Raw genomic sequence first — 261,994 nt, forward strand, 5'->3', positions numbered from 1 at the left:
AAACCCTAAACCCTAAAAACCAAAAACCCTAAACCAAAAACCCTAAACCCTAAACCCTAAACCCTAAACCCTAAACCCTAAACCCTAAACCCTAAACCCTAAACCCTAAACCCTAAACCCTAAACCCTAAACCCTAAACCCTAAACCCTAAACCCTAAACCCTAAACCCTAAACCCTAAACCCTAAACCCTAAACCCTAAACCCTAAACCCTAAACCCTAAACCCTAAACCCTAAACCCTAAACCCTAAAACCTAAACCCTAAACCCTAAACCCTAAAACCTAAAACCTAAAACCTAAAACCTAAACCCTAAAACCTAAAACCTAAACCCTAAAACCTAAAACCTAAACCCTAAACCCTAAAACCCTAAACCCTAAAACCCTAAAACCCTAAAACCCTAAACCCTAAACCCTAAACCCTAAACACTAAACACTAAACACTAAACACTAAACACTAAACACTAAACACTAAACACTAAACACTAAACACTAAACACTAAACAACACTCCAATTGAAGTTGTTTGGAGCACTCTAATAGTGTCTCTATGTGGCTGGATATTAGGGCATTTACAACCCTTTTACAACTCTCAAATTGAAGGTGGTTGGAGCACTCTAGTAATGTCTACAGATGGGAAGATAATTGGGAATTTACAACCCTAATACAACACTCCAATGGAAGGTGTTTGGAGAACTCAAATAGTGTCTTTAGTTGACAAGATAATAGGGTATTTACAACCCTGATACCACACTCCAATCGAAGATGTTTGGAGAACTCTAATAGCGTCTCTATATGGCAACATAATGAAGCATTTACTACACTTGAACAACACTCCAATTGAAGGTGTTCGGAGCACTCTAATAGTGTCTCTATGTGGCATGATAATTGGGCATTTACAACCCTTTTACAACTCTCCAACTGAAGGTGGTTGGAGCACTCTAGTAATGTCCACAGATGGTAAGAAAATTGGGAATTTACAACCCTAATACAATACTCCAATTGAAGGAGTTTGGAGAAGTCTAATAGAGTCTTTATAGGGCAAAATCATAGATCATTTACAACCCTTTTACAACACTCCAGTTGAATGTATTCGGAGCACTCTAATAGTGTCTCTATGTGGCGCGATAATAGGGCACTTACAACCCTAATACAACACTCCAATTGAAGGTGCTTGGTGAACATTAGGAGTGTTTCTAGAATGCAAGTTAATAACGTAGTTGCAACCCTAATACAACACTCCAATTGAAGGAGTTTTATTAACTCTAATAGTCTCTATATGGCAACATAATAGAGCATTTAGTACCCTTAAACAACACTCCAATTGATGGTGTTTGAAGCACATAATAGTGTCTCTATGTGGCACGATAATAGGGCATTTACAACCCTTTTACAAGTCTTCAATTGAAGGTGTTTGCAGCACTCTGTCTACAGATGGAAAGATAATTGAGAATTTAAAACCCTAATACAACACTCCAATGGAAGGTGTTTGGAGAACTCTAATAGTGTCTCAAGTTGACAAGATAATAGGGCAGTTACAACCCAGATACAACACTCCAATGGAAGATGTTTGGAGAACTCTAATAGTGTCTCTATGTGGCATGATATTAGGGCATTTACAAACCTTTTACAACTCTCCAATTGTAGGTGGTTGGAGCACTCTAGTAATGTCTACAGATGGGAAGATAATTGGGAATTTACAACTCTAATACAACACTCCAAAGGAAGGTGTTTGGAGAACTCAAATAGTGTCTTTAGTTGACAAGATAATAGGGTATTTACAACCCTGATAGCACACTCCAATTGAAAATGTTTGGATAACTCTAATAGTGTCTCTATATGGCAACATAATGGAGCATTTACTACCCATAAACAACACTCCAATTGAAGGTGTTCGGAGCACTCTAACCACTGCAATACTGCATGAACTGACATTCAGAAATATATTTTTGTGTGAATCACAAGAAAGAAAATAAATCAATTATCCTCATAAAACAACTGTTAGAGGACTGAACATTTCTCTTAAACATGCTATATATATATTTTTTAATAAAAATAAAATTCATATTTTTAAATTTTGAAATGAGTTTCAATAGAAGGTGTTTCAATAGAAGGTGTTTCTAGGTGCCATGATAATAGGGCATTTACAACCCTTTTACAACTCAAATAGTGTCTCTATATGGGAACATAATGGAGCACTTACTACCCATAACCAACACTAATAGTGTTTGGAGAACTCAAATAGTGTCTGTATATGGCATGATATTTCGGAATTTACAACTCTAATACAATACTCTAATGGAAGTTGTTTGGAGAACTCAAATAGTGACTTTAGTTGACAAGATAATAGGGTATTTACAACCCTCATACGACACTCCAATTGAAGATTTTTGGAGAACTCTAACGGCATCTCTATATGTCAACATAATGGAGCATTTACTACCCTTAAACAACCCTCCAATTGAAGGTGTTCGGAGCACTCTAATAGTGTCTCTATGTGGCATGATAATAGGGCATTTACAACCCTTTTACAACTCTTAAATTGAAGGTGTTTGGAGCACTCTACTAATGTCTACAGATGGGATGATAATTGGGAATTTACAACCCTAATACAACACTCCAATGGAAGGTGTTTGGAGAACTCTAATAGTGTCTCCAGTTGACAAGATAATAGGGCATCTACAACCCTGATACAACACTCCAATTGAAGATGTTTGGAGAACTCTAATAGTGTCTCTATATGGCAACATAATGGAGCATTTACTACTCATAAACAACACTCCAATTGAAGTTGTTTGGAGCACTCTAATAGTATCTCTATGTGGCAGGATATTAGGGCATTTACAACCCTTTTACAACTCTCCAATTGAAGGTGGTTGGAGCACTCTAGTAATGTCTACAGATGGGAAGATAATTGGGAATTTACAACCCTAATACAACACTCCAATGGAAGGTGTTTGGAGAACTCAAATAGTGTCTTTAGTTGACAAGATAATAGGGTATTTACAACCCTGATACCACACTCCAATTGAAGATGTTTGGAGAACTCTAATAGTGTCTCTATATGGCAACATAATGGAGCATTTACTACCCATAAACAACACTCCAATTGAAGGTGTTCGGAGCACTCTAATAGTGTCTCTATGTGGCATGATACTAGGGCATTTACAACCCTTTTACAACTCTCCAATTGAAGGTGGTTGGAGCACTCTAGTAATGTCTACAGATGGGAGGATAATTGGGAATTTACAATCCTAATACAACACTCCAATGGAAGGTGTTTGGGGAACTCAAACAGTGTCTTTAGTTGACAAGATAATAGGGTATTTACAACCCTGATACGACACTTCAATTGAAGATGTTTGGAGAACTCTAATAGCGTCTCTATATGGCAACATAATGAAGCATTTACTACACTTAAACAACACTCCAATTGAAGATGTTTGGAGCACTCTAATAGTGTCTCTATGTGGCATGATAATAGGGCATTTACAACCCTTTTACAACTCTCCAATTGAAGGTGGTTGGAGCACTCTAGTAATGTCCACAGATGGTAAGAAAATTGGGAATTTACAACCCTAATACAATACTCCAATTGAAGGAGTTTGGAGAAGTCTAATAGAGTCTTTATAGGGCAAAATAATAGATCATTTACAACCCTTTTACAACACTCCAGTTGAATGTATTCGGAGCACTCTAATAGTGTCTCTATGTGGCGCGATAATAGGGCACTTACAACCCTAATACAACACTCCAATTGAAGGAGTTTTATTAACTCTAATAGTCTCTATATGGCAACATAGTAGAGCATTTAGTACCCTTAAACAACACTCCAATTGATGGTGTTTGAAGCACATAATAGTGTCTCTATGTGGCACGATAATAGGGCATTTATAACCCTTTTACAAGTCTTCAATTGAAGGTGTTTGCAGCACTCTGTCTACAGATGGAAAGATAATTGAGAATTTAAAACCCTAATACAACACTCCAATGGAAGGTGTTTGGAGAACTCTAATAGTGTCTCAAGTTGACAAGATAATAGGGCAGTTACAACCCAGATACAACACTCCAATGGAAGATGTTTGGAGAACTCAAATAGTGTCTCTATGTGGCATGATATTATGGCATTTACAACCTTTTACAACTCTCCAATTGTAGGTGGTTGGAGCACTCTAGTAATGTCTACAGATGGGAAGATAATTGGGAAGTTACAACCCTAATACAACACACCAAAGGAAGGTGTTTGGAGAACTCAAATAGTGACTTTAGTTGACAAGATAATAGGGTATTTACAACCCTGATACGACACTCCAATTGAAGATTTTTGGAGAACTCTAACGGCATCTCTATATGGCAACATAATGGAGCATTTACTACCCTTAAACAACACTCCAATTGAAGGTGTTCGGAGCACTCTAATAGTGTCTCTATGTGGCATGATAATAGGGCATTTACAACCCTTTTACAACTCTTAAATTGAAGGTGTTTGGAGCACTCTACTAATGTCTACAGATGGGATGATAATTGGGAATTTACAACCCTAATACAACACTCCAATGGAAGGTGTTTGGAGAACTCTAATAGTGTCTCCAGTTGACAAGATAATAGGGCATCTACAACCCTGATACAACACTCCAATGGAAGATGTTTGGAGAACTCTAATAGTGTCTCTATATGGCAACATAATGGAGCATTTACTACTCATAAACAACACTCCAATTGAAGTTGTTTGGAGCACTCTAATAGTGTCTCTATGTGGCAGGATATTAGGGCATTTACAACCCTTTTACAACTCTCCAATTGAAGGTGGTTGGAGCACTCTAGTAATGTCTACAGATGGGAAGATAATTGGGAATTTACAACCCTAATACAACACTCCAATGTAAGGTGTTTGGAGAACTCAAATAGTGTCTTTAGTTGACAAGATAATAGGGTATTTACAACCCTGATACCACACTCCAATTGAAGATGTTTGGAGAACTCTAATAGTGTCTCTATATGGCAACATAATGGAGCAGTTACTACTCATAAACAACACTCCAATTGAAGGTGTTCGGAGCACTCTAATAGTGTCTCTATGTGGCATGATATTAGGGCATTTACAACCCTTTTACAACTCTCCAATTGAAGGTGGTTGGAGCACTCTAGTAATGTCTACAGATGGGAAGATAATTGGGAATTTACAATCCTAATACAACACTCCAATGGAAGGTGTTTGGGGAACTCAAACAGTGTCTTTAGTTGACAAGATAATAGGGTATTTACAACCCTGATACGACACTTCAATTGAAGATGTTTGGAGAACTCTAATAGCGTCTCTATATGGCAACATAATGAAGCATTTACTACACTTGAACAACACTCCAATTGAAGATGTTTGGAGCACTCTAATAGTGTCTCTATGTGGCATGATAATAGGGCATTTACAACCCTTTTACAACTCTCCAACTGAAGGTGGTTGGAGCACTCTAGTAATGTCCACAGATGGTAAGAAAATTGGGAATTTACAACCCTAATACAATACTCCAATTGAAGGAGTTTGGAGAAGTCTAATAGAGTCTTTATAGGGCAAAATAATAGATCATTTACAACCCTTTTACAACACTCCAGTTGAATGTATTCGGAGCACTCTAATAGTGTCTCTATGTGGCGCGATAATAGGGCACTTACAACCCTAATACAACACTCCAATTGAAGGTGCTTGGTGAACATTAGGAGTGTTTCTAGAATGCAAGTTAATAACGTAGTTGCAACCCTAATACAACACTCCAATTGAAGGAGTTTTATTAACTCTAATAGTCTCTATATGGCAACATAATAGAGCATTTAGTACCCTTAAACAACACTCCAATTAATGGTGTTTGAAGCACATAATAGTGTCTCTATGTGGCACGATAATAGGGCATTTACAACCCTTTTACAAGTCTTCAATTGAAGGTGTTTGCAGCACTCTGTCTACAGATGGAAAGATAATTGAGAATTTAAAACCCTAATACAACACTCCAATGGAAGGTGTTTGGAGAACTCTAATAGTGTCTCAAGTTGACAAGATAATAGGGCAGTTACAACCCAGATACAACACTCCAATGGAAGATGTTTGGAGAACTCTAATAGTGTCTCTATGTGGCATGATATTAGGGCATTTACAAACCTTTTACAACTCTCCAATTGTAGGTGGTTGGAGCACTCTAGTAATGTCTACAGATGGGAAGATAATTGGGAATTTACAACTCTAATACAACACTCCAAAGGAAGGTGTTTGGAGAACTCAAATAGTGTCTTTAGTTGACAAGATAATAGGGTATTTACAACCCTGATACCACACTCCAATTGAAGCTGTTTGGAGAACTCTAATACTTTCTCTATATGGCAATATAATGGAGCATTTACTACCCATAAACAACACTCCAATTGAAGGTGTTCGGAGCACTCTAATAGTGTCTCTATGTGGCATGATATTAGGGCATTTACAACCCTTTTACAACTCTCCAATCGAAGGTGGTTGGAGCACTCTAGTAATGTCTACAGATGGGAAGATAATTGGGAATTTACAATCCTAATACAACACTCCAATGGAAGGTGTTTGGGGAACTCAAACAGTGTCTTTAGTTGACAAGATAATAGGGTATTTATAACCCTGATACGACACTCGAATTGAAGATGTTTGGAGAACTCTAATAGCGTCTCTATATGGCAACATAATGAAGCATTTACTACACTTAAACAACACTCCAATTGAAGATGTTTGGAGCACTCTAATAGTGTCTCTATGTGGCATGATAATAGGGCATTTACAACCCTTTTACAACTCTCCAATTGAAGGTGGTTGGAGCACTCTAGTAATGTCCACAGATGGGAAGAAAATTGGGAATTTGCAACCCTAATACAATACTCCAATTGAAGGAGTTTGGAGAAGTCTAATAGTGTATTTATAGGGCAAAATAATAGATCATTTACAACCCTTTTACAACACTCCAATTGAAAGTATTCGGAGCACTCTAATATTGTCTCTATGTGGCGCGATAATAGGGCACTTACAACCCTAATACAACACTCCAATTGAAGGTGCTTGGTGAACATTAGGAGTGTTTCTAGAATGCAAGTTAATAACGTAGTTGCAACCCTAATACAACACTCCAATTGAAGGAGTTTTATTAACTCTAATAGTCTCTATATGGCAACATAATAGAGCATTTAGTACCCTTAAACAACACTCCAATTGATGGTGTTTGAAGCACTATAATAGTGTCTCTATGTGGCACGATAATAGGGCATTTACAACCCTTTTACAAGTCTTCAATTGAAGGTGTTTGGAGCACTCTGTCTACAGATGGAAAGATAATTGAGAATTTACAACCCTAATACAACACTCCAATGGAAGGTGTTAGGAGAACTCTAATAGTGTCTCAAGTTGACAAGATAATAGGGCAGTTACAACCCAGATACAACACTCCAATGGAAGATGTTTGGAGAACTCTAATAGTGTCTCTATGTGGCATGATATTAGGGCATTTACAACCCTTTTACAACTGTCCAATTGTAGGTGGTTGGAGCACTCTAGTAATGTCTACAGATGGGAAGATAATTGGGAATTTACGACCCTAATACAACACTCCAAAGGAAGGTGTTTGGAGAACTCAAATAGTGTCTTTAGTTGACAAGATAATAGGGTATTTACAACCCTGATACCACACTCCAATTGAAGATGTTTGGAGAACTCTAATAGTGTCTCTATATGACAACATAATGGAGCATTTACTACCCTTAAACAACACTCCAATTGAAGGTGTTCGGAGCACTCTAATAGTATTTCTATCTGGCATGATAATAGGGCATTTACAACCCTTTTACAACTCTTAAATTGAAGGTGTTTGGAGCACTCTACTAATGTCTACAGATGGGAAGATAATTGGGAATTTACAACCCTAATACAACACTCCAATGGAAGGTGTTTGGAGAACTCTAATAGTGTCTCCAGTTGATAAGAAAATAGGGCATTTACAACCCTGATACAACACTCCAATGGAAGATGTTTGGAGAACTCTAATAGTGTCTCTATTTGGCAACATAATGGAGCATTTACTACACATAAACAACACTCCAATTGAAGTTGTTTGGAGCACTCTAATAGTGTCTCTATGTGGCATGATATTAGGGCATTTACAACCCTTTTACAACTCTCCAATTGAAGATAGTTGGAGCACTCTAGTAATGTCTACAGATGGGAAGATAATTGGGAAGTTACAACCCTAATACAACACACCAAAGGAAGGTGTTTGGAGAACTCAAATAGTGTCTTTAGTTGACAAGATAATAGGGTATTTACAACCCTGATACCACACTCCAATTGAAGATGTGTGGAGAACTCTAATAGTGTCTCTATATGGCAACATAATGGTGCATTTACTACCCATAAACAACACTCCAGTTGAAGGTGTTCGGAGCACTCTAATAGTGTCTCTATGTTACATGATAATAGGGCATTTACAACCCTTTTACAACTCTTCAATTGAAGGTGTTTGGAGCACTCTACTAATGTCTACAGATGAGAAGATAATTGGGAATTTACAACCCTAATACAACACTCCAATGGAAGGTGTTTGGAGAACTCTAATAGTGTCTCCAGTTGATAAGAAAATAGGGCATTTACAACCCTGATACAACACTCCAATGGAAGATGTTTGGAGAACTCTAATAGTGTCTCTATTTGGCAACATAATGGAGCATTTACTACACATAAACAACACTCCAATTGAAGTTGTTTGGAGCACTCTAATAGTGTCTCTATGTGGCATGATATTAGGGCATTTACAACCCTTTTACAACTCTCCAATTGAAGATAGTTGGAGCACTCTAGTAATGTCTACAGATGGGAAGATAATTGGGAAGTTACAACCCTAATACAACACACCAAAGGAAGGTGTTTGGAGAACTCAAATAGTGTCTTTAGTTGACAAGATAATAGGGTATTTACAACCCTGATACCACACTCCAATTGAAGATGTGTGGAGAACTCTAATAGTGTCTCTATATGGCAACATAATGGTGCATTTACTACCCATAAACAACACTCCAGTTGAAGGTGTTCGGAGCACTCTAATAGTGTCTCTATGTTGCATGATAATAGGGCATTTACAACCCTTTTACAACTCTTCAATTGAAGGTGTTTGGAGCACTCTACTAATGTCTACAGATGAGAAGATAATTGGGAATTTACAACCCTAATACAACACTCCAATGGAAGGTGTTTGGAGAACTCTAATAGTGTCTCCTGTTGATAAGATAATAGGGCATTTACAACCCTGATACAACACTCCAATGGAAGATGTTTGGAGAACTCTAATAGTGTCTCTATATGGCAACATAATGGAGCATTTACTACACATAAACAACACTCCAATTGAAGTTGTTTGGAGCACTCTAATAGTGTCTCTATGTGGCATGATATTAGGGCATTTACAACCCTTTTACAACTCTCCAATTGAAGATAGTTGGAGCACTCTAGTAATGTCTACAGATGGGAAGATAATTGGGAATTTACAACCCTAATACAACACTCCAATGGAAGGTGTTTGGAGAACTCAAATAGTGTCTTTAGTTGACAAGATAATAGGGTATTTACCACCCTGATACGACACTCCAATTGAAGATGTTTGGAGAACTCTAATAGTTTCTCTATATGTCAACATAATGGAGCATTTACTACCCTTAAACAACACTCCAATTGAAGGTGTTCGGAGCACTCTAATAGTGTCTCTATGTGGCATGATAATAGGGCATTTACAACCCTTTTACAACTCTTCAATTGAAGGTGTTTGGAGCACTCTACCAATGTCTACAGATGGGAAGATAATTGGGAATTTACAACCCTAATACAATACTCCAATGGAAGGTGTTTGGAGAACTCTAATAGTGTCTCCAGTTGACAAGATAATAGGGCATTTACAACCCTGATACAACATTCCAATGGAAGATGTTTGGAGAACTCTAATAGTGTCTCTATATGGCAACATAATGGAGCATTTACTACTCATAAACAACACTCCAATTGAAGTTGTTTGGAGCACTCTAATAGTGTCTCTATGTGGCATGATATTAGGGCATTTACAACCCTTTTACAACTCTCCAATTGTAACGCCACGCTATTTTAGGTATGATATTTAATAAAAACCTTATTTAATAATTTCATGAACTAATTCTTTTGACAACCTTCCGAAATTAACTTCAATTGAAATTTTCAAATGAACAACCGTTAGTGTTATAATCACAGATCACTCATAATTATTAGGATTTGAATGAAATTTAATACCTAAAAAGATAACTTCATGATCTCCAACTTTCATGTAGAAGTCTACCAAAAATTCCGAACATAGGATTCTCAATAAAATTGTAAAGTCAGTAAACATTTCTGTCCGGAAACTGCAGACCTTCATCGACCATTTTTATCTTTTCTCATCACTGGAAATTCCGATTAAGGTGAAACTAATTGCGTTAGAACCATAACAAAAAAATCTACAACTCTTATGTGGAAACTAATTCCATATTCCGAATCCATAATTCCAGTATTGTCAATATGTGAAGATGCAAATTTAAAGCAGCAGAAACAGATTTATGTTCTTAGTTCAAATTGACAAAATTAAATTGACTATGGCCCATAAAGGCCCTTTTCAGCCCAACCCAAAAGTGGAAGGCAGCCCCAATCTCACATGTATATAAACCACCCCCCCCCCCCCCCCCCCCCCCCTCAAACTCTCAAACCGTAGCCTCCACTGCCCCCTCCCCTCTCCCCCAAATCAGATCCGAACCCCTGGTGGATCCAAACCGTCCAGTCAGCTTCCGTGAAGAACTACCATCCGTACGTTCAGAATATGAGCTAGACTTCAACACGGGAATTGTAGTGATCGAAGATACGGACGATTGAGCGCTAGATTCACCTCGATCCGAGTTTCCACCACCGAGATATGGCCAAAACCGTGGCTGCTGTTCATACTCAAACCAGAAAACGGAGCTGAACCAGTCAGCCGAGTTCCGCAGGGATCTGCACTCCATACGTCCGGAATCTCAAGGATCCTGCAAGACGGAAGTTGTAGTGCTCGCAGATACGGATCCGTTAGCGCTGGTCTCACCCCGATCGGAGTTTCCAACACCGAGAACCATCCAAAACAGTCACTGCTGCGCATATCTTCTCTAAACCGCAAACTCCAAGTAACAAAGTTTCGATTAAAAATCTGAATTTCTTTCTTATGGATAAATACCTAATTATTAAGTTGTTATCTTTCTATAATAGGCTAAAAAGATTATAGATACTCATTATCCTCTTAATAAATATTTAGTAGGTGTCGGATCCATGATACATTAAGAAAATAAAATATTGTATATATTTCTTTGATAAAGGATTTTGGATTTCTAACTAAACAAGTTTTGGATTCTCATTTAGTTTATTTATTTCTAATTATATTTATATATATATAATAAGTGAATCAAATAATATGTGACTTGATAGTACCATGATATCAAGGATTAAATAGTTAAAGTTTAGAAATTAGAATTAATAAACTAGGGTTATAATGATAAATAGAAAACTTAGAAAATAAGAACACGTGAACTCAAACCTTATTAATTAGAGGTATGTTCATTTCTTAGGTTCGATTCTTGAGGAACTAAGAGACGTAGATAACGGTCAAGAAATTACTACGCAAACAGGTGCGGGCTTCCTAGACTTTATAACTATCTTACTTGTCTGTTGTCATTCAATTGTTTATTATTATGGTATTAGTTGGATTTATGCATATTGTTTTCGAACATTCGTATGATATGAGTAGAATATAAATTGCATGAAAGGATAGGATTCATACATTGAACTGCGTAAGTAGGATGTGTTGAGCATAGCATGAATTGTATAAGTAGGATGTGTTGAGCATAGCATGAATTATGTGATTAAATGTTTGCGTGTGAAATGAACGAATAATGAAAGTGAACAGGGGCCAATATGCTTGCATATTGGGATGTATACATTGGGTCTGGTATTCGACTGGACCCCTCGTTAACGTGGCGTTGGATGGATTTCCCGTCACGGGTCAAGACCTAGCGTAGGGTGGATTCCCCGTCTAGTGAGACAACCTCCCACTGTTGGTTGGATTTCCCAGTGGATTGGCGTTCCCGTCACAAGTCAAGACCTAGCGTAGGGTGGATTCCCCGTCTAGTGAGACAACCTCCCACTGTTGGTTGGATTTCCCAGTGGATTGGCGTTCCCGTCACAGGTCAAGACCTAGCGTAGGGTGGATTCCCTGTCTAGTGAGACAACCTCCCACTGTTGGTTGGATTTCCCAGTGGATTGGCAACCTCCCACTGTTGGTTGGATTTCCCAGTGGTTTGGCGGCCTTCCAATGTTGGATGGATTTCCCATTGGATAGGCAAGTTTGAATGTGAAAATATATGAAAGTAAAAGTAATGATAAATGATGCATTGCATTTAGAAAAGACATACGCATTATATTTCTTTTCACGTTTGTGAGAATAAAGTAAAAGTTTTATAAACTCTGGGCTGGAACTAAATCCCGCACTAAGAGAAAGTTCGATCTCTCACCCGTTTCATTTTATATGGGTTCCAGGTAATGAAGAGGAGGCCTACGGACAAGTTCGTGAGTAAAAGAAAGCGGAAGGATCCATGTTTAGGATAAATGCCACTTAAGTTTATCTTGTTTTCGTTTGTTTATTTTCCAGTAAATTGGTACACTTCAACATGCATGGTTGTTATCGTATTTGTAACCATGTATGTCGTGACCACCGTTGAACTATCTTAGCTATTGTTGTAAGACTTTTATTTGTGAGATTGATGTGGCATTTATGAATTTTATTGATAATATATGTGATGTGTGTACGCCTTACGTATAAATACGTGGCGGGTTGTCTCGGGGTGTGACAACTATGTTGGTATCAGAGCCAGCACATACAATATCAATAACCTTCCGCTTAGAGAGCGAAAAACATTAAGGACGTGTATATATAATCTGATTTAGTATCAGTGTAGTACTAATAATTTCGGTACATACACGTAGTTTTCCTATATCTTAATTAATAAATAGTAACCTATTATCTTGTAGAAATGACGAGAGGACGACCCCGTGTCAACCCAAATGCAAATACTAATGAGAACGGCTCAGGTGAATCCCAAAACAGGGCGAACCACTTGGAGGCATTGTTACAAGGTCTGGAAAGAGTTGCTCGGGTCGCCATAGAGACCGAGCAAGGGAGAGCACGTGAGGTGGACCCATTCTTTGAGGTGTATCGTTCATTCACCTCCTTACGCCCTCCAACGTTCGACGGAACAGGGGACTTTTCAACAGCTGAAAACTGGGTAGCCAACATTAAGGACAAGTTCCAGATTTTACGGGCGCCAGAAGAGTATAAAGTTGAATTAGCTACTCAGCTCCTTGAAGGTCATGCTCGTTTCTGGTGGCAAGAGGTGAAGCGTGGTTTGGATGAGACCATAGGGCCCGTTGGGTGGGTTGAGTTTGAGGGTCATTTTGAAAGGAGGTACATGGATGTAATGTCACGAGAGGCACTCCGGCAACGTTTCACTAACCTTAAACAAGGAAGTGGCTCAGCTGTGGAATACAATTCCAAATTTGAAAATTTGATGAGGTACGCTCCGGATATCATCCGGGATGAGTTTCGACTACGACAACAGTACCTCAGTGGCCTAAACCCCCGTTTTGCTCAGATGATCGACATCCCAGGTATCAACAGGCTACCAGAGTTAATGTTGAGGGCTACCACGACTGAATCCTATGATACTCGTATCAATCAGTCCGGTGGGTCGCGGAACGTGCGGCCAAGAGTAGAAGGGAACCTAAGGCCACCATTGCCACGAGAAAATCATAGGGATACAAGAATCGACAATCGATACAATCAAAGGGTTATGTGCAACCATTGTGGCCGATCCCACCCCTCGGATCAATGCAATACCTTTTATGGATTGTGTTATCGGTGTCACAAACCTGGGCACCTGGCGAGGGATTGTCCCTCTCCTCCACCTGAAGGGAATGTGAACCCAAATAGAGTCCCAGTCGGTGGCTACGTAAGGCCCTCAGCTCCAAATACCAACATTGCTGGCCAACCACCGTTAGCGAGAGGACTAGGCAATTTCAACAACAACAGGAATGCGAACCAGAGTGGTATCAGGGTGGGAGTTCATGCGCATCATTGTACCTGTAACTGTGGGATAGAGGGGGAGAACATCGAGGAAGTACCAGAAGGAGGAGAAGTTGCAACAGAACTCATGGCAGGTACGTTAGAATTGTCTGGACACCCAATTTTTGTTCTTATAGACACCGGGTGCAGCCACTCAATGTTATCCAAGAAATGGATAGACAAATATAACATACGAACTCAAGACACTGGAAAAACCTTACACGTAAACACACCCGCACTACAATACACCACACCTGAGTTAAGATGCATAGGGTTAGCTTTAAGAATCGCTGGGAGGGAGTTTCCGATAAACCCTATCGTCTCAGAAACAGGATTTTATGACTTAATGTTGGGCCTCGAATGGCTGACTAAACATGGTGTCACTGTGGATTGCCCCCGGAGGAAGATGATCATCAAGAGAACGGGCCTACCCGAGCTCGCAATCCGTCTCCAGAAACAAGGAGACCGATGCCCGACCATATCGGCCTTACAAGCAAAGAGGTTGATAGAGAATGGGTGCTCGACTTTCATCGTCTCCATAATGCAACATAGCACAGCCACAACAGAGATCTCCACGGTACCAATAGTCACTGAATATGCTGATGTGTTTCCTGAGGAATTACCTGGGATGCCTCCAGATCGGGAAATTAAATTTCGCATCGATCTCGACCCCGACACACGTCCAATTTCAAAGGCCCCTTACCGTATGGCGCCAGCCGAACTCAAGGAGTTGAAATCACAACTAGAAGAACTTCTTAAACTAGGATTTATAAGGCCCAGTACATCGCCTTGGGGAGCACCAGTGTTGTTTGTAAGAAAGAAAGACGGTAGTATGAGGTTGTGCATCGACTACCGAGAGCTAAACAAGGTGACCATCAAGAACAGGTACCCACTTCCTCGCATCGATGATCTATTCGATCAGCTACAAGGTGCTACCACGTACTCCAAGATAGATCTAAGGTCGGGGTACCACCAATTGAAGATCCATCCTGAAGACATAGAAAAATCAGCATTTCGCACTCGGTATGGACATTATGAATTTACTGTGATGCCTTTCGGACTCACGAATGCTCCTGCAGCCTTCATGGATTTGATGAACCGTGTGTTTCGAGATCTACTCGACTCTTGCGTAATTGTGTTTATAGATGACATCTTAATCTACTCCAAGAGTAAGGAAGAACACGCTGAGCACTTGAGGGCAATTTTGCAGCGATTACGCGAGCATCAATTGTATGCAAAATTTTCAAAGTGCCAATTTTGGATGCACCAACTGAAATTTCTTGGGCATGTTGTAAATTCCCAATTATCTTCCCATCTGTAGACATTACTAGAGTGCTCCAACCACCTTCAATTGGAGAGTTGTAAAAGGGTTGTAAATGCCCTAATATCCTGCCACATAGAGACACTATTAGAGTGCTCCAAACAACTTCAATTGGAGTGTTGTTTATGAGTACTAAATGCTCCATTATGTTGCCATATAGAGACACTATTAGAGTTCTCCAAACATCTTCCATTGGAATGTTGTATCAGGGTTGTAAATGTCATATTATCTTGTCAACTGGAGACACTATTTGAGTTCTCCAAACACCTTCCATTGGAGTGTTGTATTAGGGTCGTAAATTCCCAATTATCTTCCCATCTGTAGACATTAGTAGAGTGCTCCAAACACCTTCAATTGAAGAGTTGTAAAAGGGTTGTAAATGCCCTAATATCATGCCACATAGAGACACTATTAGAGTGCTCCGAACACCTTCAATTGGAGTGTTGTTTATGGGTAGTAAATGCTCCATTATGTTGACATATAGAGAAATTATTAGAGTTCTCCAAACAGCTTCAATTGGAGTGTGGTATCAGGGTTGTAAATACCCTATTATCTTGTCAACTAAAGACACTATTTGAGTTCTCCAAACACCTTCCTTTGGAGTGTTGTATTAGAGTTGTAAATTCCCAATTATCTTCCCATCTGTAGACATTACTAGAGTGCTCCAACCACCTACAATTGGAGAGTTGTAAAAGGGTTGTAAATGCCCTAATATCATGCCACATAGAGACACTATTAGAGTTCTCCAAACATCTTCCATTGGAGTGTTGTATCTGGGTTGTAAATGCTCCATTATGTTGCCATATAGAGACACTATTAGAGTTCTCCAAACATCTTCCATTGGAGTGTTGTATCAGGGTTGTAATGCCCTATTATCTTATCAACTGGAGACACTATTAGAGTTCTCCAAACACCTTCCATTGGAGTGTTTTATTAGGGTTGTAAATTCCCAATTATAATCCCATCTGTAGACATTAGTAGAGTGCTCCAAACACCTTCAATTGAAGAGTTGTAAAAGGGTTGTAAATGCCCTATTATCATGCCACATAGAGACACTATTAGAGTGCTCCAAACAACTTCAATTGGAGTGTTGTTTATGTGTAGTAAATGCTCCATTATGTTGCCATATAGAGACACTATTAGTGTTCTCCAAACATCTTCCATTGGTGTGTTGTATCAGGGTTGTAAATGCCCTATTATCTTGTCAACTGGAGACACTATTAGAGTTCTCCAAACATCTTCCATTGGAGTGTTGTATTAGGGTTGTAAATTCTCAATTATCTTCCCATCTGTAGACATTACTAGAGTGCTCCAACCACCTTCAATTGGAGAGTTGTAAAAGGGTTGTAAATGCCCTAATATCATGCCACATAGAGACACTATTAGAGTTCCCCAACCACCTTCTATTGGAGTGTTGTATTAGGGTTGTAAATTTCCAATTATCTTCCCATCTGTAGACATTACTAGAGTGCTCCAACCACCTACAATTGGAGAGTTGTAAAATGGTTGTAAATGCCCTATTATCATGCCACATAGAAACACTATTAGAGTGCTCCAAACACCTTCAATTGTAGTGCTGGTTATGGGTAGTAAGTGCTCCATTATGTTGCCATATAGAGACACTATTAGAGTTCTCCAAATATCTTCCATTGGAGTGTTGTATCTGGGTTGTAACTGCCCTATTATCTTGTCAACTTGAGACACTATTCGAGTTCTCCAAACACCTTTCATTGGAGTGTTGTATTAGGGTTGTAAATTCTCAATTATCTTTCCATCTGTAGACAGAGTGCTCCAAACACCTTCAATTGAAGACTTGTAAAAGGGTTGTAAATGCCCTATTATCGTGCCACATAGAGACACTATTATAGTGCTTCAAACACCATCAATTGGAGTGTTGTTTAAGGGTAGTAAATGCTCTATTATGTTGCCATATAGAGACTATTAGAGTTATTAAAACTCCTTCAATTGGAGTGTTGTATTAGGGTTGCAACTACCTTATTAACTTGCATTCTAGAAACACTCCTAATGTTCACCAAGCACCTTCAATTGGAGTGTTGTATTAGGGTTGTAACTGCCCTATTATCGCGCCACATAGAGACACTATTAGAGTGCTCCGAATACATTCAATTGGAGTGTTGTAAAAAGGTTGTAAATGATCTATTATTTTTCCCTCTAAAGACTCTATTAGACTTCTCCAAACTCCTTCAATTGGAGTATTGTATTAGGGTTGTAAATTCCCAATTGTCTTCCCATCTATGGACATTACTAGAGTGCTCCAACCACCTTCAATTGGAGAGTTGTAAAAGGGTTGTAAATGCCTTTTTATCATGCCACATAGAAACACTATTAGAGTGCTCCAAATATCTTCAATTGGAGTGTTGTTTAAGTGTAGTAAATGCTTCATTATGTTGCCATATAGAGACGATATTAGAGTTCTCCAAACATCTTCAATTGGAGTGTCGTATCAGGATTGTAAATACCCTATTATCTTGTCAACTAAAGACACTATTTGAGTTCCCCAAACACCTTCCATTGGAGTGTTGTATTAGGATTGTAAATTCCCAATTATCTTCCTATCTGTAGACATTACTAGAGTGCCCCAACCACCTTCAATTGGAGAGTTGTAAAAGGGCTGTAAATGCCCTAATATCATGCCACATAGAGACACTATTAGAGTGCTCCAAACATCTTCAATTGGAGTGTTGGTTATGGGTAGTAAGTGCTCCATTATGTTGCCATATAGAGACACTATTAGAGTTCTCGTAACACCTTCAATTGGAGTGCTGTTTATGAGTAGTAAATCCTCCATTATGTTGCCATATAGAGACACTATTAGAGTTCTCCAAACATCTTCCATTGGAGTGTTATATCAGGGTTGTAAATGCCCTATTATCTTGTCAACTGGAGACACTATTAGAGTTCTTCAAACACCTTCCATTGGAGTGTTGTATTAGGGTTGTAAATTCCCAATTATCTTCCCATTCGTAGACATTAGTAGAGTGCTCCAAACAACTTCAATTGAAGAGTTGTAAAAGGTTTGTAAATGCCCTATTATCATGCCACATAGAAACACTATTAGAGTGCTCCAAACACCTTCAATTGGAGTGTTGGTTATGGGTAGTAAGTGCTCCATTATGTTGCCATATAGAGACACTATTAGAGTTCTCCAAACATCTTCAATTGGAGTGTCGTATCAGGGTTGTAAATACCCTATTATCTTGTCGACTAAAGACACTATTTGAGTTCTCCAAACATCTTCTATTGGAGTATTGTATTAGGATTGTAAATTCCCAATTATCTTCCCATTTGTAGACATTACTAGAGTGCTCCAACCACCTTCAATTGGAGAGTTGTAAAAGGGTTGTAAATGCCCTATTATCATGCCACATAGAGACACTATTAGAGTGCTCCGAACACCTTCAATTGGAGTATTGTTTATGGGTAGTAAATGCTCCATTATGTTGCCATATAGAGACACTATTAGAGTTATCCAAACATGTTCCATTGAAGTGTTGTATCAGGGTTGTAAATGCCCTATTATCTTGTCAACTGGAGACATTATTGGAGTTCTCCAAACTCCATCAATTGGAGTATTATATTAGGGTTGCTAATACCCTATTAACTTGCAATCTAGAAACACTTCTAGAGTTCTCCGAGCACCTTCAATTGGAGTGTTATATTGGGGTTGTAAGTGACCTATTATCGCGCAACATAGAGACACTATTAGAGTGCTCTGAATACATCCAATTGGACTGTTGTAAATGGGTTGTAAATGCTCCATTATTTTGTCGTATAAAGACTCTATTAGACTTCTCCAAACTCCTTCAATTGGAGTGTTGTATTAGGGTTGTAAATGTCCGATTGTCTTCCCATCTAATATGTTTAATTCCAATCGTCCTGAATTGTTTAAATTATCTTAGTTAATTACTCATCGTTAGCGCATACAACAAATGCATGCATGGACTTATCAGCTCAAACAACATCAAGCCAGAAGCAAAATATAATTTTTTTTCAATCCACGTGTAAAACACGATTCTGTAAAAGGAGACTTAATTTCATTGCCTGTGATAACGCACAGATCGCTAACAAGTATATCTAATTCATGTTGATTGGCATCTGTTTACGTACATACCTTGAAACTCTTATTCTCCTTTCCTTGATTGTGTTAGAGTACTATCTTCAAAAGTATCCAACTAATGATGAGTAGTATCTTGTATATATTGGGAACTTTTGTAATTTTTTATTTAGTTTATTTAAGATATTAATTAAAAAATTTGGCTCTAAACTTTGCTATAATAGATTTAATTTTCTTACTAACATAAAGTATCGTACCTGACATACGTGTCAAATAATCTTCATAAGCCACTACAAATTTGCATGGAAAATGAGTAGTGTAAATCCTAAATTCTTTTTTCACACGATATATATTATGTTTCAGCCACATAAAATCGTCATAAATGACAATCGCAAGGTAACTTGGAATAACCAAATCGATCGAACTTTTATATATTATGAATTTGATCCAGACTGCCTCGGTTTATTTCTTAATACTTTTATTTATTTCTTAATCAATTGCTTTAAATACTTCAGTTTATTTCTTAATATCTTAATTTATTTCTTAACACTCTGATTTATTTCTTAATATACTTCGGTTTATTTTAAATCAATTGTTTTAAATAAACAAATTAATATATTTTGGTTTAAACCGAACAAATCGAAATAAACTTTGGTTCGGTTCAGTTCGGTTGCAATGCTAATTCTGTTCGGTTCGGTTCTATTTTTAAAACCAAATTATAACTTTGGTTTGCCTAGTTCAGTTCAAACTGAACCGATGAACACCCCTAATAATAACCAAAGTTTGATAAGGTAAGGACATTAACTTATGCGAGAAATATTAATTAAGTGAAAGATAACAAAATCATACCTTATTTTCTACAACAGAGTAGACACTTTTCGCGAGGCAAAAAACACATTTATGATGGTACTCTCTCGCGAAAAGTACCGTCGCAAAAAGAAAAAGCTGAACAATGACGGTACTCCGTCACGAAAAGTCACTTTTTTATTCTCGCGAAAAGTGTCTCATTCTTGTCATAATAAAGCAAAAAGTACCTTAATTATTTGCATATTAGAAAGTGAGAGAAGAAGTACCAAAAAGTACTCCGTCACGAAAAGTACCAAAAAGTGTTTCATTCTTGTCATAATTGCGGTTCACATTCAAATTCAAATCTCGACCTTACCATTTTTTTGGGTATTGAATGATTGAATCAAAAGAGATATGGAAGGATCTGAAATTCTGAATAGGAATCTAAATCCAATAGAAAAAAGCGAGTCTCATAAAATATTTTGTTAAAAAATTTAGGAGGTAAGGATCATATATATGTTTTAAGGTTTTTGAAAAAGGTGAATTTCATTTAATTTCTCAGAGTTAATTATAAAAAATTCCTTAGAAAATTAGTTGAATATTTATATTTAAATTAGTGATCACAAGCTACGCATAAAAACAAATTCAAAGAAAAAATATATTCCTAAAACACAGAATAAGGATTCATTCCTCAAAACTAAAGTGATAAGCACACACTATAAGTATTTGAAATAATAAAAAAAACAAATATTTTAAAAGGGTTAACTGACACGAGTGGAAGGACACAAAACAAATGAACAAAATTAAATGTCAGCAATAGTGAAGTGAATGTGTGAACAAAATTAATTAATTAAATGCTCTAATTCACATATTTTTATGGCAATGTAGATTTATTTTTATGGCAATGTTATATATATATTCATCATCCGGTTAGACATGTAGATTTATTTACTGTGTAACATGTGTAGAGAGTAGAAAGCAATACACAATTAATAATATCTTCTTTAAGATCGAAGGATTCCTTGATATGTGAAAAAGTCAAAAAGACAATTCAAAAATAGTTAATTAAATTTAATAAACAAAATTGACTGCTCCTAGCGTCAGCGTCTGGTTCCACACAATTGTTTGTCCCACAACTATTGTGTTAAATATCGCTATACGCTTTATATATAAGTTAGTACGGAAGTAACACGTATATAGCGAATGTACAAGAGAGAAACTTGGGCTGTCGATTTGTATTTGCAATTGACTTTGGATAGAAAAGTAGTTATGCCAAAATGGGTTCGGGTAGGAAATTATTACGGATAGATTTGGATAATTCGCTCCGTTTAACCATCTTCAACTAAATTTAGTTGAAAAAAATATATATTAGAAGAATTGTTTAGTTGAAAAAAAAATATTAGAAGAATTGTTGCCTCTATTTATGTATATTATATTATGTTTAACAAAAATCAGAATTTCGTGAGGATAGCAACTAACCAGAAATATAACACAAATGAGAGAAGAAAAATAATCCCGCCATTAGTAACAGTGAAGTCTCTAATACCATTGCCCACTGTAAGCGGTACAAACACATTTTCTGAAGCAGATCTCAATACCTTCATAGATACACATATCAGACTTAGTTATCAGGCAACAAACACAAAAGGAAAAAGAACTAAAGAATAAGAAAGAAGAAAGGAAGTAGATCATGCGAAGGGGAAACAAAATTTCTGAATTCAATTTCTCAGTGATGCCATAGGCTACCTGAATAAACACAATAAACTCTGTCAGTACATATCTTGTTTTACATATAAACTGAAACAAAGGTGAGGTAGTAGTAATTGAATTCATATCGGGACTTTGGCAATATCATACATATAATCTGTTGTAGTGCCACACGCCAGATACCTGAAGTTAACACAATTTTAAAAACCAAGAAAAACAAAGTTAACACAAAATATTGGAAGTATGTTAATTACCTATTGATTAAACAGACTTACCGTCCAAGGCCTGATTGTTACTATTACTGCGGAGATTGCACCGACCAGAATAAGGAATCCAATGCCAACAAACACATATACCCCTCGAGATAGCTTCCAATCATCATCCTTCCTGATATTTTTTTATTAAAGCATAAATATTAGTTCCTAGGGAGCAAAAGTAGACAAGACATTTTGTGCACCAGTCTCTAAGTATAGCTATCACCACAGCACAAATGAACACTGTCACCCCTGATTTCAAATTTAATCAATTATTTTCAAATTTTTGTGGACCAGTATATTCTGGTTTAGAATCTGACAAACAAGAATATCATGAAACAAAAATAAAAGTTACGAAAGGTTGAACTGAACCAGCATTATTTAACGCAAAGGTACAAGCTTTCCAATTATTCAATGTCATCAAGCAATTTGAGCCCCAATCAAGCAAAATCAGCAAGCAATTCACAAAGGTGCAGATTTAACTCAACATGAGTTCAGATTTCAAGCCTTACAAGGCACAACAGAGAAGCAAAAAGAAAAATGCAAGGAAGCATAGAGGGATTTACCGAACAAAAGCTTCAATTCACGAAAAGGGGTAGGGTCTGTGCTAAACGACGGGGCGCGTCTGTGCAAGGGTGAAGCTGAGGCTGACGGGAGCGCGTCTGTGCTGTGTTGGTGCCGATTTGATGCGTCTGTGCTGGTGAGAGATCGAGAGAGAGATGGTGCGTCAGGGATGGTGCCGATCTGATGCGAGAGAGAGGGATGGTGCGGAGAGGGTTTAGGGATAGGCGAAAAGGGTGAGGTCTGGCGGCTACAAGGTCTGAAGAGAGCGAGAGAGACGGAGAGGGTTTATCGCAAAGAAGAGGGAAATGAAATTTAGAAGGGTAAATGAAGTTCTTCGCGGCTAAAATCAAAACATATAACCAGGAACGAAAATTTCAGCGGCATCTGTAAAAAAAAATCACCGACGATTTTATAAAAAAGGGTCAGTGTTTAGAGCAACACTGACTGTTTTTAAAAAAAGGGTCAGTGTTGAGAGCAACGCTGACTGTTTTCGAAAACAGTCAGTGTTAGTGTCAACAATGACTGTTTTTTGAAAAACAGTCAGTATTGATTATCAACACTGACGGTTTTTCAAAAACCAGTCAGTGTTGAACATCAACACTGACTGTTTTTTTTAAAACCGTCGGTGATTTTTTTTGGTAGAAAGTTAAAAAATTTGCAAGGAAGAGAAATAAAAAAGTTTGCAAAATAATTTTGTATATATAGAATTATATTATATAGATTGAATTTTATTTAAGAGATATATTCTTTGCAAAAATTTATGAGATAAAAAATATTAAACATAACCAAAATAAATTTTTCGAAGTTCGATCATGTCTAAGCTTCAATCCAACTAGAAGTGTTTATAGTGCTTCGATGTTTCAATATTTCATCCTCTTGATTGTTAGGTAAATGAAAATAAAATTTCATTTCATTGCACATCGACCGTTGATTGATTACGTAAAAATGAACGGTATGAAATTATTGGCTCAATTTCAAGAGACAAATAACGATAAAATTATATAAAATTGACATTTATAAGTATTATTTGACATATAAGATGTAAAAAGAGTAGAAAATATTTATTTTTAATTCTTTTCATACTATTTTCTGTACACTTATTACCTAAATTTAGATTTGTAAATTTATATCCGTTTGATAGGAGATGAATGGTCTTCATTTCAAAGGAGGTGTCCATTTTTGAGGTTGTGGGTGGGAGTCCATATCCTCTCAGGTAACTTAATATTTTTGTTTAAATCCTCCTAGGTGAAAGGCAGTGGATCCTTCAATATTCGTGCCAAAACTGATTCGACGTCTCTTATGTAAAATTGAGAAATTTGGTTACCTCAGGCGAAATAAATTTGTTGGGAGGTGTCTCTATGCAAATGTGATACAGAGAGTTACTTGTTCTCTAGGTGGTTTTTCTAAAATCCATACCCATCCCCTCTCTGGATACTTGGTGATTTGTTCTCTGAAAACGTATTAATTTTTCCATCACATAGTTAGAAAAATATTATACATTAACATATAATTTTCTTAGATACAATTAAATTAAAATAAATTAATTTTGAATGTCTAAATTAATTCTATATAAAGGAAAAAAAATAAGAAAAAAATAATAATTTTTAGTTTTTGAGATTTTTTTATATATCTTATCGGATTCGTAAATATATCATAACTTGCAAACATCCCTCTAAATTTTTGATGAGTTCACTCCAAATATCATGTCTATGTGTGAATATATCATAACTTGCAAACATCCATCTAAATTTTTGATGAGTTCACTCCAAATATCATGTCTATGTGTGAATATATCATAACATGCAAACATCCCTCTAAATTTTTGAAGCCACCGACAAATCTGGGAAAAGGAAAGTTGCTTAGAAGGGAAATGAAAATAACCGACGGTTAAAAAAAAATAGTCAGTAAATGATCCAACACTGACGGCTTAACAAAACAGTCGATGTTGAGCACCAACACTGACTGTTTTTAAAGCGTCAGTGTTGGTACTCAACACCGACGCTTTAAAAACAGTCAGTGTTGGTGCTCAACACTGACTGTTTTCTAAAAAGAGTCAGTGTTGAGTACCAACACTTACTCTTTTTAGAAAACAGTCAGTGTTGAACACCAACACTGACTCTTGTTAGAAAACAGTCAGTGTTGAACACCAACACTAACTGTTTTTAGAGCGTCGGTGTTGAGTACCAACACTGACGCTTTAAAAACAGTCAGTGTTGGTGTTCAACACTGACTGTTTTTTTTAAAACCGTCAGTGTTGATAACCAACACGAACTGTTTTTAAAGCGTCAGTGTTGAACAACAACGCTGACTGTTATTTAATAAAAGAGTCAGTGTAGTATGAGCAACACTGATGCTTTGCTTAAAATAGTCAGTGATTAAGGGTCGGTGAAGGGGTTTTTTGTACTAGTGGGTGGGTGACTATATATATGTTAATTGTGATTGTGGGTGACTATGTATATATTGATTGTGATCGTGGGTGACTAATGTCTAACGTCTGAGGCTCGGGGGCATTATCCTACGTGGTAATGTATTTGGACGGTCAATTGAATATTACGGCATTCCGAATTATTTCAAGTGAATTTTCATTATGACTCTGAACCAGAATTTAGTAAATGGTTAATCGAGGGATCTCAGATGGGTGTCAGATAAAGAGTCCAGCTCGGTGGAACATCTGTAGGTGTCGGTAACTCTACATATGAGGGTCAGATAAAGGGTCCAGCTCAGTTGAACATCTGTAGGTGCTACCAGCCATAATAAAAATGAGTTAGGCCTAATATGTGCTTGTTCGAACTTCATTTTGGAAATTCCGGAAATTTGTGTTCATTTGATTATTTGTTGTCAAGCATACGCATTCATTTATATATTGTGATAGAACTATAAATGTAATATTGTATGGATTTCATTTTTGAGCATGGAATCTGATTGCAAGTCCAATAACCTGATTGTGGCAAATTCGCACTGAGAAATAAATTCTCACCCCCACCCTTTGGGTTTTTTTACAGAATTCGGTGTGGCTGATCTTGGAGAGGCACGCGAGTAGTAGGCCTTTGGTATGGATCACCATATTAACTTAGTGGTTATTTTGTCATTTGACTAGAGATATATATATATTGTTTTGTTGTATAATTCTCTGTCATACCTTATGGTTGGTGATGTGTTGTTTGCAATACAAGCAGTAAATCCTAATTTACGCTCAATTCGGTTGCAAGTGTACAACCTTGTCGAGTAGTACTTAGGGATCGTCTCCATAGGGACAAGTTGGAATATCAAATCTAACCTGACAATTTAATTTCGTAAAAGAAAATAAAAAGGTTTTTGTTTGTTCAAAATGTTGGTTTGATTGCGATTAAACTGAATTAAACTAAAGTCTTTAAAGCAAAATCTGATTTTTAACAAGTATGAGAAATTAGGGTTTCTTAGGGTTCCTATCCACTAATATTACGATTAATTGGTTTGTAAATTTTGTTCTTATTTTTATGAAGGCACAGTTGGATATTGTAGGTACAAAGTGATATCTCTATATTAATATCATCTTTAAATTAGAATAAACGTCACCTCTCGGTACTTGGCTACTCTAATCTAGAGTCATTAAGTTCTTACTGTCCCAATTAATTTAGAAAACCGTCTTTCACCTCTCGGTACCTGGCATAATTTTCTAAACTATTAGGTAAAGCCCGTATAAGACAAGCATCACCTCTCGGTACTTAGCCTATCAAATACCCTATTCCTTATGGTCTAGACCTAATATTCAATTTCTCAATTGCAAATACCAAATCCTAGGGTTTTATGCGATTTCGATTAAGTCTTCACAATCAATTAAAATAAAGAATAGATCATAACAAAGAACAAGAATATATGAAATAAAACCAACTAAATCATAACAAAAGTTTCAAGTACAACCCTAATCAACCCTAGAAAAGCCCTTAGCCAGTCATGGCTAAGACACAAATGAAATCAAAAGAATAAAAGAGTTCCAAACGAAAGAAAATAATAAAACCGGTTGATCAATGGTGTTCTCTCCTCCCTTCTTCTCTCTTCCTTGCTTTTCCTTGTTTTTTCTTGTTCAAAACCAGAAATTTTCTCCCTAAAAACGTCCTCAATCTATTCTACAGGTCCCCTTTTATACCCCCTAGCGAAACCTAGAAATAAATCCCTAAAAATAGCAAATTTGAGCTCTGAACCGCCTTATTGCGGGCCGCAATAACATCTATTACGGGCCGCAATGAGTGGAGGCAATTAAGAATTTGTCGCGCAGAAAACTGTAAACTCATTTCGGGCCACAATGGATTTGGTTGCGGGCCGCAATGAAAGTGCAGGAAACTGTAAAAGTCATTTCGGGCCGCAATGGATTTGGTTGCGGGCTGCAATGAAAGTGTAGAAAATGAAGAGGGCTCTGTCTGTTTTGTTGCGGGCCGCAATGAAATCATTTCGGGTCGCAATGAAAGTGAAAGCTGCTCCAAACTTCATGTTGGCTTGCTACAAATCACCTGTTTTGCTCCTTTAAGCTCCAAACACTTGATTACCTGCAAAATAAACATAACTAGGGCAGTAACTTGAACTTTTGGACATTTCTAACCTAATCAAACCTAATTTCAACGAAACTTGGCTTAATTTACATAACAAACCCTAGGTTTCAATAGATACAATTTCGGCTTATCAAATTCCCCCAAGCCTAGTCCTTGCTTGTCCCAAGCAAGTCTAAACTTGGACTACAATTCGATCTCTAATTTAACCTCATATCAAGTATACATTCTTCAATCGAAAAATTTGTATGATCTTGCCAAAATTTAAAAATCTCAACGTAAATTTTGTACAAATTTAAAGTGCAACCCTTGGCTAATCACGCTTGACCCCACAATTCAATTACTCTAACTTTTATTTCCTTAAAGGTTTAGAATTTGTAAACTTCGGATATCTAAATTTGTTACAAAAAATGCATTCTTATTTGCGAAAATTCTTTTAAAAATCCCCCAAGCTTGAATCAAACTTAGGTTAGAAAGTCGCAGACTTCGTGTGTTGATATATGCAAAATTTTATTTTATTTTTTGTTGGTTTTATTTTATGACACTATAAATCTTTATCCTTAGAACAAAAACCAGCTAGTTATAGGTAGCTAATCCATACCCAACCATTTTAATTCAAAAGTACATTCGCATGCTCTTGGTTCAACCCTTCCATGACACGAACTCACAAGCTTAGTGCAAATTCGGTCACTTTATCGGGCAAACTAGCGGAGCAAAGTGTCTATGACTCATTGCTATAAGTACGTCATGTCGCCGTAACATAAGCAAACATAGTCTTTCTTGAAAATTTTCAACTTGACTATTTTTCAATATTTTTGCAAAAATATCATGAATACACACATCCTTTGGCATTAATTCATACCTATGGATATCCCGATCTTTCTAAATTCGTTTTTCACAAACAAGTTGCATTTTCAAAAAAAAAAAAATTTAATCCCTAAATTTCCAATTTCTTAGACCTTTATTTCCACAAAGTTTTTCGCCAAAGTATGTGGTTATTTCAAATTATTCCAAAGGTATTCCTAAAAACTCGTTAAAATTTGTATCCAAATTTCTAATATTTTTGTCAATCACTCCAATTTATCAAGGGTTTTATTTTTGCCAACTTTTAACACAAAAATTAAACAAACTTTTAACACAAAAAATTAAACATGATTTTATACTTTATGCATTTTCAAACAATTAAGTCCAATTATGCAAGACTCTATTTTTCATAACCTCGTAAAACATCTTGACAAATTCGCAATTTCAAGCAATTAAGTTTAAAATCACAAATCCTATTCATGGTCAAGTAAAAAATAAGGTTATAAATCCTAAAATTTTTGAAAAACTGGAAAAATAATAAACATGCATGCAAAGATACAATTTCTTCCCATCCCCCAAGCTTAAAAATAAACAAAAGTAAATAGGAAGAAACATGGACTACTCTATTGGCAGAAGGTGGTGGTGGTGCACCTTGATGCTTAGGTGGAGGATCGGGAGGGCGGCCTCCCCATTGCTCCGTTTTGTGTCGATTTTCTCGAGATTTGTCGGTTTCAGATGTTTCCACCGACTTCTTTTGCACAAATTCTCTATTAACCTGTGAAATTTCTATCATGCAAACTGAATTTTTGTTAGGAGGTATCAATGGCTTATGAAAATAAAATGTTTCTTTCTTCTTCCCAACGGAGAAAGAAAGCTCCCCCTCTTTGACTTTGATGTTTGCACCTGCCATTGCTAAGAAAGCTCGACCTAAGAGAACGGCCGAATGATCATCTGTTTCAATGACAACAAAATCGACAGGAATTTTAATCTTACCAATTTTGACAACCACATTTTTCAAGATACCAAGTGGAGATCGTGTCGTCCCGTCAGCAAGAGTTAGTGTCATATTGGTTGGTTCTAAATTACCCGACTCAAGTTTGTCATAAACCGATTTAGGCATGAGACTGACACTTGCCCCTAAATCACACATTGCATTTTCAATCCTAGTTGTGTCTATAGAGCAAGGTATCGAGAAACTACCCGGATCTTTCATTTTAGGAGGTAAATCGGTAGAAAAGATTGCACTACATTTTTCATCTAATATCACATGTTTGCTTTCCTCCATTGTGCAGTCAAAATTTCTTGTTGGTCCAGTTTATTCTTCACTAACATTTGAGGAAAGGGTACAAACCTAAGTGGAGGAATATACTTAGGAGTTTCAATAGATTTTACCTTGGTCGGGTTGGAGTTACCCGGTTCTTGAGATAGATCTGATGCCGATGTGTTTGCATTGAGGCGAGCCGAAGGCGGTTGTGTCTCTCGCATCTTTGGTCCTTGATATTCCGTGTCGCTCCTTAGGATTATTGCATTCGCGTACTCCCTAGGGTTGATGTCCGGCTTGCCCGGTAGTGTGCCTTGTTGTCGGAAGGATGAAGATGCTTGTTGTGCAACTTGGTTTTCAAGCATTTTATTTTGGGTTGCTAACATATCTACCTTTTTGGTCAATTCATCAAACTTTTAGTTTTGATTTGTCATGAAAGCTTCCATCATCAATTCAAGATTGGATTTTGGTTGTGCATTAGAACCATACCCTTGATTACCATACCCTTGATTTTGTCTATTAAAGTTTGAACTACCTTGGTTATTTTGGTTACCTTGGGTTGGTTGGTCATTTTGTCTCCACAAAAAGTTTGGGTGATTTCTCCAACCGGGGTTGTAAGTATTGGAATAAGGATTGTTATTCGGTTTAAAATTATCTTGGTTAATTGCATTAACCTCATCAATACTACCCCCCATCACTTATACCACAGTTAATTGCTAGATGATCGCTATTACCACAAATTGAACAAGGGAGAGGAAAGGAATTGTTTACCGCATTTACGCTCAGTTGATCAATTTTGAGATTCAAAGCAGCAATTTCTGCAGCCAAGTTTGGATTCGAATTCACCTCTTTCATTCCCCGCTGCAAGATCATCGGTGTCTCCCTAGGGTTGTGCCATTGGCTTTGGTTGAGAGCCATGTCATCAACCAACTTGTATCCGTCCATAGCCCCTTTATTCATGAGACTACCTCCAGCAGCTACGTCTAACATACCTTTGTCTTGTGGCATAAGGCTGTTGTAGAAGATTTGCAATAAATTCCACCCCTCGATACCATGATGGGGACAGCACCTCTGCAGTTCTTGAAATCTCTTCCACGCCTCACTCATGGTTTCATCTCCTTTCTGTCGGAAATTGTGGATTTTATGGCGCAAGGAGTTTGTTTTGGATGACGGAAAGAACTTGTTAAGAAAAGCATTCGCCACCTTAGGCCAAGTATTCATGTTCTCGGGCCATTGTCCCCTTATCCAACCTTTAGCCTTATCTGCAAGAGAAAAAGTGAAAGCCATAACTTTAAGATCTTCAGGAGAAACAGTTTGTACCTTAATTGTACTGCAGATTTCTTCAAAATTGGCTAAGTGTTGTGTGGCATCTTCGTGAGGCAGACCGTAGAACAGATTACGCTGCACCATGCTAACCCATGCAGACGGAATTTGGTATTCTTCAGCATTGATAGTAGGTGTCGTATAGCCAAGGTGGATTTCCTCAGCCCTAGGTGCTGTAAAGTCTCTCAAAGGGCGGTTGGCATCAGCTGCTTCATTGTTTCCTCTTTCAAGAGCGGCTGCCCACAAACGTTGAAGTTCATTGGCCATCTGATCCCGTTCTCTCTGAAGGTTTTCAAATCGAATATCTTCATTTTCGGTCGACATGTCTAAGCGACATGGATTTAAGTGCAAAAAAGGTCCCCTTGTTGGGTGTTTGTTTCTTCTCTCGTAGAAAAGATGAGTTGATCCTTTCCTAGAAAACCACTCAACCAAATCTGTGGCGTCCAGAGTTGGAGGTTCCTCTGCCATATTTCGACCTAGAAAATGAGAGAGAAAGAAAGCAAAAGAAAATTAAAAATAGTTACTAACTAAATTACTTAGGTCTGAAATAATATTCACCGTTGTCCCCGGCATCGGCGCCAAAAACATGATGTGTTGTTTGCAATACAAGCAATAAATCCTAATTTACGCTCAATTCGGTTGCAAGTGTACAACCTTGTCGAGTAGTACTTAGGGATCGTCTCCACAGGGACAAGTTGGAATATCAAATCTAACCTGACAATTTAATTTCGTAAAAGAAAAATAAAAAGGTTTTTGTTTGCTCAAAATGTTGGTTTGATTGCGATTAAACTGAATTAAACTAAAGTCTTTAAAGCAAAATCTGATTTTTAACAAGTATGAGAAATTAGGGTTTCTTAGGGTTCCTATCCACTAATATTACGATTAATTGGTTTGTAAATTTTGTTCTTATTTTTATGAAGGCACAGTTGGATATTATAGGTACAAAGTGATATCTCTATATTAATACCATCTTTAAATTAGAATAAACGTCACCTCTCGATACTTGGCTACTCTAATCTAGAGTCATTAAGTTCTTATTGTCCCAATTAATTTAGAAAACCGTCTTTCACCTCTCGGTACCTGGCACAATTTTCTAAACTATTAGGTAAAGCCCGTATAAGACAAACATCATCTCTCGGTACTTAGCCTATCAAATACCCTATTCCTTATGGTCTGGACCTAATATTCAATTTCTCAATTGCAAATACCAAATCCTAGGGTTTCATGCGATTTCGATTAAGTCTTTACAATCAATTAAAATAAAGAATAGATCATAACAAAGAACAAGAATATATGAAATAAAATCAACTAAATCATAACAAAAGTTTCAAGTACAACCCTAATCAACCCTAGAAAAGCCCTTAGCCAGTCATGGCTAAGACACAAATGAAATCAAAAGAATAAAAGAGTTCCAAAGGAAAGAAAATAATAAAACCGGTTGATCAATGGTGTTCTCTCCTCCCTTCTTCTCTTTTCCTTGCTTTTCCTTGCTTTTTCTTGTTCAAAACCAGAAATTTTCTCCCTAAAAAACGTCCTCAATCTATTCTACAGGTCCCCTTTTATACCCCCTAGCGAAACCTAGAAATAAATCCCTAAAAATAGCAAATTCGGGCTCTGAACTGCCTTATTGCGGGCCGCAATAACATCTATTACGGGCCGCAATGAGTGGAGGCAGTTAAGAATTTGTCATGCAGAAAACTGTAAACTCATTTCGGGCCGCAATGGATTTGGTTGCGGACCGCAATGAAAGTACAGGAAACTGTAAAAGTCATTTCGGGCCGCAATGGATTTGGTTGCGGGCTGCAATGAAAGTGTAGAAAATGAAGAGGGCTATGTCTGTTTTCTTGCGGGCCGCAATGAAATCAATTCGGGCCGCAATGAAAGTGAAAGCTGCTCCAAACTTCGTGCTGGCTTGCTACAAATCTAGTCAAACGAGCAAGTCGAGGGCCCCAAAAGCCAATAGAGAGTACATATTAGATTAGAGTCCCCTTCGGGTCTCCTTTAGGTGAGCAAGTCCCCATTGGATTCCTGTTCGGTGAGCAAGCCCATTCAGGGTTGAGTGAGTCCTTTTTTTGTTGATTAGCCCCAACAATATATTGTACCATTATGTTTGGAATATTTTCTGCTATCATTTTTGAATACTCATATTCTTTGATTTTGTCAATAGAATATTTGGCAAATAAAATATATGTGTGTGAAGCAAGAGCTGAAGCGTAGATATTGTATAGAACCCATGTACCAAGAAATATAAACTCTTGTTCTATTTCATAAAATATTAGAGATTTTAAGTGATTTTGCGTCATCTTTAATCTAAATAAACAATTTACTAAGCTACTTAGTTTAAAAATAGAACTGAAAAAATTAATCGAAAATTTCAACTCAAGTTTTGAGTCTCTTCCCATTATTTTTTGGCAATTCTGAATATCGCAAAACCGCAAAGCAGTCATCGACACATGCATCTTCTCGCAAGCTTTCCGAAAAGTGGTCGTTTGCTAAAATCGGACATTCGAGCGCCATTATAAGATCGATTGAAGTTCAGTCGTTATTTGCGTTTAAGAAGAGGTTTGAGTCATTCTATAACGGATGCGATCATACCAGCACTAAAGCACCGGATCCCATCGGAACTCCGCAGTTAAGCGTGCTTGGGCAGGAGTAGTACTAGGATGGGTGACCTCCTGGGAAGTCCCTGTGTTGCATTCCTTTTTGTTTTGTTGCCGCGCGTCGCATCCGTAAATGGCGTAATTTTGTACGTGAGCGCAACGAGGCGGTTGTCTCGGAGTCTTATCGAATTATGACATAGCAATTCTTAAGTTAAATAAAAAGTAGATTTTTTTTGATGAAATAAAATCGATTTTTAATTTAAAAGAAAGAGGGAAATAAAAAGTTCAGTCGTTATTTGCGTTTAAGAAGAGGTTTGAGTCATTCTATAACGGATGCGATCATACCAGCACTAAAGCACCGGATCCCATCGGAACTTCGCAGTTAAGCGTGCTTGGGCAGGAGTAGTACTAGGATGGGTGACCTCCTGGGAAGTCCCTGTGTTGCATTCCTTTTTGTTTTGTTGCCGCGCGTCGCATCCGTAAATGGCGTAATTTTGTACGTGAGCGCAACGAGGCGGTTGTCTCGGAGTCTTATCGAATTATGACATAGCAATTCTTAAGTTAAATAAAAAGTAGATTTTTTTTGATGAAATAAAATCGATTTTTAATTTAAAAGAAAGAGGGAAATAAAAAGTTCAGTCGTTATTTGCGTTTAAGAAGAGGTTTGAGTCATTCTATAACGGATGCGATCATACCAGCACTAAAGCACCGGATCCCATCGGAACTCCGCAGTTAAGCGTGCTTGGGCAGGAGTAGTACTAGGATGGGTGACCTCCTGGGAAGTCCCTGTGTTGCATTCCTTTTTGTTTTGTTGCCGCGCGTCGCATCCGTAAATGGCGTAATTTTGTACGTGAGCGCAACGAGGCGGTTGTCTCGGAGTCTTATCGAATTATGACATAGCAATTCTTAAGTTAAATAAAAAGTAGATTTTTTTTGATGAAATAAAATCGATTTTTAATTTAAAAGAAAGAGGGAAATAAAAAGTTCAGTCGTTATTTGCGTTTAAGAAGAGGTTTGAGTCATTCTATAACGGATGCGATCATACCAGCACTAAAGCACCGGATCCCATCGGAACTCCGCAGTTAAGCGTGCTTGGGCAGGAGTAGTACTAGGATGGGTGACCTCCTGGGAAGTCCCTGTGTTGCATTCCTTTTTGTTTTGTTGCCGCGCGTCGCATCCGTAAATGGCGTAATTTTGTACGTGAGCGCAACGAGGCGGTTGTCTCGGAGTTTTATCGAATTGTGACATATCAATTCTTAAGTTAAATAAAAAGTAGATTTTTTTTGATGAAATAAAATCGATTTTTAATTTAAAAGAAAGAGGGAAATAAAAAGTGCAGTCGTTATTTGCGTTTAAGAAGAGGTTTGAGTCATTCTATAACGGATGCGATCATACCAGCACTAAAGCACCGGATCCCATCGGAACTCCGCAGTTAAGCGTGCTTGGGCAGGAGTAGTACTAGGATGGGTGACCTCCTGGGAAGTCCCTGTGTTGCATTCCTTTTTGTTTTGTTGCCGCACGTCGCATCCGTAAATGGCGTAATTTTGTACGTGAGCGCAACGAGGCGGTTGTCTCGGAGTTTTATCGAATTGTGACATATCAATTCTTAAGTTAAATAAAAAGTAGATTTTTTTTGATGAAATAAAATCGATTTTTAATTTAAAAGAAAGAGGGAAATAAAAAGTGCAGTCGTTATTTGCGTTTAAGAAGAGGTTTGAGTCATTCTATAACGGATGCGATCATACCAGCACTAAAGCACCGGATCCCATCGGAACTCCGCAGTTAAGCGTGCTTGGGCAGGAGTAGTACTAGGATGGGTGACCTCCTGGGAAGTCCCTGTGTTGCATTCCTTTTTGTTTTGTTGCCGCGCGTCGCATCCGTAAATGGCGTAATTTTGTACGTGAGCGCAACGAGGCGGTTGTCTCGGAGTTTTATCGAATTGTGACATATCAATTCTTAAGTTAAATAAAAAGTAGATTTTTTTTGATGAAATAAAATCGATTTTTAATTTAAAAGAAAGAGGGAAATAAAAAGTGCAGTCGTTATTTGCGTTTAAGAAGAGGTTTGAGTCATTCTATAACGGATGCGATCATACCAGCACTAAAGCACCGGATCCCATCGGAACTCCGCAGTTAAGCGTGCTTGGGCAGGAGTAGTACTAGGATGGGTGACCTCCTGGGAAGTCCCTGTGTTGCATTCCTTTTTGTTTTGTTGCCGCGCGTCGCATCCGTAAATGGCGTAATTTTGTACGTGAGCGCAACGAGGCGGTTGTCTCGGAGTTTTATCGAATTGTGACATATCAATTCTTAAGTTAAATAAAAAGTAGATTTTTTTTGATGAAATAAAATCGATTTTTAATTTAAAAGAAAGAGGGAAATAAAAAGTGCAGTCGTTATTTGCGTTTAAGAAGAGGTTTGAGTCATTCTATAACGGATGCGATCATACCAGCACTAAAGCACCGGATCCCATCGGAACTCCGCAGTTAAGCGTGCTTGGGCAGGAGTAGTACTAGGATGGGTGACCTCCTGGGAAGTCCCTGTGTTGCATTCCTTTTTGTTTTGTTGCCGCACGTCGCATCCGTAAATGGCGTAATTTTGTACGTGAGCGCAACGAGGCGGTTGTCTCGGAGTTTTATCGAATTGTGACATATCAATTCTTAAGTTAAATAAAAAGTAGATTTTTTTTGATGAAATAAAATCGATTTTTAATTTAAAAGAAAGAGGGAAATAAAAAGTGCAGTCGTTATTTGCGTTTAAGAAGAGGTTTGAGTCATTCTATAACGGATGCGATCATACCAGCACTAAAGCACCGGATCCCATCGGAACTCCGCAGTTAAGCGTGCTTGGGCAGGAGTAGTACTAGGATGGGTGACCTCCTGGGAAGTCCCTGTGTTGCATTCCTTTTTGTTTTGTTGCCGCGCGTCGCATCCGTAAATGGCGTAATTTTGTACGTGAGCGCAACGAGGCGGTTGTCTCGGAGTTTTATCGAATTGTGACATATCAATTCTTAAGTTAAATAAAAAGTAGATTTTTTTTGATGAAATAAAATCGATTTTTAATTTAAAAGAAAGAGGGAAATAAAAAGTGCAGTCGTTATTTGCGTTTAAGAAGAGGTTTGAGTCATTCTATAACGGATGCGATCATACCAGCACTAAAGCACCGGATCCCATCGGAACTCCGCAGTTAAGCGTGCTTGGGCAGGAGTAGTACTAGGATGGGTGACCTCCTGGGAAGTCCCTGTGTTGCATTCCTTTTTGTTTTGTTGCCGCGCGTCGCATCCGTAAATGGCGTAATTTTGTACGTGAGCGCAACGAGGCGGTTGTCTCGGAGTTTTATCGAATTGTGACATATCAATTCTTAAGTTAAATAAAAAGTAGATTTTTTTTGATGAAATAAAATCGATTTTTAATTTAAAAGAAAGAGGGAAATAAAAAGTGCAGTCGTTATTTGCGTTTAAGAAGAGGTTTGAGTCATTCTATAACGGATGCGATCATACCAGCACTAAAGCACCGGATCCCATCGGAACTCCGCAGTTAAGCGTGCTTGGGCAGGAGTAGTACTAGGATGGGTGACCTCCTGGGAAGTCCCTGTGTTGCATTCCTTTTTGTTTTGTTGCCGCGCGTCGCATCCGTAAATGGCGTAATTTTGTACGTGAGCGCAACGAGGCGGTTGTCTCGGAGTTTTATCGAATTGTGACATATCAATTCTTAAGTTAAATAAAAAGTAGATTTTTTTTGATGAAATAAAATCGATTTTTAATTTAAAAGAAAGAGGGAAATAAAAAGTGCAGTCGTTATTTGCGTTTAAGAAGAGGTTTGAGTCATTCTATAACGGATGCGATCATACCAGCACTAAAGCACCGGATCCCATCGGAACTCCGCAGTTAAGCGTGCTTGGGCAGGAGTAGTACTAGGATGGGTGACCTCCTGGGAAGTCCCTGTGTTGCATTCCTTTTTGTTTTGTTGCCGCGCGTCGCATCCGTAAATGGCGTAATTTTGTACGTGAGCGCAACGAGGCGGTTGTCTCGGAGTTTTATCGAATTATGACATAGCAATTCTTAAGTTAAATAAAAAGTAGATTATTTTTTATGAAATAAAATCGATTTTTAATTTAAAAGAAAGAGGGAAATAAATAGTGCAGTCGTTATTTGCGTTTAATAAGAGGTTTGAGTCATTCTATAACGGATGCGATCATACCAGCACTAAAGCACCGGATCCCATCGGAACTCCGCAGTTAAGCGTGCTTGGGCAGGAGTAGTACTAGGATGGGTGACCTCCTGGGAAGTCCCTGTGTTGCATTCCTTTTTGTTTTGTTGCCGCACGTCGCATCCGTAAATGGCGTAATTTTGTACGTGAGCGCAACGAGGCGGTTGTCTCGGAGTTTTATCGAATTGTGACATATCAATTCTTAAGTTAAATAAAAAGTAGATTTTTTTTGATGAAATAAAATCGATTTTTAATTTAAAAGAAAGAGGGAAATAAAAAGTGCAGTCGTTATTTGCGTTTAAGAAGAGGTTTGAGTCATTCTATAACGGATGCGATCATACCAGCACTAAAGCACCGGATCCCATCGGAACTCCGCAGTTAAGCGTGCTTGGGCAGGAGTAGTACTAGGATGGGTGACCTCCTGGGAAGTCCCTGTGTTGCATTCCTTTTTGTTTTGTTGCCGCGCGTCGCATCCGTAAATGGCGTAATTTTGTACGTGAGCGCAACGAGGCGGTTGTCTCGGAGTTTTATCGAATTGTGACATATCAATTCTTAAGTTAAATAAAAAGTAGATTTTTTTTTATGAAATAAAATCGATTTTTAATTTAAAAGAAAGAGGGAAATAAAAAGTGCAGTCGTTATTTGCGTTTAAGAAGAGGTTTGAGTCATTCTATAACGGATGCGATCATACCAGCACTAAAGCACCGGATCCCATCGGAACTCCGCAGTTAAGCGTGCTTGGGCAGGAGTAGTACTAGGATGGGTGACCTCCTGGGAAGTCCCTGTGTTGCATTCCTTTTTGTTTTGTTGCCGCGCGTCGCATCCGTAAATGGCGTAATTTTGTACGTGAGCGCAACGAGGCGGTTGTCTCGGAGTTTTATCGAATTATGACATAGCAATTCTTAAGTTAAATAAAAAGTAGATTATTTTTTATGAAATAAAATCGATTTTTAATTTAAAAGAAAGAGGGAAATAAATAGTGCAGTCGTTATTTGCGTTTAATAAGAGGTTTGAGTCATTCTATAACGGATGCGATCATACCAGCACTAAAGCACCGGATCCCATCGGAACTCCGCAGTTAAGCGTGCTTGGGCAGGAGTAGTACTAGGATGGGTGACCTCCTGGGAAGTCCCTGTGTTGCATTCCTTTTTGTTTTGTTGCCGCACGTCGCATCCGTAAATGGCGTAATTTTGTACGTGAGCGCAACGAGGCGGTTGTCTCGGAGTTTTATCGAATTGTGACATATCAATTCTTAAGTTAAATAAAAAGTAGATTTTTTTTGATGAAATAAAATCGATTTTTAATTTAAAAGAAAGAGGGAAATAAAAAGTGCAGTCGTTATTTGCGTTTAAGAAGAGGTTTGAGTCATTCTATAACGGATGCGATCATACCAGCACTAAAGCACCGGATCCCATCGGAACTCCGCAGTTAAGCGTGCTTGGGCAGGAGTAGTACTAGGATGGGTGACCTCCTGGGAAGTCCCTGTGTTGCATTCCTTTTTGTTTTGTTGCCGCGCGTCGCATCCGTAAATGGCGTAATTCCTTTTTGTTTTGTTGCCGCGCGTCGCATCCGTAAATGGCGTAATTTTGTACGTGAGCGCAACGAGGCGGTTGTCTCGGAGTTTTATCGAATTGTGACATATCAATTCTTAAGTTAAATAAAAAGTAGATTTTTTTTGATGAAATAAAATCGATTTTTAATTTAAAAGAAAGAGGGAAATAAAAAGTGCAGTCGTTATTTGCGTTTAAGAAGAGGTTTGAGTCATTCTATAACGGATGCGATCATACCAGCACTAAAGCACCGGATCCCATCGGAACTCCGCAGTTAAGCGTGCTTGGGCAGGAGTAGTACTAGGATGGGTGACCTCCTGGGAAGTCCCTGTGTTGCATTCCTTTTTGTTTTGTTGCCGCGCGTCGCATCCGTAAATGGCGTAATTTTGTACGTGAGCGCAACGAGGCGGTTGTCTCGGAGTTTTATCGAATTGTGACATATCAATTCTTAAGTTAAATAAAAAGTAGATTTTTTTTGATGAAATAAAATCGATTTTTAATTTAAAAGAAAGAGGGAAATAAAAAGTGCAGTCGTTATTTGCGTTTAAGAAGAGGTTTGAGTCATTCTATAACGGATGCGATCATACCAGCACTAAAGCACCGGATCCCATCGGAACTCCGCAGTTAAGCGTGCTTGGGCAGGAGTAGTACTAGGATGGGTGACCTCCTGGGAAGTCCCTGTGTTGCATTCCTTTTTGTTTTGTTGCCGCGCGTCGCATCCGTAAATGGCGTAATTTTGTACGTGAGCGCAACGAGGCGGTTGTCTCGGAGTTTTATCGAATTATGACATAGCAATTCTTAAGTTAAATAAAAAGTAGATTATTTTTTATGAAATAAAATCGATTTTTAATTTAAAAGAAAGAGGGAAATAAATAGTGCAGTCGTTATTTGCGTTTAATAAGAGGTTTGAGTCATTCTATAACGGATGCGATCATACCAGCACTAAAGCACCGGATCCCATCGGAACTCCGCAGTTAAGCGTGCTTGGGCAGGAGTAGTACTAGGATGGGTGACCTCCTGGGAAGTCCCTGTGTTGCATTCCTTTTTGTTTTGTTGCCGCACGTCGCATCCGTAAATGGCGTAATTTTGTACGTGAGCGCAACGAGGCGGTTGTCTCGGAGTTTTATCGAATTGTGACATATCAATTCTTAAGTTAAATAAAAAGTAGATTTTTTTTGATGAAATAAAATCGATTTTTAATTTAAAAGAAAGAGGGAAATAAAAAGTGCAGTCGTTATTTGCGTTTAAGAAGAGGTTTGAGTCATTCTATAACGGATGCGATCATACCAGCACTAAAGCACCGGATCCCATCGGAACTCCGCAGTTAAGCGTGCTTGGGCAGGAGTAGTACTAGGATGGGTGACCTCCTGGGAAGTCCCTGTGTTGCATTCCTTTTTGTTTTGTTGCCGCGCGTCGCATCCGTAAATGGCGTAATTTTGTACGTGAGCGCAACGAGGCGGTTGTCTCGGAGTTTTATCGAATTGTGACATATCAATTCTTAAGTTAAATAAAAAGTAGATTTTTTTTGATGAAATAAAATCGATTTTTAATTTAAAAGAAAGAGGGAAATAAAAAGTGCAGTCGTTATTTGCGTTTAAGAAGAGGTTTGAGTCATTCTATAACGGATGCGATCATACCAGCACTAAAGCACCGGATCCCATCGGAACTCCGCAGTTAAGCGTGCTTGGGCAGGAGTAGTACTAGGATGGGTGACCTCCTGGGAAGTCCCTGTGTTGCATTCCTTTTTGTTTTGTTGCCGCGCGTCGCATCCGTAAATGGCGTAATTTTGTACGTGAGCGCAACGAGGCGGTTGTCTCGGAGTTTTATCGAATTGTGACATATCAATTCTTAAGTTAAATAAAAAGTAGATTTTTTTTGATGAAATAAAATCGATTTTTAATTTAAAAGAAAGAGGGAAATAAAAAGTGCAGTCGTTATTTGCGTTTAAGAAGAGGTTTGAGTCATTCTATAACGGATGCGATCATACCAGCACTAAAGCACCGGATCCCATCGGAACTCCGCAGTTAAGCGTGCTTGGGCAGGAGTAGTACTAGGATGGGTGACCTCCTGGGAAGTCCCTGTGTTGCATTCCTTTTTGTTTTGTTGCCGCGCGTCGCATCCGTAAATGGCGTAATTTTGTACGTGAGCGCAACGAGGCGGTTGTCTCGGAGTTTTATCGAATTGTGACATATCAATTCTTAAGTTAAATAAAAAGTAGATTTTTTTTGATGAAATAAAATCGATTTTTAATTTAAAAGAAAGAGGGAAATAAAAAGTGCAGTCGTTATTTGCGTTTAAGAAGAGGTTTGAGTCATTCTATAACGGATGCGATCATACCAGCACTAAAGCACCGGATCCCATCGGAACTCCGCAGTTAAGCGTGCTTGGGCAGGAGTAGTACTAGGATGGGTGACCTCCTGGGAAGTCCCTGTGTTGCATTCCTTTTTGTTTTGTTGCCGCGCGTCGCATCCGTAAATGGCGTAATTTTGTACGTGAGCGCAACGGGGCGGTTGTCTCGGAGTTTTATCGAATTGTGACATATCAATTCTTAAGTTAAATAAAAAGTAGATTTTTTTTGATGAAATAAAATCGATTTTTAATTTAAAAGAAAGAGGGAAATAAAAAGTGCAGTCGTTATTTGCGTTTAAGAAGAGGTTTGAGTCATTCTATAACGGATGCGATCATACCAGCACTAAAGCACCGGATCCCATCGGAACTCCGCAGTTAAGCGTGCTTGGGCAGGAGTAGTACTAGGATGGGTGACCTCCTGGGAAGTCCCTGTGTTGCATTCCTTTTTGTTTTGTTGCCGCGCGTCGCATCCGTAAATGGCGTAATTTTGTACGTGAGCGCAACGAGGCGGTTGTCTCGGAGTTTTATCGAATTGTGACATATCAATTCTTAAGTTAAATAAAAAGTAGATTTTTTTTGATGAAATAAAATCGATTTTTAATTTAAAAGAAAGAGGGAAATAAAAAGTGCAGTCGTTATTTGCGTTTAAGAAGAGGTTTGAGTCATTCTATAACGGATGCGATCATACCAGCACTAAAGCACCGGATCCCATCGGAACTCCGCAGTTAAGCGAGCTTGGGCAGGAGTAGTACTAGGATGGGTGACCTCCTGGGAAGTCCCTGTGTTGCATTCCTTTTTGTTTTGTTGCCGCGCGTCGCATCCGTAAATGGCGTAATTTTGTACGTGAGCGCAACGAGGCGGTTGTCTCGGAGTTTTATCGAATTATGACATAGCAATTCTTAAGTTAAATAAAAAGTAGATTATTTTTTATGAAATAAAATCGATTTTTAATTTAAAAGAAAGAGGGAAATAAATAGTGCAGTCGTTATTTGCGTTTAAGAAGAGGTTTGAGTCATTCTATAACGGATGCGATCATACCAGCACTAAAGCACCGGATCCCATCGGAACTCCGCAGTTAAGCGTGCTTGGGCAGGAGTAGTACTAGGATGGGTGACCTCCTGGGAAGTCCCTGTGTTGCATTCCTTTTTGTTTTGTTGCCGCGCGTCGCATCCGTAAATGGCGTAATTTTGTACGTGAGCGCAACGAGGCGGTTGTCTCGGAGTTTTATCGAATTGTGACATATCAATTCTTAAGTTAAATAAAAAGTAGATTTTTTTTGATGAAATAAAATCGATTTTTAATTTAAAAGAAAGAGGGAAATAAAAAGTGCAGTCGTTATTTGCGTTTAAGAAGAGGTTTGAGTCATTCTATAACGGATGCGATCATACCAGCACTAAAGCACCGGATCCCATCGGAACTCCGCAGTTAAGCGTGCTTGGGCAGGAGTAGTACTAGGATGGGTGACCTCCTGGGAAGTCCCTGTGTTGCATTCCTTTTTGTTTTGTTGCCGCGCGTCGCATCCGTAAATGGCGTAATTTTGTACGTGAGCGCAACGAGGCGGTTGTCTCGGAGTTTTATCGAATTGTGACATATCAATTCTTAAGTTAAATAAAAAGTAGATTTTTTTTGATGAAATAAAATCGATTTTTAATTTAAAAGAAAGAGGGAAATAAAAAGTGCAGTCGTTATTTGCGTTTAAGAAGAGGTTTGAGTCATTCTATAACGGATGCGATCATACCAGCACTAAAGCACCGGATCCCATCGGAACTCCGCAGTTAAGCGTGCTTGGGCAGGAGTAGTACTAGGATGGGTGACCTCCTGGGAAGTCCCTGTGTTTCATTCCTTTTTGTTTTGTTGCCGCGCGTCGCATCCGTAAATGGCGTAATTTTGTACGTGAGCGCAACGAGGCGGTTGTCTCGGAGTTTTATCGAATTGTGACATATCAATTCTTAAGTTAAATAAAAAGTAGATTTTTTTTGATGAAATAAAATCGATTTTTAATTTAAAAGAAAGAGGGAAATAAAAAGTGCAGTCGTTATTTGCGTTTAAGAAGAGGTTTGAGTCATTCTATAACGGATGCGATCATACCAGCACTAAAGCACCGGATCCCATCGGAACTCCGCAGTTAAGCGTGCTTGGGCAGGAGTAGTACTAGGATGGGTGACCTCCTGGGAAGTCCCTGTGTTGCATTCCTTTTTGTTTTGTTGCCGCGCGTCGCATCCGTAAATGGCGTAATTTTGTACGTGAGCGCAACGAGGCGGTTGTCTCGGAGTTTTATCGAATTGTGACATATCAATTCTTAAGTTAAATAAAAAGTAGATTATTTTTTATGAAATAAAATCGATTTTTAATTTAAAAGAAAGAGGGAAATAAATAGTGCAGTCGTTATTTGCGTTTAAGAAGAGGTTTGAGTCATTCTATAACGGATGCGATCATACCAGCACTAAAGCACCGGATCCCATCGGAACTCCGCAGTTAAGCGTGCTTGGGCAGGAGTAGTACTAGGATGGGTGACCTCCTGGGAAGTCCCTGTGTTGCATTCCTTTTTGTTTTGTTGCCGCGCGTCGCATCCGTAAATGGCGTAATTTTGTACGTGAGCGCAACGAGGCGGTTGTCTCGGAGTTTTATCGAATTGTGACATATCAATTCTTAAGTTAAATAAAAAGTAGATTTTTTTTGATGAAATAAAATCGATTTTTAATTTAAAAGAAAGAGGGAAATAAAAAGTGCAGTCGTTATTTGCGTTTAAGAAGAGGTTTGAGTCATTCTATAACGGATGCGATCATACCAGCACTAAAGCACCGGATCCCATCGGAACTCTGCAGTTAAGCGTGCTTGGGCAGGAGTAGTACTAGGATGGGTGACCTCCTGGGAAGTCCCTGTGTTGCATTCCTTTTTGTTTTGTTGCCGCGCGTCGCATCCGTAAATGGCGTAATTTTGTACGTGAGCGCAACGAGGCGGTTGTCTCGGAGTTTTATCGAATTATGACATAGCAATTCTTAAGTTAAATAAAAAGTAGATTATTTTTTATGAAATAAAATCGATTTTTAATTTAAAAGAAAGAGGGAAATAAATAGTGCAGTCGTTATTTGCGTTTAAGAAGAGGTTTGAGTCATTCTATAACGGATGCGATCATACCAGCACTAAAGCACCGGATCCCATCGGAACTCCGCAGTTAAGCGTGCTTGGGCAGGAGTAGTACTAGGATGGGTGACCTCCTGGGAAGTCCCTGTGTTGCATTCCTTTTTTTTTTGTTGCCGCGCGTCGCATCCGTAAATGGCGTAATTTTGTACGTGAGCGCAACGAGGCGGTTGTCTCGGAGTTTTATCGAATTATGACATAGCAATTCTTAAGTTAAATAAAAAGTAGATTATTTTTTATGAAATAAAATCGATTTTTAATTTAAAAGAAAGAGGGAAATAAATAGTGCAGTCGTTATTTGCGTTTAAGAAGAGGTTTGAGTCATTCTATAACGGATGCGATCATACCAGCACTAAAGCACCGGATCCCATCGGAACTCCGCAGTTAAGCGTGCTTGGGCAGGAGTAATACTAGGATGGGTGACCTCCTGGGAAGTCCCTGTGTTGCATTCCTTTTTGTTTTGTTGCCGCGCGTCGCATCCGTAAATGGCGTAATTTTGTACGTGAGCGCAACGAGGCGGTTGTCTCGGAGTTTTATCGAATTGTGACATATCAATTCCTAGGATGGGTGACCTCCTGGGAAGTCCCTGTGTTGCATTCCTTTTTGTTTTGTTGCCGCGCGTCGCATCCGTAAATGGCGTAATTTTGTACGTGAGCGCAACGAGGCGGTTGTCTCGGAGTTTTATCGAATTATGACATAGCAATTCTTAAGTTAAATAAAAAGTAGATTATTTTTTATGAAATAAAATCGATTTTTAATTTAAAAGAAAGAGGGAAATAAATAGTGCAGTCGTTATTTGCGTTTAAGAAGAGGTTTGAGTCATTCTATAACGGATGCGATCATACCAGCACTAAAGCACCGGATCCCATCGGAACTCCGCAGTTAAGCGTGCTTGGGCAGGAGTAGTACTAGGATGGGTGACCTCCTGGGAAGTCCCTGTGTTGCATTCCTTTTTGTTTTGTTGCCGCGCGTCGCATCCGTAAATGGCGTAATTTTGTACGTGAGCGCAACGAGGCGGTTGTCTCGGAGTTTTATCGAATTATGACATAGCAATTCTTAAGTTAAATAAAAAGTAGATTATTTTTTATGAAATAAAATCGATTTTTAATTTAAAAGAAAGAGGGAAATAAATAGTGCAGTCGTTATTTGCGTTTAAGAAGAGGTTTGAGTCATTCTATAACGGGTGCGATCATACCAGCACTAAAGCACCGGATCCCATCGGAACTCCGCAGTTAAGCGTGCTTGGGCAGGAGTAGTACTAGGATGGGTGACCTCCTGGGAAGTCCCTGTGTTGCATTCCTTTTTGTTTTGTTGCCGCGCGTCGCATCCGTAAATGGCGTAATTTTGTACGTGAGCGCAACGAGGCGGTTGTCTCGGAGTTTTATCGAATTGTGACATATCAATTCTTAAGTTAAATAAAAAGTAGATTTTTTTTGATGAAATAAAATCGATTTTTAATTTAAAAGAAAGAGGGAAATAAAAAGTGCAGTCGTTATTTGCGTTTAAGAAGAGGTTTGAGTCATTCTATAACGGATGCGATCATACCAGCACTAAAGCACCGGATCCCATCGGAACTCCGCAGTTAAGCGTGCTTGGGCAGGAGTAGTACTAGGATGGGTGACCTCCTGGGAAGTCCCTGTGTTGCATTCCTTTTTGTTTTGTTGCCGCGCGTCGCATCCGTAAATGGCGTAATTTTGTACGTGAGCGCAACGAGGCGGTTGTCTCGGAGTTTTATCGAATTGTGACATATCAATTCTTAAGTTAAATAAAAAGTAGATTTTTTTTTATGAAATAAAATCGATTTTTAATTTAAAAGAAAGAGGGAAATAAAAAGTGCAGTCGTTATTTGCGTTTAAGAAGAGGTTTGAGTCATTCTATAACGGATGCGATCATACCAGCACTAAAGCACCGGATCCCATCGGAACTCCGCAGTTAAGCGTGCTTGGGCAGGAGTAGTACTAGGATGGGTGACCTCCTGGGAAGTCCCTGTGTTGCATTCCTTTTTGTTTTGTTGCCGCGCGTCGCATCCGTAAATGGCGTAATTTTGTACGTGAGCGCAACGAGGCGGTTGTCTCGGAGTTTTATCGAATTGTGACATATCAATTCTTAAGTTAAATAAAAAGTAGATTATTTTTTATGAAATAAAATCGATTTTTAATTTAAAAGAAAGAGGGAAATAAATAGTGCAGTCGTTATTTGCGTTTAAGAAGAGGTTTGAGTCATTCTATAACGGATGCGATCATACCAGCACTAAAGCACCGGATCCCATCGGAACTCCGCAGTTAAGCGTGCTTGGGCAGGAGTAGTACTAGGATGGGTGACCTCCTGGGAAGTCCCTGTGTTGCATTCCTTTTTGTTTTGTTGCCGCGCGTCGCATCCGTAAATGGCGTAATTTTGTACGTGAGCGCAACGAGGCGGTTGTCTCGGAGTTTTATCGAATTGTGACATATCAATTCTTAAGTTAAATAAAAAGTAGATTTTTTTTGATGAAATAAAATCGATTTTTAATTTAAAAGAAAGAGGGAAATAAAAAGTGCAGTCGTTATTTGCGTTTAAGAAGAGGTTTGAGTCATTCTATAACGGATGCGATCATACCAGCACTAAAGCACCGGATCCCATCGGAACTCCGCAGTTAAGCGTGCTTGGGCAGGAGTAGTACTAGGATGGGTGACCTCCTGGGAAGTCCCTGTGTTGCATTCCTTTTTGTTTTGTTGCCGCGCGTCGCATCCGTAAATGGCGTAATTTTGTACGTGAGCGCAACGAGGCGGTTGTCTCGGAGTTTTATCGAATTGTGACATATCAATTCTTAAGTTAAATAAAAAGTAGATTTTTTTTGATGAAATAAAATCGATTTTTAATTTAAAAGAAAGAGGGAAATAAAAAGTGCAGTCGTTATTTGCGTTTAAGAAGAGGTTTGAGTCATTCTATAACGGATGCGATCATACCAGCACTAAAGCACCGGATCCCATCGGAACTCCGCAGTTAAGCGTGCCTGGGCAGGAGTAGTACTAGGATGGGTGACCTCCTGGGAAGTCCCTGTGTTGCATTCCTTTTTGTTTTGTTGCCGCGCGTCGCATCCGTAAATGGCGTAATTTTGTACGTGAGCGCAACGAGGCGGTTGTCTCGGAGTTTTATCGAATTATGACATAGCAATTCTTAAGTTAAATAAAAAGTAGATTATTTTTTATGAAATAAAATCGATTTTTAATTTAAAAGAAAGAGGGAAATAAATAGTGCAGTCGTTATTTGCGTTTAAGAAGAGGTTTGAGTCATTCTATAACGGATGCGATCATACCAGCACTAAAGCACCGGATCCCATCGGAACTCCGCAGTTAAGCGTGCTTGGGCAGGAGTAGTACTAGGATGGGTGACCTCCTGGGAAGTCCCTGTGTTGCATTCCTTTTTGTTTTGTTGCCGCGCGTCGCATCCGTAAATGGCGTAATTTTGTACGTGAGCGTAACGAGGCGGTTGTCTCGGAGTTTTATCGAATTGTGACATATCAATTCTTAAGTTAAATAAAAAGTAGATTTTTTTTGATGAAATAAAATCGATTTTTAATTTAAAAGAAAGAGGGAAATAAAAAGTGCAGTCGTTATTTGCGTTTAAGAAGAGGTTTGAGTCATTCTATAACGGATGCGATCATACCAGCACTAAAGCACCGGATCCCATCGGAACTCCGCAGTTAAGCGTGCTTGGGCAGGAGTAGTACTAGGATGGGTGACCTCCTGGGAAGTCCCTGTGTTGCATTCCTTTTTGTTTTGTTGCCGCGCGTCGCATCCGTAAATGGCGTAATTTTGTACGTGAGCGCAACGAGGCGGTTGTCTCGGAGTTTTATCGAATTGTGACATATCAATTCTTAAGTTAAATAAAAAGTAGATTTTTTTTGATGAAATAAAATCGATTTTTAATTTAAAAGAAAGAGGGAAATAAAAAGTGCAGTCGTTATTTGCGTTTAAGAAGAGGTTTGAGTCATTCTATAACGGATGCGATCATACCAGCACTAAAGCACCGGATCCCATCGGAACTCCGCAGTTAAGCGTGCTTGGGCAGGAGTAGTACTAGGATGGGTGACCTCCTGGGAAGTCCCTGTGTTGCATTCCTTTTTGTTTTGTTGCCGCGCGTCGCATCCGTAAATGGCGTAATTTTGTACGTGAGCGCAACGAGGCGGTTGTCTCGGAGTTTTATCGAATTGTGACATATCAATTCCTAGGATGGGTGACCTCCTGGGAAGTCCCTGTGTTGCATTCCTTTTTGTTTTGTTGCCGCGCGTCGCATCCGTAAATGGCGTAATTTTGTACGTGTGCGCAACGAGGCGGTTGTCTCGGAGTTTTATCGAATTATGACATAGCAATTCTTAAGTTAAATAAAAAGTAGATTATTTTTTATGAAATAAAATCGATTTTTAATTTAAAAGAAAGAGGGAAATAAATAGTGCAGTCGTTATTTGCGTTTAAGAAGAGGTTTGAGTCATTCTATAACGGATGCGATCATACCAGCACTAAAGCACCGGATCCCATCGGAACTCCGCAGTTAAGCGTGCTTGGGCAGGAGTAGTACTAGGATGGGTGACCTCCTGGGAAGTCCCTGTGTTGCATTCCTTTTTGTTTTGTTGCCGCGCGTCGCATCCGTAAATGGCGTAATTTTGTACGTGAGCGCAACGAGGCGGTTGTCTCGGAGTTTTATCGAATTGTGACATATCAATTCTTAAGTTAAATAAAAAGTAGATTTTTTTTGATGAAATAAAATCGATTTTTAATTTAAAAGAAAGAGGGAAATAAAAAGTGCAGTCGTTATTTGCGTTTAAGAAGAGGTTTGAGTCATTCTATAACGGATGCGATCATACCAGCACTAAAGCACCGGATCCCATCGGAACTCCGCAGTTAAGCGTGCTTGGGCAGGAGTAGTACTAGGATGGGTGACCTCCTGGGAAGTCCCTGTGTTGCATTCCTTTTTGTTTTGTTGCCGCGCGTCGCATCCGTAAATGGCGTAATTTTGTACGTGAGCGCAACGAGGCGGTTGTCTCGGAGTTTTATCGAATTATGACATAGCAATTCTTAAGTTAAATAAAAAGTAGATTATTTTTTATGAAATAAAATCGATTTTTAATTTAAAAGAAAGAGGGAAATAAATAGTGCAGTCGTTATTTGCGTTTAAGAAGAGGTTTGAGTCATTCTATAACGGATGCGATCATACCAGCACTAAAGCACCGGATCCCATCGGAACTCCGCAGTTAAGCGTGCTTGGGCAGGAGTAGTACTAGGATGGGTGACCTCCTGGGAAGTCCCTGTGTTGCATTCCTTTTTGTTTTGTTGCCGCGCGTCGCATCCGTAAATGGCGTAATTTTGTACGTGAGCGCAACGAGGCGGTTGTCTCGGAGTTTTATCGAATTGTGACATATCAATTCTTAAGTTAAATAAAAAGTAGATTTTTTTTGATGAAATAAAATCGATTTTTAATTTAAAAGAAAGAGGGAAATAAAAAGTGCAGTCGTTATTTGCGTTTAAGAAGAGGTTTGAGTCATTCTATAACGGATGCGATCATACCAGCACTAAAGCACCGGATCCCATCGGAACTCCGCAGTTAAGCGTGCTTGGGCAGGAGTAATACTAGGATGGGTAACCTCCTGGGAAGTCCCTGTGTTGCATTCCTTTTTGTTTTGTTGCCGCGCGTCGCATCCGTAAATGGCGTAATTTTGTACGTGAGCGCAACGAGGCGGTTGTCTCGGAGTTTTATCGAATTATGACATAGCAATTCTTAAGTTAAATAAAAAGTAGATTATTTTTTATGAAATAAAATCGATTTTTAATTTAAAAGAAAGAGGGAAATAAATAGTGCAGTCGTTATTTGCGTTTAAGAAGAGGTTTGAGTCATTCTATAACGGATGCGATCATACCAGCACTAAAGCACCGGATCCCATCGGAACTCCGCAGTTAAGCGTGCTTGGGCAGGAGTAGTACTAGGATGGGTGACCTCCTGGGAAGTCCCTGTGTTGCATTCCTTTTTGTTTTGTTGCCGCGCGTCGCATCCGTAAATGGCGTAATTTTGTACGTGAGCGCAACGAGGCGGTTGTCTCGGAGTTTTATCGAATTGTGACATATCAATTCTTAAGTTAAATAAAAAGTAGATTTTTTTTGATGAAATAAAATCGATTTTTAATTTAAAAGAAAGAGGGAAATAAAAAGTGCAGTCGTTATTTGCGTTTAAGAAGAGGTTTGAGTCATTCTATAACGGATGCGATCATACCAGCACTAAAGCACCGGATCCCATCGGAACTCCGCAGTTAAGCGTGCTTGGGCAGGAGTAGTACTAGGATGGGTGACCTCCTGGGAAGTCCCTGTGTTGCATTCCTTTTTGTTTTGTTGCCGCGCGTCGCATCCGTAAATGGCGTAATTTTGTACGTGAGCGCAACGAGGCGGTTGTCTCGGAGTTTTATCGAATTGTGACATATCAATTCTTAAGTTAAATAAAAAGTAGATTTTTTTTGATGAAATAAAATCGATTTTTAATTTAAAAGAAAGAGGGAAATAAAAAGTGCAGTCGTTATTTGCGTTTAAGAAGAGGTTTGAGTCATTCTATAACGGATGCGATCATACCAGCACTAAAGCACCGGATCCCATCGGAACTCCGCAGTTAAGCGTGCCTGGGCAGGAGTAGTACTAGGATGGGTGACCTCCTGGGAAGTCCCTGTGTTGCATTCCTTTTTGTTTTGTTGCCGCGCGTCGCATCCGTAAATGGCGTAATTTTGTACGTGAGCGCAACGAGGCGGTTGTCTCGGAGTTTTATCGAATTATGACATAGCAATTCTTAAGTTAAATAAAAAGTAGATTATTTTTTATGAAATAAAATCGATTTTTAATTTAAAAGAAAGAGGGAAATAAATAGTGCAGTCGTTATTTGCGTTTAAGAAGAGGTTTGAGTCATTCTATAACGGATGCGATCATACCAGCACTAAAGCACCGGATCCCATCGGAACTCCGCAGTTAAGCGTGCTTGGGCAGGAGTAGTACTAGGATGGGTGACCTCCTGGGAAGTCCCTGTGTTGCATTCCTTTTTGTTTTGTTGCCGCGCGTCGCATCCGTAAATGGCGTAATTTTGTACGTGAGCGTAACGAGGCGGTTGTCTCGGAGTTTTATCGAATTGTGACATATCAATTCTTAAGTTAAATAAAAAGTAGATTTTTTTTGATGAAATAAAATCGATTTTTAATTTAAAAGAAAGAGGGAAATAAAAAGTGCAGTCGTTATTTGCGTTTAAGAAGAGGTTTGAGTCATTCTATAACGGATGCGATCATACCAGCACTAAAGCACCGGATCCCATCGGAACTCCGCAGTTAAGCGTGCTTGGGCAGGAGTAGTACTAGGATGGGTGACCTCCTGGGAAGTCCCTGTGTTGCATTCCTTTTTGTTTTGTTGCCGCGCGTCGCATCCGTAAATGGCGTAATTTTGTACGTGAGCGCAACGAGGCGGTTGTCTCGGAGTTTTATCGAATTGTGACATATCAATTCTTAAGTTAAATAAAAAGTAGATTTTTTTTGATGAAATAAAATCGATTTTTAATTTAAAAGAAAGAGGGAAATAAAAAGTGCAGTCGTTATTTGCGTTTAAGAAGAGGTTTGAGTCATTCTATAACGGATGCGATCATACCAGCACTAAAGCACCGGATCCCATCGGAACTCCGCAGTTAAGCGTGCTTGGGCAGGAGTAGTACTAGGATGGGTGACCTCCTGGGAAGTCCCTGTGTTGCATTCCTTTTTGTTTTGTTGCCGCGCGTCGCATCCGTAAATGGCGTAATTTTGTACGTGAGCGCAACGAGGCGGTTGTCTCGGAGTTTTATCGAATTATGACATAGCAATTCTTAAGTTAAATAAAAAGTAGATTATTTTTTATGAAATAAAATCGATTTTTAATTTAAAAGAAAGAGGGAAATAAATAGTGCAGTCGTTATTTGCGTTTAATAAGAGGTTTGAGTCATTCTATAACGGATGCGATCATACCAGCACTAAAGCACCGGATCCCATCGGAACTCCGCAGTTAAGCGTGCTTGGGCAGGAGTAGTACTAGGATGGGTGACCTCCTGGGAAGTCCCTGTGTTGCATTCCTTTTTGTTTTGTTGCCGCACGTCGCATCCGTAAATGGCGTAATTTTGTACGTGAGCGCAACGAGGCGGTTGTCTCGGAGTTTTATCGAATTGTGACATATCAATTCTTAAGTTAAATAAAAAGTAGATTTTTTTTGATGAAATAAAATCGATTTTTAATTTAAAAGAAAGAGGGAAATAAAAAGTGCAGTCGTTATTTGCGTTTAAGAAGAGGTTTGAGTCATTCTATAACGGATGCGATCATACCAGCACTAAAGCACCGGATCCCATCGGAACTCCGCAGTTAAGCGTGCTTGGGCAGGAGTAGTACTAGGATGGGTGACCTCCTGGGAAGTCCCTGTGTTGCATTCCTTTTTGTTTTGTTGCCGCGCGTCGCATCCGTAAATGGCGTAATTCCTTTTTGTTTTGTTGCCGCGCGTCGCATCCGTAAATGGCGTAATTTTGTACGTGAGCGCAACGAGGCGGTTGTCTCGGAGTTTTATCGAATTGTGACATATCAATTCTTAAGTTAAATAAAAAGTAGATTTTTTTTGATGAAATAAAATCGATTTTTAATTTAAAAGAAAGAGGGAAATAAAAAGTGCAGTCGTTATTTGCGTTTAAGAAGAGGTTTGAGTCATTCTATAACGGATGCGATCATACCAGCACTAAAGCACCGGATCCCATCGGAACTCCGCAGTTAAGCGTGCTTGGGCAGGAGTAGTACTAGGATGGGTGACCTCCTGGGAAGTCCCTGTGTTGCATTCCTTTTTGTTTTGTTGCCGCGCGTCGCATCCGTAAATGGCGTAATTTTGTACGTGAGCGCAACGAGGCGGTTGTCTCGGAGTTTTATCGAATTGTGACATATCAATTCTTAAGTTAAATAAAAAGTAGATTTTTTTTGATGAAATAAAATCGATTTTTAATTTAAAAGAAAGAGGGAAATAAAAAGTGCAGTCGTTATTTGCGTTTAAGAAGAGGTTTGAGTCATTCTATAACGGATGCGATCATACCAGCACTAAAGCACCGGATTCCATCGGAACTCCGCAGTTAAGCGTGCTTGGGCAGGAGTAGTACTAGGATGGGTGACCTCCTGGGAAGTCCCTGTGTTGCATTCCTTTTTGTTTTGTTGCCGCGCGTCGCATCCGTAAATGGCGTAATTTTGTACGTGAGCGCAACGAGGCGGTTGTCTCGGAGTTTTATCGAATTGTGACATATCAATTCTTAAGTTAAATAAAAAGTAGATTTTTTTTGATGAAATAAAATCGATTTTTAATTTAAAAGAAAGAGGGAAATAAAAAGTGCAGTCGTTATTTGCGTTTAAGAAGAGGTTTGAGTCATTCTATAACGGATGCGATCATACCAGCACTAAAGCACCGGATCCCATCGGAACTCCGCAGTTAAGCGTGCTTGGGCAGGAGTAGTACTAGGATGGGTGACCTCCTGGGAAGTCCCTGTGTTGCATTCCTTTTTGTTTTGTTGCCGCGCGTCGCATCCGTAAATGGCGTAATTTTGTACGTGAGCGCAACGGGGCGGTTGTCTCGGAGTTTTATCGAATTGTGACATATCAATTCTTAAGTTAAATAAAAAGTAGATTTTTTTTGATGAAATAAAATCGATTTTTAATTTAAAAGAAAGAGGGAAATAAAAAGTGCAGTCGTTATTTGCGTTTAAGAAGAGGTTTGAGTCATTCTATAACGGATGCGATCATACCAGCACTAAAGCACCGGATCCCATCGGAACTCCGCAGTTAAGCGTGCTTGGGCAGGAGTAGTACTAGGATGGGTGACCTCCTGGGAAGTCCCTGTGTTGCATTCCTTTTTGTTTTGTTGCCGCGCGTCGCATCCGTAAATGGCGTAATTTTGTACGTGAGCGCAACGAGGCGGTTGTCTCGGAGTTTTATCGAATTGTGACATATCAATTCTTAAGTTAAATAAAAAGTAGATTTTTTTTGATGAAATAAAATCGATTTTTAATTTAAAAGAAAGAGGGAAATAAAAAGTGCAGTCGTTATTTGCGTTTAAGAAGAGGTTTGAGTCATTCTATAACGGATGCGATCATACCAGCACTAAAGCACCGGATCCCATCGGAACTCCGCAGTTAAGCGAGCTTGGGCAGGAGTAGTACTAGGATGGGTGACCTCCTGGGAAGTCCCTGTGTTGCATTCCTTTTTGTTTTGTTGCCGCGCGTCGCATCCGTAAATGGCGTAATTTTGTACGTGAGCGCAACGAGGCGGTTGTCTCGGAGTTTTATCGAATTATGACATAGCAATTCCTAAGTTAAATAAAAAGTAGATTATTTTTTATGAAATAAAATCGATTTTTAATTTAAAAGAAAGAGGGAAATAAATAGTGCAGTCGTTATTTGCGTTTAATAAGAGGTTTGAGTCATTCTATAACGGATGCGATCATACCAGCACTAAAGCACCGGATCCCATCGGAACTCCGCAGTTAAGCGTGCTTGGGCAGGAGTAGTACTAGGATGGGTGACCTCCTGGGAAGTCCCTGTGTTGCATTCCTTTTTGTTTTGTTGCCGCACGTCGCATCCGTAAATGGCGTAATTTTGTACGTGAGCGCAACGAGGCGGTTGTCTCGGAGTTTTATCGAATTGTGACATATCAATTCTTAAGTTAAATAAAAAGTAGATTTTTTTTGATGAAATAAAATCGATTTTTAATTTAAAAGAAAGAGGGAAATAAAAAGTGCAGTCGTTATTTGCGTTTAAGAAGAGGTTTGAGTCTTTCTATAACGGATGCGATCATACCAGCACTAAAGCACCGGATCCCATCGGAACTCCGCAGTTAAGCGTGCTTGGGCAGGAGTAGTACTAGGATGGGTGACCTCCTGGGAAGTCCCTGTGTTGCATTCCTTTTTGTTTTGTTGCCGCGCGTCGCATCCGTAAATGGCGTAATTTTGTACGTGAGCGCAACGAGGCGGTTGTCTCGGAGTTTTATCGAATTGTGACATATCAATTCTTAAGTTAAATAAAAAGTAGATTTTTTTTGATGAAATAAAATCGATTTTTAATTTAAAAGAAAGAGGGAAATAAAAAGTGCAGTCGTTATTTGCGTTTAAGAAGAGGTTTGAGTCATTCTATAACGGATGCGATCATACCAGCACTAAAGCACCGGATCCCATCGGAACTCCGCAGTTAAGCGTGCTTGGGCAGGAGTAGTACTAGGATGGGTGACCTCCTGGGAAGTCCCTGTGTTGCATTCCTTTTTGTTTTGTTGCCGCGCGTCGCATCCGTAAATGGCGTAATTTTGTACGTGAGCGCAACGAGGCGGTTGTCTCGGAGTTTTATCGAATTGTGACATATCAATTCTTAAGTTAAATAAAAAGTAGATTTTTTTTGATGAAATAAAATCGATTTTTAATTTAAAAGAAAGAGGGAAATAAAAAGTGCAGTCGTTATTTGCGTTTAAGAAGAGGTTTGAGTCATTCTATAACGGATGCGATCATACCAGCACTAAAGCACCGGATCCCATCGGAACTCCGCAGTTAAGCGTGCTTGGGCAGGAGTAGTACTAGGATGGGTGACCTCCTGGGAAGTCCCTGTGTTGCATTCCTTTTTGTTTTGTTGCCGCGCGTCGCATCCGTAAATGGCGTAATTTTGTACGTGAGCGCAACGAGGCGGTTGTCTCGGAGTTTTATCGAATTATGACATAGCAATTCTTAAGTTAAATAAAAAGTAGATTATTTTTTATGAAATAAAATCGATTTTTAATTTAAAAGAAAGAGGGAAATAAATAGTGCAGTCGTTATTTGCGTTTAATAAGAGGTTTGAGTCATTCTATAACGGATGCGATCATACCAGCACTAAAGCACCGGATCCCATCGGAACTCCGCAGTTAAGCGTGCTTGGGCAGGAGTAGTACTAGGATGGGTGACCTCCTGGGAAGTCCCTGTGTTGCATTCCTTTTTGTTTTGTTGCCGCGCGTCGCATCCGTAAATGGCGTAATTTTGTACGTGAGCGCAACGAGGCGGTTGTCTCGGAGTTTTATCGAATTGTGACATATCAATTCTTAAGTTAAATAAAAAGTAGATTTTTTTTGATGAAATAAAATCGATTTTTAATTTAAAAGAAAGAGGGAAATAAAAAGTGCAGTCGTTATTTGCGTTTAAGAAGAGGTTTGAGTCATTCTATAACGGATGCGATCATACCAGCACTAAAGCACCGGATCCCATCGGAACTCCGCAGTTAAGCGTGCTTGGGCAGGAGTAGTACTAGGATGGGTGACCTCCTGGGAAGTCCCTGTGTTGCATTCCTTTTTGTTTTGTTGCCGCGCGTCGCATCCGTAAATGGCGTAATTTTGTACGTGAGCGCAACGAGGCGGTTGTCTCGGAGTTTTATCGAATTGTGACATATCAATTCTTAAGTTAAATAAAAAGTAGATTTTTTTTGATGAAATAAAATCGATTTTTAATTTAAAAGAAAGAGGGAAATAAAAAGTGCAGTCGTTATTTGCGTTTAAGAAGAGGTTTGAGTCATTCTATAACGGATGCGATCATACCAGCACTAAAGCACCGGATCCCATCGGAACTCCGCAGTTAAGCGTGCTTGGGCAGGAGTAGTACTAGGATGGGTGACCTCCTGGGAAGTCCCTGTGTTGCATTCCTTTTTGTTTTGTTGCCGCGCGTCGCATCCGTAAATGGCGTAATTTTGTACGTGAGCGCAACGAGGCGGTTGTCTCGGAGTTTTATCGAATTGTGACATATCAATTCTTAAGTTAAATAAAAAGTAGATTTTTTTTGATGAAATAAAATCGATTTTTAATTTAAAAGAAAGAGGGAAATAAAAAGTGCAGTCGTTATTTGCGTTTAAGAAGAGGTTTGAGTCATTCTATAACGGATGCGATCATACCAGCACTAAAGCACCGGATCCCATCGGAACTCCGCAGTTAAGCGTGCTTGGGCAGGAGTAGTACTAGGATGGGTGACCTCCTGGGAAGTCCCTGTGTTGCATTCCTTTTTGTTTTGTTGCCGCGCGTCGCATCCGTAAATGGCGTAATTTTGTACGTGAGCGCAACGAGGCGGTTGTCTCGGAGTTTTATCGAATTATGACATAGCAATTCTTAAGTTAAATAAAAAGTAGATTATTTTTTATGAAATAAAATCGATTTTTAATTTAAAAGAAAGAGGGAAATAAATAGTGCAGTCGTTATTTGCGTTTAAGAAGAGGTTTGAGTCATTCTATAACGGATGCGATCATACCAGCACTAAAGCACCGGATCCCATCGGAACTCCGCAGTTAAGCGTGCTTGGGCAGGAGTAGTACTAGGATGGGTGACCTCCTGGGAAGTCCCTGTGTTGCATTCCTTTTTGTTTTGTTGCCGCGCGTCGCATCCGTAAATGGCGTAATTTTGTACGTGAGCGCAACGAGGCGGTTGTCTCGGAGTTTTATCGAATTGTGACATATCAATTCTTAAGTTAAATAAAAAGTAGATTTTTTTTGATGAAATAAAATCGATTTTTAATTTAAAAGAAAGAGGGAAATAAAAAGTGCAGTCGTTATTTGCGTTTAAGAAGAGGTTTGAGTCATTCTATAACGGATGCGATCATACCAGCACTAAAGCACCGGATCCCATCGGAACTCCGCAGTTAAGCGTGCTTGGGCAGGAGTAGTACTAGGATGGGTGACCTCCTGGGAAGTCCCTGTGTTGCATTCCTTTTTGTTTTGTTGCCGCGCGTCGCATCCGTAAATGGCGTAATTTTGTACGTGAGCGCAACGAGGCGGTTGTCTCGGAGTTTTATCGAATTATGACATAGCAATTCTTAAGTTAAATAAAAAGTAGATTATTTTTTATGAAATAAAATCGATTTTTAATTTAAAAGAAAGAGGGAAATAAATAGTGCAGTCGTTATTTGCGTTTAAGAAGAGGTTTGAGTCATTCTATAACGGATGCGATCATACCAGCACTAAAGCACCGGATCCCATCGGAACTCCGCAGTTAAGCGTGCTTGGGCAGGAGTAGTACTAGGATGGGTGACCTCCTGGGAAGTCCCTGTGTTGCATTCCTTTTTTTTTTGTTGCAGCGCGTCGCATCCGTAAATGGCGTAATTTTGTACGTGAGCGCAACGAGGCGGTTGTCTCGGAGTTTTATCGAATTATGACATAGCAATTCTTAAGTTAAATAAAAAGTAGATTATTTTTTATGAAATAAAATCGATTTTTAATTTAAAAGAAAGAGGGAAATAAATAGTGCAGTCGTTATTTGCGTTTAAGAAGAGGTTTGAGTCATTCTATAACGGATGCGATCATACCAGCACTAAAGCACCGGATCCCATCGGAACTCCGCAGTTAAGCGTGCTTGGGCAGGAGTAATACTAGGATGGGTGACCTCCTGGGAAGTCCCTGTGTTGCATTCCTTTTTGTTTTGTTGCCGCGCGTCGCATCCGTAAATGGCGTAATTTTGTACGTGAGCGCAACGAGGCGGTTGTCTCGGAGTTTTATCGAATTGTGACATATCAATTCTTAAGTTAAATAAAAAGTAGATTTTTTTTGATGAAATAAAATCGATTTTTAATTTAAAAGAAAGAGGGAAATAAAAAGTGCAGTCGTTATTTGCGTTTAAGAAGAGGTTTGAGTCATTCTATAACGGATGCGATCATACCAGCACTAAAGCACCGGATCCCATCGGAACTCCGCAGTTAAGCGTGCTTGGGCAGGAGTAGTACTAGGATGGGTGACCTCCTGGGAAGTCCCTGTGTTGCATTCCTTTTTGTTTTGTTGCCGCGCGTCGCATCCGTAAATGGCGTAATTTTGTACGTGAGCGCAACGAGGCGGTTGTCTCGGAGTTTTATCGAATTGTGACATATCAATTCTTAAGTTAAATAAAAAGTAGATTTTTTTTGATGAAATAAAATCGATTTTTAATTTAAAAGAAAGAGGGAAATAAAAAGTGCAGTCGTTATTTGCGTTTAAGAAGAGGTTTGAGTCATTCTATAACGGATGCGATCATACCAGCACTAAAGCACCGGATCCCATCGGAACTCCGCAGTTAAGCGTGCTTGGGCAGGAGTAGTACTAGGATGGGTGACCTCCTGGGAAGTCCCTGTGTTTCATTCCTTTTTGTTTTGTTGCCGCGCGTCGCATCCGTAAATGGCGTAATTTTGTACGTGAGCGCAACGAGGCGGTTGTCTCGGAGTTTTATCGAATTGTGACATATCAATTCTTAAGTTAAATAAAAAGTAGATTTTTTTTGATGAAATAAAATCGATTTTTAATTTAAAAGAAAGAGGGAAATAAAAAGTGCAGTCGTTATTTGCGTTTAAGAAGAGGTTTGAGTCATTCTATAACGGATGCGATCATACCAGCACTAAAGCACCGGATCCCATCGGAACTCCGCAGTTAAGCGTGCTTGGGCAGGAGTAGTACTAGGATGGGTGACCTCCTGGGAAGTCCCTGTGTTGCATTCCTTTTTGTTTTGTTGCCGCGCGTCGCATCCGTAAATGGCGTAATTTTGTACGTGAGCGCAACGAGGCGGTTGTCTCGGAGTTTTATCGAATTGTGACATATCAATTCTTAAGTTAAATAAAAAGTAGATTATTTTTTATGAAATAAAATCGATTTTTAATTTAAAAGAAAGAGGGAAATAAATAGTGCAGTCGTTATTTGCGTTTAAGAAGAGGTTTGAGTCATTCTATAACGGATGCGATCATACCAGCACTAAAGCACCGGATCCCATCGGAACTCCGCAGTTAAGCGTGCTTGGGCAGGAGTAGTACTAGGATGGGTGACCTCCTGGGAAGTCCCTGTGTTGCATTCCTTTTTGTTTTGTTGCCGCGCGTCGCATCCGTAAATGGCGTAATTTTGTACGTGAGCGCAACGAGGCGGTTGTCTCGGAGTTTTATCGAATTGTGACATATCAATTCTTAAGTTAAATAAAAAGTAGATTTTTTTTGATGAAATAAAATCGATTTTTAATTTAAAAGAAAGAGGGAAATAAAAAGTGCAGTCGTTATTTGCGTTTAAGAAGAGGTTTGAGTCATTCTATAACGGATGCGATCATACCAGCACTAAAGCACCGGATCCCATCGGAACTCCGCAGTTAAGCGTGCTTGGGCAGGAGTAGTACTAGGATGGGTGACCTCCTGGGAAGTCCCTGTGTTTCATTCCTTTTTGTTTTGTTGCCGCGCGTCGCATCCGTAAATGGCGTAATTTTGTACGTGAGCGCAACGAGGCGGTTGTCTCGGAGTTTTATCGAATTGTGACATATCAATTCTTAAGTTAAATAAAAAGTAGATTTTTTTTGATGAAATAAAATCGATTTTTAATTTAAAAGAAAGAGGGAAATAAAAAGTGCAGTCGTTATTTGCGTTTAAGAAGAGGTTTGAGTCATTCTATAACGGATGCGATCATACCAGCACTAAAGCACCGGATCCCATCGGAACTCCGCAGTTAAGCGTGCTTGGGCAGGAGTAGTACTAGGATGGGTGACCTCCTGGGAAGTCCCTGTGTTGCATTCCTTTTTGTTTTGTTGCCGCGCGTCGCATCCGTAAATGGCGTAATTTTGTACGTGAGCGCAACGAGGCGGTTGTCTCGGAGTTTTATCGAATTGTGACATATCAATTCTTAAGTTAAATAAAAAGTAGATTATTTTTTATGAAATAAAATCGATTTTTAATTTAAAAGAAAGAGGGAAATAAATAGTGCAGTCGTTATTTGCGTTTAAGAAGAGGTTTGAGTCATTCTATAACGGATGCGATCATACCAGCACTAAAGCACCGGATCCCATCGGAACTCCGCAGTTAAGCGTGCTTGGGCAGGAGTAGTACTAGGATGGGTGACCTCCTGGGAAGTCCCTGTGTTGCATTCCTTTTTGTTTTGTTGCCGCGCGTCGCATCCGTAAATGGCGTAATTTTGTACGTGAGCGCAACGAGGCGGTTGTCTCGGAGTTTTATCGAATTGTGACATATCAATTCTTAAGTTAAATAAAAAGTAGATTTTTTTTGATGAAATAAAATCGATTTTTAATTTAAAAGAAAGAGGGAAATAAAAAGTGCAGTCGTTATTTGCGTTTAAGAAGAGGTTTGAGTCATTCTATAACGGATGCGATCATACCAGCACTAAAGCACCGGATCCCATCGGAACTCTGCAGTTAAGCGTGCTTGGGCAGGAGTAGTACTAGGATGGGTGACCTCCTGGGAAGTCCCTGTGTTGCATTCCTTTTTGTTTTGTTGCCGCGCGTCGCATCCGTAAATGGCGTAATTTTGTACGTGAGCGCAACGAGGCGGTTGTCTCGGAGTTTTATCGAATTATGACATAGCAATTCTTAAGTTAAATAAAAAGTAGATTATTTTTTATGAAATAAAATCGATTTTTAATTTAAAAGAAAGAGGGAAATAAATAGTGCAGTCGTTATTTGCGTTTAAGAAGAGGTTTGAGTCATTCTATAACGGATGCGATCATACCAGCACTAAAGCACCGGATCCCATCGGAACTCCGCAGTTAAGCGTGCTTGGGCAGGAGTAGTACTAGGATGGGTGACCTCCTGGGAAGTCCCTGTGTTGCATTCCTTTTTTTTTTGTTGCCGCGCGTCGCATCCGTAAATGGCGTAATTTTGTACGTGAGCGCAACGAGGCGGTTGTCTCGGAGTTTTATCGAATTATGACATAGCAATTCTTAAGTTAAATAAAAAGTAGATTATTTTTTATGAAATAAAATCGATTTTTAATTTAAAAGAAAGAGGGAAATAAATAGTGCAGTCGTTATTTGCGTTTAAGAAGAGGTTTGAGTCATTCTATAACGGATGCGATCATACCAGCACTAAAGCACCGGATCCCATCGGAACTCCGCAGTTAAGCGTGCTTGGGCAGGAGTAATACTAGGATGGGTGACCTCCTGGGAAGTCCCTGTGTTGCATTCCTTTTTGTTTTGTTGCCGCGCGTCGCATCCGTAAATGGCGTAATTTTGTACGTGAGCGCAACGAGGCGGTTGTCTCGGAGTTTTATCGAATTGTGACATATCAATTCCTAGGATGGGTGACCTCCTGGGAAGTCCCTGTGTTGCATTCCTTTTTGTTTTGTTGCCGCGCGTCGCATCCGTAAATGGCGTAATTTTGTACGTGAGCGCAACGAGGCGGTTGTCTCGGAGTTTTATCGAATTATGACATAGCAATTCTTAAGTTAAATAAAAAGTAGATTATTTTTTATGAAATAAAATCGATTTTTAATTTAAAAGAAAGAGGGAAATAAATAGTGCAGTCGTTATTTGCGTTTAAGAAGAGGTTTGAGTCATTCTATAACGGATGCGATCATACCAGCACTAAAGCACCGGATCCCATCGGAACTCCGCAGTTAAGCGTGCTTGGGCAGGAGTAGTACTAGGATGGGTGACCTCCTGGGAAGTCCCTGTGTTGCATTCCTTTTTGTTTTGTTGCCGCGCGTCGCATCCGTAAATGGCGTAATTTTGTACGTGAGCGCAACGAGGCGGTTGTCTCGGAGTTTTATCGAATTGTGACATATCAATTCTTAAGTTAAATAAAAAGTAGATTTTTTTTGATGAAATAAAATCGATTTTTAATTTAAAAGAAAGAGGGAAATAAAAAGTGCAGTCGTTATTTGCGTTTAAGAAGAGGTTTGAGTCATTCTATAACGGATGCGATCATACCAGCACTAAAGCACCGGATCCCATCGGAACTCCGCAGTTAAGCGTGCTTGGGCAGGAGTAGTACTAGGATGGGTGACCTCCTGGGAAGTCCCTGTGTTGCATTCCTTTTTGTTTTGTTGCCGCGCGTCGCATCCGTAAATGGCGTAATTTTGTACGTGAGCGCAACGAGGCGGTTGTCTCGGAGTTTTATCGAATTATGACATAGCAATTCTTAAGTTAAATAAAAAGTAGATTATTTTTTATGAAATAAAATCGATTTTTAATTTAAAAGAAAGAGGGAAATAAATAGTGCAGTCGTTATTTGCGTTTAAGAAGAGGTTTGAGTCATTCTATAACGGATGCGATCATACCAGCACTAAAGCACCGGATCCCATCGGAACTCCGCAGTTAAGCGTGCTTGGGCAGGAGTAGTACTAGGATGGGTGACCTCCTGGGAAGTCCCTGTGTTGCATTCCTTTTTGTTTTGTTGCCGCGCGTCGCATCCGTAAATGGCGTAATTTTGTACGTGAGCGCAACGAGGCGGTTGTCTCGGAGTTTTATCGAATTGTGACATATCAATTCTTAAGTTAAATAAAAAGTAGATTTTTTTTGATGAAATAAAATCGATTTTTAATTTAAAAGAAAGAGGGAAATAAAAAGTGCAGTCGTTATTTGCGTTTAAGAAGAGGTTTGAGTCATTCTATAACGGATGCGATCATACCAGCACTAAAGCACCGGATCCCATCGGAACTCCGCAGTTAAGCGTGCTTGGGCAGGAGTAATACTAGGATGGGTAACCTCCTGGGAAGTCCCTGTGTTGCATTCCTTTTTGTTTTGTTGCCGCGCGTCGCATCCGTAAATGGCGTAATTTTGTACGTGAGCGCAACGAGGCGGTTGTCTCGGAGTTTTATCGAATTATGACATAGCAATTCTTAAGTTAAATAAAAAGTAGATTATTTTTTATGAAATAAAATCGATTTTTAATTTAAAAGAAAGAGGGAAATAAATAGTGCAGTCGTTATTTGCGTTTAAGAAGAGGTTTGAGTCATTCTATAACGGATGCGATCATACCAGCACTAAAGCACCGGATCCCATCGGAACTCCGCAGTTAAGCGTGCTTGGGCAGGAGTAGTACTAGGATGGGTGACCTCCTGGGAAGTCCCTGTGTTGCATTCCTTTTTGTTTTGTTGCCGCGCGTCGCATCCGTAAATGGCGTAATTTTGTACGTGAGCGCAACGAGGCGGTTGTCTCGGAGTTTTATCGAATTGTGACATATCAATTCTTAAGTTAAATAAAAAGTAGATTTTTTTTGATGAAATAAAATCGATTTTTAATTTAAAAGAAAGAGGGAAATAAAAAGTGCAGTCGTTATTTGCGTTTAAGAAGAGGTTTGAGTCATTCTATAACGGATGCGATCATACCAGCACTAAAGCACCGGATCCCATCGGAACTCCGCAGTTAAGCGTGCTTGGGCAGGAGTAGTACTAGGATGGGTGACCTCCTGGGAAGTCCCTGTGTTGCATTCCTTTTTGTTTTGTTGCCGCGCGTCGCATCCGTAAATGGCGTAATTTTGTACGTGAGCGCAACGAGGCGGTTGTCTCGGAGTTTTATCGAATTGTGACATATCAATTCTTAAGTTAAATAAAAAGTAGATTTTTTTTGATGAAATAAAATCGATTTTTAATTTAAAAGAAAGAGGGAAATAAAAAGTGCAGTCGTTATTTGCGTTTAAGAAGAGGTTTGAGTCATTCTATAACGGATGCGATCATACCAGCACTAAAGCACCGGATCCCATCGGAACTCCGCAGTTAAGCGTGCCTGGGCAGGAGTAGTACTAGGATGGGTGACCTCCTGGGAAGTCCCTGTGTTGCATTCCTTTTTGTTTTGTTGCCGCGCGTCGCATCCGTAAATGGCGTAATTTTGTACGTGAGCGCAACGAGGCGGTTGTCTCGGAGTTTTATCGAATTATGACATAGCAATTCTTAAGTTAAATAAAAAGTAGATTATTTTTTATGAAATAAAATCGATTTTTAATTTAAAAGAAAGAGGGAAATAAATAGTGCAGTCGTTATTTGCGTTTAAGAAGAGGTTTGAGTCATTCTATAACGGATGCGATCATACCAGCACTAAAGCACCGGATCCCATCGGAACTCCGCAGTTAAGCGTGCTTGGGCAGGAGTAGTACTAGGATGGGTGACCTCCTGGGAAGTCCCTGTGTTGCATTCCTTTTTGTTTTGTTGCCGCGCGTCGCATCCGTAAATGGCGTAATTTTGTACGTGAGCGTAACGAGGCGGTTGTCTCGGAGTTTTATCGAATTGTGACATATCAATTCTTAAGTTAAATAAAAAGTAGATTTTTTTTGATGAAATAAAATCGATTTTTAATTTAAAAGAAAGAGGGAAATAAAAAGTGCAGTCGTTATTTGCGTTTAAGAAGAGGTTTGAGTCATTCTATAACGGATGCGATCATACCAGCACTAAAGCACCGGATCCCATCGGAAATCTGCAGTTAAGCGTGCTTGGGCAGGAGTAGTACTAGGATGGGTGACCTCCTGGGAAGTCCCTGTGTTGCATTCCTTTTTGTTTTGTTGCCGCGCGTCGCATCCGTAAATGGCGTAATTTTGTACGTGAGCGCAACGAGGCGGTTGTCTCGGAGTTTTATCGAATTATGACATAGCAATTCTTAAGTTAAATAAAAAGTAGATTATTTTTTATGAAATAAAATCGATTTTTAATTTAAAAGAAAGAGGGAAATAAATAGTGCAGTCGTTATTTGCGTTTAAGAAGAGGTTTGAGTCATTCTATAACGGATGCGATCATACCAGCACTAAAGCACCGGATCCCATCGGAACTCCGCAGTTAAGCGTGCTTGGGCAGGAGTAGTACTAGGATGGGTGACCTCCTGGGAAGTCCCTGTGTTGCATTCCTTTTTGTTTTGTTGCCGCGCGTCGCATCCGTAAATGGCGTAATTTTGTACGTGAGCGCAACGAGGCGGTTGTCTCGGAGTTTTATCGAATTGTGACATATGAATTCTTAAGTTAAATAAAAAGTAGATTATTTTTGATGAAATAAAATCGATTTTTAATTTAAAAGAAAGAGGGAAATAAATAGTGCAGTCGTTATTTGCGTTTAAGAAGAGGTTTGAGTCATTCTATAACGGATGCGATCATACCAGCACTAAAGCACCGGATCCCATCGGAACTCCGCAGTTAAGCGTGCTTGGGCAGGAGTAGTACTAGGATGGGTGACCTCCTGGGAAGTCCCTGTGTTGCATTCCTTTTTGTTTTGTTGCCGCGCGTCGCATCCGTAAATGGCGTAATTTTGTACGTGAGCGCAACGAGGCGGTTGTCTCGGAGTTTTATCGAATTATGACATAGCAATTCTTAAGTTAAATAAAAAGTAGATTATTTTTTATGAAATAAAATCGATTTTTAATTTAAAAGAAAGAGGGAAATAAATAGTGCAGTCGTTATTTGCGTTTAAGAAGAGGTTTGAGTCATTCTATAACGGATGCGATCATACCAGCACTAAAGCACCGGATCCCATCGGAACTCCGCAGTTAAGCGTGCTTGGGCAGGAGTAGTACTAGGATGGGTGACCTCCTGGGAAGTCCCTGTGTTGCATTCCTTTTTGTTTTGTTGCCGCGCGTCGCATCCGTAAATGGCGTAATTTTGTACGTGAGCGCAACGAGGCGGTTGTCTCGGAGTTTTATCGAATTGTGACATATCAATTCTTAAGTTAAATAAAAAGTAGATTTTTTTTGATGAAATAAAATCGATTTTTAATTTAAAAGAAAGAGGGAAATAAAAAGTGCAGTCGTTATTTGCGTTTAAGAAGAGGTTTGAGTCATTCTATAACGGATGCGATCATACCAGCACTAAAGCACCGGATCCCATCGGAAATCCGCAGTTAAGCGTGCCTGGGCAGGAGTAGTACTAGGATGGGTGACCTCCTGGGAAGTCCCTGTGTTGCATTCCTTTTTGTTTTGTTGCCGCGCGTCGCATCCGTAAATGGCGTAATTTTGTACGTGAGCGCAACGAGGCGGTTGTCTCGGAGTTTTATCGAATTATGACATACCAATTCTTAAGTTAAATAAAAAGTAGATTATTTTTTATGAAATAAAATCGATTTTTAATTTAAAAGAAAGAGGGAAATAAATAGTGCAGTCGTTATTTGCGTTTAAGAAGAGGTTTGAGTCATTCTATAACGGATGCGATCATACCAGCACTAAAGCACCGGATCCCATCGGAACTCCGCAGTTAAGCGTGCTTGGGCAGGAGTAGTACTAGGATGGGTGACCTCCTGGGAAGTCCCTGTGTTGCATTCCTTTTTGTTTTGTTGCCGCGCGTCGCATCCGTAAATGGCGTAATTTTGTACGTGAGCGTAACGAGGCGGTTGTCTCGGAGTTTTATCGAATTGTGACATATCAATTCTTAAGTTAAATAAAAAGTAGATTTTTTTTGATGAAATAAAATCGATTTTTAATTCAAAAGAAAGAGGGAAATAAAAAGTGCAGTCGTTATTTGCGTTTAAGAAGAGGTTTGAGTCATTCTATAACGGATGCGATCATACCAGCACTAAAGCACCGGATCCCATCAGAAATCCGCAGTTAAGCGTGCTTGGGCAGGAGTAGTACTAGGATGGGTGACCTCCTGGGAAGTCCCTGTGTTGCATTCCTTTTTGTTTTGTTGCCGCGCGTCGCATCCGTAAATGGCGTAATTTTGTACGTGAGCGCAACGAGGCGGTTGTCTCGGAGTTTTATCGAATTATGACATAGCAATTCTTAAGTTAAATAAAAAGTAGATTATTTTTTATGAAATAAAATCGATTTTTAATTTAAAAGAAAGAGGGAAATAAATAGTGCAGTCGTTATTTGCGTTTAAGAAGAGGTTTGAGTCATTCTATAACGGATGCGATCATACCAGCACTAAAGCACCGGATCCCATCGGAACTCCGCAGTTAAGCGTGCTTGGGCAGGAGTAGTACTAGGATGGGTGACCTCCTGGGAAGTCCCTGTGTTGCATTCCTTTTTGTTTTGTTGCCGCGCGTCGCATCCGTAAATGGCGTAATTTTGTACGTGAGCGCAACGAGGCGGTTGTCTCGGAATTTATCGAATTGTGACATATCAATTCTTAAGTTAAATAAAAAGTAGATTTTTTTTGATGAAATAAAATCGATTTTTAATTTAAAAGAAAGAGGGAAATAAAAAGTGCAGTCGTTATTTGCGTTTAAGAAGAGGTTTGAGTCATTCTATAACGGATGCGATCATACCAGCACTAAAGCACCGGATCCCATCGGAAATCCGCAGTTAAGCGTGCTTGGGCAGGAGTAGTACTAGGATGGGTGACCTCCTGGGAAGTCCCTGTGTTGCATTCCTTTTTGTTTTGTTGCCGCGCGTCGCATCCGTAAATGGCGTAATTTTGTACGTGAGCGCAACGAGGCGGTTGTCTCGGAGTTTTATCGAATTGTGACATATCAATTCTTAAGTTAAATAAAAAGTAGATTTTTTTTGATGAAATAAAATCGATTTTTAATTTAAAAGAAAGAGGGAAATAAAAAGTGCAGTCGTTATTTGCGTTTAAGAAGAGGTTTGAGTCATTCTATAACGGATGCGATCATACCAGCACTAAAGCACCGGATCCCATCGGAACTCCGCAGTTAAGCGTGCTTGGGCAGGAGTAGTACTAGGATGGGTGACCTCCTGGGAAGTCCCTGTGTTGCATTCCTTTTTGTTTTGTTGCCGCGCGTCGCATCCGTAAATGGCGTAATTTTGTACGTGAGCGCAACGAGGCGGTTGTCTCGGAGTTTTATCGAATTATGACATAGCAATTCTTAAGTTAAATAAAAAGTAGATTTTTTTTGATGAAATAAAATCGATTTTTAATTTAAAAGAAAGAGGGAAATAAATAGTGCAGTCGTTATTTGCGTTTAAGAAGAGGTTTGAGTCATTCTATAACGGATGCGATCATACCAGCACTAAAGCACCGGATCCCATCGGAACTCCGCAGTTAAGCGTGCTTGGGCAGGAGTAGTACTAGGATGGGTGACCTCCTGGGAAGTCCCTGTGTTGCATTCCTTTTTGTTTTGTTGCCGCGCGTCGCATCCGTAAATGGCGTAATTTTGTACGTGAGCGTAACGAGGCGGTTGTCTCGGAGTTTTATCGAATTGTGACATATCAATTCTTAAGTTAAATAAAAAGTAGATTTTTTTTGATGAAATAAAATCGATTTTTAATTTAAAAGAAAGAGGGAAATAAAAAGTGCAGTCGTTATTTGCGTTTAAGAAGAGGTTTGAGTCATTCTATAACGGATGCGATCATACCAGCACTAAAGCACCGGATCCCATCGGAAATCCGCAGTTAAGCGTGCTTGGGCAGGAGTAGTACTAGGATGGGTGACCTCCTGGGAAGTCCCTGTGTTGCATTCCTTTTTGTTTTGTTGCCGCGCGTCGCATCCGTAAATGGCGTAATTTTGTACGTGAGCGCAACGAGGCGGTTGTCTCGGAGTTTTATCGAATTATGACATAGCAATTCTTAAGTTAAATAAAAAGTAGATTATTTTTTATGAAATAAAATCGATTTTTAATTTAAAAGAAAGAGGGAAATAAATAGTGCAGTCGTTATTTGCGTTTAAGAAGAGGTTTGAGTCATTCTATAACGGATGCGATCATACCAGCACTAAAGCACCGGATCCCATCGGAACTCCGCAGTTAAGCGTGCTTGGGCAGGAGTAGTACTAGGATGGGTGACCTCCTGGGAAGTCCCTGTGTTGCATTCCTTTTTGTTTTGTTGCCGCGCGTCGCATCCGTAAATGGCGTAATTTTGTACGTGAGCGCAACGAGGCGGTTGTCTCGGAGTTTTATCGAATTATGACATAGCAATTCTTAAGTTAAATAAAAAGTAGATTATTTTTTATGAAATAAAATTGATTTTTAATTTAAAAGAAAGAGGGAAATAAATAGTGCAGTCGTTATTTGCGTTTAAGAAGAGGTTTGAGTCATTCTATAACGGATGCGATCATACCAGCACTAAAGCACCGGATCCCATCGGAACTCCGCAGTTAAGCGTGCTTGGGCAGGAGTAGTACTAGGATGGGTGACCTCCTGGGAAGTCCCTGTGTTGCATTCCTTTTTGTTTTGTTGCCGCGCGTCGCATCCGTAAATGGCGTAATTTTGTACGTGAGCGCAACGAGGCGGTTGTCTCGGAGTTTTATCGAATTGTGACATATCAATTCTTAAGTTAAATAAAAAGTAGATTTTTTTTGATGAAATAAAATCGATTTTTAATTTAAAAGAAAGAGGGAAATAAAAAGTGCAGTCGTTATTTGCGTTTAAGAAGAGGTTTGAGTCATTCTATAACGGATGCGATCATACCAGCACTAAAGCACCGGATCCCATCGGAACTCCGCAGTTAAGCGTGCTTGGGCAGGAGTAATACTAGGATGGGTGACCTCCTGGGAAGTCCCTGTGTTGCATTCCTTTTTGTTTTGTTGCCGCGCGTCGCATCCGTAAATGGCGTAATTTTGTACGTGAGCGCAACGAGGCGGTTGTCTCGGAGTTTTATCGAATTATGACATAGCAATTCTTAAGTTAAATAAAAAGTAGATTATTTTTTATGAAATAAAATCGATTTTTAATTTAAAAGAAAGAGGGAAATAAATAGTGCAGTCGTTATTTGCGTTTAAGAAGATGTTTGAGTCATTCTATAACGGATGCGATCATACCAGCACTAAAGCACCGGATCCCATCGGAACTCCGCAGTTAAGCGTGCTTGGGCAGGAGTAGTACTAGGATGGGTGACCTCCTGGGAAGTCCCTGTGTTGCATTCCTTTTTGTTTTGTTGCCGCGCGTCGCATCCGTAAATGGCGTAATTTTGTACGTGAGCGCAACGAGGCGGTTGTCTCGGAGTTTTATCGAATTGTGACATATCAATTCTTAAGTTAAATAAAAAGTAGATTTTTTTTGATGAAATAAAATCGATTTTTAATTTAAAAGAAAGAGGGAAATAAAAAGTGCAGTCGTTATTTGCGTTTAAGAAGAGGTTTGAGTCATTCTATAACGGATGCGATCATACCAGCACTAAAGCACCGGATCCCATCGGAACTCCGCAGTTAAGCGTGCTTGGGCAGGAGTAGTACTAGGATGGGTGACCTCCTGGGAAGTCCCTGTGTTGCATTCCTTTTTGTTTTGTTGCCGCGCGTCGCATCCGTAAATGGCGTAATTTTGTACGTGAGCGCAACGAGGCGGTTGTCTCGGAGTTTTATCGAATTGTGACATATCAATTCTTAAGTTAAATAAAAAGTAGATTTTTTTTGATGAAATAAAATCGATTTTTAATTTAAAAGAAAGAGGGAAATAAAAAGTGCAGTCGTTATTTGCGTTTAAGAAGAGGTTTGAGTCATTCTATAACGGATGCGATCATACCAGCACTAAAGCACCGGATCCCATCGGAACTCCGCAGTTAAGCGTGCTTGGGCAGGAGTAGTACTAGGATGGGTGACCTCCTGGGAAGTCCCTGTGTTGCATTCCTTTTTGTTTTGTTGCCGCGCGTCGCATCCGTAAATGGCGTAATTTTGTACGTGAGCGCAACGAGGCGGTTGTCTCGGAGTTTTATCGAATTATGACATAGCAATTCTTAAGTTAAATAAAAAGTAGATTTTTTTTGATGAAATAAAATCGATTTTTAATTTAAAAGAAAGAGGGAAATAAATAGTGCAGTCGTTATTTGCGTTTAAGAAGAGGTTTGAGTCATTCTATAACGGATGCGATCATACCAGCACTAAAGCACCGGATCCCATCGGAACTCCGCAGTTAAGCGTGCTTGGGCAGGAGTAGTACTAGGATGGGTGACCTCCTGGGAAGTCCCTGTGTTGCATTCCTTTTTGTTTTGTTGCCGCGCGTCGCATCCGTAAATGGCGTAATTTTGTACGTGAGCGCAACGAGGCGGTTGTCTCGGAGTTTTATCGAATTGTGACATATCAATTCTTAAGTTAAATAAAAAGTAGATTTTTTTTGATGAAATAAAATCGATTTTTAATTTAAAAGAAAGAGGGAAATAAAAAGTGCAGTCGTTATTTGCGTTTAAGAAGAGGTTTGAGTCATTCTATAACGGATGCGATCATACCAGCACTAAAGCACCGGATCCCATCGGAAATCCGCAGTTAAGCGTGCTTGGGCAGGAGTAGTACTAGGATGGGTGACCTCCTGGGAAGTCCCTGTGTTGCATTCCTTTTTGTTTTGTTGCCGCGCGTCGCATCCGTAAATGGCGTAATTTTGTACGTGAGCGCAACGAGGCGGTTGTCTCGGAGTTTTATCGAATTATGACATAGCAATTCTTAAGTTAAATAAAAAGTAGATTATTTTTTATGAAATAAAATCGATTTTTAATTTAAAAGAAAGAGGGAAATAAATAGTGCAGTCGTTATTTGCGTTTAAGAAGAGGTTTGAGTCATTCTATAACGGATGCGATCATACCAGCACTAAAGCACCGGATCCCATCGGAACTCCGCAGTTAAGCGTGCTTGGGCAGGAGTAGTACTAGGATGGGTGACCTCCTGGGAAGTCCCTGTGTTGCATTCCTTTTTGTTTTGTTGCCGCGCGTCGCATCCGTAAATGGCGTAATTTTGTACGTGAGCGCAACGAGGCGGTTGTCTCGGAGTTTTATCGAATTGTGACATATCAATTCTTAAGTTAAATAAAAAGTAGATTTTTTTTGATGAAATAAAATCGATTTTTAATTTAAAAGAAAGAGGGAAATAAAAAGTGCAGTCGTTATTTGCGTTTAAGAAGAGGTTTGAGTCATTCTATAACGGATGCGATCATACCAGCACTAAAGCACCGGATCCCATCGGAAATCCGCAGTTAAGCGTGCTTGGGCAGGAGTAGTACTAGGATGGGTGACCTCCTGGGAAGTCCCTGTGTTGCATTCCTTTTTGTTTTGTTGCCGCGCGTCGCATCCGTAAATGGCGTAATTTTGTACGTGAGCGCAACGAGGCGGTTGTCTCGGAGTTTTATCGAATTATGACATAGCAATTCTTAAGTTAAATAAAAAGTAGATTATTTTTTATGAAATAAAATCGATTTTTAATTTAAAAGAAAGAGGGAAATAAATAGTGCAGTCGTTATTTGCGTTTAAGAAGAGGTTTGAGTCATTCTATAACGGATGCGATCATACCAGCACTAAAGCACCGGATCCCATCGGAACTCCGCAGTTAAGCGTGCTTGGGCAGGAGTAGTACTAGGATGGGTGACCTCCTGGGAAGTCCCTGTGTTGCATTCCTTTTTGTTTTGTTGCCGCGCGTCGCATCCGTAAATGGCGTAATTTTGTACGTGAGCGCAACGAGGCGGTTGTCTCGGAGTTTTATCGAATTGTGACATATCAATTCTTAAGTTAAATAAAAAGTAGATTTTTTTTGATGAAATAAAATCGATTTTTAATTTAAAAGAAAGAGGGAAATAAAAAGTGCAGTCGTTATTTGCGTTTAAGAAGAGGTTTGAGTCATTCTATAACGGATGCGATCATACCAGCACTAAAGCACCGGATCCCATCGGAAATCCGCAGTTAAGCGTGCCTGGGCAGGAGTAGTACTAGGATGGGTGACCTCCTGGGAAGTCCCTGTGTTGCATTCCTTTTTGTTTTGTTGCCGCGCGTCGCATCCGTAAATGGCGTAATTTTGTACGTGAGCGCAACGAGGCGGTTGTCTCGGAGTTTTATCGAATTATGACATAGCAATTCTTAAGTTAAATAAAAAGTAGATTATTTTTTATGAAATAAAATCGATTTTTAATTTAAAAGAAAGAGGGAAATAAATAGTGCAGTCGTTATTTGCGTTTAAGAAGAGGTTTGAGTCATTCTATAACGGATGCGATCATACCAGCACTAAAGCACCGGATCCCATCGGAACTCCGCAGTTAAGCGTGCTTGGGCAGGAGTAGTACTAGGATGGGTGACCTCCTGGGAAGTCCCTGTGTTGCATTCCTTTTTGTTTTGTTGCCGCGCGTCGCATCCGTAAATGGCGTAATTTTGTACGTGAGCGTAACGAGGCGGTTGTCTCGGAGTTTTATCGAATTGTGACATATCAATTCTTAAGTTAAATAAAAAGTAGATTTTTTTTGATGAAATAAAATCGATTTTTAATTTAAAAGAAAGAGGGAAATAAAAAGTGCAGTCGTTATTTGCGTTTAAGAAGAGGTTTGAGTCATTCTATAACGGATGCGATCATACCAGCACTAAAGCACCGGATCCCATCGGAAATCCGCAGTTAAGCGTGCTTGGGCAGGAGTAGTACTAGGATGGGTGACCTCCTGGGAAGTCCCTGTGTTGCATTCCTTTTTGTTTTGTTGCCGCGCGTCGCATCCGTAAATGGCGTAATTTTGTACGTGAGCGCAACGAGGCGGTTGTCTCGGAGTTTTATCGAATTATGACATAGCAATTCTTAAGTTAAATAAAAAGTAGATTATTTTTTATGAAATAAAATCGATTTTTAATTTAAAAGAAAGAGGGAAATAAATAGTGCAGTCGTTATTTGCGTTTAAGAAGAGGTTTGAGTCATTCTATAACGGATGCGATCATACCAGCACTAAAGCACCGGATCCCATCGGAACTCCGCAGTTAAGCGTGCTTGGGCAGGAGTAGTACTAGGATGGGTGACCTCCTGGGAAGTCCCTGTGTTGCATTCCTTTTTGTTTTGTTGCCGCGCGTCGCATCCGTAAATGGCGTAATTTTGTACGTGAGCGCAACGAGGCGGTTGTCTCGGAGTTTTATCGAATTGTGACATATCAATTCTTAAGTTAAATAAAAAGTAGATTTTTTTTGATGAAATAAAATCGATTTTTAATTTAAAAGAAAGAGGGAAATAAAAAGTGCAGTCGTTATTTGCGTTTAAGAAGAGGTTTGAGTCATTCTATAACGGATGCGATCATACCAGCACTAAAGCACCGGATCCCATCGGAAATCCGCAGTTAAGCGTGCTTGGGCAGGAGTAGTACTAGGATGGGTGACCTCCTGGGAAGTCCCTGTGTTGCATTCCTTTTTGTTTTGTTGCCGCGCGTCGCATCCGTAAATGGCGTAATTTTGTACGTGAGCGCAACGAGGCGGTTGTCTCGGAGTTTTATCGAATTGTGACATATCAATTCTTAAGTTAAATAAAAAGTAGATTTTTTTTGATGAAATAAAATCGATTTTTAATTTAAAAGAAAGAGGGAAATAAAAAGTGCAGTCGTTATTTGCGTTTAAGAAGAGGTTTGAGTCATTCTATAACGGATGCGATCATACCAGCACTAAAGCACCGGATCCCATCGGAACTCCGCAGTTAAGCGTGCTTGGGCAGGAGTAGTACTAGGATGGGTGACCTCCTGGGAAGTCCCTGTGTTGCATTCCTTTTTGTTTTGTTGCCGCGCGTCGCATCCGTAAATGGCGTAATTTTGTACGTGAGCGCAACGAGGCGGTTGTCTCGGAGTTTTATCGAATTATGACATAGCAATTCTTAAGTTAAATAAAAAGTAGATTTTTTTTGATGAAATAAAATCGATTTTTAATTTAAAAGAAAGAGGGAAATAAATAGTGCAGTCGTTATTTGCGTTTAAGAAGAGGTTTGAGTCATTCTATAACGGATGCGATCATACCAGCACTAAAGCACCGGATCCCATCGGAACTCCGCAGTTAAGCGTGCTTGGGCAGGAGTAGTACTAGGATGGGTGACCTCCTGGGAAGTCCCTGTGTTGCATTCCTTTTTGTTTTGTTGCCGCGCGTCGCATCCGTAAATGGCGTAATTTTGTACGTGAGCGTAACGAGGCGGTTGTCTCGGAGTTTTATCGAATTGTGACATATCAATTCTTAAGTTAAATAAAAAGTAGATTTTTTTTGATGAAATAAAATCGATTTTTAATTTAAAAGAAAGAGGGAAATAAAAAGTGCAGTCGTTATTTGCGTTTAAGAAGAGGTTTGAGTCATTCTATAACGGATGCGATCATACCAGCACTAAAGCACCGGATCCCATCGGAAATCCGCAGTTAAGCGTGCTTGGGCAGGAGTAGTACTAGGATGGGTGACCTCCTGGGAAGTCCCTGTGTTGCATTCCTTTTTGTTTTGTTGCCGCGCGTCGCATCCGTAAATGGCGTAATTTTGTACGTGAGCGCAACGAGGCGGTTGTCTCGGAGTTTTATCGAATTATGACATAGCAATTCTTAAGTTAAATAAAAAGTAGATTATTTTTTATGAAATAAAATCGATTTTTAATTTAAAAGAAAGAGGGAAATAAATAGTGCAGTCGTTATTTGCGTTTAAGAAGAGGTTTGAGTCATTCTATAACGGATGCGATCATACCAGCACTAAAGCACCGGATCCCATCGGAACTCCGCAGTTAAGCGTGCTTGGGCAGGAGTAGTACTAGGATGGGTGACCTCCTGGGAAGTCCCTGTGTTGCATTCCTTTTTGTTTTGTTGCCGCGCGTCGCATCCGTAAATGGCGTAATTTTGTACGTGAGCGCAACGAGGCGGTTGTCTCGGAGTTTTATCGAATTGTGACATATCAATTCTTAAGTTAAATAAAAAGTAGATTTTTTTTGATGAAATAAAATCGATTTTTAATTTAAAAGAAAGAGGGAAATAAAAAGTGCAGTCGTTATTTGCGTTTAAGAAGAGGTTTGAGTCATTCTATAACGGATGCGATCATACCAGCACTAAAGCACCGGATCCCATCGGAACTCCGCAGTTAAGCGTGCTTGGGCAGGAGTAGTACTAGGATGGGTGACCTCCTGGGAAGTCCCTGTGTTGCATTCCTTTTTGTTTTGTTGCCGCGCGTCGCATCCGTAAATGGCGTAATTTTGTACGTGAGCGCAACGAGGCGGTTGTCTCGGAGTTTTATCGAATTATGACATAGCAATTCTTAAGTTAAATAAAAAGTAGATTATTTTTTATGAAATAAAATCGATTTTTAATTTAAAAGAAAGAGGGAAATAAATAGTGCAGTCGTTATTTGCGTTTAAGAAGAGGTTTGAGTCATTCTATAACGGATGCGATCATACCAGCACTAAAGCACCGGATCCCATCGGAACTCCGCAGTTAAGCGTGCTTGGGCAGGAGTAGTACTAGGATGGGTGACCTCCTGGGAAGTCCCTGTGTTGCATTCCTTTTTGTTTTGTTGCCGCGCGTCGCATCCGTAAATGGCGTAATTTTGTACGTGAGCGCAACGAGGCGGTTGTCTCGGAGTTTTATCGAATTGTGACATATCAATTCTTAAGTTAAATAAAAAGTAGATTTTTTTTGATGAAATAAAATCGATTTTTAATTTAAAAGAAAGAGGGAAATAAAAAGTGCAGTCGTTATTTGCGTTTAAGAAGAGGTTTGAGTCATTCTATAACGGATGCGATCATACCAGCACTAAAGCACCGGATCCCATCGGAAATCCGCAGTTAAGCGTGCCTGGGCAGGAGTAGTACTAGGATGGGTGACCTCCTGGGAAGTCCCTGTGTTGCATTCCTTTTTGTTTTGTTGCCGCGCGTCGCATCCGTAAATGGCGTAATTTTGTACGTGAGCGCAACGAGGCGGTTGTCTCGGAGTTTTATCGAATTATGACATAGCAATTCTTAAGTTAAATAAAAAGTAGATTATTTTTTATGAAATAAAATCGATTTTTAATTTAAAAGAAAGAGGGAAATAAATAGTGCAGTCGTTATTTGCGTTTAAGAAGAGGTTTGAGTCATTCTATAACGGATGCGATCATACCAGCACTAAAGCACCGGATCCCATCGGAACTCCGCAGTTAAGCGTGCTTGGGCAGGAGTAGTACTAGGATGGGTGACCTCCTGGGAAGTCCCTGTGTTGCATTCCTTTTTGTTTTGTTGCCGCGCGTCGCATCCGTAAATGGCGTAATTTTGTACGTGAGCGAACGAGGCGGTTGTCTCGGAGTTTTATCGAATTGTGACATATCAATTCTTAAGTTAAATAAAAAGTAGATTTTTTTTGATGAAATAAAATCGATTTTTAATTTAAAAGAAAGAGGGAAATAAAAAGTGCAGTCGTTATTTGCGTTTAAGAAGAGGTTTGAGTCATTCTATAACGGATGCGATCATACCAGCACTAAAGCACCGGATCCCATCGGAAATCCGCAGTTAAGCGTGCTTGGGCAGGAGTAGTACTAGGATGGGTGACCTCCTGGGAAGTCCCTGTGTTGCATTCCTTTTTGTTTTGTTGCCGCGCGTCGCATCCGTAAATGGCGTAATTTTGTACGTGAGCGCAACGAGGCGGTTGTCTCGGAGTTTTATCGAATTATGACATAGCAATTCTTAAGTTAAATAAAAAGTAGATTATTTTTTATGAAATAAAATCGATTTTTAATTTAAAAGAAAGAGGGAAATAAATAGTGCAGTCGTTATTTGCGTTTAAGAAGAGGTTTGAGTCATTCTATAACGGATGCGATCATACCAGCACTAAAGCACCGGATCCCATCGGAACTCCGCAGTTAAGCGTGCTTGGGCAGGAGTAGTACTAGGATGGGTGACCTCCTGGGAAGTCCCTGTGTTGCATTCCTTTTTGTTTTGTTGCCGCGCGTCGCATCCGTAAATGGCGTAATTTTGTACGTGAGCGCAACGAGGCGGTTGTCTCGGAGTTTTATCGAATTGTGACATATCAATTCTTAAGTTAAATAAAAAGTAGATTTTTTTTGATGAAATAAAATCGATTTTTAATTTAAAAGAAAGAGGGAAATAAAAAGTGCAGTCGTTATTTGCGTTTAAGAAGAGGTTTGAGTCATTCTATAACGGATGCGATCATACCAGCACTAAAGCACCGGATCCCATCGGAACTCCGCAGTTAAGCGTGCTTGGGCAGGAGTAGTACTAGGATGGGTGACCTCCTGGGAAGTCCCTGTGTTGCATTCCTTTTTGTTTTGTTGCCGCGCGTCGCATCCGTAAATGGCGTAATTTTGTACGTGAGCGCAACGAGGCGGTTGTCTCGGAGTTTTATCGAATTGTGACATATCAATTCTTAAGTTAAATAAAAAGTAGATTTTTTTTGATGAAATAAAATCGATTTTTAATTTAAAAGAAAGAGGGAAATAAAAAGTGCAGTCGTTATTTGCGTTTAAGAAGAGGTTTGAGTCATTCTATAACGGATGCGATCATACCAGCACTAAAGCACCGGATCCCATCGGAAATCCGCAGTTAAGCGTGCTTGGGCAGGAGTAGTACTAGGATGGGTGACCTCCTGGGAAGTCCCTGTGTTGCATTCCTTTTTGTTTTGTTGCCGCGCGTCGCATCCGTAAATGGCGTAATTTTGTACGTGAGCGCAACGAGGCGGTTGTCTCGGAGTTTTATCGAATTATGACATAGCAATTCTTAAGTTAAATAAAAAGTAGATTATTTTTTATGAAATAAAATCGATTTTTAATTTAAAAGAAAGAGGGAAATAAATAGTGCAGTCGTTATTTGCGTTTAAGAAGAGGTTTGAGTCATTCTATAACGGATGCGATCATACCAGCACTAAAGCACCGGATCCCATCGGAACTCCGCAGTTAAGCGTGCTTGGGCAGGAGTAGTACTAGGATGGGTGACCTCCTGGGAAGTCCCTGTGTTGCATTCCTTTTTGTTTTGTTGCCGCGCGTCGCATCCGTAAATGGCGTAATTTTGTACGTGAGCGCAACGAGGCGGTTGTCTCGGAGTTTTATCGAATTGTGACATATCAATTCTTAAGTTAAATAAAAAGTAGATTTTTTTTGATGAAATAAAATCGATTTTTAATTTAAAAGAAAGAAGGAAATAAAAAGTGCAGTCCTTATTTGCGTTTAAGAAGAGGTTTGAGTCATTCTATAACGGATGCGATCATACCAGCACTAAAGCACCGGATCCCATCGGAACTCCGCAGTTAAGCGTGCTTGGGCAGGAGTAATACTAGGATGGGTGACCTCCTGGGAAGTCCCTGTGTTGCATTCCTTTTTGTTTTGTTGCCGCGCGTCGCATCCGTAAATGGCGTAATTTTGTACGTGAGCGCAACGAGGCGGTTGTCTCGGAGTTTTATCGAATTATGACATAGCAATTCTTAAGTTAAATAAAAAGTAGATTATTTTTTATGAAATAAAATCGATTTTTAATTTAAAAGAAAGAGGGAAATAAATAGTGCAGTCGTTATTTGCGTTTAAGAAGATGTTTGAGTCATTCTATAACGGATGCGATCATACCAGCACTAAAGCACCGGATCCCATCGGAACTCCGCAGTTAAGCGTGCTTGGGCAGGAGTAGTACTAGGATGGGTGACCTCCTGGGAAGTCCCTGTGTTGCATTCCTTTTTGTTTTGTTGCCGCGCGTCGCATCCGTAAATGGCGTAATTTTGTACGTGAGCGCAACGAGGCGGTTGTCTCGGAGTTTTATCGAATTGTGACATATCAATTCTTAAGTTAAATAAAAAGTAGATTTTTTTTGATGAAATAAAATCGATTTTTAATTTAAAAGAAAGAGGGAAATAAAAAGTGCAGTCGTTATTTGCGTTTAAGAAGAGGTTTGAGTCATTCTATAACGGATGCGATCATACCAGCACTAAAGCACCGGATCCCATCGGAACTCCGCAGTTAAGCGTGCTTGGGCAGGAGTAGTACTAGGATGGGTGACCTCCTGGGAAGTCCCTGTGTTGCATTCCTTTTTGTTTTGTTGCCGCGCGTCGCATCCGTAAATGGCGTAATTTTGTACGTGAGCGCAACGAGGCGGTTGTCTCGGAGTTTTATCGAATTGTGACATATCAATTCTTAAGTTAAATAAAAAGTAGATTTTTTTTGATGAAATAAAATCGATTTTTAATTTAAAAGAAAGAGGGAAATAAAAAGTGCAGTCGTTATTTGCGTTTAAGAAGAGGTTTGAGTCATTCTATAACGGATGCGATCATACCAGCACTAAAGCACCGGATCCCATCGGAACTCCGCAGTTAAGCGTGCTTGGGCAGGAGTAGTACTAGGATGGGTGACCTCCTGGGAAGTCCCTGTGTTGCATTCCTTTTTGTTTTGTTGCCGCGCGTCGCATCCGTAAATGGCGTAATTTTGTACGTGAGCGCAACGAGGCGGTTGTCTCGGAGTTTTATCGAATTATGACATAGCAATTCTTAAGTTAAATAAAAAGTAGATTATTTTTTATGAAATAAAATCGATTTTTAATTTAAAAGAAAGAGGGAAATAAATAGTGCAGTCGTTATTTGCGTTTAAGAAGAGGTTTGAGTCATTCTATAACGGATGCGATCATACCAGCACTAAAGCACCGGATCCCATCGGAACTCCGCAGTTAAGCGTGCTTGGGCAGGAGTAGTACTAGGATGGGTGACCTCCTGGGAAGTCCCTGTGTTGCATTCCTTTTTGTTTTGTTGCCGCGCGTCGCATCCGTAAATGGCGTAATTTTGTACGTGAGCGCAACGAGGCGGTTGTCTCGGAGTTTTATCGAATTGTGACATATCAATTCTTAAGTTAAATAAAAAGTAGATTTTTTTTGATGAAATAAAATCGATTTTTAATTTAAAAGAAAGAGGGAAATAAAAAGTGCAGTCGTTATTTGCGTTTAAGAAGAGGTTTGAGTCATTCTATAACGGATGCGATCATACCAGCACTAAAGCACCGGATCCCATCGGAAATCCGCAGTTAAGCGTGCCTGGGCAGGAGTAGTACTAGGATGGGTGACCTCCTGGGAAGTCCCTGTGTTGCATTCCTTTTTGTTTTGTTGCCGCGCGTCGCATCCGTAAATGGCGTAATTTTGTACGTGAGCGCAACGAGGCGGTTGTCTCGGAGTTTTATCGAATTATGACATAGCAATTCTTAAGTTAAATAAAAAGTAGATTATTTTTTATGAAATAAAATCGATTTTTAATTTAAAAGAAAGAGGGAAATAAATAGTGCAGTCGTTATTTGCGTTTAAGAAGAGGTTTGAGTCATTCTATAACGGATGCGATCATACCAGCACTAAAGCACCGGATCCCATCGGAACTCCGCAGTTAAGCGTGCTTGGGCAGGAGTAGTACTAGGATGGGTGACCTCCTGGGAAGTCCCTGTGTTGCATTCCTTTTTGTTTTGTTGCCGCGCGTCGCATCCGTAAATGGCGTAATTTTGTACGTGAGCGCAACGAGGCGGTTGTCTCGGAGTTTTATCGAATTGTGACATATCAATTCTTAAGTTAAATAAAAAGTAGATTTTTTTTGATGAAATAAAATCGATTTTTAATTTAAAAGAAAGAGGGAAATAAAAAGTGCAGTCGTTATTTGCGTTTAAGAAGAGGTTTGAGTCATTCTATAACGGATGCGATCATACCAGCACTAAAGCACCGGATCCCATCGGAAATCCGCAGTTAAGCGTGCTTGGGCAGGAGTAGTACTAGGATGGGTGACCTCCTGGGAAGTCCCTGTGTTGCATTCCTTTTTGTTTTGTTGCCGCGCGTCGCATCCGTAAATGGCGTAATTTTGTACGTGAGCGCAACGAGGCGGTTGTCTCGGAGTTTTATCGAATTATGACATAGCAATTCTTAAGTTAAATAAAAAGTAGATTATTTTTTATGAAATAAAATCGATTTTTAATTTAAAAGAAAGAGGGAAATAAATAGTGCAGTCGTTATTTGCGTTTAAGAAGAGGTTTGAGTCATTCTATAACGGATGCGATCATACCAGCACTAAAGCACCGGATCCCATCGGAACTCCGCAGTTAAGCGTGCTTGGGCAGGAGTAGTACTAGGATGGGTGACCTCCTGGGAAGTCCCTGTGTTGCATTCCTTTTTGTTTTGTTGCCGCGCGTCGCATCCGTAAATGGCGTAATTTTGTACGTGAGCGCAACGAGGCGGTTGTCTCGGAGTTTTATCGAATTGTGACATATCAATTCTTAAGTTAAATAAAAAGTAGATTTTTTTTGATGAAATAAAATCGATTTTTAATTTAAAAGAAAGAGGGAAATAAAAAGTGCAGTCGTTATTTGCGTTTAAGAAGAGGTTTGAGTCATTCTATAACGGATGCGATCATACCAGCACTAAAGCACCGGATCCCATCGGAACTCCGCAGTTAAGCGTGCTTGGGCAGGAGTAATACTAGGATGGGTGACCTCCTGGGAAGTCCCTGTGTTGCATTCCTTTTTGTTTTGTTGCCGCGCGTCGCATCCGTAAATGGCGTAATTTTGTACGTGAGCGCAACGAGGCGGTTGTCTCGGAGTTTTATCGAATTATGACATAGCAATTCTTAAGTTAAATAAAAAGTAGATTATTTTTTATGAAATAAAATCGATTTTTAATTTAAAAGAAAGAGGGAAATAAATAGTGCAGTCGTTATTTGCGTTTAAGAAGAGGTTTGAGTCATTCTATAACGGATGCGATCATACCAGCACTAAAGCACCGGATCCCATCGGAACTCCGCAGTTAAGCGTGCTTGGGCAGGAGTAGTACTAGGATGGGTGACCTCCTGGGAAGTCCCTGTGTTGCATTCCTTTTTGTTTTGTTGCCGCGCGTCGCATCCGTAAATGGCGTAATTTTGTACGTGAGCGCAACGAGGCGGTTGTCTCGGAGTTTTATCGAATTATGACATAGCAATTCTTAAGTTAAATAAAAAGTAGATTATTTTTTATGAAATAAAATCGATTTTTAATTTAAAAGAAAGAGGGAAATAAATAGTGCAGTCGTTATTTGCGTTTAAGAAGAGGTTTGAGTCATTCTATAACGGATGCGATCATACCAGCACTAAAGCACCGGATCCCATCGGAACTCCGCAGTTAAGCGTGCTTGGGCAGGAGTAGTACTAGGATGGGTGACCTCCTGGGAAGTCCCTGTGTTGCATTCCTTTTTGTTTTGTTGCCGCGCGTCGCATCCGTAAATGGCGTAATTTTGTACGTGAGCGCAACGAGGCGGTTGTCTCGGAGTTTTATCGAATTGTGACATATCAATTCTTAAGTTAAATAAAAAGTAGATTTTTTTTGATGAAATAAAATCGATTTTTAATTTAAAAGAAAGAGGGAAATAAAAAGTGCAGTCGTTATTTGCGTTTAAGAAGAGGTTTGAGTCATTCTATAACGGATGCGATCATACCAGCACTAAAGCACCGGATCCCATCGGAACTCCGCAGTTAAGCGTGCTTGGGCAGGAGTAGTACTAGGATGGGTGACCTCCTGGGAAGTCCCTGTGTTGCATTCCTTTTTGTTTTGTTGCCGCGCGTCGCATCCGTAAATGGCGTAATTTTGTACGTGAGCGCAACGAGGCGGTTGTCTCGGAGTTTTATCGAATTGTGACATATCAATTCTTAAGTTAAATAAAAAGTAGATTTTTTTTGATGAAATAAAATCGATTTTTAATTTAAAAGAAAGAGGGAAATAAAAAGTGCAGTCGTTATTTGCGTTTAAGAAGAGGTTTGAGTCATTCTATAACGGATGCGATCATACCAGCACTAAAGCACCGGATCCCATCGGAAATCCGCAGTTAAGCGTGCTTGGGCAGGAGTAGTACTAGGATGGGTGACCTCCTGGGAAGTCCCTGTGTTGCATTCCTTTTTGTTTTGTTGCCGCGCGTCGCATCCGTAAATGGCGTAATTTTGTACGTGAGCGCAACGAGGCGGTTGTCTCGGAGTTTTATCGAATTATGACATAGCAATTCTTAAGTTAAATAAAAAGTAGATTATTTTTTATGAAATAAAATCGATTTTTAATTTAAAAGAAAGAGGGAAATAAATAGTGCAGTCGTTATTTGCGTTTAAGAAGAGGTTTGAGTCATTCTATAACGGATGCGATCATACCAGCACTAAAGCACCGGATCCCATCGGAAGTCCGCAGTTAAGCGTGCTTGGGCAGGAGTAGTACTAGGATGGGTGACCTCCTGGGAAGTCCCTGTGTTGCATTCCTTTTTGTTTTGTTGCCGCGCGTCGCATCCGTAAATGGCGTAATTTTGTACGTGAGCGCAACGAGGCGGTTGTCTCGGAGTTTTATCGAATTGTGACATATCAATTCTTAAGTTAAATAAAAAGTAGATTTTTTTTGATGAAATAAAATCGATTTTTAATTTAAAAGAAAGAGGGAAATAAAAAGTGCAGTCGTTATTTGCGTTTAAGAAGAGGTTTGAGTCATTCTATAACGGATGCGATCATACCAGCACTAAAGCACCGGATCCCATCGGAAATCCGCAGTTAATCGTGCTTGGGCAGGAGTAGTACTAGGATGGGTGACCTCCTGGGAAGTCCCTGTGTTGCATTCCTTTTTGTTTTGTTGCCGCGCGTCGCATCCGTAAATGGCGTAATTTTGTACGTGAGCGCAACGAGGCGGTTGTCTCGGAGTTTTATCGAATTATGACATAGCAATTCTTAAGTTAAATAAAAAGTAGATTATTTTTTATGAAATAAAATCGATTTTTAATTTAAAAGAAAGAGGGAAATAAATAGTGCAGTCGTTATTTGCGTTTAAGAAGAGGTTTGAGTCATTCTATAACGGATGCGATCATACCAGCACTAAAGCACCGGATCCCATCGGAACTCCGCAGTTAAGCGTGCTTGGGCAGGAGTAGTACTAGGATGGGTGACCTCCTGGGAAGTCCCTGTGTTGCATTCCTTTTTGTTTTGTTGCCGCGCGTCGCATCCGTAAATGGCGTAATTTTGTACGTGAGCGCAACGAGGCGGTTGTCTCGGAGTTTTATCGAATTGTGACATATCAATTCTTAAGTTAAATAAAAAGTAGATTTTTTTTGATGAAATAAAATCGATTTTTAATTTAAAAGAAAGAGGGAAATAAAAAGTGCAGTCGTTATTTGCGTTTAAGAAGAGGTTTGAGTCATTCTATAACGGATGCGATCATACCAGCACTAAAGCACCGGATCCCATCGGAAATCCGCAGTTAAGCGTGCTTGGGCAGGAGTAGTACTAGGATGGGTGACCTCCTGGGAAGTCCCTGTGTTGCATTCCTTTTTGTTTTGTTGCCGCGCGTCGCATCCGTAAATGGCGTAATTTTGTACGTGAGCGCAACGAGGCGGTTGTCTCGGAGTTTTATCGAATTATGACATAGCAATTCTTAAGTTAAATAAAAAGTAGATTATTTTTTATGAAATAAAATCGATTTTTAATTTAAAAGAAAGAGGGAAATAAATAGTGCAGTCGTTATTTGCGTTTAAGAAGAGGTTTGAGTCATTCTATAACGGATGCGATCATACCAGCACTAAAGCACCGGATCCCATCGGAACTCCGCAGTTAAGCGTGCTTGGGCAGGAGTAGTACTAGGATGGGTGACCTCCTGGGAAGTCCCTGTGTTGCATTCCTTTTTGTTTTGTTGCCGCGCGTCGCATCCGTAAATGGCGTAATTTTGTACGTGAGCGCAACGAGGCGGTTGTCTCGGAGTTTTATCGAATTGTGACATATCAATTCTTAAGTTAAATAAAAAGTAGATTTTTTTTGATGAAATAAAATCGATTTTTAATTTAAAAGAAAGAGGGAAATAAAAAGTGCAGTCGTTATTTGCGTTTAAGAAGAGGTTTGAGTCATTCTATAACGGATGCGATCATACCAGCACTAAAGCACCGGATCCCATCGGAAATCCGCAGTTAAGCGTGCTTGGGCAGGAGTAGTACTAGGATGGGTGACCTCCTGGGAAGTCCCTGTGTTGCATTCCTTTTTGTTTTGTTGCCGCGCGTCGCATCCGTAAATGGCGTAATTTTGTACGTGAGCGCAACGAGGCGGTTGTCTCGGAGTTTTATCGAATTATGACATAGCAATTCTTAAGTTAAATAAAAAGTAGATTATTTTTTATGAAATAAAATCGATTTTTAATTTAAAAGAAAGAGGGAAATAAATAGTGCAGTCGTTATTTGCGTTTAAGAAGAGGTTTGAGTCATTCTATAACGGATGCGATCATACCAGCACTAAAGCACCGGATCCCATCGGAACTCCGCAGTTAAGCGTGCTTGGGCAGGAGTAGTACTAGGATGGGTGACCTCCTGGGAAGTCCCTGTGTTGCATTCCTTTTTGTTTTGTTGCCGCGCGTCGCATCCGTAAATGGCGTAATTTTGTACGTGAGCGCAACGAGGCGGTTGTCTCGGAGTTTTATCGAATTGTGACATATCAATTCTTAAGTTAAATAAAAAGTAGATTTTTTTTGATGAAATAAAATCGATTTTTAATTTAAAAGAAAGAGGGAAATAAAAAGTGCAGTCGTTATTTGCGTTTAAGAAGAGGTTTGAGTCATTCTATAACGGATGCGATCATACCAGCACTAAAGCACCGGATCCCATCGGAACTCCGCAGTTAAGCGTGCTTGGGCAGGAGTAGTACTAGGATGGGTGACCTCCTGGGAAGTCCCTGTGTTGCATTCCTTTTTGTTTTGTTGCCGCGCGTCGCATCCGTAAATGGCGTAATTTTGTACGTGAGCGCAACGAGGCGGTTGTCTCGGAGTTTTATCGAATTATGACATAGCAATTCTTAAGTTAAATAAAAAGTAGATTATTTTTTATGAAATAAAATCGATTTTTAATTTAAAAGAAAGAGGGAAATAAATAGTGCAGTCGTTATTTGCGTTTAAGAAGAGGTTTGAGTCATTCTATAACGGATGCGATCATACCAGCACTAAAGCACCGGATCCCATCGGAACTCCGCAGTTAAGCGTGCTTGGGCAGGAGTAGTACTAGGATGGGTGACCTCCTGGGAAGTCCCTGTGTTGCATTCCTTTTTGTTTTGTTGCCGCGCGTCGCATCCGTAAATGGCGTAATTTTGTACGTGAGCGCAACGAGGCGGTTGTCTCGGAGTTTTATCGAATTATGACATAGCAATTCTTAAGTTAAATAAAAAGTAGATTATTTTTTATGAAATAAAATCGATTTTTAATTTAAAAGAAAGAGGGAAATAAATAGTGCAGTCGTTATTTGCGTTTAAGAAGAGGTTTGAGTCATTCTATAACGGATGCGATCATACCAGCACTAAAGCACCGGATCCCATCGGAACTCCGCAGTTAAGCGTGCTTGGGCAGGAGTAGTACTAGGATGGGTGACCTCCTGGGAAGTCCCTGTGTTGCATTCCTTTTTGTTTTGTTGCCGCGCGTCGCATCCGTAAATGGCGTAATTTTGTACGTGAGCGCAACGAGGCGGTTGTCTCGGAGTTTTATCGAATTGTGACATATCAATTCTTAAGTTAAATAAAAAGTAGATTTTTTTTGATGAAATAAAATCGATTTTTAATTTAAAAGAAAGAGGGAAATAAAAAGTGCAGTCGTTATTTGCGTTTAAGAAGAGGTTTGAGTCATTCTATAACGGATGCGATCATACCAGCACTAAAGCACCGGATCCCATCGGAACTCCGCAGTTAAGCGTGCTTGGGCAGGAGTAGTACTAGGATGGGTGACCTCCTGGGAAGTCCCTGTGTTGCATTCCTTTTTGTTTTGTTGCCGCGCGTCGCATCCGTAAATGGCGTAATTTTGTACGTGAGCGCAACGAGGCGGTTGTCTCGGAGTTTTATCGAATTGTGACATATCAATTCTTAAGTTAAATAAAAAGTAGATTTTTTTTTATGAAATAAAATCGATTTTTAATTTAAAAGAAAGAGGGAAATAAAAAGTGCAGTCGTTATTTGCTTTTAAGAAGAGGTTTGAGTCATTCTATAACGGATGCGATCATACCAGCACTAAAGCACCGGATCCCATCGGAACTCCGCAGTTAAGCGTGCTTGGGCAGGAGTAGTACTAGGATGGGTGACCTCCTGGGAAGTCCCTGTGTTGCATTCCTTTTTGTTTTGTTGCCGCGCGTCGCATCCGTAAATGGCGTAATTTTGTACGTGAGCGCAACGAGGCGGTTGTCTCGGAGTTTTATCGAATTATGACATAGCAATTCTTAAGTTAAATAAAAAGTTGATTATTTTTTATGAAATAAAATCGATTTTTAATTTAAAAGAAAGAGGGAAATAAATAGTGCAGTCGTTATTTGCGTTTAAGAAGAGGTTTGAGTCATTCTATAACGGATGCGATCATACCAGCACTGAAGCACCGGATCCCATCGGAACTCCGCAGTTAAGCGTGCTTGGGCAGGAGTAGTACTAGGATAGGTGACCTCCTGGGAAGTCCCTGTGTTGCATTCCTTTTTGTTTTGTTGCCGCGCGTCGCATCCGTAAATGGCGTAATTTTGTACGTGAGCGCAACGAGGCGGTTGTCTCGGAGTTTTATCGAATTGTGACATATCAATTCTTAAGTTAAATAAAAAGTAGATTTTTTTTGATGAAATAAAATCGATTTTTAATTTAAAAGAAAGAGGGAAATAAAAAGTGCAGTCGTTATTTGCGTTTAAGAAGAGGTTTGAGTCATTCTATAACGGATGCGATCATACCAGCACTAAAGCACCGGATCCCATCGGAAATCCGCAGTTAAGCGTGCTTGGGCAGGAGTAGTACTAGGATGGGTGACCTCCTGGGAAGTCCCTGTGTTGCATTCCTTTTTGTTTTGTTGCCGCGCGTCGCATCCGTAAATGGCGTAATTTTGTACGTGAGCGCAACGAGGCGGTTGTCTCGGAGTTTTATCGAATTATGACATAGCAATTCTTAAGTTAAATAAAAAGTAGATTATTTTTTATGAAATAAAATCGATTTTTAATTTAAAAGAAAGAGGGAAATAAATAGTGCAGTCGTTATTTGCGTTTAAGAAGAGGTTTGAGTCATTCTATAACGGATGCGATCATACCAGCACTAAAGCACCGGATCCCATCGGAACTCCGCAGTTAAGCGTGCTTGGGCAGGAGTAGTACTAGGATAGGTGACCTCCTGGGAAGTCCCTGTGTTGCATTCCTTTTTGTTTTGTTGCCGCGCGTCGCATCCGTAAATGGCGTAATTTTGTACGTGAGCGCAACGAGGCGGTTGTCTCGGAGTTTTATCGAATTATGACATAGCAATTCTTAAGTTAAATAAAAAGTTGATTATTTTTTATGAAATAAAATCGATTTTTAATTTAAAAGAAAGAGGGAAATAAAAAGTGCAGTCGCTATTTGCGTTTAAGAAGAGGTTTGAGTCATTCTATAACGGATGCGATCATACCAGCACTAAAGCACCGGATCCCATCGGAACTCCGCAGTTAAGCGTGCTTGGGCAGGAGTAGTACTAGGATGGGTGACCTCCTGGGAAGTCCCTGTGTTGCATTCCTTTTTGTTTTGTTGCCGCGCGTCGCATCCGTAAATGGCGTAATTTTGTACGTGAGCGCAACGAGGCGGTTGTCTCGGAGTTTTATCGAATTGTGACATATCAATTCTTAAGTTAAATAAAAAGTAGATTTTTTTTGATGAAATAAAATCGATTTTTAATTTAAAAGAAAGAGGGAAATAAAAAGTGCAGTCGTTATTTGCGTTTAAGAAGAGGTTTGAGTCATTCTATAACGGATGCGATCATACCAGCACTAAAGCACCGGATCCCATCGGAACTCCGCAGTTAAGCGTGCTTGGGCAGGAGTAGTACTAGGATGGGTGACCTCCTGGGAAGTCCCTGTGTTGCATTCCTTTTTGTTTTGTTGCCGCGCGTCGCATCCGTAAATGGCGTAATTTTGTACGTGAGCGCAACGAGGCGGTTGTCTCGGAGTTTTATCGAATTGTGACATATCAATTCTTAAGTTAAATAAAAAGTAGATTTTTTTTGATGAAATAAAATCGATTTTTAATTTAAAAGAAAGAGGGAAATAAAAAGTGCAGTCGTTATTTGCGTTTAAGAAGAGGTTTGAGTCATTCTATAACGGATGCGATCATACCAGCACTAAAGCACCGGATCCCATCGGAAATCCGCAGTTAAGCGTGCTTGGGCAGGAGTAGTACTAGGATGGGTGACCTCCTGGGAAGTCCCTGTGTTGCATTCCTTTTTGTTTTGTTGCCGCGCGTCGCATCCGTAAATGGCGTAATTTTGTACGTGAGCGCAACGAGGCGGTTGTCTCGGAGTTTTATCGAATTATGACATAGCAATTCTTAAGTTAAATAAAAAGTAGATTATTTTTTATGAAATAAAATCGATTTTTAATTTAAAAGAAAGAGGGAAATAAATAGTGCAGTCGTTATTTGCGTTTAAGAAGAGGTTTGAGTCATTCTATAACGGATGCGATCATACCAGCACTAAAGCACCGGATCCCATCGGAACTCCGCAGTTAAGCGTGCTTGGGCAGGAGTAGTACTAGGATGGGTGACCTCCTGGGAAGTCCCTGTGTTGCATTCCTTTTTGTTTTGTTGCCGCGCGTCGCATCCGTAAATGGCGTAATTTTGTACGTGAGCGCAACGAGGCGGTTGTCTCGGAGTTTTATCGAATTGTGACATATCAATTCTTAAGTTAAATAAAAAGTAGATTTTTTTTGATGAAATAAAATCGATTTTTAATTTAAAAGAAAGAGGGAAATAAAAAGTGCAGTCGTTATTTGCGTTTAAGAAGAGGTTTGAGTCATTCTATAACGGATGCGATCATACCAGCACTAAAGCACCGGATCCCATCGGAACTCCGCAGTTAAGCGTGCTTGGGCAGGAGTAGTACTAGGATGGGTGACCTCCTGGGAAGTCCCTGTGTTGCATTCCTTTTTGTTTTGTTGCCGCGCGTCGCATCCGTAAATGGCGTAATTTTGTACGTGAGCGCAACGAGGCGGTTGTCTCGGAGTTTTATCGAATTATGACATAGCAATTCTTAAGTTAAATAAAAAGTAGATTATTTTTTATGAAATAAAATCGATTTTTAATTTAAAAGAAAGAGGGAAATAAATAGTGCAGTCGTTATTTGCGTTTAAGAAGAGGTTTGAGTCATTCTATAACGGATGCGATCATACCAGCACTAAAGCACCGGATCCCATCGGAACTCCGCAGTTAAGCGTGCTTGGGCAGGAGTAGTACTAGGATGGGTGACCTCCTGGGAAGTCCCTGTGTTGCATTCCTTTTTGTTTTGTTGCCGCGCGTCGCATCCGTAAATGGCGTAATTTTGTACGTGAGCGCAACGAGGCGGTTGTCTCGGAGTTTTATCGAATTATGACATAGCAATTCTTAAGTTAAATAAAAAGTAGATTATTTTTTATGAAATAAAATCGATTTTTAATTTAAAAGAAAGAGGGAAATAAATAGTGCAGTCGTTATTTGCGTTTAAGAAGAGGTTTGAGTCATTCTATAACGGATGCGATCATACCAGCACTAAAGCACCGGATCCCATCGGAACTCCGCAGTTAAGCGTGCTTGGGCAGGAGTAGTACTAGGATGGGTGACCTCCTGGGAAGTCCCTGTGTTGCATTCCTTTTTGTTTTGTTGCCGCGCGTCGCATCCGTAAATGGCGTAATTTTGTACGTGAGCGCAACGAGGCGGTTGTCTCGGAGTTTTATCGAATTGTGACATATCAATTCTTAAGTTAAATAAAAAGTAGATTTTTTTTGATGAAATAAAATCGATTTTTAATTTAAAAGAAAGAGGGAAATAAAAAGTGCAGTCGTTATTTGCGTTTAAGAAGAGGTTTGAGTCATTCTATAACGGATGCGATCATACCAGCACTAAAGCACCGGATCCCATCGGAACTCCGCAGTTAAGCGTGCTTGGGCAGGAGTAGTACTAGGATGGGTGACCTCCTGGGAAGTCCCTGTGTTGCATTCCTTTTTGTTTTGTTGCCGCGCGTCGCATCCGTAAATGGCGTAATTTTGTACGTGAGCGCAACGAGGCGGTTGTCTCGGAGTTTTATCGAATTGTGACATATCAATTCTTAAGTTAAATAAAAAGTAGATTTTTTTTTATGAAATAAAATCGATTTTTAATTTAAAAGAAAGAGGGAAATAAAAAGTGCAGTCGTTATTTGCTTTTAAGAAGAGGTTTGAGTCATTCTATAACGGATGCGATCATACCAGCACTAAAGCACCGGATCCCATCGGAACTCCGCAGTTAAGCGTGCTTGGGCAGGAGTAGTACTAGGATGGGTGACCTCCTGGGAAGTCCCTGTGTTGCATTCCTTTTTGTTTTGTTGCCGCGCGTCGCATCCGTAAATGGCGTAATTTTGTACGTGAGCGCAACGAGGCGGTTGTCTCGGAGTTTTATCGAATTATGACATAGCAATTCTTAAGTTAAATAAAAAGTTGATTATTTTTTATGAAATAAAATCGATTTTTAATTTAAAAGAAAGAGGGAAATAAATAGTGCAGTCGTTATTTGCGTTTAAGAAGAGGTTTGAGTCATTCTATAACGGATGCGATCATACCAGCACTGAAGCACCGGATCCCATCGGAACTCCGCAGTTAAGCGTGCTTGGGCAGGAGTAGTACTAGGATAGGTGACCTCCTGGGAAGTCCCTGTGTTGCATTCCTTTTTGTTTTGTTGCCGCGCGTCGCATCCGTAAATGGCGTAATTTTGTACGTGAGCGCAACGAGGCGGTTGTCTCGGAGTTTTATCGAATTGTGACATATCAATTCTTAAGTTAAATAAAAAGTAGATTTTTTTTGATGAAATAAAATCGATTTTTAATTTAAAAGAAAGAGGGAAATAAAAAGTGCAGTCGTTATTTGCGTTTAAGAAGAGGTTTGAGTCATTCTATAACGGATGCGATCATACCAGCACTAAAGCACCGGATCCCATCGGAAATCCGCAGTTAAGCGTGCTTGGGCAGGAGTAGTACTAGGATGGGTGACCTCCTGGGAAGTCCCTGTGTTGCATTCCTTTTTGTTTTGTTGCCGCGCGTCGCATCCGTAAATGGCGTAATTTTGTACGTGAGCGCAACGAGGCGGTTGTCTCGGAGTTTTATCGAATTATGACATAGCAATTCTTAAGTTAAATAAAAAGTAGATTATTTTTTATGAAATAAAATCGATTTTTAATTTAAAAGAAAGAGGGAAATAAATAGTGCAGTCGTTATTTGCGTTTAAGAAGAGGTTTGAGTCATTCTATAACGGATGCGATCATACCAGCACTAAAGCACCGGATCCCATCGGAACTCCGCAGTTAAGCGTGCTTGGGCAGGAGTAGTACTAGGATAGGTGACCTCCTGGGAAGTCCCTGTGTTGCATTCCTTTTTGTTTTGTTGCCGCGCGTCGCATCCGTAAATGGCGTAATTTTGTACGTGAGCGCAACGAGGCGGTTGTCTCGGAGTTTTATCGAATTATGACATAGCAATTCTTAAGTTAAATAAAAAGTTGATTATTTTTTATGAAATAAAATCGATTTTTAATTTAAAAGAAAGAGGGAAATAAAAAGTGCAGTCGCTATTTGCGTTTAAGAAGAGGTTTGAGTCATTCTATAACGGATGCGATCATACCAGCACTAAAGCACCGGATCCCATCGGAACTCCGCAGTTAAGCGTGCTTGGGCAGGAGTAGTACTAGGATGGGTGACCTCCTGGGAAGTCCCTGTGTTGCATTCCTTTTTGTTTTGTTGCCGCGCGTCGCATCCGTAAATGGCGTAATTTTGTACGTGAGCGCAACGAGGCGGTTGTCTCGGAGTTTTATCGAATTGTGACATATCAATTCTTAAGTTAAATAAAAAGTAGATTTTTTTTGATGAAATAAAATCGATTTTTAATTTAAAAGAAAGAGGGAAATAAAAAGTGCAGTCGTTATTTGCGTTTAAGAAGAGGTTTGAGTCATTCTATAACGGATGCGATCATACCAGCACTAAAGCACCGGATCCCATCGGAAATCCGCAGTTAAGCGTGCTTGGGCAGGAGTAGTACTAGGATGGGTGACCTCCTGGGAAGTCCCTGTGTTGCATTCCTTTTTGTTTTGTTGCCGCGCGTCGCATCCGTAAATGGCGTAATTTTGTACGTGAGCGCAACGAGGCGGTTGTCTCGGAGTTTTATCGAATTATGACATAGCAATTCTTAAGTTAAATAAAAAGTAGATTATTTTTTATGAAATAAAATCGATTTTTAATTTAAAAGAAAGAGGGAAATAAATAGTGCAGTCGTTATTTGCGTTTAAGAAGAGGTTTGAGTCATTCTATAACGGATGCGATCATACCAGCACTAAAGCACCGGATCCCATCGGAACTCCGCAGTTAAGCGTGCTTGGGCAGGAGTAGTACTAGGATGGGTGACCTCCTGGGAAGTCCCTGTGTTGCATTCCTTTTTGTTTTGTTGCCGCGCGTCGCATCCGTAAATGGCGTAATTTTGTACGTGAGCGCAACGAGGCGGTTGTCTCGGATTTTTATCGAATTGTGACATATCAATTCTTAAGTTAAATAAAAAGTAGATTTTTTTTTATGAAATAAAATCGATTTTTAATTTAAAAGAAAGAGGGAAATAAAAAGTGCAGTCGTTATTTGCGTTTAAGAAGAGGTTTGAGTCATTCTATAACGGATGCGATCATACCAGCACTAAAGCACCGGATCCCATCGGAACTCCGCAGTTAAGCGTGCTTGGGCAGGAGTAGTACTAGGATGGGTGACCTCCTGGGAAGTCCCTGTGTTGCATTCCTTTTTGTTTTGTTGCCGCGCGTCGCATCCGTAAATGGCGTAATTTTGTACGTGAGCGCAACGAGGCGGTTGTCTCGGAGTTTTATCGAATTATGACATAGCAATTCTTAAGTTAAATAAAAAGTTGATTATTTTTTATGAAATAAAATCGATTTTTAATTTAAAAGAAAGAGGGAAATAAATAGTGCAGTCGTTATTTGCGTTTAAGAAGAGGTTTGAGTCATTCTATAACGGATGCGATCATACCAGCACTAAAGCACCGGATCCCATCGGAACTCCGCAGTTAAGCGTGCTTGGGCAGGAGTAGTACTAGGATGGGTGACCTCCTGGGAAGTCCCTGTGTTGCATTCCTTTTTGTTTTGTTGCCGCGCGTCGCATCCGTAAATGGCGTAATTTTGTACGTGAGCGCAACGAGGCGGTTGTCTCGGAGTTTTATCGAATTATGACATAGCAATTCTTAAGTTAAATAAAAAGTAGATTATTTTTTATGAAATAAAATCGATTTTTAATTTAAAAGAAAGAGGGAAATAAATAGTGCAGTCGTTATTTGCGTTTAAGAAGAGGTTTGAGTCATTCTATAACGGATGCGATCATACCAGCACTAAAGCACCGGATCCCATCGGAACTCCGCAGTTAAGCGTGCTTGGGCAGGAGTAGTACTAGGATGGGTGACCTCCTGGGAAGTCCCTGTGTTGCATTCCTTTTTGTTTTGTTGCCGCGCGTCGCATCCGTAAATGGCGTAATTTTCTACGTGAGCGCAACGAGGCGGTTGTCTCGGAGTTTTGTCGAATTGTGACATATCAATTCTTAAGTTAAATAAAAAGTAGATTTTTTTTGATGAAATAAAATCGATTTTTAATTTAAAAGAAAGAGGGAAATAAAAAGTGCAGTCGTTATTTGCGTTTAAGAAGAGGTTTGAGTCATTCTATAACGGATGCGATCATACCAGCACTAAAGCACCGGATCCCATCGGAACTCCGCAGTTAAGCGTGCTTGGGCAGGAGTAGTACTAGGATGGGTGACCTCCTGGGAAGTCCCTGTGTTGCATTCCTTTTTGTTTTGTTGCCGCGCGTCGCATCCGTAAATGGCGTAATTTTGTACGTGAGCGCAACGAGGCGGTTGTCTCGGAGTTTTATCGAATTGTGACATATCAATTCTTAAGTTAAATAAAAAGTAGATTTTTTTTGATGAAATAAAATCGATTTTTAATTTAAAAGAAAGAGGGAAATAAAAAGTGCAGTCGTTATTTGCGTTTAAGAAGAGGTTTGAGTCATTCTATAACGGATGCGATCATACCAGCACTAAAGCACCGGAACCCATCGGAACTCCGCAGTTAAGCGTGCTTGGGCAGGAGTAGTACTAGGATGGGTGACCTCCTGGGAAGTCCCTGTGTTGCATTCCTTTTTGTTTTGTTGCCGCGCGTCGCATCCGTAAATGCCGTAATTTTGTACGTGAGCGCAACGAGGCGGTTGTCTCGGAGTTTTATCGAATTGTGACATATCAATTCTTAAGTTAAATAAAAAGTAGATTTTTTTTGATGAAATAAAATCGATTTTTAATTTAAAAGAAAGAGGGAAATAAAAAGTGCAGTCGTTATTTGCGTTTAAGAAGAGGTTTGAGTCATTCTATAACGGATGCGATCATACCAGCACTAAAGCACCGGATCCCATCGGAAATCCGCAGTTAAGCGTGCTTGGGCAGGAGTAGTACTAGGATGGGTGACCTCCTGGGAAGTCCCTGTGTTGCATTCCTTTTTGTTTTGTTGCCGCGCGTCGCATCCGTAAATGGCGTAATTTTGTACGTGAGCGCAACGAGGCGGTTGTCTCGGAGTTTTATCGAATTATGACATAGCAATTCTTAAGTTAAATAAAAAGTAGATTATTTTTTATGAAATAAAATCGATTTTTAATTTAAAAGAAAGAGGGAAATAAATAGTGCAGTCGTTATTTGCGTTTAAGAAGAGGTTTGAGTCATTCTATAACGGATGCGATCATACCAGCACTAAAGCACCGGCTCCCATCGGAACTCCGCAGTTAAGCGTGCTTGGGCAGGAGTAGTACTAGGATGGGTGACCTCCTGGGAAGTCCCTGTGTTGCATTCCTTTTTGTTTTGTTGCCGCGCGTCGCATCCGTAAATGGCGTAATTTTGTACGTGAGCGCAACGAGGCGGTTGTCTCGGAGTTTTATCGAATTGTGACATAGCAATTCTTAAGTTAAATAAAAAGTAGATTATTTTTTATGAAATAAAATCGATTTTTAATTTAAAAGAAAGAGGGAAATAAATAGTGCAGTCGTTATTTGCGTTTAAGAAGAGGTTTGAGTCATTATATAACGGATGCGATCATACCAGCACTAAAGCACCGGATCCCATCGGAACTCCGCAGTTAAGCGTGCTTGGGCAGGAGTAGTACTAGGATGGGTGACCTCCTGGGAAGTCCCTGTGTTGCATTCCTTTTTGTTTTGTTGCCGCGCGTCGCATCCGTAAATGGCGTAATTTTGTACGTGAGCGCAACGAGGCGGTTGTCTCGGAGTTTTATCGAATTGTGACATATCAATTCTTAAGTTAAATAAAAAGTAGATTTTTTTTGATGAAATAAAATCGATTTTTAATTTAAAAGAAAGAGGGAAATAAAAAGTGCAGTCGTTATTTGCGTTTAAGAAGAGGTTTGAGTCATTCTATAACGGATGCGATCATACCAGCACTAAAGCACCGGATCCCATCGGAAATTCGCAGTTAAGCGTGCTTGGGCAGGAGTAGTACTAGGATGGGTGACCTCCTGGGAAGTCCCTGTGTTGCATTCCTTTTTGTTTTGTTGCCGCGCGTCGCATCCGTAAATGGCGTAATTTTGTACGTGAGCGCAACGAGGCGGTTGTCTCGGAGTTTTATCGAATTATGACATAGCAATTCTTAAGTTAAATAAAAAGTAGATTATTTTTTATGAAATAAAATCGATTTTTAATTTAAAAGAAAGAGGGAAATAAATAGTGCAGTCGTTATTTGCGTTTAAGAAGAGGTTTGAGTCATTCTATAACGGATGCGATCATACCAGCACTAAAGCACCGGATCCCATCGGAACTCCGCAGTTAAGCGTGCTTGGGCAGGAGTAGTACTAGGATGGGTGACCTCCTGGGAAGTCCCTGTGTTGCATTCCTTTTTGTTTTGTTGCCGCGCGTCGCATCCGTAAATGGCGTAATTTTGTACGTGAGCGCAACGAGGCGGTTGTCTCGGAGTTTTATCGAATTGTGACATATCAATTCTTAAGTTAAATAAAAAGTAGATTTTTTTTGATGAAATAAAATCGATTTTTAATTTAAAAGAAAGAGGGAAATAAAAAGTGCAGTCGTTATTTGCGTTTAAGAAGAGGTTTGAGTCATTCTATAACGGATGCGATCATACCAGCACTAAAGCACCGGATCCCATCGGAACTCCGCAGTTAAGCGTGCTTGGGCAGGAGTAGTACTAGGATGGGTGACCTCCTGGGAAGTCCCTGTGTTGCATTCCTTTTTGTTTTGTTGCCGCGCGTCGCATCCGTAAATGGCGTAATTTTGTACGTGAGCGCAACGAGGCGGTTGTCTCGGAGTTTTATCGAATTATGACATAGCAATTCTTAAGTTAAATAAAAAGTAGATTATTTTTTATGAAATAAAATCGATTTTTAATTTAAAAGAAAGAGGGAAATAAATAGTGCAGTCGTTATTTGCGTTTAAGAAGAGGTTTGAGTCATTCTATAACGGATGCGATCATACCAGCACTAAAGCACCGGATCCCATCGGAACTCCGCAGTTAAGCGTGCTTGGGCAGGAGTAGTACTAGGATGGGTGACCTCCTGGGAAGTCCCTGTGTTGCATTCCTTTTTGTTTTGTTGCCGCGCGTCGCATCCGTAAATGGCGTAATTTTGTACGTGAGCGCAACGAGGCGGTTGTCTCGGAGTTTTATCGAATTGTGACATAGCAATTCTTAAGTTAAATAAAAAGTAGATTATTTTTGATGAAATAAAATCGATTTTTAATTTAAAAGAAAGAGGGAAATAAAAAGTGCAGTCGTTATTTGCGTTTAAGAAGAGGTTTGAGTCATTCTATAACGGATGCGATCATACCAGCACTAAAGCACCGGATCCCATCGGAACTCCGCAGTTAAGCGTGCTTGGGCAGGAGTAGTACTAGGATGGGTGACCTCCTGGGAAGTCCCTGTGTTGCATTCCTTTTTGTTTTGTTGCCGCGCGTCGCATCCGTAAATGGCGTAATTTTGTACGTGAGCGCAACGAGGCGGTTGTCTCGGAGTTTTATCGAATTGTGACATATCAATTCTTAAGTTAAATAAAAAGTAGATTTTTTTTGATGAAATAAAATCGATTTTTAATTTAAAAGAAAGAGGGAAATAAAAAGTGCAGTCGTTATTTGCGTTTAAGAAGAGGTTTGAGTCATTCTATAACGGATGCGATCATACCAGCACTAAAGCACCGGATCCCATCGGAACTCCGCAGTTAAGCGTGCTTGGGCAGGAGTAGTACTAGGATGGGTGACCTCCTGGGAAGTCCCTGTGTTGCATTCCTTTTTGTTTTGTTGCCGCGCGTCGCATCCGTAAATGGCGTAATTTTGTACGTGAGCGCAACGAGGCGGTTGTCTCGGAGTTTTATCGAATTATGACATAGCAATTCTTAAGTTAAATAAAAAGTAGATTATTTTTTATGAAATAAAATCGATTTTTAATTTAAAAGAAAGAGGGAAATAAAAAGTGCAGTCGTTATTTGCGTTTAAGAAGAGGTTTGAGTCATTCTATAACGGATGCGATCATACCAGCACTAAAGCACCGGATCCCATCGGAACTCCGCAGTTAAGCGTGCTTGGGCAGGAGTAGTACTAGGATGGGTGACCTCCTGGGAAGTCCCTGTGTTGCATTCCTTTTTGTTTTGTTGCCGCGCGTCGCATCCGTAAATGGCGTAATTTTGTACGTGAGCGCAACGAGGCGGTTGTCTCGGAGTTTTATCGAATTGTGACATAGCAATTCTTAAGTTAAATAAAAAGTAGATTATTTTTGATGAAATAAAATCGATTTTTAATTTAAAAGAAAGAGGGAAATAAAAAGTGCAGTCGTTATTTGCGTTTAAGAAGAGGTTTGAGTCATTCTATAACGGATGCGATCATACCAGCACTAAAGCACCGGATCCCATCGGAACTCCGCAGTTAAGCGTGCTTGGGCAGGAGTAGTACTAGGATGGGTGACCTCCTGGGAAGTCCCTGTGTTGCATTCCTTTTTGTTTTGTTGCCGCGCGTCGCATCCGTAAATGGCGTAATTTTGTACGTGAGCGCAACGAGGCGGTTGTCTCGGAGTTTTATCGAATTATGACATAGCAATTCTTAAGTTAAATAAAAAGTAGATTATTTTTTATGAAATAAAATCGATTTTTAATTTAAAAGAAAGAGGGAAATAAATAGTGCAGTCGTTATTTGCGTTTAAGAAGAGGTTTGAGTCATTCTATAACGGATGCGATCATACCAGCACTAAAGCACCGGCTCCCATCGGAACTCCGCAGTTAAGCGTGCTTGGGCAGGAGTAGTACTAGGATGGGTGACCTCCTGGGAAGTCCCTGTGTTGCATTCCTTTTTGTTTTGTTGCCGCGCGTCGCATCCGTAAATGGCGTAATTTTGTACGTGAGCGCAACGAGGCGGTTGTCTCGGAGTTTTATCGAATTATGACATAGCAATTCTTAAGTTAAATAAAAAGTAGATTATTTTTTATGAAATAAAATCGATTTTTAATTTAAAAGAAAGAGGGAAATAAATAGTGCAGTCGTTATTTGCGTTTAAGAAGAGGTTTGAGTCATTCTATAACGGATGCGATCATACCAGCACTAAAGCACCGGATCCCATCGGAACTCCGCAGTTAAGCGTGCTTGGGCAGGAGTAGTACTAGGATGGGTGACCTCCTGGGAAGTCCCTGTGTTGCATTCCTTTTTGTTTTGTTGCCGCGCGTCGCATCCGTAAATGGCGTAATTTTGTACGTGAGCGCAACGAGGCGGTTGTCTCGGAGTTTTATCGAATTGTGACATAGCAATTCTTAAGTTAAATAAAAAGTAGATTATTTTTGATGAAATAAAATCGATTTTTAATTTAAAAGAAAGAGGGAAATAAAAAGTGCAGTCGTTATTTGCGTTTAAGAAGAGGTTTGAGTCATTCTATAACGGATGCGATCATACCAGCACTAAAGCACCGGATCCCATCGGAACTCCGCAGTTAAGCGTGCTTGGGCAGGAGTAGTACTAGGATGGGTGACCTCCTGGGAAGTCCCTGTGTTGCATTCCTTTTTGTTTTGTTGCCGCGCGTCGCATCCGTAAATGGCGTAATTTTGTACGTGAGCGCAACGAGGCGGTTGTCTCGGAGTTTTATCGAATTGTGACATATCAATTCTTAAGTTAAATAAAAAGTAGATTTTTTTTGATGAAATAAAATCGATTTTTAATTTAAAAGAAAGAGGGAAATAAAAAGTGCAGTCGTTATTTGCGTTTAAGAAGAGGTTTGAGTCATTCTATAACGGATGCGATCATACCAGCACTAAAGCACCGGATCCCATCGGAACTCCGCAGTTAAGCGTGCTTGGGCAGGAGTAGTACTAGGATGGGTGACCTCCTGGGAAGTCCCTGTGTTGCATTCCTTTTTGTTTTGTTGCCGCGCGTCGCATCCGTAAATGGCGTAATTTTGTACGTGAGCGCAACGAGGCGGTTGTCTCGGAGTTTTATCGAATTATGACATAGCAATTCTTAAGTTAAATAAAAAGTAGATTATTTTTTATGAAATAAAATCGATTTTTAATTTAAAAGAAAGAGGGAAATAAAAAGTGCAGTCGTTATTTGCGTTTAAGAAGAGGTTTGAGTCATTCTATAACGGATGCGATCATACCAGCACTAAAGCACCGGATCCCATCGGAACTCCGCAGTTAAGCGTGCTTGGGCAGGAGTAGTACTAGGATGGGTGACCTCCTGGGAAGTCCCTGTGTTGCATTCCTTTTTGTTTTGTTGCCGCGCGTCGCATCCGTAAATGGCGTAATTTTGTACGTGAGCGCAACGAGGCGGTTGTCTCGGAGTTTTATCGAATTGTGACATAGCAATTCTTAAGTTAAATAAAAAGTAGATTATTTTTGATGAAATAAAATCGATTTTTAATTTAAAAGAAAGAGGGAAATAAAAAGTGCAGTCGTTATTTGCGTTTAAGAAGAGGTTTGAGTCATTCTATAACGGATGCGATCATACCAGCACTAAAGCACCGGATCCCATCGGAACTCCGCAGTTAAGCGTGCTTGGGCAGGAGTAGTACTAGGATGGGTGACCTCCTGGGAAGTCCCTGTGTTGCATTCCTTTTTGTTTTGTTGCCGCGCGTCGCATCCGTAAATGGCGTAATTTTGTACGTGAGCGCAACGAGGCGGTTGTCTCGGAGTTTTATCGAATTGTGACATATCAATTCTTAAGTTAAATAAAAAGTAGATTTTTTTTGATGAAATAAAATCGATTTTTAATTTAAAAGAAAGAGGGAAATAAAAAGTGCAGTCGTTATTTGCGTTTAAGAAGAGGTTTGAGTCATTCTATAACGGATGCGATCATACCAGCACTAAAGCACCGGATCCCATCGGAACTCCGCCGTTAAGCGTGCTTGGGCAGGAGTAGTACTAGGATGGGTGACCTCCTGGGAAGTCCCTGTGTTGCATTCCTTTTTGTTTTGTTGCCGCGCGTCGCATCCGTAAATGGCGTAATTTTGTACGTGAGCGCAACGAGGCGGTTGTCTCGGAGTTTTATCGAATTATGACATAGCAATTCTTAAGTTAAATAAAAAGTAGATTATTTTTTATGAAATAAAATCGATTTTTAATTTAAAAGAAAGAGGGAAATAAAAAGTGCAGTCGTTATTTGCGTTTAAGAAGAGGTTTGAGTCATTCTATAACGGATGCGATCATACCAGCACTAAAGCACCGGATCCCATCGGAACTCCGCAGTTAAGCGTGCTTGGGCAGGAGTAGTACTAGGATGGGTGACCTCCTGGGAAGTCCCTGTGTTGCATTCCTTTTTGTTTTGTTGCCGCGCGTCGCATCCGTAAATGGCGTAATTTTGTACGTGAGCGCCACGAGGCGGTTGTCTCGGAGTTTTATCGAATTGTGACATAGCAATTCTTAAGTTAAATAAAAAGTAGATTATTTTTTATGAAATAAAATCGATTTTTAATTTAAAAGAAAGAGGGAAATAAAAAGTGCAGTCGTTATTTGCGTTTAAGAAGAGGTTTGAGTCATTCTATAACGGATGCGATCATACCAGCACTAAAGCACCGGATCCCATCGGAACTCCGCAGTTAAGCGTGCTTGGGCAGGAGTAGTACTAGGATGGGTGACCTCCTGGGAAGTCCCTGTGTTGCATTCCTTTTTGTTTTGTTGCCGCGCGTCGCATCCGTAAATGGCGTAATTTTGTACGTGAGCGCAACGAGGCGGTTGTCTCGGAGTTTTATCGAATTGTGACATAGCAATTCTTAAGTTAAATAAAAAGTAGATTTTTTTTGATGAAATAAAATCGATTTTTAATTTAAAAGAAAGAGGGAAATAAAAAGTGCAGTCGTTATTTGCGTTTAAGAAGAGGTTTGAGTCATTCTATAACGGATGCGATCATACCAGCACTAAAGCACCGGATCCCATCGGAATTCCGCAGTTAAGCCTGCTTGGGCAGGAGTAGTACTAGGATGGGTGACCTCCTGGGAAGTCCCTGTGTTGCATTCCTTTTTGTTTTGTTGCCGCGCGTCGCATCCGTAAATGGCGTAATTTTGTACGTGAGCGCAACGAGGCGGTTGTCTCGGAGTTTTATCGAATTGTGACATATCAATTCTTAAGTTAAATAAAAAGTAGATTTTTTTTGATGAAATAAAATCGATTTTTAATTTAAAAGAAAGAGGGAAATAAAAAGTGCAGTCGTTATTTGCGTTTAAGAAGAGGTTTGAGTCATTCTATAACGGATGCGATCATACCAGCACTAAAGCACCGGATCCCATCGGAACTCCGCAGTTAAGCGTGCTTGGGCAGGAGTAGTACTAGGATGGGTGACCTCCTGGGAAGTCCCTGTGTTGCATTCCCTTTTGTTTTGTTGCCGCGCGTCGCATCCGTAAATGGCGTAATTTTGTACGTGAGCGCAACGAGGCGGTTGTCTCGGAGTTTTATCGAATTGTGACATATCAATTCTTAAGTTAAATAAAAAGTAGATTATTTTTGATGAAATAAAATCGATTTTTAATTTAAAAGAAAGAGGGAAATAAAAAGTGCAGTCGTTATTTGCGTTTAAGAAGAGGTTTGAGTCATTCTATAACGGATGCGATCATACCAGCACTAAAGCACCGGATCCCATCGGAACTCCGCAGTTAAGCGTGCTTGGGCAGGAGTAGTACTAGGATGGGTGACCTCCTGGGGTTGCATTCCTTTTTGTTTTGTTGCCGCGCGTCGCATCTGTAAATGGCGTAATTTCATACGTGAGCGCAACGAGGCGGTTGTCTCGGAGTTTTATCTAATTATGAAATATCAATTCTTAAATTAAATAAAAAGTACATTATTTTTTATGAAATAAAATCGATTTTTAATTTAAAAGAAAAAGGGAAATAAAAAGTTCAGTCGTGATTTGCGTTTAAGAAGAGGTTTGAGTCATTCTATAACGGATGCGATCATACCAGCACTAAAGCACCGGATCCCATCGGAACTCCGTAGTTAAGCTTGCTTGGGCCGGAGTAGTACTAGGATGGGTGACCTCCTGGGAAGTCCCTGTGTTGCATTCCTTTTTGTTTTGTTGCCGCGCGTCGCATCCGTAAATGGCGTAATTTCGTACGTGAGCGCAACGAGGCGGTTGTCTCGGAGTTTTATCGAATTATGAAATATCAATTCTTAAATTAAATAAAAAGTAGATTATTTTTGATGAAATAAAATCGATTTTTAATTTAAAAGAAAAAGGGAAATAAAAAGTTCAGTCGTTATTTGCGTTTAAGAAGAGGTTTGAGTCATTCTATAACGGATGCGGTCATACCAGCACTAAAGCACCAGATCCCATCGGAACTCCGCAGTTAAGCCTGCTTGGGCAGGAGTAGTACTAGGATGGGTGACCTCCTGGGAAGTCCCTGTGTTGCATTCCTTTTTGTTTTGTTGCCGCGCGTCGCATCCGTAAATGGCGTAATTTCGTACGTGAGCGCAACGAGGCGGTTGTCTCGGAGTTTTATCGAATTATGAAATATCAATTCTTAAATTAAATAAAAAGTAGATTATTTTTGATGAAATAAAATCGATTTTTAATTTAAAAGAAAAAGGAAAATAAAAAGTTCAGTCGTTATTTGCATTTAAGAAGGGGTTTGAGTCATTCTATAACGGATGCGATCATACCAGAATAGCCTTAAATTACCAGAATAGCCTTAAATGGAAAGTTGATTGATACAATTTTGTACAAGAGCATGGTTTTTTGAAGGTCAGTGAGCAATGGCCCACTAACGCTCAAAGTAATAAAAAATATTTACAATGTCATAGTCTGCTAGGTCGAAGCCCAGTTGAAATACCAGAATAGCCTTAAATTTCATGAGCAATATCAATAAATCTATCTATTAAATCACTGTTGATTAAAATTTGTGCAACTATTTATCAAATTATATTTTTCTCTATAAAGAAAAACATCTGATCAATTTTAATAAAATCGGTATTACCATTCTATTTAGATATTAAATTTTGAAATATAGATATTAATTGATTTATACTATATTATTGAAAATGTATGTGTGAATTTTCACAGATACAATATTAAATAATGATTTATAACAGTCATCATATCTCATATGTATTTGTTTGTATTTGAATAAATTAGCAATTAAACCGGTTGATCCATTGGTTCGATCAGTAAACTGTTAAATCGAAAATTTACCGAGTCCGGTTCTGATAACATTGTATCAAATAGAACTTCCAATAAAACGCATGCAGTACCTGCAGCTGGATTGCTCTCTTTTGGGCTGACTCCGACCCGTTAATGCCCCTAGTCTATAACACGGTGCACCATAATTTGATTTGAAGTTGTATCTGATTTACCAGTATGGGCACCTCACCCTCTTGGGAAAAAGACACGTCTATTCCTCTTTCACTATAGCGTGGTCGAGTGTGCTTCTGTAATTAATTATGAGCGTGTTTGTATCACTCTGGTTGGTATATGCATGGATCGGACGGTGCATTCTTATTCTCTGTTAATTAATTATCATTTTCCACTACTACAGAATTTCAAATCTGCACCGGTTTTTTTTTACATTTAAAACCGGTTTTCAAACCGGTGCTGATCGGGCCGGTGCTGATTCCATCGATTGATTAGCACCGGTTTAAAACCGGTGCTAAATGTAATGCAACAACACCGGTTTTTACGTAAAAATCGATGCTAAATGTAATGAAACAACACCGGTTTTTACATAAAAACCGGTGCTAAATGTTATAAGCTAAACCGGTTTCTTCATAAAAACCGGTGTTATAAGCTATATTCAACACCGGTTTTGTTAAATAACCGGTGTTATATATCAATTGAATTGTCCAGTAATTTTTTTTTAGAACCAGTTTTTATCGTTAATTTTTTTTATTGTTTGGAATTTGGTTTTACATTAGGCTAGTCTCCGAATTTGCTAGCCATAAATTAAATATTCACATGTATAAAATATAGAATGGACAAAACATTATACAAATGAAACAACACATGATTTAAAAGTATCATCTTAACTAAATTTGATAGTTTCAACAAAAACAAGCTAAGATAATATCATCTCTCACACTATCTTAACTAAAACAAGCTAAAATAACTTCATAATCAATTACAAATATTTTTCCACAAAGAAATTAGTTCATATTGCCTGAAATTGTTTAAGATCTTCCATCGAATACGGCGACAAACTTAAGCACTGCATGAAATTATATTAAATTGTTAATTTAGATGTTAAACTTAATGAACTTAAAGAGAATTGCATCAAATTAAATTTAACTAGTACCTTATTTTCATATCTCAAAATATTCACACATGCTTAAGGGGGGGTTAAATCAATTTTCTTCTTCTTGTTCCTCTTGCTCTTTTTCGAATTAGAGCTTCTGGAATCACCGTTGACATCATGTGACAGATTGAGGATGCCAAGTTGTTGCATCCTCTCCTTATTAGACTTGATCCTCTTTGACATGACCTTTTCGTAACCCACTAAAGTTTGATCCATCGCTTCAGATTCCATCAACGGATCAATTCTCATTTGCATTTATTTACTACAGATTAAGAAAGAGGTAAATTAGTGCTTAAGTGAATCAAATTTATATGCTATGACTATCATAATTTGTCTGATCCGTTGCCTACAAAAATGATTCACTGTTGTTTATATATAAATGTTAGATAAAAGAAAACACAATTCATATCATATAAATTAATTGGCTGATCCTACTCGGGAGAAATACAACTGGAATAAAGTAGAAAATTTGTTATTTGCCGATTTCACGCTAAGAGTCTCTTTGGGACATTTCATCAAGCAACTTGTGTGCACGGTCAAAGAGTTCCAAATAGCACATTCACGTTCACAAATGTGGTACCAAAAAAAGTGTTAAGTGTCACCGCGATCTACCAAAGGCTAAAATTTATGGCCTAAATGCAAAGCACCTAAAGAAGCTCATACAAGAGGGAAGAGCACTTACCATGTAACTTGTTGAATTTCTGACAAGAAAGGGATCGAGAACTTGTTTAGGCACCACGTGTTAAGTGTAGCCGCATAATGGTTGGTCCAAGCAACAATGTCTCTCTCGGGCGCTGGCTCGGATCGAGTCTCTCTACGGCCGGTGCGGCGGCTCCATCTTGGTGCAGGAAACGAGTAGCAAGGGTTTAGAGGAGCAATTCAGAAAATTTTGTCTAGAGAGGCTCAGATCGGCAGGTGCGGCAAAGGAGTAGCAAGGGTTTAGCGAAGCCGCCAAGAAATTTCAGAAATTTTTGAATGATGGTGCGGGAAAACCTTGAACTTAAAGAAATTTAGAATGAGGGTGCGGAGCAATTCATATCACCTAAGGTAACAGGTTATTTTTGTTTGTATCCAGTCCGTTTAAATAAAATATGCACAAATATTAAAGGACCTGTGTGTTTTATGAAAAGGATGGATTGACCCAAAATGCAATCGGACAGTCCAAATATAAAGCATAACTATTTTGTTACCTCAGAAGATATGGATTCGAGTGAGAGAGCGCCAGTCGAAATTTTTTCTCAATTTTTGAAGATAGCTGTTCAAATTTGGAATTTTTTTTACAGCGGTTATTTAAAGAAAAGCTATGTTGATACTTGATTTTTTTTTAAATTGCAAGATCTCGTTCATTTTTTATTTATGAAAAATATGCTGTAATTATCATAAATAATATTTAAATTATAATTTTATTATTGTATAATTTTAAAAATATGAAATGAGTACGTGTTCAAATTAAAAAAAAAATTGTAGTCACATAAAATAACTTAACAAATATAAAATAAATTGTAACATAAATTGTAAAATAAATTGTACTAATTAATGACCACAAATGGAAAGTAAGGTTAATTTTACAAATGAGAACAAAATTCAAAACTAAACTACTGGAGCTCACTTCGGATCCACTTCAAATTTAAATCTTCCGGCACTACAGTAGAATAATTTAAATATAACAAATATTTAAAATTAATTGAATTATTGTAAATTAAAATTAATTGATGATAAACTATTTAAATGTATCTCGACTAAAATTCAAAAATGATTGTCAATCCACAATTAATCCTTCTTGGTGATCGGATCGCATGTAATTTGCTTCATCGATATCGTCATTTGCATGTTCTGCAGGTTACATGCCAACAAAGAATGGAGGAACTTCGTCGAAATAATCATATTCTTCTTCGTCTATGACATTTTCAATACCGACGATACATCTTGTCCCATGAAGAACAACATGCCATTTAAGGGCATTGTCGGCCGGGTCAAGGACGTAGAATATTTGATGCGCTTGTTTGGCAAGTGTGAACGGGTCATTAACATATCCCAAATGCTCTTTATGCACTAGAGTAATTAAACCCGTATTTATCAAGTTTTACACTAGGACGGTATCGATCCATTGACACTTAAATAAAGGAATTTTAATGTTAATGTAATTTAGTTCTCAAATTTCTTCAATAAAACCATAATATGAACTTGACATGTCTATTGGCCGAGAATCTTTTGATCTCGAGAATTCTTTCGACCAATCTACTAATGTCACACCAGTATTTTGCATGGTACTCTTGTCATCTTGTTTTTTAGTGTAAAAGATGTACTCATTGATGTCATATCCTTGGTACGTCCTCACAAGCCATTCGGGTCCTTGCGCTAACATTGCATCTGTTACATACAACACCGGTTAATAATAATAAACCGGTGCTAAATGTCTAACATACAACACCGGTTTATTTTCAAAAACCAGTGCTAAATATACAACACCGGTTATTTAAAAAACCGGTGCTAAATGTCTAACATACAACACCGGTTTATTTCTAAAAACTGGTGCTAAATATTCAGCACCGGTTTTTAGAAATAAACCGGTGTTGTATGTTAGACATTTAGCACCGGTTGTAAGTTTAACCGCTACTAAGATACATACAACACCGGTTTTGTCAAATTCGGTGTTGTTTGAGCGGTGTAGATTTGAAATTCTGTAGTAGTGTTCCTTCTTATGTCGATCTGTTTGATGGTTTATATGATAATTAATGAGGCAGGCTAAAACATTAATTAATTCTTTGATCTGAAATTAAAGTACGTAGCATATATATATGCACCCGCTCAAAGGTCTGCATCTTAATTTTAATTATTAAAAAAAAACTATTACATATTTTTCAAATTACTTATTATAATATATATTGAAATAATCATTCTGTGCTCATCATAGCAACAAAAGATATCATATATATATAGCTTACCAATTAATTAGTATCGATATCGTCTCTCTCACTCAATCCCTCAATTAAGCACCCCTCCTTTATTTGAATTTGCCATCTATTTTCATTGATGGAAGAGCCTTATCATAAAGCATACTCTTCAACTTCTGCAACTCCGGCCACGTCACTGGCCTATACAGTGGTGGGCCCTGCTCCGGTCCGGTTAACTCACTAAGAGGCCCTACCTTGACATCAAGTTGAGGCCCTAAGAAATACGCAGCTGACAGTCGTTGATTTGTCTTGCTCACTGTGGACCGGTGCACAACATTGTTAAACGTTCCATTAGACAGAACATGCATGAGATCACCAATATTGACTACAAATGTGTTAGGTACCACCGGTACCGTAACCCATCTTGCCGGGCCAATATCATCTTTGCACCTTAAGACCTGAAGCCCGCTTACTCCATTATGGTACAAAACAGCAACAAAGCCGGTGTCAGTGTGGGGCGCCAGACCGACAACCTGATCTGGATCGGGACAAGCAGGGTACGAGTTCAGATGCATTGCATTCTTTATTTTGCTGGAATCTCCTATTAGGGTATTGTCTATTTCTTCTTCAGTCAATCCCAATGAAAGAAGCATCAAATGCATCAATCTATGGCCTAGCGGCTTTATGGCTTTCTTGTATTCCTCTATCACTGCGCTGTACGTAGACAATTATCTTATCAGTAGAAATTAATTAAGAAAGTTTTTTCTAGATGTACGTACGTAGGAATAAATTAAATTAAAGATATATTTTTTACCAAAATAAAGAATAGTCATCGGGCCAAAGTATCTGTGCCTGGTGAAGAAGAGATCCAGTTTGAATGGCAAATCCTTCATACCACATGAACTTGGGAAAAAGATGAGAGATAGGTGCACCACCATAGCCTGCATCAGTTCCTTTAGTCTTGGCTACCTTGAGCTTGACTTGTACCGGCAGTGCAAATAACCGATGGATTTGTGAACCGAACCGGTTCAAAAGTTCCGGTTCAATGCCATGATTCCTTATGAGGAAAACTCCCCATTCTTGACATGCTTTACCTATTTTGTAAATTAAGTTTGGATCATTTAGATCGATCACTGGGACGGAATCAAGACCAATGGGTTCCACAGATGGATGATCATAGAGATGAGACGACCAATCATGTGAGTCTGGGATTGACTTGAATCGAAAGTTCTGAGGATGTTGTATTTTGAGGTCGACTGATGCTTCAGATGACATTATAGATATATATATATAGATATATATCTTTGATTTAATTTAATTGGAACTTGAGTCTTGGGTTTTGACTTTTGATGTTTTGCTTTGGGAAGATTCAAGGGGCTATATATATATATAGGTGAAAGCTAGTAAACTAACTAGGGTAAACTTCAGATGACATGCACCAAATTTTCCACAATTAAAGTATGATCTGAAAATTTATGTACGTTGCAGTGAACGAATCTTGCTACATTGAATCAGAGATATGGTAAGTAAATTCCAATATCTTGATACATTGAATCACAGAGATATGATAAGTAAATTCCAATATCTTGATACATTGAATCAAAACTAGGAGATAGATTTCAATGAATATAATCCTGAACATTACCTAGTTTTTTTTTCTATTTGAAAATTAAGGCGATGCACCTATAATTAATTGGAACTTGTTTTTTAAATTAACTCTTTAGAATCCTCCAATTCGCATCTTGTGGAGGCCCATTTCGGCATTCTGTGTTGAAAATGTTCTACAGGCCAAACCGTTGAAATCCAAGGACTTCGTGAGTGACGCATGTATATCAAAAATTTTAAAGTTTCGAAGTCATTAAGTACATTATCAAGCAGTCAAAGCAATAATGAAAAATTAATGCATAATTAAAACAATTAAAAAAATAATTTATAAAATGTTCATTGTTTTCACCACTTGAGAATATGCTAAATGAATTCGAAACTTTAAAAATTTTGCATATATATGCATCACTCACGAAGTACTTGGATTTCAACGGTTTAGATTCGTAGTTCAGAGTCAATCCGATAGTCATTTGGAGATGTGCTCACCAAGAGAGATCGGTCAGCACACCTCCAAATGGTTATCGGATTGATTTCGAACTACAAATCCAAACCGTTGAAATCAAAGTACTTCGTGAGTGATGCACGTATATCAAAAATTTTAAAGTTTTGAATTTATCAAGTACATGGTCAAGCTGTAAAAAAATAATGAAAAATAAATACATTAAAGTTAATTTAAAACTTTTTTTTATTTGGTTACCTTTAAAGTAAATTTAATTTAAAATTTATAAATTTTGTATGTATACACAATAATTGTGAAGTTTAAGTTGTTTAAATTCAAAAGTTTATCCAATAAATTTTAAAATCGGTGAGACTCTGAGTTGGAATGTCATTGATTAATTAAAAGGTAACTCGACTAGCATTTGATTAGCTAATTCAATAAAAAATAGGAATAATTGTACCTCAAACAAAGTACCCGTGTGCGTCCCCTAACTTTCTAGAATATCGGCGACAAAAAGATCAAGTTTTACTTCATTCAGTGCAATAACAGTACCAATCTTTCTTTATTGTATAGAATTTCGCTACATGAAAAGAAAAATGCTCTGTTAAACAAATTTAACAAAAGCACCGCCAAATGCAACAAAACAATCGTATAATTTAAACATATAAAGAAAAACGTTTAATCTACTGCGTTCAAGTGTTTAACTTTCATTGTAAATAAGTTAAATTTTTATTTTTAAAAACAAAAACGAATCCCCGAATTCGTCCCTGAGCAAAAATTTACAGATCTAAACTGGAACCAATCTCCAAGCGCGTTCCCGAGCATGAAATTTACACCTTTAAATTTGTACTAATCCCCGATAGCGTCCCCTAGCACAAATTTTATTCATTTGTGCAGAATGTGCTAGGAACAGTACATGTGAACAAGTTAAGCATGTAAACCAATATGTACTGGCAAGAAAATAACATAAACAAAGCAATTAAAATTTGTGCATGTAAACCTTTGTTTACAAACACATTTTAAAGCATATAAATCTGTGTTTACAAACATTGAAAAATTTGTTACAAACATATAAACCTGTGTTTACAAACACATTTTAAAACATATAAACCTGTGTTTACAAAAATTAAAAAATCTGTGTTACAAACATATAAAACTGTGTTTACAAACACATTATAAAGCTTATTCTTCAAACAAATTTTAAAGCATATAAACCTGTATTTACAAACATTGAAAAATCTTCATTTAATGGATTACTTGTTCAAAATGGAGACTGTATTTTTAGTTATTAAATATCAAAAATTGTTAATTTGCATAATTAAAATTAGAACCAATCCCCCATCGCGTCCCCGAGCTAATTGGGTTTAAATTGTACTTTAAAGTACGTTCAAGTAAGTAGTTAATTAATTATTACATGACTGTTAATAAGCTGGGGGACTAGCTCGGGGATTAGTGATTACAACTCTTCCTAACAGACTGTCCACGAAATTAAAGCGCAAGACAAAACCGTACAAAGCTAACATTTAAAGCAATCAATGTAAAATAACAATGCATTAATTAATGGCAAATTAACAAATTTTCGTTATTAGCAGACAGTTAAACCCAGTTAAACCAGTTCGAGGACGAGCTCGGGGTACCAGAACATTTCTCTAAAAAATATTATGATTGAGAATATTGAAAGAAAACATTTAATATTATTTTCATTTTTATACCTAAGAATTTTACAGCGCAAGCCCAAGTTTTTTAAAAATATCCATTTTATAAAATATTTTAATAGAAATAACCAGGATCGGACCGATTTTTTAAAAATACCCAAACCGTGAAAAAAATCCACGGTTTTTTTTATATATAAACTTATTTTTTTAATAATATATGTATATGTATATGTATATGTACATGTACATGTATATGTATATGTATAATATATGTATATGTATATATAATATAATATATGTATATGTATGTATATATAATATAATATATGTAGAGTGACTAATATGCATTCGGTAGCATATGGGGCGATATGCATACGATCAAAATTTGAAATTTCAGAATCCAAAAAGTCGATCTAAACCATTCATCTTGTTCTCCATATTAATATGTGCTTGGAGACCAAATTTTATATTTTTTGAATTTTTTTACTATTTATTAAGCCACTTTGAAAATTGTTGATCCAACGGTGGCTTAACAAAACAATAAAATCAGCAGCCACCGTTGGATCAGCAATTTACAAAGTGGCTTAATAAATAGTAAAAAAATTCAGAAAAATATAAATTTGGTCTCCAAGCACATATTAATATGGAGAACAAGATGAATGGTTCAGATCGACTTTTTGGATTTTGAAATTTTAAATTTTGATGGTATGCATATCTCCCCATATGCTATCGAATGCATATTAGTCACTCTCATAATATATGTATATATATATATAGAGAGAGAGATGGGCTATGGTGCATTGCAATGCATGGAGGGGTTTGTGGATTGGACCATAAATCTAAAATTCAAAATCCAAATGGCCGATCCAAACCGTTCATCTTGTTCTCCATATTAATATGTGTTTGGAGACCAAATTTTATATTTTTCTGAATTTGTTTTACTATTTATTAAGTATTTTACAAAATTGTTCATCCAACGGTGGCTGCTGATTTTACTGTTTTGTTAAGCCACCGTTGGATCAACAATTTTGTAAAATACTTAATAAATAGTAAAAAAAATCAGAAAAATGTAAAATTTGGTCTCCAAGCACATATTAATATGGAGAACAAGATGAACGGTTTGGATCGGTCATTTGGATTTTGAATTTTAGATTTATGGTCCAATGCACCAAACCCTCCATGCATTGCAATGCACCATAGCCCATCTCTCTCTCTCTCTATATATATATATATATATCGAGGAGGGTTCCAATGCCTCATTTTTTTCATACCTCATATTTTATATTTTCATTTTCAAAGTCCAAATTGTCGATCCGAACCGTTCAACAAAATATTTATACTAAAATATGGTTAGGGATGAAATTTTATATTTTTTGGAATTTTTTTGCTATTTTTTAAGATAGGTACAAAATCACTGTTTTTGAACCGTTCAAAAAACAGTGATTTTCTACCCATCTTAAAAAATAGTAAAAGAATTTCAAAAATTATAAAATTTCATCCCTAACCATATTTTAGTATGGATATTATGTTGAACGGTTCGGATCGACAATTTAGACTTTGAATATGAAGAAAATGAAGATATAAAATATGAGGTATGATGAGGTATAAAAAAAATGAGGCATTGGAACTCTACTCATATATATATATATATATATATATCTAGAGTAAGGCTTGGGTGCTATGGATAGCATAGAGGGCTACGGCTCAATATTCGAGTTTTCAAAATCCTAACGGTCGATCCAAACCGTTCATCTTGTTCTCCATATTAATATGTGTTTGGAGACCAAATTTTATATTTTTTGGAAATTTTTTACTATTTTTTTAAATAGGTAGAAAATCAAATATCTCAATGGTGCATAATTTTTTAGATCAAGTGATTTTTTACCTATCTAAAAAAATAGTAAAAAATTTCCAAAAAATATAAAATTTGGTCTCCAAACACATATTAATATGGAGAACAAGATGAACGGTTTGGATCGACCGTTAGGATTTTGAAAACTCGAATATTGAGCCGTAGCACCGTAGCCCTCTATGCTATCCATAGCACCCAAGCCTTACTCTATATATATATATATATATATATATGAATATATAATATATGTATATGTATATGTTATATGTATATATAATATAATTACGTGAGTAGAACTAGGGTGTTCTTAAGCTCACCAAAGTGTTTGGTGAGCTTAACTCCAAAACCCATCAAATCGATTTCAAATGACGAATCCGTACCGTTGAAATCCGCCTACCTTACGAGTGATGCGTCTATATGTGAAAATTTTAAACATTCGAATTAATTTAGTATAAAGTCAATCGGTCAAAATTAGAAGGTTAATAAATTAATTTTAGTGCATTCAATTTTGAATGTTTTTTTTACCGCTTGACTTTATACTAAATTAATTCAAATGTTTAAAATTTTCACATGTAGACGCATCACTCGTAAGGTAGGTGGATTTCAACGGTACGAATTCGTCATTTGAAATCAATTTGATGGGTTTTGGAGTTAAGCTCACCAAACACTTTGGTGAGCTTAAGAACACCCTAGTTCTACTCTAATTACATATAATCCATGGGTTTGTTTTTTTTATAAACTCATTTTTGTACAATATATGTATATGTATATTTATCTATATAATATAATATATGTATATGTAGAAATATGCTAATATGCTATGCGTAGCATAGAGGGCCTCCGTGCAACGGCTCAATATTGGACTTTTCAAAATCCTAATGGTCGATCCGAACCGTTCATCTTGTTCTCCATATTAATATGTGTTTAGAGACCAAATTTTATATTTTTTGGAATTTTTTTACTATTTTTTTAGATTTATTGAAAATTGATGTTTTACTATATAGGCAGTGGCTAATTTGCTGCCGGCCTTTTTTCATTTTGTGATGTACAAACAACAAATCCAAACCATTAGATATTTAATCTATACTATAATCTACTTGGAGACCAAATTTTACATTTTTTGGAATTTTTTACTATTTATTAAGCTGGTTTGAAAACCGCTGATTTCAATGCTGCAGAAATTTACTGAAATCAACGGTTTTCAAACCAAGTTAATAAATAGTAAAAAAATTCCAAAAAATGTGAAATTTGGTCTCCAAGTAGATTATAATATAGATTAAATATCTAACGGTTTGGATTTATTGTTTGGACATCACAAAATAAATAAAAAACTCAGCAGCACCTCCGGCTAAAATGCTACCGGCAGCAAATTAGCCGGACCCTATATATATATAGGTTGTGGCTAATTTGCTGCTGGCAGCATTTCTGCCGGCGGTGCTGCCACTGTTTTTTCTATTTTTTGATGTTCAAACGACAAATCTAAACCGTTAGATGTTTAATCTATATTATAATCTACTTGGAGACCAAATTTTACATTTTTTGGAATTTTTTTACTATTTATTAAGCTAGTTTGAAAACCGTTGATTTCAATGCTGTAGAAATTTACTGAAATCAGCAGTTTTCAAACCAGCTTAATAAATAGTAAAAAAATTCCAAAAAATGTAAAATTTGGTCTCCAAGTAGATTATAATATAGATTAAACATCTAACGGTTTAGATTTTTCATTTGTACATCAAAAAATAGAAAAAACAGTGGCAGCACCTCCGGCTAAAATGCTGCCTGCAGCAAATTAGCCGGACCCTATATATATATATATATATATAGGGTCCGGCTAATATGTTATCGGTTGCATAGAGGCCTCCCGTGCTACAGCTCAATATTCAAGTTTTCAAAATCCTAACGGTCGATCTGAACCGTTCATCTTGTTCTCTATATTAATATGTGCTTGGAGACCAAATTTTACATTTTTTGGAATTTTTTTACTATTTTTTTAGATTTATTGAATATCGCTGTTTTTTATGGTCCAGATTTGTCTGAAAAACATCGATTTTCAATAAATCTAAAAAAATAGTAAAAAATTTCCAAAAAATGTAAAATTTGGTCTCCAAACACATATTAATATGGAGAACAAGATGAATGGTTCGGATCGACCGTTAGGATTTTGAAAACTAGAATGTTGAGCCATAGCATGTGAGGTCTCTATGCAACCCATAGCACCGTAGCCAAGTCCTATATATACACACACACGCACACATATATATAATGAGAGAGAGAGAGAGTGACTAATGTGCATTCGTATGCATATAACCCGATATGCATACGGTCCAAATTTGAAATTGCAAAATTCAAAACGTCGATCCGAACCGTTCATCTTGTTCTCTATATTAATATGTGTTTGGAGACCAAATTTTACATTTTTCTGAATTTTTTTACTATTTATTAAGTCACTTTGAAAATTGCTGATTCAAAAAATGTAAAATTTGGAGACCAAATTTTATATTTTTTGAAATTTTTTTACTATTTATTTAGATTTATTGAAAATAATTGTTTTTAGACAAATCTGGACCATAAAAAACAGTGATTTTCAATAAATCTAAAAAAATAGTAAAAACATTTCAAAAACTATAAAATTTAGTCTCCAAATACATATTAATATGAAGAACAAGATTAATGGATTGGATAGGTTATTTAGACTATGAATCCAGTGATTTATAGTGCAATGTACAAAAGAAGCTATACATTGCAATGCACCATAGCCCATCTCTCTCTCTCTGTCTCTCTATATATATAAATATATATTAGTGTTCTAAATAGCTAGCTATAGCGCAACTATAGCGATTTTGGACCTAGAAAGCTAAGCTACGGGGTAAAACTGTGCTAATCGAGCTACAGCCGCTATAGCGTGTAGCGCGTAGCGGCAATAGCAGTCTGCTATGCTACATGGGTTGGTAATTTTAATGGGCGTTAATGTCCAGATGGGCTTTTTTTTACTTTATCAAACTATATCAATATAATAGAACATGTGCGGGCTATACCGCTATATCAATTAAATTTTGTATTATGCATTATTGTTGGGTTTTCCAAAAATGAAGAAGTTAAACAATGCCTAGGGACCTTGTCCATGAGAAATTGAACTTCAATATGAATATTATAACTTCTTAATCAATTTGGTGTTTTTTTTCTCAATGAGACATGTTTACTATTAGTAGAAATATAAAATATAATTTTTGAAATAAGAAAACGCTATTTATGATGGCTTCCGCTATTCGCTAAAGTTTTTTTTTTGGCCTCCCCGCTATGCCGCTGATTTTACATTTTCTGGACCATTGGATCAGCGATTTTTCAAAGTGGCTTAATAAATAGTAAAAAAATTCCAAAAAATGTAAAATTTGGTCTCCAAGCACATCTTAATATATAGATCGCATCTAACGGTTCGGATTGACTATTCAGACTTTGAAAACGGAGAAAAATGATAGGATGCATTTGGGTGCATACAAATTTGAGTGCATTTGAACCCTCCTCTATATATATATATATCATGAATATGAGTGATGTTAAAGATAACAAATTAAGTGTGTAGCAATCATATATTCTATCTTTAGGTTTCTTTTTCAAGCATATGAAAGGGTAAAAATGGCAAATTAAGCACGCAATCTTTAGTATTCTCCATTCCATTCCAATTAATATTTGCTTTTTCTCATGTGGTGCGGCCGGCGCTGTATAAAAATCTGAAAATCTCCAATGGATGTTGATGAGGACGCAAATGATGCCATCCCGCAAATGCAAATGCAAATGCAAATGCAAATGCAAATTCAAATTCAAATTCAACCTTCCCAGCCCTGTTGCGAACTGAGTAAGAACGGCAATGTGCTGGTAACGGCTTTGTTCCTTCTCTTTTGTGATATCCCTGTGATTTGCATAGCTAGTTTCCGTACTTCATATAGCATGCAAACAATAGCTCTGTTTTTCATAGTGGCTGTTCTGGTTCAAGTTTACGTCTTCTGTGCACACAAATTCATCATATTGGACCGGGAACGGGAACGGGAACGTTCTGTCTTGGCACTGAAATTGAGGTGGATTTGTGCAGTGGTGTTGTTGTTGATTAGCGTGGCGTACCCTGCATGTTTGTATTCTTTCAAGCTGCCCCTCTCCTGTAGAGTTATTGCATGGACAATGTTTGCCATCCATTTCTTCGCAGCTATTTTGGGCAATTTTGGTTATATCTTAAACAATCATGGTGAAAAACCTATTTACCCTCTTGCTTAATTAATTAATTAATGATCCTGTGTTTATCGATCGAGTTCGCCATTTTCGATCTTAATTAATTTGTTATTTTTCTGAAAGCATGCACTGTCAAGTGACCCATTGTACGTTATCCAATTTATAATTGCTGATTGCATAATAAGGCTTCTTCATATTGATCAAATTTGACATTTAATATATATATTTCGTATGGTGCAAATTAGATCTAACGACATTTAATATATATACTTGGTATGTTTTTAATTGCAAATCTAGCAACTCGATCGATCATAATCCAAAATCATGAATAATTTATAATTTTATTGGGTATAATTAATTAATTAAGTGGAAGCCAATTACATACATGAATCAACATGCATGATAACAGGCATATATATGGCCTATGTCGCAGTAGTACTGTGCCACCTGAAGACAGAATTCTGCTGATCTTCCATGAGCAACCTCTTCCTTTGAGTTCATGCATTTCTTAAAAGCCAGTAGAAAGCAATTTTCTCGATGTCTTATATATATATTCTTAATGTTAGCTGGTGTACGTGGCGGTCACAGTCATGCATGTCTGTCTACGTATACTGATGATGTTTTATAGCCAGCGTGGAAGCGCCTCCTCAATTAATTATATATTAATTGGTCATTAAATTATGTAACTTATTAATTTTTTCTTCAATTAATGCTAGAGCTTCAGTTTCATCACATATATATTAATTAATGTAACCTCCTTTATTTTAATGGTTTTAATTTATAAAACTGTGGTAGTTATCGATCGGTAAATTATATCAACACATTTGATTTTGCACTTATTGCCCGCCATCTACAAGTTACATGCAATTAATATCATACAATTCATGTATATATATATATATATGGTGCCACGTCTCTAATCTTAATTCATTGTTTAATTAAGACATCACCAAATTAGTTAGAGAAGATCATTTTAGCATATTTGCTGCAAGTCCCACAACTCATATACCATAATTATCAATAACTTCTAATTTTTGTTGCAATCATGTCGATAAAAATCAATTATCATTTTAAATTCAGTTCTTGATTTTTTTTTATGTTATTGATTACAACAAAGAAATTCAGGAAAGTGATATGCATATATATATAATGCATGCATGGGATGGATGATTGATTGAGTAGTGAGTAGTGAGTAGTGAGTAGTCATGAGTCAGTACTGATAGTGATTGGATGGGTCGTACTGTTCGGCTACGGTTTTTCTGAATGCAATTGACTTGATGCTGGTTCTGGTACTTGTAGCATTAATATTCCAAGGCATATGGCCTATGTCGCAGTAGGACTGTGCAGCCTGAAGACAGAATTCCCATGATTTTCCATGAAGAACCCGCTCTTGTTTTGAGTCCATACATGCCTTGAAGGCCCGTAGAAAGCATTTTTCTCCCAGTAAGCATCCAGGGAGGCAAAACAGGAATGGCGGCCACCGAAATCCCACTGCGGCCTTCATCTCTCCTCCTGACACCACCAAGACTGCTACCAGTAACATTGTCACAATTCCTCTCTTCATCTCTCCTATTAATTGGGTGTGTATAGTAGTGGTCATTGTACTTGTGCTTTTTATAGATCGATACGTACTTAATTGCTCAATTAATATTAATTTCATTAAATAATTCATGTCACTTAATTCAATTTAATTATAAAGCTACCTTCAGTTAGATCTCTACATTCATTCACAATTAAAACCTGAAACCTCCACCCCCTTTTTATTGGTTTTTCTGCGTCCTGTGAAACACCAAATATTAATTTCATGTGTTACCGGAGCCTCCGCTACTTAATTTCCAGAGCCCAGCATTTAACCTCATACATATGAGAGAGTATATGCTTATAAGTATTTTTATTTTCAAAATTCAAAAAGTCTATCTGAACCGTTAGATGTGATTTCTATATTGAAATGTGTTTGGAGACCAAATTTTACATTTTTCTGAATTTGTTTACTATTTATTAAGCCACTTTGAAAATCGCTGATCCAACGATGGCTTAACAAAACAGTAAAATTAGAAGCTACCATTGGATCAACGATTTTCAAAGTGGCTTATTAAATAGTAAAAAAATTCAGAAAAATGTAAAATTTGGTCTCCAAGCACATTTCAATATAGATATCACATCTAACGGTTCAGATTGACTTTTTGGGTTTTGAAAATAAAAAAATAACTTATAAGAATATACCCTCATATGCTTATGTAAGTAGAGTAGCCAACTTCATAATATATATATATAGAGAGAGAGAGAGAGAGAGAGATGGACTTGGGTGAGACGCGGAGCACCACGCGTTTGTACTTCACGCCGTATTTTCATTTTGAAAGTCCAAACAACCGATCTGAACCGTTACATGTGATCTCCATATTGAAATGTGCTTGGAGACCAAATTTTACATTTTTTTGGAATTTTTTTACTATTTATTAAGCCACTTTGAAAATCTGAAAATCTGGGTGAACAGTAAAAATTTCTGGACCACCGGATCAGCGATTTTCAAAGTGCCTTAATAAATAGTAAAAAAATTTCAAAAAATGTAAAATTTGGTCTCCAAGGACATTTCAATATGGAGATCCTGTTGAGCGGTTCGGATCGGTTGTTTGGATTTTCAAAATGGCTAAAATGTACCATGGAGCACCAAACGTGTATTCTCCGCGTCTCACCCAAGTCCATCTATATATATATATATATATATATATACTAGTATCATACCCGTGCATTGCAACGGAGACATATTATAAGAAAAAAAAAATTAATGAAAATAATAATTATCCAAAAATTAAGACACATGTTAATAGAAAATTTATATGATTATTTATTTTTAATTAACTTTAATCGTGATCTCTGATAACAATTTGATGATGTGATAATTTTTTATTTTTTAAGTTCCAATGATATCAAATAATAGCTCGATTCAAATCTAAAATCAAATATCGTACAACAATTCAATATCGACATATAATATGATATCAAAAAATATAAATAAAAAGTGTTATCGTGTGTACGTATAGGATATATATATATACACATACATACATATTATAATAGAAATATATATTCACACACACGTTGCAATTTATATGCTTCTTTGTTTTCAATTTATATTCTTCTTCTTCTTCTTTAATTTGTTTCTAATTTAGAATACACACACATTGATATATTCTAAATTTCCCACAACAATATGTATAGAAAAAAACAAGAGAAATAAGGAAATATATAAAAAAAAAAAATTTCATTGTAATCCGTATAGAAACGAAGAAGAAGTAAGGAAACAAAGAAATAAGAAAATAAAAAGTGGAGTCTTCTCAATTGAAGAGGAGAAATATAAACAAATAAATATTTCGCTAAATTTCAAATTTTATTCAATTTTAATTATAACGTATCGTGTGACAGAACATGTGGTGATTATGTTTTTAACTAAATTTAGACTTCTATACATAAAACATATGCATTTAATCAAAACAAGACAAATTATGCAATTGGATGACTGAAATCTAATCCGAAGTTTTATCTTTCAATCGTAGCCGTTGGAGGATCGGACACCAAACGTGCTTAATAATAGAATGGAGATATATATATCAACTAGTTTTCTGCAAGGGTAAAATTACTTAATAGTGTTGGTATCGTCACACATACTTCTATTGGTAATAGCAATATATTTGCAAAAAATAATTTTTGTGGATGTACCAGCAGTAATAAATTAGATTTTTGTTGATATTATTTTATTTTTCTAGTACTCTAAAATCTTACATGTTTTCTATGACATTTATCAAACGGGATATATCATTATTTTTAATCATATTGTTATGTGTTTCATTTATTATTTTTCTGTGAAGAGAGTATTTTCTACTTCATTGGTTCTTTTTTTTAAAAAAAAAAATCGACAAAATTAACTACATACCGGTCAGAAGAAACAAGGGAAAATTGTAATATTTAAGAAAAAAAATTTCACTGTAAACTTTCTAATGTGGAAATAATATAATTTCAAAGCATATATTAAATTATCAAAAGAAATAAGGATAATTACAATAAAATTCGTACTTGTTTGTCACATAATACAAATTACAAGCAAATATTAGAGAGATTAACTTTGAGTTTTCAAATTTCATGCTTGACAAATTGTAATTAATAACGGCAACTATTTTAGACCCTAAAAATTAAGGCACGACATATATACATCCAACTACAAAATGTCATTATCACAGTTCGAGAATCGGATTCTCTTAAAGGGACTACAAAAATCTTCCGAATAAAGAGATCGATCGATGAACCATGCATATTATCAGACGCAGGTGCTGAGGTTCAAAATGTTAATTGGGAGAATCATCTCCTGACGCTAACAGAAACGAAAATAGGTAGTTACATCTTGCAACCTTGACATAAGAGAAATTAAACTACAACTGCTACTGAACCAATATATAAAACAGACAACTAATTAATAAGCAGCCTCTCACATTATTCTACCCCCTCCACCCATTTCAAAAAAAAAAAAAAAAACAAGGAAACACCAGTGACCTATACCCTAAATTTCCTCTAGTTGAGAGGGCGCATCCTTGCGCAATTCACCAGTAATCTCGGCCTCCTTCACAGCTGAAGCGACGAGCTCAGCCTCAAAAGATGACATAGATGGCAACCTCTCATAAACCCTTGAACCCATGGAAACAAGCTTCTTCTGGCCTGACTTAACAGTACTACTAATCTTCTCATAATTCCATCTCTGTTGTACATATACTGCCACCATAAACAGAATTGAGACCAGAGGTATCATCACATCACCAAATTTGGAGAAAAAATCAGAGCTAGTGTTCACAAACTCATACTCTTCGCCAAAATAAGGGTTTATAACTGGGGCCCGGACACAATCATATAAATGTGGAAATAACCTTACAAAGGTTATTCCTATGTAATATGCCTTTGTCAGGGGCTTGCATTGTATCTTCCATAAATAATTACCAATTATTTGAGGGAGTAGAAAGAAATCTTGTACTAGGCCAATGTACTCCTCCAACTGTATCCCCAGATCATGCAACTTGTGGCTCTTCCCTTGGGAGTCGACATACGTCTCTTGGTGGCCCGGCCGCCTAGAAACATTGATAAGGTGAACCAAAAGCGCCACAAGAAATCCTGCTGAGTGCACACCGAGGCAAATTAAGAACACCTTTCTGTCATTTGGGACCCGCCACTGCTCTAAGGGACTACGTGTCAGCATCCTTATACGTGATTTCCACACCTTCTGACCTAGCCTCAATGTTATAAGAAATGCAAACATAACAAGAATTTTGACTAGATAATCCATGGCCCAATACCATTGGCTCTTTTCAATGTTGTATGACGGCGGCTCATCAAAGTTTTTCTCTGAAGTTATTTTCTCAAACAATGCCTCAGCACCCGTGATTAGAGGTATGCTATAACCTATGGCTTGCACAGCTAGCATGGCAACTGATATATAAGGGATCACTGTTGATTTGCCTGTGATGTAGTATAACTGGCTCCCAATGCAAGCAATAGCTAAGGATAGGGTTAGAACGCGCAAAATACCCTCCACACTTCTTCTAGAGAGAATGTCTTCTCTCTGTGAACGGTACAAAATCGGTAGTGTTTGGAGGTTGGTGATGTTAAAATGTAGTGGGTCGTCTTCCTTCCTTCGGCTGGAGATGGAAATTTTTGCTGTGGGGTTTATAAGCCACCGAGCGGTGGTAGGTGGGTATTCAATTTTAACCTCAATCAAACAGTCCATACCTGCCTCAAGATTTGCAATCTCAGAGAGAACTTGCCATGTGGCGCGCACATCTCGGCAACCAATAAGGTACATCCGACCATCGACTGGGTTGTACAACCCCTCCAAGTACAGTGTTGAGATGTTGTGGTAGGGCTCACCAGTTAGTATTAGCTCAGCTGAGACATTCATCAACATCTCCGGCCCAGTTGTTGACTCCTGCTCAGGTCCCACCACACCGGGTTTGCTATCAATGGGTAGAGGCCCGTTTTGGGATGTTGCTGACCAGTAGCGGCCAAGCATGGACCCAAGGGAGAGAATCTCTAGATTTACAAAAGGTCTTTTGGTTCTCTTGGTTGGTCGCGGATCGGGTATGGCCGGCACATGCAAAGAAAGGTCATCTGCTAGGTTGGAGAGCCTGTACAGCTCACCAAGTTCATCTCCTTTTCTGGGGTAGCTCAGGAGTGACTTGGCAATGACATCACCAAATGCAGATGGCTCATTTCTTTCTAACAGTGCACTGGCCTGTTTGATCTTGGTGTACTGGTATGAGATTACAGAGGAGGCCATGAACTTGGACCACAACTCAGATGGGTGAGACGGCCTCTCAAATGAGAGAGGGTAGTGTGAGTCCTCCCTCTCTTTACTAAGACTAGTTACCTGCCCTAATATAAGACTCCTTTGATTGATCGAAAAAATGGTTGGCATGTACAAACAAATGCGGGACCCACAGCTGTCACTGGAACCAAGGCACCCAACCATGCACAGCTGACCTGTGGAAGAATTCCACACACCCTCAGCTGAAAGTGTGGTACCACTGATGCCAGTACGATGAAAAGCTGTATATTGAGTTACCCCTGGCGGTACTACACGAAAAACTGCTGACACTCTTGCAGAGCCATAGCTGCCCCCTGTTACTGCTGGATCCCGTGGTTCACATCTTACATCCTGCATCGTAATAGCAACACCAAAGAAACCTCTATTTGTCTGATAAGTTGCTCTATTTGTCAGAAACGGACCCAGTTTTTTACAATATGCATCATTGGAAGTACAATTCCAATTTGGAACAACAAATAGCATCTGTTCTGACATAAAACTATCAAGAAAGCCACAGAAGGAGCTGCCCTTGTACACTTCCAGTTGGGACTTGATGACCTCATCCTGGTAGGGGTACGGGTCACAAGCTGTCAAGACCTGGTCTTCAGACCCGAACTGGTAGTTCGAGTATGCACCAAGTTGAGAAGTAAGTTTGACTGGGTCAAAGTACCTGGTCCCAGATGAAGGGTTTAGGCTCCTGACCTCACCATGTACTGCCCAGCTTGTCAGGGTGAAGGATTTGGGATATCGGAGGGTGAGAGCTATGTTATCATCCTTGTCTAGTAAAGAATGAGTTTCAGCCATTTTCAGCCATTTTTGCCAAGGATTTTTTGGATCGGATTCACGGGTTGGTAACATGGCTTCACCCACCAGGCAAAGAATCATCTCGCTATCTGACTCGGTGTAGACCCCTTCAAAAACTATTGTCAGGTCAGAACTGCCTGGCCAGAACTTAAATTCTGGTGACAGGTACCGACCCATTTCTGGAGCAGTTCCATTTCGGGAAATACCAATGCCAAGGGCCCCAGTTACATTGAGAGCATTTTTAAAGTTGTGTCTCGGGTCGATATGGGTTAGCAAGAAAGTAGTTAATGATAACGGGTCAGGTAGGGCAGAGGTGTTGGAGTTTGTATCAGATGAGTCGAATGGCATTAAGGGTGCGGGTGCATGAGCAGGGTTCTGAAACCAATCTCCTTTGACAAATGATAGCTGGGGCTTGAGAGCGTTGATACGGTTGGGGTCAAATTGGAGATTGATTCCAGAGGAGAGGACTGAATCACATACTCTCTGGACCTTAGCAAAACGGGTATATTCATGGGGCAGGATGTCATCGGGTATTGAACCCGGCATTTGAGCAGACCGAGGCGTTGTGGGATCCATGGTTGGATCAGTAGTCTGAGTCATGGCTAGAGCTAGAGAAAAGGTGAATATAAGGGATAGTATAAGCAGAAAAGTGGTGAGCTTCAAGGAAGGAGGCTCCATTGTGGCAAAACAACAAACAGTTAATTAGTAGTAGGCAGAGCTTTAGATTGCAGGCAGTACTGACAGTAGCTGTTGAAGTGTGGAAGAGATTATCTTTGTGGAAAGTTGATGGGATTAAAGTCCATAGAAATGCAGATGAAATTAATTAGGAGAATTTTGAGGAAGAAAAGAGTAGCAATTGAGAAATGAAATTGTGGAAATGCAGAGTGGTCTTCACTCAGTTGTAGCATTTGAGGAGGAAGGGAGAGAGAGAGAGAGAGAGAGAGAGAATGAAATTGTTTGACTTTTGAAATAAAAATGATTTTATCTCTGGTACATGGATGCTTCTCTTTTGTTTTGTTAATTGCTTTTAAAAACATTTGGATCCTTGACTTTGTACTGTTTGGAAGTGCCATCCAATTATGCCACTGATGATGCTTGCTTAGTTGCTTTTGGTTGACCGTCAGTCCGTCACAAGTAGAAACAGTGGCAATTACGATATAAGGAGGGAAGATGAGAGCTAAAATAAAATAAAATAAAATTGATGGATGGTCATTGGTCAGTGCAGTGGGATTAGCTAAATTGGCGGTGGTGGCGCCGAGCATCGCGCTGCTGTGTCAAGTCGGTGTTGGGTCATGTCATGTGCGAATGAATGTGCGATCACGTGATTGATTGATTGAACGAATGAATGAATATTCTTTTCTTTTATAGTTCGACTTGGACTTATTGGAGGAGAGCCGGGAAGGACTGACTATTAATTCCTTAATTGTGTCCAGTCTCAAGCCAAACGGATACATCCCTCTTCAGCTCTTCTAATGCGATATCAATATTTATTTATTATAAATTTATAACAAATTATAATTTTTTTTTATTGCTGGCTTGTTTACAAATTATAATACGTTTCCAGTTAAAAATTGTATTCAACAATAATGAGATATTTATTATATCACATTCCAAATTCAAATTATAACACTAAAATTAAACATTCATGTGCTTTGTACAATAAACAAAAATTCACCAAATAGATGTTTTCAATCAGTAATTCACTAACATTCAAAAATTCACACAACCTGACAAGATGGTAAAAGAAAAATAAAATAAAAGATTACTATTATCCACTATTATCTAATTTGTCTTCCTCCTGATATCAACATTTCCAACTGCTGCTAATAAAAAACCAGTGATAGTGTCCTGAAATAAGGAAAACAAAATTATCTGAGAGCACATGGAACAACGCAATATATAAAATTTGGTACAATAAACACAACTTCAAGAATTACATAAATGTCTCTGTGTATGATACTATATATCAGTCTCTAACAAAACAGGTACAATATACTTTAAATATTGTATACATGTACAACATACTGGATAGGTTTTCATCTCAAGCGAGTTTGTTGATTTATCCATACTGGTCGGATATAGTACTGGTAATTCATATCAATCTGAATTCATCCAGTATGGTACTGGCATGGTTAACCTAGTATGGTACCGGTTAACCTTGGATGGTAATTCTCATTTGTGTTATATTCTCAAAACTCGTTAACTTTGGATGGTAATTCATATCAATCTGAATTCATCTAACTGGTACGCATTTCTATAACCAGTATGGTACCTTGGATCCAACCAACTTGAGCAAATCTCAATTAATCAACAACACCAACTTCAGCAAATCTCAATCGCCTTTGGGCAAAGTAACAATTCATTTCCCATTTTCCAATTTAAGTTGAATGATTCATAACCGCCTACTTGAGTCATTAAATTGAAATGAAATTCTTAATACACCAAGCTTTCTTCTAGGTTTCACAATTTACCCAAAAACCCAATTAATCTCAAGTCCAATATATTTTGGTAAAAAATTTCACAACCAGCCTCTATAAACAATCAAAGATTCAGTAACAAATCTTCATACAATACAAGTAAAACTTGAATCGAACTAACAACAAGATTCACGGTCAAATGAATGAACAAATTTAGGCAGTGATGATTGTCAGTACCATTGTCAGTACCAGTGATTCAGTGAAGGTTCCCAAAACCAACTGAATAGACAACATTTTTTGTTCAAATCAACTATATGTATATTAAAAAAAACTGAATTGTTATTTCTATGCAATAAGTTATAGTACCTTCACTGCAGTGAGACCAACTGTTGCAAGCAGACCAATCTCTGCAGAGTCAATTAACTCACCAGCCTTCAAAACTATAGAATCTTTCTCAATATCACTTCCCTAAAATACAAGTAGCAGTTTACACATGACTGAAATCTTTCGACAAACTTTGCAAAGATCTTATTGCATCCTTCTTTCCTCTAGAAGAGAAACACAACTATTATATAAAAACATATAGTCCAATACCGGTTCCCAGTACATATTATACCAATACTTAACCAGTACCATATTTATACCATATTTATACCAGTAGTTCACCAGTAAACATATAGTTTTGTGGGACTTTCTAGTACTTAATTTTATGGATTATAAGGGATTTTGTTTTTAATTTTGTAAGGCTACACAGTATTTCTATCCGATTTTGTAAGGCTACACAGTAATTTCGTATTTTTATCCAATTTAAACAGTTGTGTGTAAGAGAGAGAGAGAGCACCTGAGAGAAGAGAGAAGTTGTTTAATTATTGCTGTATGCAACGCTTACCCCAAAACTTTTTGAGATCAATGGCCTCAGCAAACTCGTACCCCTCCCCATCTAATTTTTTTAACAAATTCTCGAAGACATATTTTCTCATAGTTCGACCTGCAATGCGGTCTTTTGTAATGTGTCTTGACGTTTTTCTCATGGGTAGCGGGTGTTTCAACATAGAACTGGTACAACAACTCGACTGCCACCCACCAGCATACTTATAGCACTCCTGAGCTGTACCAGTACATGTACAGACGGGGTGGGGAAGGTTGTACCCTAAATTCTGAAGCAAGACAAACACATTAAAAATATGATAAAAAATGAGAAAAAACATTAAAAAGGGTATGCAGGATTATATTCAAGCATAGACATACCTTTATGTAGTCATAGAAATCGTCACAACCAACAACGTCAGTTTCAAATCCTGCACCAACAGTTTCAGATCCTTTGCCAACAGTTTCAGATTCTGCGCCAACACTTTCATATCCTTCGCCATCATTAGACAAGCCAAAAACCTATGGAGAAAATAATAAACAATAAAACTAAGTAAAAATGTAACATCTCAAAAAGATTGCAATTACCACATTGCTCAGGATTATGCAAAGGGCTATGTTCTAGGGTCTTACAAAAGAATAATCTTGTTAACAAGATACCATAGAAATCGTCACAACCAACAACGTCAGTTTCAAATCATGCACCATCACTTTCAGATTCTGTGCCAACAGTTTCAGATCCTTTGCCATCATTAGACAAGCCAGAAACCTATGGAGAATATAATAAACAACAAAACTAAGTAAAAATGTAACATCTAAAAAAGATTGCAATTACCGCACTGCTCAGGATTATGCAAAGGGCTATGTTCTAGGGTCTTACGAAAGAATGTTCTTGGGTTCTACTTCTAAACAAGATAGATCAAGTCATGGAAACTGTTGAGAATTAAGATTGTATCAAGGGTGTTTTGATAAAAGAGTAATTAGAGAAGTTCTCTATGTAATATGTACTCTCTATATATACCAAGTATGGGAACTAGTGAATTAGGTTTTTGAATTACAATTGAAACTCACCATAGATTTAAAACAACTTATTTTGACATGTGGTACTTAAGTAATTGAGGCGACCTTATGGGAGAAATACTGCTAATAAAAGTATTCAATTAGGGTAGTTCTGTTGGGGGGGCTCCTAATTTTTTTACTTGTTTGGTTTGATTGTTGAGGGGTTTTTTTCAGGACCCTGTGATGTAATCCTGTTTTATTTTTTTAATGCAAGGCAGCCTCTGCCTGATTCAAAAAAAAAAGATACTCGAGTAATTGAAGGACAGTAAATTAACATGTCACCAGAATTGCTTTTAAGATTTTCCGCCTCGTTAATTTTCAAGCACAACTTTTCATTTGTACACATCAAAGAAATCCCTTTCAGTAAATTTAAAATTTAATAACATTCAGTAAAGTAATCTTGTAGAGGTTCTAATTTGAATGGTTGACCCTGACATATGAACTAGGTAACAAGAGAGTTCAAATGCATCCGTAATGCCTCCAATTCTAATCTTAATAACTCAAAAATCTAAAACTCAAATAGATGCGAACAATCTTAGACACGCACATAAAATAACAGTAGTAATATTTGCCAAGTTCAAGTTCAAAAAATAAGACATGAAAATATAATTCAGTAATGATACTTACTGACAAGATTTAGGCAGAAAAAATAGTTGTTATCAAAAGTTTTCTGTATTTTGCAATGCAGTGTACACCATCTCTTATAAGCACATTATACACAATAAAGACTATTCTATAATATATTTACATATATGCTATATATTCCAAAGAATAATAGATCTGCAAGGATCTTGCCAAATCTCTAGGATCTGTAAGGATCTTTCCTAATCTCCATAATCTAGTAGAATATCTTGACACTTACATCATGCATCTTGGCTTCCAGAGCAGCAATATTTGCCATGAGGTTGTCTTTCTCCATTTTTAATTGTGATATCTAAATACAAAGAAAGAACAAAGATTTGTTTGAAGACGATGTGCTAATAATATGCACATTACGGATCGACTTGTGCTATGGATCCACATCTTCATTTTTAAAGTTCAAACAGTTGATCCAAGTCACTAAATATGATCTCCATATATGTACATGGAGACCAAATTTTACATTTTTTAGAATTTTTTTACTATTTTTTTAGATAGGTAGAAAATCACTTGAACCAAAATTTCTGGACCATCCAAAAGCAATGATTTTCTAACTATAAAAAAATAGTAAAAAAAATCTAAAAAATGTAAAATGTGATCTCCAAGTACGAAATTTTGTTTTGCAGGACAAATTGTGTTAAACTGTACTACAGAGGCATAATGAAATATACTTGAGTAATTGAAGGACAGTATATTACCAGGCGATCAAAATTCATTCTCATATCTTCGGCCTCATTAATTTTCAAGGACAACTTTTCATTTGTACACACTAATATATCCATTTCTTTTGTCAAAGTGACCAGCCGACACTCCAAATCCTATAAATAAAAACAGTATATTTTCTTGTAAAATTTAAAACCATACAGGAAAGTAGTCTTGTAGAGGATATAATCCGAACGGTTGACCTTGGCATATGAAATAGGTAGCAAGAGGGTTTGAATGTGTCCATTATGCCTCCAATTCTAATCTTAATAACTCAAATTCTAAAACTCAAATAGATGCGAACTATCTTAGACACACATAAAAGCTTTTAGAAATCACCTCTTGGATTATATCAAAACAGAGTTGAGATATAATTATCTTTTATATGCACACAGAGAAAGTAATCCGGGTCGTATCTAGAAAGATTATTTTGTTATTTGAATTTTATAAGTTTGTTTTTAAGAACTTAAAAGGTGGAGGTGTAATGGAGGCATTTGAAGCCTCCACAGGTAACAATAATGTTTACCTTGTACAAGCCTAAATTTCTCGGGACATCACAAAATATACTCATGTCACAATTTTGTCACTAAATTTTGATTTGCTCTCCTCTAACAATGAACTTCCATTTTGTCCCACTTGTGCAAAATTTAGAGACCAATTTGAAATATTACACAATAGTTTAAGGAATGCAATTTGGAATAGAAAATACTATATACTACACAAATATTTGCCAAGTGGCAAGTTTAAAAAATAAGAAATAAAAGCATAGTTCAGTAAATAACTAACTATACTTACATTGTGTATCTTGATATTTGCCATTAGTCCATTTTTCTCCATTTTTAATTGCGATATCTACATACAAATAAAAGCAAAACAGATTTGAAGGCAACAATCATCATTTTTAACTTTTACTTCGTTGGTTTAATAGAACACACATACACGTGGTCATACATAAACACGTGCGAATTAATTTGGACCTGCACAATTAAAATGAAAGAAGCTTCACAGCTACTGTACAAGAAAAAATGTTACTTTCTCAAAAAGTGAATTGTGCTACTATGTACTTGACACGGCATGTTGAATTTTTTTAATTAAAGTACAGAGTGATGTTTATTTCAAAAGGAAGTTTTGTTCAAACAACATGTACAATTCTCAATTAGGAAGATATGCTGTGAGAAAATCATTTTGTTTCCTTGCAACAAGATTGAGAAGAAACCGTGTAGTTTTATTTCCATACTTTTTCTTAGAATTGACAAAACCCATTTTGTTTGAGTTTCTATGGCTGGAAAAAAACACAATAAACATATAAGACTATTCCTATTGCACTGCTTTCACACAGTCTCACATAGACACATAGTAAAGTAGAAAGTAGAGATATGTGCAGTAATCTGACCTGAGGTTCGCCAGGTGTGACAGTCACACAATAGGTGCACTCATTGAGAAGCTCTGATGGGATCAGCAGTCGAATATTTACAGCAACCCTCACGGAATCATCTGAGCGCTCCATAGCTCTGATGTCTTTTTTAACTCCTCAAATCTACCAAAACAAAAGCAGATCAGATTAAAGACACACACACACACATATATATATAGAGAGAGAGACTATTGCTTTGCCTTGTTGAGATTGAGGCTGTGCACCAGGTACGATGAGCCTCAGCCACGAGTCGAGCACAAGAGAGAGGGATGAGCAGCAAGGGTTTTCTCTTCTAGAGGCACCAGAGAAAAGGAGAAGGCCAGTGGCAATATTGTAGTTACAAGTTTGTTGGTTGTTACTTGTTAATCAGTATATGCTGGCATATTGCAATATTGTCACCGGTCAGAGAGAGAAATGTTTTGAATTATTCCAAAATTTGACCAAGTAGCCATGCTTTGTGCTAATTATAGTCAAAGAATCAAATACTTTCTAAACGATCTGCTCATATATATTCTTTTGGTGATTTTGGACTTCTCAAAGTGTGGACTTTTAACCATTTAAACAACTAGAATGCAATCTGATCCATCTTATTCGTCAAAAGAGGAATATGATACACAAAAATTGTCATTTTCTAATCCTGGAGCAAGTAATGTAAACAAAACAACAATCATTCATTTATATAATGGTAACAATCTAATTTTTTTTAAGCAACGTCAATTAACAACCATGGCTATCTTATAAACAACAACAAACCTCACACTGATCTCTATCCCCTAATGAAACCAATAGAAAACCAAAATATATGGCACAAGACTAGCCCCGACCACATGCAACAAATACTGTACTGGTCTATGATACAAAAATCCGAACCATATATCTACATTTCAAAAAAAAATATCCTTTGACATCTTGCTCAATTTAGACTTCTAGCTCTTAATCATGCATCTAGTTTATCTGCCCAAAAATAACAAGAGATGAAAATAAAGCATTAAAAAAAATTAAAGAAATACTAGGAGTTGAGCCATGTTGAAATTTCAGCGGTACCTAACAGTAACAATACAAACTCTCTTCAACATTATTAAAATGAACTGTACTAAACTCAATTTGCAATTAAGCTTCAATCTTTTTTGGTCAAATTGAGATAATTACAACTAAAAACTAATTTGCAGAACACAAATAATTTACTCATGAGTTGTAAGCATCAGCTTGTCTTTTTGTGCATTAATTTACCAGTACACTAAGGTCAGGTTTTCGTATCAAACCAAATTGTTTTTTTTTTTTTTAATCAATTTTGAGATTCTAGTTGTTACCAATATTGCATGTACATGCTCGTCGTTGTACAATCAAGCAACTGATGTATATGTTTATCACATGCAAGCTGGTTTGTTACAATCAAAATTTCTTCTTGGTTAGTGGTTACCACCTTGTCCATCACAATGTGATAAGTTGGAGAGAATTTTTAGTGAATAAATGGTTGAATATGCTTCATTTTATAGTTTTTTATCCCTCCAAAGTATCTCAGTTTGGCAGGAAATAATTCAGCAAAAATAATTAAAAAATGAGGAGAAGAAATTGCTTGTACATATATATACCTAAATCGTAGGGGTGAAGGGGTGAAGGGGTGAAGGGGTTCGGAGAGAGAAGCCTTCCTGGTTTGTCGTTAATACGGAGAGGGATCGCTTCAGCTTCGAACAATTTGACAGTGCGCCTCCAGCATTCCTCTTCGAAATCTAGGTTTTGTTAGATGGCGCGAGATCGAGATCGAGATCAAGATCGACAGAGAGGGTGAGGATGAGAGTGAGAGATGATGTGTGCGAGAGGGAGAGGGAGAGGGAGAGAGCAGCGAAGGGGGAGAACACTGTTCTTTTCTTTTCTTTTCTTTTCTTTTCTTTTCTATCGCATAGGATAGGGTTGTTGGAATAAGGCGAGAGAGAGAGACAGGGGTGAACTGGAGGCAACCTGGAGAGAGCGATCTTGGATGTTTTTTCGCTGATCCAACACTTAGATCTGCACGGATCTTAGCGCGGATCCGAAGGTTAGGAGCAATTTCATCCCTCTCGAATCTCGATAAGCATAAGCTGGACCAGTTGAGTATCAATAGCCTGAAGAGTTAGAGAACTTTGGGCCAAGATCACAACTATTTTACAACAATTAAGCTATTACTATTTTTTTTTTTCTACTTTCTTCAATTAATTGGAGGAAAGGAAAGGAGCATTTCAAATTTGGATGAAATATTATTGGATAAAAAGGTTGAATTGTCCTCAATTACAATATTAGTAAGTGAAATATTAAGCATAAAATTTCAAAAGTTTAAAATTTCTATGTTTTAACTTCATTGACTTTATGAAAGTATTTTAATTGTTAATCCCCTTAAAATGTCTTAAAGCTTATCTATTAATTTGACACTTAAACATCTCACCACATCTTCACTTGTCAAACGTATACTTAGTTAGATTTTAATTTCTTTGCTTATCGAGTTATCATTACGCCATTTCCCTTCCTTCCTTTTTTTTTTTGGGTCAATTTGCTTATTTTTCTTTGATCTAGTGGAAAAGATAATGTTTTGCATGTTTAAAATCTAGAATAGAGAATAACTTGTGGATTTTAAAAGTTAGATAGCTTGATCTCTAACATTTACTATATATATATATATATATAGAGAGAGAGAGAGAGAGAGAGAGAGTGTGTGGCTAATATCAAAACGTTTGCACCAACCCTCCCGTACAACCGAGTCAGTTTCCAATTTTTAAAGTCCAAATGATAAATCTAAACCGTTAGATGTGTTCTCCATATTAAAATGTGCTTGGAGACCAAATTTTACATTTTTTGAAATTTTTTTACTATTTATTAAGTCACTTTGAAAATCGCTGATCCAACGGTGGCTTCTGATTTTACTGTTCCAAACAGCCACCGTTGGATCAGCGATTTTCAAAGTGGCTTAATAAATAGTAAAAAAAATTCCAAAAAATGTAAAATTTGGTCTCCAAGCACATTTTAATATGGAGAACACATCTAACGGTTTAGATTTATCATTTGGACTTTAAAAATCGGAAACTGACTCGGTTGTACGGGAGGGTTGGTGCAAACGTTTTGATATTAGCCACTCTCTCTCTCTCTCTCTCTCTCTCTCTCTATATATATATATGGAATATGCTAGCATGCTATGCATAGCATAGAACTCCTCCATGCAACGGCTTGGATTTCGAGTTTTCAAAATCCTAATGGTCGATCCGAATCATTCATCTTGTTCTCCATATTAATATGTGTTTGGAGACCAAATTTTACATTTTTTGGAATTTTTTTACTATTTCTTTAGATTTATTGAAAATCGCTATTTTCAGCAAATCTGGACCATAAAAAAACAGCGATTTTCAATAAATCTAAAGAAATAGTAAAAAAATTCCAAAAAATGTAAAATTTGGTCTCCAAACACTTATTAATATGGAGAACAAGATGAACGGTTCGGATCGACAGTTAGGATTTTGAAAACTCAAAATCCGAGCCATTGCATGGAGGGGTTCTATGCTATGCATAACATGCTAGCATATTCCTATATATATATATATAAAGGAGGGTTCAAATGCCTCCATTTTTTGTGCCTCTATCATGCCTCCATTTTTAAAAACTTAAATAACTCAAAGTTTAAAACTTAAACGACAAAATAAAACCATTAGATATGATCTATGTTATTTTCTCTATGTACCCATAAAAAAATACCACATTTTGATTTTGCTTTTATATGAATCAATAAGTTGAAAAATCAACATCTAGAAATTATCCACATTAGTATACATTTTTACAAGCTCAAGATAAGAACCAAAACAAAGTTGAAATGCCATAATTTTTTACACGTGCATAGATAAAATGATATAGTTCATATCTAATGGTTTTATGTTGAATTTTAAGATTTAAATTTTGAGTTATTAAAGTTTTTAAAAATGGAGGCACGATGGAGGCACAAAAAATGGAGGCATTTGAACCCTCCTCATATATATATAGAGATGGGCTATGGTGCATTGCAATGCATGGAGGAGTTTGTATATTGGACCATAAATCTAAAATTCAAAATCCAAATGGCCGATCCAAACCGTTCATCTTGTTCTCCATATTAATATGTGCTTGGAGACCAAATTTTACATTTTTCTGATTTTTTTACTATTTATTAAGTATTTTACAAAATTGTTGATCCAACGGTGGCTTAACAAAACAGTAAAATCAGCAGCCACCCTTGGATCAACAATTTTGTAAAATACTTAATAAATAGTAAAAAAATTCAGAAAAATGTAAAATTTGGTCTCCAAGCACATATTAATATGGAGAACAAGATGAACAGTTTGGATCGGCCATTTGGATTTTGAATTTTAGATTTATGGTCCAATGCACAAACTCCTCCATGCATTGCAATGCACCATAGCCCATCTCTCTCTCTCTCTCTCTCTCTCTCTCTCTCTCTCTCTCTATATATATATATATATATAGGAATATGCTAGCATGCTATGCATAGCATAGAGCCCCTCCATGCAACACCTTGGATTTTGACTTTTCAAAATCCTAACGGTCGATCCGAACCGTTCATCTTGTTCTCCATATTAATATGTGTTTGGGGACCAAATTTTACATTTTTTGGAATTTTTTTACTATTTCTTTAGATTTATTGAAAATCGTTGTTTTTTTATGGTCCAGATTTGCTGAAAACAGCGATTTTCAATAAATCTAAAGAAATAGTAAAAAATTCCAAAAAATGTAAAATTTGGTCCCCAAACACATATTAATATGGAGAACAAGATGAACGGTTCGGATCGACCGTTAAGTTTCGAAAAGTCAAAATCCAAGGCATTGAATGGAAGGGCTCTATGCTATGCATAGCATGCTAGCATATTCCATATATATATAGAGTTAGGCTGGGGTGCTATGGATAGCATAGTGGCCTCTATGCTACGGCTCAATATTCGAGTTTTCAAAATCCAAACGGTCGATCCGAACCGTTCATCTTATTCTCCATATTAATATCTGCTTGGAGACCAAATTTTACATTTTTATGAATTTTTTTACTATTTATTAAGTATTTTACAAAATTGTTGATCCAACGGTGGCTGCACAAAACAGTAAAACCGTTGGATTAGCGATTTTCAAAGTGGCTGAATAAATAGTAAAAAAATTCAGAAAATTATAAAATTTGGTCTCCAAGTAGATATTAATATGGAGAATAAGATGAACGGTTCGGATCGACCGTTTGGATTTTGAAAACTCGAATATTGAGCCGTAGCATAGAGGTCACTATGCTATCCATAGCACCCCAGCCTAACTCTATATATATATATATGAGGGATCAAGTTACAACATTTTTTGAGTTACAACAAGCATTTTCTACATTTTGAAAGTCCAAATCGTCGATCCAAACTGTTAAATGTGATCTCTATAATAAAATGTGCTTGGAGACCAAATTTTACATTTTTTTGAATTTTTTTTTACTATTTATTAAGATGGGTATATATATATATATATATGAGTGAGTCTGTCATGGATCGAAAATTTTTACAAAAATTTTATCCGAATTAATCACAGACGTTCATTTTAAAAGGGTAAAATTGAAACAACTTCCATTACTAGAATAATCGTTTTTTGCATGCCCAGCACCCGTTTTTTGCATGGTTGAGATGGCTCATGCAAAAGAAATGGCGTTTGTTGACTTTTTAAACTTGTTGCATGCAAATTCTCATGTAACAAGTATCGCATGCAATTGTGTGAAGTGCAACCATGCATCTGTGTGATGTTCAACCATGCAAATAAGTTTTGAATATCAAATATTATAATTAATTCGAGGTCCATGCAAAAACTCAACTCCATTGCCATGCAACTACTTAAAAACTTAGTAGATATTATATTTAATTGAATGTCCATGCAACAACTGAACTTCCTTCTCATGCAACTACTTAACCACTTAGTAGATATTATATTTTATTAAAGGTCCATGCAACTACTTAACCCCATGGCCATGCAATTGCTTAACCCCATATTTATATTATATTTTATTGAAGATCCATGTAAATAGTCCACTATCATTCGCATGTAAATAGTCTGGACTGAAGTTCTAAACAATTGCATTGGATTAGCCATGCAATAGTTTATTTCCTAGAGACAGATTCATTTCTGTTTATTTGATATCTCCTTTTCAATGAAGCTTTTAATTAAAATTCACAATAGCACGAATAATAACAGTATATAAGAATTCAATATTTGATAACTTAAATTCTTGCATTTAGAACAAATCTTCCAAAATAATGGAGAAACAAAGATAATTGTACAAAAGATGTGTCAACACACATACAACTTTTGGGTCTGTAATATTGACAGAGCAGTTAAAACCTGATACAGTGCACGGCCTATAGATTGAAAAGAGCGTTCAATGTGTTCAGTACTCTGAACAAAGCTAAAACTGCTTTGTTAATAATATTTCTTCAGAAATTTGGTTTCCCCCCACTATGCAGAAATTTGATTTCCCTCCTAGACAAAATTTTCATCTCCCTCCCACTTTGACCCTTTAGCAATTTGGATCCTATAAAGTAACTCAAATTGTGAGATTAGATCCGGATCATTCGATCTTTTCTGGCACGAATATAAAAGAGATCTGTGCATTCACCTCGGACCAGATTCTGATCAGACAGTCCAGATCTAAACTCATAATTCAAGTTACCATAGAGAAATTGGACCCAGACAAAACAACCCTAGACCTTATCCCCTCCGTAAATTACCCTCCCTTCCAGCAGCCTTGTTCTTTTTCACCCCAATCCCATTTCTCCCTCCCTCCCTATCTGTCTCTCTCCCTCGCCAAGCCTACACGCCCCTTTCAAGTACTAATTTTCGAAACCCTAGATCTAAAGTCCGAAAGGTAAATCAGAAGAGCAGCGACGGCAAGTCGGCTCATGCAATGCACACTCAGGCGGAACCGCGGAAGGCGGCCGGGCCGGTGGCTCAGGCGGGACGGGGTACGGCTGCCGCCACTCAGCCTTGTATACTGGCAAGTGGTAACCTTTCGACATGGGTAGTCCCAAATTTGACTGATTTTTTTGATTGAGTTAATTCCGACATGGCAGAAGAAAAAATAATGGAATTGTCAAATGTACAGATTTCTCATTATTTCAGAATTTATCAATCAAAATCACATCTTTCAATTTTTAGGAAACAACGCCATTAGCTGGCTCGTCAGCTGGCGCTATAGTATGTGCTGTGATCACATCTGGAAACACAATGGAGGAAGCGCTAAGAGTGACCAAAGTCCTAGCTGACAATTGCCGCACCTAAGGCACTGCATTTCGTCTTGGCGTAAGCAAATTTTTTTTGTGTGTGCCCTTTCCATTCAAATTGAACTGAGAAGTTCGTATTGGAGCAGAATTATTATAAATTGTTATAATTGGTTCTTGGTACATACTCGGTGTGGGCAAAGAAATGCTAATCCATGACTTTGAGTTAGTTGGTACCTGAATTTGATTTTCTTGATATTTGCATTGGAAACATGACTATAGTTTACCTTTGACCCCTTTGGATCCCTTCCTCAGGGATCAATAAATTTTCCCCAATACTAGAATTAGGTATAGTAATGCACAAAATTAGGAATCTTGGGATTTCCAATGCAGAGAGTTTTAATATTTTACTTTGTAATTTCTTACATAAAATGGAAATTCTTTTCATGCAGAGAGAACTTCATGACTGGCCTTTGTGTTGTCTTTGATTGGGAATCTTGGGATGACAACATTTTGATTGTAAGTACTTGAATTTTCAAATCAGGGCAAAACTGTGTTCAGAATCCTGTAAAATTATTTTTTGTAAAAAAACAGCCCTTTTTTTATCTTTGACTGATTATGGCTAAAGTTGGACTGATTATGACTTTAGATAATAGGCCCTTATAGTAACTATGTGCTATATTTCTCTCCTGTAAAGCAATAGATTGTTGGTTTAGCTCAATCACGAAATGAGAGTGTCGTCAACTCATTCCCTTATTCCAACAATTGCTTGTACAAAGTTAGAAATAATAATAAGTTATTTAGAGGCTTCAACTGCATAAATAATTGTTATAACAATAACTTGTTCTAATATAACAATTTGATATACATAGGATGTTGCTGGTTCTATACAACCAAATCAGGGGCCTTTTCAAGCATTGCTGAGTTCTTAGAATGTACAAGAAATTGCCGGACATGATGCCGCAATGTTCGATTGGTTGGCCAATCAACCTTCAACATGAAGCAGGGAGGTCTAGTGTGGTTGGCAATATTAAGGGTAAAGTATTTTGGTAATATTTTGGGTATATTTTGCAAACTCAGTGGGGGTTTGTTTTATTTTGTTAATGCTTGAAAGGTGGGTATATTTTGGTTATATATAGAAGTTACTATTCTTATCTTCTTATCTTAATAATTGTTTGAAAGGTGTTGTTTTACTGCCTTTATAATGTTGGAAAAATGTATGATGACTATAGTCTTTTGGTTATATATCGAAGTTAATTACTCCTCTTATCTTGTTAGTTGTTTTCTATGTATGTATTCTTCTATGTGTTTTATGTAAATTTTGTTGAATAGTAATTTGGGAATTGGTAAACAGTACTGTGTTGGTACCAGATTGGTACAGAGGAGGATTGTAAAATTGGATTATGCTTTCTTGCCTCCAAGTAACTAATTTTAGACATCGGATTTTCAATGTAAATATTGGTAATTTATGTGCATGCAAAAAGTGCAAATCAATCATATCCGTGCAAATAGTCATCCATCTAATAACTATATATTCTTCCCATGTTATAACAAAATCATCTCTCATGCAAATAAACATATGGGGCCCACGTTAACTAACCTTGCAAATAATCAAGTAGGTCCCACGTTATCTATCCTTGCATATAGTCTAGTGGGTCCCGCGTTCCCTTGCCTTGCAAATACTATGGTGGGACCCACGTCCGCTCCTTGCAAATAGTATGATGGGACCCGCACTCTATTCCCTTATATATACTCCAAACTGGGTCAACTCTCGAAGTAGTTGCATGGCTAGTTATTGCATGACAAGTCTCATGTAACAGACTTTTTGCATGGCTGCCCTTGTAAATACTGACTATTTGTATGGAAGACATTTGCATGGTTACACTTGCATGCCTAAGGCCATGCAAAAAGCCATTTCGAGGCTTGTTGCATGCCAAAGGCCATGCAACAAGCCATTTTCGTTGTCATGCAATAAACGATTATTCTAGTAGTGTTTATTTAATAATCTCTCCATTACTCTCTCTCTTCCAAATCTTTTGCTCCCGTCTCTCCCTCCCTTCAGTCCACTCTCTCCTTTGCTATGTGTCTCTCCCTCCCATCGGTCGCCCCCCCTCTCCTTTACTCTGTATCTTCCCCTCCCTTTGCTTCATATCTCTCACTCCTTCGTTCAATCCAGTCGCGTTGTATCCTCTCGCCGGTCTCTCTCTCACACAACACAAGACCCTCTCATCAGAGGGAGGCCAAAGCAGGTTTGTGCTTCTGTTGCTTCTTACATCTTTTGCAAAGTAGATTTTAGTTCATGTTATTGGCGTGTGTTGCAGAAGATCATGCCCTGGATCAGATGCAATGCCATGAGACAATAAGGGCAAGTTTGAATCAATATTGGAAATAAATCTTGGCTGTTTGAGGCAAGCCGTGTAGTGCTTTGTTGGAAAGGAATAAGCTGAAATTTGTTTCCATTAGTAGAATTAGGAAGTAATCTTGGCTGTAATTTGTTTCCATGAGTAGAATTAGGAAGTAATCTTGTGGAAGATTGTAATTTCGTTTTTTCTATTTAATCTCCCAAGAGTGTCTCCTGTTGAGATAACTCAAAAATATTATTGTAAAAGAAACCATTCGGTTATGAATAAAAGAGAAAAGAAGAGGGTTTGAGTTGAGGACGTAGGTACTAAACTGGTACCGAACCTCGTTAAATCTGTGTTTGAATCTTTATTTCTGTGATTGTTAGTATTTTTAGACACATGTAACCATTCTATTATGCAAACCAAATTGTTATTTTTCTTTGCAAGTTTCTCAAATAATGCAAGGTGTTTAAGTGAGATCCAATGCTGAATATCATTTACAAATCTAGTATATTGTTGCTCCAATCTGTAATCAAGAAGAAATCTGCAATGCTACACTTTTCTGTTAAATAGAACTAATTAAAATAACTTTTCATGATTATTAGATACCATCAAATGGAGAGTTTTCAGTGATGAATTATCGGATGACTCAGAAGTTAAGCCTCCTTTTTTGGGATACTGCCTTACTTGAAGAAGCTGGGCCCTCTAGGGTATTTTTTTTTATAACCATATATCTCGCAAAAATACAAACTTCTCTTCTTTCTTGAAATAATATATTGTTCTAGTATAATGTGTTATGTAAAACACGAGGGAAGTGAGTGCACACACACATCCAAATTAAAAAAAAAAGATAAATAGCATATCCAGAAAAAAGTGACTTACTTCTAATTTCCCAATAAAGAATTGTTTATGCATTGTTGTTAGCAATTCACAATTCAAAGAATTGGGATAATTGTATTAGGACAGGAGAGCCCCCTAGTGTATGTACCGACTTAATTGAAGATATTTTATGCTGCTCATGCAAGAGGAAAGGATCTTACACCAGTGTACCAGAATTGAAATGAAACAAGCTTGTGTACCAGAAGAACTTCTGAATGAAGTGTGTACCAGAATTTGTATATACATATGGAGTGACTTTAAGTTGCTATGTAGATACATATGATGTGTGTACCATAACTTTTGAATCTATTTTTATCTTCTCTACTATGTTTTGATTGATAACAAAGGAGTTATTTTAGTTAATTGAGTTACGTACTAAGGTGAAGTACTAATGACATGAGATTAAACAAAGGGATTCAACAATAGTGCAGGGATATACATAAGTGATATTTTGAGGGGTTTTCTGTCTGTCTACACAAGAAATTTCCCAATAATGAGTCAGTATAAGTCCAGATTTGTTCTCTAAGCAATTTAATGTTTTTTTTTCTTTTTTCATTGTCCATTACACATACGAAGCAACCAACTGGTACATAAGCTCACACGCATTGGATCCATGTTCTGGTACATAATGCCATTTTGATATTATTTTTATACGAATCACAAGTATGAAAAAAGATATTCATAATAACCTTTGCAGGAAAATTGAGGAAGAGGTTTGAAGGACATTTTCCGTCCATTAAAATTTTAATGAAATTTTGATGTCAATTTTAATTTTAATTGAGATTGAATAGTTTATCAAGATATATAAAAGAAGTTGATATTTTGATGAGTAAATATTTAAATTTAAACTTTAGAGGGGTTGTATCAAAAACGAGGTCCAAAACAACATTTGGGAAATGTTACTTAGTCCAGAAGAGTATAAATGACTTTTATGTTTTTTTGCAAATGTGATTGTTGTTTTGATGAATTTCTTTATACTTCAGTTATTTTTATATTTACTGTTAAATGCTATATTGCACTGTGATTTGCCTTGCTTTTGTACTGTACTTATAAGTTCATGACTGTGTTTGACTAGCTATTTTTACTGTTCTTATAGTCCACGACTGTGTTTGAGTTAACGTGATAAAAATTGGCCTACCAACTATATTTAGGAAATAGATTGCTAACTAAACAAGATGAACTGCTTTTATGGTTTTATAGAACAAACACTCACAAAATGAGCTACAAGTGCACAAACAAATATATACATTATATATGCTCCTTTTTTACACAAAAAAAATAAATAAATCAGCCAATTGAACTTGGCAACATCACCAGAAACCATCTCTAGATTCTCTAGTCAATTGAACTTGGAGTTTAAGAGTATTTTCGTCCAATTAAAAATGCAGAGAGGTTTAGAAGTATAGGGATTTAATACGAAATGAAGATGTACAACATTAAAAGCTAATTTTCTATTTGACTGGCTAATTTATCTGACTTCATTTTGATAAAAAAAAAATTGAGTATAATTACACAGTGTTAACATAGAAAATTTAGATCATTCATAAAACGAAATTCATATATGAGCACCAAATTTCCAACAAAATGTATATTGTAGTGAATTATAATTGAAAGTGAATTATGATGTCATCGTCACTAAATATTATCCCTTCTTATAAAATGCACAGGCGGAATCGAGACTTTGAACCTAAGGAGGCGGAACGACTAATCAAATCCAGGTTGGATCGCATACGGGTATAGAACTGTCAGACATGCCTGGTGTGTCAGAGCTTGGAGATGCAAAAAGCCTATAAAAAGTAATAAGTTGTTAAAATTTTCAAACAAAAACTTGAGCAGAGAGAGAGATTTAAAAAAAAATAGAGAGAATTGGCAGCCCCTGCCAATCATTTTCAAAAGAGAGAAAGACAGAGAGGGTATTTATTGATTTGACTTTTGACCCTGTTGTAAAGAACAAATTATCTCCATCAAAATCTCTCTCTCATGCTTTAATACCCATGTTAGCATGTAGAAGATAATATCCTATGATTATGGTCCGAAATAATGGTCTAAAAGTAGCAGTACCAGATTCTGTTACAATCTGAGATTTGCATGGATCAAGATATGAGCATTACTTCATTATTGTTTGTTTAGTAACTTAAGTTTTTTTCCTTCATATTTTTATTGCAACTTTATTAGTTCCATAATTGGGATAAACTGATGCAGAATTTGAATAGAACTAAGGCTTAATTAAGAAAAATGAAGTTTATTTTGGGCATTTTACTGTCAGTATACTGTTTTGCATGTGTTATTCCAAGTTTTGTGTTGTTATAACATTTTCATATTGCATTCTTTTGTATGAAATGTATTGTTTCATTACAACATTAGCAAGTAATAGCAAGTGATTGCAAGTGTATTGTCAGCACTATAGGACTGCTGGTACTAGCCCTAATTGGCTATTAGGCTATTTTTCTCTTCAGTGCCTAGTTTTGACTTTTGAGATAAAATCTCAAGCAAAGTCAAAGTCAAAGTCAAAGTCCAGGCTGTTGTTCCCAGTTTTTTTGTGCAGATGCGTTTTCTTTTGAGAATAACGAAAAATCTAGAGATAAATTCATTTTTTTTTATTCATGAATATATGTCAAAATATATAACTGACTTTAATTATTTAATCCACCGGAAAACAAGCGAATGCATTGTCATATTATAATTGGTATACGTAGTTTATCATTAACAAAGAAAAGGTAAGAAAAGCAAATTATTTATTTATAACAGACAACCGATAAAGATTTTTGCTACCTTGGTTCCAACTTCCAAGTACTATTTATATATATATGTATGTAAATATTCCACACAGCAAACAATTAATAATCAAACGCAAAACAAAACAGCACCAACTAATTTTTATTTTTTTAATTTTCTCCTCGATCGGTTTCTAATTAATTTCCGCAAGCACCAACCTATGAACAAGTAGCTAGTACATGGCATATCAAAATATATATCATGTCAACCTCAAATATATCTCAAAACTAACAAAAGCAAGGAAATGTTTCCGGTCTCCACACCATGCATGCATGTCCCTCACTTTCCAAACAGTTACTGTTAATGATCAGTCACTACTAATTATTTGGTATATATGTTCAGTTCAACACCAAAAATTAACCACGCCTTTCTTCATATATCAAATTAATTAAGCAGAAGAAAAAACAAAAAACCTTGCTCTGGCAAAGTGCTTTTTGCACTATCTAAAGAAGAGATATATTTGGAGAAGAAGTACTGATCATGATCTTCCATCTCACCGATCACAGTTAAAATTTCAATCCCACCTCACCACCACCGGTACTATTTGTCTCTGGTAATGGTGCCACATCATCCTCCTCATCTTCATCCCTCTCCTCACCTTCCTCCTCTATGCTTTCTGATCGATCACCACCGCTCCTTACCTCGGCCTCAGGTGACCCGGTATGGTTTTTATATCCTGCTACAGAAACCGCATTTACACCAGGTCTGAAGTGATGCTGGTGCACTGGTGGCACCGCCATGGCAGTTGCCTGTGATGCATAGAATTCTTGGTGCCCCACAGGAGCTGCCTGGCAGTAGTGCGGAGCAGGACCTGGATGGGCCCCGTAGATTGCAGATGTGCCTGCTGATGTGGCATACTCAGGTGGGACCCAAATGCCACCCAAGACTACTAAATGCGGTGCCGGGCCGGTTGGTGGTTGTGGGGCCGGTATCGGTCGACGTGTGTGTAGCCTATATTTCTGGTCAAGAAAAGATGTATATATATATATATATATATATATATATAGTTGTTAGAAACTTAAGAATTGAGATTATATGTATTGTAGTCTAGGTATGTCAGTATGTAGAGAGAGAAAGAGAAAGACAAAATTGAAAAAGAAAAGGGATAGAGATTAGAGAAGAGAACCTGAAGATGGCTTTTCACCTCATCATTGGTCAATCCATCTACTTTCATGAGTTCCCTTATCTGCTTTGGGGTGGCAACTGCATGCATTCAATGATTTCAAACTATCACAAAATTTCATGCAAATAATAATTTCTCTGGTACTAATATGAATCAGTACTGTTGCAGACTTTGCAGTATTAGCATAATATTAATTAATAATGATGACAATTGTCAAAACCAATGATAATAAAGCTAATACTCAAATCTCTATATATTGTTTGATCAAATATAAATGGAAACACATGTGCTTTTTCTTAATTCCTAAATAAAAATTTTGCCAAAAATTGTATACCTTGTGCACCCCCTAGAATTTGAAGGGCATTAACGAACCGCCGGTGCAAATCAGGTGACCAGCACCGACGTGCTTTTCTATGTGCCTGTGGGACCGATGCCGACCCATCAGCTACTTTCTTCACTTGTTGATCACCATTCTCTTTTCTCAAACTCATACCTCCATTGCACTCCATTTGATCTGTCGTCGTTGGTTTCTTTTCCTCACACTCTTTCTCAGTTGGTGCCAGTGCTAACTCAGGCAAATCTCTAGAATTTGAATCGGTTGTCTTATTCTTCTCCTTAGAAAATGGCAAGAATGCACCACCACCGTTTATTTGCATTGCATCGAGTGGAACCTTAGGGCTCATTTGAAATGAGTTGTTATCATTTTCTTTTAAGTGAAGTTGCGGCTTTGCCTCATGCGATGAAGAGTTCCACAGCTGGGCCGACACCATCCAGCTCGATTTCTCTGATTGCAGATTGTTGCTCTCTTTCTCATTTTCTTCAATACCAATCTGCTTAATCGGTATGAATTCTTCGAGCACAGGTTTTGTCCCCTGGCTTGATCGGTGTGCCTCAAGTTGCTGCCTGTATGCCTCCACAGCTATATATGTTTGGAGAATTAATTAATGCTTACTTAGATTATGCACTAAATTAAGTTGCACCAATATTGTTGTATACATATGAAAATATCATCTTAATTTGCCAATGGCAATATTAATTGTCAGTAGCTAGAAGTATGAAATCATTGAATGGGGAAAATAAAAATGAAGTATATATTGAAAGAAGAAATAAATTTAGTTACCATTGTTGAGGAGTTGCATGCAAAGAGGCAACTCACGCTTGAATGCCTCAATCTTGAGCCTCTCTTCTTCAAGCCTTGTAAGAAAGTCTTGTAATTTTTGTGTTTGCTCCAATTGATCAATATTGTTGTTGTTTCCCTTTTGAACAGTAGAGGAATAATTGGCGGTGGGTTTGTAGTCTAAACTAAGATGATCAGATGATGAAGCCATAATTCTTAAATTAAGCAGCCAATATAAATTATGTGAATTCAGCTTAGTTTAGTTATGTGATGCTTGGTTTGAGTAAACGAACAGAAACAGGAGGATCAAGGGGGGATCAGGTGCTTTTAGGGGGAGACTGAGAAGGGGAAGGGGTGTGGGGTGTGGGGGGAGAATAAAGTCAAAAGCAAGGGGTGATAAAGTAAAAGGCATGGTAACTTCTTGTTAGGATCAAAGGCAAAAGCTTATTAATTAAGGGTTGTTTCAGGAGCATAGAAGAGAATCAAAGCTAGCTAGGGGATCGATCGATGCATGTCACTGCTAATATAATTATCTTCTGCAATGTTTGTATTATTGCATGATTTTCAATATTAATTAATTGTTCCAACTTCCGACAGATACATATATCTCATATTAGATTTATTATAAGTAGATAATCAAGATTGTTCTCTTTTCTTAATTAATTATTCGACTCAATACACCAGAGAATAACAAAAATGAATTGGCAATAGTGGCAATAGTGTAGGCTTACAATTACAAAATGCCAAAAATGAATTGCAGAGAGATGCAATTAGTGTATTTCTGAAGATACGGACATAGTCATGTGGTTGGGCCCGGAATAGTTTCAGATACCTTTGGGCTCTGAGTATGTGTACAGTGTACTAATTCAAATGGCAAAAAATATTTCTCTGGCCTCTTTCACCAAATTTTCTCTTTCCTTGTTTTTTTGTTTTTTTTTTTTGTCTTTTTGTGTTTTAGAACTCTCTTCTGACATCCAGACAGTACATGCAAATAAGTGAATAACAAATTAAGGTGCATAACACAAGTACTGGCTTTTTATTCAGTGAGAAAATTATTTATGAAGATTTTGATAAAGCTTTAATTATATGGTGCCAAAGCTTAATTACAACCAATTAAATTGACTAATTAACTAATTAATGAGGTGATGAGCACAAATGTATTTAATATAAATATAAACATAGTGGACTATATATTGTGACAACTGGGGATGACTTTGTTGCCCTTGTTGGATGCAAGATAGATATTCTGATCTATCATCAGATAAATTAGATTGAGTAAACAAGGATATTTGTAGATATACCTATAGCAATTAATATATATATAGAGAGAGAGTATCAGAACGGGTTCTATGCGCAATAAGCCCAGCCAGTTGCAGTATAATTAAATTCACAATAAAATAGATGCCATTAATTAATTAATTAATTAATTAATTAATTCTATAGATGCTAAAGTAAGTAGTAATGTAGTTTGTAAATCTCAAAAGCAATAAGCATATACCACTCAAAATTCAAAACAAGAAATTAAATGAAAGGATTCTCTCCCCACACAGCGATCGAGCGAGCGAGCTAGCCCAATTTTTCAAAAGGAAAAAGAGCCGCTTTTTCAATTTTGCTTTGAAAAGAAGCATATATACACGCATATATTTTTACAAATCTTCTCACTGAAGCTAGCTAGCATGCACACACCTGGCTCACACTGAATATTTGCATTCATACCGGAGGTGCATGAAAAGTGTTTCTTTTATGCACTAGTGGTTCACGACTTCAAAAATTAAAAATTAAAAATTAAATTACCCCAACTAAGAATAATTATTATTTACCGTTACCAACTAGGCAACTACAATTCATATCCTTTTCTTTATTCACACATATAGGCATATAGCAATAAGAAAGAAAATATATATATAGACATTATTGCAAGAATTAAAGGCTGATATTAATTGTTTTTCGAGTGGCAAGATATATATTCGAGCATTTTAAAATTTTGAATTAGGCTTTAGCTGTTAAAGTTAAGCAGTTGAAATATAAAATTTAATTTAATGAAGGGGTAACCGAAGTTTTTTTTTGAAAGGATCATGGCAGAAGCGAAGGGGTAACCGAAGTGCAAGCAAGGAATGTGTGATAAAGTTGTGATATAATAAACAGTATATATATATATATATATAGTAATTAATGGGAATGAATCGAAAGGAGAAGCTAGCTCATGGGAATCTCCCTTACTGATCCTATATATTTCTATTCCTATTCCTATCTTTCTAGGAAGTGGGCAGGAAGCTAAGAAGATTCTCCATCCCATTATCCATTCCATTCCAAATTTCCATTCCAATACAGAGAGAGGAGAGAGGAGAGAGGAGAGAGGAACCCCTCCTCTGCAATGTTATTAACACAAACAAAATTGCACAGTATGTTTGTTACCCTATATTATATATCCTATTGTAGGTAGCAGTTAGTACAAATATATGCGAATTAATTTGATTCATTAACATTTAACATGCAGTTGCAGATGAATTTGGGGACGTAGAATTAGAATTAAAATGGCAGAGAAGAGAAGAGAAGAGAAGTGTGAAGAATGAAGAATGAAGATAGCGAGCGAGCGAGCGCATCGAATTCGCTGTGCAATAATGAGGGTTGGTCGCTTTCTCCAATTCAGTCTTCAGGTACAAGACTCCAACCTCTCTCTTTTCTCTCTTTTCTCTCTTTTCTCTCCCTCGTTCCTTCGCTTTAGAACGGAGGGAATCACCTCCTGCCACGTGTCACTCGGATTTTTCTAAAGTCCGTGCGTTGAATATCCCTTTTGTCTGGTGCGGCCTCCGAATATTCTCTTTTGGGCCTCTTTCTCACCTTTTCTTGGGCCTTAAAGCTGCTCTCTCTCTCTTCTTTTTTTTATTTATTTATTTTTTTTTCACCCCTTTGTTTTCCCTCCCTCGGAAGCTTCTCTCTTCTCTCTGACAGGTGGGTCCCTATCAAGAAGGTCTCCTTTGTCACCGACTTGATAGAGCCAGGTTTAGTTTTGTCTTTTTCTTGAATAGTCAGATGTCAGAACAAGGATGGCAATTAATTTGGAATATACAAATATCAAATTAAAGTGTGCTTTTTAATTTTTAAAAAAAATTCGGAGAATATTAACGGCTACGTTTTCAGCAGATAATTCAGAAAAAAAGAACGGAGGAGAGGTTGTGTGGAATCAAAGGAATGATAAGTTTACCAATTAATGGACCATCAACTCCATCTAATTAATTAATTAATTAAGCTAAATACCGTATGTGCATCCAAGTGGAAATCTAACCGAGATTCTTAATTTAATCATATCTTAGCAACATCTTTATATATATATATATATATCCGATCCAATACTTGATACGATATATATGTATGATAGGACCGCATATATATGCATGTTTGTGCATATACCTTTGTTTAATTAATTAATGACGAACGAACAAACTCTGCTACTGCTACTGTCAAAGGAACTATATATATATATATGTGTGTGTGTGCAGTTTCACTGGTACAGTTCTCGGAACAACAACCTTAATTTTAATTGATAGATAATTAAATATAGCCCAAGGCCCTAGCTATGTGATGCTATGAATAATGAATTGAATCGAGATATGTTTCCTGGCACTCATAAGCTAGCTAGGCAGCATGTATGCAAACCTATTAGTACAAGATATATGCATGCATGGCAGATATATATATATAGACTCAACAAATTAATTAAGCATATACCAATTAATTAAGGATACATTATTATATATTATGTTATACTCTTAATTAATTAATTAATTAATTAGTGACAAACGATCAATTCAAGTATTCTATGATAATGATTATGACACAAAATGGGATAGCAATAGCATTACATACAATTTAGGAAGGGGATCTAATACCCCTAGCAGGATGAGGATGAGGATGAGGATGAGGTTTAAGGGGAAAAGGAACTATATATATATATATATATATATATATAATTAATATATAATTGCTTGCATAATTAAGCATCTTGAGAAGACCCCATGGAATATAATTTTTATCACCTTTATAAATTTACTCTAATAAAGTAGAGGATTCCAAGATTCTCATTAATCGTCAAGCTTAAGTTGCCAACATCTACTTTGTCTTTATGCAACACCAACTAACCCCAAAATATAAAAAAAATATATATATATTAAGTGCCAGTCAGACTAGGTACGTACATCATGTAACTAATGGTGTGGTGAGTCATGTGGGTAAATTAATTCAGGTCAAGGTCATACCCAGTAGAACTAGAACTAGCGAACTCTTTGGGCCCAAATCTCCTCCCATTTCAGCCCATAAAACACTACAGTTTTAATGGGCTTAAATCCCCAGTGCAATTGTTTAATGATGGCGTTTACCAGAATACAAGGCCGGATTTTCACTATGCTCCAAATATCAAATCCACGAATGCTTGGGTTGGTCTCCAACCCAATTTCATGGTGTTTTTTATGATAGTAAAGTAATTAGTGAACACATTTGCGGATTTGCCCCACCAATCATTTCACCGCATTATTCACTCTGCTGACATACCAATACCATGCAACATGGTGGTCCTCTCCAACTAAAAAGCACAACTAGACAAAGATTTTAAATTATCCTCAACAATTCATTTCTTATCTAATAAATTGAACGGTTCATATCATCACGAAGCTTCAAATTTTCGTCACCCAATTGGACAAGATTTGACTGGGCCCCGTAGGCAAGGAAAGGCCAGTTTGAACTTTGAACAGAAACAAATAAATGCATCTGACAGAGAAATTAATGAAACAGCGAGGTAGCAAAGGAATTCCATAATTTGAAAACCCAACGGCTCTCTTTCTCTCTCAGAAAAAAAAAAAAAAAAAAAAAAACTCCTCCGATTCGACCGTTGCCTCTTCTCCCCAAAAATTAACTCTGAGACGCTCCTTTGATCCGTCCAAACTCTTCTGTTTTTTCCTTCTAAATCGATCTATCATTTCCCGTTTCTTCTCTGGGAAATTTCGTCGAACACCTGATGGGAAGCACGAGGATGGTTTTCACAGAGGAAGAGAAAGCCATTGATGGGAACCTAGGTTATCCAAAAGCTTACGCCAAGCTGTGCAAGAGCCCCAATCTTCTTTGTCCGTACATTCATGGACCCCCTTTCACCTTTCTTCCCTACATGCTTCAGCCCCAAGAGGTAGGCACTGTTTGTTTGTTTTGTTTTGTTTTGTTTTGTTTTCTTCTTTTAGGTTTCCCTTCTTTTTCTGTGGGTTTTTTAGTTTACTTTTTGCTTGAAGGAAATATTGTTGGATCTGGATTCTTAACGTGCCCAACAATGCCTGAATGATTTTGTTAGTTTTCTTCTTATTCTTATATTGAGATTGTGAAAACAAAGGGGTAATTTTGATATTATTTTGTAGGCTTTGAAAATAAAGGAAGTAAATGAAATGTTTCCAGTCATAGATCCTGAGGCGATTCCTTCTGTTAACCCTCGAGGATTTGTCAATCTGTTGTGGAAGCAACTTGATCATCTTGGGTTAGTTGAAATTTTCTCAAAATTTCTAACTGTCTCAGGTTAATTTGAAACAGTTTTAATTAATCATCTTTTTTTTTATTTAAAATCAGGAATGCTGGCTTTGACCCATCTCTCTTTCGGGTCGACCCATATGGGAATGTGCTCTACCTCCATGCCGACTCGGCTTCTCCTCTTTCATGGGAAATTGACCATTGGTTCCCTTGTACAAGTGGGTAAAAATCAATTAGATTTGTTTATATATGTCGTTGAGTTAATTTTGTATGAATAATATTATGTATATTTTCAAAATCAGGGGGCGGAAAAACTGTTCCAAGCAATCTGAGAATAGTTCAGTCTCATGTGTGCAAAAAGAAAGGGCACAAGCTGGAGTTCCTTGTCCCATGGTGGGACTTACAAATTGGCATCTCAGTCAACCAGTTCTTGTCAACTTTTGTGTCTAAAGATTCAGACTACAGGTACACTGAATTTTGCCAGAATAAAATATGAAAGCGTCCTTACTTTTCTTCTGGAAGTGAAATTTAGATTTGATAATCTTAACTAGTTCCCAACTATTAAGCACCTGACTATAAACATGGTAACAAAATTTCATTATAGTATACTGTGACCCTTACTCAAAAGTTCATACGAGCTTATGCTCATACAGTTCTACTTGTTTTTTCCCTTACTCAGAGTTCATGGAAGCTTATGCTGATACAGTCCTTCTTGCTTGTTTTTTTAACTTTCATGATTGAGTAGGAAAAGAGCATTTTCTTTTTTATTTGCTGATGGTGGAAATGAAGAACTAAACGCACTTCAATCGGTGGAAGCACATGCATTTCCCCATCATTTTAACGAGGCAAAAAAGAAATCAGGCCTTGCACCAGCTGCCATTGTTTCAACTCGGAGCTCTGACGCATCAGTGCTCAAGCCGGTTGATATAAACAGACCTACTAGACCCACTTATCCCGTAATAGGTACTTATCTTTGTAATTTCATTTATGCTACTGGCATTGAAGTGCTTCTAGTCTTGAAGCATATAAATCAGGTCTGGTACAGATAATGTCCTATAGAGTACATGTCAAGTCTAGTACTGGTATGTGAAATTTTGTATCTGTACCAGTACATACTGTCCGGTTTTAATTTTCTATGGTTCACATTTCAAATCTCTCAACCATTCCTTGTGGTCTTTTGTTACTTGCTTGATTATTAAATTTATGTTTATAATTCAGCACAATGACTACGTAGCTTATTTCTTATTTTATATTTGTGTTAGCTGCTATGAAATTCTCCACCAAGAAAGACAATGGGACCCATGACCCATATATCTCAAAGGAAAACTCCAACCCCAACCTTGACTCAGACCCATACAGTACAAATCCACATTTCTCTATTGCCTTGGCAAGGGATTCACTGAGACAGAGAGATGATGCTAAGAAGAAACAACTAGCTGAGATGGAAGAGATAGATGGAGAGGTTGAGCAATTGAAGGAAAGGAATGAAGTGGAGAGAGTAGAGATTCAGGGATTGGAGGAATTGTTGATAAAGAAAAAACAACGGGCTGAGAAATGCCGGCATTTGGCAGAGGCTCAGGCACAGTACAAATCAATGCTTGAGAAGATGATCAGAGATGCCATGCACCAGTAAGCTGATATTTTTGTTATTAATTTCGAGTCTTTTGATAAGCCTTATCAGGAAGAATGGTTATAAACACTAAAATTTCTAAGGGGCTTGCGTGTAAAAGTAAATTTTTAGCTTAAAATGTTGAGTGAAGCTAGTAGTTAATGAGTTTAACTTCAAAATTTATTGGTTTCGGCGGATTTTAATTCATCATTTGAAGTCAATCCAATAGAATTTTGAGTTAAAATCACCAAATATCTTTGTAAGCTTAAGTTCATACTTAGCAACTCTCGAAGATGTTTTCAATGTCTATTTATTGTCTCATCATGCACAACGCTAATGTACATGAAGCTGCTGGTGTGATTTTACCCGACCTTAAGAAGTACTATGTATATGGTTTAATTTCTAATATGATAAGTCTACAATAAATCATCTTGTAACAATATATATTCTTTATTTCATATATTATATAGGAGTGTTGTTTACAAGGAACAACTGAGGCTGAACCAGGCTGCCAACAATTCTCTCATGGCACGACTGGAGGCGCAAAGATCAATCTGTGACTTGTCAGAGAACGAGCTCCGTCGTAAATTCAAGCAAAGAGATGAAATTGAGACCCAAATCAAACAATTCAGCGACAAACCCCGCAAAAGGTCACGCATAGAGGACAATAATGCCACTTCCACACAGGCAAGGCAGGACCTATACAACAGGTTTCCTTCTAGGAGGCATAGTAGAAAGCCTCTGACAAAGGAACTCCGGGTTTTCCTAGAAGAAGAACAAAGGGCATCAGAGGCTGGTGAAGAAAATTTAATTCTGAAAAAAAATAGGCATAGGAGGTTCTCTGTGGTAGAGAGAGGCAGTACGTCGGTAAATGAGAAACTCGATACTTTATCAATCAGAGATTTCAATGATATAAAGGGTAAAGGACCCATAGCACAAGAACCACCTTACAAGTTGGATATCGAAAAATTGAGGAGGCGTACAATTGATTCAGTATCAAAGAATGAGATAGAAGAGGAAGAAGAAGATCATGGGTACATAAATGAAGTTGGCAGGGAAAATGTAGACAAATGGCTTCAAATGCTAGTTGATGACTTTCAAGAGGATCCCTTAACTGAAGAAATTACTGAGATTGAACAAGCAAACTCAGAGTCAGACTTGAAGCAAACTGAGATGATTGCTGCCAGAAAGAGCTTTCATGTTAGGGAAAGAGAGGAGAGAAAAATAGTGGGGTTGCCGAGGACAGAGAGTGCAAGGGCATTTCGGTCATTACCCTCATCTCCTTCATCTGTTATTTTAGGGATGAGAAAGGGGGTTGATTGCATTGGAAGAAAACCAAAAGTACTAGGAGAGGATGAAGAGTATGGGTATTTGGATTGTTCCGCTTCAACTAACAATGGCAAATTTGTTAAGGCGATCAAGAAGGCATTGATCAAGTAATGTTGTTGCTATCTGTGTTTAGTTAGTGTATGTATATGTTTGATCAAGTGTGTATTTCATTCTATTGTTTGTATTTTGCGGTTGGTGATTGATTGGATTTCTGGTCGAATAAGTTAGCGCTTGGTTGGCTCAAGATTTCTTGTCCTCGCGCTAGTGTATAAATAGTTTGTGAGGTTTGATTGTATTTCGTTTTTTCTTCTCTTCTTTCTTTTTGTGCAATGTAAGAGATTTGATGTTGGTAACTTGGGAGATAAGTGAAGTGTGTTTTTATTCTGTTTTGTCTACTATTATTTGTAATTTTAACACCCAGCAGCAGCTGGAGGGTGGCTGAGAGTTGTAAATTTGTTAAACGTAAAGTTTTGCTCTTCATACAATATTTATGAACCTTTTATGCTTGTTGGATTATTTAGTGTGTACTTGTTGGAGGTTTGGCATGTGGATGTCTTGAATGATGCCTGATGAATAATAAATATAATAAGATAAATAAGAAGGTACGTTTGTATACATAATCACATGATATAATTTTAAAAATGTTTAACAGGTCGCTATTGGTATTTTTGAAAAATTAAATCAATTTGGACAGATCTCATGTGACCGTTTAAACTGTTCCAAAATAGGACCATTTGGCACTAGAACAGACAAAAAGGAAATATGAAATTGCAACCACAGTTTTTGTTTTTAAGAAGAAATTTAGGGGTCAAGTCCCTAGATAAGATTCCATTACACCAACTTGAAGAATAATTACAAACAACACAGTAAAATCAGTAAAAAGGTTACACCAACAAGGAAAGAAGATTACCAAAGTCCTTTATCATACTTGTACAATATAAATATATAATATAATTAACAAAAAGGATGGTACTCCATACTCCAGTTGAAGGGCATTAATTCGTTACTTAAACTTACAAATAAAAGCAATAAAATACAAATAATCAAACAAATACTTTCAACTTTCAAGACAATGACTTACGCCACTTTGTCGGCGTAGCTGTACCAGATGCATGAGCTGCCGGTACCAGCCTTCCTTTTTTGGAGTTGGAAGGTGTCTGCCTCTCGGCCCCACTCTCAGAATCCTCCACTTTCGCCACATCAGCTCCCCCAAAGAAAAATGTACTCCATTTGAAGAAAGCGCCCTTCCTTCTTCTGTCGCTCATCAACCGATCGACGTGTGCTTGTAGCGCATGACACTGCACCTGCAAGCGGGCCACATCCTCCCTTAATCGACGTATCTCCTGCAATTGAAAATATAATATCTTTCTGTTAATATTTTTCATTAGTCATCTCTCAATACTTCAATAGTGAATACTATGCCTCATCAAATTTACCTGTTGATGAGCTAAGGTTTCCCTTTTGGAAGGGCACCGGCCAGGGAGGTCGAGTTGGGACAGATTGGGGCTTCTTGGGCCGGAGAAGGATCCGGTTTGACGATTGAGTTTGGTGTGCTCAGAGAAGAGAACTTGCATCACAGAGCGCACTGGAAGGCGGTCATTTTGTATTGCATGTGCGGACGCCTCTGATGAGAGCTTTCTCGCATCAATGAGTTGGCATAATGTCTTTCTTTCTTCTTTTGTAGTGTTAGGATGGGCCTGAAAAAGTAAAATCAAATCAAATCAAATAAAACTTTAGGAATATATATAAAAGAATATAGGATTCATGGTGAATACAGATTTCAGAACCCTTCATTTTTTTTTTTTTTTTTTTTTTTTGCAGTTTAAGAACCCTTCATTCAATAACCTAAATTTATGTAACAATTGATCAACATTTTTATTTATTATTTTCCTTTACCGTTTTATGTTTTTTTTCAACTCACTGGCACATGTGACTTGATTGTGTGAACCAGCATGAATCCTGCTGATCAGCAAGAGACATGTCATATAACTAGTATTGGCAGAGTTAACACTGTGTGTGTGTGTGTGTGTTGGTCCAAGATCGATTTTGACCACCATCCAGAGATGGTAAGAGATGGTAGAGATGCCTTTTCCTTGGAAAGTTCAAAGCTATGTACTATATTAATAAACTTTTGTAAATAATTTGGATGTATTTCTGTGAAAGCAACTTGTCCGGACTTGTTGACATGTAAACTGATGGTCAGATTAGATACTATTCAAAAAGTGACCAGTATCAGTATGTATGTCAGGCAATGGTTTTTGAGCCTTGTGCACTAGACAGTACAAATATATATATATATATCCAGTTGGTGTAATGGGCCACAGCCACAGGCTCAGCCTACATTGTACAGATTTCTGGGCCCCACCAAATGCATGCCTTTAGGCCTACCCAAAAATTTCAATTTACAAGGTTGTGGTTGTGGTTGTGGTTGTGGTTGTGGTTGTGGTTGTGCAGGTGCAGCTTTATAAACATATTACAATAGTTTCAATATCAAAATAATTGAGAAAGGGAAACAATTAGAAAAAGCCTGACAAAAATTGATGCTTTCGGTTCCCCGAAGAAAAACAGCAATTAAAATGAAATTAAATTGATGGCTTATAGTTATAGTTATAGTTATAGTCTTATAGACATTAATTTATATTGTATCCTCTTTGTATTATGATGTTATCGGTTAGCAACTAGTAAAATTAAAAGAGTAGCTAGGTTAATTAATTAGTATTAGGCCAGCCATGAGCCATGAGCCATGAGCCATGAGCCATGAGCCATGTCATGTGTGAACTGTGAAAGGCCACGTTGGCCTCTGTCTGTGTCCAGTACTGTCCAGGCAAAAAGTGGTCACGCTGAACTGAAGACCTGAGCCTGAGCTACCATGCCTTGATCCATGCGGCGCTGGATTTATAATGGGTCCGTTATGTTATACGATCTAAAAGTAAAAGGGAGGGGGTGGAAGAATTAAATCACCATTTGGAAGGGACCTCTAATCTAATCTAATCTCAGGCATGCATTTATTCAGAAGCAACAGTGAAAACACAAATCATACATGAACATATATACTAATATCAATATATTAATGAGAAGGCCTAATGAAAAGAGAATGCGTATCCTCTGCATTAACTCAAAAAGGAATCTTTTAGTTAATGAATCTGAACCATCTGATTTAAAATAGAGCCAATTCGGCCCCTACTTATGATATAGGGGGGCCTTTAATATTAGTGCGGATCGAGTCTGTACGAATCTTAAAATAGATCGGATGGTCAAGATTTATTAACTCAAAAAAAAATTCTTTTAAGTTAATGCAGAGGACACGAATTCATAAAAAGAGGGAATTTTTTTATCCATAGAAAGTATTAAATTCATACGTACGGAAAACAAAAAGAGTACTTGATTTCCAACAAATCTAGAAATATCTGACTCAATGAGACTCTCAATGGTCCAGATCCATCAATATATTTTATTTTAAAGAAAAAATAGATGTCGATGGAAAATATTTGGAATATGATGTCACAGAAAATCAAATTTTAGGTGGATTGGCCTCAATGGTGAAGATCCAATTCTAGATGGATTTGTCTTAATGATGAAGATCCAAAAATTCAGGCTGATTAAATGTGACAACTTTTTTCTATTGACTTTTAAAAAAAATATTTGAATATGACTTATTGAGTCAATTCCACTTCGTATCTGATAAAATGTGATATACAAATTTATCATTTTTAACTGTTAAAAATACATATATATATATATATATATATCAATGAATCTGAATCATTGAATCTAATTTATATTTTTGAATCTGACTCATTAAACTAGATCTTTTTAGATTTACCGTAAACCAGATACATTTTCTGTTTCCGTATAGATAAAAAATTTCCTGAAAAGAGTAGGCTTCACTTTTGGCATTCCCGGCCCTGTCCTTGGCTTCTAAAAAAGTAAAACTAGAAACGAGTTCAAGCTATTGATTTAGCATTTGACCGTTTCTGTTTGTTTGTTTGTTTGTTCCAATAGATTTTCCTTTTAGATTCGTCACAAGTTGCAATAGAGGCTAGCCCAATGATAACACTATCAAATATCAATGGTCCACAATCTTAACCGTCTGATGGAACTTGGCAGTAAAACATATTTAGGCTATTTTATTTTATTTTATAACATTGTTTATATTTTCAATATTCTTCCAAGAGTAAAATTAGAGTGTTCTTAAGTTTATCAAGTCTCTTTGTGAATTTAATTTGAAAATTTATCGGATTGATTTCAAACGATGAATCTAAACCGTTGAAATCCTTCTATCTTATGAGTGATGCGTCTACATGTAAAAATTTTAAAATTTTAAAATTATTTTGTATATAGTCAAATGGTCAAAAGACGTCAAAAAATAAATGCACTAAAATTAATTTATGAACTTTCTAAGTTTGACCACTTGAATACTAAATTAATTCAAAACTTTAGAAATTTCACATGTAGATGCATCACTCATATATATGATAGAAGGATTTGAATAATTTGGAATTATCGTTTAAAACTAATTCAATAGATTTTAGAGTTGAGTTCACAAAGAAACTTTGTGAACTTAGAACACCCTTAGTTTTGCTCTTCTTTCAATATACATATTACATATTGTTGGTGTAATGCTTTAGTAATAATTTTAAATAGAATAAATTTTGCTTCCTAAACGTGTTTCCAAGTTAAAAAAAAAAAAAAAAAAAAAAAAATTGCTCCTACTATTTGGCTTGCTAGTATATTAAGAAGAGTTTTGAAGATTTAATTTTTCATTCGAACATATAAATAGATAAAAGTCAAGAGTCACGTGCTAAACAATGAAACAAAGCTATGTGCCTATGTTAGGTATGGTCGTACATTTACAAAACCCGTTCCGAATATATAACACCTAACTCAAACCAAATGTAACGGATAAAATTTTACTTATGAAATATTTTTGAATTCTTAATTGTTTTAGAGTGTGTGACAACAGAAACTGACAGCACCACCAACACCAATTAATTAATTAATTAATCCCAGGCGTGCATTTGATTTGGGTATCGATCTGTTGAGTTGAGAATGAATTTCAGAATGAAAGATATAAATTAAGATGTAAAGTATTAATTGTTTGTTTTTGTTAATTTTTTTGCAAGGTTTGAAAAGGGAATAATATATATAACTAACCTTGAGAAAGGTATCAAGAGCCCGGTACAAGCCGTCGTCTGTTGCGCGTGCATGTGCCGGCAATGCACGCGCAAGCTCTTCAAACTCCTTCACACTAAGCCCAGCATCGAGCGCCGCCTCCGCCAGGTATGCATCCACCAGTTTCGCCACCCGGGCCATGCCCGCGCCACTAACCATTTCCTCAGCTGCCAAGAATCCTGCATTAATTTAAGAAATTATCAAATTAATTAATCTGCACTCTGCAATGCAATGCATCAATAATTAATAGAGAAATGAAAACCTTTCACCAGTCGTATGACAAGAGAAACATCGAGCAATGTCCCGGATGTGTGCCCGAAAGCCGGTATCATGACCTCACTCAAGCTCGCCTGCTCAAGTCGTCGACCGGCACGTGCCTCTAGTTCCCTCAGGCTCGCTTGATCGGCCCCAACCATCAACCCGGCCCTTAACAACCTCAGCAAAAAATCACAATTAATCGCCGACTCCATGTCTTTGTTATTCATCTCCGGTGGAAGTGCCGCGATAAGGGATTCAACAAAAAGCCGTTTTTTCAACCACACGGCTGTTGGGCTTTCGGGAGGTGGTGGCGGGCCACTAAAGCGACCGGATGAAGTGGAGGAGAGTTCGGGCAGCCATTTGGAGGCATAATGTGATAAGACGGAGGCGAGAAGGTCAGGCCGGGATGAACTACCGGTTTTAGATTTAATGGCGGAGACGGTTTTTGCAAAATGGTCGACATCTTTCATGGATGCATCGTCGAGCCATTGTTCATTTGATCTTGGGTCATGGGGTGGGGGTGGGGGTGGCGGCTTCTTTGGGCTTTGAACTGGTGATTTCATGATTTTGATTTTGATTTTTGTAAAACTTAAAACTTAAAACTCCAGTCTCCAGTTGAGTGTGAGAAGTGAGATGTCACTTAAATAGTATAGTAATAATAGTAGTAAGGACTAAGGACTAAGGACTAAGGACTAAGGAGAAGAGAAGGTATAAAGGGAAGGGGGGGAGGAAGGCTGGATTATGATATATCATATATTTATATGCTTTCTGTTTCTGTGGCGGATAAACAGTAGTAAAAGAAAAAAAAGACTCTCCTAAAGGCTAAAAGGAAGGGGTAAGAGATCATCTCTGAAATTCTCAGTTATTGCAGAGGAAGCTACGCCTTCATCCATCATCCATGTGATGTCCATGAGCCGATTTTTTTAAAAATACCCAAAAAAAAAATTATTTTATTAAAAATAACCATGTTTTGAGTGAAATTTTAAAAATACCCAGGCCGCAGATTTTTTCTGCGCTTCGGAATTTTTATTCCGGGCTGCGGAAAAAATTTGCGCCCTGAAATTTTTTTTTTTTTTTTTTTTGAATTTTTTATTCCAAGCGCAGATTTTTCTGCAGCCCAGATTTTTTTTTTTTTTTTTTAGAGTTTGGAAAAAAAATATTCATTTGCAGAATCAAAGGAGAAAAAAGCTACTACTAAAGATAGGAGGAAGAAAAAAGCTACTACTAAAGATAGGAAGAAGAAAAAAGCTACTACTAAAGGTGGTAAAAACCCACCTCACACACTAGCACCTTGATTTTTCTTATAAACTCATTTTTTTTAATAATTTATGTCTATGTATATATAATATAAAATATGTATATGTATATATATGTGTATGTATATATAATATAATATGAGGAGGGATCGGATGACACTGTTTTTTGGTGACATCGGATAACATCGTATATTTTTAAAGTTTTCAAAGTCCAAATAGTCGATCCAAACCATTCAACTTGATGGATATGTTAAAATGTGCTTGCAGATCAAATTTTACATTTTTTGGAATTTTTTTACTATTTATTAAGTATTTAACAAAATCGCTATATTCAGACCATTGAATTTTTGTACCCATCTTAATAAATAGTAAAAAATTCAGAAAAATATAAAATTTGATCTACAAGCACATTTTAACATATCCATCAAGTTGAACGGTTTGGATCGACTGTTTGGACTTTGAAAGTACACGGTGTCATTTTATGTCACCAAAAAACGATGTCATCCGATCCCTCCTCATATAAAATATGTATATGTATATATATGTACATGTATATATAATATTATATGTATATATAATATATGTATATGTATATATGTGTATATAATTTATGTATATGTATGTATGTGTATATAATATATGTATATGTATATAATATTTATGTATATGTATATATAAATATACATATATATGTATATAATATTTATGTATATGTATATGTATAGATATGTATATGTATATAATATTTATGTATATTTATATAATATTTATGTTTATGTATATGTATATGTATATATTTTTTTTAATTTTTTTTTAGAGTTTGGAGAAAGAAAATATCCATGGTTTGATTTTTTTTTTTATAAAATCATTTTTTTTAATAATATATGTGTATGTATATATAATATAATATATGTATATGTATATGTATATGTATATGGAGTAAGGCTTGGGTGCTATGGATAGCATAGAGGCCTACGGTGCTACGGCTCAATATTCGAGTTTTTAAAATTCTAACGGTCGATCCGAACCGTTCATCTTGTTCTCCATATTAATATGTGTTTGGAGATCAAATTTTACATTTTTTGAATTTTTTTTACTATTTGTTTAGCTAGGTAAAAAATCACTTGATCTAAAAAATTCTGCACGATTCAGATATTTGATTTTCTACCTATCTAAAAAAATAGTAAAAAATTTCCAAAAAATGTAAAATTTGGTCACCAAACACTTATTAATATGGAGAACAAGATGAACGGTTCGGATCGACTGTTAGGATTTTAAAAACTCGAATATTAAGCCGTAGCACCGTAGCCCTCTATGCTATCCATAGCACCCAAGCCTTACTCATGTATATGTATATGTATATATAATATATGTGTATATAATATACGTATAACTCATTTTTTTTTATAATATATGTATAATATATGTATATGTATATATATATGTATATGTATAGATATGTATATGTGTATACATAAATATTATATACATATACATATACATATATTATACATATATTATATTATATATACATATACATATATTATTAAAAAAAATGAGTTTATAAAAAAAAATCAAACCATGGATATTTTCTTTCTCCAAACTCTAAAAAAAAAATTTAAAAAAATTTAAAAAAATATATACATATACATATACATATACATATACATATACATATACATATACATATACATATACATATACATATACATATACATATACATATACATATACATATACATATACATATACATATACATAAACATAAATATTATATAAATATACATAAATATTATATACATATACATATCTATACATATACATATACATATACATATACATATACATATACATATACATATACATATACATATACATATACATATACATATACATAAATATTATATACATATACATATATTATACATATATTATAAAAAAAAGAGTTATACATATATTATATACACATATATACATATACATATATTATATAGAGATAGGCTAATATCAAAACGTTTGCACCAACCCCTCCCGTGCAACCAAGTCATTTTCCGATTTGCAAAGTCCAAACGACCGATCCGAACCGTTAGATGTTTAATCCATATTGAAATGTGCTTGGAGACCAAAATTTACATTTTTTGGAATTTTTTTGCTATTTATTAAGATGGTTTGAAAATCGCTGTTTTTATTAAAATTCTGCACCACTGGAAAACAGCGATTTCAAACCATCTTAATAAATAGCAAAAAAATTCCAAAAAATGTAAAATTTGGTCTCCAAGCACATTTCAATATGGATTAAACATCTAACGGTTCGGATCGGTCGTTTGGACTTTGCAAATCGGAGAACCGAACCGTTTGTTCCTGAGTCCAGGAACAAACGTTTTGATATTAGCCAATCTCATATTATATATACATATAATATTATATATACATGTACATATATTATATTATATATACATACACATATATTATTAAAAAAAATGAGTTTATAAAAAAAATCCAACCATGGATATTTTTTTCTCCAAACTCTAAAAAAAATAAATGTCGGGGTGCAAATTTTTTCCGCGGCCCGGAATAAAAATTTCGGAGCGCAGAAAAAATCTGCGGCCTGGGTATTTTTAAAATTTCACTCAAAACATGGTTATTTTTAAGAAATAATTTTTTTTTGGGTATTTTTAAAAAAATCGGGTCCATGAGTGACAGGTATACTTAATTTTATAATATTATATATATTCTTCAACTTAATTGTTTGCATATAATTAATGCAAATTCGGTAGGGGACAGAATAATGAAATTTTATGATGTGATATAATATAATTTTTTTTACTTCCAATTAACACAAATAGTGTTACTTTGATATATACTAACTAAGCTTTATCTTTATATATATTTATATATATTATGAAAAAAAATTAACATAATTGACAATATGTACGCACTAACATGTGATGTGATGTGTATATGTGATAAAAAATGCAATGAGAAGTTGATATTAACCTTGGTATTTATTTGCATAGCTTGAAAATTCAAAAGTAATATTTTTTTTTATATAAATTGCAAAGACGTGGGTTAACCATGCAAAATTGTAGAGGATTTTGACATTCGTGTTGGTGTTTGCGTGTGTGAATGTTTCATGTTTGTGCGCAAGGGAAGGAGAGAGAGAGAGAGCCAAGGGTTTCGATTTGTCTGTGATTATGTTAGGTTTAGTTCACGTGGCAACGATACTGTGTAAAAAAGAGTAGCCTTTTCCTTTTTATTAGATGCTAGACTTTTTGGCTCTTATATATTATGATCTTTTTGGCTTTTAAGATTATTATTACATTGTATCTTCACATTAAGAGCTAGCATTTGGTTTGAAATTCAAATGATAGAAATTATTTGTTATAATAACAAAATATCAACTAGTTAGATAGTTTGATCTCAAACATTACTTTTAAAAAAAAAATCATTCTTTCACATTATTATTTTTTATTATTTTTTTACTTTGAAATTTGAACTTAATACATTTTTCTGGAAAGAGGAACAATAGTTTACCTTACCGAGGAAAAATATGCCTTTTCACAATAGCCCTCCATGAAATATAGAATTGACTGTAAATTTAAGATTTTAAACAGAGGACATTTTATAAATCGGCTGTTTATTAATTACAGATTTTACAGCACGTACGTATTCAGTGGCGTAGCCAGGATTTTCATTAGGGCTAGGCAAAATAAATTATTATTATATTAATAATAATAATTATTTTATTTAAATAATTAAATTATAAAATATTATTAAATAATTTTCATTGGAAGCGGAATCGGTAATTAACCATGAATTAAAATCGAGAAAATTGGTAGAAATCCATCGAATTAGATCGAAAACTCGATTTTTTTGAAAGTTTACTTTGAAGCATAGTTCACAAGACTCTTTTATTAAAATTCAGCTCATTTTGAATAGTTAAACATAATAAAAATATTTTAATGCATTACATTAAATTTCATTATATTACTTTATAAAATATTTTAGTCTATTACTTTCACAAAAAATAACAAATTTGTGGTCCCACGATCATACCATTCTTATTAACCTTTTTCTTGTCAGAATATTTCAAAATAAATTGATGAAAGACTATCAAAATTGTAACGACTCGGCCAATTTCACTAATCAAGAGTTTTGACTCAGTCAGGAGTAGACAAAACTCAAATCCAGAGATAGACAAAACCTAAATCCAAACCAACTATATACGAACTTGGTACCGTATTTCAAAATCCAGGGGTAGGCGGCTGCCTACCCCTGGATCCAGGTGGCTCCGCCACTGTACGTATTGATTTCGATGGGGATAATTAAAGGCGGTTGGGTATATATATAATACAGCCAGGTAACATATATATATATCACAAGAGAAACAGTCAGAGAATTAATGTTTGTCTTGATTGTGATGTGCATTATTGGATATTTGGATGGAATCGAAGAGAAATTAAGGGGTTTAAACGGGAGATGTAGCATGCAGTAACATGGTGCCATTGCCATATATGGTTGGGTTAAATTGCAAAATCCATGAGAAGACAAGACAGGTAGGAATGTAGTAGGAATAATGAATTAGGATGGCCATTTGGATAAAGACAAGAACCAACCTCGATCCTTCATGATTGATGATTAATTACTATATATATATATATATATATCATGCTAAATGATTTGTTTATCCTATTCTCTAACAATTCATATTCATGTTTGCTTTGCTGATTTCTAGGCTTAGGAGTTAGGAGGGCAGGGCAGGGCGCGCACTGCCATTTGTTTTTGTTTTTGTTTTTTACATTTGACTGACACGACACGACACGGAGACCAGAAAAGAAATTGACTCACAAAAAGGTTCAAGTTAAAATAGTTAATCGTGCACAAGGACAAAGGAGAGATTAAAAAATAAATTACCCTTTTTTTTTTTTTTGGAAGGGGCCAAGGGGGTGGAGGAGAATAGAGATAAAGAGATGACAAAAACCACCATTAATGCCCGGTTCGAAATTCGCATTCTACACAGTACGATTGGTACAAAAAAATCTCTGTCAGAGTTTGTAAGGAATACTCGCGAGCCGAGTACAGCCAATACTGACTGTATTATGGTTATGGACCATGGTATGGTATTTGTCTCTACGTATTTTGTTATATATCAATATATGTCGCCTAGGCCTAGCTAGTAAATATTCCTCTTCCTATTATATAAGATAGATATGGTATGGTATTTCGTCTGGAACCGAACCAGCTTTTAAATGGATCATGTAAAGGCCTTACATTACATAGGCCCATATCAGATATGATTCTTAGCCCAACATTGAGCCCAATATCGGATTCAAGAAAGAGGGGAACGCCTATCTATCGAAAATCAAATTCTTATTTGTTTTGTTTTGTTGATGACTTGATGCCATCCATAGGCCATAGCTGATTGGTGACCAAATGGCTACATTTCGACCTCAAAAGAACTACCACCACCGCTCTCTTTCTCTTTCTCTTACCTCTCTCCTGAGCCAGTGCAAGACTATGAGGCAATTCAAACAGATCCACTCTCAAGCCATCCGTACCGGCCTGGCTACCTCCCCATCAATCCAGCGCCAACTCCTTTCCTTCTCTGCTTCTCAACCCTGGACTGACATGCTCTATGCACAACTCCTCTTCGATCAAATTTCCAACCCAGATCTATCTCACTGGAATGCCTTACTTCAAGCCTACTCCACCCACAATTCCTCCCAATCAGCTGTCATCATCTATATTCGCATGATTTCTAGAGGATTCAAACCTAATACACATACTTTCACCTCCTTGCTCAAGGGTTTCACTCTAAAAACTGCCATTCATTTTGGTGATGAGATTCATGCCCAATTGTTCAAATTTGGGTTGGGGTCTGACGAAATTTTGAGAAGCTTGTTGGTTGTCATGTATACATTGACAGGGGAGGTTGATGATGCCTGTCGACTCATTGATACAAATTCCAAGGGAGACGCAGACGTGACTCTGTGGAACAACTTTATCTCTTCTTATTCTCAGAACAATAGGTTTGCTGACTCATGTAAGCTTTTTAAAGATATGGTTACAAAAAATGTGACGCCCAATTTGGTGACTTGTATTTCCATTCTTTTGGCTTGTGCAAAGTTGAAAGATCTGGAACTCGGAGTGCAAGTGCACTCACATGCCAAGGAACAAGGGATGTTCCCTAATTTGAAATTAGAGAATGCATTGATTACTATGTACACTGAGTGTGGTGCTATTGGCTCTGCAAGTAGACTGTTTGATGGAATGACGGAGAGAGATTTGGCTTCTTGGTCTTCATTGATTACTGCACTAGTGAGGTCTCACCAGATAGATCATGCCAGGTTACTGTTCGATCAAATGCCTGAAAGAGATGTTCTTTGTTGTACCACTATGATTGATGCATATGTGAAAACAAGTTGCTTTGAGGAGGCCCTGGAGATTTTTCAAACAGTACAGACCGGAGATCACGACCTTGGTGCATTATCTGTGGTTAATGTTTTAACTGCCTGTGCTGAGTTAGGAGCTCTTGAGACAGGGGAATGGGTTAGATGTTTCTTGGATAGAAAAAAAATAAACGTGAATGTTTCTATTGGAAATGCTCTCATTGATATGTATGCAAAATGTGGGACCATTGGCAATGCAATGTGGATTTTTGACAAAATGCATCAGAGAGATATGTACACATGGAATACAGTTATTGCTGGTTTAGCAATCAATGGTTATGGAGAGAAAGCCCTTGACATGTTCCATGAAATGATCAAGTCAGGTGAAAGACCTGACGAGGTCACTTTTTCTAGTGTCTTCACAGCCTGTGCAAATTCAGGTTTGATAGATGAAGGAAGGGAGCTATTTGTTAGCATGATCAGTAGTTATGATATAATGCCTAATGTGATCCATTATTGTTGCATGATTGACCTCTTATGCCGAACCGGGAGGCTAAAAGAGGCACTAGAGACCATATCAAACATACCTATGAGACCTAGTGCCGACATTTTTGCCACATTTCTTGGCACATGCAATGCTTTAGGGAGTACAGAAATGGGTGAATTTGCAGCTCAACACCTAATTGAGTTAAACCCTGATGATATTACAGCATATGCACTACTATATAATTTTTATGGAAAGTGTAATAGGTTGGAAGATCAGCTTAGAATCAGAGATATGGTACTGGCAAAAGGTATCAACAAAGAACCAGGTTGTAGTTTTATTGAGGTGAAAAAGATTGTACACAAGTTTGAGTCTGGTGCTGGGTCCCACCCGCAAATTAAACAGATTCGCTCGAAATTAGAAGAGATAAATGGCAAGCTGAAAGTATTTGGTTACACCTCTGATGGTTTTGAGCTTTTTGCTGAGGCGGTCTCAGGAAAGGTCTTTTGGCATAGTGAGAAGGTGGCTTTGGCCTTTGGATTGCTCAGCTCTGATCCGTTTGCAACTATACGAATTGTGAAGAATTTTAGGATATGTGCAGATTGTCATAAAGCGATAAAGATGCTTTCGAAAATATACAGCAGGGAGATTGTACTGAGAGATAGAATCAGGATTCACCATTTTAAGAATGGCTCATGCTCGTGTACAGACTATCAGTGATGAATTTTGTAGTAGGAAAATATTATTTTTTTCTTTTATGAAATTGTCTCCTTGTAACATGGTGAGTAAATTTTATGGAGTTAATGTTGGGACAAGGTAAATATATACAAAAGACTGCATACCAGTTTATTTTGGTTCCTATCTGTTACTGTTTACTAAATGTAACTGGTACATGTGGTTTTGACTAAAGGATTGCACATCTTAGAAATTAGAAGAGATAAATGCCAAACTGAAGTACAAGTTAACAAATGAATATATATAACTGATCTAGGGGTTAAAATGATAATTAAAAGGAAAAAGAAAAACATAGTTTCATGGTATTTTACTATTTTAGGGACTGCAGATGTATAGGACTACGGGCATTCTCATCAAAAATAAAATTATGTTTTTTTATTTTTTATTTATTCTTTTTCTTTTCTTTTTGTAAACAGAAGTACATATAAGATACCAAAATAATCATGATTCTAGTAAGGACAAGAACCTAATATATTTCCAAAGCAAACAACTAGAAATTCTTTTTAGTCCATCAAGTTGCATATAACAAAAAGATTTTAATTACGTTAAGCAAACACTGTATCGTACAACCTACATCAGAAAAATAATTCATGCTACTTCAATTTCAGGAAATAGTAAACTAAACTATCAAACAAACAATGTAAATATACAATCTATGCTTCAACTGCACTTGTCTTCGCTGTATCCCCATACTCGATCAATTCTATTAAGTTATTAGAAGATGAGCCTCCCTTATCCATGGCTTTTCTAGCTATCCTTGCTAGCTCTCTAGCCTTTTCTCTTATCTCCTCCCCTCCATCCATCAATTCCGACACGACCTTCGCCACATCCTTCCTCTCCACCATCACATTATTATTATTATTATTATTATTATTATTATCATCGTCTTCGACATCTCTTGCCCAATTATTAGGATACTGTACACCGATCTTCACACCTATTTTAAGTATTTCGACTACCAGCATCTCGTTCAGGAACTGATCTGCAAAGTGGGGCCATGTTATCATAGGCACGCCCGTGCATATACTCTCTAAAATCGAGTTCCAACCACAGTGCGTCAGAAAACCTCCTATGGCTCGATGAGACAAGATCATCATCTGTGGGGCCCATCCTTTGATTATCAAACCTCGATCATGGACCCTCTCCTCAAAACCGTCCGAGAGCCATTCTAAAACATCAGTAGATTTGTCGCCGGCCTTTATTACCCACACAAACGGCCTACCAGAGGCCTCTAACCCCAACCCGATCTCAGCCAGTTGTGACAATGTTGTTTGTGCGAGGCTTCCAAAGCTTACATAAACAACTGAAGCCGGCTTTTGCAAGTCAAGCCAACACAAGCAATCATCCTCATCAATTGATGCCTTATTTCCTCTTTCAGACATTTCATTGGTGTTCCTATTACATAGCAGCATCGGTCCAATCGTCCATATCTTTTGCCCTGCGGTTTTTGCATAAGAGTCTATGTACAAAGGTTCCAATTCATAGAAACTATTTACCACAACACCATCAGCACTTCTTTCTTCTTGTAGCCTCTTTTCTAAAAATTTCTCCATTCCCGGCCTTTGGACGCCTATTGGTGATTTGGCCTTTGTCATCTCGAGCAGATGTGGAAACCCCGGTATTTTGACAATTTCTTTATCATCTTTTACATCACTAAAGATATTTTGATGTCGAATAATGTATGATGCAAGGTTTGGGAACACACCAGAACCATTGAAGGTTAGTCTTGGGATGCTGAGTTCTCTTGCAACATCACCCACCCATGGTTGATTCATATCAGCTATTATACAAGTCGGCGGGGGATATTTCTCCTTTAGACATGATATTAGCGAATCCTTGAGCATTGCACATGCATTAACAAACTTAATAATCTGGTCCGATCCAGAAAGCATATCTGCACTCTCAGAACCTTCCGGCAAACCGACTTTCTCACAAGGGAATTCAAGCTTCAGAAAGTCGATTGGAAGTTGGGATTCTCTTATCTTTTCAATTATTGTTTTGATTCTCAATGCATTGACGGGAGTTGTGACGAAGGTGACGGTTGCACCATGCTCAGCTAGTAGACGGGCCATGTCGACCATGGGAATCATATGGCCTTGTGCCATGAGTGGGACCAGAACAAAATAAGGTTTCGGTTCTGAATCAACGGTATCCATGGCTAGTGATATGATGAACAAGTAAATTTGTTATATGTGAAAATAAGAATGAAAGTGGAAGTAAATTTGAAGTTGGTAATGGTACCTATCTATGATATGAAATGATATGGTTTGGTGTATAGGTCAGCGTCAGCTACTTGGAAGAGATCCAAATCTTCTGAGGTTGATTCAATTTTGGCTGCTATTTTTTTTCTTATCCTTTTGGATGTATCATGCATCATGTATATATTATATAATCACATGTCGCCAACTCTTTTGTCTGTTAATTTTTTTTTTTTTGAAGAAAGTGTTAGAAATGTACTTAAAGGCCAAAATATGTTGGGCCATATTAATAATTCATATTGGATCAGGTTTTATTGGACTGAGCCCAAATTTCTGTTATCATCTGATCTGATCAGGTCAGAATAAGATCTTAAGAGGCTCAGCTAGGGGTGCAAACGGATCGGATACTGAGAATTCACATCCTCTGAGATATCTCATATTTTGCATGACTTTTTGGAAAATCGCAACCGTTACAATACGCTATGAGCGAATCTCAAAGCTGAAATAATACTGCCCCCCTAGGTCACCCTGAATACGCACTGGACACGTTGGTCACCCAAAATTTGAGATATCTCAAAGGATACGCACTCGGATACGGGTCAGATAGTGGTAAAACTATATCTGTATCCGTTTTAATTTTTCAGCTACGGATCGAATATTAGACGGATACGTACAGATCAAATATCGGATATCCATAAATATATACATAAATATTTTCATAATATATATTAAATTATATGGTATATATCTACTATTCGAGTATGGATAATTAAAATTCAAAACCATATCTGTATCTGTAACAGCACGGATATTCGGATATTGGATATCCGTATTTAATTTTCAGATACGGATCCGGATACGGTCGGATATTATCCGATTGCACCCCTAGGCTTAGTGAATTGGTGCCATTGAATAGGCTCAAACGAACTGGTGCAATCTGTTATAAATATGTAACAGCAGTTCATTTTTCGGGTTAGCAATTCAGTTTATTTAGAAAAATCGAAAGAGAGACAGAGAGAAAGAAGGGGCTATCATTTTGGTACTAGCATACTGAATTACAGTAGTTTGTCAACCTGTTTGTGTGGATACTGATAGAGACGCAACTGTTGTGTTGATGCGTATATTTGACGCGTAAAAGGAGAAGAAGAGGACAACTGCTGGAACAACTAGAAGATTTCTGCTACACGTCTAGTGATAAACTCTATATTAATCTTGAAATTAATTTTATACATGAATTCTAATTTTTGAATAGTGAACAAACTGATAAACTGAATCGAATTGTTACACTTTAACCTACTCAAAATCCCTATAGAAAGGAACATAAAATATCATGTTGATTATTCTATACGAATTTCTTGTGCAAGTGGGCAAAATATACGATACATTATAATTTTTTGTTTTGGCAGAAGATACCATATATATTATATACATTAATTGTATATATATATATATATATAGTTAGGCTGGGTGCTATGGATAGCATAGTGGCCTCTATGCTACGGCTCAATATTCGAGTTTTCAAAATCCAAACGGTCGATCCGAACCGTTCATCTTATTCTTCATATTAATATCTGCTTGGAGACCAAATTTTACATTTTTCTGAATTGGTTTACTATTTATTAAGTATTTTACAAAATTGTTGATCCAACGGTGGCTGCACAAAACAGTAAAACCGTTGGATTAGCGATTTTCAAAGTGGCTTAATAAATAGTAAAAAAATTCAGAAAATTATAAAATTTGGTCTCCAAGCAGATATTAATATGGAGAATAAGATGAACGGTTCGGATCGACCGTTTGAATTTTGAAAACTTGAATATTGAGCCGTAGCATAGATGCCACTATGCTATCCATAGCACCCGAGCCTAACTCTATATATATATATATATATTTAAAATTAATAACGTTGGTTTCCTGAAATTAATTTTTTTAATTATGGTTTTTGAAAAAAATTCTTCCTAGCAGCTTCTGCAGTTCTGCCATGGAATAAAAAAAAAGGACTAAATGCTGTTGTCTTGATCTTGTATTTATCTAAGAGCTCACATTGTCTGCAAAAACACAAAAAATATCTCTTGAATTAACGAATTTTGGTCTTCTAATTTTAAATAGAGTCAATCTGTCAACAGTTTATAATTTAGTGGCCATTTATGTGAATTTAGTTCACATGAATCTTAAAGTAAATCGAACGGTTAAAATATATTAACTCAAAAGATTTTTTTTTGAGTTAATGCAGTGATGCAGAGGATACGAATTCTTTATCCAATGAATGGAACTTGATGATGTATGTACACATGTCAGCGATTTTGTCACGTGGCGTTCCAGTTGATTAGTCCTCCTATCATATCTTTGCCTCGAAGTAATGGAGCAATCAATTACGTGGCCCTTCTTGTCACATTAAATTATTATTTTTTTGTTTGGTGCTATCACGCTAACGCTATGCTAGCAGTAGCAGCCACCTAGCAGTCAAAAGTTGGAAGAAAAATATATATATATGTATAATGTATGGAGTAAGGTTTTGGTGCTATGGACAGAGGTGGAACTCAACTTTGAGTATAGGGTGGCTAACCAACTAAATATCGTATACTCAAAAAATATTATAATAAAATTCAAAAACTACAAAATACAAAATAATATGATTTTTCACTATTTTTTTGCTTTCTATTTTTATAACTGCTTTTTTTGTTCTTCTAAACTTACAATAACTTGTTTTTTTCGGTTTCCACGTGCAACAGTCTTCTTCCAATTTTAACCTATAAATTTATATATTTTAATATTAAAGCACTTTGACCGGTCACGCAAACCATCCCAAAAAAAATGCTCTATATTATAATATTACTGGGGGTGTCAATGACACCCGTTTACCCTAACCGTATCGTATTCGATAAGACGGGTATGGGTAAGGTTTTTTTTTTCGTTAGTTAATTGGGTATGGGTAAAATTTTTTTTTCGTTAGATAAACGGGTATGGGTATGGGTAAAGGTTATTTCATACCCGTTGGGTAATGGGTAATTATATGAAATATATTATATATAAATATATCAATATTATATCCAATTTATTTATTTTTCTTCTTTTCATATTGTTGTATGCCTGTATCAACGCTAGAGACATATATATCAACGAATTCATTTCCTTGTTTTCTTCCTTATTCATCGTTATTGCCTTTTTCTCAATTCTACAAATGGAAATATTTCATATTTCAAAGAAAATATATCCTCACCTTATTCTCTGGCAATAATGTATTGTTTGATCTAAATAAGTAATCCATTAATGTCAGCTCAGGTGTTAGCGTCTGAATTTTGCATTACATGTCAGCTTTCTTAATGTTATACTATGAATATATATATTTAATAATTGAATGAGATGGAATGAAATGTTAAAAGAAAGAATGTAACAAATGACAAAAATGACCATATGCTGTCCAAACCATTATATTGGTATTTTCGTTATTCGCCCACTACCGTTTCGTTACCCGTTAATCATAACGGGTATGGGTAGGGTAGGATAAGACAAATTCTTAACGGGTATGGATAAGGTCAATTCTTAGTGAGTATGGGTATGAAAATGGTTCCACCCTCCCCGTATCGTACCCATTGACACCCCTAAATATTACACAACTTTGGTCACGGGTCATGTGAAACCATCTCAAAACAATTAAAAATTGATGTTACTTTTGCACTTGCAACCCTCTAAATTTTATGTATCATCATAGGGGGGGTGAGGCATACCAAATATAAACTTTAGTAAAATTTCTAGGTACTTGTTAAAATAAAATAAAAATATTGGGGTTTACTCAGCCACCTTTCAATTGCATTATCTTCCGCCCCTGGCTATGGATAGCATAGAGGGCTACGGTACTATGACTTAATATTCGAGTTTTCAAAATTCTAACGGTCAATCTGAACTGTTAATATTGTTCTCCATATTAATATGTATTTGGAGACCAAATTTTACATTTTTTGGAAATTTTTACTATTTTTTTAGCTAGGTAGAAAATCACTTTATCTAAAAAATTCTGCACCATTCAGATATTTGATTTTCTACTTATCTAAAAAAATAGTAAAAATTTTTCAAAAAATGTAAAATTTGGTATCCAAACACATATTAATATGGAGAACAAGATGAACGGTTCGGATCGACTATTAGGATTTTGAAAACTCAAATATTGAACCGTAGCACCGTAACCCTCTATGCTCTATATCCATAGCACCCAAGCCTTACTCTAATGTATGTGACCTCATGACTCATGAGTTGTTAATTCCATCAAGAAGAATTAATTCACTCAGGGTCTGGGAGACGAATCTCATTTTGGAAAAAGAAAATTACGATCAATCTGCTATTTACCTTTTTTCTTGTATTTGTGTACAAATTTAATTCATACATATTTTTCCGTGATCCCTAACACATTTTAGGATATTAAATTTATTCTAAAATTCTCACAAATTTTCAAAAAAAATCGGCCATTCGAACAGGTCTCCTAAACGATTAATTGTGTTGTTTATCATTGTAAACATTTTTAGTATTTGGAGAAAATTTTATTTTACAAAAATTCTCTCATTATAAAAAAAAATTTAATTTATTATTCTAAAATGGAGTGAGGGGAACGACATGTGTGTGCAGTGTGCTTAAAATTTAATATTCATAAAAACAAATAATCTATGCTATAAACTCTAAAGTTGGTCAAGGATGATAAAGTTTTCGTGTGGGAAGAAAAATATCTTCGAATAGAAAAGAAAATGATTTGGCCTTTTGAAGGGTTGATTAATTAATTCTAAGAAGATTAATTTTCTCTCTTCTATTTAGGTCTGTTCGTTTGTCACGGAATTATACGGGATGTAATTTGATGGAGACGGGAATCTATTTTTGGAAATGTGGGAACCCATCGATCGGTATGAGTATGTACGTGATTGATTATGGGAATGTGATGAAATGGGTGTTCGGTTGTACGATGAGATTAGTTGTGGGAAATCTTATTTTCTTTCTAAATGATTGATATTATACAATTATTTATATTAATAAAATTATTAAAAATGTAATTAAATAAAATAGATTAAAAAATAACATAACGTTACTTATTAATTATTATTTTTAAAATATAAATATTTTGATAATTAAATAAAATAAGAAAATAGATAAAAATAAATTAAGAAAATATTTATAAAAAAAATTAGCTAAATTTAGTGTAATATTATTAATTAATTATGATAAAATAGAAGCAACTCAATTTATTGATTTGACATTAGCTGCACCGGCCAATTGGGAAAAATAAGATGGCCATTGACTCGGTTTAAGTTTTCTGATGTAATTAAATATATAGTGTTGTTGGAAGAGAAAAAAGTGGGAATTAATTGAGAATTGAATTAGGAAGATACGAAGCTGCCGATCGATCGAGCGGGGCCTTAGATATCGACAGCACCAGCAGTCCAGCAGGATCATGGTCATGGATGAAAATAGACACGTGTCGGACACGTAAGTCACAAAGTCAGAGTGTCAGACACAACAATATATAGATATTTTGATCCTGAGAGTGAGAGTGAGAGTTGCGTCCCAGTTTGAGTATCTATATTTGGAGGGATCGATCCTTTCCTCTAATTAATTACCCTGTCAAACCTCTCTCTCTCCTATATTTGAAGTTTGAACTCGCTACGGCTACGCTACTCAGAAAGATCCAAAATAAAAAGAAAACAAAATTGTTTGTTCAACTCGAAAATCTCGTCCACATAAATATAAGTATAAAAAAAAAAAAATCCAATCCACAATCCACAATCCACATATCAATCAGTATAAGAGTCCGGTTTTCTGTTAACACACCTGTTAACAGAGGATATATATGAATTTCAACCATACATATATACCATACATAGCACGTTAGCTGTTACTTATTTCTCCATTAACTAGATCTGATTCTGAAAAACCAATATATATAATTATATCGATCGCATCGCATCGCATCGCATCGCATAAAATCATGACATCCTTCCCAGAAGAAACGAAACCTCATCCTCATTTTGTGTTAGTTCCACTACCAGCTCAAGGCCATCTAATCCCAATGATCGACATGGCGCACCTCCTAGCCCACCGCGGCCTCCATATTAGCCTCATAACCACCCCGGCAAATGCGGCTCGGATCAAGCCCATTATTGATCGGGTGCAAGAATTGAAGTTGCCTATACAATTTGTGGAACTGGCCTTTCCTGGTGCCAAGTTTGGTCTGCCTGAGGGATGCGAGAGTATGGAGCTCATCCCGAGAGGATTCTTTAGGCATTTCTTTGATGCTGTTTATTTGTTAGGCGAGCCTCTTCAACTTTTTCTGAAAAGTCTTCAGACTGCTCCCAATTGCATGATCACTGACATGTCTAATGCATGGACGGGACCCGTCGCACGAAAATTAGGCATTCCAAGGGTAATTTTTCATGGACCGTCTTGCTTTTATATCTCTGCTGCTCATAACTTGGAGGTTCACAACGTCTACGATCATATCTCTAATAGTTTAGAGTTTGTCGGAGTGCCAGATTTCCCGGTTGAAGTACAAGTCAACAAGATGCAAACACCGGGCTTCTTTAATTTTCCTGGATTTGAGGATATCCGGAGAATGATTCTCGAAGAAGAGTCGACGTCTGATGGAATCGTGGTAAATACCTTTGAGGAGTTGGAGAAACCCTTCATCGAACACTACAAGAGGGTAATAGCAAAGAGGGTTTGGACAATCGGGCCGACATGTCTTTGTAACAAAGAAAACAATACCAAATCCATTAGAGGAAACAAAGAAACAGTTGATCGGAATGAAGTACTGACATGGCTCGATCAAAAGGATGTCGGGTCAGTTCTTTACTCCAATTTTGGAAGTGCAGCGTATTCAAACCCTTTCCAACTTATTGAGATAGCCAGTGGTCTCGAGGCATCAAAAAGGCCATTCATACTAGTAATTAAGAAAAAAGAAATTGTGCCTCAAGTAGAAAAATGGTTGTCAGAAGGGTTTGAAGAGCGGGTTAGAGATAGAGGGCTTTTACTTACCGGCTGGGCTCCTCAGATGGCTATTTTGTCACACCCGGCCGTGGGAGGATTTATGACACACTGTGGATGGAACTCAATATTGGAGGCGGTCTCCATGGGAGTGCCGATGATCACTTGGCCTCATTTTACCGATCAATTTCTAAATGAGAAACTTGTTGTGGATGTGTTCAAAATTGGAATTAGTATTGGTGTGAAAATGCCGGACTTTGGGATTGGGAGTGATGTTGTCATGGTGAATAGGTGCGATGTTGAAACAGCAGCATTGGCTCTCATGGATGGTGGTAATGAAGGAAGGGAAAGGAGAGACCGAGCCCGGGATCTTGCCGATAAAGCTGACAAGGCAGTTGAAGAGCAAGGTTCTTCATGGACAAATTTGGCAGATATGGTTTCCTACTTTCTGGGTTATGGAAGAAACAATGAGCAAGGAATTTCAAAATTAGTTGCATAATTTGGAATGTAATTAATTAATCTCGACATATGCATTTTATTATTGTGGGGCTAAAAAGTGAAAGTATGTTTAGTTCAATATATTGATGAATTCACTTTGCTAGTATGTTTGTTTGAGGTAGCGACTCTCTGGAATTTGTTTGAGGTTTACAAGTTGCTGTAAAACATATAGAATTAGACCCTTTTCTTTTTCTAAGATATATGGGCCTCCACAGTAAATGGGCTTCACCATCAATAAAAGGCCATGACTATTTGAGAATATTGAGAATATTGGGGGGAGAGGTTTGTTCAAATGTTTGTTCGGTTTTTAATTTAAATCAGTGTTCTAAATAGCGCGCTATAGCGTTTTTGGATCCAAAACGCTACGCTATACAATTAAAACACGCTATTTGAGCTACAGACGCTATAGCGGTAATAGCGGTCCGCTATAGCGCATAGCGTGTAGCGCAAATAGCGCCCGCTATGCAACATGCTGTTTTTTTTTTTTTTTTTCAATTTATATGGGCTTTAAATAAAGGCTCAGATTGGATTTTAACCGTGATTTTTTTTTATAATTGACATACTAAGCTTTATATTAAATTATTAATTATTATTTTGATAAAAAAAATTATTAATTATTAAATGAGATCAAATAAGGAAGCTACAGCGCGTTATGCAACATGAGCTGTTTTTTTTTTCTTTTTTTAATTTATATGGGCTTTAAATAAAGGCTCAAATTAAATATATTAAGATATTTCTTGAAGTAACAAAATGATACTTACTATATGGTAGTTTGAATATTTTGAATAGATTAAGATAATTAATTATGCCATGATGTCTAGGTTATTTTGAAATTTAAATAGAAAAAAGATAGATTATGTCATGATGCTGAACATATTTTGAATAGAAAAAGATCGATAGTTTATGATATTAGTAATACTATGGATATTTTGAGTCGCAATTTGCACTTTGTATTGGTTCAATATGAATACTATAATTTTTTAATCAATTTGATGTTATTTATTATTCTATGAGACTTAGATAATGTTGATATTTAGTACAAATATATGATATAATTTTTATAAAAATAAAAAAACGCTATGTGGCATAGCTTTCGCTATAGCGACGCTATTCGCTATAGCTTTTTTTTTCGGCTTCCCGCTATGACGCGATAAACGCTATTTAGAACCTTGATTTAAATAGATCGGTTCAGTTTAGACTTTTCAAAACTCATTAAACCAAACTGACCGGTTTAACAAGTGAAGAAAATTAGAGTTGGCAAACTTTTGAGCAAAATTCGTTCATCATGTTGAAAAATTAATGTATGTATTTTTGGGTTATTATTGGCACTGATACCTACCACTGATTATGGAATAGTTAATGGGTGTTATTAAAAAAAAAATAGAATGATGAGCACATGAAATTAAGTATAAATACTCATATAATTATTGTAATTAAGACGATGAATGGAGCTGGAGTATTGATTGTCTATCTCTAGTGAATAAGTTTGTTTACCTTTCTCTTTTGAGATATCTGAGAGGAGAGGAGAGGAGAGGAGAGGAGAGGAGAGGATACGCAGTCGGTTTAGGGTTGAGTTGTGAGGTCTTGACAAATGACAAGCACGTACGGTCTCCTCGGGCTGACCCCCCTTATCAGCCTTATCAGCATTAACTCCACTTGTTTCTTTTTTTAACATTTTAATTTTTAATTCACTAATAAAATAATGGATTGTGGATGGATGGTGGATGGATGAGGGAAAAAATATGTATTCATCATCTCATTCTGTAATGTAACAATTAATTGGTGGTGCTCCTTTCTCCAACACCAAGAGCTAGCTTAGCTTCAACTTCAAGGTAACAAATTACTTAAACAGCTTAATTAGCTAGACACAAGCAAGCAAATTACTTAATTAATATGGCTTGCTTCACATGTACAGAAGAATCAAATAAACCTCATTTTGTGTTAGTTCCACTATTAGCTGCTCAAGGCCATCTTATCCCCGTGGTAGACATTGGGTGCATCCTAGCCCAGCGTGGGGTGCGTGTAAGCCTCATAATCACACCGCCAAATGCCGACCGTATCAAACCCATAATCGACCGGGCAAAACAAGCAAATCTCCCAATACAATTCGTCAAACTCACTTTTTCAAATGTCAAGTTCGGTTTGCCCCCAGGGTGTGATAGTATCGATAGCATCACTGATCGTGGCCTCTACAGGGCCTTCTTTGAGGCTATTTACTCACTCGACGAGCCCTTGGAAGCTTTCCTCAGAAGCCTTAAACGACCGCCAGATTGCATGATCACTGATATGTGCAATGGATGGACGGGTCCTGTTGCACGAAAGTTCGGCATACCTAGGGTAATCTTTCATGGACCAAGTTGCTTTTATATATCTACTGATTATAATCTAGTGCATCACAAGGTGTATGATAGTATAACTGATGGGAATGAATATGTCATTGTGCCGGAATTTCCTATTAAATTACAAGTCAACAAAAATCAGACACCGGGCTTCCTTAATAGCCCCTTGTTTGAAGATATGAGAAAACAGTGTCTCGAAGAAGAGTTGACAGCTGATGGGGTGGTAATAAATACCTTCCTCGAGTTGGAGCAACTGTTTGTGGAGAATTATGAGAAGGTGATGATAGGAAAAAATAAAAAGGTTTGGACAATCGGCCCAATTTGCCTTTACAACAAGGATTTTCAAATGAAAGTAAGCCGGGGAAATAAAGAAGCAATTGATCAAAGCCATCGAGTGCTTACCTGGCTCAGCAGCAGGGATGCCGCATCGGTTTTGTACATCAGTTTCGGTAGTATTGCATATACAAACCCTCAGCAACTTATGGAGATCGGGAACGCCTTAGAGGTGTCGAACAAAACATTTATATGGGTGATTAAGAAGATCGAAATGAAACCCGAGGTTGAAAATTGGATATCTTCAGGGTATGAAGAGAGAACAAAGGATAGAGGCCTTATTATTGTTGGATGGGCTCCCCAGATGGTGATTTTGTCACACCCGGCAGTTGGCGGCTTTATAACGCATTGTGGATGGAACTCGTTGCTAGAGGCGATTGCTATGGGAGTACCCATGATCACATGGCCGCGGTTTGCTGATCAATTTGTCAATGAGAAATTAATTGTGGATGTTCTTAGGATCGGAGTTAGTCTCGGTGTAAAAGTGCCGAACTTTGCTAACGAGGAAGTTGTCATGGTGAAGAGCGATGATGTCAGAAAGGCAATATGTGCTCTGATGGATGGAGGAATAATTGAAGCAGATGAAAGAAGAGCGAGAAGTAAAGATTTTTCTGACAAAGCAAACAAGGCAGTGGAGGAAGGAGGTTCATCATTTATGAATTTTACTGATTTTATTCACTCTTTTACAGAGCATGACATGAAGCAAGATCGTAATGAAAAATGAGCATTAGTTCATAATTGTAAAAGGCCATTATATTAGTCAATTCTTTTTTTTTTATGATGGCATTAGTCAATTTGGATTGGCACAAATTTGAGTCTGCTGAGCTCTTCTACCGTCGATCTGCTTTAAAATCTGTGTTAGATATCGACACAAATCTTAAAGCAAACCAAAACGGATATTTAACAAAGGGCACAGATATTAAAGTGAATTTAACCTGTTGGATTTAAATTTGAGTCCGATGCGCAATCCGTTCTTCAGTGCTAATGATATATATATTAGAAGGAACAATAGGCGACCGGTACCTATAAAAGCCACAAAAGGTTATCTGACAACTTGATTAAAAAAAAAAAAAAAAAATTGAGAATATTAACAGAGAAAATTAAATACCCCAAATTTACTGTTTCCGTCTGGTCTTGGCATCAAAGTGAATCAGTGATCCGTACCGAATACCGATCATAAAAGAATCCGATGACATCGATCAGACTCAAGTCCACCACCACCACAAAAGTATTACGTGATCGATCTGTTACCAGTACAACTGTACAAGACTTGATCGATCTGTTATACGTGGACCTAATTGTGTACTGGAATTAAACCTACAAACCATGCAAAAAGAGATCTGAATTGGGTGAAAACACTGATAACATTAGTAAATGCTTAATTAATTAGTTCAGAGGGTCAAAGTGTTAGATAATAAAAACATCAGATACTCACCTGAGGAAGCTGAGGAATTCAAATGATTTAGAAGGCTATATATATATATATATATCAAGGTTCTAAATAGCGTTTATCGCGTCATAGCGGGAAGCCGAAAAAAAAAGCTATAGCGAATAGCGTCGCTATAGCGAAAGCTATGCCACATAGCGTTTTTTTATTTTTATAAAAATTATATCATATATTTGTACTAAATATCAACATTATCTAAGTCTCATAGAATAATAAATAACATCAAATTGATTAAAAAATTATAGTATTCATATTGAACCAATACAAAGTCCAAATTGCGACTCAAAATATCCATAGTATTACTAATATCATAAACTATCGATCTTTTTCTATTCAAAATATATTCAGCATCATGACATAATCTATCTTTTTTCTATTTAAATTTCAAAATAACCTTGACATTATGGCATAATTAATTATCTTAATCTATTCAAAATATTTAAAATATTCAAACTACCATATAGTAAGTATCATTTTGTTACTTCAAGAAATATCTTAATATATTTAATTTGAGCCTTTATTTAAAGCCCATATAAATTAAAAAAAGAAAAAAAAAACAGCTCATGTTGCATAGCGCGCTGTAGCTTCCTTATTTGATCTCATTTAATAATTAATAATTTTTTTTATCAAAATAATAATTAATAATTTAATATAAAGCTTAGTATGTCAATTATAAAAAAAATCACGGTTAAAATCCAATCTGAGCCTTTATTTAAAGCCCATATAAATTGAAAAGAAAAAAAAAACAGCATGTTGCATAGCGGGCGCTATTTGCGCTACACGCTATGCGCTATAGCGGACCGCTATTACCGCTATAGCGTCTGTAGCTCAAATAGCGTGTTTCAATTGTATAGCTTAGCGTTTTGGGTCCAAAAACGCTATAGCGCGCTATTTAGAACACTGATATATATATATGAGTAAGGCTTGGGTGCTATGGATAGCATAGAGGCCTACGGTGCTACGGCTTAATATTCGAGTTTTCAAAATCCTAACGGTCGATCCGAACCGTTCATCTTGTTCTTCATATTAATAAGTGTTTGGAGACCAAATTTTACATTTTTTGAAATTTTTTTACTATTTTTTTAGATAGGTAGAAAATCAAATATCTGAATGGTGCAGAATTTTTTAGATCAAGTGGTTTTCTATCTAGCTAAAAAAATAGTAAAATTTTTTCAAAAAATGTAAAATTTGGTCTCCAAACACATATTAATATGGAGAACAAGATGAACGGTTCGGATCGACCGTTAGGATTTTAAAAACTCGAATATTGAGCCGTAACACCGTAGCCCTCTATGCTATCCATAGCACCCAAGTCTTACTCTATATATATATATATATATATATATTTACTTTATTTTGGAAAAGAAAATGGACACAAGGAAGGAAGCCTCATCGATCACTCATCAGTCCTAAATCCTAATGGCATATATATATATATAGCTAGGCCCAGGATAAAATTAAGCCTCAAAGAGTTATCTCAAAACTCAGATAAAAATTAATAATGCAAAAATGCAGCTCCATACTCCATACACTACTAAAGAATAAGTGATTATACACGGACATAAACAAGCGAGCTACACGGATTTCCTGCCGCGTGGGCTGTCACGGTGTAGAAATCCTTGTATATATACACACGGATATTTACCGCGTACAATTACTAATAGCTACACGGATTATTACATACACAGCCGTTTACAAATCCTTGACACTGGCGCTCTCCATAACCGAGCTTCACGGATTATTACATAAAAAGCCGTGTACAATTAGATTTCTACACGGTTATTTATCTAGATATCCGTGTAGCTCTCTTATTTTTTAATATTTTTTAATGTGGAAAAACCTTTCTACACGGATATATACATGTCCGTGTAGCTTTCTTATTTTTAAATATTTTTTTAATATTTAATTTTATGTATTAATTTTCTTCTTTATTTTTTTAATGTGGAAAAACCTTTCTACACGGATAATTAATTAAATATCCGTGTAGCTCTCTTATTTTTTTAATATTTTTTTAATATTTAATTTTATGTATTAATTTTCTTCTTTATTTTTTTAATGTGAAAAATCTTTCTACACGGATATATAATTAAATATCCGTGTAGCTCTCTTATTTTTTAATATTTTTTTAATATTTAATTTTATGTATTAATTTTGTTCTTTATTTTTTTAATGTGGAAAAACCTTTCTACACGGATATTTTTAAAATGTCCGTGTATAATTGAACTACTGTTTTTTTTTTAAATTTGTTGCTTTTTTTTGGTTAGCCTCCAGTTTTGCCAGCCATTTAAAATCAGATCAATTCCAGAACAGAGAATTTCCAAAATAAGAATACCAAAACCCCTAAATTTTGGAAATTTCCAAATTATATAAAAAATTAATACAAAATTCATGTACAATAAATTATACAAAGATCATACAAATCCATATTCTGGTTTACAAAATTGTTTTATAAAAAAATCTGCCCACATACATCTAAACTGATCTAACTGCTCCTTGGAGTAACTCTTTGACTCTGATGAATACTACAAAAAATTCAAAACATGCAAGTTACAAAAATATGGCAACTACATCTCTGTTTTTCTTTATAGAAATAAATTATTGCAATTATAATAATGCAACTAATAAAACAAGTTTAGAGGAAATCAATATTAATTGTATGGACAAGTCAAGGCAAAACATATGAATTACATACCGGATATGCTGGCCATTTGAATTGTATCCTCTCAACAAAGTGAAACATAAAAATCATCGTGTAATAACCGCATTCCCAACCGCCAATCTGTTGCGGGCACTGAAATTTACATTCAGCAGCCTATGTCAGAATGACAATAAATTTTTGAACCCAAAAATATGAAATTATAAAATTATAGTGTGCTCACCTCCATCCAGAGCCCATTCATTTTAGTTCTGCTCTTACCCGTGCTTTTCACTCCACCCTCTTTAACATATTGCCGAAAAGCCCTTACAAAATTGAGTGACTGTAATTAGCAATTCCACGATTATAAAAAAAAATCAAACCAAGTGATATTTAGATAACTTACTTAATTATAACAAGCATGATTCTTTTAGATTGGTGAGTGGTGATGGATTTGTCGGGCCGGTTTGAATCCATGACATAAATCGTATTTTCAAGTGGCACAATCACCAACAAACACCACTGGGAGCTGTGGGGGGAGAAGAATTGTAGTACTTTAGCATAAAATTAGTGACATATATATTTCAGCATGTAATAGTGACACAAGTGTTTGCTATGGTTCATTGTGTAATTCTTTAACTGAAAATATAAACAATTAATAAGGGTTACAAGTAACCTACCTTTGGTTGTATGGCAGGAGAAGAAATTTCTTTTGATCCCCATGAGCATGATGCATCGCTTTACGCAAGTAGTCGACACAATCATCCTCATACCATTCCAACATCATTCCATTAATTCTGCCGGGGTCCAAAAGTGCACACAAGTTCACCTTACCTTTCGATGCGGTCTCACGACATTTCTGGACTAGGAACTTGAAAAATCATAATTTTACATTAGAGTATATATTTGAGTGCTATACACATGATATAAATAATTGATTGGTTACTAACATGAGGAAAACGGTGATGACTCCCACATCGAGCCATTTATCGCTTGACGAGGCGGCCTGTAGAAAGTCGTTGAATTCTGTGAAAGGCAGCACGACCTCCCTGCCATCGTGTAGAAACATACCGGGGGGGGGGACACTGAAGGTAACAGCCGTCATGTCCTTGGGTGCCTTGATCAAGTGGACGTGGAGAGTCTGTGTTCGCTTACAAAGGTAGGCTACAAAGTCTCAGGTACAGCAAGCTATACCAGTTTAAACCTTGAATCTACTCCCGTCTAGGGTTGCAAGTGCACAACCCTATCCGTATAGTATATTAAGGTATCGATCCTCAGGGACGGTTTAATTCAATTCTAAATTCTTACAAATCCGAGTTAGGTACTAGAAGTGTGAAAAGTTGGGTTTGATTTGTCTATATTTCCTAATTTCAAGTAGCAATTCGATTAATAGTGAATGAAAACAATTAAAGGTTTTAGTTTTGAACAATGATAAAAGGGGCGCTCCCAGGGTTTCAGGTTTCATCTCAAACTTTGCCTCCTCTGGACCTATCATTCGACTCGCATCATCTCTGATGCGGGTCGCATGGCCCTCGAGCAGAGCTGACATGTGTTTGTATCTAAGTTGATTTCTTGTGCGAGGCTTCGACCTGTGGCTGTCACCTACTGGTATCTAACCTAAATTGATTGTCTGGTTTGCTAGAAGTATCCACAACCTTTCAATTATGGAAAATTCACCTCTCGGCTACTATTGATCATAAATCTACTTCAAATACTAAATCTCAATTGCAAGAAACATCAAGGTCAAATTACTAGAAGAGATGCTATAGACATCTAACAGTAGACAATCAAGAATCAATCAAGCAATCAAAATCAAGCAATCAATGAATACTCAAACAAAGAATCACACAAGTTCAAACTTAGATCGAATCAACATGCAACTCAAAGACAAAGTTATGAGACTACATCCTAACCCTAGGAACTAAAGATCTACTCAGTCATGATGAAACAAAGCATAAAAGAGAGATAGAATAGGCAGATCATGATGAAGCTCGAAGATCCAAGGTGGATTGGAGAGGATCTTGCAATCTTCTCTTCTCCTCTTCTTCAAGTAAGCTCCGATCTCCTTCTTCTCTCTTGATCTCTGCTCTCTAAGTGTTCTGGAATGTAAAGGGGGAAAAAGCTCCCGAAATTCTGGCATAGGACCTCCTTATATAGGCAACAGATCTGACTTGGGCTTGTCAGGTTTAATTTGAACTGGGCGGCAACAGTTGATGCGACTCGTATCAGGTGGATGCGACTCGCATCATATGGGTCGCAAAGGCTGGGATGAGGGTCGCATCACCTGGTCTTCAAGGCTGTAATGAGGGTCGCATCACCTGGGTCGCAAGGCATGAGTGAGGGTCGCATCATAGGTTCCTGAAGTCTGCCAATTGCCTGATTTAGCCCAATTTCGCCTGATTCCTGCAAAGTAAGAACCAAAACTTAGCAGTACCACATTCTATGGATATTCAATGTAAAAGACACTATTTGTTGGTTCAAAACATAGATTTTTGTATGGAAAAAAGTCGAAATGATAGGTCTAATAATGTGATAACAGTCTGCAACTGACCAGGCAAACGGCTAACCTCTTCTGCTGTGAGCCCCGTACGGTCTAGTGGCGCATCCACTGGCGCATCTACTTGAATATTATGCCTCATATGTGAACACATATTAGCGGGATTTAATTAGTGTTTGAGAAAAATTCGACAGCATTTCCCCTTAACTTCCCAAGTATGCGTAAACCACATACTCGTATGAGCAATAAGGAGAAATGCTCTCGAACTTTTCTCAAACACTAATTAAATCCCGCTAATATGTTCACATCCTAAATGAGACACAATATTCAAAGAGCAGTCCCAAACGGGAGACTATCCAAAATTAATCCCTATTAGATTAATTTTGAACGGGCATGGACCTAAAAGCATCAATAGGTCAGTATTGGACCACAATACACTAATTATTTACATTACCTAAACAGATTAAGCATGCATGCATTAATAAATAATTGACCTAAATAATTAAGCAATAATAAGTACTAGAAAATTAGTGAGAGAAAAGAGGAAGACTAACCTAGCAGGATAGAAAGGAGAAATGCAAATTAACTTCAAAGATCTCAGCTCCGGTCTCAATCCTTGTGCGCAGAAATCAGACCAATTCAATACAGAGAGAGAGAGAGAGAGTATTAATTGATCAAAACGGCGCTGGAAGCCTGCTCGAAGAAGCTTTTTGTAACCCTAAACCTTTCTACATGGACATTTAGCTATAAATGTGGGTAGAAAGTCGAGAGAGCTACACGGACTTTTATATAAATAGCCGTGTAGAATTGTTTTTTACACTATTAATTAAAACGGAAAACCTTTTTTTATTCTACCTTTCTACACGGCGCTTTATTAAACGTCCGTGTAGCATTGTATTTTTTTTTATGTTTTTCGGATAGCAAAACAAACAATTTCCAAAACAGAGGAAGACATTTAAAATCCACAATTCCAAAACATACATAGCAATTTGAACAAAAAATTCAATAAGACTAATTTATACAAAAATTACAAATTCTTATTGAGCATTAATTACAAAAGTTAAATCCATATAAACTAAAAAATTCTATTAAGGACTAGAAGCACTGAAATATGAAGGACACTCAGAATCGGATGGAGAGTCGGATGAAGTGTTGGACGAGATCGTCCGACACTTCATCGACTCCCCATCCGGCTCTGGTCCTTCATCCGACTCTTCATCCGGCTCTGAAATTATCCTCCAAAAACACTTTAGCGCACAAATCAGACCGGCTCTTCATCCGGTTTGAAGGTCCTTCTCCAACTCTTCATCCGACTCTTCATCGGACCGGCTCTGAAATTATCCAGTAGGGTTCTTTTCTTTCGGATGAAGATACATATTTTAATAAAGAAAGAGCTAGCTGAAAATAAAAAGTTGGATGGACCTTCAAAAAAAAGGGAAGAGGAGGATGAAGAACCTTCAGAGTCGGATGAAGAGTCGTCCGACTCTTCATTCGACTCTTCATCCGGTTCTTCGTCTGGCTCTGAAGGTCCTTCATCTCTCCTCTTCCTTTTTTTTAAAAAATCTTCATCCGACTCTTTATTCGATCAGCTCTTTCTTTATTAAAACATGATCTTCATCCGCCTCTGAAAGGATCAGATTACAGAGAGAGAGAGAGAATTCATCCGACTCTTCATCCGGCTCTGGTCCTTCACTGCGAGAGGAAGAGTACAAATTGATCAATACATGCATGTTCTAATAAAGAAAGAGTTGAATAAAGAGTTGGACGAAGGACGGTCAGAGCTGGATAAAGAGTCAAATAAAGAGCCAAACGAAGGACCGTCCGACTCTTCATCTGGTTCTGACGGTCCTTCTCCAACTCTTCATCCGGCCGGCTCTGAAAAAGAGGAAGAGGTGAGATGAAGGACCTTCAGAGCGGGTGAAGATACATATTTTAATAAAGAAATAGCTAGCTAAAACCAAAAAGTTGGATGGACCTTCAAAAAAAAGGGAAAGAGATGGATGAAGAACCTTCAGAGTCGGATTAAGAGTCGTCCGACTCTTCATTCGACTCTTCATCCGCTATGAAGGTCCTTCATCTGCTATGAAGGTCCTTCATCTCACCTCTTCCTCTTTATTTGAAAATCTTCATCCGACTCTTTATTCAATCAACTCTTTCTTTATTAAAATATGATCTTCATCCGCCTCCGAAAGTCCGAAGTGATCGATCACAGAGAGAGAGAGAATTGATCAAATCGGCGCTGGAAGGAGAAGGCCTTTTATATAACCAAAACCAACTTGGTGATGGAAAAGGCGCGCCCTTAAATAACCAAAACCCTAAAATAACCTTTCTACACGGCTTTTTTTATTAAACGTCCGTGTAACTCTCTAACAGCTTTCCACACTATTAATTAAACAAAAAAACGTGTATAATTGACACCTTTCTACACGGCTTTTTATGAAACGGCCGTGTAGCTCTCACAAGCTTTCTACACTTTAATTTAAACAAACATCCGTGTACAATGTCAACCTTTCTTCACGATTCTTTAATTAAATATCCGTGTAGCTCTCTCAAGGCTTTCTACACTGTTATTTAAATAATAATCCGTGTACATTTCCTAATAAACGTCCGTGTAGCTCTCTCACGGCTTTCTACACTGATTCTTTAGTAAACATCCGTGTAGAGATCCCACACATATTTCGGGCTTCCAAAAAATTAGAATTTCTCCACGGTTTTTAGGTAAAATTATTAAATCCGTGTACAATGTGCAGTGTACAATGACCATTTCTGTAGTAGTGATAGTTCAATTCAACGCTCGCCTGACATTACACGTTAAATCCTATTTGACGAATAGAAAGTGTGACTGCAGGTGCGTACGTCGGATCTCGCGTGGAAGTGACAGGTACGAATGCGGAGATCAGTGAGCGGCGATGAGGAGGCAGAGGTGAGAGGAGGGGATGGAGACATGGAGATCAGCAAGCTAGCTAGGGAGGATATATATATATATATATATATATATATATATATATATATATATATATATATATATATATATATATATATATATATATATATATATATGCATGCTAGGATCATGCTTCGTAAAGCCCATTGACCCAATTAAGGCCTAGAAATTAATTATATTGTGGGTCTAAACAAGGTAATTAATTAATTAATTCCCTAACTGCAAACATTCTCATTAAATTTAAAATTTATAGTTAATCCGCTAGCTATATTTCGTTAATTAGGAATATTATATATAGTAAATTCAATTCCTGAACTATATATTGATCTTGCACTGTATGTGTCAGGAATACAAACGTACACACACTAGGTAGGTATATATAATTTGACAAAATCAGTTTAATTTCTTTTCTTTTTTGAGGAAACAAGAGAAATCAGTTTAATTTCTTGGTAAAAATTAAAATCAGTTCTTGTAGATGAGATTTTACTGGTGCAAACTATGAACACATACATGCGCGTAGTATATGTGGCATACATGCGCGTAGTATATGTGGCACTTGTGACTTGACTGCTAGGTTTTCTAATTAACACGTCATGGCTGAGCTCCACTGCACCTTCGTATATATATTTCATCACTGTCAGAACAGTGACTATCAGGATTCAGGAAAAAGAAACAAAAGACAACTCCCTAGTTATCTAGTCCCCTAGCTACGAGGTTGCACCAACCACTCCGATTTTTTTAAAAATATCCAACTAATAAATAAATTTATTAAAAACAATCACGTTATGACCAAAATTTTAAAAATACCCCCCGCGGATAATATCCGCGCTCCCGATTAAAAATTTCCGCCCGCGGATATTATCCGCGCTCCGGAATTTTTAATCCACCCCGTGGATATTTTCTGCGCTCCGGGTTATAATTAAAACAGACCCGGATCCCTTCCCCCTTCCCCTTCTACGCCGCCTCTGCTCTCTTCTCCCGCTCTGTCTCCTCACGGCGCCCCCTCCCTACTCTCTTCTCCCGCCCCTCCCTGCTCTCTTCCGCCTTCACTGGACCCACCCACCCCTCTTCTCTCTTTTCCACCTCACTAGAGGCAGCCCCACCCGCCCCGAAGCCCCACCAGCCGCCCCTGTCATCTCTACTATCGAGGCGACGAGCCACCGATCGAACTGCACTTCAAGCTATCTCGGGATAAAGGTAAACCCTTCTCTCGAATTTGTTGTGTTGAATCAAATTGATTGGTTATCGAGTCGGGTAAAGAATTTTTCCCGACTCGATCAAAATGATGATTGCTTAATTATTGTATGCATGTGGGGTTACCATGGTTGATTTTTCTGGCATGGTTGATTTACACATTATATGTAGGATTATAGGGATTTTTTATTTCATGTTTGATTTATTTATAAAGAATTATAGTATAGCATTTGTGCTTTCCTGCGTGATTAATTGCCTTGTAAAATTTAGTTAAATTGACTTGTAAAATTCCTGCGTGATTAAATGCTATACTGTAAAGTTTAGGGATGTGCATATTTATTAAAAGAGTGAGGCTATGATAATATGCATATTACGGATCTACCTGTGCTATGGATTCATATATCTATTTGAAGTCCAAACAGTCGATTATATTCGAACCATTAAACATGATCTCCCTATGAAAATGTACTTGCATATCAAATTTAACATTTTTTTAAGAATTTTTTTAGATAGGTAAAAAACCACTGTTTTTGGATGGCGGCAATTATTTTTTGTACCTTGATACAAATAAAGGAGTACAATTATTTAACAGTGATAATATTAACGATAAGATTAAAACAATTTGAATAAAATTGAAAATTGAAAATATATTATAGGTATGTCATATTGTCATTGGACGTAGATATTATAAAGTATTTGAAATTTGAAGTCACCTGATATACGGCGAAACATAAATCAACGCTCATCATTCTTTATAGACATGATATGTGGATAATATAATTAAACCATGCTTATAAAGACAAAAACATATATTCGATAATTCAAAGTTTTTTTTTTTGTGAAAATTAGTCGTTCAACCTTTTTTGCAGATGTGAAAGGTTATGAATTCTAACTTTTTTCTTAGAAAGTTGTTGGATATAATAACTTTTTTCTAATAAAATAGTCAATTATATTTAAATCTATATTTTGAATGTCATTTGAACTAGAATTTACACTAGAATTTTCATTTGAACTATAATTTAAACTGCATTTAATAGTAAATATTTTGGGTCCAATAATTCGGTTCCAAATAGATAACTCATAACTTGTTTGTAAATTATTGTGTCTGATCCAGATCTGAAATTAGCGTATTTTACCCAATAGTATCATGTCTAATTTTCTTTTTAACGTAGGATGTCGGCTAGGCGACGAGAACGGCCTAGGAGACCACAACCACCCGACCCTGATCTTGAGCCAATTCCAGAGAACAGCACCGAACATTTCAGTCCTCTATTATGGATGACTCACGTAGAGCACCGAGTCTCACTGCCATCTGTAGAGGTTGTTGATTACTTTTTTAAGTTTAAATTTTATGGAGTTGTCGTATTTTCAGTTTTTTATGTTGTTTATTTCTTTCATTGCAGAGTGAGGAGATTGCAGAGGCCATGAGTCGTCATCCTACTATACAGTACTACTCATTGATGGACCAGTATCTGCAAAATTTGGGACTGCATCATTTGGTCGATATTATGGAGACGGAGACTAAGGCCATTAATGGGTCCCTCATTGCAGGACTAGTGGAGCGATGGCGCCCTGAGACTCAGACGTTCCACCTACCGTTCGAAGAGATGACAGTGACTCTCCAGGACGTTAGTGTCCTATGGGGTCTGCCCATCCAGGGTGAGCCCGTTGGTGGCATATATGATCCCCCTGAGGAGGATGACGACATGATCAATGACAGACTCGCAGAGCTGTTGGGAGCTGAAGGAGATATACGGGATAATAATGGGAAGTCCAGATACGCTCTGAAGAAGACGAAACTGCGAGCTCTGTTTGCGGGAGGTCTGGATCGGCATGCCACGGAGCTCAAGATTCAGAGGTACTCACAAAAACTATTAGGAAATAAATTTATATTGTACTATAATTCATGCCGAAAAATGAGTTGCCTTCTAATTTCAATATTACAGATACACACGGGCCTTCCTGATGGACCTATTTGGTTCTATTATGTTCCCTGATTCGAGCGGTGATACCGTCCCGCTGATGTATTTGGAGCTGGTGCAGGACCTTGAGCGGATAGAAAGTACAACTGGGGTGGGGTAGTCCTGGCACATCTTTACTTCAACTTGTACCAGAGTTGCCAGGTCAGTAAGTTCTTCTTGTCTTATTTTAAATTTTTTAACTTCTCTGTGATGGCTAATATTCTTTAAATTACAGAGGAAAAATAAGTTTATGTATGGGCCGGTAATTCTACTGCAGCACTGGGCATGGTCACGGCTACCGGTGGGGGTACCTGTGCTGAATGAATCGCCAGAATGGGGAGTTCCCACGAATCAAGACTGTCATGCATTTGGCAAGAAATTTTATAGACATCACCAGTATAGGAACCAACCACTGGTGTGAGGACAGATTCAGAGCCTGGGTGACACGCAGGTGACCTGGACTCCATACCAGGAGCTATATAGTGAGGGGAGGCTGCCGCAGACTGTAGCAGATGATTCGGCGGTGTGGCTATACAAGGGTTCACTGGTGTGCTTCTGGATAGTGCAGTTCCACTATCCAGACCAGGTGCTCCGTCAGTTTGGATATCCTCCACTCATCCCCGCAGATCCAGACGTCCCAAGATCTAAGATCAGGAGGCTACACGGGTAAGTTATGTTATTTTATTATTTAGTAGCGAACATTGGTTATTGACTTAAAATTGCAACTAACATATTAATTACAGGATGACGCACGACAATCACCCCGGCAGAGATTACAGTTCGTTTTACCAAATACACTACGGAAGGGCGAGAAATATGATTGCCAACTTGTGGCATATGCCGGAGGATGGGATGCAGTTCCAGGGAGATCCCCTATTGAGATATGAGGCTTGGTACATACGTGTCGACATGGCCTCGGTTTATATAGAGGGAGATTACGGCAATTTTCTTCGCGGGAAGATATTCTCAGATGATGATTATACCCCCACTGGCCGGAAAGGTGCTCGTCAGGTAATGCATAATTTTGAAAAATGTGAACTTTTTTGCATAATTTTTACTAAATCTAACCTTGTTTTTTTTAGCTGCTGGTAGCACTTAAAGGTGCCGCGCGTTCAATCATCTGTCTTGGAAAAATAGGCTACAGAGCAATCGGGCATGCGATGTTGAACTTGGTTGCCCCCTGTATTGAGGACTACGGCCACGAGGCAAAGCTAGTCACTATGCTACGAGACGCCGGAGAGAATATTGATTGGCGCAAAATACAACCGGACGAGCCTGATGCGCCACCTATTCTGAACAGTGAGATGCGCCACCTGTTTCGTTATGTTTTATTATGCTTTGTAGTTTAGTTTTATAGTTTTGGTATTTACTTTAAAACATAATCTCCAAATACACAGCAAATACAATAATACGACAAGTACACAATAAAATTAAGTTCATCAACATAATCTCCAAATACAAACTGAACTAAATGCCTAACAAATTGAAAAACATACTATTCCTTACCATGAGCCTTGAAGGTACATGGAACAAAGTACATTAATAGTAAATACGTATACGTATATGTATATGAACAGTGCATACCTGATTTACCAGCTGAACAAATACGTTTCCTTCTCTTCCTCTCTTCTTCTCCTTCCTCTCTTTCTCCTTCCTCTCTTTCTCCTTCTCCTTCTCTCTCTGACTTCTCTCTGATCTGAATATTTATAACAAAAAATTGTGTCAAAAAATAAATAAATAAAAGGGTCGGGGCGCAGATAAAATCCGCGGGGGGGAATTAAAACTCGGGAGCGCGGATATTATCCGCGAGGAGGGTATTTTTGGAATTCCAGAGCTAAAATGGTTATTTTTAATAATTTTATTTAATATCTGGCTATTTTAAAAAAAATCGGCCAACCACTGATTGATTTTTATGGTACAAATTAATTATTTATGTAATGGAGAATTTCATTAGAAAAAAAAATGAAGGAGACGAATAATGTGACAACAATTAATTTTTGTTTCTACTTGAAGAAAAGACGATATATATCATCACATTAATTATATGACAAACTAAAACAAGTGGTATATATATATATAGAGAGAGAGAGGCTAATATCAAAACGTTTGCACCAACCCTCCCGTGCAACCGAGTGAGTTTCTAATTTTTAAAGTCCAAATGATAAATATGAACCGTTAGATGTGTTCTACATATTAAAATCTACTTGGAGACCAAATTTTACATTTTTTGGAATTTTTTTACTATTTATTAAGCCACTTTGAAAATCGATGATCTAACGGTGGCTTCTCATTTTACTGTTCCAAACAGCCACCGTTGGATCAGCGATTTTCAAAGTGGCTTAATAAATAGTAAAAAACTTCCAAAAAATGTAAAATTTGGTCTCCAAGTAGATTTTAATATGTAGAACACATCTAACGGTTCATATTTATCATTTGGACTTTAAAAATTGGAAACTCACTCGGTTGCACGGGAGGGTTGGTGCAAACGTTTTGATATTAGCCACTCTCTCTCTCTCTCTCTCTCTATATATATATATAGGAATATGCTAGCATGCTATGCATAGCATAGAGCTCCTCCATGCAACGGCTCGGATTTCGAGTTTTCAAAATCCTAACGGTCGATCCGAACCGTTCATCTTGTTCTCCATATTAATATGTGTTTGGAGACCAAATTTTACATTTTTTGGATTTTTTTACTATTTCTTTAGATTTATTGAAAATCCCTGTTTTTTATATTCCAGATTTGCTGAAAACAGGGATTTTCAATAAATCGAAAGAAATAGTAAAAAAATTCCAAAAAATGTAAAATTTAGTCTCCAAACACATATTAATATGGAGAACAAGATGAACGTTTCGGATCGACCGTTAGGATTTTGAAAATTCGAAATCCGAGCTGTTGCATGGAGGGGCTCTATGCTATGCATAGCATGCTAGCATATTCCTATATATATATATATATATATAGAGGTTGGCTAAGATCAAAGTGGTAGTTTCTGAGCTTTGGTGCTACCAATTCATTTTTCAATTTTCAAAGTTCAAAACGTCGATCCGAACCGTTCAAGTTGTTCTCCATATTAAATTGTTCTTGGAGACCAAATTTTACATTTTTCTGAATTTTTTTACTATTTATTAAGCCACTCTGAAAATTGCTGATCCAACGGTGGCTTAACAAAACAGTAAAATCAGAAGCCACCGTTGGATCAGCTGTTTTCAAAGTGGCTTAATAAATAGTAAAAAAAATCAGAAAAATATAAAATTTGGTCTCCAAGCACAAATTAATATGGAGAACAACTTGAACGGTTCGGATCGACGTTTTGAACTTTAAAAATTAAAAAATCGAATTGGTAACACCAAAGCTCAGAAACTACCACTTTGATATTAGCCAATATATACATACATGGAGCATGCAGCACTAGTCTCATTCTCATATGAGTTCCAACTTCTTAATTAATTTTGAAGAATATTAGAATATTCACTCGCCATTTGGGCCAAGTAAGAAATATATACCCAAAAAATGTTGTTCAAACTAATTAATTAATTAAACAAGTACTAAAACAGTTTGCTTTTTTTCCGTTTTGCAAACTAAGGCGTACATGCCTTCTAAATAATTTTCCAGGTAAACTTAATAAATGAAAAGTTCAAGAGTAGTACTAAATAAATTATTTTCAGTAGATCGACCTGGCAACATACATGCATGTAATTAAAAATAATGGGGGGTTTTGCATATTAATTTAACATCTTAATTATAATTAAACTTCAAATTGAGATGAATTTAATTTCACAAACTTGGACTAGTTGTTGGGTGCAGTTATATATATATATATATATATAGAGGTTGGCTAATGTTCGCTTACAAAAGTAGGCTACAAAGTCTCAGGTATAGCAAGCTATACCAGTTTAAACCTTAAATCTACTCTCGTCTAGGGTTGCAAGTGCACAACCCTATCCGTATAGTATATTAAGGTATCGATCCTCAGGGACGGTTTAATTCGATTCTAAATCACCACTTATCCAAGCTAGGTACTAGAAGTGCGAAGAGTTGGGTTTGATTTATTTATATTTCCTAATTTCAAATGAAGATTCAATTAACAGTAATGAAAGCAGTTAAAGGTTTTAGTTTTGAATCAAAGATAAAAGGCGTTCCTAGGGTTTCAGGTTTCATCCCAAACTTTGCCTTCTCTGGACCTATCATGCGACTCGCATCATCTCTGATGCGACCCGTATGATGCGACTCGCATCATCTCTGATGCGGGTCGCATGGCCCTCGAGCAGAGCTGACATGTGTTCGTATCTAAGTTGATTTCTTGTGCGAGGCTTCAACCTGTGGCTCTCGCCTACTGGTATCTAACCTAAATTGATTGTCTGGTTAACTAGAGGTATCTACAACCTTTCGATAATAGAAATTTCACCTCTCGGCTACTATTGATCTTAGATCTACCTCAAATGCTCAATCACAATTACAAGATACATCAAGGCCAAATTACTAGAAGAGATGCTATAGACATCTAACAGTAGACAATCAAGAATCAATCAAGAAATCACAATCAAGCAAACAATGAATACTCAAACAACAATCACACAAGTTCAAACTTAGATCAAAACATCATTCAACTCAAAGACAAGGTTTAGAGACTACATCCTAACCCTAAGAACTAGAGATCTACTCAAGCATAGCAAAAGAAAGCATAAAAGAGAGAGAGAATAGGCAGATCATGATGAAGCTCAAAGATCCAAGGTGGATTGGAGAGGATCTTGCAATCTTCTCTTCTTCTCCAAGCGATCTCCAATCTCTCTCTTCTCTCTTGATCTTTTCTCTCTCCTTGAGGCTTTGAATCTTTAAATTTCGGAACTCCCTCTCTGGTAGCAGGGGTGGCCTATTTATAGGCTTTTTAAAACGAGTGCTTCAATTCTGGGCCTTTGCTGTCTGCTCTGGAAACTCGCGATGCGACCTGCATCAGGTCTGATGCAACCTGCATCGACTCTGATGAGGGTCGCATCAACTCTGATGAGGGTCGCATCGACTCTGATGAGGGTCGCATCGGCTCTGATGAGGGTCGCATCGGATGTGATGAGGGTCGCATCAGATGTCTCAGATTTCAGTAACTTCCCTGATTTTGCCCGTTTTCGCCTGATTCCTGCAAAGTAAGAACCAAAACATAGCAGTACCACATTCTATGGATATTCAATGTAAAAGGCACCATTTGTTGGTTCAAAACATAGATTTTTGTATGGAAACAAGTCGAAATAATAGGTCTAATAAAGTGATATCAGCTAAGATCAAAGTGGTAGTTCCTGAGGTTTGGTGCTACCAATTCGTTTTTTAATTTTCAAAGTTCAAAATGTCGATCCGAACCATTCCTCTTGTTCTCCATATTAATATGTGCTTGGAGACCAAATTTTACATTTTTCTGAATTTTTTTGCTATTTATTAAGCCACTTTGAAAATAGCTGATCCAATGGTGGCTTCTGATTTTACTGTTTTGTTAAGCCACCGTTGGATCAATGATTTTCAAAGTGGCTTAATAAATAGTAAAAAAATTTAGAAAAATGTAAAATTTGGTCTCCAAGCACAATTTAATATGAAGAACAACTTGAACGGTTTAGATCAACGTTTTAAACTTTGAAAATTAAAAAACGAATTGGTAGCACCAAAGCTTAGGAACTACCACTTTGATCTTAGCCAACCTCTATATATATATATATATATAGTACGACTAACACGCTTCCTCCAGTATATCAACAATATGCTTCCGGTCTTCAAAATATATCGAATCAGCTTTAAATGATAAATCTAAACTGTTTAAACCAATGTCCTTAACGAGAGCTTCGTATCCATATAAAAAAATGTAAGTTTCGAATATATTTACTATCAAGTCAAGCGGTCAAAATATGAAAGATTTTGTGTGCATTTTAATGCACTAATTTGCTCATTTTATTGACCACTTGACTTGATAATAAATAAATTCGAAACTTAAATTTTTTTATATGGAAACGAAGCTCTCGTTAAGGACATTGGTTTGAACGGTTTGGATTTTTTATTTGAAGCCAATTAAATAGATTTTAGAGGCCAGAAGCATATTGTTAATATACTAGTGGAAGCGCGTTAGCCGTACTATATATATATATATATATATATATATATATAGAGAGAGAGAGAGAGAGAGAGAGATAGGCTAATGTGCTTTCGGTAGCATATGGGCCGAAATACATACGGTCCAAATTTCAAAATTCAAAAAGTCGATCTGAACCGTTCATCTTGTTCTCCATATTAATATGTGCTTGGAGACCAAATTTTACATTTTTCTGAATTTTTTTTACTATTTATTAAGCCACTTTGAAAATTGCTGATCCAACGGTGGCTTAATAAAACCGTAAAACCGTTGGATTAGCGATTTTCAAAGTGGCTTAATAAATAGTAAAAAATTCAGAAAAATATAAAATTTGGTCTCCAAGCACATATTAATATGGGGAACAAGATGAACGGTTCAGATCGACTTTTTGAATTTTGAAATTTCAAATTTGGACCGTGTGTATTACGGCCCATATGCTACCGAAAGCACATTAGCCTATCTATATATATATGACTTGGCTACGGTGCTATGGGTTGCATAGAGGCCTCCCGTGCTACGGCTCAATATTCGACTTTTCAACATCCAAACGGTCGATCTGAACCGTTCATCTTGTTCTTCATATTAATATGTGTTTGGAGATCAAATTTTACATTTTTTGGAAATTTTTTACTATTTTTTTAGATTTATTGAAAATCGTTGTTTTTTAGACAAATATGGACCATAAAAAACAGCAATATTCAATAAATCTAAAAAAATATAAAATAGCATAGAGGGCTATGGATATAAAATATAAAATATAAAATATAAAATATAAAATATAAAATATAAAATATAAAATATGCAATATATATATATATATATATATAGAGTAAGGCTTGGGTGCTATGGATAGCATAGAGGGCTACGGTGCTATGACTCAATATTCGAGTTTTCAAAATCCTAACGGTTGATTCGAACCGTTCATCTTGTTCTCCATATTAATATGTGGTTGGAGACCAAATTTTACATTTTTTGGAAATTTTTTACTATTTTTTTAGATATGTAGAAAATCAAATATCTGAATGGTCCGGTGCAGAATTTTTTAGATCAAGTGATTTTCTACGTAGCTAAAAAAATAGTAAAAAATTTCCAAAAAATGTAAAATTTGTTCTCCAAACATATATTAATATGGAGAACAAGATGAACGGTTCGGATCGACCGTTAGGATTTTGAAAACTCAAATATTGAGCCATAGCACTGTAGTCCTCTATGCTATCCATACTTCCATAGCACCCAAGCCTTACTCTATATATATATATATATATATATATATATATATATATATATATATATCTTGACAGATAAGAGATTCAGTTCTTACTAATTGATACGTACGTATACCAGACTTTATCTGCCTAAAACTGCCTAATTCTTTCTATCTGCCTAGTGCCTTCCGTTTCCATTTTTGGTTGTTTATATTGTTTTAGGAGATATTTTATTATGTATTGAAGTTATATATTCAATTAAGAGCTGAATTAATTTGTATCTATCATAGTTTTTTTTAATACTTTTTGAATTTGTTTATTTTTTTAATTTGCTCAAAACAATTAGATTATATATATATTATTATAATAATATTAATAGTATTGTTTAATGAATAATATTTTACCTCCTTTTTTAGAGTATGGCTAATATAACATTAGTGTCATTTCAGTCTATATAACACCAACTCCAAAACCTATCAAATCGAGTTCAAATGGTAAATCCAAACCATCCAAACCGATCTACTTCATTAGTTGTGAGTTTACATGTAAAATTTATAATTTTTTGAGTTTATTTGGTATCAAGTCAAGCGGTCAAATGTTTGAGTTTTTAAGTTAATTTTAATACATTCATTTTTTTAATTTTTTTGCCGCTTGATTTGATACTAAAATAACTCCAAAATATAAAAAGTTTGCGTGTAAACGCATCACTCATAAAGTAAATTGGTTTGAACGATTTGGATTCACCATTTGAACCCGATTTGATAAGTTTTAGAGTTGGTGTTATATAGAATGTTATATTAGTCATATTCCCTTTTTTAACTTAATTTAATTAGATAAACTACAAAAGAGGCATGAACTATCTTCTTGCTTATTTTAATTGTATGTCATGCTACAAAATATCTCTCAGCTCTGAACTTAGAAAAGAAAAGATGCATCAATATCTTCTTCTTGCTCCTTTTACAGTGCTTATATATGTTTATAATCTTTTACAGCTAGCTAGGAATAAAAAAGATTCGTTCCCATGCATTAATTATTAACAAGATGGAGAACCTATGGTTCAACTTATAGTGCTCATGCTTATCGTCTTTACTCAAAAGCGTCAAATTAAACAAAATTTCCACATTGGAAATTATAAAATAAATAAAAACTTTTTTTTGTCAAATTTGAACGTAGTCCACATAATTAACAATTGAGAATTTGAGATTAATATTATTCGCACAAGATTTAACAAGATATATATTGGAACTTACGAGACTATTTCCGAAATCTGAACTGACGAATGCTGTGTAGATCGTGTTAGATTTATTGTCAACCTCATTGGATTTAATGCTAACATTGAGCATATATATAATCTAATTATGAATTGTTTACTGTCATATATGATTGTCAATTAAAGTGATCAAATAAGATAATAGACAATTAATATATTTATTAGGATGTGGTCCATAAATGTGTAGAATAATTTAGGAAAAGATCAAATTATTGATGGACTGATTTATAAATTTGCAATTCAGAAAAGTACAATTTCAGAGGTCAGAAATCTGTCTTTATGGAGGATTGTGATGTCCGCACGGATATCGATGCAGTCACACAACTTTTGATGTGTCAGCACGGTTTTTGATGCACAACACAAAAATACCTTTTTCAATTTGGCAGATAACTATAAAGATTATTATATATAAGGATTAGTCCCCAATGCACAACGTAACCAAGAAAAACACAAAAACTGAACATATATTTTTCTCTTAAAAAAATACAATTATGTGTGTCTTCTCTTCTTCTTTCACCATCAAAGAATAGAGAAGAGAATCCATTAGGAAATATGGAGAGAATTTCTCAAGGGCCACACCTTGCTGTCTTGGAAAACTTATTCCTCGATCCGACGACAAAAGGCGAGAATGACTTCTTGCCATTGAAGACTTGTCTCATGCTCACGGAGACGACTTGCTCTACAATGCTTTGGTTATTCTATGACAAACGACATGGAATCAGGTATTATGTTCTGCACTTATGATTTATGTTTTGGGTCTCTTTGGCATAGGACGGTCCTTAGGTTAAGGTGGGGAATTGTTTCTCCTTCTCCAGGGTGTAAGTCTTTGACCCATAGATGAGATGTAATTGTTTGATATCTAGATAAGGCGTAATTGTTTGGCCTTTATGATTCCCCAACAAGTTGTATCAGAGCCTTCTTATTCCGAATGATTAAGTCTTTTAGGATCTAGAGAGAATAAGAAATTATTGATGATTTTTTTTTGTTTGATTTTTCTTGATTGTTTTAGATCTGAAAATTTTAGTTTGGAGAGCACAAAACTTGTAAACGTTTGCATCCATAATTGTCTATTTTTAAGTTATTAAGTTGGTTAAAATTTGTTAGAAGATTTCCAATTGAAATCGCAAATTTTTAACCAAAATTCGATCATGGTAGATTTTGTACAACCATCCGTGTGAATTCACAGAGGCTACGCAAAATTCCGCATAGCCTTTATTGGTAAATTTTAATAGGCAATTATGGATTTTCTTTTGGTTTTTGGTGAGATTTATTTTTGATAAATTTCATAAAACAAAATATACAGATTTAGAATTAAATTTCTAAATTTCAAATGTTACTTAAGGTGCTTCCAAAATTATGAAATCTCTCTAGATCATGAATCAATTTCAGCATAATAAATGTAGTTTTACAGCTACTCAGAAAACAGATTCGTCTGCACGGATTTTGATGCAAAAGCACGGTTTTTGATGCAAATGCACAAAATATCTTTTTTAAATTTGCAGATCGCACTAAAATTTGTGGAGGCCACATAATTCTCTAGAAAATTACAGAATAATTTCTGAGATTAAAATTGCAGTTATTATGATGCAATTATATTTATTTATTTAATTGCAATTTTGTTTTATGGCTAAAGTGTAAATTATAATTCTTATAAAGGCATTAAAGTTGTATGTATCTTGAATTGAATTAATTGAGTCCTAATTGTACCCAAAGGTATATGTTTTGAAAAGATTAATTTAAATCATTTTACAAAAGAAAGTTAAGGTGCAATTAATGAATGTAATCATTATCGGTCCAAAGGAAGATAATGGTTACAACAATTATTTGTGTAAGTGAGTGATAATAAAGTATAGTGATGACCAAAAATTTTACACATATGTCAACATTGTCGTCCCAAAGGAAGGCATGTTGTTCGGTATGTTCTAGGCTATCAGTACTTTATTATTGTGCCAAAGTATCATAAGAAATTGATCCGTTACCCAAAGGTAGACGCTTAATGGAAATCGATACTTTAGTTTTAAGATGGTTTTTTAAGTCTCATAAAATGTGATGATTTATTAAGATAAGTTACGATACTATAAATGTAACAATGTCAAGGAAAGTTCTGTCTAGGCAAGTCGGAATTCGAAGTGTATCCTTAGGGATCCTTGACTTACCTGAGAACTTACCTAGTTGTGAAATTCGTGTGTATAGTAACAAAAAGGAAAATCATCTCATATATTTTGAGCAAGTTGGGCTTTTATTTGAATGTAATTTATAAATTCATATTTTTTTTTATTTGTGTTGTTCTTTGTGATTTTTAGTTCGCGATTTTTCAGTTAGCATTGTTAAAGGCCTCAACAATATTTTTTTATATTGAATGGAACAACTTCAAATTTTGACATGAGAACATAGTAATAGTTCTCAGTGTCATAGATCGAGACCTTGCATTTAGAGAAACTTGTCCCACTATTACGAATACAAGTACTTTTGATCAAAAGAAGGAAAATAAAAAGTGGAACATGTCTAATAGCATATGTCTTATGATAATGAAGAGGTTCATGAAGAGGCATTAATAAGCGCTCAAGGGGTTATAAATTTTATAATCCTATAGAACATAATGTATTTGAGACAGGAAATGCAAAATTTTTGAAGGATGTTGAGTTTGTGGGGGTGAGAAAATAATTGATTTTGAATAGGAATATGCAAATATTCCATTAAGTGTTGCAAGTTTTGTGGACATAGATCCGAGTTTTACTCAAAACACCTGTACGGACGAAATCAATATTGAAACTCAAACTCAACAAGATGAAACAACACAAAATAAAAATCCAGAGACAGGTGCAGGCCACTCAGGACCGCACCAAGTTTTGGAAGATGTTGTAGGCCAGATTGTTTCAGAAAATACTGGAAGCCCTCAAGAAAATTCAGAAATATCAATAAAGAAATATAAAGCTCGTCTTGCCTCTAAAGATTTAAGAGACTTTCTATTTGATTTTATTTAATGAATGCAAGCATTAACCGGCCCAAAAGAAGGTTAATGATTGTTAAAATTATGTGCATATAGAGTATAGTGATGATTATTATTTTTACATATAATTAATATTGTCGGCCCAAAGGAAGGCATATTGATTGATATGTTATTTGAATCATTAATACTCTATTTTTGAAAGTCTCTTTAAATATCATGTTGGCATTGATTACGCATTTTAATTTGGAGCTTTAGTAGATGGATATTAAGACATCGTTTCTAAATGATGACATTAATGAAACAATCTATATGGTGCAACTAGAAAACTATGTGTCAGGAGATGCAAAGTCTATGGTGTGCAAACTTAAGAAATCCACCTATGAACTAAAGAAAGTGTCTCAACAATGATATTGTAAAATCATAGTGAGATTATCTCGTTTGGTTTTGAGATAAATTTATTGAATGATTTTGTATACCTTAAGTTATGCGGGAGTGAGTTTGTATTTCTGGTTTTATATGTGGATATCATATTGCTTGCCAATATTGATATAAATATGTTGCAAGTAACTAAGAACTTTATGATAAAGAATTCAGAGATGAAATATTTTAGTGATGCATCATTTAGCCTAGGGATGAAAATACTAAGGATGAGATCCAAAAATATTCTAAGTTTATTCCAAAGGAATTATATAGATAAGGTTCTCCTTAAATATGACAAGCAAAACAGTAACCAAAAAATAAATCTCAATAGGGAAAGGAGACAAATCTAGTCTCAACAAGTGTCTCAAGTATTATTTAGTTAATGGAACAATGCTAAAGTAAAGTAAAGAAAAGAGTACATAATGGTGGTAATAGAACATGTAGGAACAGATTCTATGTTAGCAGATCATCTTATTAAGGAATTGACATCGGCTAAGTTTGAAGAGCATGTTGCTCGTTTGGGTGTAATCTCTATTGAGAATATTCAGTTTTAGTGGGAGTCTGTTATTTGTAATTTAATGTTCTATTTTTCATTATAATTTTGGATATGTAACTTGTGACATGTAACAAGTGTTATATATATTATGAGTTTTGACATTCTGTTTCTCATTTATGTTTGAATATTCAGTTAATTTATGAAATTCAGTTTCAAGATTTAAGTGGGAGACCAAGTTAGAAATAGACATGTGAAGATCACAATTGCATGTAATTTCTATGCTACACATCCACATCATGATTCATGTCATTCAGCTGTATTAGTGATGTGATTATTGAGGGTTTAGTTGCGAATAAATGCGACGAATGCTTTTTTTAGTCCTTTACTTGTATAGTTGATGGACCAAATTGGTTTGAAAATATATAAGGAAGACAGTAAAAAAACGTGCGCACATAAGGAACACAATACATAATTAAAAAGTTATGACATATTGCTCAATTTTAGATTTATTGCTCAATACATGATTTAAAAACAAGTACTGTTAAGATTATCAAATCAAGAATATTTTTAACTACACTAGCTAGCTATATATATAGGTTTTGAACAAATAAATTAATATTATCAATTAAATTATGTAAACAAAACTTCCCATGCATGCATTAACAAATTAAAAATGTGGTAATTAGTTTAGACTAGCTAGACATATATGCAGTCCAGAGAGGAGGAGGCCTAGGATCATGCAACAACATCAGTTTAATTTTTTTTTTTATAGGAAACAAGAGAAATCAGTTTAATTTCTTGGTAAAAATTAAAATCAGTTCCTTGTAGATGAGATTTAATTTACTGGTGCAAACTATGAACACATACATGCGCGTAGAGCGTAGTATATGTGACAGATATAATATAATTGCCAATTAATTATTTGTGGTGGTGGTGCTAACAAATTAATCCAAGTGCATGCCTTGACACGTCACGGCTGAGCTCCACTGCACCTTCATATATATATAATTATATATATTTCATCACTGTCAGAACAGTGACTATCAGGATTCAGGAAATTAAAAGAAACAAAAGACAACTAACTCCCTAGTTATCTTATCTAGTCCCCTAGCTACGAGGTTGCACTGCACCAACCACTGATCGATATATTCTTATGGTACAAATTAATTACTTATGTTAGAGATTCAGTTCTAATTACTAATTGCGCGCTACGTATACCAGACTTTAATTAATTGTCTGCCTGAAACTGCCTAATTCTTTCTATCTGCCTAGCTTCCGTTTCCATTTTTGGTTGTTTATATTGTTTTAGGAGATATTTTATTATGTATTGAAGTTATATATTCAATTAAGAGCTGAATTAATTTGTATCTATCGATCATAGTTTTTTTTTTTAATACTTTTTGAATTTGTTTATTTTTTTAATTTGCTCAAAACAATTAGATTATATATATATTATTATAGTAATATTAATAGTATTGTTTAATGAATAATATTTTACCTCCTTTTTTTAACTTAATTTAGATAAACTACAAAAGATCGAGGCATATATCTTCTTGCTTATTTTAATTGTATGTCATGCTACAAAATATCTCTCAGCTCTGAACTTAGAAAAGAAATTAAAGATGCATCAATATCTTCTTCTTGCTCCTTTTACAGTGCTTATATATGTTTATAATCTTTTACAGCTAGCTAGGAATAAAAAAGATTCGTTCCCATGCATTAATTATTAACAAGATGGAGAACCTATGGTTCAACTTATATAGTGCTCATGCTTATCATCTTTACTCAAAAGCGCTAGCTAGCGTCAAATTAAACAAATTAAATTTCCCCATTGGAAATTATAAAATAAATAAAAACTTTTCTTTGTCAAATTTGAACGTAGTCCACATAATTAACAATTGAGAATTTGAGATTAATATTATTCGCACAAGATTAATTTAACAAGATATATATTGGACTTGGAAGTTACCATCGAGACTAGCTATTTCCGAAATCTGAACTGACGAATGCTGTCTGTGTAGATCGAACTAATAAATTCCAACATACAACAATTTTTTGACTTGATTTAAAAACAAGTACTGTTAAGATTATGAAATCAAGAATATTTTTAACTACGCCTAGCTATATATATATATATATATATATATATATATATATATATATATATATATATATAGAGTACGGCTAACGCGCTTCCTCTAGCATATGGGCCGAAATGCTTCCGGTGGAAATTTGAAATTTTAAAATCCAAAAAGTCGATCTGAACCGTTCATCTTCTTCTCCATATTAATATCTGCTTGGAGACCAAATTTTACATTTTTCTGAAATTTTTTACTATTTATTAAGCCATTTTGAAAATTGCTGATCCAACGGTGGCTTACCAAACAGTAAAAATCAGAAGCTACCGTTGGATCAGCGATTTTCAAAGTGGCTTAATAAATAGTAAAAAATTTCAGAAAAATGTAAAATTTGGTCTCCAAGCAGATATTAATATGGAGAAGAAGATGAACGGTTCAGATCGACTTTTTGGATTTTGAAATTTCAAATTTTCACCGGAAGCATTTCGGCCCATATGCTAGAGGAAGCGCGTTAGCCGTACTCTATATATATATATATATATATATAGAGATAGGCTAATATCAAAACAATTGTTCCTGGGCCTTGGAACAATCAAGTTTTAAACCGTCCGATCTGCTTTAATAAATGTGCAGATTAGATTGATCTGATTCAAAATTTGTCGCTGGAGAAATGTTTCAGCGCTATCCAGTAACTGGACGGTCCATTTCATTAAACCCCCAAACCAGCGACTCCCTCTCTCTCTCTCTCTCACGCGTAGCAGCCACAGTCTCAAATCGGAACCAGGCGATGTCTCCACCGCTCCTCTCCTCTCTCGGCGCCAAGTTCTCCAGCGACAAACCCTCCTCTCTATCTCAGCGCGTTCTACCTGTATTCCTCTCTCCTCTCTCTCGGCGAAGCTTTGTCCTCAACGGTGACAACCTCTACTCGCAATTTGAAATCAATTCTCGGTAAACCGTCTTCACCATTTTTGTTCCTTTGCTCTGTGTTGAGCTACTAATTGATGGTGTACTGAGCCCCTTGAACTGTGAATTTCTGAGAATTTGTATGTTTCGTATTGTTTGTCATTAGTTGGTTTTAATTAGCCTGTTAATTGAAAAATTGTTATATTAAGTCTTCATACTTAGACAACCATTAGTAATTTGTAAATTAATTATACTGTACTGTTATTTATCAAATTTAGCTTTACTTAAAACTTTAACCTAATTGCTCGAATTGATTAAATTATTACAAATGGCTTCTCTAAAATGTATCTAAAATTTGTAGTTTGACTTTAACCTAATTTCTCAAATGGATTAAATTATTACAAATGACTTCTCTGAAATATATCTATAAAATTTGTAGTTTGACTGAATTGTGTGAATTGATCTCTTAAAATTTGTAGTTTCAAATAGCTTATCGCACAGCTTCACGCCTTCACCAATCCCTGTCACATCGCCGAACCTCTCGCACGCACCATGTCTGCTTCTGTCACCCCTAGCGCTAGGTACTGTTACCTCTTCTCTCTCGGATCTCTTTAAAATCTCTTGCAATAAGCTATTTGAAAGTTGAAACAATTTTCAGAGTTTCCTCTTTTGTTCTCTAACGTGTAACCCTGCAAAAACTGAAAATTACATGTATCTTAAGCAATTGCAGAATTTAAAGGTACATGCATACACTAGCAAAGCATGAAACTTGAGGTTCCAGTATTCTGACAACAGTGCCATGCTCTTTGCAACAGATCACAATATTGCAAATTGAAGGTGGAAACTAAATTAATTTGAGGGAGCAAGACAAAAGGCTTCAACTTTCAAACCTAATTTGAAATAGCTAGTTGGTACTGTGCTGAGCTTTGAAGTGTGGTAAACTTTCTGAAAACACTTTGTTATTGGAATTCTGTGTAGTGAGATGAATTATGTGTCTCTGTTTGGTCTTTAAGCATGATGTATATATATTATATTTGAAGTGTTTATGTGTTTGTATGCTTTGCTGTAATGAAAAAAAGAAGATAGCTTTTGGTATTGTAAGCTATTAGTTGATGCCTTTTTTTTAAGAGTCTGACTTAATGCCATTGAGAACTGCATGTTTCAGAGATCAATAGTCTTTTATTTTGGAACTCATCAGACTTTTCTTTGTATTTCTGAGAAAATTTGTTTTTGTGATATGGTTTAGCTTTTTTAGCTTTTTTAATGAGAATTGATGAATTTTGTAAAGAGAATATGGTGTCTTGTAGATTAATACCTAAATGGATTGTTTTGAAATGGCAATAGAAGAAGAAGAAGAAGATATTTTAGGGTCTAAATTGTAAAGGTCGTCGTTTTGGTGATATTTTGAAAGTTGAAATTAGATTGATTGTATCTTCTAAACTAATTATGAAATCTTTGATAAGAATCAAAGTAATTTGTTGAGGGTATCTTGGGAATTGGTACTTGTAATTTGTAAAAACTTTTGATGTTATAGAAGAATTTTTTTATTTGCAGAATTAATAATTGTTTTGAAATATTTTTTTTGATGTTGATTACATGTATTAGATTGTTTTGTTATTTGATAGTTTTGGTTTTGATAGAATTATGATATAAGAACAAATACAACTTGCTATTTTGATAAGTTTGGGCAAACAAGAACCACCTGTTGCACTCATGTATAAACTCTACCAGTTTCATTAATAAAAAAGAAACTTTTCCTCAAACAAGAAGTTGCATAATTCCACTAATTTCAATGATAAAAAAGAAATTAACATTCTAATTATGTATAAACTAATCAATCATTTACTAATTACAATTACATACGCATCAATCATTACTGTACCAAACATTGCTGTTGTTTTACAATTATTTATGTCGCAATCAAATCTAACATTATGCCAATGAAAACACAGAAAACTTTAAACCACAAACTAAAGAAAATGAAAAATTACAACAAACTAACTACACAAGGATCTTCACTTGACTAACAAAATTTTCAACCACAGAAGTGCATCCTGCACCACTACCTCCCCCAAAACCCATACTGGTATCTCCTTTTCTTAAAAAATTGTCCGGTTTCTTTGTTTCCATAAATTGCAGCATGTTGTCGCAACAATACTGCTCCATTGATTCGTCCTCATACCCTTGTTACTGGCATTTTTTAGGGATATCATCTATGTTTGTTGTATCGTATCCCCTCTCTGCATCAACTGCATTCCTAACATCGAGAAAATACAAAATGAGCATACGAAAATACAAAATGAGCAAACGTCAAGAAAATACAAAATGAGCATACGATTGGTGAAATTTTACCTGATGCCAGACCTAAACCCTAAAACAAAAAGAAGAAGAAAATTAGGGGAGAGTGCTTACTGAGAGCCGCGGGATAGGAGGGGGGAGCCAGTGGGTGGGGTGAAATCGCCTCCCTGTAAATGGCGTCTCGCGTGAGAGAGAAAGAGATGGGCCGGGGAGGAGTCGGACTTAGGGTTTCGCTGCCATGGGGGCTACGCGTGAGAGAGAGAGAGAGGGAGTCGCTGGTTTGGGGGTTTAATGAAATGGACCGTCCAGTTACTGGATAGCGCTGAAACATTTCTCCAGCGACAAATTTTGAATCAGATCAATCTAATCTGCACATTTATTAAAGCAGATCGGACGGTTTAAAACTTGATTGTTCCAAGGCCCAGGAACAATCGTTTTGATATTAGCCTATCTCTATATATATATATATATATATATATATATATATATAGGTTTTGAACAAATAAATTAATATTATCAATTAAATTAAGTAAACAAAACTTCCCAAAATGTGGTAATTAATTAGTTTAGACTAGCTAGACATATATGCAGTCCAGAGAGGAGCAGGCCTAGGATCATGCAACAACAGGTCCTCCTGTCTCTGCATCTGCATCATGAGGAGGAGGAGGAGGAGGAGGAGGAAGAGGACGAACAACACTATGACCAAAACCAAAACCAAAACCTTTCGTGGAGGTGGAGGTGGAGATGAGATAGCCATAGTGCGCAATTGCAGTTACCACTATATGGAACACAAACATTATCCATCCGGTAATCTGATAAAATCGTGGCATCACCGGAGAGTACAAACAAGTTAACTTGGATATGCTGCACCAACCGATAATAGCTCAATTGCACAAATCCATGCCACCTCCATTTCAAAGCCTTAACCGACCGTTCTTGGTCCAAGTTGAGGAACCTAAATGCGCTGTAAAAAGAGATAACACTCAAAGTAGAGAGTATAAAGCACAATATGAATGTTCTTAATTAAATACCTAGATGCCACTGCAGTGCCAACAATAATGTCAAAAAGGAGCAATATAAATGTAGCTAAAATAGTTCCTGGAATCGCTGGCGCTGAATGCTGAGGTGCCGGAGCGATCATCATTGCTTCATCGTTTGGATCCATTAGCTTAATTAATTATCAACTTTAATTTCTAGAACCGCATATATATATATATATAGGCCGGAGATTCAGAATTTGCTTCAAGGAGAATACATAGGAGTTGTGATTGATTGACTGTAAAAAGATATTTTCTTTTCTTGTTATATATGAGCAATTTGCTATTTATAAGCAAATATAGAAAAATTAGCAAGTTAAACAATTTGGCCCTCAATCGGCCATTCAATTCATCTAAAATAATAACTGTATGTATATATATATGTAATGTTGGAGCTGGGACAACCATTAACTTGTTTTGTATTGCTTGTCCCAGTCAATTGTGGCTGCTTTAAAATGTACATGTTGTGGAAATTGTTAGGAATCCTACATTTAGTAATTAATGAATGAAACAATATTTCAACTTTATTTTGTTTCTATTTACAAAAGATGCTTTTGACTGCATGCCCAGTTACCAGTACATGCAGTCATGGAAAAAGAAATGTAGCTAGCTAGGACCTAATTAATAATAATTAATTATGTGAGAAATAGTAAAATTTAAAATTAATTATGTAAGATATATATGGCATATCTTATTTTGGTGTAAACTAGATATTGCTTGTTGAGGAAGATTTGGAAAAGATGTTTGAAATCCAACCTCTTTTCTCTTTTCTCGCCTAATCTATATATATATATATATAGTCAATTCTCATGTTTGACTTTGTGTAACAGTTGATATCCGAATATAAAAATGAAGTGTTTACATTTTCCTACACGAGATTCTTCACTGAATATTTGTTTGTTTTTTGTTTTACATGAATGTCATCCCAATGCCGTTCCGTTGCGGCCTATATATATATCTGATTCTGACATGGACCAGTACGGCCAGAGCCAGAATGAGAATTGGGTGCATTAACGGAATGCTTTAAGATTGGTGCAGAAAGCGGATTGTGGTTGTGGTTGTGGTTGTGGTCCCTACTCCCTAGTGTATGTGTAGGAGACTAGGAGTAGGATAGGAAATATCACGGAATGGGGTTGGGGACTTGGGGTCAAAACTCAAAAGGGAAATAAGGTAGTGTTGTGGTTGCTATTTATTTCGAACGCGCGCGCAACGAACGGAGGCCAAGCCAGCCTCCCTCATTTCCTCTCCTGATCTCTTTCTTCGAGCTCGAGAACCAACTCTTTTCCTCATTTCTTCTTTCGATCTTTTGTTATATATGATCCATCGCCGCCTATAAAATCTATTCGTGTTTCCTCCTTTTAAGGGTTTCTCGATCGATCGTAGCACTCTTAAAGGTAATAAATATATATTGTCTATTTTCTCCGAAATTTCAATTTTATTAATTAGATGTTGTAAATGACCACGAAACGATATTAAAATCCTCTTTTTCTCTCTTGCATTCTAATTAATGGTGCATGTGCATTTGGATTCAATTCCGCTTTTTTTTTTGGAATTATATATGCGCATTGTAATTAAGATTTGAATTTTGATTAGCTGTCGACTGACGAACCTAAGTTTTCTTAGTTTGTTGCCAGCTCAAGATTTAATGTTCATTAATTTACATATATATATATATCTGTCTGAAGCATTTAATGTTTAAGATTTAATTTCTGTTTTAGGATCGATCTTACGTCCGCTAGCTGGTTACTCGCTGGATGATCTGATTTTGCACTCAATATATATTGAACTTTTGTGACATATATGCTCCATCACTACATACTACATACTTCATAGTAACAATAATTTTTTATTTTTTTTATTTTAGGGATGGATCTTAGAAAACTGAAACTCGGCAGTGGTATTGCAAAAGATTTTAAAGGAAGATTGAGCTGCTATAGGCAAGACTGGTGGGGAGGCTGCCCTTCAGGCTTCAGGTCATTTTTTTTATCCAAAATAAATTAATATATATATTTTTTCACCCTAGCTAGCTGTTCTCTTAAAGGCTATTTTGTTATGAAATATTGAAGGATATTAGCACCAACTACTTACATCTTCTTTGCCTCCGCACTTCCTGTAATTGCCTTTGGAGAGCAACTAAGTAAAGAAACTGGTATCTGCATGCACTCTTCTTCGATCTGTTTTCCTTTTCTATATATTAAGTACATATATATTAATTTTACAACTAAGGTTTGATTGAAACAATTGAATAAAATATTTGGTATTAATTATAGATGGAGCTTTGAGTACAGTGGAGACATTAACTTCGACAGCAATATGCGGCATCATACATTCCATAATTGGAGGGCAGCCGATGATGATAGTAGGAGTAGCAGAGCCGACTATTATCATGTACTCTTACCTCTACAGTTTTGCCAAGGAACAGGACCGTCTAGGCCAACACCTTTTCTTAGCCTGGGCTGGATGGTAATTTTTTTTATCTTGCTTTTTATTTATATAAGTCATAACCAAACACATTGATTGAGGCTGTAAGTTCAAAAGTTAGACAGCAGGTAGAGGGAGGAGGCGCCAGAATATTCAATAGTGATTTACTACTCTTAGTCTTAGTAGATTGTGGTACAAAGTTGAATGGTGTTAATAATGAAGCCCATATCAAACTAGGCCCAATTCAGTCTAAGTTCAGGAGGGCTTCTTTCTCTTGTACAGTTGTTCCTCCTGGGTAGAGGCTTCTGTATGTGCTTGATAGAGGAGAGTACTTGGGTTGTATAATTTGAGATAGTGAGTAATGGCATTATTGTTAAGAAAGAGAGAAATTTGGTACTTTTGGGCTTTCTGAGATTGAATGATTGTTTATATTAAACTTTATAAAATTGCACTTCAAAGAAAAAGGCAATTGTAGGATAGTTTTAGAACATCTGGGTAAAGTAAATTTTTTATTTTCACCACCTGAGGGAGTAGGCATGGTTGACTTGAAATTAATGTTCTCTTGCGTATTCCTTGATTGCATTCATTCTCTTGCTCTCCAATATTGAATTTTCACTCATGTGGTTTCATGAATGACTATGATTCTTTGTTGTAAATTGCTACTGCTTTGCATGCATAGTGCATATTGTGTAACTTGTGTTGGTCCAGCTAGTGTTTGGTCCTTCATTTCTATTTGTTAGGTATGTTTATAGTGGTTGCTAACAATGGTTGTACACAAGATGTTTGTGCAGCTGATTATTTTAGAGGGTTTGCAAGGTGTTTGACAAATTGTCATATAGGTATTGTGTCTGTACTGTGAAATAACCCCAGCAAATAGCTTTTATTAACACTTTTAAGTAATGCTAGTATTTCTACAGGGACAAAGGGGGTCATGATTACCTATAACCCAATTAATTTACTTTCTTTCCATTATTTAGTGCAGAAAAAAAAAAGTAAGCTTGCCTTCATTTTTTGTTTTGCACAAAAACATCAAATCATTTCTCTTCTCCTATTTACATATTCAATAATAAAAGTTCTTAATTTCTTTTAATTTATTCACAGGGTTTGTATATGGACAGCTTTGATGCTCTTTCTTCTTTCAATTTTCAATGCTTCCTCCATCATTAGTAGATTTACAAGAATTGCCGGTGAACTCTTTGGGATGCTAATCACTGTTTTGTTTTTCCAACAAGCAATTAAGGTACAGTTTAGTTTTCGACATATATTGAATAATATACCCTATAACACTGATTGATATCACTTTCAATTGTAAATAATATCTTACACTAAATAAAATTTCTATATTTTTTTAGGGAATTGTCAGTGAATTTAAGGTGCCTAAAGGGGAAGATAAAAACAATCCTGTGTACCAGTTTCATTGGCTTTACACAAATGGACTAATTGGGATCATTTTTGCAATTGGGCTATTATACACGTCCTTAAAGAGTAGGCGAGCCCGGGCCTGGCGATATGCAACAGGTAAATACAAGTAGTTTTTCCTTTTCTCATAGTTTATGTTAGCTATAAGCCTATAAGTTCTTGCACATACAAAGAATGTAATAGATATGGTACTAACCTTAATTCAGTTTGTAGATACAGTAAATTTCGGTTATAGATGCAATAATTTGTTTGTTATCTCAATTGAATGCATACTTCTATTACTATAGGTTGGATAAGAAGCATTGTGGCCGATTATGGTGTACCACTGATGGTGCTTGTATGGACTGCGCTCTCGTATTCTGTACCAAAAAATGTACCAGCCAGTGTACCAAGACGGATATTTAGCCCTCTACCATGGGAAGCAAGTTCGTTGCAACATTGGACTGTAGCTAAGGTAGTGACTTTGTCCCAGTTCTAGTTTCTTTTTCTGACAAGTAACATAGCTGACTGAGACATACCTTTGGGCAAGAACTGGGCTTATTAAAAAATAATCCAAAAGAAAATGAAAAAAAAAAACATTCATTTTCATAAATTCAAATTACTGAACAACATATAAGAAGTACTTTAGTGCAAAAACAAGCAAATAATGATTGAAGAAATACATTTGTTACTCTTGTTTTGTGGGGAGTGGGGTAGTGGCTCAAGAAGCAATCTGATTTTTACATAACCATTTTTACTATTCTAATGAAAACTGTCACGAATATAATATTAAATGCAGGATCTCCTGTCAGTCCCTCCAATATACATATTTGCGGCTATAATACCAGCACTGATGGTTGCAGGGCTGTATTTCTTTGACCACAGTGTGGCTTCCCAGATGGCACAGCAAAAGGAATTTAATCTCAAAAACCCCTCCGCTTACCACTATGACATCTTGATCCTTGGGTTCATGGTACCATTCTGATTTCTTTGTTTTCTTTGTTTTCCTACATGATAATGTGACAGTTTCATTTTTCTTTCTATAATGCAACTAATCTATTGTGTAGGTTTTGATATGTGGATTTCTCGGCATACCACCTTCAAATGGTGTATTACCACAGTCTCCTATGCATACAAAGAGTCTTGCGGTGCTCAATAGACAGGTAGGATTAAGAATTCGGAATTTTATCTCTGATATCTAAACTGAAATTAACTAAATTGAAGTGAAAATTTGGTAATATTACAAACTTGGATTGGCAACTCCAATTCTTTTTAATCTTTTGAAATTAAAGGGTTTGAGTATACTCTTACAGCCAAGCAGCCAACACTATTTTTTCTATAAACCACTGTTTTTTAATGATGATCTAGCATGTGATTCAGGAATTCCATTCGTAGACATTTCAATTTGGATTTCATCAGCATTTTGATGCATTCTTTTTGAAAATGTAGCCTCTTTTGTCCAGGCCCATATTTAGCTATCTGAAACAACTTTTTCCTTTTATTCAAATGTCACCAGACTGTTTCAGTCCTGAAATTTACTAATAAACCTGTTCAGCTTCAAATGGCAGAAACTTTATTCTTTTGCACTAAATGCGAGTATAACTTGGATAATATATGTCTTATGTTTAATACTGAATTGACGCATGAGCAAGTTTGGCATTGGCTGAACCTTAGATTGTAACTAGCTGTCAGTTAGCATATAGAAAGTGACAAAAACCAATTTTTTCCTCTCTACACAACTCTGCAATCAAATTAAACATTTTTTTTGTGCGGATTTATATTATGTTTGCTCAGTTGCTGCGCAAGAAGATGGTACAGAGTGCAAAAGATTCCATTAAGAAGTGTGCAAGCAGAGAGGAAGTTTATGGCAAGATGCAACAAGTTTTCATTGAGATGGAGAAGGGACAAACTGTAAGTACTCTCTCTGTACAACTCTCATAAATTGAGGTGCAGCTTTCTAAAAGCATATTACTTTTTTCACCATGATGTAAAAATATGGTGTAATCTTACACAACAAATAAGTAAATTAGGATATAAAACAAAACCAGTTGTGTGTACAATGTAACCAGCAAAATACTTGGTAGAAATTTGCTTAAAATTAGGCATAAGCTTCTCCTTTTTCAGGAAAAATTAACAGAAAAAAGGGAGTTACATATCTTGTATTCTTATAAATTAGCATCTGAAATCATTTAATCCCTACATCATTCAGTTTGAATCACCCTCAAGGGAATTAAAACCCCTAAGGGATGCTGTCATGAGAGACGACAACCAAGGAGACGAAACAAAGGGACTGGCATTCGATCCAGATAAGCACATAGAGGCGAATCTGCCAGTGCGTGTAAATGAACAAAGAGTAAGCAACTTGCTGCAGTCTCTTCTTGTCAGTTGTTGTCTTGGTGTCATGCCTATTATTAGGAAGATCCCGACATCTGTCTTGTGGGGCTACTTTGCCTACATGGCAATTGATAGTTTGCCTGGAAACCAGTTCTGGGAAAGAATCTTGCTTCTCTTTATCACCCCTCGACGCCGCTACAAGTAATCTCTTTAACCTTTTTCCTACATCATACTTGACTTGTATATTATTTATTAATATTTTAATTATTTGAGTATGAGAACTTGACTTTGAAGCACAATTGTTTGCTTCAATTCTGTGATTAAGCACTGAATGACCCAATAGAGCTTGATATTTAAGGTAACAGTTTTAGTACTATCAATCCTGGAACTGAACAATGAGTGACTAAGCAAAAGATTACCCAAGCTTAATTAATTCTGGTACTTGGTTCCAAGACACGGTAGTGTCCTTTTAAGGTCTTATTAACTTCTCTCCTTATTATTTCTCATTAAATATTTTGAACAAATTGGATAGGGTTTTAGAAGGAGATCATGCATCGTATGTCGAGTCAGTGCCCTTCAAAGTTATAGCCGCATTTACAATCTTTCAACTAGTGTATCTCATGCTATGTTTTGGTGTGACTTGGATACCAATAGCCGGCATTTTGTTCCCACTTCCTTTCTTCATTTTGGTGGTGCTAAGACAGCATATGTTGCCCAAATTTTTCAACCCATGCTACCTCTATGAATTGGATGCGGCAGGGTATGAAGAGATCCCAGGAATGCCTCGAGAACAGCAGAAGTACAATCTTTTGAGATCATCTATTGTGGTAATCTATCTATCTTTACAATATTTTAAGATTTTCCATCATACTGAAAGGTTTAATGAGATTGGTCGTAATTGAAAGTATTTATCTTCTTTTTCTTTTTTTCAAGTCTGATAGTTAATGTTGATGTTACCTTAATTTCTTTGTTGTGCACAGGAAAGGGGTTCAGATATAGGAACTGAGGATAGCCGAGATGAGGATAAATGTGATTCAGAGATACTAGATGAGCTCACAACTAGCCGAGGAGAACTCAAAGTTCGAAATGTTAGCTTCCATGGCGATCGCCTCCAACTTCAGGTATGCCCAAAAAATAAGAAGTAACAATAAGACACCAACACAACGCCATAGTTGATAGTTCCTTAAAATTTTCTGTTGACAATACAACAAATACAGAGAAGACCAACATATGAATATTATTCTGTCACAAAATCTAAAAGTGAAATTCTTGTTACAATTGGTTTGCAGGTTTATCCAGAGGCAAACAACCAAGATGATATAGTGTCCGTGTAGTTGCCTTTCAAAAGAGCTACCCGAGTCATGAATACAGAAACCTGCCTTTGCAATGCATCTAAATATATAAAGAAAGAATAAAAGGATTTTGGGGCAAACTGCATGTGTATTTGCAAGGAGAAAAGTTTGTCACTGCATAAACCAACTGCTTGTTTTGCGGATGGCCTTCTTGAATTCCATTTTTGTGGGGAAAGAAGGGGGGGAATGGAAAAAAACTGAAGGTAGTATTGGCTTATTTTTTTTTTTTTTTTTTTTTTTGTGGAATTTAGAATATAAAAGTAATGAAGGATAGTATAATTAGCAATCTCAAAGTCGTAGCACTTTGGTTATACGTAATTAGGCTTCGATCAGTTTGTAGAAAAGTGCCTCCAGTACGTCTTAATTACTTGTTTGCTCTGTGTCTATCTTGGATGCAACCAATATTAAATCTTGGCTTTATCGATCTGTCAACATGCTAACAAATATTTGACAATAAAATGAGATGTCTTGTAAAATTGGCAGTACGTCTTGTAAAATTTGTGTTATAGATCGAATTAGAAGAAGAGCTAGGGAAAGAGATTGAATCGTCTTGTTTGATCAAGTCATGACTCAGTCATGGTTGGAGCTTTTTGTTTTTGTTTTTGTTTTTGTTTTTAATTATTATTTCGTTTGCTAAGCGGGGTACGGCACTCGGGAAACATCATACATTTAATTCACATGGCCATGGACTTCCCTGTCCTGTATTTTTCGTCTCTTTGTTTTCTTCTCTATATTTCGCCATCGCTCTTTTCTGGTAAGCAACCTCGTCAAATCTCAAATGTCACCTTTGTATTGTCATACAAATAGAATGTCAAAATGTTTACACAAAAAATTACACATTTATTGCCAATGCCTATAACAAATTATGATTCAATAGTGCACTATGTAAAATTTATATATATTTTTCTTTAATTTTTTTTTTTTTTATATCTCGATTTAGTACAAAATGAATTTTTAAAATTTAGAAGTATATAAATATAAAAAGGAGGTATAAGGTGAAGGTGTCAGTAACTGAAATAAAACATCATTCGAAATTTGTAATACTGTTTAGGCTGCTTTCCTTCTAGAAAGACTATTCTTTTCTTTCTTACGGTTAAAAAAAAAAAAAAAAAGCATATTCGTATTTCCACGTTTCCAATGATTTGCCGAGTTTACGAGAAAACCGCGTACCGCTATAAACGGTCAATCGATCGACGTCGACGGTCTCTAGAAATTCAATCTAAAAAAATATATATATATATCCTAACCACTTTTTATGTTATCAAACAATTGCGGGTCGTTGTTTAATTTGGAGTGTATTCTTACCGAAATTTTTAAAAACACCATTTTCGGAAAATTAATAAACCAAAACACTCTTTTTGGATTTTTTTTTTATTAAAAACACCATGGCCTCTACGGAGGCCAGCGGCCACGTTGTAGGAGACCGCTACGGGAGCCAGCGGGCACTTTTACTGGGCCGCTTCTAGGCCCAGCGGCCACGCTTTGGGAACCGTTTCAACTTCATGATGAAACTTTTAACAAATTAAAATGCAATCCTCTGATTCTATCTTGGGTTATGTCGGTATTTGTTTCAAGTATTTGTACAAATTGCATTGTGTATAGGTGATGTGAGTTCTACAAATTTCAGAGCTTTAACTGTAAAATACGTCCTGTTATATATGTTGGGAGAACTGCACTGCATAAACTCCTCTCTTTTTTTTTAATTTGCAGTTGCTAGCCTTGAAATTTCTTCACTATTGAATAATTTGAAATTTGAAATTCCAGTTATGCTCTCACTGTCTGATTTCATACGTGGCAGGTTTCATGCCGAGTAAACTTCCAATAGGCTTGTAAAGTATGAATGATCACTCGATACAAAAAAAAAAGGATGTCTTTAATCGAATGTAAAAGCTTTTAAAAGTGAGTATAAACGCTTTTTCATATTATTGTTGTATTTTAACTCTTTATAGTGTTCAAAAAGTATAAATATATTTCATATGTACTTTCATAAGTGAATGCATGTGTTTTTAACTTTTTGCTGGATTATTAGTAAAATTTAAGTTGTAAACATGTTTTCATTAAGTATGAGTTTTAAATAATTATTTCAGATATTTACTTTTTATTTTTATAATATAAAGTATAAAAAAATAGTTTGGTATAAATACTTTGTGCGAGATAGAAGGTGCGTGGACAGAAATTGGTGAAGTTAATTATCTGCACTATTTAATTACAGTGACACATAGTTATCAGTTACGTGTCGTGCTGAATGCTAGTTCAGTATGTGTAGTTGACACCTAAGCTTTTAGTCGGAGACCTTTTGGCTAGATCAGTTAGACAGGGTGGCCGCTGCCCCCCAAAGCGGCCCGGGCCGCTGGGCCTAGAAGTGGCCCAGTAAAGGTGCCCGCTGGCTTCCGTAGAGGTCCCCTACAACGTGGCCGTTGGTCCCCGTAGCGGCCATAGTGTTTTTAATAAAAAAATTTAGAAAGGATGTTTTGGTTTATTAATTTTTCAAAAATGGTGTTTTTAAAAATTTCGGGTATTCTTAACTGGCATCTGGCGCATCAAAAAAGTGTTAATGTGCTGTTATGATTCATCATGATTCATGAGAGTGCGTGCCTGAAAAGCTCAATTTTGAGATGGTAAGTGGTAACTAGAAAAATCTCGGCTACAGAAACAGAACCCGCTACAAAAGAGAATCCTGATTCCGCCACGGGAAGTTCAAATGACCACGTGTCATAATTTGAACGGGGTAGGAGCATTCTCGTATGAAGCCAAAGCAGGCGTCCGTGTCTCCTAGTGGCCAGTCCCATCCTGCCATGACCCATCCCATCCCATCCCATCCCATCCCATGATCCCATCCCATGGTGTCGGAATGAATCCTACAAACGCGGCAGACCAAAATACTAAATATTCAATGCTCAATTCGTTGCCTTAAGTTGGAATCCTGCTTATTGTTCGTGCTTATAAAATTAAATAATATTTTTATTAAAAGAAACAGTGAGACGAACGGAACAGATAACTTCAAATATAAATTAAATAACTTTATACAAATGTTGCATACTTGCATAGTTGCATAGTTGCATAGGAATAGGATAGACGTAAAATAGAGCTAAAACTGTAATTCAGAGAAGAAAATGGGACAAGTAGCGACTAGCGAGAGGCTTGACTTGACTGGTAGTGCAGTGCTAGGTCATCGCCACGCAATGCAGGTACGTTCGTTCCGAACCTTATCCACTCTTTACGCTATTCTCCTTTAGGTGGAACTGTTCTACAAGATAAACCACCTGTTTTCCAAATCCCATTTCTAGAACTAGAACTGAAGAGAGGGGCCCAACCCATTAGATTATTATACCTGGTCTAACAAGAAATTTCAATTTTTTTTGTTTTTATTTAATGACAAGTGCCTTGTCTTCCCCTTGTCATCTTTACTATATTATATTTATATTATATTTATTTATAGGAAGACGGAAGACCCCTCCCCTACCCTCCCCTCTTCTCTTCAACAGTCCTCACCTTTCCCCATTCATCCAAATATTCATTCCTGCTCTACAAACCCTAAATTCATTTCTGCTCTTTATCTCTCTCTAATCCAATGGCGTCGTCTACCCTCCTCTCCTTCCGCGCACCTCTCTCAGTCCGTGCTCAAGCTACCTCCAATGCCAGATCCCAGAATCGCGCTACTAGCGCCAGATCCCCAAACTGGTGGGCCCCGCTCTTCGGAATGTCTGCGCAGCCCGACTACATCGACTCTTCTGTCGTGTCTCAGGCTGATCCGGCGGCGGATCTGCTGGTGGAGAGACCTAGATTTGGAGCCTTCACGGAAGAGAAGGCTAAAGTGCTTCGCAAGAAGATGTTGGAAACGGAGAGCTATCATGACGCCATGTATCACTCGGCCATAGCCTCTCGCCTTGCCTCTGACGTGAAGCGCAACGGATCTGTTCAAAATTAGAGGTGTGAGGAGGATTAGGTTGTGGTTGTGGTTGTGGTGGTTTGAAGAAATCTGTCGACTTTGCTTTGCTTTGCTTTGCTTTGCTTTGCTTTGCTTTGCTTTTCTTTTGTCTTTTAGAATTTATTTAAGATTTATGTAAATAAATAAATAAAGAAGGGATTTGGATCAAGTGAGGATAATAGCTAGTTTTATAACGCACCTCACTTGATCTGTTGCTAGATCTAGATCTGAAGGATGTTACCATTTTAATGCATTCGGTTCGATTTAGGGTTTAAGTAGCTTCTATATGTTGTGTTTAATTATTCAACGCTTTCTTTTAAACAAACGGATCTGGGGATTCTATTTTTGTGAAGTCGTGATTCTATGAAGAATATGGAAAATGGAAACACTTGATCCATATTCTTAGATTGGTGGATTTAAATTTGCGGAGTTACCCCTTGATTAGAACAAATTCAACAAGAACAGAGTTCAATTAAAAATATTTATATATAGATTGATTTTTGCTTTATGGGAAACTTCAATTTAAATAAGAGAATTTAGGACAACCCCCCAAGGCCCCAACCCCACTATTAATTAATTAATTAATTTACATCAATTGTTCTTCTCACTCAAAAGTCAAAAGTCAAAAGTATATCTCCTTCCGGCTTCCGATCAGGGGACGAGGGATATAATTTCATTTTCATTTTCATTTTTCGTTGACCAAATTCGATAAGGGGAAGCATCCGATTTATTTTATTATGTTATTCTGATCCCATTCCCAGCAGTTCAAACTTTTAATCTTCAAAAACGTAAATCTTAAAAAAAAAAAAAAAAATCAACTGAGTTGGAATTAAAATAACAGTTTCTGTTATAGTGTTATTCTTTCTTTGAGAATAACACCAGATTTGTTTCCATAATTTATAGCACAAACGGACAATTTTTTTTCACAAAAAATTTGGAGCAAGAGATAGCTTTGCCTTTGCGCACTTGTAAGTTGTAACAGCCTATCTCCTTCAAAAATAAAGAAAACGGACAAAAATTTAAGCACCATTTTTTTTTTTTTTTTTTAGGATAAACGGTGGCAAGATAAGGCTACCACCTCAGCTACAGGCTACAGCTAGCGTAAACAAATTAACTGTCACTGAGGATTAAGCTTATACTTTATTTCTTAATTCAACTGTTTGCTTCTGGAGAAAATTTAGACAAATAATAATTGCATATGTAAATGAAACAATAAATAAGCTATTTCTTAGGACTCGCATGTTATTTCTGCTTATTATCTATTTGGTTCACCAATAAACATATATTCAACTGCCTTTCTTTATTCATTAATTTCATCTTTATTAGTTCTTTAACTCCATTTTTAAGCTCTTTGTTTTTTAAATTATTTTTTCTCAACCAACAGAAATATCTCTCATTTGGGCCCCTTGCCCCATTGTCAAAACATAAATATCAAATATTAATATGAACAAGTCTATATATGTACATAATAACAACATATTTATGGCCTAGTTGGATGTAGTCAATTGCTAAGGTTACTACAACTAGTAGAAATATATTGAAAACAAATTAAGTCTTGTAATGTTCATTTTTACTATTTTTTTTCAAATTAAAAAAGGTACAATACTACAATTAATAGCAAAGGCCGAAAAAGAAACAGTTGTTTTACTGTTAAAACCGTATTTGTTTTGGTGGAAATACTGTCACAAAATTACTTAATTATACATACGGAGGTTTGGAAATTTAATTTTAATAAGAGTATTGGTGCTGAAAGGATAGGGAATTAGGGATGGTGATGCGAAAGCACCGAGTTAGTTCCTAGACAATTCAACTATATCCAATTTATTTAGTGGGAAAATGGAGCATGTCATGTTCAATCAATAATATCAAAAGCGCCGTATTTTTAATAAGAAATGGTATTGTGCAATACATGTTCACAAAATAGAGCAAGCCCAGCCCAGCCCAGCCCAGCCCAGCCCGGTACGTACATTTTAATTTGAATGCCCTAGATATCTCTCCTCTATATAGATAAGCAAAGGCTTTAAGTCAAAAATCGTGCTGATTGAATCTCAGATGTTCAATTTTTTTCGCTGGGACGCTTGTTGCCTGTCCCCCTCCCCGATCCCTTCTTTCCAAAGAAAACGAATGAGAAAAAAAAACCTAATTGCCTCAGCCATCTCCGCCACCTCTCTCGCTCTCTCACCTGACCCGTGCCGAGAATGAGAAAAAGAAATCTGAAAACTACTTGGCAGAGAGGAGAGACTTCTCTCTTCCCATTCCCAATTCCGAAATCACCTTTCCAAGATCAATTATTTAGAAAAAGTCAAAACAAATTAGGGTTTAGATGAAGGCGTGATGCTCCTACAGGCCCGACCTACCAACGGCGGTGGCCGCGGCCGAAGACTGGGGCGATGGCTCTGGACGGTAGACTGCTCGTGTGGCGTGAACTTCGATGACGACGAGGAGATGGTGAGTTGTGACTTCGATTTTGTTTTTCATTTTTTTCAAGTTCTTTTTTGTTCTCAGCATAAAGAAACGCTAGCTATTGGACTGTTGACACGGAGAAGATTAAGGCTAACGAGGAGGTATGCATGACACTTTTGCTGAGAACTGGTACGAGATCATTCAAAAATGAAACAACAGTAGTGAGGATTTTTTAGGAGATTAATTTCTTCCCTTGAGAAGTAGATATTAATTTCATAACATCTTGCGTCATAATTCTTCCCTTGAGAAGTAGATATCCAGTGGGAGTGTTGTTAATCGGTTAGATAAGACCTTGGAGATTAACTTCGGGATTATATTAATGATGCTAATTGGTTGTCTCTCTATCTCTCTTTTGTATTTTTTCTTTAAATTATTACAACAATTTCTGTGTTATTTCTTTCAAGTTACCCTTTTTTTATGTGCAGTCAGTTTTTTTTATCTCTTTTTGTGTTTTCCTTGGTTGATGATGCTGTTGGATACAGTGGATGATATCTATGTGGTGCATTGAAAGTTAAATGCACAAAGTGTATTTGCATCAAGCTCATGTAATATAGTTCATTACTTTCCTTATTTTTATTTTGCCAGCCTTATTCATTTATTTTCCTCTCTCTATTTATTCTGTGTACTTCCATGAAGGACCAGAACATGCGGCTGAGTATATGGTGGAGATAATTGAGGCATTTGAGTTTGCTATCAAGGTCAGGATCAGATTTTCATTTTGAGACTTCTCCTTTTTCTTTTTATTTCCACTTCCATTATCAACTGATAAAGTTATTCCACTTCCATTAGCCTAGAAAGAAGTATTTGGAGAATTATATATATGGCAGTGGCATAGAAAGAAGAATTTGGAGGCACGTTGTAAAAATTATGCAAAATTTGAATTTATGTGGCAAGAAGTTAATTATAAACCTTGGCTCAAACTAATTCAATTACTAATTTCCCCTTTTATATATCTGATATATTTTATTGCCTCTCATGACAAGCATGGTAGATCAGTATGGGGGGTACTTCATGACAAGAAGAAACCATATCCTGGTGCTCATCAATATATGTATGTTCATTTATTTTATTACGATTTTCTTTTTAGGTAATTTCTGAAATACCCTACATAAACAGCAATAACATCTTTTATCCAAAGAGAAGTTCTGATATAGACTGATAAAGGGGTAAATTTTCCAAAAAGGTTAAGAAGGGCTAACTTGACATTCAGATTTTTACTTTTTAGTAAAAGCATACAATGTAGTATCTTATAATTTGTTAATTTAGATAGTTATGTGTTTTTTCAATATTTTCTGAATTTTGAGCCAAACAATCTTGTGATAATTTGCTTGCTGATATTGTCTTGGTAGTAGACTAGCAGTCTAGCTGCAACATGGACAAAAATGGTAATTATAAGCAATTCATCAAAAAGAGTAGTTCTTACCGATGATAAGCTTAAATTTCTTGGGTTCGACATGTCTCTCTTCCTTGGGGCTATTACCAGTGGAGAACTAACCATGATTTTCTTTTGAGGCATTATATTTTATTTCATATAGTTTAGTAAGAAAATTTACCTTTTTGTTAGATCTAGCTCTTAATGTATAATTATAATAATAAAAATAAATTAGGAGAGATGATCCTGGTTTGCTGCTCTAGGAAGAAGATGCATCCACATGAGTACATGACATGGAATGATCGAGGGGAAATCTCTCGAGGTAGTCTAATTTTGTTGTATTCTATATTAAATTTCTATTTTAGCTTAACGTTTGTAATAATGTGAATTATTGCAAATGCTTTCATGTGTAAATTATATATAGGGATTAGGTTTAGATGTGGTGAGTAGAGTGGATATTGTTGAGTTTATACTAGCACATGGCACTGAAGCACTAAGTTTACCATCTGGCGGTTCAAAACCTATGGATTTGGTGGGTCTTAAGCAGATTTAAGAGCTATGTGCAAAGATAACGAAACCGATACTTATGGTGGGTGCTAATACAGATTATGTCACGGTCGAGCACGTAACTTGCGTCTGATGCCTGGTACTTTACTATAATTCTATTATTTCTTTTGGCTATTCCATATAAAATAGTATAATACCAACCCGAGTGAGGCGCTACGACACTATGCATAGCACACAATTGTCCGTACTATTGCTCCATATATTTGTTTTTAGATTTCAAACGGTCGATCGAATCCGCTCAACATGATCTCCATATGAAAATGTACCTGGTGATTAAATTTTATATTTTTTAGAATTTTTATACTTCTATTTTTAGACAGGTAGAAAATCACTAAATTTTAATGGTCAAGAATCTTGAGTCCGAATCCTTTGAGGTAACAGAATATTTGAGTTTTAATCTGGATTGTCCGATCAGAATGCGGGTCAATCCAGCTTGAGGTGGAATGCACGTGCCCGTTTAATATTCATGCCAAAGTAGATCGGACGGTCTGAATCTAAACTCAAAATTTCTATTACCTCAGGGATATGAGTTTGAAAATCTTTAGATCAAGTGATTTCCTAGCTATCTAAGAAAATAGTAAAAAAAAAAAATCTGAAAAATGTAAAATTTGGTCTTCAAGTTCATTTTCATATAGAGGTCATGTTGAGCGGTTTGGATCGACTGTTTGGACTTTAAAAACGGAGATAGTACGGGCTTTGTCGTGACTGTATTGACAAATCCATGTGTTTAGGATATGCAATATTATTTAGCAAAGTGTATATCCTATAAGGATAAAATGGTCAATGTGAAGACATACAAGTTTACTCTAGTACAAATGCAATACAAAGCTGGTATATACCCAAATACAAACAAAATATGTAAATAATAAATCATCCTTTTTTGGTACTGGCATGTGGTACCTTAATTATTTTTTTCTTGGTACTTAGGGGATGAGTTTCTTTGTTTTGAGTTGTAATAGCTAGTAAAATGACTATATCACTACTAATTTATAATCCTTTTTTTACCAAAAAAAAAATGTGTTTCGGGTATGCAATATTATTTAGCAAAGGGTATGTTAAGGGTAAAATGATCAATGTGAAGACATATAAGTATACTCTGGTTCAAATACAAACTGTTATATACACAAATAGAAAAAAAAAATATGATATGAAGACATATAAGTATACTCTGGTTCAAATACAAACTGTTATATACACAAATAGAAAAAAAATATGAAAATTATAAATCAGCTACGTTAAACTTAGTCTGATAAACTTAGATCTCTGAGCGGTATGGTTTTACTTTATGTGTGTCAATTTGCAAGTTATTTTCAATATTTTTCAAGGAGAACACTTACCATTTTTTATGGTCTATAGGATTATGTGTGTCCATTTTACAATTATTTAAAAAAAAAATTAAGGAGAACACTTGGGATTTTAGATTAAAGAACATAACTGAGTACGAAGGTGGTATTGCCAACCTCATAAAGCACTTGAGCTAAGCTACAGGCTCCTCTTTCTCAATACACATTTCATTTTATTTTTTATCTTCTCTTTTTTATTCTTTTATATGTATTAATAACTTAGGGATGTTATTTTATATAGGAGAAAACCAGATCACGTGATCAAACTGTAATTTTACATGAGGCCTGTGAGAAACTGAACTTAGATATTATAGTAAAAAAATTATACTTGCACAATTTCCTTGTTGAATATAAGCATTTTATTGTATGGTTGGTGCTAATTTATTATTAGGAAGAAAATGATTCTTGTGTCGGAACAGGAAGACATGTTGATAGCTAAAAAATAAGATGATTTTTTTTTTATCCAGGATATGGCCAATTGGGCAAGACGAACGAGTCAACACACAGCGGTCTTAACGACAACCCAATTGGATACACACCAAGAGGTCTCATCAGTCCTGAATGAAACTTTCTTCACAATTGATGTCCCAGGAAATACTGACAACGGATCAATGGAGGAGGCTGGATACTGACAGAACGACACCAACAGATTCACCGAAGAATGACAAGCAGATAGACATTTTTACTGGTAAAATTGGAACAAGATCAAAAGAGTTCTTAGATTTTTCTGATAAACAGGGAGCTGTCAGAAGCTAACGGAAGTTTTACAATTAGACCCCCATTCTTTTCTTTTAAAAAAAGGAAACGGGAGGGTAGCGTTTAGTTTCACCTTTTAGTTTAGATTTAAATGTTTGGCTTTTTCTCCTTTTTTACCTAAACCGGACGGAGGTCCGTTAATTTTTCTGTACTGAAATTTATTTATTTTTCTTTTTTCCTAAGTGACAATGTAAGGCTTCTTTAAATTCAATAAAATACTCTCACAGGTTTCATCTCAAAAAAAAAAAAAACTTGGAAAGGGTGTGAATTTAAGTGATTGGCTGTATTATGTTATGTTTTATTAAATATTATAAATTGGATATCTTATGACAAGTTCCATTATACTGAAAAGAAAAATTTACTTGCGGGATTTCTAAGTTCAGATATAAAATATCAAAAATGTACTTGTAGCACCACTGCACCATATAGATATTGGTGAAGATATATATATATATAGAAACTGCCGCCTTGGAAGTGGAGAAAAATGGAGAGTTTTTTAATGGCATCTGACTCGGGCAGGTAAAGTGATGCAGTTATTTGGTTTTGCATTTTTAGTATTCTTCTGCTATTTTAAATATTTATTTGAATTTCACCTGTCAAAAAACAAAAAAAAAAACTCTTAAATTAGCAAGCTGTTTTTCTAAACTGCCCCTAGAAAAATGCATAAAAACATAGTTTTAGGTCTCCTAAAATCTTGAAAAATCTTAAGCATACAGAACAGGTTTAGACCTACATTTTCATAAAAAGAAACAAAAATTTTGGTTCATTCAATTATCCCCGAAATAATTTTTAAATATTGGTTGTCAGAACAGTTGACAACAGCTAAAAATGAATTACCATTAACAATCTTGTAATATTAATAGATAGCATAATTAGATTTGGTTTGCACTTTATTTTTGAGGAAATTTCTCTATGTAGCAATACAATTGATTTATTAAAATTTGTAACTTGATGGAGTTGGTAACTTTGTAAAAATTCAGAATAATATAAAATCTCTTTAAAGATCATGTCCTTCAATTTTTAAATAATTATTGTTTTTATTGGAATGCTTAAAATTTCTCTCAACCAATTTTTGACTTGTTATTAGTAAACTAAGCAAGGCATTTGATACTTATAACAAAATCCTTTCTTTTATTCCATGGATTTGGAAACTCATTGATTTTGATATATTTGTCCTGTTAGTTTATCAATAACACTCAAGATATTTAAGCTTTAACTAACGGCTTTCTTAATATAGTCAACAAATTTTATTTAGCCCCCTAATAGCAGAACATTAAATGAAGCTTCAATGTTAGAATGAAAAACAACATAATTTTGCCCTATTAATATAATAAAAGATACACAGAATTGCATTCCGCAGTCAAAATTTGCATGATAAACATCCATGAAAAAAACTACATACATTTTAAAATGTTGGAGGTTGACTCATTATGGAGAACACACATCCATAAATTTGTGATTTATTGGTTTGCTATTTGGTAATTTTTCATATAGATCTAGATGTCCATTTGCAAGGCTTTTAACTTTTGAGTATACATATATAGCATCCCTCAAAAGAAATACCGGAATGCTTTTTATGACAAGTTCTCTTGATTATGTTTTTCCTATTAATTATTAGTACTCATCAATTATATTTTCTCTAGATCTTCAGTGCAGTGCAGTGCAAGCAAATCATGCTATCTCATGATCACCTATAGAAGTTTACTGGCACTCTGTCCTACCCAACACAACGATGCCCCAATTCATCCATGACCTCATCAATCCCAGTATATATCATTATTTTTTCTCCTTGGAAGAAACCAAACTCGTTACTACAGTTTCAATTTAATCAATCGTAATAGGTACTTGGTCACAACTCATAAGATTCTTTTTATAACCATCACATGCAAAAGTAATAACTTCTGACATGCGGGCAATTTTTATTTTTGCTGAAAAATTTGTTTCAAACAGTGCAGAGAAATAACAAAGTGAAAGTGCAATGTGTGTTTTTATACGATTATATTATATATATATGATCCATTTCCATCGCCTGCCCATATTAGAAGCAATTTCTTCTTGAAGAAGGACATATCCAGGAGGTCAAATAAGAGAAGGCATCAATTAATCTCAACAAAACCATGCATAATAGGCAACGCCTTTATTCCCCGTGTAGAAGCAGATGCATGCAATACCGTTCTCTTCAAATAATCTTCCAAATATCCATGATAGACAATGTCATCTCTTTATTAGGAACACATAATGTACAAATCGTTTCAACAACATTAACCAATGTACTTCATGTAAAAGAAATTTTCTGATCAAGACAGATTGGTGATATGCCATCCACTACCATTTCCCCAAGCCACACACTATTGCCACTCAAGCTTTGCATATGAAAGATACATGATACGCATCGTAGGGAACGACGGGTACATAGTGAATGCTGCTACAGTGTGCCACCATGATACAATGAATTTCAATCACAGCATCCTCAACTTACTCAATGTGAAACCAGATTTAAAGCAATATATATAATTTGCAACGATCGAATGAAGCATACATAAATGAAAGGACTTACTAGGCCTCAAAACAATGCCTTCCAAATTAGGCACACTTAGCTTAAAACTAGTGCTAAATCTCCTGCGTGTTGGATCATATATTTCTTAGTTTCCTTGTATATCAATTAAATTTGATCTGAACCATTCAACAGCATTAGCCTCAGTCCGTAAATACTAAATTGGCCATGCCAACCAGAGTAAAAAACTTGGTTGGTTGCTGTACAACATAAGCTCCAGCAAAGGCCTCAGAAGCCACAATTAAAGAGAAAGTTAAAGAGAAAGTCACAACCTAGCAACAGCAGCCAAGTATCGAGTCTTATGTTATACTTGTATGTTGTCTGCCATTAGTTCAAAAGATACTGACAAAACAGCGCACATACAACCTATATATACATAAGAACTTCCATTTTATTATGTATTTGGTTTAGAGTTTTTTGAAAACTGAATTTTTTTTTTTATTCATTCAAGACGATAACCTCCTAGCTTGAATCTTCATGGGGGAACAGAGAGAAGTGTTTCAATTTTGTGTTTGTTCTTGTGAGGGAGTGTGCTAATGGGTCCCCCATGGATATGAGAGAGAGAGAGAGAGAGAGAGGAATAGGGGATTTGACATACCATTTTTGTGCTTCAAGGTCGATTGCAACCTCAGAGGGGACAAGTGCTGGTGATTCAACAAAATGAAGACTCATATCCCTACAAAAAGACAAATATGAAATTCCAAAATTAGAGCTCAATTGATCAATCTAAAATTGAAATTTATACAATGACAAAGAAGGCAATTTTATGTATTTACCTTTTCCACCGTCGGATTGGACTTTCATGGGGCGGTGGGTTAAAGAGATCGAGGGTCGGAGGAGAGGCGAAAGTAGGTCAAATTTTTGGGTTCGATCATTACCGTCAGATCTGTTAAAGGGGCAGGATTGGTTCGGACTCTGATCGGACGGTCCAGATCTAAACTCAGAATTTGAGTTGTTCTTCTCGATCCATTTAATTTAATAAATTAATAATAAAGCGATTAGGCGAAAGTTGTTCTTCTTCATTTACTTTTTGAAAAAGGGAATCGAACCAGATATCTGGCGAGGCGATCCATCTAGTTCTTCCGATGGCTTCTTCTTCCTCCTCCGATTTCTCATCAGGGTATGAATTTTACTTTTACTTTTACTTGTACTTTGGCGAATTAATACATTAGTCTCTTCCAATTTAGCGAGATAACGACCCCTCCGAAGCAGCGCAAGGGAACCCCTTTGATCATGCTGGTGCCTCTTATCTACGCTCCCGTTCTGCCCTTGAGTAGGATTATTATTTTATTTATTTGTTTGTTTTCTAGTTTCAATTTAATCAATTTAATCTCCTTCCTTCCTTCCTTCCTTCCTTTTTGTTTTTTTGTAATTTTCTCAATTTGTTATATGTGTTGTCATCTATTACTATTACAGTTCGTATTGGGTTTAGGCGCAACCCAGTTTTGAGGGATCGGCTGTTTTATGGCGTTCTTGCTGGTGCTTTTGCTCATGGAACCTACCTCATGTATCCTTTCCTTTCACTTAATTCATTTATGCCAATCAATGTCAATTTCTTAGTACATACACAACTAACAGAAAAATTGAAACAATACTTACTTAAACCTTAGTTCTGTCCGAATCTGTATCAGTAGCTGCCTATAACCAGCCCATACCAAATTGAACCACCTGGTATAGTCATCTCTGCTTCAGATTTGTTGATTTTGAGCTTATTCTATTTCTTTATCTTGTGAATAAAAGTCATGTTAACTACCCCAAACTTACCTCCTCTGCATATAATTATTCTTGTTCTTGTCCTTGTCCTTGACCCTTTTTGTTAGATCTGAAATATATGACAAAGAGAGCAAGTGAAGCAACGTGCTAGTCCAGATTCTCGCTCTATGCAAACCTCATTTTTAAGTTTGGATTTTACCTCATATGTCCGTCAAATTTTGCTCTGTATTGAATAATTGGATTATAATAGGAACTTGTAGAAATGGCTTCTCACATTTTTTCCTATTGTGCTTCTATCTCTCTGTGCTTTAGCAAATAGCTTATTTTTATGTTGACAATATATTATTTCAATTTTTCTCTGGTTGGTTGATCCACTGGAACAATTAGCTTGTTAAGTTTAATTGCTTGTTCAAAGTCAGGAATCACATTCTGGCTTTAACCAATTTCCCTTTATTGTATTTTTTTTGTTTTTTTTCTCTTGTCATGCTTACTGTAAATGGTTAGGATTAAGGAAGATGATCAAGCCTTCCAGTCAAGAAAATTGCATATATTTGTGTGCCTGTACCAGAATTCGATGGCCAGGTTTTAATTCCTTTGTTAAATTGTTATGCAACAGATGCATCTGATTCTGACATGTGACATTTTAGTGCTGAGTATTGGTCTTAAACATCTGTGTCCTGTAACAAAACTCATTATCAGCACTAATCTAAAATGGATCAGGTTGGATAGTGGCTTTAGGGACTACAATGTGGTTGAATCAGCAATGTGACAGCTTACAGTACTTAAATAGCCCCTGAGGAAATTGATTTGTATAAGTCAACTGCATATCGACAGGGATTAATTAGTAGGTTTTTTGAAATCATACACTAAGATAGTGTTTAAGTACGCTGCTAGTTCTAACAAGGTATTTTTTGAAGTAGTTATTAAAAAAAAAATGAAGTAGAACAAGGTATTATCTCTATTATATTGAGTTAGAATAGTACGTACGTAAGAATTAAGGAATTATACTATAACCAGGAATTGCTCTTAATTTAAACCTCATCATGAAACAAGCACACGAAATTACTAAAGGAAAGGAAGGAAAGAAAATTTAAAACGTACCAATATTGAGGCTGAAAGGTGAGCATGAATTATATATTGTGGCCCAAAATAAATTATGGCCGAGCAGACGAGGCCCTGTATTAGTTGTTTTTAAAAACAAAATAACGCTTTATATATATGTTGATTGTTCTATTGTTTTAGTTTTAACTTTTAACCCCTGATGAAAATGAAGTCCATCTTTTGCTTTAGATTTTAACACACGCTGTAATGGTAATGTACAGTGCTTAGAGAAGAAAAAAAAAAATCACGACAAACCCTGACATGGATAAATTATCATTTGAATTACAATCTTTGTTAAGGTATACTCCTACTGACAATTGGTGTTGCATTTTAGGGCTCTTCTACGATAATTGAAAGTGCATAGAGTTTGAATTTCAGCTAACATAAGCAGAAGCTGCCTCTGATCCTTGCCTGAAACAAAATATTGTTTTGATTAATGGAATAATTGCCAGTCAGCATGTTTACCAGTTTGACGGCCATTGTATGCAATCATCATGTTTGATGTTTACCGGTCATTTCTTCTAGCATGTTTACCAGTTTGACAGCCATTGTATGCAATCATCATGTTTGATGTTTACCAGTCATTTCTTCTAGCATGTTTACCAGTTTGAGCAGTGGCTGCTCAGCCATTTATCTCAAATATAAAAACTGTGAGAGCATATTTTCATATATTCAAGTTCCTACAATCTTTTTTGTCAATATTAATACCATCTGAAGGAAACTTGGCCCATAGTTCAATCTTTCAGAAAATCCCAAGCCAATATATGGCCCAAAGTTCAATTAATCTATCACAAAAACAAAAACAAAAACAAAAAAGACATATAAACAGTTGGTGATATAAACAGTTAAAAAATCAAAATTAGCGCTTTGAATTGAAAATTAAGTAAATTGCAAATTAAATGAATCTGTGTATAGTTAATTGTTGGTACATTTTAAATTGTACCACAGAGTAAAATTGATGTTACAGCATGGAGTTAATCTATATGCATGATTAATTGTTGAAAGTTCATCAAATCATTCCAATTATATGATAGTCTGTAATTAAGTAGCCATAAAACGTGATTTGATGCTTCCTGTCATTGTCACAAGTACCCAATTTTTCTGTAGCTTAGCTTGATCGTCGTACCGTGTATTTATTGAAGAGGTGCTAATGAAAGATACAATTAATAATGAACTCAATTCAACCCTAGCTAGCTAGTTGGTTGCCGTCGTCGGTAAACCCCCACCAGCCACCAGCCACCAGCCACCAGCCACCAGCCTCCAGCCTCCAGCCTCCTAATCAACCATGCATGTGGACCGTGGCATGCAAGTTGAGGAAGAAGAATAAAAAAGTTAGAAAGAGAACAAAATATATATGGATTTGGATTGAGGCATTGAGCAAGGCCAAGGCATTTAAGAGAAGAGACAGCATAACTACAAAGATGAAGACTTGGTACTTGAAACAAATAAATAAATAAATAGAATTAGAGGTTGCATGCATGGTATGGGTTATGACGACTTATATGAGTAGACACTGTCGGTGTATGGTCGGATCGAGCTGAATAGAATATATATATAATAGAATAATAATAGGATGGGGTTTATCACCTTTAATTTCTCAATTATATCATGATTCATGAGCCACCAAAATCTCACAAATGAAGTTATTTCAAAAAATTTTAAATGATTGGGACAGAGGAGACCATATTTGACAAATTTCCCTTGTACTGATTCTTGTGTTTCGACAAATTAATAAAGAACGAAGCCTCGAATGATTGTTCAAAACTATTACATACAGTTCAATTTCTAGCACTTGTCAACCACAACCACATTTTTCGTTAAAGATAATTAAATTTAACATCTTACTTTTATTTCAATATATTCACTTAATTTCTATGGCTAAAATTTATATATTAATTCTTCAAGTTCATTAGAGGCAAAGACATATAAAAAAGTAAAAATAAAAAATAAAAAAAATCTCAATGCATACATAAGCCATTCGCTTTTACCAGTCAAACAGATCAATTGAATGCCTCATTCTTTGCTATAGCTTACTAACATAATTATTTAATTACTTTAATTAATTACGTGAGCAGCGCCCACGACACGAGTTGAGGAATTTGCAGTGACCCGTGGATGCATGCCATTTGTCATCATTTTAATTAAGACAAATGGGGGCATTCCACCAACATTTATTTTATTTATTCGGCCTTCATAGGCTTCCACGGACCAATTCCATCTTTTTATTACTATTATTATATATATATTTTTTTTATTTTTATTTTAATACAATGCATTATATATTCGCTCTCCTTTGATTTTTATAGCAGAGACATCATATCTATTTTTAATTCAATGGACTCCAATATCATCCGATCCGCTTTAAAATTTATGTGCACGAAAATGATGTGAACATGCATAAATATATAATAAAGCGAAGTGCACAAATTTTAAAATGAATCCCATCAATACTCATCAGACCTACTCCAATATATCTATTTTTTTTTAGTTTCACTTCACATGTTAAGAAATTGATTGAAGTTTCTCTTAAACGGCTACAAATTTAAACTTCATGAAAAATCCATCTTTATCTTTAATAAATTATCTAGAGCAATAGCTACACGTTGGAGTACAAACATTAGCTCGCAAAAGATCGGATAAAATTAGTTATGACATGTTCACATGAGCTGAAGGCTGAATTGGAGGAGTCGAAAATGAAATGACCGGAGAATATTCTACCAGAAAACACCTAAAAATAGACCAAAATTTTGATTGGTCGTTAAATAAAATATACCATTGATAGCAATTATTAATGCATGCATTAAATAGTGAAGAGGTAAAAGAGTGTAAGGTACATTACATATTATGCCAAAAGGATGAGACAACCACAACCCCAACCACAACCACAACCCCAACCCCAACCCCAACCCCAACCTAGCTCTGAAACTGTTCACACTTCACAATGATCCATCATTTCTGTTTTCTGATCGAGTAGCACAAGAGAAGGCAGAACAGAACAGAACAGAACAGAACAGAAAGGGAACCAAAAAGATTTTACATTTCAACAATTATGGATATGGGGTTGAAAAGCCACCTTGTATTTTAGCTTCTTACAACCTACTTTATTCACAAAGGTGGCAGCAACCAAATTATTCCCCACACCCTGTGCTGTGCCTGTGCGGCTGTGCCTCATTTTTTTTTTTTTTAATTAAATTTCAGCTACTTGTTTCCTCTAAATAAATAATAATTAAAATATTTACAGCTGTAATAGGCTGGCTTAGTGGCTTGTGAATTTCAATGTTTTTTTACCACACATCTTGGATTGTCTATTCAAGTCTTAAACAGTAAAATACGAAACTGTACGCCCACGGGCTTTCCCTCGAAATATATATATATATATACTTTTTGTGACCTTATTAATTCTAATTTTATTACTTATTATATTATCAATTAATAATTTATTGGATATTTCGTTTTGTAATGGCTTAGGGTTAAGCTATCCTCCATGCATTATATGGTGTATGGGTGTATGCAGTCGACGGTCCTATTCTGCAGAAGTGTTGCTGGTGCAGCTGTATCCTGACTGTATCCGGATGTATCAGAACCGTATTGCAGTGAGTCAATCCGTTCCTTGACCGTATCAAAGGATTAAGGATACGCCACGTAGGACGATACGCCAGCTATCGAATACGTATTATGGCCACATCGGGCGCGTATCGGTATTCGATACGTATCCGACACGGTTACAGAGCCCAATGTGGAGTATCCGAGTAACATAGCTTACTATTGATTTATATAAAATTCATGCATTAGTATTAATTTGTCATGCACACTGTGGTTCTGCGTATCACCAAAAAATCATGTGCAAGTTGGTGTTACGTAGTGTTTTGCAAATGGGCCAGTCGGTCCAATCCAAAACTCCAAGATTTACCAGTTGGACTAGTTCATGGGTTGGTACGGTTCAGGTTAGGCATGCCGGTCCCGGTCCATTTGGGTTGGTCCGATCTGATTCTTTTTCAAATCAATTGTTTAAAAAAAAAAACAAATTTTGATCCGGGTTTAGGTCCGGATTGGTCTAGATTATTCGCGGTCCGGGCTAAAATGCTGCACAGGTTTTGAAACAGCCGGGTTGGCACAGTTCTAGTGGAGAAAACAAATCCAAACCCGGACTAAATCTATCTCGTGACCTCAGTCCGAATTGGCATGGAGTTATATCCCGATCCAGATTAGTCCGAGTCGGTCTTGCGGATGGTCAGGTCTGGGTCTAGACCGACCAATTTTTCTTTTCAAAACTCTAGTCTTGCACATGATAAAGTAGGTAAAATTGAATTAAATATGGTAGAAAGTATAAAAATCCAGAACATTTGATCTCATAACAAATAAAATATGAAATCTTAATTGGAAAATTACAAGTCTAAATACTAACTTATACAAATGAGTTTAGGCATGATCAATTAGCAGAGCCGTGGACAAAGAATAATGGAGTCAATCTACCTCTATTTATTTTTAAAAAGAATGTATTTATACTTTACTTTTTTATTAATTTATAGTATAAATTTATGAGTAGTGTAAAATAAACTTTCATTCGCAGCAAAGGTTTAAATAGAGTTTATCGCGTCATAGCGTACTAGTTAAAAAAAACAACTCTATAACGCACTATTTAGAACCTTGATTCGCAGCGTAAAAATTTTATATAACTGATTTTCATTCACATTTAATCTCATAGCTAGAAAATATGACTTTATCTTTGAACGACAGAAAATGAGCATTAGTCGCTAAATGATGCAAAACATTATTTTTGTTATAAATGATAAAAATGGTTAGAGAGTGGAAACTAAAAAGATAAAAGAAGAGATATTGTTAATGGTCCTATTAAAAATGTGGCCTAAAATTGAATTTTTTAATTAAAAGATTGTAAATATTGTCTAATTCCTATTTTAATTCGGAAAAAAAAATTCGTTGATGATATTTACTATGTTGCTTGCATTTTTACGTTACTATATAAAATAAGAGGAGAGTTTCAATGTTTCAATTATATCTCACATTTTTATTTTCTATTTCAAAGTCTAAACTCTAAACAGATGATTTGAACTGCTCAACATGATATCTACATTAAAATGTACTTATAAATTAAATTTTATATTTTTTTGAAATCTTTTTACTATTTTTAAGATATGTACAAAATTATTGTTTTTCAGAAAATTTTGAACCGTCTAAAAACAACGATTTTGTACCTGTGTAAAAAATAGTAAAATATTTTCAAAAAATATAAAATTTAATCTCCAAATACATTTTAATATAGATATGATGTTAAACGGTTTAGATCATCTGTTTGGACTTTGAAATTGAAAATAAAAATGTGGAATACAATTGGAGCATGAAAATAATGAAGCATTTGAGCCCTCCTCACAAAATAAATGGGCGCTTATAGCATGCTGGACAGAAATATTAACAAAGTATTTTTTGCTTTATGCAGTGCATAATTATTAGAATTAAAATTAAAAAAATATATATATAACTAATGCGATGTCTGAATCTGAAATATCTCTGTTAATATCTTGATTCAGAATGAATTCGTATCCTCTGGATTAACTCAAAAGGAAATCTTTTAATTTAATGCATTTCGATTATTTAATTAGATCCGCATTAATATTAAAGAATTTTCTATATATCATAGACAAAATGGAATTGGCTCGGTTTAAAATCAGCCATTGAAAATTTATTAACTGAAAAGATTCATTTTTGAGTTAACGCAGGGTACACATTCGATTCAGCATGTCCTCAGAAATAAACACTGAAATTTTTTTGTAGAAAATGAATGTTACAGTCGGCGGTTATGAATTAATTGGCTAAAGAGTATATTCATTGATTTGGTAGCATGAATAAGTTTACCACTTGTAGCAATAAATGGAGAGGAAATTAAATGAGGAACAGTGGAAACAGAGTACTAAAAGGTGGATAGGGCATAGGGCTGAGCTACAAGACAAGAGAGCAGTTGAAGCTAAACACTGTAGAGACCTCAGCAATAGGCCAACAGCCAACAGCCAACAGTAGATCTCAACATACACAAAAATATGGGTCTCTATTATTATTTTTATTTTTTTTCAATTAAAAAGAAATGTCTGAGTATATCTCTTTATATCTATCCATCTCCCGACATTTTTATTTTTACCCTTTTTTAAAAATATTTAAATTAAAATATCCAAGATCTGATCATAATTTTAAAAATACCCAAACCGTGGAATAAATCCACGGTTCTGAGTTTTTATTCAAAACCGTGGAATAAATTCACGTTTTTGAATTAAAAATCAGAACCGTGTATTTATTCCACAGTTTTGAATAAAATTTCAGGACCCGATTTGAATAAAAACTCAGATAGACCAAATCATAGCATTGATGTCCCAAGGCACCTCAAATCTATTCTTAGTGAGGCCAAAATAAATGAGCACTTAAAAATACGATTATTTATTTTTTTAAATGGATTCAATTTCCTTGGATAACCTCAAAATATTTCATAATTTTCATACCTCTGTATTTCTAAGTTTCTACAATGAAACAAAATATTTGCCAAAATATTAATGTATAACAAGATGGCTTGATCTATCTATAATTCTACATACATGTATATTATTTTTCAAATTACAAATGAGTTTGCTAACCGAAACAGACTATTATATTAATATAAAAAATGCCAGGGGCCTATGTAGATACTAAAATATGCTCATTGATTTATGGTAGATTTCATTTTCTATACAAAGGATGACATTAATTGAACATTCTAAACATCAATATAAACATCAATAATTTCTTACCAATCCAAATGAAATAATAGTTGAAATAGTTGTGTAAATACTACCATAGAACGATAAACTACACTAAACAAAAACTATAAAATTAAACTCAAACATAATAAAACATAACATAAATAAACTGAACTAAAACTATAAGAAAACTCTCTATCCATGGAAATCCTAAGGCGAATATCGGTCAGGTGGTCTACCCCTATTTTCCCTACTAAAATTCCGGACATGCCAGTCATTCCACTGGGGTTCTCCTTCCTGCGCTCTACGAGCTGGTGTAATCTCCTCCTCGGGCTGGGCCTCTATGCTCATCGTGAGTGCTGTACTCCATGGATCCTCGGCTTCGTGGGTAGCTGGCGGTGGCGGGGGGGTATGGAATACAGAATCCACAAACTGGGACGCATAGTCAGGCTGAGTCCCGCTACCAGAGGCCTCCCAATCGTGAGCCCTCGCCGGATACGGGTTGCCATTTAATATGGGTTGCCATCCTACGTTAGACATCGTTATGTATATAAATATGGGTTGCCATTTAATATGGGTCATTTCATTCCTAACTATTATTAAATAAAATGTTAAAGAGTTATTGTATTTGTTATGTAGATAGAAGCAAGGTTCAACTAGATTTTTTTTATTCCACACAAATTTCTGTTAACAATCAAGTGAACTCATTTTTTTCCATGGTTCTTTTATGATTTTTAGTTTGTCCTTAAGAGAATTCAATATTTTTAATTTATTAGTTAACTATTACAATGGTTTATATATATACAGTCACACGGTTAGGATATAAATATTTGTAACTATATAATAAATTAGAAGTCATTTTAATTAATCTTACACTTAATAAGATCACAACAAATTCTCTTAAAAATAATTACTCAACAACATAATTTTAGTATTTTACCGTAACATGTAAGAAATAAAGAAATTCAACTAATTAATCACAATTCTCACAATAAAACTTATTTTTTTAATGTATGTATGATACAACTGTAAGAACTAAAAGCTGACTGGTACCGAGTTGAGCTGGTCATCTTTTATATAATTATGATTTGTAAAAAGAGTCAATTTGAGTATTTTGGTACCAGTAGCAAGTCATTTTATATTTTCTTTATTTGATTGCATGGTATCAAACTTGGGGTGCATCTGGGGATTGGTTCATAGTGTTCTGACACTGATATAGACGTAGTTATCAATTATAAACATGATATTCGAAATTAGATGATATGCATCAGAAAAAGAAGAAATATAAAGATTAAGTAGGTCAAATGTAAAACTTATTTTACAGCATTCATGTTCCACCAAGCCTCTATTATTAACTAATTTGATGTACTTGGTTATTGTTAAGCTCTGATTCCACTATTTAATGAAGGGTCCTTTGAAAATCATACATAATATTCAATAGCAATATCTCTTTCACACAGATAAAATCAACTATAAAACCCTTGATAGGAACAATAAGAAACTTCAGTGACAAATATTCAACTAAATACAATCATTGACAACTCCATTACCCTCATATAAAATCCTATTTTGGTTTGAGCATTTCATCAAACACCTTCAATGCATTATATATATTCAATACAATCATCTCAAAAATTCAAGCTTTTCAAATGCATGGACTACAAATCTGAATTAAATGATGAAATAGATTACTTACGGTATTTGATGTTGATTCTTTGGTGATTTCGTTTCAAGCTTATTAGCCTTCAGAACGTCCTTGAGCCACTGTGCAGTACACTACAAGAAAAATGAAGGAGAAATCCAAATTGGGGGCGGAAAAGAGAGAGGGGGCGGAAAAGAGAGGGGGGGGCGGAGTGGGGTGGTGGGGCTTCACCGAGAGAGAGGGGGACAGAGAGGGGGGTGGTGTGGGGTTTCACGAAGACAAGAGAGAAGAGACAGAAGAGAGGAAGAAGAGAGACAGATTTTTAAAAAAGGCAAAACCGTGGAATAAATACACGGTTCTGAATTTTAATTCAAAACCGTGGAATAAATCCACGTTTCTGATTTAAAATTCAAAACCGTGGAATAAATCCACGGTTCTGATTTTTAATTCAAAACCGTGAATTTATTCCACGGTTTTGAATAAAAACTCAGAACCGTGGATTTATTCCACGGTTTGGGTATTTTTAAAATTCTGATCAGATCTTGGATATTTTAATTTAAATATTTTTAAAAAAGGGTAAAATTAAAAATGTCGGATCCATCTCTCTTCAGCTCATATTCCTTTCCCTTTTTAGTTTTTACTCATTTATTCGTTTCTTATTGTGATATTTTTATTATTTTTATGGGTCACTAACTATTATTTGTCTCTATTTTTTACTTTATTTTTCATTTATAAAAAAATGTGAGTGTTATATCTTTTATCTCTCCATATCTGTCCAACTCATATATATTATTTGTTTTCTATTTTCTTCCCTTTTTTTTTTTTTTTTTTTTTTTTTGGGGGGGGGGGGGGGGGTAATTTTGTTATTTTAATTGTATATAGTTTTGAAGGTACTTTTTTGGAACCTATATATTGTCCTTGGGCATTAATTATGCCTTATCACTCAACTTGGCCTTATCACGGGAATTATGCCTTATGGCAGAGCAGCGAGTCATTTTAATCACATCACCTTACACCTAGCGTGTGATGACCCAGCAGAAATACTGAAGCATCTCATGTACCATGAAGGGGAACTATCTACTCGGGTCAGAGTAAGGCTGTTGAGGTGGAGGTTTTATGAAAATAATCCTTACCCATTGCACCCTGAACGTCGGCAAACACATAGAAACCCTAGAAATCCACCGAGAAACCAAAATGAACCACATCCCCACCAGTAGAACAACCAACGATCAGGAACCACAACATTGGATGTAAGTGTTAACAATTACAGCTCTTGTTCGAATTCACAAGCGCCTAACAGGAGGGGCAGAAGTGGAAAAAATGAACCAAAGTCAGGATGGGAAGAATCAACAAGAGGCAACACAAAAAGCTACAGAGACCTCTCCAGAGAAACCAAAACAGGATCCAAATGTGGCAAATCTACCTGGGGACAAACATGTGGTTCAAATTGGAGAAAGCATGCGTTTGTTAATCATTTCTCCTAAAACTCAGAGTAGGAGTCAGGAGACAACACAACGGTCACTAATTTTTGTTGACAACACAACGGTCAATTGGCGAAAAAGGACGGGCTAGAAGGAATTTTTGTTGACAAAGGGGATTTTGCAGAGGGAAAAGGGTCAGCGGACGAAAGCAATTTTAATGATGGTGCACGGCACAAGGAAAATTCATTCAATGGGGGTCTTATCAATGAGGAGATAGGGGTAATGGAGAGTCAGGGAGAGGCACATGTAGAAGCACTCCAGTCCGAACTCTTCTTAAATGAAGCTATGCATTTGGACTTCAGTTTGGGTCCTGGAAAATATAATTGAAGAAGAAATATCAAAAGCCCAACAGTTGGGGGCCCAGCAGGGAACTATTTCTTCTCCTTTTATTTTGCAGGTTACACAAGATGTGCAAGGGATTGGGCCAGCCGAAATAAGAGGCCTTTCGGAAGTAGAGCAGACCCAAGTGAGCCACCTCCCATCAGCGGCTGACAAGGAAATAGATAAGGAGGCATCAGCGGCAGACAAAGAAATAGAAGAGGAGATTGCTTCCACTCCAATTCTGAAAAAAAAGAAACCAAAGAAAAGAAAGGAGAACTCGGTTCCAGTAAGAAGAAGTGCAAGAGTGGAAGCAAAGGCAAGTGCTGAGCAAGGGTACTATCAGAACATGGAGAAGGGACCACAGAGGCAAAGGCTCAAAGAGAAAGCCAAGCTCAAGATTGATTTTCAGGCAAAGAAGGACGAGATCAGCCACCACCTTGCCATAGACATCATCACTGCATCAGGACACGCGGCCACTGATCAAATCAGAATGGCATTTGAAGAGGCGACAGCCAAGGACACTACTGAAGCAGAAATTGACAACGACCTGCAGGCCCTGACAGGTCATGGTGCCAATGTCTGAAAAACTAACAGGGATCAACGGCTGGGAAACCGGCCAAGGCTCAAGGAAGACCTTGAGTGGTTCAAGAGTGATTCGGCCAAGGCTCAAGGAAGACCTTGAGTGGTTCAAGAGTGATTTATGTTTTAAGTAATATTTTGCTGTTAGCTAGCTGGGAAAGGGAAATATTTTGGAAGTATGAGAGGAAGGATTTTGGATTGTTACAATTGAAAGGAAGTGATGCCTATTCCTGGTTCTTGTGTGGAACTCGCTATTTTGAGTGGTATGAGGGGTTAGGCAGGGACAGGAATTTAGAATATTATGTATTTTGTGAGGTGGATGTACGAGGTTTAAGGGATAGAAGGAGAAGAATGTTGTGGTGTATTAATATTTTAATTAATGAATTCTAAATCGATTAAGTTTTTGACGTGGAATGTAAGAGGGTTGAATTGCAAGAAAAAGATAATGGTAATTAAAAAAAACAATAATGGAGGAGGCACCACAGGTTCTCTGTCTCCAAGAGACTAAATGGGATGGTGATAATGCTCAATTTGTGAGGGAGACTATTGGGACCAAATTGGATACATATTTGATGATAAATGCTCATGGAACTGCAGGAGGAGTTATAGTAGCTTGGAATTCGGGTGTTTGCACAAAGCTAACTTAAAAGGTGGATACTTATTGCCTCTCAGTTGACCTTGCTTTCAATTAGGATGATACAATTTTTAGGATAACGGGTATATATGGCCCTTCGACTATACCCGAAAAGCCGGCCTTCTTCAGGGAACTACAAGCTGCTGAACCACCTAACACCTTGCCATAGATGGTGTGTGGAGATTTAAATGTCACACTCTTGGCTCAAGATAGGCAGGATAATTCAAACCACCGAGTTCAAACGGCTAGATTTAGAGCAATTGTTGAAGGGCTTCAACTCCAGGATCTAAGATTACAAGGAAGATTGTACACATGGTCAAATGAACAAAATACACCGTCCTTTGCAAGACTTGATAGATTTATGATCTCAACTGCATGGTCTCAAATCTTTCTGAATTCGGTGCAGACGGCCATTTCCAACACTGCATCGGATCACTGTCCCCTAATATGCCAGGTGCAAACTAAATTTCCGAGTTCTAACACATTTCGGCTAGAAAATTCTTGGATCAAAATTCAGGATTTCAAGGATGTAGTAAACCAGCAGTGGGCATCGGCCCCCACAGCCAACTCAGCAACAGAATTGAATGAGAAAATTATTGGGCTAAGAAAGGCAATTATGCAATGGAGAAAGACTTATGTTGAGAACCACAAATATCAGACGAAACTTTGCAAAGACTCTCTTCACTGGATGGCGCAGCAGTTAGAGGTAAGGAGGTTGACAAATATTGAAAAATTGCTAAAGCAATATTTGCTAGAGAGGTACTCAAACATATGTCACACGAAGGAAGAAAAATGGCATCAAAGAGCTAAGAAGGCTTGGGTTGACAAAGGAGATAAAAACACAAGGTATTTTCACTTACTGGCAACTAAGAGAAAGAGGGCAAATTTAATTGATGTCATTGAAGAAGAAGGCACCCAACACTCACAACATAAGCACAAGGCAGCGTCAATACACAGATACTTCACTAAGCTAATGGGAGCGCATCACATAACAACCAGTGATTTTGACATCACAACTCCGTACACAAGTCAACATGAAAAGGTGCAACACATGGAAAATTACATCACACAGGAGGAGATCACACATGTAATCAAAAAATTGGGAAACAACAAGGCGCCGGGCCCTGATGGCTTCACGGGTGAATTCTACAAAACATTTCAAGAGATACTGACACCAGATCTATTGCAGGTCTATAACCAAATTATTCAAATTCCGGAGGCATTACTGCATCCTTTGAATGATTCTCATATTATTCTTGTCCCAAAGAAAGAAGGAGCGATTCAGGTAGCAGATTTTAGACTGATCAACTTGATTAACTCGGTTCAGAAAAAAATTTCAAAAATCATGGCAAATAGATTGCAGCCGGTAATTGGAGATTTTGTGATGGAGGGGCAGACGGGTTTCATAAAAGGGAGGCATGTCAATAAGGGTTTCTTATATGCACAAGAGGTGGTAACGTTGGCAACTCGACAGCAACAACAGATAGCCTTATTCAAAGCGGATGTTTTCAAAGCTTTCGATACATTGTCATGGGATTTTCTGCGCAAAGTTCTATTGGCAAAGGGGTTTTCAGAAAATTGGATACGCATCATAAACAGCTCAACACTACAAGGAACGGCCAAGGTGCTCATGAATTCAATGGCAGGTAAAAATATTTATTTGAGAAGGGGGGTTAGACAGGGAGATCCAATGGCACCCTATCTATTCATCCTGGCAATGGACTTCTTGTCAACTTGGTTCCAAAAACTGGTACGTGGAGGTCTATTTGTGCTGCTTTTCAAGATTGTAAGCAATGCATACTCTACGCGGACGACGCATTATTCCTCATACAGCCAGAAAATCAGCAGCTGCTATTTTTAAAGATAATCTTGAAGTTATTTGGCGACCTATCTGGATTACGGATAAACCTACAAAAATCGGAGCTCATCATCACAAGGGCAACTTAGCATCAGATCTAGATGAAAGCTCAATTAATGGACTGTAAGGCCTCCAATTTTCCTTTAAAGTATTTCGGTATGCCACTTTCGAACAAGAAAATTGGAAAAGAGCAATATCAGCCGTTACTTACAAAGATGGAAAATAAACTCTCTACTTGGAAGGAGAGTTTGTTGTCCATAGGAGGGAGGGTGACATTGATCAATGCTACACTCTCAGCTATGCCAATATACTTCATGTCTACATTTATGTTACCGAAGTGGTTAATCAGGAAAATCGATAAAATAAGGAGAAAATTCCTATGGCACGGCCATAGGGAAAATCAGCAACAACAGAGATACATCAGTCTAGTGGCTTGGGACATTGTCATAACACCGAAGATTAGAGGAGGGTTGGGAATTAAAAATCTGATCACCATGAACAAAGCTCTTATGGCAAAAATTGTTGGGTTTCGAGGAACGGTTCAAACCCATTTAATTAGCTTAAGCTGCGGAAAGAGTAAAACAAAAAATTTTACATCTAACTTAAGCTACTGATTAAATGAATCAAGAAGATTCGTTTAATCCTATTTACAGATCTACTCCATAATTGATTTCCTAAAGCATTAAATCTATTTACAAATTAAATAGATTAATATAACAATTTATACCTTGATTCCAAATCTCAGTTGGAATGCAGACCGAGCGAGTAGAGCCTCACCAGGGATGGAATCGACTCGCAGTATCACACGTGTGATACCTCTATTGGTTATCCACCAGGACTAACCGGAGAGCGATTTATTTCTTCTGCCAGAAATACCGTAAACCGCGGAATTCTGCAGAAACACTATTCACCGAAAAAGGGACAATTTAAATATATTTAAGAATGCAAGTTATTCCGTTTTACTAATAAAGCAAAACATGAAATACCGCAGAATCTAAAAATATATTTTTCCGAATCTCGTAATAACCAAAATCAGGGAAGAGAGGAAAAACCGATTAACGAAGTAATCAGATTAACATGTGAATTAGCAAATTTTCTCTCTACCCTCACCCCTCTATTTATAGTGTTTTGAGGAGGTTCGCAAAAGACCAAAATACCCCTCAAAACAAATCTATTTACCACAAGCCATGGACACCTCATCCTTTAATATGTGAAAAGACCAAAATACCCCTTCCACACCCTTCCACACTCTTCTCCATGTTTCTACACCCCTAAGGTGTCATGCAAGGTGGCATAGGTGTGAAATGACCATTTTGCCCTTGGCCCATTAAGGCATGAATAGTAAAAGGCTTTGATTTTGGGCTTTGAGTTTGGGCCTTTAATTTTAATTAAGGCTTTGATTATTTTGGGCTTTTAAACCCATAATTCAAATCCATAATTAACAATTAAAATTCCAAATCATATATATATAATTGTCATGTACAATTATATTTCTTTTCGGTTATTGTTCGGTAACTTTTATACAACGTAACGTGTACGTTTATAAATTAACCGTTGTTTCTGCTTGTCATTCTAAATGACATTTATAATTTAATTATATCACGTATAATTAATTATAACCATCTTAATATTAATTATAATCAATTTATAATTAATCAGTAAGATTCTCCGAGTAGCTCCTATATGGTGTGACCCAATAGGATCTGTGTTATGTTGGTAAACAGAGTTAAAACTGTTTTAACTTCTGTTAGTCATGGGTGGCATCTGGCAACACATCATGACCATCCAATTACACAGATGATGCTGTACTGTACAATATCACGATCCAGTAAACAATTTACTTGTGTCAGTTCTTCTGTCTCATAGCTATCAGATCAGTTTCAAGGTAGATGTGTGTCATCCTTGGTAACTGTATCTTTTCTTGATCTTGAGTAGATTATCAAATATAATTACTCTTGTAATTATACCGCATGCAGATAATCTAACTCTATCAAGGGGCCCAGTGATGCTATAGCTCGTATAGAGATACGAGGGACAAGTAGTATTCTTGGTAGACTATCACTTCCTCAGCTAAGTTATATATATGGAAATGCTACCGTTATGGCTGCTTTTTACGGACAGCGTTAGATAACACTTACTCATATATATTTCTTAGTGGGAACGATAAATACCTCATACTGTAGAACTTTGACACTGAATGAAAACATTAATGACACGAACACAATTCTATTTAATGTTTCATTCGGGGTCTGTCAAATACCATGTTCCTAGAACATGTATCTATGTGATTAAAATGACATCTCGTGTCAGGTGGTTTGTAAAACTTAACCATCTTTTAATCCACATACTAACCTTATAGCGGTAATTAGTGTTCCTGCTAATTACCTTGGTCAGTGACCTTTTAAGAGTATATATCATCTATATTATGGAGTTTCACAATTTCAGTCATGAACTCGAAATGATCCATAAATGCAATAATACTCAAGGCAACAAAATGATATATAAATAAACATTCAATTCATGAACAAAGCTTTATGATTAATTTATCGTATTATTGACTTCTAGATTATTACAAACTAACAATCTCCCACTTAAGTTAGGAGTCAATCATCGTAGGACCTACTTATATACAAAACTCTATATTCTCTAAGATCTCGTAGATCATGAGAAAATCTCACAGCCAATCTTCTATGTGTTCCAGACTCATAAAAGCATTAAGCATCTCGTGCTTGGCTTGGGAAGAGGTTTTGTGAGTGGATCAGCTGTGTTGCTGATTGTGTCAATTTTTGCATATCTTTACATCACCTTTATATTAATTATATCTTTTATAATTAATTATAAACATCTTATTATGTTTACAATCTTAGGTGATAACGTCGTAAACAAGAAACATATCCTTAGTTCTCCTCAAGAACTTAAGGATATTCTTTACAGCATTCCAGTGTTTTATGCCTGGATTAGCCTGATATCTACTCGTCACACTCAAAGCGTACGAGACATCAGGGCGAGTGCACAACATGGCGTTTATGATAGAGCCAATAGCCGAAGCGTATGGTACTCTACTCATAGTGCTTTGCTCATCAGTTATCGAAAGACACTGAGTCTTGTTAAGCTGTGTACCATGATCCACTGGCAGGAATTCTCTCTTAGAATCCTTTATGCTGAACTGATTCAGCACTTTGTCAGTGTAACCACTAATCTTAAGCTCGGAATCACCACCATAGACGAGAAACATATCCTTAGTTCTTCTTAAGTACTTAAGGATATTCTTTGCAGCAATCCAGTGCTCTTTGCCTAGATTAGCCTGATATCTACTCGTCACACTCAAAGCGTACGAGACATCAGGGCGAGTGCACAACATGGCGTACATGATAGATCCAATAGCTGAAGCGTATGGTACTCTACTCATATTGCTTCGCTCATCAGTAGTCGAAGGACACTGAGTCTTGCTTAGCTGAACACCATGAGACATTGGCAGGAATCCTCTCTTAGAATCCTGCATGCTGAACCGATTCAGCACTTTGTCAATGTACGTGCTTTGACTTAAACCTATAAGTCTATTTGATCTATCTCGGTAGATCTTTATGCCTAATATATAGACAGCCTCGCCCAAGTCCTTCATTGAGAAAACTTTTCTTTAATGAAGACTTGGCTAATTGCAATAGAGGAATATCGTTTCCTATTAAGAGTATGTCATCTACATATAAGATTAAGAAAGGCGATGGCACTCCCACTAGTTTTTCTGTACACATAAGATTCTTCTTCGCATCTGATGAAGTCAAGCTTTTGACTTCTTCGCCAAATCGAAGATTCCAACTCCGTGATGCATGCTTCAATCCATAAATGGATTCAAGAAGCTTGCATACCATCCCAGCATTCTCTGGATCTTCAAATCCCGTAGGCTGTGTCATGTACACATCCTCTTCTTAAATTTCCATTTAAGAAGGCGGTTTTGACATCCATTTGCCATATTTCATAATCATGAAATGCGGCAATTGCTAGGAGTATCCGAATTGACTTAAACATAGCCACGGACGAAAAATTTCATCAATTCCTAGAATTTGTTTGAAACATTTTCGCTGCTAGCCGTGCTTTGTATATAGTCATCTTACCATCCATGTTTGTTTTCATTTTGAAAACCCACTTGTTAGCTATGGGTTTTATCCCATCAGGTGGTACAACTAGGTTCCAGACCGTGTTGTCATACATGGACTGTATTTCGGATCTCATGGCCTCCAGCCATTTATCAGAGTCGGGCCTATCCATTGCTTCTGCATAGGTCAAAGGATCTTCAGTGTCATAGGCTGAGATCTCGTGCAGTCCCAAGTACCTTTCAGGTGCATGGACTACTCTTGTTGACCTACGTAGGACTTGTTCTTGAGGCTGATGAACTTGATCCACAACTGTCTGCGGATCCAGTTCTACTTCAACTTGCGTTGAAGTACTTGAGCTCGGGACTAGAACCTCATCCACAGCTACTTGTGGATTTGGAACTTCCAGATGCTCATCAGCCGAAGTATCAAGAGGTGGGTTAATCTGATCTGGTTCAGATATTGTATTATGTGATGTATCTTGAATTTCTTCAAGTATTACATTACTCCCACTACTTCCTTTTGCGAGAAACTCGTTCTCCAAAAATATATCATGACGAGCAACAACTATTTTGTTCTCGGATTGGTAATAGATGTAATATCCTTTCGTTTCCTTAGGATATCCTACGAAGAAGCATTTGTCAGCTTTGGGATCAAGTTTGCCAGACGTCGGACGTTTGACAAATACTTCGCAACCCCAAATTTTAAGATAAGACATAGTTGGGATTTTCCCAAACCATAACTCGTATGGAGTCTTTTCTACTGACTTGGATGCAACCATGTTTATTGTTCGTGCAGCAGTTTCTATTGCGTGCCCCCAGAAGGATTTTGGCAGAGTGGCTTCACTCATCATGGATCGAACCATATCCAGTAGAGTTCGATTCCGTCTCTCAGAAACACCATTCCATTGTGGTGTCCCTGGAGGTGTGAGCTGTGAGACTATCCCACATTCCTTTAAGTATTCTTTAAACTCAAAACTCAAGTATTCGCCTCCACGGTCAGAACGTAGAGCCTTAATACTTTTGTTCAATTGATTTTCTACTTCAGTCTTGAATTCTTTGAACTTGTCAAAGGATTCAGACTTATGTCTCATCAAGTAGACATAACCGTATCTACTGTAATCATCAGTAAACGTGATAAAGTAAGAAAAACCATTTCTTGTGCAAGTACTCATAAGTCCACATAGATCCGTGTGTATAAGACTTAACAAGTCACTTGCCCTTTCGCCCTTTTTGGAGAAAGGCGCTTTGGTCATTTTACCTCGTATACAAGATTCGCATGTATCAATTGATTCCAAATCAAATTTACCAAGAAGTCCATTTTTATGTAACTTCTTGATGCGTTTCTCATTTATATGACCAAGGCGACAATGCCACATGTAAGTCGTGCTTTCATGTGATGTTTTGAGTCGTTTGGTATTGATGTTAAACACGGGTTTGTCCATTTCCAGTATATAAAGACCATTCATCATATATGAAGATCCATAATATAATTCATCTTTGTATATAGAACATCTATTGTCCTTTATTACAAAAGAGAATCCATTCATCTCTAAACATGAGATTGAAATGATGTTTCTGGAAATGCTAGGAACAAAATATACATTTTCTAGTTCCATTACAAGCCCGCTAGGTAGACACAACTCTATATTACCAGCTGTTACGGCTGCAACTCGTGCTCCGTTTCCAACTTGGAGTTGTATCTCCTTGTTATGTAGCTTCCTCCTATTTTTCAGTGCTTGCATATTTGAACAAATATGAGCACATGATCCGGTATCCAGTACCCAATCATTAATAGAGGTCGCAACGTTAACTTCAATAACATTGATACCAAAAACTGAAATTTCTGAGACTCGCCCAGATTTCAGAACTTCCAGATCCTTCAGGCAGTCTCTATTCCAATGACTTTTGCTATTGCTGAAATAGCAGTCAAAGTTAGCAGAAACTTTTATCTTGGGAGAGTTTGTTCCTAGAACCAACTTCCCTTTGCCTTTGTACTTCGGAGCCACCTTCTTTGGGGCTTTCTTTATCTTCCTCCCACCTTCTTGGATCATGAGGAGATGAGAGCTATTCTCAATGTCTTTATCAGTGATCCTCAGCATCCCTCGGGGCTCCTGCAAGCTCTTATCCAACTCTTTCTTATGGGAGTTCACAATGAACTCCGAATAGCTGGGAGGAAATGAGTTCAGGATAACTTCCGTGGCCAACTCGTGGCTCCACGGACAGTTAAGCTTCTCCAGTTTCTCATCATCGCTTGTCATACGAAGCGTGTGAGTACTGACAGAGCTGCTCTCTACTATTTCAGCAGGGACCGGTGTATTTCGGATATATTCCCTTTTCTCACGTGTTTGTTTTTCGAGCAGGGAGCGTAGAGAGAAGGACGTTTCTTTAGCCTTATTTCTACAACGTTTTTAAAAGTAAAGATTTTAGCTTTGTTCATGTAATGTTTTATTCTAATAATAAAACTCCCACTGCAAATTTGTTCTATTCCCGTTTTGCAGTAGGACCAAGATCCCTATTTTCACTAACAACCAAGGCAGTGTATGCATATCTTGGCTATCAGTTATCTTAGGTAAGCAAACTTGCTAATCACATCTCTTTGCGATTCTTGGTTTCGTTAAAACATCACGTGTATTTAACGAAGACTTTGCCCCAAGCCCAAAACTGTTTTGGAAATCATTGGTAAGTAACCTCACTCTATTTGGTTTGATATGTCGGACATAACCCTCGACCACCAAAGGTAAAAGGCGATGTCTACTGAGTAGTTTAATCATCAACCAATGAACAACAATGGTTTGAGGAGGATAGAGTGGGAAGGGCATACTACTTAGTATTTAATGGGTTGGTGTTTATGATTAACAGTGCCAGCAATCTCTAAAAGAGATATGTCAGGAAGAATGATTAATGTGATTCTATTCGTATCTTTAAGCGACCTCTTTCATATGCTTCATTAAGCAGTCGTGGAAAGGAAGTCTAAAGTACGAAATGTGATCGCATTATTTTCTATCCTTAACGTGCCAGAAAGAACGACAAATGTGATTTTATTCGTATCTAAAGAGACCTCTTTCATATGCTTCATTAAGCAGTCGTGGAAAGGAAGTCTAGAAAGGATACCGAATATGATCCTCATTACTTTCTTTTCTTTTAGCAGTATCTCTTTCATATACTTAGCTTTTGTTAAGCAGTCAGTTCTTGCAACTGACTTTAGACATTCTAGCGGACACGTGAAAGTCGTCTGCCAGAAAGACAACGGTGAGTTCCTTCACAAATCTTTCTTTGACATCACGTTCTTTCACGGTTCCATGAAAGCGAGAAATCTAATTTATTCAGTTCATATCAAAGCAGTAAATCTAATTTACTTATATACGGGGACCAAGTCAGGTATATATATATTTATCAGTTCCTAATTCTTTATTTTGTAGCTATGCTCAGTTCTTTATTCTATACCGTTTAAAGCATATAAACAGTTTACATGTTTTTAAAACAGATATTCTTTTCGTTCCATAAAGCAATTTGGTAACGTGACAAAGTTTCTTTTCGGCCAGCCATTAGGACATGTAAAAGGGGCTCCCAGGAAAGATTGGGGTCACAAGGACCGCTTAGACTCAATCTTTCCTAGACAGAACCATCTCTTTTACGGTGTGGAAATGACAGCTCTTACTAAGGTACTTTATTGCTTCATCACATTCTTCGATGAACTTTAACGCGATCAAAAGTTTTTGAAAACGAAAATATAAAGAAAGCATAAAGAAAGCGTAAATCTAATTTAACTTTCTTAGTCGGAAAAACCGAACCAAGAAAATCTCATTTCTAATCGGTTTTGGACTTGTGCTGCAAATGTAAGAATTTAAACCGATACGCGGTACATGCACCTTATTTGCATAAGTTATTACTTTAGAAAATCAATCAGCGGGAGAGCCTTGTGCTCTGATACCACTGTTGGGTTTCGAGGAACGGTTCAAACCCATTTAATTAGCTTAAGCTGCGGAAAGAGTAAAACAAAAAATTTTACATCTAACTTAAGCTACGGATTAAATGAATCATGAAGATTCGTTTAATCCTATTTACAGATCTACTCCATAATTGATTTCCTAAAGCATTAAATCTATTTACAAATTAAATAGATTAATATAACAATTTATACCTTGATTCCAAATCTCAGTTGGAATGCAGACCCAGCGAGTAGAGCCTCACCAGGGATGGAATCAACTCGCAGTATCACACGTGTGATACCTCTATTGGTTATCCACCAGGACTAACCGGAGAGCGATTTATTTCTTCTGCCAGAAATACCGTAAACCGCGGAATTCTGCAGAAACACTATTCACCGAAAAAGGGACAATTTAAATATATTTAAGAATGCAAGTTATTCCGTTTTACTAATAAAGCAAAACATGAAATACCGCAGAATCTAAAAATATATTTTTCCGAATCTCGTAATAACCAAAATCAGGGAAGAGAGGAAAAACCGATTAACGAAGTAATCAGATTAACATGTGAATTAGCAAATTTTCTCTCTACCCTCACCCCTCTATTTATAGTGTTTTGAGGAGGTTCGCAAAAGACCAAAATACCCCTCAAAACAAATCTATTTACCAAAAGCCCTTGACACCTCATCCTTTAATATGTGAAAAGACCAAAATACCCCTTCCACACCCTTCCACACTCTTCTCCATGTTTCTACACCCCTAAGGTGTCATGCAAGGTGGCATAGGTGTGAAATGACCATTTTGCCCTTGGCCCATTAAGGCATGAATAGTAAAAGGCTTTGATTTTGGGCTTTGAGTTTGGGCCTTTAATT

General features: G+C 36.8%; 11 protein-coding genes, 3 long non-coding RNA genes, 206 other non-coding genes and 4 pseudogenes across 239 annotated transcripts; 218 read left to right on the forward strand and 6 right to left on the reverse strand.

Annotated features, from left to right (window-relative positions):
• The first annotated feature begins 10,772 nt into the window (after positions 1-10,772).
• On the forward strand, positions 10,773-12,831 carry LOC144567976 (uncharacterized). Its single transcript, XR_013515575.1, has 3 exons — positions 10,773-11,199; positions 11,638-11,697; positions 12,605-12,831. It is a non-coding gene; the product is annotated as an uncharacterized LOC144567976 (long non-coding RNA).
• A 267-nt stretch (positions 12,832-13,098) lies between these two features.
• Positions 13,099-19,704, forward strand: LOC144568616 (uncharacterized). Its single transcript, XM_078318990.1, has 2 exons — positions 13,099-15,416; positions 19,677-19,704. Exons 1-2 carry the CDS (start codon positions 13,099-13,101, stop codon positions 19,702-19,704), a joined length of 2,346 nt encoding a protein of 781 aa, XP_078175116.1.
• A 10,825-nt stretch (positions 19,705-30,529) lies between these two features.
• On the forward strand, positions 30,530-30,640 carry LOC144569018 (small nucleolar RNA R71). Its single transcript, XR_013515931.1, has one exon. It is a non-coding gene; the product is annotated as a small nucleolar RNA R71 (small nucleolar RNA).
• Positions 30,641-33,385: 2,745 nt separating this feature from the next.
• On the forward strand, positions 33,386-33,504 carry LOC144568828 (5S ribosomal RNA). The gene has a single exon (XR_013515750.1). It is a non-coding gene; the product is annotated as a 5S ribosomal RNA (ribosomal RNA).
• A 231-nt stretch (positions 33,505-33,735) lies between these two features.
• On the forward strand, positions 33,736-33,854 carry LOC144568954 (5S ribosomal RNA). The gene has a single exon (XR_013515870.1). It is a non-coding gene; the product is annotated as a 5S ribosomal RNA (ribosomal RNA).
• A 231-nt stretch (positions 33,855-34,085) lies between these two features.
• Positions 34,086-34,204, forward strand: LOC144568946 (5S ribosomal RNA). The gene has a single exon (XR_013515862.1). It is a non-coding gene; the product is annotated as a 5S ribosomal RNA (ribosomal RNA).
• A 231-nt stretch (positions 34,205-34,435) lies between these two features.
• LOC144569031 (5S ribosomal RNA) lies at positions 34,436-34,554 on the forward strand. Its single transcript, XR_013515941.1, has one exon. It is a non-coding gene; the product is annotated as a 5S ribosomal RNA (ribosomal RNA).
• Positions 34,555-34,785: 231 nt separating this feature from the next.
• Positions 34,786-34,904, forward strand: LOC144569043 (5S ribosomal RNA). Its single transcript, XR_013515952.1, has one exon. It is a non-coding gene; the product is annotated as a 5S ribosomal RNA (ribosomal RNA).
• Positions 34,905-35,135: 231 nt separating this feature from the next.
• Positions 35,136-35,254, forward strand: LOC144569055 (5S ribosomal RNA). Its single transcript, XR_013515963.1, has one exon. It is a non-coding gene; the product is annotated as a 5S ribosomal RNA (ribosomal RNA).
• Positions 35,255-35,485: 231 nt separating this feature from the next.
• LOC144568835 (5S ribosomal RNA) lies at positions 35,486-35,604 on the forward strand. Its single transcript, XR_013515756.1, has one exon. It is a non-coding gene; the product is annotated as a 5S ribosomal RNA (ribosomal RNA).
• Positions 35,605-35,835: 231 nt separating this feature from the next.
• On the forward strand, positions 35,836-35,954 carry LOC144568846 (5S ribosomal RNA). Its single transcript, XR_013515767.1, has one exon. It is a non-coding gene; the product is annotated as a 5S ribosomal RNA (ribosomal RNA).
• A 231-nt stretch (positions 35,955-36,185) lies between these two features.
• LOC144568859 (5S ribosomal RNA) lies at positions 36,186-36,304 on the forward strand. The gene has a single exon (XR_013515779.1). It is a non-coding gene; the product is annotated as a 5S ribosomal RNA (ribosomal RNA).
• A 231-nt stretch (positions 36,305-36,535) lies between these two features.
• On the forward strand, positions 36,536-36,654 carry LOC144568870 (5S ribosomal RNA). Its single transcript, XR_013515790.1, has one exon. It is a non-coding gene; the product is annotated as a 5S ribosomal RNA (ribosomal RNA).
• Positions 36,655-36,885: 231 nt separating this feature from the next.
• LOC144568882 (5S ribosomal RNA) lies at positions 36,886-37,004 on the forward strand. The gene has a single exon (XR_013515801.1). It is a non-coding gene; the product is annotated as a 5S ribosomal RNA (ribosomal RNA).
• Positions 37,005-37,235: 231 nt separating this feature from the next.
• On the forward strand, positions 37,236-37,354 carry LOC144568894 (5S ribosomal RNA). Its single transcript, XR_013515812.1, has one exon. It is a non-coding gene; the product is annotated as a 5S ribosomal RNA (ribosomal RNA).
• A 231-nt stretch (positions 37,355-37,585) lies between these two features.
• Positions 37,586-37,704, forward strand: LOC144568905 (5S ribosomal RNA). The gene has a single exon (XR_013515823.1). It is a non-coding gene; the product is annotated as a 5S ribosomal RNA (ribosomal RNA).
• A 231-nt stretch (positions 37,705-37,935) lies between these two features.
• LOC144568917 (5S ribosomal RNA) lies at positions 37,936-38,054 on the forward strand. The gene has a single exon (XR_013515834.1). It is a non-coding gene; the product is annotated as a 5S ribosomal RNA (ribosomal RNA).
• Positions 38,055-38,285: 231 nt separating this feature from the next.
• On the forward strand, positions 38,286-38,404 carry LOC144568928 (5S ribosomal RNA). The gene has a single exon (XR_013515845.1). It is a non-coding gene; the product is annotated as a 5S ribosomal RNA (ribosomal RNA).
• Positions 38,405-38,635: 231 nt separating this feature from the next.
• Positions 38,636-38,754, forward strand: LOC144568940 (5S ribosomal RNA). The gene has a single exon (XR_013515856.1). It is a non-coding gene; the product is annotated as a 5S ribosomal RNA (ribosomal RNA).
• A 231-nt stretch (positions 38,755-38,985) lies between these two features.
• Positions 38,986-39,104, forward strand: LOC144568952 (5S ribosomal RNA). The gene has a single exon (XR_013515868.1). It is a non-coding gene; the product is annotated as a 5S ribosomal RNA (ribosomal RNA).
• Positions 39,105-39,381: 277 nt separating this feature from the next.
• On the forward strand, positions 39,382-39,500 carry LOC144568964 (5S ribosomal RNA). The gene has a single exon (XR_013515879.1). It is a non-coding gene; the product is annotated as a 5S ribosomal RNA (ribosomal RNA).
• A 231-nt stretch (positions 39,501-39,731) lies between these two features.
• On the forward strand, positions 39,732-39,850 carry LOC144568976 (5S ribosomal RNA). Its single transcript, XR_013515890.1, has one exon. It is a non-coding gene; the product is annotated as a 5S ribosomal RNA (ribosomal RNA).
• Positions 39,851-40,081: 231 nt separating this feature from the next.
• On the forward strand, positions 40,082-40,200 carry LOC144568987 (5S ribosomal RNA). Its single transcript, XR_013515901.1, has one exon. It is a non-coding gene; the product is annotated as a 5S ribosomal RNA (ribosomal RNA).
• Positions 40,201-40,431: 231 nt separating this feature from the next.
• On the forward strand, positions 40,432-40,550 carry LOC144568999 (5S ribosomal RNA). The gene has a single exon (XR_013515913.1). It is a non-coding gene; the product is annotated as a 5S ribosomal RNA (ribosomal RNA).
• Positions 40,551-40,781: 231 nt separating this feature from the next.
• LOC144569011 (5S ribosomal RNA) lies at positions 40,782-40,900 on the forward strand. The gene has a single exon (XR_013515924.1). It is a non-coding gene; the product is annotated as a 5S ribosomal RNA (ribosomal RNA).
• Positions 40,901-41,131: 231 nt separating this feature from the next.
• Positions 41,132-41,250, forward strand: LOC144569019 (5S ribosomal RNA). Its single transcript, XR_013515932.1, has one exon. It is a non-coding gene; the product is annotated as a 5S ribosomal RNA (ribosomal RNA).
• Positions 41,251-41,481: 231 nt separating this feature from the next.
• Positions 41,482-41,600, forward strand: LOC144569028 (5S ribosomal RNA). The gene has a single exon (XR_013515938.1). It is a non-coding gene; the product is annotated as a 5S ribosomal RNA (ribosomal RNA).
• Positions 41,601-41,831: 231 nt separating this feature from the next.
• Positions 41,832-41,950, forward strand: LOC144569029 (5S ribosomal RNA). Its single transcript, XR_013515939.1, has one exon. It is a non-coding gene; the product is annotated as a 5S ribosomal RNA (ribosomal RNA).
• Positions 41,951-42,181: 231 nt separating this feature from the next.
• On the forward strand, positions 42,182-42,300 carry LOC144568962 (5S ribosomal RNA). Its single transcript, XR_013515877.1, has one exon. It is a non-coding gene; the product is annotated as a 5S ribosomal RNA (ribosomal RNA).
• A 231-nt stretch (positions 42,301-42,531) lies between these two features.
• On the forward strand, positions 42,532-42,650 carry LOC144569030 (5S ribosomal RNA). The gene has a single exon (XR_013515940.1). It is a non-coding gene; the product is annotated as a 5S ribosomal RNA (ribosomal RNA).
• Positions 42,651-42,881: 231 nt separating this feature from the next.
• Positions 42,882-43,000, forward strand: LOC144569032 (5S ribosomal RNA). Its single transcript, XR_013515942.1, has one exon. It is a non-coding gene; the product is annotated as a 5S ribosomal RNA (ribosomal RNA).
• A 231-nt stretch (positions 43,001-43,231) lies between these two features.
• LOC144568996 (5S ribosomal RNA) lies at positions 43,232-43,350 on the forward strand. Its single transcript, XR_013515910.1, has one exon. It is a non-coding gene; the product is annotated as a 5S ribosomal RNA (ribosomal RNA).
• Positions 43,351-43,581: 231 nt separating this feature from the next.
• Positions 43,582-43,700, forward strand: LOC144569033 (5S ribosomal RNA). Its single transcript, XR_013515943.1, has one exon. It is a non-coding gene; the product is annotated as a 5S ribosomal RNA (ribosomal RNA).
• A 231-nt stretch (positions 43,701-43,931) lies between these two features.
• Positions 43,932-44,050, forward strand: LOC144569034 (5S ribosomal RNA). Its single transcript, XR_013515944.1, has one exon. It is a non-coding gene; the product is annotated as a 5S ribosomal RNA (ribosomal RNA).
• A 231-nt stretch (positions 44,051-44,281) lies between these two features.
• On the forward strand, positions 44,282-44,400 carry LOC144568948 (5S ribosomal RNA). Its single transcript, XR_013515864.1, has one exon. It is a non-coding gene; the product is annotated as a 5S ribosomal RNA (ribosomal RNA).
• A 231-nt stretch (positions 44,401-44,631) lies between these two features.
• LOC144569035 (5S ribosomal RNA) lies at positions 44,632-44,750 on the forward strand. The gene has a single exon (XR_013515945.1). It is a non-coding gene; the product is annotated as a 5S ribosomal RNA (ribosomal RNA).
• Positions 44,751-44,981: 231 nt separating this feature from the next.
• LOC144568955 (5S ribosomal RNA) lies at positions 44,982-45,100 on the forward strand. Its single transcript, XR_013515871.1, has one exon. It is a non-coding gene; the product is annotated as a 5S ribosomal RNA (ribosomal RNA).
• Positions 45,101-45,479: 379 nt separating this feature from the next.
• LOC144569037 (5S ribosomal RNA) lies at positions 45,480-45,598 on the forward strand. The gene has a single exon (XR_013515946.1). It is a non-coding gene; the product is annotated as a 5S ribosomal RNA (ribosomal RNA).
• A 231-nt stretch (positions 45,599-45,829) lies between these two features.
• Positions 45,830-45,948, forward strand: LOC144568945 (5S ribosomal RNA). Its single transcript, XR_013515861.1, has one exon. It is a non-coding gene; the product is annotated as a 5S ribosomal RNA (ribosomal RNA).
• A 231-nt stretch (positions 45,949-46,179) lies between these two features.
• On the forward strand, positions 46,180-46,298 carry LOC144569038 (5S ribosomal RNA). Its single transcript, XR_013515947.1, has one exon. It is a non-coding gene; the product is annotated as a 5S ribosomal RNA (ribosomal RNA).
• A 231-nt stretch (positions 46,299-46,529) lies between these two features.
• On the forward strand, positions 46,530-46,648 carry LOC144569039 (5S ribosomal RNA). Its single transcript, XR_013515948.1, has one exon. It is a non-coding gene; the product is annotated as a 5S ribosomal RNA (ribosomal RNA).
• A 231-nt stretch (positions 46,649-46,879) lies between these two features.
• Positions 46,880-46,998, forward strand: LOC144569040 (5S ribosomal RNA). The gene has a single exon (XR_013515949.1). It is a non-coding gene; the product is annotated as a 5S ribosomal RNA (ribosomal RNA).
• A 231-nt stretch (positions 46,999-47,229) lies between these two features.
• LOC144569041 (5S ribosomal RNA) lies at positions 47,230-47,348 on the forward strand. Its single transcript, XR_013515950.1, has one exon. It is a non-coding gene; the product is annotated as a 5S ribosomal RNA (ribosomal RNA).
• Positions 47,349-47,579: 231 nt separating this feature from the next.
• LOC144568942 (5S ribosomal RNA) lies at positions 47,580-47,698 on the forward strand. The gene has a single exon (XR_013515858.1). It is a non-coding gene; the product is annotated as a 5S ribosomal RNA (ribosomal RNA).
• Positions 47,699-47,929: 231 nt separating this feature from the next.
• Positions 47,930-48,048, forward strand: LOC144569042 (5S ribosomal RNA). Its single transcript, XR_013515951.1, has one exon. It is a non-coding gene; the product is annotated as a 5S ribosomal RNA (ribosomal RNA).
• A 231-nt stretch (positions 48,049-48,279) lies between these two features.
• LOC144569044 (5S ribosomal RNA) lies at positions 48,280-48,398 on the forward strand. The gene has a single exon (XR_013515953.1). It is a non-coding gene; the product is annotated as a 5S ribosomal RNA (ribosomal RNA).
• Positions 48,399-48,629: 231 nt separating this feature from the next.
• Positions 48,630-48,748, forward strand: LOC144569045 (5S ribosomal RNA). Its single transcript, XR_013515954.1, has one exon. It is a non-coding gene; the product is annotated as a 5S ribosomal RNA (ribosomal RNA).
• A 379-nt stretch (positions 48,749-49,127) lies between these two features.
• On the forward strand, positions 49,128-49,246 carry LOC144569046 (5S ribosomal RNA). Its single transcript, XR_013515955.1, has one exon. It is a non-coding gene; the product is annotated as a 5S ribosomal RNA (ribosomal RNA).
• Positions 49,247-49,477: 231 nt separating this feature from the next.
• On the forward strand, positions 49,478-49,596 carry LOC144569047 (5S ribosomal RNA). The gene has a single exon (XR_013515956.1). It is a non-coding gene; the product is annotated as a 5S ribosomal RNA (ribosomal RNA).
• A 231-nt stretch (positions 49,597-49,827) lies between these two features.
• Positions 49,828-49,946, forward strand: LOC144569048 (5S ribosomal RNA). The gene has a single exon (XR_013515957.1). It is a non-coding gene; the product is annotated as a 5S ribosomal RNA (ribosomal RNA).
• Positions 49,947-50,177: 231 nt separating this feature from the next.
• Positions 50,178-50,296, forward strand: LOC144569002 (5S ribosomal RNA). The gene has a single exon (XR_013515916.1). It is a non-coding gene; the product is annotated as a 5S ribosomal RNA (ribosomal RNA).
• A 231-nt stretch (positions 50,297-50,527) lies between these two features.
• Positions 50,528-50,646, forward strand: LOC144569049 (5S ribosomal RNA). The gene has a single exon (XR_013515958.1). It is a non-coding gene; the product is annotated as a 5S ribosomal RNA (ribosomal RNA).
• Positions 50,647-50,877: 231 nt separating this feature from the next.
• Positions 50,878-50,996, forward strand: LOC144569050 (5S ribosomal RNA). Its single transcript, XR_013515959.1, has one exon. It is a non-coding gene; the product is annotated as a 5S ribosomal RNA (ribosomal RNA).
• Positions 50,997-51,227: 231 nt separating this feature from the next.
• LOC144568943 (5S ribosomal RNA) lies at positions 51,228-51,346 on the forward strand. Its single transcript, XR_013515859.1, has one exon. It is a non-coding gene; the product is annotated as a 5S ribosomal RNA (ribosomal RNA).
• Positions 51,347-51,577: 231 nt separating this feature from the next.
• Positions 51,578-51,696, forward strand: LOC144569051 (5S ribosomal RNA). Its single transcript, XR_013515960.1, has one exon. It is a non-coding gene; the product is annotated as a 5S ribosomal RNA (ribosomal RNA).
• A 231-nt stretch (positions 51,697-51,927) lies between these two features.
• On the forward strand, positions 51,928-52,046 carry LOC144569053 (5S ribosomal RNA). Its single transcript, XR_013515961.1, has one exon. It is a non-coding gene; the product is annotated as a 5S ribosomal RNA (ribosomal RNA).
• A 231-nt stretch (positions 52,047-52,277) lies between these two features.
• On the forward strand, positions 52,278-52,396 carry LOC144569054 (5S ribosomal RNA). The gene has a single exon (XR_013515962.1). It is a non-coding gene; the product is annotated as a 5S ribosomal RNA (ribosomal RNA).
• A 231-nt stretch (positions 52,397-52,627) lies between these two features.
• Positions 52,628-52,746, forward strand: LOC144569056 (5S ribosomal RNA). The gene has a single exon (XR_013515964.1). It is a non-coding gene; the product is annotated as a 5S ribosomal RNA (ribosomal RNA).
• A 231-nt stretch (positions 52,747-52,977) lies between these two features.
• LOC144569057 (5S ribosomal RNA) lies at positions 52,978-53,096 on the forward strand. Its single transcript, XR_013515965.1, has one exon. It is a non-coding gene; the product is annotated as a 5S ribosomal RNA (ribosomal RNA).
• A 277-nt stretch (positions 53,097-53,373) lies between these two features.
• Positions 53,374-53,492, forward strand: LOC144569058 (5S ribosomal RNA). Its single transcript, XR_013515966.1, has one exon. It is a non-coding gene; the product is annotated as a 5S ribosomal RNA (ribosomal RNA).
• Positions 53,493-53,723: 231 nt separating this feature from the next.
• On the forward strand, positions 53,724-53,842 carry LOC144568950 (5S ribosomal RNA). The gene has a single exon (XR_013515866.1). It is a non-coding gene; the product is annotated as a 5S ribosomal RNA (ribosomal RNA).
• Positions 53,843-54,073: 231 nt separating this feature from the next.
• On the forward strand, positions 54,074-54,192 carry LOC144569059 (5S ribosomal RNA). The gene has a single exon (XR_013515967.1). It is a non-coding gene; the product is annotated as a 5S ribosomal RNA (ribosomal RNA).
• Positions 54,193-54,423: 231 nt separating this feature from the next.
• On the forward strand, positions 54,424-54,542 carry LOC144569060 (5S ribosomal RNA). The gene has a single exon (XR_013515968.1). It is a non-coding gene; the product is annotated as a 5S ribosomal RNA (ribosomal RNA).
• Positions 54,543-54,773: 231 nt separating this feature from the next.
• LOC144568963 (5S ribosomal RNA) lies at positions 54,774-54,892 on the forward strand. Its single transcript, XR_013515878.1, has one exon. It is a non-coding gene; the product is annotated as a 5S ribosomal RNA (ribosomal RNA).
• A 231-nt stretch (positions 54,893-55,123) lies between these two features.
• Positions 55,124-55,242, forward strand: LOC144568829 (5S ribosomal RNA). The gene has a single exon (XR_013515751.1). It is a non-coding gene; the product is annotated as a 5S ribosomal RNA (ribosomal RNA).
• Positions 55,243-55,473: 231 nt separating this feature from the next.
• On the forward strand, positions 55,474-55,592 carry LOC144568830 (5S ribosomal RNA). Its single transcript, XR_013515752.1, has one exon. It is a non-coding gene; the product is annotated as a 5S ribosomal RNA (ribosomal RNA).
• Positions 55,593-55,823: 231 nt separating this feature from the next.
• LOC144568831 (5S ribosomal RNA) lies at positions 55,824-55,942 on the forward strand. Its single transcript, XR_013515753.1, has one exon. It is a non-coding gene; the product is annotated as a 5S ribosomal RNA (ribosomal RNA).
• A 231-nt stretch (positions 55,943-56,173) lies between these two features.
• On the forward strand, positions 56,174-56,292 carry LOC144568832 (5S ribosomal RNA). Its single transcript, XR_013515754.1, has one exon. It is a non-coding gene; the product is annotated as a 5S ribosomal RNA (ribosomal RNA).
• A 231-nt stretch (positions 56,293-56,523) lies between these two features.
• On the forward strand, positions 56,524-56,642 carry LOC144568833 (5S ribosomal RNA). The gene has a single exon (XR_013515755.1). It is a non-coding gene; the product is annotated as a 5S ribosomal RNA (ribosomal RNA).
• A 231-nt stretch (positions 56,643-56,873) lies between these two features.
• LOC144568836 (5S ribosomal RNA) lies at positions 56,874-56,992 on the forward strand. The gene has a single exon (XR_013515757.1). It is a non-coding gene; the product is annotated as a 5S ribosomal RNA (ribosomal RNA).
• Positions 56,993-57,223: 231 nt separating this feature from the next.
• LOC144568837 (5S ribosomal RNA) lies at positions 57,224-57,342 on the forward strand. The gene has a single exon (XR_013515758.1). It is a non-coding gene; the product is annotated as a 5S ribosomal RNA (ribosomal RNA).
• A 231-nt stretch (positions 57,343-57,573) lies between these two features.
• LOC144568838 (5S ribosomal RNA) lies at positions 57,574-57,692 on the forward strand. The gene has a single exon (XR_013515759.1). It is a non-coding gene; the product is annotated as a 5S ribosomal RNA (ribosomal RNA).
• A 231-nt stretch (positions 57,693-57,923) lies between these two features.
• On the forward strand, positions 57,924-58,042 carry LOC144568839 (5S ribosomal RNA). Its single transcript, XR_013515760.1, has one exon. It is a non-coding gene; the product is annotated as a 5S ribosomal RNA (ribosomal RNA).
• A 231-nt stretch (positions 58,043-58,273) lies between these two features.
• Positions 58,274-58,392, forward strand: LOC144568840 (5S ribosomal RNA). Its single transcript, XR_013515761.1, has one exon. It is a non-coding gene; the product is annotated as a 5S ribosomal RNA (ribosomal RNA).
• A 231-nt stretch (positions 58,393-58,623) lies between these two features.
• LOC144568841 (5S ribosomal RNA) lies at positions 58,624-58,742 on the forward strand. Its single transcript, XR_013515762.1, has one exon. It is a non-coding gene; the product is annotated as a 5S ribosomal RNA (ribosomal RNA).
• Positions 58,743-58,973: 231 nt separating this feature from the next.
• LOC144568957 (5S ribosomal RNA) lies at positions 58,974-59,092 on the forward strand. Its single transcript, XR_013515872.1, has one exon. It is a non-coding gene; the product is annotated as a 5S ribosomal RNA (ribosomal RNA).
• Positions 59,093-59,323: 231 nt separating this feature from the next.
• LOC144568842 (5S ribosomal RNA) lies at positions 59,324-59,442 on the forward strand. Its single transcript, XR_013515763.1, has one exon. It is a non-coding gene; the product is annotated as a 5S ribosomal RNA (ribosomal RNA).
• A 231-nt stretch (positions 59,443-59,673) lies between these two features.
• LOC144568997 (5S ribosomal RNA) lies at positions 59,674-59,792 on the forward strand. Its single transcript, XR_013515911.1, has one exon. It is a non-coding gene; the product is annotated as a 5S ribosomal RNA (ribosomal RNA).
• Positions 59,793-60,023: 231 nt separating this feature from the next.
• Positions 60,024-60,142, forward strand: LOC144568843 (5S ribosomal RNA). The gene has a single exon (XR_013515764.1). It is a non-coding gene; the product is annotated as a 5S ribosomal RNA (ribosomal RNA).
• A 231-nt stretch (positions 60,143-60,373) lies between these two features.
• Positions 60,374-60,492, forward strand: LOC144568844 (5S ribosomal RNA). Its single transcript, XR_013515765.1, has one exon. It is a non-coding gene; the product is annotated as a 5S ribosomal RNA (ribosomal RNA).
• Positions 60,493-60,723: 231 nt separating this feature from the next.
• On the forward strand, positions 60,724-60,842 carry LOC144568998 (5S ribosomal RNA). Its single transcript, XR_013515912.1, has one exon. It is a non-coding gene; the product is annotated as a 5S ribosomal RNA (ribosomal RNA).
• A 231-nt stretch (positions 60,843-61,073) lies between these two features.
• LOC144568845 (5S ribosomal RNA) lies at positions 61,074-61,192 on the forward strand. Its single transcript, XR_013515766.1, has one exon. It is a non-coding gene; the product is annotated as a 5S ribosomal RNA (ribosomal RNA).
• Positions 61,193-61,423: 231 nt separating this feature from the next.
• On the forward strand, positions 61,424-61,542 carry LOC144568847 (5S ribosomal RNA). Its single transcript, XR_013515768.1, has one exon. It is a non-coding gene; the product is annotated as a 5S ribosomal RNA (ribosomal RNA).
• Positions 61,543-61,773: 231 nt separating this feature from the next.
• LOC144568949 (5S ribosomal RNA) lies at positions 61,774-61,892 on the forward strand. Its single transcript, XR_013515865.1, has one exon. It is a non-coding gene; the product is annotated as a 5S ribosomal RNA (ribosomal RNA).
• A 231-nt stretch (positions 61,893-62,123) lies between these two features.
• LOC144568848 (5S ribosomal RNA) lies at positions 62,124-62,242 on the forward strand. The gene has a single exon (XR_013515769.1). It is a non-coding gene; the product is annotated as a 5S ribosomal RNA (ribosomal RNA).
• Positions 62,243-62,473: 231 nt separating this feature from the next.
• Positions 62,474-62,592, forward strand: LOC144568958 (5S ribosomal RNA). The gene has a single exon (XR_013515873.1). It is a non-coding gene; the product is annotated as a 5S ribosomal RNA (ribosomal RNA).
• A 379-nt stretch (positions 62,593-62,971) lies between these two features.
• On the forward strand, positions 62,972-63,090 carry LOC144568849 (5S ribosomal RNA). The gene has a single exon (XR_013515770.1). It is a non-coding gene; the product is annotated as a 5S ribosomal RNA (ribosomal RNA).
• A 231-nt stretch (positions 63,091-63,321) lies between these two features.
• Positions 63,322-63,440, forward strand: LOC144568851 (5S ribosomal RNA). The gene has a single exon (XR_013515771.1). It is a non-coding gene; the product is annotated as a 5S ribosomal RNA (ribosomal RNA).
• A 231-nt stretch (positions 63,441-63,671) lies between these two features.
• LOC144568852 (5S ribosomal RNA) lies at positions 63,672-63,790 on the forward strand. Its single transcript, XR_013515772.1, has one exon. It is a non-coding gene; the product is annotated as a 5S ribosomal RNA (ribosomal RNA).
• A 231-nt stretch (positions 63,791-64,021) lies between these two features.
• On the forward strand, positions 64,022-64,140 carry LOC144569003 (5S ribosomal RNA). The gene has a single exon (XR_013515917.1). It is a non-coding gene; the product is annotated as a 5S ribosomal RNA (ribosomal RNA).
• Positions 64,141-64,371: 231 nt separating this feature from the next.
• LOC144568853 (5S ribosomal RNA) lies at positions 64,372-64,490 on the forward strand. Its single transcript, XR_013515773.1, has one exon. It is a non-coding gene; the product is annotated as a 5S ribosomal RNA (ribosomal RNA).
• A 231-nt stretch (positions 64,491-64,721) lies between these two features.
• On the forward strand, positions 64,722-64,840 carry LOC144568854 (5S ribosomal RNA). The gene has a single exon (XR_013515774.1). It is a non-coding gene; the product is annotated as a 5S ribosomal RNA (ribosomal RNA).
• A 231-nt stretch (positions 64,841-65,071) lies between these two features.
• On the forward strand, positions 65,072-65,190 carry LOC144568944 (5S ribosomal RNA). Its single transcript, XR_013515860.1, has one exon. It is a non-coding gene; the product is annotated as a 5S ribosomal RNA (ribosomal RNA).
• A 231-nt stretch (positions 65,191-65,421) lies between these two features.
• On the forward strand, positions 65,422-65,540 carry LOC144568855 (5S ribosomal RNA). The gene has a single exon (XR_013515775.1). It is a non-coding gene; the product is annotated as a 5S ribosomal RNA (ribosomal RNA).
• A 231-nt stretch (positions 65,541-65,771) lies between these two features.
• LOC144569005 (5S ribosomal RNA) lies at positions 65,772-65,890 on the forward strand. Its single transcript, XR_013515918.1, has one exon. It is a non-coding gene; the product is annotated as a 5S ribosomal RNA (ribosomal RNA).
• Positions 65,891-66,121: 231 nt separating this feature from the next.
• Positions 66,122-66,240, forward strand: LOC144568857 (5S ribosomal RNA). Its single transcript, XR_013515777.1, has one exon. It is a non-coding gene; the product is annotated as a 5S ribosomal RNA (ribosomal RNA).
• A 231-nt stretch (positions 66,241-66,471) lies between these two features.
• On the forward strand, positions 66,472-66,590 carry LOC144568858 (5S ribosomal RNA). Its single transcript, XR_013515778.1, has one exon. It is a non-coding gene; the product is annotated as a 5S ribosomal RNA (ribosomal RNA).
• A 231-nt stretch (positions 66,591-66,821) lies between these two features.
• On the forward strand, positions 66,822-66,940 carry LOC144568860 (5S ribosomal RNA). Its single transcript, XR_013515780.1, has one exon. It is a non-coding gene; the product is annotated as a 5S ribosomal RNA (ribosomal RNA).
• A 231-nt stretch (positions 66,941-67,171) lies between these two features.
• On the forward strand, positions 67,172-67,290 carry LOC144568991 (5S ribosomal RNA). Its single transcript, XR_013515904.1, has one exon. It is a non-coding gene; the product is annotated as a 5S ribosomal RNA (ribosomal RNA).
• Positions 67,291-67,521: 231 nt separating this feature from the next.
• LOC144568861 (5S ribosomal RNA) lies at positions 67,522-67,640 on the forward strand. The gene has a single exon (XR_013515781.1). It is a non-coding gene; the product is annotated as a 5S ribosomal RNA (ribosomal RNA).
• A 231-nt stretch (positions 67,641-67,871) lies between these two features.
• On the forward strand, positions 67,872-67,990 carry LOC144568947 (5S ribosomal RNA). Its single transcript, XR_013515863.1, has one exon. It is a non-coding gene; the product is annotated as a 5S ribosomal RNA (ribosomal RNA).
• A 231-nt stretch (positions 67,991-68,221) lies between these two features.
• LOC144568862 (5S ribosomal RNA) lies at positions 68,222-68,340 on the forward strand. Its single transcript, XR_013515782.1, has one exon. It is a non-coding gene; the product is annotated as a 5S ribosomal RNA (ribosomal RNA).
• Positions 68,341-68,570: 230 nt separating this feature from the next.
• Positions 68,571-68,689, forward strand: LOC144568969 (5S ribosomal RNA). The gene has a single exon (XR_013515884.1). It is a non-coding gene; the product is annotated as a 5S ribosomal RNA (ribosomal RNA).
• Positions 68,690-68,920: 231 nt separating this feature from the next.
• Positions 68,921-69,039, forward strand: LOC144568863 (5S ribosomal RNA). Its single transcript, XR_013515783.1, has one exon. It is a non-coding gene; the product is annotated as a 5S ribosomal RNA (ribosomal RNA).
• Positions 69,040-69,270: 231 nt separating this feature from the next.
• LOC144568864 (5S ribosomal RNA) lies at positions 69,271-69,389 on the forward strand. Its single transcript, XR_013515784.1, has one exon. It is a non-coding gene; the product is annotated as a 5S ribosomal RNA (ribosomal RNA).
• Positions 69,390-69,620: 231 nt separating this feature from the next.
• On the forward strand, positions 69,621-69,739 carry LOC144568970 (5S ribosomal RNA). The gene has a single exon (XR_013515885.1). It is a non-coding gene; the product is annotated as a 5S ribosomal RNA (ribosomal RNA).
• A 231-nt stretch (positions 69,740-69,970) lies between these two features.
• Positions 69,971-70,089, forward strand: LOC144568865 (5S ribosomal RNA). Its single transcript, XR_013515785.1, has one exon. It is a non-coding gene; the product is annotated as a 5S ribosomal RNA (ribosomal RNA).
• Positions 70,090-70,320: 231 nt separating this feature from the next.
• On the forward strand, positions 70,321-70,439 carry LOC144568866 (5S ribosomal RNA). Its single transcript, XR_013515786.1, has one exon. It is a non-coding gene; the product is annotated as a 5S ribosomal RNA (ribosomal RNA).
• Positions 70,440-70,670: 231 nt separating this feature from the next.
• LOC144568959 (5S ribosomal RNA) lies at positions 70,671-70,789 on the forward strand. Its single transcript, XR_013515874.1, has one exon. It is a non-coding gene; the product is annotated as a 5S ribosomal RNA (ribosomal RNA).
• Positions 70,790-71,020: 231 nt separating this feature from the next.
• LOC144568867 (5S ribosomal RNA) lies at positions 71,021-71,139 on the forward strand. The gene has a single exon (XR_013515787.1). It is a non-coding gene; the product is annotated as a 5S ribosomal RNA (ribosomal RNA).
• A 231-nt stretch (positions 71,140-71,370) lies between these two features.
• LOC144568868 (5S ribosomal RNA) lies at positions 71,371-71,489 on the forward strand. Its single transcript, XR_013515788.1, has one exon. It is a non-coding gene; the product is annotated as a 5S ribosomal RNA (ribosomal RNA).
• Positions 71,490-71,720: 231 nt separating this feature from the next.
• Positions 71,721-71,839, forward strand: LOC144568869 (5S ribosomal RNA). Its single transcript, XR_013515789.1, has one exon. It is a non-coding gene; the product is annotated as a 5S ribosomal RNA (ribosomal RNA).
• A 231-nt stretch (positions 71,840-72,070) lies between these two features.
• Positions 72,071-72,189, forward strand: LOC144568871 (5S ribosomal RNA). Its single transcript, XR_013515791.1, has one exon. It is a non-coding gene; the product is annotated as a 5S ribosomal RNA (ribosomal RNA).
• Positions 72,190-72,420: 231 nt separating this feature from the next.
• LOC144568971 (5S ribosomal RNA) lies at positions 72,421-72,539 on the forward strand. The gene has a single exon (XR_013515886.1). It is a non-coding gene; the product is annotated as a 5S ribosomal RNA (ribosomal RNA).
• Positions 72,540-72,770: 231 nt separating this feature from the next.
• LOC144568873 (5S ribosomal RNA) lies at positions 72,771-72,889 on the forward strand. The gene has a single exon (XR_013515792.1). It is a non-coding gene; the product is annotated as a 5S ribosomal RNA (ribosomal RNA).
• Positions 72,890-73,120: 231 nt separating this feature from the next.
• On the forward strand, positions 73,121-73,239 carry LOC144568973 (5S ribosomal RNA). Its single transcript, XR_013515887.1, has one exon. It is a non-coding gene; the product is annotated as a 5S ribosomal RNA (ribosomal RNA).
• A 231-nt stretch (positions 73,240-73,470) lies between these two features.
• LOC144568874 (5S ribosomal RNA) lies at positions 73,471-73,589 on the forward strand. The gene has a single exon (XR_013515793.1). It is a non-coding gene; the product is annotated as a 5S ribosomal RNA (ribosomal RNA).
• A 231-nt stretch (positions 73,590-73,820) lies between these two features.
• LOC144568992 (5S ribosomal RNA) lies at positions 73,821-73,939 on the forward strand. The gene has a single exon (XR_013515905.1). It is a non-coding gene; the product is annotated as a 5S ribosomal RNA (ribosomal RNA).
• A 231-nt stretch (positions 73,940-74,170) lies between these two features.
• On the forward strand, positions 74,171-74,289 carry LOC144568875 (5S ribosomal RNA). The gene has a single exon (XR_013515794.1). It is a non-coding gene; the product is annotated as a 5S ribosomal RNA (ribosomal RNA).
• Positions 74,290-74,520: 231 nt separating this feature from the next.
• Positions 74,521-74,639, forward strand: LOC144568974 (5S ribosomal RNA). The gene has a single exon (XR_013515888.1). It is a non-coding gene; the product is annotated as a 5S ribosomal RNA (ribosomal RNA).
• A 231-nt stretch (positions 74,640-74,870) lies between these two features.
• On the forward strand, positions 74,871-74,989 carry LOC144568876 (5S ribosomal RNA). Its single transcript, XR_013515795.1, has one exon. It is a non-coding gene; the product is annotated as a 5S ribosomal RNA (ribosomal RNA).
• Positions 74,990-75,220: 231 nt separating this feature from the next.
• On the forward strand, positions 75,221-75,339 carry LOC144568975 (5S ribosomal RNA). Its single transcript, XR_013515889.1, has one exon. It is a non-coding gene; the product is annotated as a 5S ribosomal RNA (ribosomal RNA).
• Positions 75,340-75,570: 231 nt separating this feature from the next.
• On the forward strand, positions 75,571-75,689 carry LOC144568877 (5S ribosomal RNA). The gene has a single exon (XR_013515796.1). It is a non-coding gene; the product is annotated as a 5S ribosomal RNA (ribosomal RNA).
• A 231-nt stretch (positions 75,690-75,920) lies between these two features.
• Positions 75,921-76,039, forward strand: LOC144568878 (5S ribosomal RNA). The gene has a single exon (XR_013515797.1). It is a non-coding gene; the product is annotated as a 5S ribosomal RNA (ribosomal RNA).
• A 231-nt stretch (positions 76,040-76,270) lies between these two features.
• LOC144568977 (5S ribosomal RNA) lies at positions 76,271-76,389 on the forward strand. The gene has a single exon (XR_013515891.1). It is a non-coding gene; the product is annotated as a 5S ribosomal RNA (ribosomal RNA).
• A 231-nt stretch (positions 76,390-76,620) lies between these two features.
• On the forward strand, positions 76,621-76,739 carry LOC144568879 (5S ribosomal RNA). The gene has a single exon (XR_013515798.1). It is a non-coding gene; the product is annotated as a 5S ribosomal RNA (ribosomal RNA).
• A 231-nt stretch (positions 76,740-76,970) lies between these two features.
• LOC144568880 (5S ribosomal RNA) lies at positions 76,971-77,089 on the forward strand. The gene has a single exon (XR_013515799.1). It is a non-coding gene; the product is annotated as a 5S ribosomal RNA (ribosomal RNA).
• A 231-nt stretch (positions 77,090-77,320) lies between these two features.
• Positions 77,321-77,439, forward strand: LOC144568881 (5S ribosomal RNA). The gene has a single exon (XR_013515800.1). It is a non-coding gene; the product is annotated as a 5S ribosomal RNA (ribosomal RNA).
• Positions 77,440-77,670: 231 nt separating this feature from the next.
• Positions 77,671-77,789, forward strand: LOC144568993 (5S ribosomal RNA). Its single transcript, XR_013515906.1, has one exon. It is a non-coding gene; the product is annotated as a 5S ribosomal RNA (ribosomal RNA).
• Positions 77,790-78,020: 231 nt separating this feature from the next.
• On the forward strand, positions 78,021-78,139 carry LOC144568883 (5S ribosomal RNA). Its single transcript, XR_013515802.1, has one exon. It is a non-coding gene; the product is annotated as a 5S ribosomal RNA (ribosomal RNA).
• A 230-nt stretch (positions 78,140-78,369) lies between these two features.
• On the forward strand, positions 78,370-78,488 carry LOC144568978 (5S ribosomal RNA). Its single transcript, XR_013515892.1, has one exon. It is a non-coding gene; the product is annotated as a 5S ribosomal RNA (ribosomal RNA).
• Positions 78,489-78,719: 231 nt separating this feature from the next.
• LOC144568884 (5S ribosomal RNA) lies at positions 78,720-78,838 on the forward strand. Its single transcript, XR_013515803.1, has one exon. It is a non-coding gene; the product is annotated as a 5S ribosomal RNA (ribosomal RNA).
• Positions 78,839-79,069: 231 nt separating this feature from the next.
• Positions 79,070-79,188, forward strand: LOC144568885 (5S ribosomal RNA). The gene has a single exon (XR_013515804.1). It is a non-coding gene; the product is annotated as a 5S ribosomal RNA (ribosomal RNA).
• A 231-nt stretch (positions 79,189-79,419) lies between these two features.
• Positions 79,420-79,538, forward strand: LOC144568979 (5S ribosomal RNA). The gene has a single exon (XR_013515893.1). It is a non-coding gene; the product is annotated as a 5S ribosomal RNA (ribosomal RNA).
• Positions 79,539-79,769: 231 nt separating this feature from the next.
• On the forward strand, positions 79,770-79,888 carry LOC144568886 (5S ribosomal RNA). Its single transcript, XR_013515805.1, has one exon. It is a non-coding gene; the product is annotated as a 5S ribosomal RNA (ribosomal RNA).
• A 231-nt stretch (positions 79,889-80,119) lies between these two features.
• LOC144568960 (5S ribosomal RNA) lies at positions 80,120-80,238 on the forward strand. The gene has a single exon (XR_013515875.1). It is a non-coding gene; the product is annotated as a 5S ribosomal RNA (ribosomal RNA).
• A 231-nt stretch (positions 80,239-80,469) lies between these two features.
• Positions 80,470-80,588, forward strand: LOC144568887 (5S ribosomal RNA). The gene has a single exon (XR_013515806.1). It is a non-coding gene; the product is annotated as a 5S ribosomal RNA (ribosomal RNA).
• Positions 80,589-80,819: 231 nt separating this feature from the next.
• LOC144568889 (5S ribosomal RNA) lies at positions 80,820-80,938 on the forward strand. The gene has a single exon (XR_013515807.1). It is a non-coding gene; the product is annotated as a 5S ribosomal RNA (ribosomal RNA).
• A 231-nt stretch (positions 80,939-81,169) lies between these two features.
• On the forward strand, positions 81,170-81,288 carry LOC144568890 (5S ribosomal RNA). Its single transcript, XR_013515808.1, has one exon. It is a non-coding gene; the product is annotated as a 5S ribosomal RNA (ribosomal RNA).
• A 231-nt stretch (positions 81,289-81,519) lies between these two features.
• On the forward strand, positions 81,520-81,638 carry LOC144568891 (5S ribosomal RNA). Its single transcript, XR_013515809.1, has one exon. It is a non-coding gene; the product is annotated as a 5S ribosomal RNA (ribosomal RNA).
• A 231-nt stretch (positions 81,639-81,869) lies between these two features.
• LOC144568994 (5S ribosomal RNA) lies at positions 81,870-81,988 on the forward strand. The gene has a single exon (XR_013515908.1). It is a non-coding gene; the product is annotated as a 5S ribosomal RNA (ribosomal RNA).
• Positions 81,989-82,219: 231 nt separating this feature from the next.
• LOC144568892 (5S ribosomal RNA) lies at positions 82,220-82,338 on the forward strand. The gene has a single exon (XR_013515810.1). It is a non-coding gene; the product is annotated as a 5S ribosomal RNA (ribosomal RNA).
• Positions 82,339-82,569: 231 nt separating this feature from the next.
• Positions 82,570-82,688, forward strand: LOC144568980 (5S ribosomal RNA). The gene has a single exon (XR_013515894.1). It is a non-coding gene; the product is annotated as a 5S ribosomal RNA (ribosomal RNA).
• A 231-nt stretch (positions 82,689-82,919) lies between these two features.
• LOC144568893 (5S ribosomal RNA) lies at positions 82,920-83,038 on the forward strand. The gene has a single exon (XR_013515811.1). It is a non-coding gene; the product is annotated as a 5S ribosomal RNA (ribosomal RNA).
• A 231-nt stretch (positions 83,039-83,269) lies between these two features.
• On the forward strand, positions 83,270-83,388 carry LOC144568961 (5S ribosomal RNA). The gene has a single exon (XR_013515876.1). It is a non-coding gene; the product is annotated as a 5S ribosomal RNA (ribosomal RNA).
• A 231-nt stretch (positions 83,389-83,619) lies between these two features.
• On the forward strand, positions 83,620-83,738 carry LOC144568895 (5S ribosomal RNA). Its single transcript, XR_013515813.1, has one exon. It is a non-coding gene; the product is annotated as a 5S ribosomal RNA (ribosomal RNA).
• A 231-nt stretch (positions 83,739-83,969) lies between these two features.
• Positions 83,970-84,088, forward strand: LOC144568896 (5S ribosomal RNA). Its single transcript, XR_013515814.1, has one exon. It is a non-coding gene; the product is annotated as a 5S ribosomal RNA (ribosomal RNA).
• Positions 84,089-84,319: 231 nt separating this feature from the next.
• On the forward strand, positions 84,320-84,438 carry LOC144568897 (5S ribosomal RNA). The gene has a single exon (XR_013515815.1). It is a non-coding gene; the product is annotated as a 5S ribosomal RNA (ribosomal RNA).
• Positions 84,439-84,669: 231 nt separating this feature from the next.
• Positions 84,670-84,788, forward strand: LOC144568981 (5S ribosomal RNA). The gene has a single exon (XR_013515895.1). It is a non-coding gene; the product is annotated as a 5S ribosomal RNA (ribosomal RNA).
• A 231-nt stretch (positions 84,789-85,019) lies between these two features.
• On the forward strand, positions 85,020-85,138 carry LOC144568995 (5S ribosomal RNA). The gene has a single exon (XR_013515909.1). It is a non-coding gene; the product is annotated as a 5S ribosomal RNA (ribosomal RNA).
• A 231-nt stretch (positions 85,139-85,369) lies between these two features.
• On the forward strand, positions 85,370-85,488 carry LOC144569006 (5S ribosomal RNA). Its single transcript, XR_013515919.1, has one exon. It is a non-coding gene; the product is annotated as a 5S ribosomal RNA (ribosomal RNA).
• A 231-nt stretch (positions 85,489-85,719) lies between these two features.
• On the forward strand, positions 85,720-85,838 carry LOC144568898 (5S ribosomal RNA). Its single transcript, XR_013515816.1, has one exon. It is a non-coding gene; the product is annotated as a 5S ribosomal RNA (ribosomal RNA).
• A 231-nt stretch (positions 85,839-86,069) lies between these two features.
• Positions 86,070-86,188, forward strand: LOC144568982 (5S ribosomal RNA). Its single transcript, XR_013515896.1, has one exon. It is a non-coding gene; the product is annotated as a 5S ribosomal RNA (ribosomal RNA).
• Positions 86,189-86,419: 231 nt separating this feature from the next.
• On the forward strand, positions 86,420-86,538 carry LOC144568899 (5S ribosomal RNA). The gene has a single exon (XR_013515817.1). It is a non-coding gene; the product is annotated as a 5S ribosomal RNA (ribosomal RNA).
• Positions 86,539-86,769: 231 nt separating this feature from the next.
• On the forward strand, positions 86,770-86,888 carry LOC144568983 (5S ribosomal RNA). Its single transcript, XR_013515897.1, has one exon. It is a non-coding gene; the product is annotated as a 5S ribosomal RNA (ribosomal RNA).
• Positions 86,889-87,119: 231 nt separating this feature from the next.
• On the forward strand, positions 87,120-87,238 carry LOC144568900 (5S ribosomal RNA). The gene has a single exon (XR_013515818.1). It is a non-coding gene; the product is annotated as a 5S ribosomal RNA (ribosomal RNA).
• Positions 87,239-87,469: 231 nt separating this feature from the next.
• On the forward strand, positions 87,470-87,588 carry LOC144568901 (5S ribosomal RNA). The gene has a single exon (XR_013515819.1). It is a non-coding gene; the product is annotated as a 5S ribosomal RNA (ribosomal RNA).
• A 231-nt stretch (positions 87,589-87,819) lies between these two features.
• On the forward strand, positions 87,820-87,938 carry LOC144568902 (5S ribosomal RNA). Its single transcript, XR_013515820.1, has one exon. It is a non-coding gene; the product is annotated as a 5S ribosomal RNA (ribosomal RNA).
• Positions 87,939-88,169: 231 nt separating this feature from the next.
• Positions 88,170-88,288, forward strand: LOC144568903 (5S ribosomal RNA). The gene has a single exon (XR_013515821.1). It is a non-coding gene; the product is annotated as a 5S ribosomal RNA (ribosomal RNA).
• Positions 88,289-88,519: 231 nt separating this feature from the next.
• Positions 88,520-88,638, forward strand: LOC144568904 (5S ribosomal RNA). Its single transcript, XR_013515822.1, has one exon. It is a non-coding gene; the product is annotated as a 5S ribosomal RNA (ribosomal RNA).
• A 231-nt stretch (positions 88,639-88,869) lies between these two features.
• LOC144568906 (5S ribosomal RNA) lies at positions 88,870-88,988 on the forward strand. The gene has a single exon (XR_013515824.1). It is a non-coding gene; the product is annotated as a 5S ribosomal RNA (ribosomal RNA).
• Positions 88,989-89,219: 231 nt separating this feature from the next.
• LOC144568967 (5S ribosomal RNA) lies at positions 89,220-89,338 on the forward strand. The gene has a single exon (XR_013515882.1). It is a non-coding gene; the product is annotated as a 5S ribosomal RNA (ribosomal RNA).
• A 231-nt stretch (positions 89,339-89,569) lies between these two features.
• On the forward strand, positions 89,570-89,688 carry LOC144568984 (5S ribosomal RNA). Its single transcript, XR_013515898.1, has one exon. It is a non-coding gene; the product is annotated as a 5S ribosomal RNA (ribosomal RNA).
• A 231-nt stretch (positions 89,689-89,919) lies between these two features.
• LOC144568965 (5S ribosomal RNA) lies at positions 89,920-90,038 on the forward strand. The gene has a single exon (XR_013515880.1). It is a non-coding gene; the product is annotated as a 5S ribosomal RNA (ribosomal RNA).
• A 231-nt stretch (positions 90,039-90,269) lies between these two features.
• LOC144568907 (5S ribosomal RNA) lies at positions 90,270-90,388 on the forward strand. Its single transcript, XR_013515825.1, has one exon. It is a non-coding gene; the product is annotated as a 5S ribosomal RNA (ribosomal RNA).
• A 231-nt stretch (positions 90,389-90,619) lies between these two features.
• On the forward strand, positions 90,620-90,738 carry LOC144568908 (5S ribosomal RNA). Its single transcript, XR_013515826.1, has one exon. It is a non-coding gene; the product is annotated as a 5S ribosomal RNA (ribosomal RNA).
• Positions 90,739-90,969: 231 nt separating this feature from the next.
• LOC144568985 (5S ribosomal RNA) lies at positions 90,970-91,088 on the forward strand. The gene has a single exon (XR_013515899.1). It is a non-coding gene; the product is annotated as a 5S ribosomal RNA (ribosomal RNA).
• A 231-nt stretch (positions 91,089-91,319) lies between these two features.
• Positions 91,320-91,438, forward strand: LOC144568909 (5S ribosomal RNA). Its single transcript, XR_013515827.1, has one exon. It is a non-coding gene; the product is annotated as a 5S ribosomal RNA (ribosomal RNA).
• Positions 91,439-91,669: 231 nt separating this feature from the next.
• LOC144568910 (5S ribosomal RNA) lies at positions 91,670-91,788 on the forward strand. Its single transcript, XR_013515828.1, has one exon. It is a non-coding gene; the product is annotated as a 5S ribosomal RNA (ribosomal RNA).
• Positions 91,789-92,019: 231 nt separating this feature from the next.
• On the forward strand, positions 92,020-92,138 carry LOC144568911 (5S ribosomal RNA). Its single transcript, XR_013515829.1, has one exon. It is a non-coding gene; the product is annotated as a 5S ribosomal RNA (ribosomal RNA).
• Positions 92,139-92,369: 231 nt separating this feature from the next.
• Positions 92,370-92,488, forward strand: LOC144568912 (5S ribosomal RNA). Its single transcript, XR_013515830.1, has one exon. It is a non-coding gene; the product is annotated as a 5S ribosomal RNA (ribosomal RNA).
• A 231-nt stretch (positions 92,489-92,719) lies between these two features.
• LOC144568913 (5S ribosomal RNA) lies at positions 92,720-92,838 on the forward strand. The gene has a single exon (XR_013515831.1). It is a non-coding gene; the product is annotated as a 5S ribosomal RNA (ribosomal RNA).
• A 231-nt stretch (positions 92,839-93,069) lies between these two features.
• Positions 93,070-93,188, forward strand: LOC144568915 (5S ribosomal RNA). The gene has a single exon (XR_013515832.1). It is a non-coding gene; the product is annotated as a 5S ribosomal RNA (ribosomal RNA).
• A 231-nt stretch (positions 93,189-93,419) lies between these two features.
• Positions 93,420-93,538, forward strand: LOC144568968 (5S ribosomal RNA). The gene has a single exon (XR_013515883.1). It is a non-coding gene; the product is annotated as a 5S ribosomal RNA (ribosomal RNA).
• Positions 93,539-93,769: 231 nt separating this feature from the next.
• Positions 93,770-93,888, forward strand: LOC144568986 (5S ribosomal RNA). The gene has a single exon (XR_013515900.1). It is a non-coding gene; the product is annotated as a 5S ribosomal RNA (ribosomal RNA).
• A 231-nt stretch (positions 93,889-94,119) lies between these two features.
• LOC144568966 (5S ribosomal RNA) lies at positions 94,120-94,238 on the forward strand. The gene has a single exon (XR_013515881.1). It is a non-coding gene; the product is annotated as a 5S ribosomal RNA (ribosomal RNA).
• A 231-nt stretch (positions 94,239-94,469) lies between these two features.
• On the forward strand, positions 94,470-94,588 carry LOC144568916 (5S ribosomal RNA). The gene has a single exon (XR_013515833.1). It is a non-coding gene; the product is annotated as a 5S ribosomal RNA (ribosomal RNA).
• Positions 94,589-94,819: 231 nt separating this feature from the next.
• On the forward strand, positions 94,820-94,938 carry LOC144568989 (5S ribosomal RNA). The gene has a single exon (XR_013515902.1). It is a non-coding gene; the product is annotated as a 5S ribosomal RNA (ribosomal RNA).
• A 231-nt stretch (positions 94,939-95,169) lies between these two features.
• Positions 95,170-95,288, forward strand: LOC144568918 (5S ribosomal RNA). The gene has a single exon (XR_013515835.1). It is a non-coding gene; the product is annotated as a 5S ribosomal RNA (ribosomal RNA).
• Positions 95,289-95,519: 231 nt separating this feature from the next.
• Positions 95,520-95,638, forward strand: LOC144568919 (5S ribosomal RNA). The gene has a single exon (XR_013515836.1). It is a non-coding gene; the product is annotated as a 5S ribosomal RNA (ribosomal RNA).
• Positions 95,639-95,869: 231 nt separating this feature from the next.
• LOC144568920 (5S ribosomal RNA) lies at positions 95,870-95,988 on the forward strand. Its single transcript, XR_013515837.1, has one exon. It is a non-coding gene; the product is annotated as a 5S ribosomal RNA (ribosomal RNA).
• Positions 95,989-96,219: 231 nt separating this feature from the next.
• LOC144568921 (5S ribosomal RNA) lies at positions 96,220-96,338 on the forward strand. The gene has a single exon (XR_013515838.1). It is a non-coding gene; the product is annotated as a 5S ribosomal RNA (ribosomal RNA).
• Positions 96,339-96,569: 231 nt separating this feature from the next.
• LOC144568922 (5S ribosomal RNA) lies at positions 96,570-96,688 on the forward strand. Its single transcript, XR_013515839.1, has one exon. It is a non-coding gene; the product is annotated as a 5S ribosomal RNA (ribosomal RNA).
• Positions 96,689-96,919: 231 nt separating this feature from the next.
• LOC144568953 (5S ribosomal RNA) lies at positions 96,920-97,038 on the forward strand. Its single transcript, XR_013515869.1, has one exon. It is a non-coding gene; the product is annotated as a 5S ribosomal RNA (ribosomal RNA).
• A 231-nt stretch (positions 97,039-97,269) lies between these two features.
• LOC144568990 (5S ribosomal RNA) lies at positions 97,270-97,388 on the forward strand. Its single transcript, XR_013515903.1, has one exon. It is a non-coding gene; the product is annotated as a 5S ribosomal RNA (ribosomal RNA).
• Positions 97,389-97,619: 231 nt separating this feature from the next.
• LOC144569000 (5S ribosomal RNA) lies at positions 97,620-97,738 on the forward strand. The gene has a single exon (XR_013515914.1). It is a non-coding gene; the product is annotated as a 5S ribosomal RNA (ribosomal RNA).
• A 231-nt stretch (positions 97,739-97,969) lies between these two features.
• On the forward strand, positions 97,970-98,088 carry LOC144568923 (5S ribosomal RNA). Its single transcript, XR_013515840.1, has one exon. It is a non-coding gene; the product is annotated as a 5S ribosomal RNA (ribosomal RNA).
• A 231-nt stretch (positions 98,089-98,319) lies between these two features.
• LOC144569007 (5S ribosomal RNA) lies at positions 98,320-98,438 on the forward strand. Its single transcript, XR_013515920.1, has one exon. It is a non-coding gene; the product is annotated as a 5S ribosomal RNA (ribosomal RNA).
• Positions 98,439-98,669: 231 nt separating this feature from the next.
• On the forward strand, positions 98,670-98,788 carry LOC144568924 (5S ribosomal RNA). Its single transcript, XR_013515841.1, has one exon. It is a non-coding gene; the product is annotated as a 5S ribosomal RNA (ribosomal RNA).
• Positions 98,789-99,019: 231 nt separating this feature from the next.
• LOC144568925 (5S ribosomal RNA) lies at positions 99,020-99,138 on the forward strand. Its single transcript, XR_013515842.1, has one exon. It is a non-coding gene; the product is annotated as a 5S ribosomal RNA (ribosomal RNA).
• A 231-nt stretch (positions 99,139-99,369) lies between these two features.
• On the forward strand, positions 99,370-99,488 carry LOC144568926 (5S ribosomal RNA). Its single transcript, XR_013515843.1, has one exon. It is a non-coding gene; the product is annotated as a 5S ribosomal RNA (ribosomal RNA).
• A 231-nt stretch (positions 99,489-99,719) lies between these two features.
• Positions 99,720-99,838, forward strand: LOC144568927 (5S ribosomal RNA). The gene has a single exon (XR_013515844.1). It is a non-coding gene; the product is annotated as a 5S ribosomal RNA (ribosomal RNA).
• A 231-nt stretch (positions 99,839-100,069) lies between these two features.
• On the forward strand, positions 100,070-100,188 carry LOC144568929 (5S ribosomal RNA). The gene has a single exon (XR_013515846.1). It is a non-coding gene; the product is annotated as a 5S ribosomal RNA (ribosomal RNA).
• A 231-nt stretch (positions 100,189-100,419) lies between these two features.
• On the forward strand, positions 100,420-100,538 carry LOC144568931 (5S ribosomal RNA). Its single transcript, XR_013515847.1, has one exon. It is a non-coding gene; the product is annotated as a 5S ribosomal RNA (ribosomal RNA).
• Positions 100,539-100,769: 231 nt separating this feature from the next.
• LOC144568932 (5S ribosomal RNA) lies at positions 100,770-100,888 on the forward strand. Its single transcript, XR_013515848.1, has one exon. It is a non-coding gene; the product is annotated as a 5S ribosomal RNA (ribosomal RNA).
• Positions 100,889-101,119: 231 nt separating this feature from the next.
• LOC144569001 (5S ribosomal RNA) lies at positions 101,120-101,238 on the forward strand. Its single transcript, XR_013515915.1, has one exon. It is a non-coding gene; the product is annotated as a 5S ribosomal RNA (ribosomal RNA).
• A 231-nt stretch (positions 101,239-101,469) lies between these two features.
• LOC144568933 (5S ribosomal RNA) lies at positions 101,470-101,588 on the forward strand. Its single transcript, XR_013515849.1, has one exon. It is a non-coding gene; the product is annotated as a 5S ribosomal RNA (ribosomal RNA).
• Positions 101,589-101,819: 231 nt separating this feature from the next.
• LOC144568934 (5S ribosomal RNA) lies at positions 101,820-101,938 on the forward strand. The gene has a single exon (XR_013515850.1). It is a non-coding gene; the product is annotated as a 5S ribosomal RNA (ribosomal RNA).
• Positions 101,939-102,169: 231 nt separating this feature from the next.
• Positions 102,170-102,288, forward strand: LOC144568935 (5S ribosomal RNA). The gene has a single exon (XR_013515851.1). It is a non-coding gene; the product is annotated as a 5S ribosomal RNA (ribosomal RNA).
• Positions 102,289-102,519: 231 nt separating this feature from the next.
• LOC144568936 (5S ribosomal RNA) lies at positions 102,520-102,638 on the forward strand. The gene has a single exon (XR_013515852.1). It is a non-coding gene; the product is annotated as a 5S ribosomal RNA (ribosomal RNA).
• A 231-nt stretch (positions 102,639-102,869) lies between these two features.
• LOC144568937 (5S ribosomal RNA) lies at positions 102,870-102,988 on the forward strand. Its single transcript, XR_013515853.1, has one exon. It is a non-coding gene; the product is annotated as a 5S ribosomal RNA (ribosomal RNA).
• Positions 102,989-103,219: 231 nt separating this feature from the next.
• LOC144568951 (5S ribosomal RNA) lies at positions 103,220-103,338 on the forward strand. The gene has a single exon (XR_013515867.1). It is a non-coding gene; the product is annotated as a 5S ribosomal RNA (ribosomal RNA).
• A 231-nt stretch (positions 103,339-103,569) lies between these two features.
• Positions 103,570-103,688, forward strand: LOC144568938 (5S ribosomal RNA). The gene has a single exon (XR_013515854.1). It is a non-coding gene; the product is annotated as a 5S ribosomal RNA (ribosomal RNA).
• A 231-nt stretch (positions 103,689-103,919) lies between these two features.
• Positions 103,920-104,038, forward strand: LOC144568939 (5S ribosomal RNA). Its single transcript, XR_013515855.1, has one exon. It is a non-coding gene; the product is annotated as a 5S ribosomal RNA (ribosomal RNA).
• A 231-nt stretch (positions 104,039-104,269) lies between these two features.
• Positions 104,270-104,388, forward strand: LOC144569009 (5S ribosomal RNA). Its single transcript, XR_013515922.1, has one exon. It is a non-coding gene; the product is annotated as a 5S ribosomal RNA (ribosomal RNA).
• Positions 104,389-104,619: 231 nt separating this feature from the next.
• Positions 104,620-104,738, forward strand: LOC144568941 (5S ribosomal RNA). Its single transcript, XR_013515857.1, has one exon. It is a non-coding gene; the product is annotated as a 5S ribosomal RNA (ribosomal RNA).
• A 231-nt stretch (positions 104,739-104,969) lies between these two features.
• Positions 104,970-105,095, forward strand: LOC144569012 (5S ribosomal RNA; annotated as a pseudogene).
• Positions 105,096-105,309: 214 nt separating this feature from the next.
• On the forward strand, positions 105,310-105,428 carry LOC144569008 (5S ribosomal RNA). Its single transcript, XR_013515921.1, has one exon. It is a non-coding gene; the product is annotated as a 5S ribosomal RNA (ribosomal RNA).
• A 231-nt stretch (positions 105,429-105,659) lies between these two features.
• On the forward strand, positions 105,660-105,778 carry LOC144569010 (5S ribosomal RNA). The gene has a single exon (XR_013515923.1). It is a non-coding gene; the product is annotated as a 5S ribosomal RNA (ribosomal RNA).
• Positions 105,779-110,620: 4,842 nt separating this feature from the next.
• On the reverse strand, positions 110,621-111,817 carry LOC144568617 (gibberellin 3-beta-dioxygenase 1-like). Its single transcript, XM_078318991.1, has 2 exons — positions 111,357-111,817; positions 110,621-111,256 (listed from the first exon to the last, which is right to left on the reverse strand). The coding sequence occupies exons 1-2, from the start codon at positions 111,815-111,817 to the stop codon at positions 110,653-110,655; spliced, it is 1,065 nt and encodes a 354-aa protein (XP_078175117.1). The 3' UTR covers positions 110,621-110,652.
• Positions 111,818-124,706: 12,889 nt separating this feature from the next.
• LOC144568444 (PII, uridylyltransferase (DUF2921)) lies at positions 124,707-128,408 on the reverse strand. Its single transcript, XM_078318801.1, has one exon. The coding sequence runs from the start codon at positions 128,137-128,139 to the stop codon at positions 124,867-124,869; it is 3,273 nt and encodes a 1,090-aa protein (XP_078174927.1). The 5' UTR covers positions 128,140-128,408; the 3' UTR covers positions 124,707-124,866.
• Positions 128,409-129,038: 630 nt separating this feature from the next.
• On the reverse strand, positions 129,039-136,472 carry LOC144567919 (uncharacterized). Its single transcript, XM_078318111.1, has 10 exons — positions 136,152-136,472; positions 134,760-135,513; positions 134,539-134,682; positions 133,941-133,997; positions 133,142-133,261; positions 132,667-132,738; positions 131,127-131,267; positions 130,768-131,035; positions 130,245-130,346; positions 129,039-129,309 (listed from the first exon to the last, which is right to left on the reverse strand). Exons 3-9 carry the CDS (start codon positions 134,650-134,652, stop codon positions 130,339-130,341), a joined length of 780 nt encoding a protein of 259 aa, XP_078174237.1. The 5' UTR covers positions 134,653-134,682; positions 134,760-135,513; positions 136,152-136,472; the 3' UTR covers positions 129,039-129,309; positions 130,245-130,338.
• Positions 136,473-148,148: 11,676 nt separating this feature from the next.
• LOC144568774 (Homeodomain-like superfamily protein) lies at positions 148,149-150,344 on the reverse strand. The gene is made up of 4 exons (XM_078319160.1): positions 150,040-150,344; positions 149,254-149,838; positions 148,923-148,999; positions 148,149-148,755 (listed from the first exon to the last, which is right to left on the reverse strand). The coding sequence occupies exons 1-4, from the start codon at positions 150,245-150,247 to the stop codon at positions 148,303-148,305; spliced, it is 1,323 nt and encodes a 440-aa protein (XP_078175286.1). The 5' UTR covers positions 150,248-150,344; the 3' UTR covers positions 148,149-148,302.
• A 4,439-nt stretch (positions 150,345-154,783) lies between these two features.
• LOC144568402 (trichohyalin) lies at positions 154,784-158,863 on the forward strand. The gene is made up of 7 exons (XM_078318749.1): positions 154,784-155,212; positions 155,436-155,551; positions 155,641-155,759; positions 155,844-156,006; positions 156,287-156,504; positions 156,804-157,170; positions 157,621-158,863. Exons 1-7 carry the CDS (start codon positions 155,048-155,050, stop codon positions 158,588-158,590), a joined length of 2,118 nt encoding a protein of 705 aa, XP_078174875.1. The 5' UTR covers positions 154,784-155,047; the 3' UTR covers positions 158,591-158,863.
• Positions 158,864-159,385: 522 nt separating this feature from the next.
• LOC144568515 (Phototropic-responsive NPH3 family protein) lies at positions 159,386-164,500 on the reverse strand. Its single transcript, XM_078318876.1, has 4 exons — positions 163,914-164,500; positions 163,634-163,830; positions 159,916-160,176; positions 159,386-159,822 (listed from the first exon to the last, which is right to left on the reverse strand). The coding sequence occupies exons 1-4, from the start codon at positions 164,470-164,472 to the stop codon at positions 159,544-159,546; spliced, it is 1,296 nt and encodes a 431-aa protein (XP_078175002.1). The 5' UTR covers positions 164,473-164,500; the 3' UTR covers positions 159,386-159,543.
• A 6,099-nt stretch (positions 164,501-170,599) lies between these two features.
• Positions 170,600-172,897, forward strand: LOC144568514 (pentatricopeptide repeat-containing protein At2g29760, chloroplastic pseudogene; annotated as a pseudogene). Its single transcript, XR_013515674.1, has one exon. The product of XR_013515674.1 is annotated as a pentatricopeptide repeat-containing protein At2g29760, chloroplastic pseudogene (transcript).
• Positions 172,898-173,262: 365 nt separating this feature from the next.
• LOC144568577 (UDP-glycosyltransferase 73C6-like) lies at positions 173,263-175,008 on the reverse strand. The gene has a single exon (XM_078318948.1). It carries the CDS (start codon positions 174,927-174,929, stop codon positions 173,427-173,429), a length of 1,503 nt encoding a protein of 500 aa, XP_078175074.1. The 5' UTR covers positions 174,930-175,008; the 3' UTR covers positions 173,263-173,426.
• A 5,889-nt stretch (positions 175,009-180,897) lies between these two features.
• Positions 180,898-182,529, forward strand: LOC144568436 (UDP-glycosyltransferase 73C1 pseudogene; annotated as a pseudogene). The gene has a single exon (XR_013515658.1). The product of XR_013515658.1 is annotated as a UDP-glycosyltransferase 73C1 pseudogene (transcript).
• Positions 182,530-184,223: 1,694 nt separating this feature from the next.
• Positions 184,224-185,879, forward strand: LOC144568743 (UDP-glycosyltransferase 73C1 pseudogene; annotated as a pseudogene). The gene has a single exon (XR_013515719.1). The product of XR_013515719.1 is annotated as a UDP-glycosyltransferase 73C1 pseudogene (transcript).
• A 27,017-nt stretch (positions 185,880-212,896) lies between these two features.
• LOC144568487 (uncharacterized) lies at positions 212,897-214,403 on the forward strand. 2 transcript variants are annotated; one of them, XR_013515670.1, is made up of 3 exons: positions 212,897-213,256; positions 213,691-213,792; positions 213,942-214,403. It is a non-coding gene; the product is annotated as an uncharacterized LOC144568487 (long non-coding RNA). The 2 variants fall into 2 exon arrangements; XR_013515669.1 differs by having other exon boundaries at positions 212,898-213,256; positions 214,027-214,403.
• A 3,396-nt stretch (positions 214,404-217,799) lies between these two features.
• LOC144568277 (boron transporter 4-like) lies at positions 217,800-224,477 on the forward strand. The gene is made up of 14 exons (XM_078318569.1): positions 217,800-217,940; positions 218,411-218,519; positions 218,613-218,695; positions 218,817-219,009; positions 220,069-220,207; positions 220,320-220,485; positions 220,674-220,840; positions 221,165-221,338; positions 221,433-221,528; positions 222,160-222,276; positions 222,575-222,900; positions 223,232-223,526; positions 223,680-223,820; positions 223,989-224,477. Exons 2-14 carry the CDS (start codon positions 218,413-218,415, stop codon positions 224,031-224,033), a joined length of 2,049 nt encoding a protein of 682 aa, XP_078174695.1. The 5' UTR covers positions 217,800-217,940; positions 218,411-218,412; the 3' UTR covers positions 224,034-224,477.
• Positions 224,478-227,622: 3,145 nt separating this feature from the next.
• On the forward strand, positions 227,623-227,979 carry LOC144568619 (plant/protein). Its single transcript, XM_078318992.1, has one exon. It carries the CDS (start codon positions 227,623-227,625, stop codon positions 227,977-227,979), a length of 357 nt encoding a protein of 118 aa, XP_078175118.1.
• A 2,053-nt stretch (positions 227,980-230,032) lies between these two features.
• LOC144568805 (uncharacterized) lies at positions 230,033-234,720 on the forward strand. Of its 16 annotated transcripts, none has more exons than XR_013515741.1 (5): positions 230,033-230,987; positions 231,079-231,140; positions 231,426-231,493; positions 232,050-232,460; positions 234,192-234,720. It is a non-coding gene; the product is annotated as an uncharacterized LOC144568805 (long non-coding RNA). The 16 variants fall into 16 exon arrangements; XR_013515742.1 differs by having other exon boundaries at positions 231,085-231,140; XR_013515737.1 differs by having other exon boundaries at positions 230,033-230,427; positions 231,232-231,493.
• Positions 234,721-238,000: 3,280 nt separating this feature from the next.
• LOC144568409 (SH3/FCH domain protein) lies at positions 238,001-239,130 on the forward strand. The gene is made up of 4 exons (XM_078318756.1): positions 238,001-238,154; positions 238,222-238,307; positions 238,451-238,541; positions 238,855-239,130. Exons 1-4 carry the CDS (start codon positions 238,120-238,122, stop codon positions 238,883-238,885), a joined length of 243 nt encoding a protein of 80 aa, XP_078174882.1. The 5' UTR covers positions 238,001-238,119; the 3' UTR covers positions 238,886-239,130.
• Positions 239,131-261,994: the final 22,864 nt, after the last annotated feature.

The sequence above is a fragment of the Carex rostrata genome, chromosome 17, assembly GCF_964058835.1.
Source record: "Carex rostrata chromosome 17, lpCarRost1.2, whole genome shotgun sequence".
NCBI lineage: Eukaryota > Viridiplantae > Streptophyta > Magnoliopsida > Poales > Cyperaceae > Carex > Carex rostrata.

What these genes read in the sequence shown, in the direction of transcription:
- LOC144568616 (XM_078318990.1), top strand. Translation starts at nt 13,099, where the DNA reads ATGACGAGAGGACGACCCCGTGTCAACCCAAATGCAAATACTAATGAG. An exon ending in CGATTACGCGAGCATCAATT is followed by an intron (nt 15,417 to 19,676) that starts GTATGCAAAATT and finishes TGATTGTGTTAG; the next exon opens with AGTACTATCTTCAAAAGTAT.
- LOC144568617 (XM_078318991.1), bottom strand. Translation starts at nt 111,817, where the DNA reads ATGTCATCTGAAGCATCAGTCGACCTCAAAATACAACATCCTCAGAAC. An exon ending in GATGACTATTCTTTATTTTG is followed by an intron (nt 111,257 to 111,356) that starts GTAAAAAATATA and finishes GTCTACGTACAG; the next exon opens with CGCAGTGATAGAGGAATACA.
- LOC144568444 (XM_078318801.1), bottom strand. Translation starts at nt 128,139, where the DNA reads ATGGAGCCTCCTTCCTTGAAGCTCACCACTTTTCTGCTTATACTATCC.
- LOC144567919 (XM_078318111.1), bottom strand. Translation starts at nt 134,652, where the DNA reads ATGGAGCGCTCAGATGATTCCGTGAGGGTTGCTGTAAATATTCGACTG. An exon ending in TCACACCTGGCGAACCTCAG is followed by an intron (nt 133,998 to 134,538) that starts GTCAGATTACTG and finishes ATTTGTATGTAG; the next exon opens with ATATCGCAATTAAAAATGGA. An exon ending in CAAATATCAAGATACACAAT is followed by an intron (nt 133,262 to 133,940) that starts GTAAGTATAGTT and finishes TTTTATTTATAG; the next exon opens with GATTTGGAGTGTCGGCTGGT.
- LOC144568774 (XM_078319160.1), bottom strand. Translation starts at nt 150,247, where the DNA reads ATGGCTTCATCATCTGATCATCTTAGTTTAGACTACAAACCCACCGCC. An exon ending in AATTCTAGGGGGTGCACAAG is followed by an intron (nt 149,000 to 149,253) that starts GTATACAATTTT and finishes GAATGCATGCAG; the next exon opens with TTGCCACCCCAAAGCAGATA. An exon ending in AGGTGAAAAGCCATCTTCAG is followed by an intron (nt 148,756 to 148,922) that starts GTTCTCTTCTCT and finishes TTTCTTGACCAG; the next exon opens with AAATATAGGCTACACACACG.
- LOC144568402 (XM_078318749.1), top strand. Translation starts at nt 155,048, where the DNA reads ATGGGAAGCACGAGGATGGTTTTCACAGAGGAAGAGAAAGCCATTGAT. An exon ending in AAGCAACTTGATCATCTTGG is followed by an intron (nt 155,552 to 155,640) that starts GTTAGTTGAAAT and finishes ATTTAAAATCAG; the next exon opens with GAATGCTGGCTTTGACCCAT. An exon ending in TCTAAAGATTCAGACTACAG is followed by an intron (nt 156,007 to 156,286) that starts GTACACTGAATT and finishes ATGATTGAGTAG; the next exon opens with GAAAAGAGCATTTTCTTTTT.
- LOC144568515 (XM_078318876.1), bottom strand. Translation starts at nt 164,472, where the DNA reads ATGAAATCACCAGTTCAAAGCCCAAAGAAGCCGCCACCCCCACCCCCA. An exon ending in CTCTTGATACCTTTCTCAAG is followed by an intron (nt 160,177 to 163,633) that starts GTTAGTTATATA and finishes TTACTTTTTCAG; the next exon opens with GCCCATCCTAACACTACAAA. An exon ending in AAACCTTAGCTCATCAACAG is followed by an intron (nt 159,823 to 159,915) that starts GTAAATTTGATG and finishes TTTCAATTGCAG; the next exon opens with GAGATACGTCGATTAAGGGA.
- LOC144568577 (XM_078318948.1), bottom strand. Translation starts at nt 174,929, where the DNA reads ATGGATACCGTTGATTCAGAACCGAAACCTTATTTTGTTCTGGTCCCA.
- LOC144568277 (XM_078318569.1), top strand. Translation starts at nt 218,413, where the DNA reads ATGGATCTTAGAAAACTGAAACTCGGCAGTGGTATTGCAAAAGATTTT. An exon ending in GGCTGCCCTTCAGGCTTCAG is followed by an intron (nt 218,520 to 218,612) that starts GTCATTTTTTTT and finishes GAAATATTGAAG; the next exon opens with GATATTAGCACCAACTACTT. An exon ending in AACATTGGACTGTAGCTAAG is followed by an intron (nt 220,841 to 221,164) that starts GTAGTGACTTTG and finishes TATTAAATGCAG; the next exon opens with GATCTCCTGTCAGTCCCTCC.
- LOC144568619 (XM_078318992.1), top strand. Translation starts at nt 227,623, where the DNA reads ATGGCGTCGTCTACCCTCCTCTCCTTCCGCGCACCTCTCTCAGTCCGT.
- LOC144568409 (XM_078318756.1), top strand. Translation starts at nt 238,120, where the DNA reads ATGGCTTCTTCTTCCTCCTCCGATTTCTCATCAGG. An exon ending in TCCTCCGATTTCTCATCAGG is followed by an intron (nt 238,155 to 238,221) that starts GTATGAATTTTA and finishes CTTCCAATTTAG; the next exon opens with CGAGATAACGACCCCTCCGA. An exon ending in GCTCATGGAACCTACCTCAT is followed by an intron (nt 238,542 to 238,854) that starts GTATCCTTTCCT and finishes CCTTTTTGTTAG; the next exon opens with ATCTGAAATATATGACAAAG.